Source organism: Coloeus monedula, assembly GCF_965178545.1.
Source record: "Coloeus monedula genome assembly, chromosome: 14".
NCBI lineage: Eukaryota > Metazoa > Chordata > Aves > Passeriformes > Corvidae > Coloeus > Coloeus monedula.
In genome coordinates, this window is record NC_138794.1 from 113,016 (window position 1) to 382,886 (window position 269,871).

The window sequence follows — 269,871 nt, forward strand, 5'->3', positions numbered from 1 at the left end:
CCTGGAGCTCCTGGCTTTGTGGTTTTCTGAACCCTAACCCTAGGCATAACCCTAACCCTAGCCCTAAGCCTAACCCTAGACTGAGCCAGTAATCGGGCATTGGGCTGTGGTGAGTTGCGAGCAGAATGACAAAGAGGGAGCAAGGATTTGGATGTGCTACGCTCAACTCGGCCTGCCTTTTGCATGGTGAGTATCCCTGGAGCTCCTGGCTTTGTGGTTTTGTGAACCCTAACCCTAGGCATAACCCTAACCCTAGCCCTAAGCCTAACCCTAGACTGAGCCAGTAATCGGGCATTGGGCTGTGGTGAGTTCCGAGCAGAATGACGAAGAGGGAGCAAGGATTTGGATGTGCTACACTCAACTTGGCCCGCCTTTTGCATGGTGAGTATCCCTGGAGCTCCTGGCTTTGTGGTTTTGTGAACCCTAACCCTAGGCATAACCCTAACCCTAGCCCTAAGCCTAACCCTAGACTGAGGCAGAAATCGGGCATTGGGCTGTGGGGAGTTCCGAGCAGAATGACGAAGAGGGAGCAAGGATTTGGATGTGCTACGCTCAACTTGGCCTGCCTTTTGCATGGTGAGTATCCCTGGAGCTCCTGGCTTTGTGGTTTTGTGAACCCTAACCCTAGGCATAACCCTAACCCTAGCCCTAAGCCTAACCCTAGACTGAGCCAGTAATCGGGCATTGGGCTGTGGGCAGTTCCGAGCAGAATGACAAAGAGGGAGCAAGGATTTGGATGTGCTACGCTCAACTTGGCCTGCCTTTTGCATGGTGAGTATCCCTGGAGCTCCTGGCTTTGTGGTTTTGTGAACCCTAACCCTAGGCATAACCCTAACCCTAGCCCTAAGCCTAACCCTAGACTGAGCCAGTAATCGGGCATTGGGCTGTGGGGAGTTCCGAGCAGAATGACGAAGAGGGAGCAAGGATTTGGATGTGCTACGCTCAACTTGGCCTGCCTTTTGCATGGTGAGTATCCCTGGAGCTCCTGGCTTTGTGGTTTTGTGAACCCTAACCCTAGGCATAACCCTAACCCTAGCCCTAAGCCTAACCCTAGACTGAGCCAGTAATCGGGCATTGGGCTGTGGGGAGTTCCGAGCAGAATGACGAAGAGGGAGCAAGGATTTGGATGTGCTACACTCAACTTGGCCTGCCTTTTGCATGGTGAGTATCCCTGGAGCTCCTGGCTTTGTGGTTTTGTGAACCCTAACCCTAGGCATAACCCTAACCCTAGCCCTAAGCCTAACCCTAGACTGAGGCAGAAATCGGGCATTGGGCTGTGGTGAGTTCCGAGCAGAATGACGAAGAGGGAGCAAGGATTTGGATGTGCTACGCTCAACTTGGCCTGCCTTTTGCATGGTGAGTATCCCTGGAGCTCCTGGCTTTGTGGTTTTGTGAACCCTAACCCTAGGCATAACCCTAACCCTAGCCCTAAGCCTAACCCTAGACTGAGCCAGTAATCGGGCATTGGGCTGTGGGGAGTTCCGAGCAGAATGACGAAGAGGGAGCAAGGATTTGGATGTGCTACGCTCAACTTGGCCTGCCTTTTGCATGGTGAGTATCCCTGGAGCTCCTGGCTTTGTGGTTTTGTGAACCCTAACCCTAGGCATAACCCTAACCCTAGCCCTAAGCCTAACCCTAGACTGAGCCAGTAATCGGGCATTGGGCTGTGGGGAGTTCCGAGCAGAATGACGAAGAGGGAGCAAGGATTTGGATGTGCTACACTCAACTTGGCCTGCCTTTTGCATGGTGAGTATCCCTGGAGCTCCTGGCTTTGTAGTTTTGTGAACCCTAACCCTAGGCATAACCCTAACCCTAGCCCTAAGCCTAACCCTAGACTGAGGCAGAAATCGGGCATTGGGCTGTGGGGAGTTCCGAGCAGAATGACGAAGAGGGAGCAAGGATTTGGATGTGCTACGCTCAACTTGGCCTGCCTTTTGCATGGTGAGTATCCCTGGAGCTCCTGGCTTTGCGGTTTTGTGAACCCTAACCCTAGGCATAACCCTAACCCTAGCCCTAAGCCTAACCCTAGACTGAGCCAGTAATCGGGCATTGGGCTGTGGGAAGTTCCGAGCAGAATGACAAAGAGGGAGCAAGGATTTGGATGTGCTACGCTCAACTTGGCCTGCCTTTTGCATGGTATCCCTGGAGCTCCTGGCTTTGTGGTTTTGTGAACCCTAACCCTAGGCATAACCCTAACCCTAGGCATAACCCTAACCCTAGCCCTAAGCCTAACCCTAGACTGAAGCAGAAATCGGGCATTGGGCTGTGGGGAGTTCCGAGCAGAATGACGAAGACGGAGCAAGGATTTGGATGTGCTACACTCAACTTGGCCTGCCTTTTGCATGGTGAGTATCCCTGGAGCTCCTGGCTTTGTGGTTTTGTGAACCCTAACCCTAGGCATAACCCTAACCCTAGCCCTAAGCCTAACCCTAGACTGAGCCAGAAATCGGGCATTGGGCTGTGGGGAGTTCCGAGCAGAATGACGAAGAGGGAGCAAGGATTTGGATGTGCTACGCTCAACTTGGCCTGCCTTTTGCATGGTGAGTATCCCTGGAGCTCCTGGCTTTGTGGTTTTCTAAACCCTAACCTGAGGCAGAACCCTAACCCTAACCGTAAGCCTAACCCTAGACTGAGGCAGAAATCGGGCATTGGGCTGTGGAGAGTTCCGAGCAGAATGACAAAGAGGGAGAGGGGATTTGGATGTGCTACGCACAACTTGGCCTGCCTTTTGCATGGTGAGTATCCCTGGAGCTCCTGGCTTTGTGGTTTTCTGAAGCCTAACCCTAGGCATAACCCTAACCCTAGCCCTAAGCCTAACCCTAGACTGAGCCAGAAATCGGGCATTGGGCTGTGGGGAGTTCCGAGCAGAATGACAAAGAGGGAGCAAGGATTTGGATGTGCTACGCTCAACTTGGCCTGCCTTTTGCATGGTATCCCTGGAGCTCCTGGCTTTGTGGTTTTGTGAACCCTAACCCTAGGCATAACCCTAACCCTAGCCCTAAGCCTAACCCTAGACTGAGCCAGTAATCGGGCATTGGGCTGTGGGCAGTTCCGAGCAGAATGACGAAGAGGGAGCAAGGATTTGGATGTGCTACGCTCAACTTGGCCTGCCTTTTGCATGGTGAGTATCCCTGGAGCTCCTGGCTTTGTGGTTTTGTGAACCCTAACCCTAGGCATAACCCTAACCCTAGCCCTAAGCCTAACCCTAGACTGAGCCAGTAATCGGGCATTGGGCTGTGGGGAGTTCCGAGCAGAATGACGAAGAGGGAGAGGGGATTTGGATGTGCTACGCTCAACGTGGCCTGCCTTTTGCATGGTGAGTATCCCTGGAGCTCCTGGCTTTGTGGTTTTGTGAACCCTAACCCTAGGCATAACCCTAACCCGAGGCATAACCCTAACCCTAGCCCTAAGCCTAACCCTAGACTGAGGCAGAAATCGGGCATTGGGCTGTGGTGAGTTCCGAGCAGAATGACGAAGACGGAGCAAGGATTTGGATGTGCTACACTCAACTTGGCCTGCCTTTTGCATGGTGAGTATCCCTGGAGCTCCTGGCTTTGTGGTTTTGTGAACCCTAACCCTAGGCATAACCCTAACCCTAGCCCTAAGCCTAACCCTAGACTGAGCCAGTAATCGGGCATTGGGCTGTGGTGAGTTCCGAGCAGAATGACGAAGAGGGAGCAAGGATTTGGATGTGCTACGCTCAACTTGGCCTGCCTTTTGCATGGTGAGTATCCCTGGAGCTCCTGGCTTTGTGGTTTTGTGAACCCTAACCCTAGGCATAACCCTAACCCTAGCCCTAAGCCTAACCCTAGACTGAGCCAGTAATCGGGCATTGGGCTGTGGGGAGTTCCGAGCAGAATGACGAAGAGGGAGCAAGGATTTGGATGTGCTACGCTCAACTTGGCCTGCCTTTTGCATGGTGAGTATCCCTGGAGCTCCTGGCTTTGTGGTTTTGTGAACCCTAACCCTAGGCATAACCCTAACCCTAGCCCTAAGCCTAACCCTAGACTGAGCCAGTAATCGGGCATTGGGCTGTGGGAAGTTCCGAGCAGAATGACAAAGAGGGAGCAAGGATTTGGATGTGCTACGCTCAACTTGGCCTGCATTTTGCATGGTGAGTATCCCTGGAGCTCCTGGCTTTGTGGTTTTGTGAACCCTAACCCTAGGCATAACCCTAACCCTAGCCCTAAGCCTAACCCTAGACTGAGCCAGTAATCGGGCATTGGGGCTGTGGGGAGTTCCGAGCAGAATGACGAAGAGGGAGCAAGGATTTGGATGTGCTACGCTCAACTTGGCCTGCCTTTTGCATGGTATCCCTGGAGCTCCTGGCTTTGTGGTTTTGTGAACCCTAACCCTAGGCATAACCCTAACCCTAGCCCTAAGCCTAACCCTAGACTGAGCCAGTAATCGGGCATTGGGCTGTGGGAAGTTCCGAGCAGAATGACAAAGAGGGAGCAAGGATTTGGATGTGCTACGCTCAACTTGGCCTGCATTTTGCATGGTGAGTATCCCTGGAGCTCCTGGCTTTGTGGTTTTGTGAACCCTAACCCTAGGCATAACCCTAACCCTAGCCCTAAGCCCAACCCTAGACTGAGGCAGAAATCGGGCATTGGGCTGTGGGGAGTTCCGAGCAGAATGACGAAGAGGGAGCAAGGATTTGGATGTGCTACGCTCAACTTGGCCTGCCTTTTCCATGGGGAGTATCCCTGGAGCGCGTGGCTTTGTGGTTTTCTGAAGCCTAACCCTAGGCATAACCCTAACCCTAGCCCTAAGCCTAACCCTAGACTGAGGCAGTAATCGGGCATTGGGCTGTGGTGAGTTCCGAGCAGAATGACAAAGAGGGAGCAAGGATTTGGATGTGCTACGCTCAACTTGGCCTGCCTTTTGCATGGTATCCCTGGAGCTCCTGGCTTTGTGGTTTTGTGAACCCTAACCCTAGGCATAACCCTAACCCTAGCCCTAAGCCTAACCCTAGACTGAGCCAGTAATCGGGCATTGGGCTGTGGGAAGTTCCGAGCAGAATGACAAAGAGGGAGCAAGGATTTGGATGTGCTACGCTCAACTTGGCCTGCATTTTGCATGGTGAGTATCCCTGGAGCTCCTGGCTTTGTGGTTTTGTGAACCCTAACCCTAGGCATAACCCTAACCCTAGCCCTAAGCCCAACCCTAGACTGAGGCAGAAATCGGGCATTGGGCTGTGGGGAGTTCCGAGCAGAATGACGAAGAGGGAGCAAGGATTTGGATGTGCTACGCTCAACTTGGCCTGCCTTTTGCATGGGGAGTATCCCTGGAGCGCGTGGCTTTGTGGTTTTCTGAAGCCTAACCCTAGGCATAACCCTAACCCTAGCCCTAAGCCTAACCCTAGACTGAGGCAGTAATCGGGCATTGGGCTGTGGTGAGTTCCGAGCAGAATGACAAAGAGGGAGCAAGGATTTGGATGTGCTACGCTCAACTTGGCCTGCCTTTTGCATGGTGAGTATCCCTGGAGCTCCTGGCTTTGTGGTTTTGTGAACCCTAACCCTAGGCATAACCCTAACCCTAGCCCTAAGCCTAACCCTAGACTGAGCCAGTAATCGGGCATTGGGCTGTGGGGAGTTCCGAGCAGAATGACAAAGAGGGAGCAAGGATTTGGATGTGCTACGCTCAACTTGGCCTGCCTTTTGCATGGTGAGTATCCCTGGAGCTCCTGGCTTTGTGGTTTTGTGAACCCTAACCCTAGGCATAACCCTAACCCTAGCCCTAAGCCTAACCCTAGACTGAGGCAGAAATCGGGCATTGGGCTGTGGGGAGTTCCGAGCAGAATGACGAAGAGGGAGCAAGGATTTGGATGTGCTACGCTCAACTTGGCCTGCCTTTTGCATGGGGAGTATCCCTGGAGCTCCTGGCTTTGCGGTTTTGTGAACCCTAACCCTAGGCATAACCCTAACCCTAGCCCTAAGCCTAACCCTAGACTGAGCCAGTAATCGGGCATTGGGCTGTGGGGAGTTCCGAGCAGAATGACAAAGAGGGAGCAAGGATTTGGATGTGCTACGCTCAACTTGGCCTGCCTTTTGCATGGTATCCCTGGAGCTCCTGGCTTTGTGGTTTTCTGAAGCCTAACCCTAGGCATAACCCTAACCCTAGCCCTAAGCCTAAACCTAGACTGAGCCAGTAATCGGGCAATGGGCTGTGGGGAGTTCCGAGCAGAATGACGAAGAGGGAGCAAGGATTTGGATGTGCTACGCTCAACTTGGCCTGCCTTTTGCATGGTGAGTATCCCTGGAGCTCCTGGCTTTGTGGTTTTCTGAACCCTAACCCTAGGCATAACCCTAACCCTAGCCCTAAGCCTAACCCTAGACTGAGGCAGAAATCGGGCATTGGGCTGTGGTGAGTTCCGAGCAGAATGACGAAGAGGGAGCAAGGATTTGGATGTGCTACGCTCAACTTGGCCTGCCTTTTGCATGGTGAGTATCCCTGGAGCTCCTGGCTTTGTGGTTTTCTGAACCCTAACCCTAGGCATAACCCTAACCCTAGCCCTAAGCCTAACCCTAGACTGAGGCAGAAATCAGGCATTGGGCTGTGGGGAGTTCCGAGCAGAATGACGAAGAGGGAGAGGGGATTTGGATGTGCTACGCTCAACTTGGCCTGCCTTTTGCATGGTGAGTATCCCTGGAGCTCCTGGCTTTGTGGTTTTGTGAACCCTAACCCTAGGCATAACCCTAACCCTAGGCATAACCCTAACCCTAGCCCTAAGCCTAACCCTAGACTGAAGCAGAAATCGGGCATTGGGCTGTGGGGAGTTCCGAGCAGAATGACGAAGACGGAGCAAGGATTTGGATGTGCTACACTCAACTTGGCCTGCCTTTTGCATGGGGAGTATCCCTGGAGCTCCTGGCTTTGTGGTTTTGTGAACCCTAACCCTAGGCATAACCCTAACCCTAGCCCTAAGCCTAACCCTAGACTGAGCCAGAAATCGGGCATTGGGCTGTGGGGAGTTCCGAGCAGAATGACAAAGAGGGAGCAAGGATTTGGATGTGCTACGCTCAACTTGGCCTGCCTTTTGCATGGTATCCCTGGAGCTCCTGGCTTTGTGGTTTTGTGAACCCTAACCCTAGGCATAACCCTAACCCTAGCCCTAAGCCTAACCCTAGACTGAGCCAGTAATCGGGCATTGGGCTGTGGGCAGTTCCGAGCAGAATGACGAAGAGGGAGCAAGGATTTGGATGTGCTACGCTCAACTTGGCCTGCCTTTTGCATGGTGAGTATCCCTGGAGCTCCTGGCTTTGTGGTTTTGTGAACCCTAACCCTAGGCATAACCCTAACCCTAGCCCTAAGCCTAACCCTAGACTGAGCCAGTAATCGGGCATTGGGCTGTGGGGAGTTCCGAGCAGAATGACGAAGAGGGAGAGGGGATTTGGATGTGCTACGCTCAACGTGGCCTGCCTTTTGCATGGTGAGTATCCCTGGAGCTCCTGGCTTTGGGGTTTTCTGAACCCTAACCCTAGGCATAACCCTAACCCTAGGCATAACCCCAACCCTAGCCCTAAGCCTAACCCTAGACTGAGGCAGAAATCGGGCATTGGGCTGTGGGGAGTTCCGAGCAGAATGACGAAGAGGGAGCAAGGATTTGGATGTGCTACGCTCAACTTGGCCTGCCTTTTGCATGGTGAGTATCCCTGGAGCTCCTGGCTTTGCGGTTTTGTGAACCCTAACCCTAGGCATAACCCTAACCCTAGCCCTAAGCCTAACCCTAGACTGAGCCAGTAATCGGGCATTGGGCTGTGGGGAGTTCCGAGCAGAATGACAAAGAGGGAGCAAGGATTTGGATGTGCTACGCTCAACTTGGCCTGCCTTTTGCATGGTATCCCTGGAGCTCCTGGCTTTGTGGTTTTCTGAAGCCTAACCCTAGGCATAACCCTAACCCTAGCCCTAAGCCTAAACCTAGACTGAGCCAGTAATCGGGCAATGGGCTGTGGTGAGTTCCGAGCAGAATGACGAAGAGGGAGCAAGGATTTGGATGTGCTACGCTCAACTTGGCCTGCCTTTTGCATGGTGAGTATCCCTGGAGCTCCTGGCTTTGTGGTTTTGTGAACCCTAACCCTAGGCATAACCCTAACCCTAGCCCTAAGCCTAACCCTAGACTGAGGCAGAAATCGGGCATTGGGCTGTGGGGAGTTCCGAGCAGAATGACGAAGAGGGAGCAAGGATTTGGATGTGCTACGCTCAACTTGGCCTGCCTTTTGCATGGTGAGTATCCCTGGAGCTCGTGGCTTTGTGGTTTTCTGAACCCTAACCCTAGGCATAACCCTAACCCTAGCCCTAAGCCTAACCCTAGACTGAGGCAGAAATCAGGCATTGGGCTGTGGGGAGTTCCGAGCAGAATGACGAAGAGGGAGAGGGGATTTGGATGTGCTACGCTCAACTTGGCCTGCCTTTTGCATGGTGAGTATCCCTGGAGCTCCTGGCTTTGTGGTTTTGTGAACCCTAACCCTAGGCATAACCCTAACCCTAGGCATAACCCTAACCCTAGCCCTAAGCCTAACCCTAGACTGAAGCAGAAATCGGGCATTGGGCTGTGGGGAGTTCCGAGCAGAATGACGAAGACGGAGCAAGGATTTGGATGTGCTACACTCAACTTGGCCTGCCTTTTGCATGGTGAGTATCCCTGGAGCTCCTGGCTTTGTGGTTTTGTGAACCCTAACCCTAGGCATAACCCTAACCCTAGCCCTAAGCCTAACCCTAGACTGAGCCAGTAATCGGGCATTGGGCTGTGGGCAGTTCCGAGCAGAATGACGAAGAGGGAGCAAGGATTTGGATGTGCTACGCTCAACTTGGCCTGCCTTTTGCATGCTTAGTGTGCCTGGGTCCCCTGGCTTTGTGGTTTTCTCAATCCTAACCCTAGTCAAAACCCAAACACTAACCCTACCCCTAACCCTAACCCCTAACCCTAACCCGAGCCCCTAACCCTAACCCTTGCAGAAAGAAGAAGAGGGAGCAAGGTTTTGGATGTGCCGTGCTCAACTTGGCCTGCCTTTCGCATGATCAGTGTCCCTGGAGCTCCTGGCTTTGTGGTTTTCTGAACCCTAACCCTAGGCATAACCCTAACCCTAGCCCTAAGCCTAACCCTAGACTGAGCCAGTAATCGGGCATTGGGCTGTGGTGAGTTGCGAGCAGAATGACAAAGAGGGAGCAAGGATTTGGATGTGCTACGCTCAACTCGGCCTGCCTTTTGCATGGTGAGTATCCCTGGAGCTCCTGGCTTTGTGGTTTTGTGAACCCTAACCCTAGGCATAACCCTAACCCTAGCCCTAAGCCTAACCCTAGACTGAGCCAGTAATCGGGCATTGGGCTGTGGTGAGTTCCGAGCAGAATGACGAAGAGGGAGCAAGGATTTGGATGTGCTACACTCAACTTGGCCCGCCTTTTGCATGGTGAGTATCCCTGGAGCTCCTGGCTTTGTGGTTTTGTGAACCCTAACCCTAGGCATAACCCTAACCCTAGCCCTAAGCCTAACCCTAGACTGAGGCAGAAATCGGGCATTGGGCTGTGGGGAGTTCCGAGCAGAATGACGAAGAGGGAGCAAGGATTTGGATGTGCTACGCTCAACTTGGCCTGCCTTTTGCATGGTGAGTATCCCTGGAGCTCCTGGCTTTGTGGTTTTGTGAACCCTAACCCTAGGCATAACCCTAACCCTAGCCCTAAGCCTAACCCTAGACTGAGCCAGTAATCGGGCATTGGGCTGTGGGCAGTTCCGAGCAGAATGACAAAGAGGGAGCAAGGATTTGGATGTGCTACGCTCAACTTGGCCTGCCTTTTGCATGGTGAGTATCCCTGGAGCTCCTGGCTTTGTGGTTTTGTGAACCCTAACCCTAGGCATAACCCTAACCCTAGCCCTAAGCCTAACCCTAGACTGAGCCAGTAATCGGGCATTGGGCTGTGGGGAGTTCCGAGCAGAATGACGAAGAGGGAGCAAGGATTTGGATGTGCTACGCTCAACTTGGCCTGCCTTTTGCATGGTGAGTATCCCTGGAGCTCCTGGCTTTGTGGTTTTGTGAACCCTAACCCTAGGCATAACCCTAACCCTAGCCCTAAGCCTAACCCTAGACTGAGCCAGTAATCGGGCATTGGGCTGTGGGGAGTTCCGAGCAGAATGACGAAGAGGGAGCAAGGATTTGGATGTGCTACACTCAACTTGGCCTGCCTTTTGCATGGTGAGTATCCCTGGAGCTCCTGGCTTTGTGGTTTTGTGAACCCTAACCCTAGGCATAACCCTAACCCTAGGCATAACCCTAACCCTAGCCCTAAGCCTAACCCTAGACTGAAGCAGAAATCGGGCATTGGGCTGTGGGGAGTTCCGAGCAGAATGACGAAGACGGAGCAAGGATTTGGATGTGCTACACTCAACTTGGCCTGCCTTTTGCATGGTGAGTATCCCTGGAGCTCCTGGCTTTGTGGTTTTGTGAACCCTAACCCTAGGCATAACCCTAACCCTAGCCCTAAGCCTAACCCTAGACTGAGCCAGAAATCGGGCATTGGGCTGTGGGGAGTTCCGAGCAGAATGACGAAGAGGGAGCAAGGATTTGGATGTGCTACGCTCAACTTGGCCTGCCTTTTGCATGGTGAGTATCCCTGGAGCTCCTGGCTTTGTGGTTTTCTAAACCCTAACCTGAGGCAGAACCCTAACCCTAACCGTAAGCCTAACCCTAGACTGAGGCAGAAATCGGGCATTGGGCTGTGGAGAGTTCCGAGCAGAATGACAAAGAGGGAGAGGGGATTTGGATGTGCTACGCACAACTTGGCCTGCCTTTTGCATGGTGAGTATCCCTGGAGCTCCTGGCTTTGTGGTTTTCTGAAGCCTAACCCTAGGCATAACCCTAACCCTAGCCCTAAGCCTAACCCTAGACTGAGCCAGAAATCGGGCATTGGGCTGTGGGGAGTTCCGAGCAGAATGACAAAGAGGGAGCAAGGATTTGGATGTGCTACGCTCAACTTGGCCTGCCTTTTGCATGGTATCCCTGGAGCTCCTGGCTTTGTGGTTTTGTGAACCCTAACCCTAGGCATAACCCTAACCCTAGCCCTAAGCCTAACCCTAGACTGAGCCAGTAATCGGGCATTGGGCTGTGGGCAGTTCCGAGCAGAATGACGAAGAGGGAGCAAGGATTTGGATGTGCTACGCTCAACTTGGCCTGCCTTTTGCATGGTGAGTATCCCTGGAGCTCCTGGCTTTGTGGTTTTGTGAACCCTAACCCTAGGCATAACCCTAACCCTAGCCCTAAGCCTAACCCTAGACTGAGCCAGTAATCGGGCATTGGGCTGTGGGGAGTTCCGAGCAGAATGACGAAGAGGGAGAGGGGATTTGGATGTGCTACGCTCAACGTGGCCTGCCTTTTGCATGGTGAGTATCCCTGGAGCTCCTGGCTTTGTGGTTTTGTGAACCCTAACCCTAGGCATAACCCTAACCCGAGGCATAACCCTAACCCTAGCCCTAAGCCTAACCCTAGACTGAGGCAGAAATCGGGCATTGGGCTGTGGTGAGTTCCGAGCAGAATGACGAAGACGGAGCAAGGATTTGGATGTGCTACACTCAACTTGGCCTGCCTTTTGCATGGTGAGTATCCCTGGAGCTCCTGGCTTTGTGGTTTTGTGAACCCTAACCCTAGGCATAACCCTAACCCTAGCCCTAAGCCTAACCCTAGACTGAGCCAGTAATCGGGCATTGGGCTGTGGTGAGTTCCGAGCAGAATGACGAAGAGGGAGCAAGGATTTGGATGTGCTACGCTCAACTTGGCCTGCCTTTTGCATGGTGAGTATCCCTGGAGCTCCTGGCTTTGTGGTTTTGTGAACCCTAACCCTAGGCATAACCCTAACCCTAGCCCTAAGCCTAACCCTAGACTGAGCCAGTAATCGGGCATTGGGCTGTGGGGAGTTCCGAGCAGAATGACGAAGAGGGAGCAAGGATTTGGATGTGCTACGCTCAACTTGGCCTGCCTTTTGCATGGTGAGTATCCCTGGAGCTCCTGGCTTTGTGGTTTTGTGAACCCTAACCCTAGGCATAACCCTAACCCTAGCCCTAAGCCTAACCCTAGACTGAGCCAGTAATCGGGCATTGGGCTGTGGGAAGTTCCGAGCAGAATGACAAAGAGGGAGCAAGGATTTGGATGTGCTACGCTCAACTTGGCCTGCATTTTGCATGGTGAGTATCCCTGGAGCTCCTGGCTTTGTGGTTTTGTGAACCCTAACCCTAGGCATAACCCTAACCCTAGCCCTAAGCCTAACCCTAGACTGAGCCAGTAATCGGGCATTGGGGCTGTGGGGAGTTCCGAGCAGAATGACGAAGAGGGAGCAAGGATTTGGATGTGCTACGCTCAACTTGGCCTGCCTTTTGCATGGTATCCCTGGAGCTCCTGGCTTTGTGGTTTTGTGAACCCTAACCCTAGGCATAACCCTAACCCTAGCCCTAAGCCTAACCCTAGACTGAGCCAGTAATCGGGCATTGGGCTGTGGGAAGTTCCGAGCAGAATGACAAAGAGGGAGCAAGGATTTGGATGTGCTACGCTCAACTTGGCCTGCATTTTGCATGGTGAGTATCCCTGGAGCTCCTGGCTTTGTGGTTTTGTGAACCCTAACCCTAGGCATAACCCTAACCCTAGCCCTAAGCCCAACCCTAGACTGAGGCAGAAATCGGGCATTGGGCTGTGGGGAGTTCCGAGCAGAATGACGAAGAGGGAGCAAGGATTTGGATGTGCTACGCTCAACTTGGCCTGCCTTTTCCATGGGGAGTATCCCTGGAGCGCGTGGCTTTGTGGTTTTCTGAAGCCTAACCCTAGGCATAACCCTAACCCTAGCCCTAAGCCTAACCCTAGACTGAGGCAGTAATCGGGCATTGGGCTGTGGTGAGTTCCGAGCAGAATGACAAAGAGGGAGCAAGGATTTGGATGTGCTACGCTCAACTTGGCCTGCCTTTTGCATGGTATCCCTGGAGCTCCTGGCTTTGTGGTTTTGTGAACCCTAACCCTAGGCATAACCCTAACCCTAGCCCTAAGCCTAACCCTAGACTGAGCCAGTAATCGGGCATTGGGCTGTGGGAAGTTCCGAGCAGAATGACAAAGAGGGAGCAAGGATTTGGATGTGCTACGCTCAACTTGGCCTGCATTTTGCATGGTGAGTATCCCTGGAGCTCCTGGCTTTGTGGTTTTGTGAACCCTAACCCTAGGCATAACCCTAACCCTAGCCCTAAGCCCAACCCTAGACTGAGGCAGAAATCGGGCATTGGGCTGTGGGGAGTTCCGAGCAGAATGACGAAGAGGGAGCAAGGATTTGGATGTGCTACGCTCAACTTGGCCTGCCTTTTGCATGGGGAGTATCCCTGGAGCGCGTGGCTTTGTGGTTTTCTGAAGCCTAACCCTAGGCATAACCCTAACCCTAGCCCTAAGCCTAACCCTAGACTGAGGCAGTAATCGGGCATTGGGCTGTGGTGAGTTCCGAGCAGAATGACAAAGAGGGAGCAAGGATTTGGATGTGCTACGCTCAACTTGGCCTGCCTTTTGCATGGTGAGTATCCCTGGAGCTCCTGGCTTTGTGGTTTTGTGAACCCTAACCCTAGGCATAACCCTAACCCTAGCCCTAAGCCTAACCCTAGACTGAGCCAGTAATCGGGCATTGGGCTGTGGGGAGTTCCGAGCAGAATGACAAAGAGGGAGCAAGGATTTGGATGTGCTACGCTCAACTTGGCCTGCCTTTTGCATGGTGAGTATCCCTGGAGCTCCTGGCTTTGTGGTTTTGTGAACCCTAACCCTAGGCATAACCCTAACCCTAGCCCTAAGCCTAACCCTAGACTGAGGCAGAAATCGGGCATTGGGCTGTGGGGAGTTCCGAGCAGAATGACGAAGAGGGAGCAAGGATTTGGATGTGCTACGCTCAACTTGGCCTGCCTTTTGCATGGGGAGTATCCCTGGAGCTCCTGGCTTTGCGGTTTTGTGAACCCTAACCCTAGGCATAACCCTAACCCTAGCCCTAAGCCTAACCCTAGACTGAGCCAGTAATCGGGCATTGGGCTGTGGGCAGTTCCGAGCAGAATGACAAAGAGGGAGCAAGGATTTGGATGTGCTACGCTCAACTTGGCCTGCCTTTTGCATGGTATCCCTGGAGCTCCTGGCTTTGTGGTTTTCTGAAGCCTAACCCTAGGCATAACCCTAACCCTAGCCCTAAGCCTAAACCTAGACTGAGCCAGTAATCGGGCAATGGGCTGTGGGGAGTTCCGAGCAGAATGACGAAGAGGGAGCAAGGATTTGGATGTGCTACGCTCAACTTGGCCTGCCTTTTGCATGGTGAGTATCCCTGGAGCTCCTGGCTTTGTGGTTTTCTGAACCCTAACCCTAGGCATAACCCTAACCCTAGCCCTAAGCCTAACCCTAGACTGAGGCAGAAATCGGGCATTGGGCTGTGGGGAGTTCCGAGCAGAATGACGAAGAGGGAGCAAGGATTTGGATGTGCTACGCTCAACTTGGCCTGCCTTTTGCATGGTGAGTATCCCTGGAGCTCGTGGCTTTGTGGTTTTCTGAACCCTAACCCTAGGCATAACCCTAACCCTAGCCCTAAGCCTAACCCTAGACTGAGGCAGAAATCAGGCATTGGGCTGTGGGGAGTTCCGAGCAGAATGACGAAGAGGGAGAGGGGATTTGGATGTGCTACGCTCAACTTGGCCTGCCTTTTGCATGGTGAGTATCCCTGGAGCTCCTGGCTTTGTGGTTTTGTGAACCCTAACCCTAGGCATAACCCTAACCCTAGGCATAACCCTAACCCTAGCCCTAAGCCTAACCCTAGACTGAAGCAGAAATCGGGCATTGGGCTGTGGGGAGTTCCGAGCAGAATGACGAAGACGGAGCAAGGATTTGGATGTGCTACACTCAACTTGGCCTGCCTTTTGCATGGGGAGTATCCCTGGAGCTCCTGGCTTTGTGGTTTTGTGAACCCTAACCCTAGGCATAACCCTAACCCTAGCCCTAAGCCTAACCCTAGACTGAGCCAGAAATCGGGCATTGGGCTGTGGGGAGTTCCGAGCAGAATGACAAAGAGGGAGCAAGGATTTGGATGTGCTACGCTCAACTTGGCCTGCCTTTTGCATGGTATCCCTGGAGCTCCTGGCTTTGTGGTTTTGTGAACCCTAACCCTAGGCATAACCCTAACCCTAGCCCTAAGCCTAACCCTAGACTGAGCCAGTAATCGGGCATTGGGCTGTGGGCAGTTCCGAGCAGAATGACGAAGAGGGAGCAAGGATTTGGATGTGCTACGCTCAACTTGGCCTGCCTTTTGCATGGTGAGTATCCCTGGAGCTCCTGGCTTTGTGGTTTTGTGAACCCTAACCCTAGGCATAACCCTAACCCTAGCCCTAAGCCTAACCCTAGACTGAGCCAGTAATCGGGCATTGGGCTGTGGGGAGTTCCGAGCAGAATGACGAAGAGGGAGAGGGGATTTGGATGTGCTACGCTCAACGTGGCCTGCCTTTTGCATGGTGAGTATCCCTGGAGCTCCTGGCTTTGGGGTTTTCTGAACCCTAACCCTAGGCATAACCCTAACCCTAGGCATAACCCCAACCCTAGCCCTAAGCCTAACCCTAGACTGAGGCAGAAATCGGGCATTGGGCTGTGGGGAGTTCCGAGCAGAATGACGAAGAGGGAGCAAGGATTTGGATGTGCTACGCTCAACTTGGCCTGCCTTTTGCATGGTGAGTATCCCTGGAGCTCCTGGCTTTGCGGTTTTGTGAACCCTAACCCTAGGCATAACCCTAACCCTAGCCCTAAGCCTAACCCTAGACTGAGCCAGTAATCGGGCATTGGGCTGTGGGGAGTTCCGAGCAGAATGACAAAGAGGGAGCAAGGATTTGGATGTGCTACGCTCAACTTGGCCTGCCTTTTGCATGGTATCCCTGGAGCTCCTGGCTTTGTGGTTTTCTGAAGCCTAACCCTAGGCATAACCCTAACCCTAGCCCTAAGCCTAAACCTAGACTGAGCCAGTAATCGGGCAATGGGCTGTGGTGAGTTCCGAGCAGAATGACGAAGAGGGAGCAAGGATTTGGATGTGCTACGCTCAACTTGGCCTGCCTTTTGCATGGTGAGTATCCCTGGAGCTCCTGGCTTTGTGGTTTTGTGAACCCTAACCCTAGGCATAACCCTAACCCTAGCCCTAAGCCTAACCCTAGACTGAGGCAGAAATCGGGCATTGGGCTGTGGGGAGTTCCGAGCAGAATGACGAAGAGGGAGCAAGGATTTGGATGTGCTACGCTCAACTTGGCCTGCCTTTTGCATGGTGAGTATCCCTGGAGCTCGTGGCTTTGTGGTTTTCTGAACCCTAACCCTAGGCATAACCCTAACCCTAGCCCTAAGCCTAACCCTAGACTGAGGCAGAAATCAGGCATTGGGCTGTGGGGAGTTCCGAGCAGAATGACGAAGAGGGAGAGGGGATTTGGATGTGCTACGCTCAACTTGGCCTGCCTTTTGCATGGTGAGTATCCCTGGAGCTCCTGGCTTTGTGGTTTTGTGAACCCTAACCCTAGGCATAACCCTAACCCTAGGCATAACCCTAACCCTAGCCCTAAGCCTAACCCTAGACTGAAGCAGAAATCGGGCATTGGGCTGTGGGGAGTTCCGAGCAGAATGACGAAGACGGAGCAAGGATTTGGATGTGCTACACTCAACTTGGCCTGCCTTTTGCATGGTGAGTATCCCTGGAGCTCCTGGCTTTGTGGTTTTGTGAACCCTAACCCTAGGCATAACCCTAACCCTAGCCCTAAGCCTAACCCTAGACTGAGCCAGTAATCGGGCATTGGGCTGTGGGCAGTTCCGAGCAGAATGACGAAGAGGGAGCAAGGATTTGGATGTGCTACGCTCAACTTGGCCTGCCTTTTGCATGGTGAGTATCCCTGGAGCTCCTGGCTTTGTGGTTTTGTGAACCCTAACCCTAGGCATAACCCTAACCCTAGCCCTAAGCCTAACCCTAGACTGAGCCAGTAATCGGGCATTGGGCTGTGGGGAGTTCCGAGCAGAATGACGAAGAGGGAGAGGGGATTTGGATGTGCTACGCTCAACGTGGCCTGCCTTTTGCATGGTGAGTATCCCTGGAGCTCCTGGCTTTGGGGTTTTCTGAACCCTAACCCTAGGCATAACCCTAACCCTAGGCATAACCCCAACCCTAGCCCTAAGCCTAACCCTAGACTGAGGCAGAAATCGGGCATTGGGCTGTGGTGAGTTCCGAGCAGAATGACGAAGACGGAGCAAGGATTTGGATGTGCTACACTCAACTTGGCCTGCCTTTTGCATGGGGAGTATCCCTGGAGCTCCTGGCTTTGTGGTTTTGTGAACCCTAACCCTAGGCATAACCCTAACCCTAGCCCTAAGCCTAACCCTAGACTGAGCCAGTAATCGGGCATTGGGCTGTGGTGAGTTCCGAGCAGAATGACGAAGAGGGAGCAAGGATTTGGATGTGCTACGCTCAACTTGGCCTGCCTTTTGCATGGTGAGTATCCCTGGAGCTCCTGGCTTTGCGGTTTTGTGAACCCTAACCCTAGGCATAACCCTAACCCTAGCCCTAAGCCTAACCCTAGACTGAGGCAGAAATCGGGCATTGGGCTGTGGGGAGTTCTGAGCAGAATGAAGAAGAGGGAGCAAGGATTTGGATGTGCTACGCTCAACTTGGCCTGCCTTTTGCATGGTGAGTATCCCTGGAGCTCCTGGCTTTGTGGTTTTGTGAACCCTAACCCTAGGCATAACCCTAACCCTAGCCCTAAGCCTAAACCTAGACTGAGCCAGTAATAGGGCATTGGGCTGTGGGGAGTTCCGAGCAGAATGACGAAGAGGGAGCAAGTATTTGGATGTGCTACGCTCAACTTGGCCTGCCTTTTGCATGGTGAGTATCCCTGGAGCTCCTGGCTTTGTGGTTTTGTGAACCCTAACCCTAGGCATAACCCTAACCCTAGGCATAACCCTAACCCTAGCCCTAAGCCTAACCCTAGACTGAGGCAGAAATCGGGCATTGGGCTGTGGGGAGTTCCGAGCAGAATGACGAAGAGGGAGAGGGGATTTGGATGTGCTACCCTCAACTTGGCCTGCCTTTTGCATGGGGAGTATCCCTGGAGCTCCTGGCTTTGTGGTTTTATGAACCCTAACCCTAGGCATAACCCTAACCCTAGCCCTAAGCCAAACCCTAGACTGGGCCAGAAATCAGGCATTGGGCTGTGGGGAGTTCCGAGCAGAATGACGAAGAGGGAGCAAGGATTTGGATGTGCTACGCTCAACTTGGCCTGCCTTTTGCATGGTAAGTATCCCTGGTACTCCTGGCTTTGTGGTTTTGTGAACCCTAACCCTAGGCATAACCCTAACCCTAGCCCTAAGCCTAACCCTAGACTGAGCCAGTAATCGGGCATTGGGCTGTGGGGAGTTCCGAGCAGAATGACAAAGAGGGAGCAAGGATTTGGATGTGCTACGCTCAACTTGGCCTGCCTTTTGCATGGTGAGTATCCCTGGAGCTCCTGGCTTTGTGGTTTTCTGAAGCCTAACCCTAGGCATAACCCTAACCCTAGCCCTAAGCCTAAACCTAGACTGAGCCAGTAATCGGGCATTGGGCTGTGGGGAGTTCCGAGCAGAATGACGAAGAGGGAGCAAGGATTTGGATGTGCTACGCTCAACTTGGCCTGCCTTTTGCATGGTGAGTATCCCTGGAGCTCCTGGCTTTGTGGTTTTGTGAACCCTAACCCTAGGCATAACCCTAACCCTAGCCCTAAGCCTAACCCTAGACTGAGCCAGTAATCGGGCATTGGGCTGTGGGGAGTTCCGAGCAGAATGACGAAGAGGGAGCAAGGATTTGGATGTGCTACGCTCAACTTGGCCTGCCTTTTGCATGGTGAGTATCCCTGGAGCTCGTGGCTTTGTGGTTTTCTGAACCCTAACCCTAGGCATAACCCTAACCCTAGCCCTAAGCCTAACCCTAGACTGAGGCAGAAATCAGGCATTGGGCTGTGGGGAGTTCCGAGCAGAATGACGAAGAGGGAGAGGGGATTTGGATGTGCTACGCTCAACTTGGCCTGCCTTTTGCATGGGGAGTATCCCTGGAGCTCCTGGCTTTGTGGTTTTGTGAACCCTAACCCTAGGCATAACCCTAACCCTAGGCATAACCCTAACCCTAGCCCTAAGCCTAACCCTAGACTGAAGCAGAAATCGGGCATTGGGCTGTGGGGAGTTCCGAGCAGAATGACGAAGACGGAGCAAGGATTTGGATGTGCTACACTCAACTTGGCCTGCCTTTTGCATGGTGAGTATCCCTGGAGCTCCTGGCTTTGTGGTTTTGTGAACCCTAACCCTAGGCATAACCCTAACCCTAGCCCTAAGCCTAACCCTAGACTGAGCCAGAAATCGGGCATTGGGCTGTGGGGAGTTCCGAGCAGAATGACGAAGAGGGAGCAAGGATTTGGATGTGCTACGCTCAACTTGGCCTGCCTTTTGCATGGTATCCCTGGAGCTCCTGGCTTTGGGGTTTTGTGAACCCTAACCCTAGGCATAACCCTAACCCTAGCCCTAAGCCTAACCCTAGACTGAGCCAGTAATCGGGCATTGGGCTGTGGGCAGTTCCGAGCAGAATGACGAAGAGGGAGCAAGGATTTGGATGTGCTACGCTCAACTTGGCCTGCCTTTTGCATGGTGAGTATCCCTGGAGCTCCTGGCTTTGTGGTTTTGTGAACCCTAACCCTAGGCATAACCCTAACCCTAGCCCTAAGCCTAACCCTAGACTGAGCCAGTAATCGGGCATTGGGCTGTGGGGAGTTCCGAGCAGAATGACGAAGAGGGAGAGGGGATTTGGATGTGCTACGCTCAACGTGGCCTGCCTTTTGCATGGTGAGTATCCCTGGAGCTCCTGGCTTTGGGGTTTTCTGAACCCTAACCCTAGGCATAACCCTAACCCTAGGCATAACCCTAACCCTAGCCCTAAGCCTAACCCTAGACTGAGGCAGAAATCGGGCATTGGGCTGTGGTGAGTTCCGAGCAGAAGGACGAAGACGGAGCAAGGATTTGGATGTGCTACACTCAACTCGGCCTGCCTTTTGCATGGTGAGTATCCCTGGAGCTCCTGGCTTTGTGGTTTTGTGAACCCTAACCCTAGGCATAACCCTAACCCTAGCCCTAAGCCTAACCCTAGACTGAGCCAGTAATCGGGCATTGGGCTGTGGTGAGTTCCGAGCAGAATGACGAAGAGGGAGCAAGGATTTGGATGTGCTACGCTCAACTTGGCCTGCCTTTTGCATGGTGAGTATCCCTGGAGCTCCTGGCTTTGCGGTTTTGTGAACCCTAACCCTAGGCATAACCCTAACCCTAGCCCTAAGCCTAACCCTAGACTGAGGCAGAAATCGGGCATTGGGCTGTGGGGAGTTCTGAGCAGAATGAAGAAGAGGGAGCAAGGATTTGGATGTGCTACGCTCAACTTGGCCTGCCTTTTGCATGGTGAGTATCCCTGGAGCTCCTGGCTTTGTGGTTTTGTGAACCCTAACCCTAGGCATAACCCTAACCCTAGCCCTAAGCCTAAACCTAGACTGAGCCAGTAATCGGGCATTGGGCTGTGGGGAGTTCCGAGCAGAATGACGAAGAGGGAGCAAGTATTTGGATGTGCTACGCTCAACTTGGCCTGCCTTTTGCATGGTGAGTATCCCTGGAGCTCCTGGCTTTGTGGTTTTCTGAACCCTAACCCTAGGCATAACCCTAACCCTAGGCATAACCCTAACCCTAGCCCTAAGCCTAACCCTAGACTGAGGCAGAAATCGGGCATTGGGCTGTGGGGAGTTCCGAGCAGAATGACGAAGAGGGAGAGGGGATTTGGATGTGCTACCCTCAACTTGGCCTGCCTTTTGCATGGGGAGTATCCCTGGAGCTCCTGGCTTTGTGGTTTTATGAACCCTAACCCTAGGCATAACCCTAACCCTAGCCCTAAGCCTAACCCTAGACTGAGCCAGTAATCGGGCATTGGGCTGTGGGGAGTTCCGAGCAGAATGACAAAGAGGGAGCAAGGATTTGGATGTGCTACGCTCAACTTGGCCTGCCTTTTGCATGGTATCCCTGGAGCTCCTGGCTTTGTGGTTTTCTGAAGCCTAACCCTAGGCATAACCCTAACCCTAGCCCTAAGCCTAAACCTAGACTGAGCCAGTAATCGGGCATTGGGCTGTGGGGAGTTCCGAGCAGAATGACGAAGAGGGAGCAAGGATTTGGATGTGCTACGCTCAACTTGGCCTGCCTTTTGCATGGTGAGTATCCCTGGAGCTCCTGGCTTTGTGGTTTTGTGAACCCTAACCCTAGGCATAACCCTAACCCTAGCCCTAAGCCCAACCCTAGACTGAGGCAGAAATCGGGCATTGGGCTGTGGGGAGTTCCGAGCAGAATGACGAAGAGGGAGCAAGGATTTGGATGTGCTACGCTCAACTTGGCCTGCCTTTTGCATGGTGAGTATCCCTGGAGCTCGTGGCTTTGTGGTTTTCTGAACCCTAACCCTAGGCATAACCCTAACCCTAGCCCTAAGCCTAACCCTAGACTGAGGCAGAAATCAGGCATTGGGCTGTGGGGAGTTCCGAGCAGAATGACGAAGACGGAGCAAGGATTTGGATGTGCTACACTCAACTTGGCCTGCCTTTTGCATGGTGAGTATCCCTGGAGCTCCTGGCTTTGTGGTTTTGTGAACCCTAACCCTAGGCATAACCCTAACCCTAGCCCTAAGCCTAACCCTAGACTGAGCCAGAAATCGGGCATTGGGCTGTGGGGAGTTCCGAGCAGAATGACGAAGAGGGAGCAAGGATTTGGATGTGCTACGCTCAACTTGGCCTGCCTTTTGCATGGTATCCCTGGAGCTCCTGGCTTTGTGGTTTTGTGAACCCTAACCCTAGGCATAACCCTAACCCTAGCCCTAAGCCTAACCCTAGACTGAGCCAGTCATCGGGCATTGGGCTGTGGGCAGTTCCGAGCAGAATGACGAAGAGGGAGCAAGGATTTGGATGTGCTACGCTCAACTTGGCCTGCCTTTTGCATGGTGAGTATCCCTGGAGCTCCTGGCTTTGTGGTTTTGTGAACCCTAACCCTAGGCATAACCCTAACCCTAGCCCTAAGCCTAACCCTAGACTGAGCCAGTAATCGGGCATTGGGCTGTGGGGAGTTCCGAGCAGAATGACGAAGAGGGAGAGGGGATTTGGATGTGCTACGCTCAACGTGGCCTGCCTTTTGCATGGTGAGTATCCCTGGAGCTCCTGGCTTTGGGGTTTTCTGAACCCTAACCCTAGGCATAACCCTAACCCTAGGCATAACCCTAACCCTAGCCCTAAGCCTAACCCTAGACTGAGGCAGAAATCGGGCATTGGGCTGTGGTGAGTTCCGAGCAGAATGACGAAGACGGAGCAAGGATTTGGATGTGCTACACTCAACTTGGCCTGCCTTTTGCATGGTGAGTATCCCTGGAGCTCCTGGCTTTGCGGTTTTGTGAACCCTAACCCTAGGCATAACCCTAACCCTAGCCCTAAGCCTAACCCTAGACTGAGGCAGAAATCGGGCATTGGGCTGTGGGGAGTTCTGAGCAGAATGAAGAAGAGGGAGCAAGGATTTGGATGTGCTACGCTCAACTTGGCCTGCCTTTTGCATGGTGAGTATCCCTGGAGCTCCTGGCTTTGTGGTTTTGTGAACCCTAACCCTAGGCATAACCCTAACCCTAGCCCTAAGCCTAAACCTAGACTGAGCCAGTAATCGGGCATTGGGCTGTGGGGAGTTCCGAGCAAAATGACGAAGAGGGAGCAAGTATTTGGATGTGCTACGCTCAACTTGGCCTGCCTTTTGCATGGTGAGTATCCCTGGAGCTCCTGGCTTTGTGGTTTTGTGAACCCTAACCCTAGGCATAACCCTAACCCTAGGCATAACCCTAACCCTAGCCCTAAGCCTAACCCTAGACTGAGCCAGTAATCGGGCATTGGGCTGTGGTGAGTTCCGAGCAGAATGACGAAGAGGGAGCAAGGATTTGGATGTGCTACGCTCAACTTGGCCTGCCTTTTGCATGGTGAGTATCCCTGGAGCTCCTGGCTTTGCGGTTTTGTGAACCCTAACCCTAGGCATAACCCTAACCCTAGCCCTAAGCCTAACCCTAGACTGAGGCAGAAATCGGGCATTGGGCTGTGGGGAGTTCTGAGCAGAATGAAGAAGAGGGAGCAAGGATTTGGATGTGCTACGCTCAACTTGGCCTGCCTTTTGCATGGTGAGTATCCCTGGAGCTCCTGGCTTTGTGGTTTTGTGAACCCTAACCCTAGGCATAACCCTAACCCTAGCCCTAAGCCTAACCCTAGACTGAGCCAGTAATCGGGCATTGGGCTGTGGGGAGTTCCGAGCAGAATGACGAAGAGGGAGCAAGTATTTGGATGTGCTACGCTCAACTTGGCCTGCCTTTTGCATGGTGAGTATCCCTGGAGCTCCTGGCTTTGTGGTTTTGTGAACCCTAACCCTAGGCATAACCCTAACCCTAGGCATAACCCTAACCCTAGCCCTAAGCCTAACCCTAGACTGAAGCAGAAATCGGGCATTGGGCTGTGGGGAGTTCCGAGCAGAATGACGAAGACGGAGCAAGGATTTGGATGTGCTACACTCAACTTGGCCTGCCTTTTGCATGGTGAGTATCCCTGGAGCTCCTGGCTTTGTGGTTTTGTGAACCCTAACCCTAGGCATAACCCTAACCCTAGCCCTAAGCCTAACCCTAGACTGAGCCAGAAATCGGGCATTGGGCTGTGGGGAGTTCCGAGCAGAATGACGAAGAGGGAGCAAGGATTTGGATGTGCTACGCTCAACTTGGCCTGCCTTTTGCATGGTATCCCTGGAGCTCCTGGCTTTGTGGTTTTGTGAACCCTAACCCTAGGCATAACCCTAACCCTAGCCCTAAGCCTAACCCTAGACTGAGCCAGTAATCGGGCATTGGGCTGTGGGCAATTCCGAGCAGAATGACGAAGAGGGAGCAAGGATTTGGATGTGCTACGCTCAACTTGGCCTGCCTTTTGCATGGTGAGTATCCCTGGAGCTCCTGGCTTTGCGGTTTTGTGAACCCTAACCCTAGGCATAACCCTAACCCTAGCCCTAAGCCTAACCCTAGACTGAGGCAGAAATCGGGCATTGGGCTGTGGGGAGTTCTGAGCAGAATGAAGAAGAGGGAGCAAGGATTTGGATGTGCTACGCTCAACTTGGCCTGCCTTTTGCATGGTGAGTATCCCTGGAGCTCCTGGCTTTGTGGTTTTGTGAACCCTAACCCTAGGCATAACCCTAACCCTAGCCCTAAGCCTAAACCTAGACTGAGCCAGTAATCGGGCATTGGGCTGTGGGGAGTTCCGAGCAGAATGACGAAGAGGGAGCAAGTATTTGGATGTGCTACGCTCAACTTGGCCTGCCTTTTGCATGGTGAGTATCCCTGGAGCTCCTGGCTTTGTGGTTTTGTGAACCCTAACCCTAGGCATAACCCTAACCCTAGGCATAACCCTAACCCTAGCCCTAAGCCTAACCCTAGACTGAGGCAGAAATCGGGCATTGGGCTGTGGGGAGTTCCGAGCAGAATGACGAAGAGGGAGAGGGGATTTGGATGTGCTACCCTCAACTTGGCCTGCCTTTTGCATGGGGAGTATCCCTGGAGCTCCTGGCTTTGTGGTTTTATGAACCCTAACCCTAGGCATAACCCTAACCCTAGCCCTAAGCCTAACCCTAGACTGGGCCAGAAATCAGGCATTGGGCTGTGGGGAGTTCCGAGCAGAATGACGAAGAGGGAGCAAGGATTTGGATGTGCTACGCTCAACTTGGCCTGCCTTTTGCATGGTAAGTATCCCTGGTACTCCGGACTTTGTCGTTTTCTCACCCCTAACCCTAGGCATAACCCTTACCCTAACCCCTAACCCTAACCCCCCCCTAACCCTAACCCCCAACCCTAACCCTAACCCCTAACCCTAAGCCCCAACCCTAATCCTAATCCTAACCACTAACCCTAACCCCAAACCCCAAACCCAAACCCTACCCCAACACTAACCTGTACCCTAACCCAAAACTTAACCCTACCCTAATCCCTAACCCTAACCCCAATCCTGAACCCTAACCCTTACCCCTAACCCCTGACCCTAACCCAACCCTAACCCTAGCTCTAACCCGTGACCCTAACCCGTGGCCCTAACCTGTGACCGTAACATGTCACCATAACCCTAACCCAGGACCCCTAACCCGTGACCCTAACCCGTGACCCTAACCCATGTCCCTAACTCCTGACCCTAACCTGTGATCCTAACCCGTGACGCTAACCCATGACCCTAACCCGTGACCCTAACCCGTGACCCCTATCCCTGCCTCCTACCCTGCACCCCTAACCCTAGCCTGTGCTCCTCACCTGCACCCCTGGCCTGCACCCCTAACCCTGCCTCCTACCCTGCACCTGCACCCCTGGCCTGCACCCCCTAACCTGTGCTCCTCACCTGCGCCTGCACCCTAGCATGCACCTGCACCCCTGGCCCGTACCTGTGCTGCTGCCCTGCAACCCTGACCCTGACCCTGACCAGGATACTGGGCCGTGACCTGTGCCTGGACCCTGACTGGGTGCCTGGGTCCTGACCTGGACCCTATGCCTCAGAAACCCTCAGGGAAACCCACTTGGAAAACCCTAAATGTTCACCTGGCGGGTGCGTACGGATTCCTAGAGGTAGGGGGTGGGGTTATGGGAGGGGTGGGGGTGTGGCATGAGGGGAGGGGCCTGACACCTGACACCTGGCGCTATCACCTGACACCTGTAACCTGACATCTGGCACTGTCATCTGACCTGACACCTGACACCTGGTGCTGTCACCTGATGCCCAGCACTGATCCCTACCTGTGTCACCTGGCCCCGATACCTGGCACCTACTGCTGACCCCTGACCCCTACTGTGGTCATCTGGCCCCTGCTACCTGGCTTCTACTCCTGATGGTGGTGTGTGGCACCTAACGTGGCACTGGCCCCTGGCCCTGTGCCTCTGTCTCCCTGCCCCTGTCCCTCTGCCCCCTCCACCCTATGTACTACTGTCCCACTTGGCCCCTGAACTTTACCTGCTGGTCTCTGGCCTGCGTGCGTTGTCCCTTGTGTGGCAGGCTCCTGGCATGGTCCTGGCATTGTATTGGTATTGGGGCTATAGGGTTAGGGTCAGGGCTAGGGCTAGGGTTAGGGGGTTGGCTTAGGGTTGGGGGTTAGGGGTCATGGTCAGGGTCAGGGCTAGGGCTAGGGCTTAGGGTTTGGGGTTAGGGTTAGGTGGGGAGGGTGCAGGCATGGGCTCAGCATTTGGGATTATTGCCTCCAACTGTGCGGAGGCTGCTGGCATGGGCTCAGCATTTGGGATTATTACCTCCAGCTGTGAGGAGGCTACTGGCATGGGCTCAGCATTTGGAATTATTACCTCCAGCTGTGGGGAGGGTGCTGGCATGGGCTCAGCATTTGGGATTATTTCCTCCAGCTGTGGGGAGGGCTGCTGCCTGTGGCTGCTTCTGGGGAGAAAGGGCTGTTGTTTGGGGTCCTGATTAAGTTAGGTTTAGGGAACAGGGCTTGTGTCTCATACCCCTTGTGTTTGTTGTGTAGTGTCTGATTTTTGAGCCCTTTCTCTTTATTCCCTGGACTCCCCCCGTGCTCTTGGCCTTTATTATGTTCTCCTGCTGCCTCCTCCTTGGGCTCTTGGCCTTTATTATGTCCCCCTGAAATGTCCCCCTGGGCTCTCGGCCTTAACTGTGTCCCCCTGCAGTGTCCCTCCTTGGCTGCCACCCTCTGTGTGTTTTTCTAACCTTTTTTGTGTGGGTGTTGTCCTTCCATGGGGGCTGCGGTGTTCTCCTGGTGCTGGGGGGTCTGCCTGCTGCGGCTGGGTGGGCTAAAATGGTGGCCTGAGGGGTACTGTGGGGTGGTGCGTAAATGGCGGGAAGGGGGGGCTTGCGGGGGGGGGGCGCCCTGAGGGGAGCCGCAGTGGCGGGAAGGGGTGCCATGAGGCGGGAAGGGGTGGAGGGTACCCTGAGGGGAGCCGCAATGGCGGGAAGGGGTGCCGTGAGGCGACGGGGGCTGCCCTGAGGGGACCCGCGGGCGGCAAGGGGTGGAGGGTACCCTGAGGGGAGCCGCAATGGTGGGAAGGGGTGCCGTGAGGCGGCGGGGGCTGCCCTGAGGGGACCCGCGGGCGGCAAGGGGTGGAGGTTACCCTGAGGGGAGCCGCAATGGCGGGAAGGGGTGCCGTGAGGCGGCGGGGGCTGCCCTGAGGGGACCCGCGGGCGGCAGGGGGCAGGGGATACCTTGAGGGGACCCACAATGGCGGGAGGGGGGAGCGGCGGGCGGCGGGGAGGTGCGGTGGGGCGGTGTGAGGCGGCGGAGCGGTGCGGGACCGGCGGGGGGACGGCGGCGGCTCACGGGGTCTGGCGGGTGGCTGTAGGCGGCGGCGGGTGCCGGACCGGTGGGCTCCGGGTGGCGGCAGGTGCAGGAGCGGCGCGGGACTGGTGCCGGGAGCAGGAAGCACCGTGAGGGGAGAGGGGTGGGGCTGGGGGCGGAGCGAGGGGCGGGGCTACATTACGCGCGCGAGGGACGGGGCGGAGCGTCGTGACGCGCGCGGCTGGGGCGGGGCCAGGGGCGGGGGCAGGGGCGGAGCGGCGTGACGCAAGCCAGGGGGGCGGCGAGCGGGTGCGGGGGGGCGTGACGCCTGTGTGTGGGGTGGGAGCCTGTGATGAATCGGGGGTAGAGCTTAGAATGAGTGAAAGGTGTGGGTGGTGTGTGTGTGCACTGAAAAATTGGCTAATTAACTAATTATCCAATTATCTAATTCAATTAATGCTCCAGATGGGATATATTAGATTTGACAAGGAAATTCAACTCATTTCCTTGACAGAGAATAGTCAAAAACAGCAGTGAGCAATGGCTACAAGAGCCTACAAGGAAGATGAGGAGAGACTGTAAGAGTGGAGTGACAGTGACCCACAAAGACCATGCTGTACCCGGGCCCGTCCGTGGTCCTGGCACTTTTCCTGCATTCTGATTTTCTGTTCAGAAGTCACTATGTGGACAAATCTCTGGGTCTGGATAAACGGTGTTTAGTGCAGAACTGATGCGATGGTCACTCGGAATCGCCCAGAGCAGGAGCCAACTTGCAACTCTGGTGAAACTCAAGTGACACCAGCTGAGGCACACACTCCAGATAACACACTGTGGGTGTGCCAGGGTCAGGGGCAAATGGTCAGGGCTTACCTTCTCCTGGTTTGAGGCCCGGTTTGGCAGCAACACAACATTCCAGTGCACGATCAGTGCCAAAGGGAAGGGCTGCACAGATGCCCTGAGCCCCAGTCTCTGCATCAGCAGCAGTGGGTGGGTGGACCTCACCTATTTCCAGATTCAAATCCATTTGTTTGTCACTCCTGCTAGTTTCTACGCTCTGAAAGCTCATTTCAGCTGTTCAGTGACAGCACGAGCTGGTCCATGGATTTAAGGAAGCAGACAGGCTTTGGGAACATGTGTTGCCATTTGAGACTTGTGCAACAAAAGGGGCACAGGAGGAGGACAGGTGTTAGGGACCGAGTCCGGAGAGCTGGCCGCATAAACGACACGTACACCAATACGATTAAGCATCCTTCTCTCTTTATTGTTCAACTATGCCAACTTATATCTAATTTTGCAAAGATTCATGCCCAGTCCCTCTAGATGGCCTCTAATCAGAGGGGGAGCCGGGCAGCTGTATACCTTGCCAAGGACTCTCAGGGCTGCCTGCAGTCAGGGGCCTGTTCAGGGGCTTTTCCTCAGCAACCCTGCATTGTCCAATCTTTCCAGGGGTATCATATGCCCTTGTTCCATAAGGAATCCCTCTACAGACAGGGAGTTGTCACCGGCCCTGTGCTCATGGGCTGCAGGGGACACCTGCACTGAGGAGGAAATGGAAATGGGAAAGAGGGAACTGCAACCTGATGGGATGCACCTCTGGCACCACATTTCCTGTTCTTCCTGCTGTCCTGGAAAGGCCCAGGTAAATCCAGTCCCTCAGACCTTGCATCCCTGAACAGCAGGAGAGCCGGTGTTTTACCCAGATCCCAGTGCCCTGCACGGCTGCGCTGACACGAGCACAGGCCGATCGCTCTGCCCAGCACCATCCCTCATTCTCCTCCCACGGCTCCCCAAGCGGCCCCAAACCACCCCAGCGTGTCTGTGCCGGGGCCAGGGCCTGCCCCGAGCCCAACCAGAGGCTGTCACCCAGCCCTGCACCAGCTCCCACCCCTGGGAGAGCTGGGAATGCACTGAGAGCTCGGCTCCCCGGGCTCCCCAGCACCCAAACCGGTCCTCAGACACACAAAAATGCCCAACCTGCCCCTCTGGGCACAGCCAAACACCACAATTCCATCATCCCCAAGCAACTCTGGCACTTGCCTCTTCACCTCTGCCCATTTCCAGTAGCCGTGACTAGGACCGGGCTGTCAGAAATAGCATTCCCTAGGCAGTTCATCCCAGCACAGAGGAGAAGAGGAGCCTGTCCCTGACCCACACCATGGGCAGGACAAGGGGGGCCCTAGCTGGCTTTGCCTACTCCAGCACCAAAGCTCTTGGTCCCAAAGATGGGGCGAGTTCAGTGGTTTTTCCTGTCCTGAAAGAGAGCAGAAAAGGGAAGTTAATTCCACTGTGGAATCCAAGACTCCTGCATTTCCTATTTCTGCTCTGATTGCTCACCGTGGAATTTTATCCATGGAAAAAAAATAAGAATGACACCATATCAAATAAAAAGTTGATTAATCCACGTAGGGGCTGTGGAGAGGATACAAAGGAACTTTTCCATGATTTTGGGGCTTGAAGAGGGACTGAATTTCCCTCAAAGCTGGGAAGGGCCTGAGGATAATAAAGCAAAGGAGCAGCTTCATCTCTCCCTGGCAGAGAGCTCGGGGCTCCATTATGGATACAAATCAATCCCAGCAGGATTTCAAAGGGTTTCTTTAGGATGTCAGGTCCCTCTTTATCAGATCCCTGCTGGGATTCAAGGCCTGCCTGGTCACGGGGTGCTTTGATAAGGGCTGGATTTAAATCCCAGATCTGAGAACAGACATGAAAGGTCCCTGGGTTTCTAGGGGGTTGAAAAACTCAAGCTGGATTCGCTGCAGAGCTGAAAAATCAGGGTAAGAGAGAGCAAGGAGTGGCCAGCAGGCCCAGGCTCCTGATCACGCCCCTGGGATCCACGGGATCCATAGGATCCACGGCCTCTGGCACGCTGCTCCAGCACCCTGCAGGGTGACTGACAGCCGGGCAGGGGAAGGAGCCACCAGCAGCTCTGCCATGTGCACCATCATTCACCTTGCACGTGGCCTAAACAGCTACCAAGCACTGATGGACTGACTGAGCCGAAAATATCGGAGAGATCTCAGTTTGCACTCCAAATTCCCTGCAGCCTGTTCCCTTCCTGATCCATCCCTTGAAGCAGCAAGAGTGGAATTCCTTCCGTGGTAGCTCTTTCCCTCCTGTTTTCCACTCAACAAGAAAAAGCAGCCACGTGAGCAGGAGTAAAAGCCCCAAACCCACAAAAAAGCACATTCTCAGCATCACTAATCCCTGCCAAACTGCCAGGAACCTTCCAAAACTACATCCAAGCTTGGAAACAGGGATCCAGTTGTTTGTTTAAGCAGCTATTGATCCAGTCTCTTCCAGCTAATTAAACTATTCACTATTTAAACTCATTAAACTGCTCATCCTGCTCCTGGCAGCCAGAGGCAAAGAAGAAATCGTGTCTAGATTAAATGGTGATGGTGAATGTGCCCATCCCAATCCTTGGAGAGGTTGGAATTGCATCCCTGTTCCTCTGCTCTCTTTTCCTTCCTTTTTCCTGCAGTGATTCCCACCCGGATTCCTCAGCTCCAGCTCTCTGAGCAGCCTCAGGGGGAGCATTTCATCCCCTTGGAGCCAACTCCATTTGTTGCATCCTTCATGCCTCAACCACCCCTAAAAGCAGGGAAGTGCTGGTGGGCAGTGCAGCTGCTTCCACTTGGGAATGTTTCCAGTGGAACAGGGAGGGAATTCTGAGAAGCTGCCACCCACTGCACGTTATTGCTGGATAAAAGGTGAGGCAGCAAAGGATCAACAAAGGGAGATTTCAGCAAGACAAAGTCCAGACAAAGAGGCTGCAAGTGTGGCTGGGGCTGCTAAGCTGGGAAAACTGCAAGGTCAGGCTGTGGGAACATGGATTATACTGAGGTCTGGAACTGGTGTTGGGAAGAGAGGGAGAAGGAGAAGGAGAAGGAGAAGGAGAAGGAGAAGGAGAAGGAGAAGGAGAAGGAGAAGGAGAAGGAGAAGGAGAAGGAGAAGGAGAAGGAGAAGGAGAAGGAGAAGGAGAAGGAGAAGGAGAAGGAGAAGGAGGAGAAAGGGCCCAAAGTAACTGCACAGGGAATTTCCTTACCATGAGCCAGGCTCATTCCCTGAGCTGACCAATATCTCTGAGCTCCCCTTCATGGCACAGCCCTGCCAGTAAAGAACAGAAGTTCCTGCTGCTCCCACTGGAATTCTGTAGCGTGCCTGGCATTCCATACGTTCTGCTGCCTGAGAATTCCTGCAGCCGTCCTTGGGAAGAGCAGTTCAATGCCACAGGAGGAACAAGAGGAAAGCAGTTGCCACTCTCGGGTTCTGTGCTCTGTAAAAACTAAAACCAGATAAAGATCAAAGCTCCATAAAGCTGGAACCATCTCCAACCTCCAGACAGCACTTCTGTGGGAAAAGCGTGGATGGGCAATTAGGAAGGAGATCATCATGCAAATGGGCAAGGGGGGGAATTAAATTCTGCTGCTTTCTGATTGAGGCCTGCTTCAATTTGCAGCCTTTATAATATCAGTTTAATGGGACTTTTTGTGCTTTAAAGAGGTTTTTATTAGCTGGGGGTTGTCCCTGCCTGGACTGAGGCACAGCACAATGAGTCTCCTGCCTCCTGAAGCCGTGTCGTTATCCCAGCATCTGAAATTAAAAACCAGCACTCTGGGAAACCTCTCTACTCTGAGGAGAAGTGTGAGAAGTGTTTGGGTCTGTGGAGAGCCTGGAACAGCTCTGAGAGACACCAAACATCCTGTGGATCCCAATAAACAGCAAAACATTCCAGCAGCTCCTTCCAACACCGCCCTTGTAGGGAACTCTGTCACCCCAGTGGGTATTTGTGGGAGTAAGGAAGAAATCCCACTAATGACCTCAGTGTGATCACCTCTGGTTCGTCTGGGGATAAATCTCCTTTATCCTTCTGGGAGAATAAAGGAATCCAATGCTGCCTTAATCCCCTGCTTCTCGGAGTCTGGATTTCCAGAATCCATCTCCTGGCCCAGCATGGGAAGGGTTGTCCAGCGCTGGAACAGCTGCCCAGGGCAGTGGTGGAGTCACCAACCCTGGAAGTGCTCATAAAATACATGGATATGGCACTTGAGTGTTCATAAAATACAGGGGTAAATACATGGGGAAATATAGGGACAAATACATGGGTAAATACGTGGATAAATATATGGATAAATGTATATGGATAAACATATATGGATAATCCATGCATAAATATAGGGATAAATATGTATGGATAAATATGTATGGATAAATACAGACCTTGCATCCCTGAACACCAGGAGAGCCGGTGTTTTACCCAGATCCCAGTGCCCTGCACGGCTGCGCTGACACGAGCACAGGCCGATTGCTCCGCCCAGCACCATCCCTCATTTTCTTCCCATTGCTCCCCAAGCGTCCCCAAACCACCCCAGCATGTCTGTGCCGGGGCCAGGGCCTGCCCCGAGCCCGACCAGAGCCCTGCACCAGCTCCCACCACTGGGAGAGCTGGGAATGCACTGAGAGCTCGGCTCCCCGGGCTCCCCAGCACCCAAACCGGTCCTCAGACACACAAAAATGCCCAACCTGCCCCTCTGGGCGCAGCCAAACACCACAATTCCATCATCCCCAAGCAACTCTGGCACTTGCCTCTTCACCTCTGCCCATTTCCAGTAGCCGTGACTAGGACCGGGCTGTCAGAAATAGCATTCCCTAGGCAGTTCATCCCAGCACAGAGGAGAAGAGGAGCCTGTCCCTGACCCACACCATGGGCAGGACAAGGGGGGCCCTAGCTGGCTTTGCCTACTCCAGCACCAAAGCTCTTGGTCCCAAAGATGGGGCGAGTTCAGTGGTTTTCCTGTCCTGAAAGAGAGCAGAAAAGGGAAGTTAATCCCACTGTGGAATCCAAGACTCCTGCATTTCCTATTTCTGCTCTGATTGCTCACCGTGGAATTTTTATCCATGGAAAAAAAAAAGGAGAATGACACCATATCAAATAAAAAGTGCCCTTTTCCAGCATTTTTATTCCAGGCATTAAAAGGATGCTCATTTCTCTTCTAGCATTGTTTCCCTCATTTTAGGAGAACCGTTTTCATCCCAGGCCCCACTCGTCAGTTGTTCGATCCTCTGGCACTGGATTTGGACAAAGGAAGGGACGCACCTGGACTGCAGGAAATCACTGAGAGAAACCCTTCCAAAACATGACAGAGAAAAACAACAGGAGATGCAGGAAGACACATCCCTCATTTGCATGTCTGGAATGCTTTTCTAAAGACTTCTCTGCATCTGGATGCTCTTTGCTCTTGGCTTTCTTCACAGGAATGCATTTGCTGCTAAACATGTCTCAGACCCTTACCTGATCGGGATAAGGTGGGATGGAGATGAAGACTCCCACAGGGAAGAGCCAGGGAGATGCAGGGCCTGGGAACATCAAGGACGGAGAAGAGAAGGAACAGGGATTGTTTTTCTTGTTTAGAGCCAGCAGTGCTGTGAGCTTGGAGAACACACGGCACCGCAGGGATCCAGGGCAGGAGCGGGATAACTGCGGGATAAGGGGAATCTGCTCCCACTCCAGGACTGTGCCAGTGAAGGAGGGGAATTTTTCAGTGCCTTCATTGCACACAAAAACCAAACCCAGCACCACCGAGCTGGACTTTCGTGAGCTGCAAAACAAAGCGGCCCCTGGCCTTTGTGGGAACACAACCTCACCGAGTCACAGAGCCAGGGGATGACACTTGGGAATGATCCTTGCTGCTGCCTGCAGGCAAATCAGATGAGGGAGCCACAGGAGCTGCGGGGTTTCCTGCTCTTCCTGCAACGCCATCGGTCCAGACCAGGAGACCTTTCCTGGAACAGATCTTCCCTGTAAAGGGAGCTACACCAAAGCTCAAGCCCTCATTTAGAGACCCTTGGAAAAGCAAAGGTGAGAGGGGATTACCTGGAGCCCCAGGGGACCGAGGCGAAGGCGATGAAGAAGCAGACAGCAAAGTGCTTCCACTGCTTCTCACTCCAGCAAGGGGAACATCCCTGGAATTTCATGTCCAGCGTCGCTCCCAAACCCCACAGGTGAACCCACACGTACTCCAGGACTGATCTCCTTCAAACTTCCAGCAGCACACACTCACCGGGAGGAACTGCAATCCAAGGACACACATCAGCAACCATCTTCCCACTTGCCCCTCTCTCCACATTTTCCCTTTCCAGTGGGATGCAGGTGCCACCCCCCAGAGGCAGGAAAACTGCCTTGCAATCCAGTACAAAACCTGCCTGGAAAGCCCAGGATGCCCGGAGCCAGCAGCCGTTTCTCCTGGAGCTCCTGCTGACAGGCATTTGAAGCCTGCTGTGCCTCACAGCTGCTTTTCTGCCAAGGGCATTCCCATCTTTTCTTTTTTAGCCCAAATAAAGGTTTGCAAAGCTGAGTTTTGTGAGAAGTGCTTCATATTTGGATTATTCTTAACTTGGAGTTTCCCTTGGCACCAAAATCAGGGACTCACCTTTTGCTTGGAGCTTGGCTGAAGTCCTCAGCAATGCCAGGGAATGTGGCCATTGGAGGCTTTGGGCAGATCTGGCTCATCTGCCTTTTTAGGCTTTGTTTCTTTCTCTCAGCCTTCCCACTGGATTGTGGCCTCCGAGGAATACGTAAAATCCCATTCCATTCCTATTCTTTCGGACAATTTTTTGTACCGTCCCTGTACAAAACGAGGCCCCCTGTTCGGATGCTTTTCCCCACCATTCCCCGGCAGTTTTATCTGCCGGTGCATTCCCTGCGTTGCTTGGGCTCTTCCCAGATCTCTGAGCTCCTTCACAAGGCAGGAGATCGATTTGGCCCAGGAACTAAACCCTCCCGAGGAATTGTCTGAAGCCATCTCCACATTTGACACCTGATCCTTGTGCTCAAAGGATCCCTCTTTCTTCCCTTCAGCCAATTCCAAGGCTCGCTGCCCCTGCCAGGATCCTGCTCAGGAATCCCTGGGCTACAAATGTAAGAATTCATTCTTCCCACCCCTGCCCAGTTCCAAAGGATTTGGTGTCTGCCTTACCCGGCTGGAGCCTGCTTCCAACTCTGTTCTTGCTGCTTCTGCTGCTTTCCAGTTCCCAGGAATTCCACCGACGGAGCGACAGCGTTTTCCAGCTCCGCCAGGATTCCCTCTGTTGAGTTTGGGTGCTGGAAGGATATCAAAACCAGGCTCTCTGGGGCTTTACTACCAGGAAATTACATCCCCGGATTTGTTCATTTCCAAATATTATCTCTTCCCAACAAAGCACTGGGCATCCAAGGAATACAGAAAGTGATGGGCTGACCACTGCTTACTCCTCTGGAATGTCAGAGCTTGGAAAAAAAGGGCACTTGAGGCTTCTCCTGGTGCTGCCTGTGAGGTGTATTTTACTTAAGAGCCCCTTCCCGTGTCTTTCCCTGTATCCACCAAAAAATCCACCCCTTCATTCCCCAGCTGCTTGCTTCCTCCCTCTTTTCCTGTATCCAACAGAATTTTAACAGGTCAATAGTCCCCTCTGCAAGAGCACCTTTCATTCCAAACCTAAGAACAAACGAATCACTTCCCTTCCACCGTCCTTATTAGGATTCCACTGAGAGCAGTGGATGGAAAATGATCCTCTCCTGGTCCCTGCTGGATTCCCGGAGCAGGGATCCTTTCCCTCTTTCCCCCCACCACGGTGCCCTCCTCCCCCTCCCGCCCCACCCCACACCCTTTTCAGGCTTTGTTCCACAGCTCTTGCCTCCAGACCTCAGATCCTTTCGTTCTCCAGGAGCTCCCAGCAGCTCCACAGCCTTTCCTCTCCCATCCTGATCATTTCTCCAAGAATGGAGCTCCGCATTTCAATTGCCTTCTCTTTTCTCTGACAATTCCCACCAATCCAGAAGACCTAAAGCTGACACAAGGAACACTCGGTGCCCACAAATCCAAACCCAGACCCGGCCATCCCCAAACCAGCAACTCCCGGACAATTTGCGTTCATTCCAACCTAACACTGAGGACTCACCCAATCCTTCAAAATTCCCAAGAAATATCCTGTTGCCTTCACAGCTCCCAGGGGATTCTGCTTCGTGCTCACACGAAGGATTTGGGACTTCCCTGAAAAAACCCGTGCAGGGCACGCTGGAATCCCCGATCCCGTGAATCCGGGGAGCGTTAAAAGCTCGGTCCAGCCTGGGCCCCCGGAAATTTTTGCCAAACATCCCCCAAGTCCTCGGGATAACAGAACTCTCTGGTACTGCATTTTTGGCGTTGTAAAGCCTGGAATTCCTTTATTCCTAGTGCTGGGCTCTGCATATGGCTGAGAAAATCCCGGCCTCCACACAGACCCAGATTCCAAACTTTTTAATACATTTTAGCAAACTGAGAAATTCACCTTCCCTGCTTCTTCTTAAGGGCATCCTTCTCTTCCCTTACCCGGCGTGCTCTCTCCCACTGGGGGTGGGTTTTCCCCTTCCCATGCTAATTAGTCCCTACTTCTAGGAGGTTTAGGTACCTTTCTTCCCTGGGACGGATTTCTTAACACAGCTACCGAGGCTTTGGGATTCTCCTTTATCTCCTACTTTCTGGAAAAACACCCTGTGATCCAGAAATGCCACAATCCAGGCGCCCAACTTCAACAAGACATCCTTTCTACCTAAAAACACACACTCTCAACTCTTAGATCTTTTAAAGTTTTACCCCTGCAAAATTCCCCTATTTTTCCACCACTGAATTCCTCAGTCCTGCTTCCAAGGATTTCTTGAATACCACAGGGCTTTTCTCAAGATTTACCCCCACGACCTTCCCTACGTGCCCACTGCTCATCACCTCATTTTTCCCTCAATGTGGTCGTTCTCCACCCCAGAGAGTTTGTCAAATGTTGCCTCCAAAATGTTCCCCATCTCTCCACTACTCAGTTCCCCATTTTGCCTCCAAAATATTCAATCTGTCCCCTCCAGATTGCATCCACTTTTCCCCCAGCGTTTTACTTCCTCTACAATATTGATTCAATTTTTTCCACCCCAAACATCTGCATTCTCTCCCTTAAACAGCACCTCAGCTTTTCCCTCAAAAATGCCCCAGAGGGAAACTCAGATTCAGCCCCCAAACTCCCATTTGCCTACACAAACAGTTCTTGTGGCCCCTCTCAATTCCCCCAGGCTTTCAGCTAAAGGAACAACTGGAAGCCTATTCCCTCATCTCCACCCTTGTTTTGCTTTCCTGGAAAACCTTGCGATCCCACACTTTCTCCAAGAGATCTGCTGGGAGTACTGGAAGGTTTGCTCTCTCAGAGCGCCAGGGGGCTTTACAGCACTTGTTCCCCTGCATCTTTACCCTTTTATCAGCTTTCCCCTGGAACGGTGTTGTGGGAGAAGCTTGGAACTACCAGAAATGGATCGCGTTCACATTTTTCCCCACAAGTTTTTATCTGGTTTCAAATTCCTGGAATTACCCTCAAATGTGCCCTAGAACACTGCTGTGAAAGGATCAATGAGAAGAACAGCCGGAAAGCAGAAAACCACCTCCAGCAGCAGCCACAATGATCCCATTTCTCTTCTTACCTGGTCCTGCCAGAGCTCCCAACAGCCATTCCCATTCCAAAACAAGAGCTATGGAAGAAATTCCTGCTGTCCGTGAGGGTGAGGTGGCAGTTCTGGATGTTCTTTGCTGTGCAATCAGACAACAAACAGAGTGTAAATGATCCTGGTGGTCCCTTCCAAGCCAAACCAGCCTTGATTCCATGCGTGGATCAGCACCTGTCCCAACTCCATTCCAGAAACCTCCTCCCACTAACCCAGAACTTTCCTTTTTCTGCTCAACATCAGGGGTTTGCTGCCGAGTGCCCCGGGCAGGGGACGCCTCAGCCTTCCCTGGGACCGCAGCATTCCCTGGGCTGCCTCAGCATCCCCTGCGCTGCTGTTCCACGCCCATCCCGTGGTCCAGCGCCTGCGCGGGCTGCAGTGCCGGGCTCTCCCCACGAGGCGGCAGCACCGGGAGCGAGCAGCCCCGGCCGGTCCCGCTGTCTCGGGGCAGCTGCGCCTTTAACCCGCCCTGAGCCGGCGGGGCCGTGAACACAGCGGGCACAAACGCCACCGCTCCCCTTTATTTCACCCTCAGAGGCACAGGATCGCAGCATTTCCTGGGCTGCAAGGGACCCACAGGGAGCATCGAGTCCAAATCCTGGCCCTGCACCCCAAGAATCCCACCCTGTGCCCGAGAGCCTTGTTCAGACCCAAACTCTTCCCCCAAGATCCTGAAAACACAGCGGGGCTGGAAGAAGGATGACCATGGAGGATTTTTTATACAGATCTCCTTGCACGATCGTTAAATAATATTATTAGCTAGTCCAGGAACCCATCCCTGGGCCGGGACAGCCATCCCTGGGCTGGAACACCGATCCCCCGCGGCCCCCACCGTCCGCTCGGGGCTGTCCCCGTTCCCCGCTCACCTCCGAGCCCGGAGCACCCGCCCCGGTGCCCCCGGCCCGGCAGCGCTGCTCCCCGGGCTCCCCGCCATTGCCGCTCCTGGCGAAGAAGGGCGGAAGTCACCGGTACCGCACCGATGTGGCTATTCGACCTTCTCAAGATGGCGGCCGCGAAGGACCCCCCCCCCCCCCCACCCGCTCCGTCTTTTCGAGTGCCTGAATGCTCCCGCCTGCCCCAGGCGCCGCTGACCCCACTGTCGGTGTCCGCGTAGCGGGAAACGCCTCAGAAAATTGCGCGCAAGCGCTGGGCTGGCGTCGGCGTCGGATTCAGGCAGCCAAATAGGCGCAGCTTGGGGGGGAGGGGGGGGGGGGGGGGGGGGGCTTCCCTGCCGACATATTGAGAAGGTCAGAAAACAGCGCACACGACCGCCATCTTTAGTGTGGCATTGACGACACTTCCGCCCTTCGCCACCATCTTGGGTGCTGGCAGAAGCCACTTCCGGTCGAGCCGCCATCTTTACTGTGGTACACTTAGGGCCCCCGCCGCCCCTCACAAGGGCTTCTGTCTAGTCGGCTGCCTGAATTCGGCCCGGACTCCGACGCCGGCCCCGCGCTTTCCGCGCGATTTTCCGCGGTGCTTCCCGGTGCGAGGACACGGCTGGTGGGGTCAGCCGCGCCGGAGGCGGGCGACGGCTCCGCGACCGGCGGCAGGCATCGGCAGGGACACCTCTCGCAGGGGCCCATTGCGTCTGCCATCTTGAGTGTGGCGGAAGTGGCACCAGCCCTCGTCAAGGTCCTGGCAGGTTCTAATAAAAACGTCACTTGACGCCGTCCCGAGAGCGCGGAACTGCGCCTTCCTTTCCGAGCCGCCTCCTTGAGAGCGACACGCGGGCGGCTCTATTCCGACCGTGCCCGCCCGGTGCCTCCCGCCCGGGTCGCGCTGCGACCGCGCCTCTGCTGCCCGGCAAAACCGGCCCCGCCGGGCCGCCCCCCGCGCTGTCATTCCCCGCGGTCACCGCCCCGCACGGCGCCCGTTCCTTTCCATAGCTGTGGCCCCGCTCATGCACGGCCGCGTCCCTTGGCGCTGCGAACCGCCCTTCGCCCCTCCCCTCCGCTGACACACCCGGCCCCGCTCGCTCCCGCTCCTTGCCACGCTCGGCAGCCACCGAGGCCGCCGCCCTCTCGGCTCAGCCGGCACCGGGCGGCAGCAGCGCCGCCCAGCTCAGCCCGGGGGCAGGCACAGAGCACAGGGAAAAGCCGGCTCCGGGCGCTCTGCAGCTCCTGCAGCCCGAGCGTCTCGGCTCCTGCGGCCAGGCGCTTGCTGCTTTCCTTCCTACAGAAAAACGCCGGCTCCTTATTCTCAAAACTTGCTGATCTCTATTCCCAGCTTCTTATATTCCTGTATGCGACAGAGTAGACAGAGAGGGCTGGCTTATTTCAAAATGAATTTACATCTACATCAGTAGCATTTGCCTATAGATGTAAAAGTGAAGAACTTAACATGTTTTAGTATTCTGCACCCATCCATTGCTGGGAGGAATGGTAAAAAGTTAAAAACAAATGCAATTTTAAAAGTAGAAAGTTAGAAACAAAGTTACAACGGCAGAAATTTAGAAACAAACAAAGAGGTAAAATACAAGAAACAAACAAATTTCTAAAGATAGAAAGTTAAAAACAAACAAAGTCAGAAACAACAAATAAATAGAAACAAACAAAATTAGAAAGGTAGAAATTTAGAAACAAAGTCAGAAAGGCAAGTGTTGAGCCTTTGACAGGGTACCCCTCCTTCTTGGACCAGGGTGAAAGAGCAGAGGAGGCTGCTGTTCTGCTAAGTTCTTTATTTCACAGTCTCACAGCTGTCTTGAAGGCAGAGTTTGAATGGGGTTACATGATACAGCCAAGCAGCAGCAGCAGGCAAAAACAGCTTCTTCTTTATGCTCCATACACTCTATTTTTTCTTACAGAAGTGTGGATTCTATTTGTTAAGTGACCAATAAGATTAACACACGATTCTAGTTTTCTTTTCCTTAAACCCATCCTGGTCTAATTCTAACAGTCGTAAGCCTCACACAAGTGTCATCTGCCCTTGTTCCATAAGGAATCCCTCTACAGACAGGGAGTTGTCACCAGTCCCGTGCTCATGGGCTGCAGGGGACACCTGCACTGAGGAGGAAATGGAAATGGGAAAGAGGGAAATGCAACCTGATGGGACGCACCTCTGGCACCACATTTCCTGTTCTTCCTGCTGTCCTGGAAAGGCCCAAGTAAATCCAGTCCCTCAGACCTTGCATCCCTGAACACCAGGAGAGCCGGTGCTTTACCCAGATCCCAGTGCCCTGCACGGCTGCGCTGACACGAGCACAGGCCGATCGCTCCGCCCAGCACCATCCCTCATTCTCCTCCCACGGCTCCCCAAGCGGCCCCAAACCACCCCAGCGTGTCTGTGCCGGGGCCAGGGCCTGCCCTGAGCCTGACCAGAGGCTGTCACCCAGCCCTGCACCAGCTCCCACCCCTGGGAGAGCTGGGAATGCACTGAGAGCTCGGCTCCCCAGGCTCCCCAGCACCCAAACCGGTCCTCAGACACACAAAAATGCCCAACCTGCCCCTCTGGGCACAGCCAAACACCACAATTCCATCATCCCCAAGCAACTCTGGCACTTGCCTCTTCACCTCCGCCCATTTCCAGTAGCCAGGGCTAGGACTGGGCTGTCAGAAATAGCATTCCCTAGGCAGTTCATCCCAGCACAGAGGAGAAGAGGAGCCTGTCCCTGACCCACACCATGGGCAGGACAAGGGGGGCCCTAGCTGGCTTTGCCTACTCCAGCACCAAAGCTCTTGGTCCCAAAGATGGGGCGAGTTCAGTGGTTTTTCCTGTCCTGAAAGAGAGCAGAAAAGGGAAGTTAATCCCACTGTGGAATCCAAGACGCCTGCATTTCCTATTTCTGCTCTGCTTGCTCACCGTGGAGTTTTAGCCATAGAAAAAAAAAGGAGAATGACACCATATCAAATAAAAAGTGCCCTTTTCCAGCATTTTTATTCCAGGCATTAAAAGGATGCTCATTTCTCTTCTAGCATTGTTTCCCTTGCTGTCTTGGGCCTGCTCAGAGCTGCCAGCTGCAGCTCTAAGCAGTGCCCCTGTACCCACGCCCTTTGCAATAAACTGCATGTTCCAAGATCTGACTTCAGAGATCTCTCGTCACCGCGCGTCTCCCATCACCATCAGTCTCCGTCCGTCCGTCCCGACCGTCCGACCCACCCAAGCTCCCGCACAAGTTTACTCTCAAAATCTCCCTGCCTCTCCAACACTGATTACTTCCTTTTTACCTCAAAAGATTGATTTATTTTCTACCATGGAGGTTACATCAAGTTTCACCCCCAGAATTTACTAATACTTCCACAACTGATTCACTCAGTTTACCTCAACAAGTGTTCATTCCCTCACCTAGAGATGCCCTTGTATTTTACCCCCAAAGGTTTCCCTACCTGTGCACAACTGATTGCTATAGTTTACTTCAAAATCTTCATGCTCTCCACTACAGGTCACCTCAAGTTTACTTCAAATGTTTTCCCTACCTGTCCATTACTGATTATCTCAATTTTTACCTCCAATAAGTCATTCTCTACCTACAGACACTGGATAGTAAATCATACAAAGATCTAAAACACTGCACAAGAAACAGCAGAAAGATTTCCATGAACAACACAAGTTCCTTTTTTCCCTCTTCTGCCTAGGACTGCTACCAGGAGACAGGAGAGCTGTTATCAACACTCAAACCTCCCAAGCGTTGCTATTTCTCAAACATCTGGGCCAGCACTGAGCTACTCCCATGTGCCTGCAGGGAGGCAAGACGACGTCCCACTCCTGCCTGGAGAAATTTCAATGCCCTAAAAAGTCATCTCCCTTCTCTCTCTCTCTGACCCACGGCCAAAGCAGCTGTGTAGAACAACATGGACTACTCATGGAAGGGATGATTCAGTTGTGGGAAAAACGCTGAAGAAAGACTATCACCCCAAATTTCAGGGTGAAAACACACTGCTTGTTAACAGGAGCACACAAACTCATTGAAACCAGAGAGGAAACTGCACACCAGGAAAAGAGCTGGAAGATATGCTCTGCCTTGATTGATAATTCCAAAGGAAATTCCCCACAGATCATAGGCAATTACCTATAATTTTACCTCCATAATGACTGGATTTCTGACTTGGGTTGCTGTGGAAGTGTTTCACAAATGCCTTGAGGGGTCAGGGGCTTGGTTGGATTCTTTGGGGTTAGTCCTGACAGGCCCACCCACCTGCATCGCTGCTCCACCCCAAATTTGTATGAAATACTGAGAACAGTTTATAAATACTCCCCTTCCCTGTCCTTCCTTACACATCTATGGAGCAAATGTACTCTATCCATTGTTCCCAAGAGCACCTCTCCAGCCCAAATCCCAGTTTTCACAAACACAAACCAAACAGACCTAAGACAACTATTCCATCAGTGCCTGCAATTCTGAGCTCCCTGTTCCCTGCCACTCACACAGCAATCTCACCTCAGCCCAGAGACTCCCTGTCCCCAAAGGGAAACACAACCTGATAGGGCCGATCGCTCTGGCACCACATTTCCCCTTGTTCCTGGAAAGCCCAAGTAAATCCAGTCCCTCAGACCTTGTATCCCTGAACACCAGGAGAGCTGGAGTTTTACCCAGATCCCAGTGCCCTGCACGGCTGCGCTGACACAAGCACAGGCCGATCGCTCCGCCCAGCACCATCCCTCATTTTCCTCCCATTGCTCCCCAAGTGTCCCCAAACCACCCCGTGTCCGTGCCGGGGCCAGGGCCTGCCCCAAGGCCAACCAGAGGCTGTCACCCAGCCCTGCACCAGCTCCCACCCCTGGGAGAGCTGGGAATGCACTGAGAGCTCGGCTCCCCAGTCCTCAGACACACAAATAATGCCCAACCTGCCCCTCTGGGCACAGCCAAGCACCACAACTCCATCATCCCCAAGGAACTCTGGCAGTCACCTCTTCACCTCTGCCCTTGTCCAAAGGACACAGGTAGGACTGGGCTGTCAGAAATGGTATTCCCTAGGCAGTTCATCCCAGCAGAGAGGAGAAGAGGAACCCTGTGTCCCTCTGACTGACCCCACAGCATGGGCAGGACCAGCTGGGTTCTTCGTATTCTAAATTTTAAAATGAACTGAAGAACCTGAAAGGCAAAAAACAACACACATATAAGGTTAGAGCCAGTCAACACACACAGACAGACACACTCTCAGACACCCCTTCTTCAGCTTACATGCTGACTGCAGCCCTTACTAGAAACACTCCCCCCTAAAGAAGATGCTTTAACATCTTCTTCCATCTGCTGCTCCTTGATGTGGAACAGTGGATCCTAGGAAAATTGGTAGCATCAGTGACCATAGGGATCAAAATCTGCCTCGGGGACCTGCAAGACAGCATGAGGCAGTCTGCAAGTAGCTGACAGCTAGGAGTTATCCCCACACCAGCCCCATAAACTTTCTACCCAAAAGCCCATAGACAAGAGAGGAGAGTTTTAAAACTGTTCAAACTAGCCATGACTGAATGTGCCAGGGCAGGGCAGCTCCAAGCATAAGTGACACATGGACACACAGTGCATCAAATATAAGCAGAGATGACATGAAGACTTGAGATAACGCTTCAGAAGATAAATTCTTGAGACCAGGATGCTTTGAGGCAACAGAAGCTACAAAACTACTGCAGTGAGGAGGGTCTAGTACACTTCATACAGAAGTCCAAGGGAACGGCACATGGAAAAAAAGATACTACCAAAACTGAGAAGGAAGATGGATAGGAACACCTTGTGTACTTCTTCTGGTCTCAAAAAGCAAAACCATAAAGATGCCAGAATAAGCCCGATCCAGGAAAGTATGCAAGTGCTCCTGCTGCCGATATGGCCCATAACGATGCCTGTAAAGCATTGAGACATCACAAAGCCCTATGACACTGAAGACAACGGCCACAGACCACATAACATAGACACAAACTGAAACTGCCCAGCAGTTTTACCTGATGGACCCAAGATTGCTAGTGCAAGATAAGCCAGAGGCCGATGACGCCGAAGGAAAGAAGGCTCTACGGCAGTAGTACATGACAGTGAAAGGTAAACTCCTTATGAGAAGTTAGTGCCAAAGCTGGTAAGAGGATGCTCAAGAAGCACAGTAGGCCTAGAGAAGGAGGCAACAACTGCCAGCTGATACAAAGGGATCCCTAGAGAATGATTCTGCCACCAAAGGCAGAAGTGACATCACAAAACATGACCGACCAACAAATGGCCAAGACGCAAGATGCCCGCATGCTATGCTCAGAAGTGCTCAAAAGCGTGGCTACACTGAAGAGTAGGCAAACTTTAGACCGTGGCAATCGTGCCAGACCCGAAGGCAGGCTCCTCGGGTGAAAAGATGGACAATGACATCGAGACTCAAAATCCAATGATGCGAAACTCACGAGAACATGGAGATGGGTTGGAACTGCCCGGCCCGGCAAAGGCTCGAGTGATGCTGAAGAGAAACCCTCTCTCCCTTAACCTCCAAGGGGCCTGGCCCACTACAGCCCTCTCCTCTCAGCTAACTTCAAATTGCCTCCTGTGATTCCAAAGGTTTTTGCCTTCTCCCAACCAACAGTCCCCACACTTAGCTCTCTGAAGACCAGCAGACAAAATCCATCCTCAACAGAAAAGAATGCTTCAGCACCGTGGATGTCAATACATGGCCCACAGCCCACTTGGGCGGCTGCAAAAGATAGAGAATAATGACAAAATTCAGACTGTGATGACATGTCCCAGAAGTGACCCCTTGCACAATGCCTCTCTCCCTCATAACTGCTGAGGCTCATCGCTCACCGGCCGTTTCCAAACTTAGGCTCTGCACCTACTTGTAGTACCTAAGACAACAAAACAGAAACTGTGACTATTGCCCTCCAGAAGAATAAATGCACGGGCTGGGCTCCCTCTGCACCACTGGCCCAGGCTCACCTCAAATCTCCATCCGACTCCGGAGCTGGCCCGGACGATACCTGCAAAGCGAAAAGGGACACGCTTCGCATGCTGCCACGTACCTCTCACCTATCAGTCGCCCCACCTAAATGCCAGCTCACCTGCTCGCCTCTGTCCCTTGGCATGCCCAGGGCAGCAGCAGCACCTGCAGAGAAGCAAAGCAATAAAACATGCTGAGAGACTGAAACCACAGCCTCCCCGCTCCAACTCAAGTACACCACACCTATAGCTTAAGCTTGCACCCACCTGGCCTCCAGCATCCCAGGGCCGGGACACCTTCCCAGTGAACCACCTTAAAATGCACAAACAAAAACGGATGCTTAGAGCTGCACCAGAAACTGATACCCAAGCAGTAACAACTCATTCTGGCCACCAGTCACCGCTCACCTCGCTCCATCGACCTCGACCACTGATCTTCAGCATTACTTCCTACCAATAAAGATGAAGAACAAAGCTGTAACACAGTCACCATTTACACTTGCCCTGCAAAGACAAACGGTGACTGACCTTCCTGTGGGAACCACCTCACCTGGTATGGGGCACTCTGCCACAGATTCAATCCATCTGCATCTGAAAGAAAGTGATGACAAAAGTCAAAGTACTGCACCATAACTTACCACCTCCAGACATCTGGTGTCAATCTAGAAATACCATCTTGAGTCCAACTAATCCCTACATTACAAATGTCAAGTCCCTAGGACTTATCCTATTACACCTACACCCAGACTATGTAGCAGGGCAAAGCAGCCCCAGACCAAACACACAGACACCTGTGACACAGGAGATGACAAACAAGGGGATGCAACAAGGAGAGGAAAGTCTCAGCAAGAAGAATTACCAATGAGATGACCTAGATGAGGCCAATGAGGCTCAAAGAACTCTGGCAGAAAAAGACCCTAACAGAAGGGCTTATGCCAAGAACCGCAAAGATGGACGCCCGAGAATCGTACAGTTGGAATCCTCTACCTATCCTCGCATTCTCCCAAGTCCTAATCTGTTATAAGGGATCATTGCGGTGCACAGCTGTCAATACAGCTCAGAACAAGACTGTAAAAGGTGTCTGACTCAATAGTGCTAAAGAGAGATGCGATTCCGATGCATGTCCGAGCTTGCAAGTCAAAGGTTCAAGGGTACCAGCGTCGGGCCAAGGAACGCAAAGGAGCTGCTGAGGATGATGCCCAGCATTTCTGATAAGCCCCTCAAAGGGGTAAGGCAAAAGACATGTGACACAAGATGCCCAAGAGACACAGAACACACAATAGACAAGTGACACAACACGCACCGGGACTGCTCTGCCCTGCACACCTCAGCATTGTGATCAACAGCAAAACTTTCCCTTTATGTGGCCTAAGGGGCCCTCTCATGGACATCCCCATCTCCAAAGCTAATTCAAAGATCCCTCCCACCAAGTCCTGACCCAGCACCCCACTCTCATCCCCCTCCCTGAGGTGTAGCCGTCAACTTAGCTCTCAGATATCCAGGGATGCAAATCCTCATCAGGTGCAAAACAAGGCCGCCTCATCATCTGGGAAGTTCCTGCCCTCAGATGGCTGTTCTCTCTCAGTCTACTACAATAAAGAAAACCAAACATCAGTGCCTGAACTCAGCAGCACATCAGCCAAAACCCAACAATTCCACTACTCACCGGCTCCTGAGAACGCCCCGGTCCTCGGCTCACACGCTGGGGCCACACTCCAAGGCCGACGTCGCAGGGTATCCCTGGGTTAAGGGGAGACAAGGTGATGTGGCATTGCTGAAAATTGAGTGGACCCTCGCTCCTCCCTCCCTCCCCGACTTGCCGCAACTCCTCAGCCATTGCCAAAGGCTGCCCAGATGGCACCTTCAAACAGAAAAGGTACAGGCTTCATCGCAGAGCCCTGTAATACTTCTGGAAGGCTCACAGGGACAGGCAGCTCAAGGGTGATCAACTGGCTCCATCAGCTGGTCCATGAGGGGGTTCAGCCCCTCTAGGCATAATACAAGTGGGCCACCTAAAACACACAAATGGATGCTCAGACAATGCATGCTTTGAGCTGCCCCAGAATTTGGCACCCAAGCAATAACTGGTTGCGTCCACTGGTCACTGCTTACCTCACTCACTTGACCTTGACTGCTGATATCCAGGTTTACTTCCTAAAAACAAAGACAAAGAACAGCCCTGCAACATAACCAAAATGAAACACCACCCCTGAAAAGCTGAATGATGACCAACCTTCCCAGGGGAGAAGGGGCAAAACAAAATGGAAAGGCACATGCCGATGGTAGTGTCCAAAAGGGTTGCATTGCCGAGATAGGTTCCAACTGAAAGTGCTCGACTGTGACCTCTTTCTGCAAGGGTGTCTGTCATGTTGGAGTAGCGATTTGAATGCTGTAGACCACCTGTAAAACACAAAAAAAAAAAAAAAAAAAAAAAAAATCAAAGGCTACTTATAGTTTCATCACTAATACAACAACTCCAGTAGCATCCAGTTCTGTGCTGGAATCAATACTCATCCAGCTCATGGTCCCCCCGGTGCCAAAACCCTGCTGTGCCAAGTGCTCCGCATCTTCAAAATGAAAATCCCAACAGTGAGGTAAACGTAGAGCCCAAAGTCAGGCCGTAGCTTGGACTTCAGGCACCCACCCACCTCATTGCTGTGCTCCTCTGGTCTCCTCCGTTCATATCAGGTTTACATGCTCTCCCTCTGCAAAAGAATTATTTGTCAAAGTTACCCAGACAGACAGGGAAAGCTTAGCCTTTCCCAAGTTCTCATTCCTCAAAGCAAACTGCCTAGGATCCCACAACAGTGAGCCTTAGGACAAACTACTATGAAATTGCAAGACACCACTGCACCACTCCCACATCTCCACTGAACACCACACAGACTGGCCACAGTCACTCCATCCGAGGCGTGGCTCAGGTGGCTGAGCAAAGCAAAAGGCTCCCTGTAAAGTCTCCTTTCTTCTCCACCTAACCCCCCCCCAGGACTAATCTACAGAGCAGAGCAATTCCAGGCTAGACACAAACTCAGACAACACATTATACTACAAGCAGTGTGACATGAAGATGATAAAAAAAGCTCTTGGCAAGAAGAACGATAGCAAGGACAGGGACGACGCCAAAAGAGATAACTGACGGTATGGCAATGGTGGATGAAAGAGGCTCTAAGGAGCAGAAGAAAAGACTGGAACAGTGACCTGTTCTAAGAACTGTCAGTCACAATGATCAAGATGGCTGTGAGAGACAAGGCCACATTTAGAATGATCCCGATATCCTGACAATCTTACAAGCCCCAGGACATTACAGCTCACGGCTGGAAAGGATGGATGGCAGTACAGCCGGGAACAAGGCCTCCAAAGAGATCCGACTCAATGCTTTCAAGATGTGATTCCAAGATGTGGCCAAGCCCACTGGTAAAAGAACAAGTGATATTGGCATCCTACCGAGAAGTACGAAAGTTCAAGAAGCTAGAGATGATGGCCAATGCTTATGATGAGCCCCTTAAGGGTAAAAAGCAGAGAGATCTGATCCAAGGGAAGCCAAAGACACAGAACACACACCGGACAAGACAACACACACTGGAACTGCTCTGCGCTGCACACCCTACAGTTGCAGTCAAAAGTAGGGCTACTCCCTTTAGCTTACCTAAGAAGCCCCTTGGAGAGCATCCCTTTCCCCTACACTACTTTTTAAATCTCTCCCAGCAATTTCCAACCCACTATCCTGCTATCATCCCTTCTCCGGGCCCTGGCCCCCAACTTAGCTTTCAGATGACCGGTGATGTGAATCCACACTGGATGCAAAGGAGTCCACCTCAGCCATCTCCAAAGGCACTGGGATCACCAGGTTGGCCTCTTAGTCAGCTATGACAAAGAAAACCAAAATCAATGCACCAGTGTAGTGGCATACAAGCCAAATCCTAACAAGTCAGCTACTAACTGGGACCCTGCTCCCACTCCCACTCATACTTGCAGTCCTTAACTTACCTATCAGAAGCCTCCATCTCCAATGTCATCTCTGACCCAGGGTAGCTCCCTCTTATAGCACAATGAATCTGCTGAACAAATGTGAAGTATCATACTTGACACAATCTGGAATTTCAGCAAGTTGCAATGCTTCTAAGAAAAACAAGGGAAAAAAAGAATTACAAAAAGCACCAAGCACCTTATCAACCCTGAACACTCAATCCAAAAATCATGAACTATGCACTCAATGCTATCTTCTTCACAGTGTCTTCAAAGCCTCTATTGCTTTAGATGCCAAAAGTACCTGCTGAAAGAAAGCTGAAAAAACCTGAATGACCCCCCTTCATGGAAATAAGAAGACCCCCTTACACCAACTAACCCCACCAAAGGAATGGGCCTCTTTTACCCAGGGCTGGGGTTAATATACCCCTGGCCGGGCCCGCCTCTCGTTCCCACAATGCCCGGGAAAAGGGAGGAGGCAATTTTACCAGAAGGGATAAAAGCACTGGGAGGAGCTGCAGCTGTTTGGCTGCTCTGCCTTAAATTCCAGGTGACTAAAGGGCTCTGTAGATGCCTTCTGTTTTACTACAGCTGCATCCACTGAAAGGGTAAAAAAGCTTCTTGTTTTGGCAGCGTAGACAGATGAGTTGCATGATTCCTTGTTAAGTTCTGTAATTGTTCATTAGTGACTGTTGAGTAGTACTCTATACAGGACAATGGAGAGTGGAGAAGGATAGTAGTAATATACATGGTGTAACTCCTGTTGGGGTCTCTAATTAGGGCTGTATTCATTATAAGTAAAAAAATAAGGGGCTCTCTGGCAGCAGGAGGGTTTTGTGAGTGCTGGGCTTGCTCCCTTGTGAGAGATGGGGTGCCAGTACCCAGCTAGAAGTGCCCTGAAGTACAGATTTAAATTCTTAAAATGCTGAAAAAGGGGGAGCTTCCTTCAATTGAACCCCTTAAAATGAGAGACTAGGGAGTGTTTGTCTCTACTTAAATAGATGTCATAGCAATAAATGGGTTCTCTCCTCTGAATCCCCTAAAATACTGGAAAAAGAGGGGTTTTCCTTACTTCAGGTCTCTCCAGTGATGGAAAAAGGGGGATTTCTCCCTCAATTCAAACCCTTATAAAAGAGGGACAACTGGGCTTTCCCCTCAATTTAAACCTTGGGATGATGAAAATGGGGGAGTTATGATCAATTCCAACCAATAAAATAGCATTGTTAAGGTTTTCCCCTTCTATTTAAACTGGAGAATAATGGAAAATGGGGATTCCCTGTCAAGTGATACCCCTAAGAGAATGGAAAAGGCAGGGTTTCCTTCAAGTGATACCCTTAAAATTGCAGAGGAAGGGGATTCCCCCTCAATTTAAACACAGACAATTATGGAAAAGGAAGTTTTTTCCCTCCGTTTAAATCCCTTTTCTCCTCATAACGCCCCTTTTTTTCTGGGGGCACTGGGGAAGGGCTGCCAAGATGAAAGGGGAAAGTGGAATGTTTCCCTGGGACCCCACATGCTGCCCTGCCTGCTCAGGTGCTGCCCCTTGGCACGAGGGGTTTTCCCTGGGCATTTTCTGGGAGCAGTGCTCTGTGCCCAGGTGCCTCCGGCTGCTCCCCAGCTCCTGCCGGATGCTCCGACCATTGTCCCTGCAGGGACACTCGGGATGCCCCCATTGCCCCTCTGGACCAGCAGCTCCCTGCACAGCTGTGCCCGGGGAACCCTCGGAGAGCGGCCTCTGGCAGGAGCCGCCCCCTCCTCATCCTGGCTGCTCACACCTGGGGCTGCTGCGCCTTGGAGCAGGGGCTGAGGAGGAGAAAGGTCCTGCTGGTCCTTCCCTGCCCTGCACAGCCCTTGGTGTGCCCCTGAAACACCGGGGTGCCGGGCTTTCCTTGCTGTGGGGGACTGGGTGGTTCTTTGATCCCAGACTCTGCTCTTCCCCGGGCACGGCACATGGACAGGGGGCAGAGATGGGCCCTCAGAGGAGCGGGGGCTGCTCCTCGCTCTCGGGGCGCCGCGGGCGCTGTGCAGCCTTCCCCTTTTACTTCCCAGTTCCTCATTTTGTGCCTCCTTTTCCCTTGGGGATGCGCCCGGGCCGCATTCCAGCGGCCGCCACGGCAACAGCACCTGCGGGCGGTGGGGTGGGCGGGGTTTTATCCACTGTAAACACACATTGTCATTAAAATCTGTTTCCTATCTAATACACAAAAATCACTTTCCTAGAAGGAATTTCCATGCATTCACCTCCTCCTGGAAGTCTTTTGATGGTCCTGCAGATTCATTAAGAGGGGTCCCTGCTGGTCATATTCACTGAATGCTTCAGTATTAAAGGTGACCTTGCCTTGAGCTATTTTTCTGGGCGTGCACTGTTGCTTCTTGTGGCAGAACTGCCCCAGAACCACTGCAGGCCTCCTGATCTGTTCCAGCACCGGCTCCAGCCTCATTTCTAGCCCTGTGTGCACACATTTAAATCATTTAATCTTTTTCACTACTTGGTCTTTCAGCAACATCAGGGAGCCGAAAATGTTTGTTCTCTATGTTATTTATCAATCCCCTGCTGAACAGCCCAACCCTCCCTCCTCCCTCTCCCACCCCACCATTCCCACCACCCTGCTCCCCTGCACATCTCACTTCTCTCCACCAAACCCTTCCCGCTGCAGGGAGCTGCTGAGGAGCCGCTTGGTCCATCCCTGGATTCTCCAAGCACTGACTGCCCATCCACTCTGACCACAGCCGGGGCCACATCCCACCGCCTGCCCAGCATCCATCCATGGTGGTGAGCTCCGTGTCCCCACCTTCTGCCTCACCCACCGAAGGAGCCGATCTGTGTGAGACAGATGTCACCGACGTGGCCATACACAGGGTGACACTGCCCATCTGCCTCTGTGGGCTGGCCGGGAACGGGGCTCTTCTGCCTCCTCAGATGGAAAGGGCGTACTGCCGGCATCTTTAGCCTGGCTGTCACTGACTTCATCTTCCTCCTCATTGCGGTCCCCTCTGCCCTGCTCTTCCTGCTCGAAGATGTGTCCTGCTCTCCTATCCTGCCCCTGATGTACGTGAGATTCCTTTACCTGGTGTCAGCGTTCTCCTGCTACTGGGCGCTCTTCTGGATGACAGCCATCGGCGCCAAAAAGGACATGGAAAAGCTCTGCAAGCTCTGCTGCCGCTGTGACCTTCCCAATCCCATGATGTGGGTGCTGTGGGGTGCTCAATGCTTGACCTTCTTCGTTCCCATCATTCTCATTCCCACAGTGGCTTCCCTGTGCCCGTCACACGAGCAGGAGCACTGCCGGGTGGCTCTCATCTCCATGTTCTCCGTTACCCTGCTCCTCTTTGCTGCACCCGTGGTCATTACCCGCATAATAATCAACATGTCCCGGTGTATCCCGGTGTTTCCCGGTCTGTCCCGCGGGGAGGCGGGGCCTGACCCGCGCCACGCCCCCTACGCGCGCGCTCCGCCGGGGTCACGTGGTTTCCCGCGCGTCACGTGATCGGGGCGGCGGCGGCGCGCGGGGGCCGCCGGGAAGCGCCAGGCGGGACCGGGCCGGGATCGGGATCGGGCCCAGCGCAGCCCCGGCCAAGCCGCGGCCCTGCCCGAGCCCTGCGAGCCGCCAGCCCGGCGCCGGCCCGCCATGGACCGCTGGGACCCCTCCGGATCGGCCGCCCGCTTGGCAGCCGCCCTCCCCTCCCTCCCCCGGGCCGGGCCCGCCCCGCCCCGCGCCCCCCGGCGGCTCCTCGGCTCCTCCATCGTTCGCCGGTGGTGGCAGCCAAGAGACGGTCCGGGCCTAGCGGAGCGGCCAGCGCAGGTGAGCGCGGCCGGGCCTGGCCTCCCGCCGGCACCGGGGCAGCGCCGGGGCCGCGCCGTCCCCGCCCCGGGCACTCCCGGGACATCCCGGCCGCCCCCTGGGCGGCACCGGCGGGCCCGAGGGCGGCATCGGCCGCTGCAGGCACAGCTCCCGCCGGGACCCGCGGCTCTCCCCGCGCTCGCGCCCCGCGGTGGGGGACACCCCGGGAGGGCGGGGGTCCCTCCCCGGGCAGCGCAACCCGGGGCATTCCCTGGAACGGGGACTCGGGGCGGGCTCGGGGCCGGTGGGGCCGCTGCGCTGCCCTCCCTGCTGATGGATTGAATCCTGTTCCGGTCATTGGCTTGGTCAGGGCTTTGTTGCTTCCCCTTTGCTCTCCCGGTTTGGCACCGGCACGGGCTGCGGGGCTCTGGGGGCAGCCGGCGGCTCTGGGCGGCTTCGCGGGGCTGCCGTGCTCGGGGAATTGGCTTCGGGCGGCTGCTGCCGAAGGTGAGGGAGGGAAGAGTCGCGGGTCCGGACACAATCCCGTCCCGGAGTGAGCGGGTGGCTGTTCCTAAAGCCTCATCCTTGGGGGGGTTGTGTTGGACTTTGTAAAAGTCGCTTAAACGTTCCTGGGCTCTGGGCTGACTTTTTTCCTTTTTTGCCATTTTTCAATGAGCAAAACAAAGCGAGAAAGCGTTGAGAGGTGTGACCCGGGTATTGGTGCATTCAGTGCTGTGCCTGTGATTCTCTTCGGGAGATGAGCAAGTGGTTCAGTGGATTTTGGGGGAGAACTGAGTGCTTGTGCCAAAGCTCGCTCACAGCCTGGGCAGATGCTGTACAGTAGAAAGACAAAAGGGGCAGGTGTGGGATCCACTGCCCCCCCCCAGCTCATCTCTCGCCTTATTACGGCCTTGTTTGGTCATTCTCTCAGGAGTGCTGGTGCTTTGGAGCATTCCCGTGTTCCCAGTGCTGGCAGGCAGGCAGGCGCCCACCTGCCCCTGTGGGACTGCCCAGGCCCTTCCTCAGTGCCACTCTTTGGAATGAGCTGGTTCTGCTGGGGCCTGTGTGTTCATTTGTCACCTGGGCTCCCTCCCAGCTACTGAACTCCTCTCAGGTGTATTCCTAGTTCCTGACGTTCCTTTAAAACTACCGAATTCTTCTCTCAGGTCCCTGGCAAATGGGGCTTTGCAGCCTGGGGGAGTTCTTGCAAAACGGGGTCTAGTGAAGCGCTCTGCAGGAGTGGTTGTGCACCTGAGCGGTCATTAATTGTCTCCTCTAATGAGGGAAACGTGATTAAACTCCCGGTGCTGTGCTGCTGTTGTGTGTTGGCCTCGAGGTGTGAGACAGTCCCTGTGTCACACTGGAGTTGCTTAGTGGCTGGACTGGGACTGGGACAGGTCTTGTTGGTCAGGAACAAAAGGGAAAATTTATCTTTTGGCTTGCTTAATATCTTGGCTTTATTAATGTATCAATGTCAATTGTTGTCATTTGCTGCCTCCTGCACAGTGTGTTTGCAGCTCTGTGTGAGAGCAGACTCTCCCCTGTTGGGGAGTGAGACAATCCTGGAATATCCTGAGCTGGAAGGGGCCCACAGGGATCACCCAGTCCCACCCCCGTCCCTGCCCAGACCCCCCAACAGCCCCAGCCTGGGCATCCCTGGCAGCGCTGTCCAAACGCTCCTGGAGCTCTGGCAGCCTCAGGGCCATGCCCATTCCCTGGGGAGCCTGGGCAGTGCCCAGCAGCCTCTGGGGGAAGAGCCTTTCCCTGATCTCAGCCTGAGCCTGCCCTGGCCCAGCTCCAGCTGCTCCCTGGGTCCTGTCTGTGTCCCAGGGAGCGGAGATCAGAGCTGTAGGCCCCGATGTGTTCTGGCCTCACACTTCTCTACCAGAACAAACCCAGTGCCCTCAGCAGCTCTTTCATGGTCCTTCCACACCCTTCCCCATCCCCATGTCCCTTCTTTGGATGCTGTCAGCTTTTTATCTTTTTTATATTGTGGCGCCCAAAAGTGCCCCCAGGACTCCAGTACAGTTTAACAGCAATGAAAGGAAACAGTAGATTTCAACTTTGATCTCAAAAGCTGTCTCAGGCCCCTGATACTGCCTCGAAATGTCTTTGCAGTTCTTGCTTTATGACTTGTGTCAAACACGGAGAGAGTGAGACTGAGCCCCTGGGGTCAGGTTCTGTGTGAGAAGCCACACAGCAAGCCAGAAATCTTTGCTCCAGATCACCAGAAATTTACAGTATTGAGGGCGGAAATACTGAGAGTTGAGTCTTGGGAGCTGAGCCAGGAAAGCAGCACCTCTGCCATGGGCAGATTTGGCACGTGGAGAGAGCTTGAGCAGCTTGCAAGAGGTCCCAGCAATGTGTGTGTGGAGCTGGGAGGAGCATGAGTTGCAATGTCGTGTTTGGAGTCCCCCTGGGTGAGGATGTAGGAATAGACTGGAGTTTTTGGTGACTGAGGTTTCTTTTCTGTGGCAATAATTGTTCTTGGCCACATCATTTTGGTTTGTTACTCGCCTGTGGTTTGTTCTACAGGCCTGTTTCCTTTCTCTCCTACTATGGTGTCTCAGTTATCTTCAGCAGAGGCTCAGCAATAACTAAACTTGAGCTTAGATACTTAAACTTCAGAGTAGATACACGGAAGAAATCCTTCCCTATGAGGGTGGGCAGGCCCTGGCACAGGGTGCCCAGAGCAGCTGTGGCTGCCCCTGGATCCCTGGCAGTGTCCAAGGCCAGGCTGGACACTGGGGCTTGGAGCAGCCTGGGACAGTGGAAGGTGTCCCTGCCCTTGGCAGGGGTGGCACTGGATGGGCTTTAAGGTCCCTTCCCACCAAGGCCTCGTCTTCCTTTGCCTTCAGTGTCTGCCTCAGAGTTTGTACCCAAACCAAAGTGAGGTTGGTGTCACCTTCTCTAAACTGGGAGAACAGATCACTCCAAGCTGTGGGGAGATGGAGAGGCTGTAGGATGGAGAGGGTGCAGCCCTGCAGACGCCGAGCTGTGGGGTTGCTGCTTTCAACAGCCTCGTTGTTGCTGCGGACACAGCTCAAGGTGGGTCTGAGAGAGACAAACTCTGCTTTTGGGGGTTTGTGTTGATGAGGAGGGGAGGGGAGGTCACTGCTCTGCTTCTTGTAACTGCTGTGGCAGAGCCAGGAGCCCAAGGCAGGACAAGGGCAAAGCAAACCTCTCCGAGCTCTTGGATTCTCTTCATTCCCAGATATTCTGATTCCTGCCCAAGTCCAAGTTCATTGTGCTGTGCAGGATGTGAGTTTAATCAGGTTTTAGAGCTGGTTTAGCTGAGTGTTTCTAGGGCTTGAGGATGAAGCCAAATGCTCTGCACTGAAAAAGTGATGGATGTTCAGCACAAGATTCTCTTCAGGAACTGGCACGAAAAGTGGTTGCTGAAGCTGAGGGAGGAGCAATTCACAGCTTGGCTGGAAGAGGGAGAAGTGCTCACTGCTGGTCTGTCACTTCATCCTCATGAGTGAGTCTGGGAGCTCCCGAGATCAGCCAGGCTGCAATTTCAGATAGTTTAGATGGGCTGGCCTTGAAAAAATCATATTTTGGTGCCTGGAGCAAAAGCTGAAGGTGGCAGGAAGTGGCAGCAGTGGCAGGGAACTGAAGTGACACCACCCTGAGCTCAGAACTAATTTTGGTTGTGACCTTGAGCAGTCCCTGGGCCACACCAGAGCTTTTTGTGTCACCTGCTTTGGGAGGTTCTTCCTTGCCCGTGGAGAAGTTGGGTCTGGCACAGGTCTGCTGTGGAGCACCTGTGCCACCACCTTTAAAGAGCCACCCTGGAGGTGTCAGTGAGCCCCTCAGTGCCTGCCCAGCCTAGAGCAGGGCTGGGAGGGCAGGGGGCTCAGGGAGTGCTCATTCCTGGTGGTGTTGGAGCTCTGAGCCCAGCCCTGAGCTGGGTTTGTGGCTCTGAGGGCACGGGGAGTGTCTGGAGCAGGTCTGGCCTGGGAAGAGTAGGAACTCCTGGAGTAACTCCTGAGTAAGCCACACCTTCCACGCGAGAGGGAGGCACTCCCAGAGTCAGGCACTGTCTCCTCAGAGGTGCTTTGGGGTTTAATTCTGTTCTCACAGTGACTCCTCTCACCTGGGAACCCCATGGTTACCTACAGAGGGTCTGAGGCCTTAGGGATGTAAATATGGACAGGAGGGGTTGGAATCTGCCTATCAGGGAATCTTCCCCTTGCCCAGAGGAGAGTGTGCAGAACTCTTCTGTGTGATGATAATGTTTTCATACTTTAGGTGTGAAAATAAAAAATGGGAGAAATCTCGTTTTTCTGGCAGCACGCAAAGAACTTTCTTCTGTGTCACCGCTAAAACTCTGTGAGGGGATGAATACCTGGGAATCTGAAAGAGACATAGCTGGAAAGCATCAATATGAATGGATTTTTCTGCTTCTTTTTGCACTTGAAAGAAAGGTGAAAGTTACAGGCTGAGTCAAGCTTTTACTCTTTATTTCAATCAATTCAGTTATTGCTAAATATGGCTACACACAGGTAGCCCAGGTGACAGAGCTGCCTCCAGCTGCTCCTTGGCCCCAGTGTCCCACGCGGGATGCTTGAGTTATCCACTGAGAGCCCCCTTGAGACTGGAGCACAGGTAAATCTGCCTGTCTGAAGGGCAGGATTGTGTCCTAAGTCCCTCCTCATTCCTTCCTTTCCTCAGGCCCCAGCTGTGGCTGGGCCCACCATTGTGGCTTGGGTGGCAGTGGCACATTGGAAAGGCCTGGGGGTGCCAGCTGGGGGTGAGAGCTCGGGGTGCCAGCCCAGGCTCCACCAGCACTTGGCCCACACTGGGGCACAGATTGAGAGATGAACTCTTGGAAGCTTGTCCTGAGTGCGGGAGCTTTGGGGTTCAGTCTGGACCGGGCGGTGACGAGTGGAGACGAGAGATCTCTGCAGTCAGATCTTGGAACATGCGGTTTATTGCAAAGGGCGTGGGTACAGGGGCACTGCTTAGAGCTGCCAGCTGCAGCTCTGAGCAGGCCCAAGAGAGCAAGAGTGTAAGCGGGTAAGTAAAGAGAGAGAGAGAGTGAGAGGAATGAGAGTGAAGAAGTAGTGAGAGAGAATGTCTGAAGTCCTGGTTACAACACAATAAATCATCTTCTGTACTGAATATTCTAATTGTCACTAACCAATCTAATACAAGATACAAATCCTATAGCATTTACATACAGCCTGTAAGAGTTCTTGTATTACCATAGAGTGTTACATCTTAACTCTTAAAAACTACTCTTTGGACCCCTTCTGCTGAGCTAGTAGGGTCTGCTCTGACCCTTGGACTTGCCTGCAAGCAGAGGGTATTGTTCAATCAAGAGGGGATTACCTTCAGTCGGCCATACCATTGTTTTCCAGTTGTTCAGTAACTAAGATTTGGTATTTCAAAAATGGCTTTCATTTCGATGTCACTTATAGTTTTCATATTGTCAAAATCTTTTGTCAGGCAATCATATTTATAAGGCTTTCCTGTTTCATCTTCCCCAACACTGAGGAGGATGAATGGTACCTGCTGGCAAAATTCGGTGCTTTCACAGAGCTGTGATAAACCCCAAAGTCTTAGACTGCCAACCTACAGCCTCTGCACCGTCACATTCCCCACTTGCATTTTGTATTGGAATTTTACCTGCTCCCACCTGCGTCCTCCTGCTGGCAGTGCCAGCAGCCCACGTGCTGCCTCTCCTGAGAGCAAGTTCCTGCCTGTTTCCTCTCCCAGCCCCAGCTCTTGCTTCCCTCTGGCAGAGGCAGCTTTAGGTGCAATATCCTGATGTTTCTGCGAGTGGGTTTTGGAATAAACCTACACACGGGATGTTCATGGGTTGCTGCTATGGATTCTGTGAAAGGTGATCAGGAAAAGCAAGTTCAGAGTTACTCAGGGGATCCTCTGATTCCTGCCCATCTCACGGAGCTGCTCAGGGTGAAACTACTACTCCCATGCTTTTTATTTTGCTCCTCTTAGTGCTGGTTTTTCCCCAGGTAAGTCAGTGCTGGAGCAGCCCTTGTGGGTTTATCTGTGATGAGCAGTGGTTGTGTCTGCACACGGAGATAGCAGATTCCAGCTGTAGTGAGTGTGCAAACGTCGGTGCTTTGTGCCTTAGTGCACAGCCACATTTGTCAACTGACAGGGCTGATGCGATGAGAAAACCTCGCACTCTCCAATAACCTGAGCACAGGCACTTCCTGCGTTGTTACATTTAACCAAAGCTCTGATAAAAAATACTACATTAATTTTTCTAATGGAGACCAGATTCCGCATTATCATAATTTACGTTTTTGGATAGTCTTTGATTGACTCTGGTGGGAAGGGAGGTGAATCAGTATCTTGTACTTTAGGGAAAGATCTAGGGGAGAATTGAATTGTACTTCCTTGGAATTCACATCACCCGCCCTTAGTCGGAGATGTTGATCTTGAGAACAACAAGCAGAGAACAGCCCAGGAAGGGCTGAACGTGACAAAACAGTGCAGAGCATACAGAAATCCTCTTTGCTGTGTTCATCATTCTGTCTTCATCTTGGATTGTTTCCACCCTTCTCCTCCACCTGGAAGTCACAAGCATCCTGCAGTGGCAGGTACTCTGGGTTCTTCAGCCAGGAGTAGTCTAAGAACAGCTTTTGCTGGGAGCGGCTCTGACCTTGCTGAAATCACTGCTGAAACCTCCCCTGACTCTTGCAGTGCCAGAATTTCACGGTGCCAGTGGTGAGGCAGGGACTGAGCCTGGTTCACTGTCCCCAGAGCTCGGGTAGTACAGGACAGTCAGGCCAGTGAAGCCCCTGCTCAGGGCTGGGAACGAGATCCTGGCCGGCTTTCCCTCTCTGCCCCTCTCTGCAGTCCTGCTGGCCTATGTCATGCTACTATGTTACAGCATTGTTCCATGTCTTTTTTTTTTTTTTTTTTGGAAGTAATGCCGGATATTGGCAGTCAAGGGCGATGGAGCGAGGTGAGCAGTGACCGGTGGACAGAATGAGTTGTTACAGCCTCGGTCTCAATTTTTGGTGCAGCTCTAAGCATCCGTTGTTGTTTGTGTGTTTTAGGTGGTCCACTTGCAGGATGTCCTGGCCCTGGATGCTGGAGGGTGCAAGCCTAAGGTATAGGTGTGGTGTACTTCAGTCGGAGCAGGGAGGCTGTGGTTTCACAGTCTCTCAGCATGTTTTGTGTGTTTTTGCTTTGCTTCTCTGCAGGTGCTGCTGCTGCCCTGGGCGTGCCAAGGGCCAGAGGTGAGCAGGTGAGTTGGCATTTAGGTGGGGTGGCTGATAGGCCAGCGGTCTATGGCAGCGTGCTGAGCGTGTCCCTTTTCATTGTGCAGGTTTGTCCTGGCCACCTCCAGAGTCAGATCAGGATTTGAGGTGAGCCGGGGCAGTGGTGTGGAGTAGCCCGGGGATGCTCTTCTGGAGGGCAACAGTGACGTTTTCTGTTTTGTTGTCTTAGGTACCGTGAGCAGGTGTGGAGCTGAAGTTTGGAGAGAGCAGGTAAGCGCTGAGCCTCGGCAGTTTCGAGGGAGGGGGCCTTGCGGAAGGGGTCTCTTTTGGCGTGTGTTGTCAGAGGCTGAATTTTCTCCTTGTTCTCCATCTTTCACAGCTGCCAAAGCGGACCGTGGGGAACGTGTTGACATCTGAGGTGCTGATGCATTTTTTCTGTCAAGGATGGATTTTGTCCGTTTGTCTTCAGAAAGCTAAGTGTTGGGAGCGGTGGTTGGGAGAAGGGAAAGGCCTTTGGAGTTCCAGGAGGCAATTGGAAGTTAGCTTAGAGGAGAGGGCTGTTGTGGGAGGGTCCCTTGGAAGTAAAGGGAGAGGGTTTCTCCTCAGCATCACCCGAGCCTTTGCTGGGCAGGGCAGTTCCCACCCATCTCTGTCATCGGCCTTTGAGTCTCGCCGTCATCGTGGATCTTTTTGCCCGAGGAGCTCGCCTTCGGGTCTGGCACGATCGCCACGGTCTCCATTTCACCTACTCGCTGGCGTAGCCGCCCGCGGGCATCTTGGCCACTTGCTGGATGGTCACGTTTTGCAATGTCACTTCAGCCTTTGGTGGCAGAGTCCTTCCCTAGGGATCCCTTTGTATCACCTGGCAGTCATTGCCTCCTTCTCTAGGCCTGCCGAGCTTCTCAAGCATCCTCTGAGCTGCTTTGGCACTGGCTTCTTGGAAGGAGTTACGTTTCACTGCCGCGTGCTGTTGCCATAGAGCCTTCTTTCCTTCGGCATCGCCAGCTTCTGGCTCATCTTGCTCTAGGAATCTTGTGCCCATTGCTGGGCAGGTTCAGCTCGTGTCTGTGTTATGTCATTTGTGTCTGTGTTCTGTAGTTTGTGTCCATCCTTTCCTGTGTCACAGGGCTTTGTTACGTCTCGGTGCTTTATCGGCCTCGTTCTGGGCCGTAGCGGCAGCGGGGGTCTCTGCTCGCGTCCTTTCCCGGATCGGGCTCATTCCGGCATCTTTACAGTTTTGCTTCTGGAGAGCAGAAGGAGTACACAAGATGTTCTCATCCATCTTCCTTCTCACTTTTGGTAGTATCTTTTTTTCATGGGCCATGGACTTCTCTGGACCCTCCTCACTGTGGTAGTTCCATAGGTTCCATTGCCTCCAAGCATATCGGGTCTAGAATTTATCTTCTGGAGAGTTATCTCAAGTCCTCGTGTCATCTTTGCTTCTATTTGGTGTGCTTACACTTGGAGCTGCCCTGCCCTGGCACGTAGAGTCGTGGCTGGGTTGAACAGTTGTAAAACTTTGTGGTTCATCTCTTGTCTGTGGGGTTTTGTGTAGAAAACTTACGGGCCTGGTGTATGGGGATAACTCCGAGCTGTCAGCTACTTGTAGACTGCCTCATGTTGTCTTGCAGGTCCCCAAGGCCGATTCCGATCCCTGCAGTCACCGATGCTACCGCTTTTCCCAGAATCTGCCCTTCCACGTCAGGGAGCAGCAGTTGGAAGATGCGTTGAAGCGTCTTCATCAGTGGAGTGTTGTGAGTAAGGGCTGCAGTCAGTGTGTAAGCTGAAGAAGGGGTGTCTGTCTGTGAGAGTGTGTGTCTGTCTGTGTCTGCGTGTGTCAGTCTGTGAGAGCGTGTGTGTTGACTGGTTCTAACCTTGTGTGTGTGATTATTGCCTTTCAGTTTTCTCAACTGATTTTTAACTTTATAATAAGAAAACAGCCAGCTGTGAGGTTTTTTTTCTCCCCCATCTGGGTTTTGTTTTTCCTTGGTCCCGTCCTGTCTGTGAGGCGATGTTCATCACCAAGGTTTGGGTGCAGCTAAACAAAGAGCCTCCCTAACAGGGTGGAGAGTACACAGTGGAGGTTAGGAATACAGGGAAAAGGTGCACCAGCCCTTAACACCACCCCTAACAGCACCATTTTCCCCCCACCAGCAGCACAATGCAGCAACCCTGGAACCCTCAGTGCAGCACAGCTCAGTAAGCCTGGTGCTGGGATAACCCTGGAACCCTCAGAGGAGGCCAAGCCCCACACCAAAAAGGTGGGGATGACATCTGCAGGCTGGAGAGTGACAGGTACGAGTTGGGGGCTGGGGCGTGTAGAGCAGGAGTGAGGGGTTCCAGGCAGCAAGAGCAGTGCGGGGTATAAAGTAGAGGGGGTTAAAGGTTAGGGGATAAAGGGACAAAAGTCAGGGCAAAGGTTGGGGGGTCAGGGAATCAAAGGTCAAAGTCCAGGGGTCAAAGGTCAAGGTGGTCAATGTCAAAGCACAGAGGTCACATGTAGAAGGTTGGGGCAAAGGTCACAGGGCTCAGGGGGGTCAAAGGTCCTGGGGTCAGGTGTCATGGGTCAAAAGGTAAGGGTCAAAGGGCTAAGGTTGGGGGTCAAAAGTCAGGGCTCAAAGTGTAAAGGTGGATGGTCCAAGGTCAGGGGTCAGGGATCAAAGCTCGGGTTGTCAAGGAATGGGTCAAGGGGTCAAAGGTCAGGAGATAAAAGGTCAAGGCTCGGGCTCAGGATTAGAGGTTCCAGCATGATTTTCCGTGGTGGTTCCCAGTGTGGGGACACGGGGTGTGGGGTCAGTGGCGCTGGGGGCGGGCAGGAGCCCCGTGGGCAGTGGCCGGCAGCGGCGGGGACGCCTCCGTACGGTCGCGCCCCTCCAGTGCCAGCAGAAGCCCCCCTGCGCCGTGCGGTGCCCGGCCCCACTCCTTGCCCTCCCCGCCGCTGCCTTCCTGCACTCCCACCGCACCCCCTGCTCCCCTCCAGCCCAGGGAAATGCAGGAAAACACAAAATCATCGAGGTGGAACAGTCACCGGAGCTGCCCGAGCCATCCCCCCGCCTGAAGGCGGCAGCTGCCCAGAGCCAGGGGCACCCAGCAGGATGCAGCTCCCCTTTCCCAGGAGCTGGAGGCAGGGGGAGCAGGGAGAATTTCAGCTCCCAGCAGCTTTCTGTGAGTGCTGGATGGACTCTGGGCTGAGCCAGGTGGGAGGTATGGGTGGTGTTCATGTCCCCAGGAGCTGCTCAAATCCACCTTAAACTCCTGGAATGGTCTGTGCTGGCAAGAACCTTACAGACCATCCTGTTCAGCCCCTTGCCATGGTCAGGGACACCTTCCTGGGGTGTCTGTGCCAGAGTGGTGGAATGGGCAGGACTTTCTCCCTGAGCCCAGTCCCGGGCAAGATTGGGGTTCCCATGGGAAGAAGCCTGTGAGCTGCATTTCCGGAGCTGGGCGCCTCCATGCCCGGGAGTGTTTCCAGTACTGCTCTTTGGCTTTTTCCATAACTGGGCATGATGTTTCTCCCCAGAGCAAGGTGGTTTTCCCTGGATTGTTGGGGTAAGACACTGGCTGTTTGACAGCTCTGTTGTCTCTTTGTCCTGAATGGAAGAGTGAGGAACGGGGGATGCTCCCGACTGTCCCAGGGATGTGGGAACAGCCCAGTTCCAGTGAGGAATGTGACGCCCAGCTCGTGGCGTGTGCCCTGAGATGGTCTTTGCTGTTGTTTTGTCCTTAGAGCCTGTTGGAGTGCTGGCCTGGATTTGGGAGGAGCCAAGTAGCCTGGAGCAGTGAGGTTTTTCCTGTCAGAAATCCATGCTGGGGATGTTTTCCCTGGCTGTCCCAAGGGGAAGGAACAGCTCTGGAGTTTTTGCAGCCACAGGCTGGGGATGCATCCCCTGAAAACCAGTTCAGGATCGTTCATCTGACTCTGCCCTGACCTGTGGCTTCCAGGGAGCCTTCTGGTCTTCTGGATATTCCCAGGAGAGGATATTCCACCACCTGACTTTTAAGCCAGGAATTCCAAACCCAGTAAGTCGGTCACATTCTATGGGAGCTGCCCCAATGGTGGGATGGCAGAGGGCACACCCCACGCTGCTGTTTGGGACATTCCTGACTGGAACGGGAGCCAGCTGGGCATTTTGGAGCACTGAGGCCACCAGGGCAGCCTTGAGTGGCATTCCCAGGCAATGCTGAGGCATCCCATGCCTGTGGCACGTGGCAACACATGCCTGATGTGGAGCAGAGAGAGGAAGGGAGAAATTCTGAGTTGATGGGAGGAATGGAATTGGGCTTTCCAGAATGGAATTGGTATAGGTGCTGATGGTATCATGGAATCATGGGGTGGCTTGGAAGGGACACAAAGACCCTCTGGGCTCTGTTATCCCATCCCGTGGCAAAGAACACGTCCAAAACTGCCTCCTCACCCCCATGGAATGGCAGTGGGTGTTGGGAGCTCTGGCTGGAGCACCTGGAGACCAGGTAAGAATAGCAGTGGCATTGTTTTGGCTGCTGCTGGATGTGGTTTTCTCTTGTCAAGATGTTCCTCTGATTGATGTTTTCACAGTAGCTTGCTAGGCCTCATTTGAGGATCATTCCAAGAATTTGGAAGTCGTTGGAAAAGAATGAGGAAAAAAGGTGAACCTGATCCATTTCTAGTAATTCTGAACTTCTCTTGCAGCACCGTTCCAGGGGAAAGCTGGTGAAAGGATAAAGATGCAGAGGAACAAGTGTTGTAAACCCCCCAGCCTCCCTGACAAAGCAAACCTTTCTGCAATCCCAGTAAATCTCTTGGAGAAACTGTGGGATCATAAGGTTTCCTAGGAAAGGAAAACTAAGGACAGAGATGAGGAAAGAGGCTTCCAATTAACAATGATTTGGTGGAGGTAGGAATGATTCTTGTATGTTTGATGCACCCCTTTTTATTCCTGGGATAATTTTAAATGATTTCTTTAAAAAATCATTTCGATTTGGGAATTCAGATTAGAGAGGAAACGATGCAAAATAAATGCAGGGAGAGATCACAGAATCATCCTGGAATGGCGGAATAATTTGGGTGGGAAGGGACCTTAAGGATCACCTCATTCCATCCCCAGGGTGCTCCAAGCTGCGGCCAGCCTGGCCTTGAACACTTCCAGGGATGGGGCAGCCACGATTTCCCTGGGTTTACGGGCACAAGAGGAAATTTCCAGCAGGAACTGAGGGGTTTCCCTTGCTCTGCCTGGCCCTAGCAGGGCTTTGGGAGGCAGAGGGTGTGGGAACAGGAGCTTTGTCCACTGCCTTGGAGGAATCTCTGATGTCCCAAAACCCAGCAGAGCAAGTGGTTGTGGTTTAACATCCCGTTCAAAGGAGATGCCAGGCCAGGAACGGGAATGGACTGCAGAGCAGGGATGGTGGCCAGCAGAGGGGTGAGTGTCCAGGGGGTCCCAGCAGTCCATCCCTGCTGCCCAGGTTTGGGATGAGCAGGCTGGTGAGTGTCCCTGTGCTTGCTCTGCAGGATGAGGAAGCCAGGCCTGCTGAGGAGGAAGATGAGGAGGTGTGGGAGGATGGAGACAACGGCCACCAAAGGCTGGGGAAGGCACAGATCCAGGTAGGAGACGTTGCCTTGCGAGGAGAGGGACTTGTCTGTCCCGTTGGAATTTGGGGCGTGAGGCCAGTGGAACAAAGGCTTTGATTCCATTTTCTTGCTCGGGTTTTCACGTGCCTTAAGAGAGCTTTGTGAAAATGTCATTATCCCTGATTGAGTCTCTGAAAAACAGGGATTGAAGCTTTCAGAAGGGGCCCAACCCTGCCTGCATGTATCCAAGTGCAGCCCCCACTCCCTGTTTTTGTGTACAGCTGGGATGAGACCTCAGCTGCTGTTACTTGCCAGCTCACAAGTTGTGTAGCTCAGAGCCTCAGCCATGAAGGGCCAGGCTGTGTTTAAAACAGCCCAAGGTGCCAGAGAGCTGGAGTAATTTCCTAGCAGGTAACTTGACTTGGAAGCTGCATTCTAAAATTTGTCCGCATTTAATTGATGTCCCACATGGAGACACCTAAAGAAGCAGAGGTGGGGTGTTCCTAAGAAAAGAGCATCTAAATTCTTTGGTGGTAGAGGGCTTAAAGTCTGAGTGAGGTGCCTTTAGGACACTTCCATTCCAGTATCTGAATAGAATTTAAATGAAGTAGCCAAATCCTGACAAGCTTGTATGAACTCCAAAGCCTCTGCAAGTGGTTTACAGCCAGGGAAGGAGATAAGAGTCTGGAGTCTCTCCCCAAAACCTGGCTCCTGGTTTCTTTGGCCAGGCATAGGAATAATTGTGTATTCCCTGGGGCTCTCCTTATGGGGAGAGGTTTACTTATGTGCCCTGGGTTTATTCAGTGCATCTTCGAAATGATGGAAACTGATTGCATTGAAATGCCAGGGGTGCCAAATGTTTTCCCCAGCCAGAGCTCGGAGCCAGCCCAGTGGGAAGGGGTTTAGTGGCCATTTTCCCGCTCCCTCGGGGCAGCAGCACTGGAGCACTCGCAGCCACCCGTGCCCGAGGTGCCGAGTACTGGCAGGAGGCAAAGCCAGGGACTGGGCAGGAGGAGCTTGCAGTGCTCCTGGAATCGCAGAGCTGGAGCTGTGGGTTAGAACTGCCAGGAGCTGCTGCCTCACTCAAACCTTGTTTAAAGCTCAGCATCCCTCCTGCTCCCTTGGAATGATTGTTGCTTCTGTTGTTGCTCTTTCCCGATCCATTATGATTATTATTGTAAATTCCCACTCCATTTCTTCCATAGCCCTTTGCTTCCCAGAGGTGGTGCTTTAGGCAAGCCCCTCCAGCCTGGGAAGGGGCTTTTGGCTCCAGACTCAGTCCCAGTCCCCATGAGCAGCTGGAGCTGTGCTGTCCCCAGCAGGTGCCTTTCCTTCCTTCCCTGCTGCACTTTGGCTTTTTGAGGGCTCTCTAGGGGGCTGAGGGAGAAGTTCTTTGTCATTCCAGGGCAGCATAAGCCCTGATCCCACTCAAAGCAGGAGGAATCATTCCATCCTTGTTTTTGGATACACCTTTGGTGTTCTCTCTCTTTTGCTGACACTGTGTGGTGAAGCAGCAGCTCCCTGGAATAACTTTTATTTGTAAAACAATGAATTCCCTGCTGGAATCCCAGTCCCAGCCCCCCAGATCAAGGTGCAGTTTAAGGCCTTACACCCTGACCAGGACAAGTTCCTGTCCTTAGACATGGAAAACAGGGGAAAACTCAGACTGGATTGGAGCCAGCATCCAGAATGGGGAGAGTGAGGCAGCGTGCTTGGCCCAGGCTGGGGCTGGTACAGGGGGTGTTCCCCATAGGATGACACCCGTTTGGAGCAGATGCTTCTCTTCCTTTGTCCAAAGTCCAATGGCAAAAGAGTGAAGAACCCACAAGTGGGGCCTGGAAGGAAAACAGTTCTGTTAAAATTAGGCAAAGAATGCACTAAGAAAAAATGGACATCCTTTTTATGTATGAAAGTAAGTAGGGGAAAAATGTTGAAAAAGAGCTCTTTTATTTGGTGCCACCTCTCATTTTTTTATGGATAAAACCCTCTAGTGAGCAATCAGAACAGGAGTGGGAAAGCCAGGAGCCTTTGACTTCCACAGTGGACTTAATGGCCATGCTTAATTTCAACAATTTCTTCTCTCTCTCAGGCCAGGAAAACCCACTTAACTTGTCCCATCTTTGCCAAAAGCTTTGGTGTTTGAGCAGCCAAACCCAAGGGGCTCTGGCCCCTTCAGCCTGTACTGGAGGGCCCCTGGTCCTGCCCATGGTGTGGGATGAATCCCCAGTTGTCCCCAGAGGGGGCTGCCCTGGTCCCTGCAGTGCCCAGCACCTGAGACACAGAGAGAGCCCTGTCCAAAGGGGCTCCTTGTCAGGAATGTGGCAGCAGCCCCAGGAGCAGGCTGGAGGTGAGAACTGGGGCTGTGTTTGAGACTGACCAGCTCAGCTCAGTGTTTACCTGTGGGGGGAGTTTGGCCCCCCACGCTGAGTTGAAGCTGGATCAGGGTGACAGATGCTGCATTTTGGGCACCCTGAGAGTTTCTCTCCCCCTTGGAGATTTCCTGCAGGGATGGGGCAGGGCAGGGAGCAGAATTAACCCTGCACCTCCCGTGGGCACTGCTGGCCTTTGTCTCTCTGCTGTGCCATCAGCCTGTGGGAATTTGCTGCTGCCGCTGCCACCCCACCTGGGGGCTGCGTGCTCCTGGCAGCCCTTCCCAGCCCCACACCCGAGCTCCAGCGCTGCCTCCAGGCTGTGTTGGGAGAGTTTGCTGGGAATGTGCCTCATCCCTGGGAGTATCCTTTCCTTCCAGAGTGGCTGGATGGAGCTTCTGGGCTTGTCAGCTTCAGAGTTTGCTTGCAAAAGTCACTGCAGGGAAGAATGACAAGGAGGTTTGTCAGAGTGCTGCTGTCAGACCCCACCTGCCAGTCTGTGCTTTGGCTTGGAGGTTGTTGTGTATTGGCCCTGCAGGGAATGAATGTCCCCTTCCCACCTCAGCCCAGCAGATCCCAAGGGCTCTTCCTGGAGTACTTACTCTTTGCTTCCCTTTGGGATAACTTAATCTGCACCCTTCCAGGAGCAATTCCTTGGCTTCTCCTGGAGAAAACCCCATGGCAGAGGCAGTCTGCAAAGGAGCCCAGAGCTGTGCTTGGAGCAGGGAGTGCTGAGAGCTGCGTGTGCCTCTGCTGCCCCAGGCTGGCAATATCCCCATGGAACAGACTGGGCAAATGGCATTAGAGGGAGCACAATCCCTTCCTGGAAGAGGTTTTCTCCTGTGCAGATCAGGCATGGGGCAGGAAGGGAACTTTGGAGATCAGCTGCTTTCCCCCAGAAAGCATCACTCACACCAGCATGGATGACATGACCTGTGCCCACTGCTCACCATGCACCCGGCCAGAATCAAGAGCAAAGGTGGGTTTGGGTGTGAGCACTTGAAATAACTTTGAAAGAGAAGCAATCACCTTTTGCTGCTTCTTTCTTTCTTGCAGATGCTGCGATTGCCTCTGGGCACATGGGCTGAGCTCTCCCTGCAGGGAACTGTCAGGCCTTAACAGCTGTGAGGTTGTGTTCTTCTCAGTGGGGAACTGGAAATAATTATTAATTAATTGCAGAAATGTTTTCTGAACCTTTCCCCTTTCCTGGTAGATCTTCTCTCTCTGCCTCTGAATTTACAGCTGTTCCCTGGTGTCATTGGCCCTGCCTGAATTCCTTGCAGCTCCTCACTGGGAAAACCTGGGATGACTTTGAGGGGACAGAGGAGACATTTTTAGCTGAAAACCTGGGGTGACTGAGAAGGGACACAAGAATTGTTTGTGTAGGAAAATGGGAGGGGATGTCAAGCAGAGCAAGGTGGCATTTTTGAGGGAAAAGCTGAGGTGATGTTTAGGGGAAAGAATGCACATTTTTGGGGCAGAAAAGAGTTAATATTGTACAGGAAAGAAAAACTGGGGGGTAAAACTTGATGTAATCTGTAGGGGACAGAATGAATATTTTGGAGCAAAAATGAGGTACTCAGTAGTAGACAAAGAAGGAACATTTTGGAGGCCAAACTTGACAAAGTCTCAAGAGCAGAGAATGAACACTTGGAGGGAAAAAGGAGGTGATGAGTACTGAGCATGTGGGGAAAATTTGGGGGCTAAATCTGAGCTAATCTCTAGGGGAGAGCATGAACACACTGAGGTAACATGAGGGAATCAGTTGTGGGCAGATAGGGAAACTTGTGTAAAAATAATATTAAATAAGCTGTAGAAAGAACATTTTGAGGTAAAAATGAGGTAAGCAGTAGTAGACAGATGGAAAACTTTGGGGGTAAATCTTGATAGAAGCTACATGGTAGAAAGGAAATAAATATTGAAGGAAGAATGAGGGAATCAGTAGTGGACAGGTAGGGGAATTTTGGGGGGTCAAACTTGAAATGATCTAAAGGTTGAAAATGAATCTTTTTTGGTAAAAATGAGGTAATAAGTTGTGGACAGTTAAGGAAAATTTTGGGGGTTAAACTTGAGGTAATCTCTAGGGAGAGTGTGACCACTGACATGAACTGAGGCAATCACTGGGGCTAGGCAAGGAAATTTGGGGTGTAAAACTTGGGAAGATCTGTAGGGCAAAGAATGAACATATTGAAGAAGCAATGAGGTGATCAGTAGTCAAGATGAGGTAGAATGTGGGGGGCAAACCCTGAGGTAATTATGTAGGAACCATAAGTGGTTTTGAGAAAAAATCTGACCTAATTTGTAGGGGACAGAATGAACATTTTGGGGGTAAGACAGACATAACCTGCATGGTTTGGGTTTTAAAATCCAGTCAGTGTACAGGGGACAAAATAGACATTTTGGTAATAAAATCTGAGTTCATCAGTAGAAGAAAGAACTCATGTTTTGAGGTAAAAAGGAGGTGATCAGAACTGGGCAGGTAGGGAAAACTGAGGGGGTAAAATGTGAGGTCATCTCTAGGAGAGAGCAGGAGCATCCTGAGGTAAACTGAGGGAATTGCTGTGGACAGGTGGGTAAATCTGGCAGGTAACACTTGAGGGAATCTCCATGGTAGAAAATGAGTATTTGGAGGTAAAAATAAAGTACTCAGTGCTGGAGATGTACAGAAAATGTTGGAGGTAAAATCTGAGGTGATCTGTAGCAGAGAGAATGCACTTGATGGGGTAAACTGAGGTAATCACTTATGGACAGGTAGGGAAGTTCAGAGGGGTAAAAATTGAAAGCATCTGTAGGGCAAAGAATGAAAAGATTGAGGTGGGAATGAGGAAAGAGGTGGTGGACAGGTGGGGAAAGTTTTGGGGGCAAATCTTGTGGTAATCTCCAGAGCAGAGAAAGAATGCTTCCTTGTAAAAAATGAGGAACTCAGAAGGAGGCAGATGGGGACATTTTGGGGGTAAAATCTCAGATCATCTCAAGGTGAGGGAAGGACTATTTGGAGGTCAACTCAGCACTCACTGTGTCTTCCTTCCTTGGCAGCAGCTGGCAGGGAAGGGAGAAGAGGCCTCAGGCTGGAGAGGGGCAGGAGAAAGGCACTGTGGGCAAAGGCACCTCCCTGGCATCCCCAGGGCACCTGTGGGGAACACAGCGGACACTTTGGGAGCAAAGGGAGGTGATGACATTGTCCCTTTGGGGGCTGCTGGCATTTAGATCATTCCATCCATTTGCCTGCTGACATTTCCCAGCCCAGGGGCTTTGGCTGCCAGGGCAGCACAAAGATTGTTCCCTGGGTGGTGCGCAGATTTGGGGTTTGGCTTTGCTAGTTCAGATGAATTCTACCCAAAGCCCTGAATTCCCTGCTGAATTGCCACTGGCATAGCCTCCCAGCGCCTCCTGGAGCATGGATATTCCCATGCAGAGCTGCCTATTTAACACCAGCTGTGTCAGGAACCAGCAGAGCTTCCAGGGAAGCTCAGCAGGGTCAGGGCAAGGACAGCTTCATGTTCCATAGAATTTGCTGTTTGTAACCCTCATCCCCCAGCCCCCCCTCAATGTCCCTGGGGGCACCTGACAGAGTTCCCTGGAATTCAGCTGCCTGCACCCCCCGAGCTGGGGCTCCAGGTGATATTTGAAAGCAGGAACAGGCGCTGGCTGGACACGCTCCCAGCCCGTGCTGAGGCAGCCCCTGTGCCCACGGGAGGACTTCTCTCCCTGCAGGAGTTGATTTCATTCCAGAGCCTCAGGAGTGGCCTCTGCAAGTTTTTTTCCCTCAGGAAAGGGATGCACATCCCTGCCTTCAGGGCACCTGCAGTGGGAGCCACCTGGGAAAGCTTTCCATCAGTTGTGCAGTTCCAGCTGGCTCCCCAAAAACTCCCAACTCAATCCAAAGAGATTTCTCTGACTCTGACCTTTCATTTGAAGGCATCTCTGAGGGCATTGCTTGGCATTTCATTGCTGTGGGCGAAGCTTGCCTTGGCTTTAACACTGCTGAGGGATGATGGCCTCAGGCTGGAAGGGAAGGCATTTTGGGTGGCTGGGACATAGCTGGCAGGTGTGTGGGAGGTCAGCACTGGGAATTGCTGTCTGAGCCCCTCTGCAAACAGCCCATTCTGACATTCCCCAGTGCCAGCTGTTCCTTGGGGCATTTTTGGGGTGTCAGTGGGGTCTGTCGGGACTGAAGCATCTCTGGGTGCCTGTTCAGAGCAGCCCCTGGCCGAGGGGCCGCGGGCAGCCCTTTATCCATGTCCATCCCAGCGCTGCCCGGGCAGCCCAGTGCCCGTTCCGGGGATGTGTGTTTGGCACACTGCGTGCCACGGGCAGGACACTGCAGGCACAGCTCCTCTCTGCAAATCCAAAGCACAAGAGCTGCTGCTTCCCTTCCTGGGCCTCCTGGCCTTCTCCTTCCCCCCATTCCCTGCCAGCTGGGACACACGGAAGGAGCACCAAGGAACACTCCTGGCAGTGAGCAGGAGTCGCTGAGAGCTCTGTGCAGCTCTGGGCCACAAAAGCTGGCCCGGCCTCAGCAGCCCCTAGGATTTTGGGCTGTGAACACTCACCTGTGGGAAAGGCCCCTCTGCAGGCAGGAGCAGCCCTGACCCTCTCCAGAAGAGCTTTGGCCGTGGAGCAAGTGAACCCTCAGGACTTGCCTTGCTCATTTCTCCCTGGAAAGGGCCATGGAACAAGCACCTTTACAGCTGTTGGGTAAATCCTGGAAAGGGCAGGAAATCAGGGTTATGGGAAGAGTTCAGTGCTGTCACACAACTGCTCACCTGTGTTGTTGCATGATCAGGTGCTGGCCATGGAGCTCTGCCCTATGGCAATTACAGGGGCTGGTGTGGCAAGCAGCATTAGCATAAAAGAAGGAGTTGTATTTGCATAGGAATGACCTTGCTGGCACTTGGCATTCCTATCCCAGGCAGGACATTGCCAGGAGCTGAGATTGGCTTGGCTGGAGCAGGGTGCTGAGAGTGCCCAGGTGTGGGTTCAGTGGCCAGAGGAGCCATTCACATAAGGGTTCGACTTGGTGGTCCTTGTGTAGCCATTGCCACTCAGGATCTCCTGTGCTCTGGAAATACAGAAGAAACATTTTTCCCTGGCCTTTTAAAGCCAGAGGTTGTTGCAGTGGAGCGTGCAAGCCGCAGAGAAAGCGGGGGGGAGGAAGGAGAGCATCAGGTCTCAAGCGGCAGTTGTGGGATGAGCGGCTCAAGCAGCAGCGAGCCCCGGCGAGGCCCCGGTCCCGCAGCGGGCGCAGTCAGAGCAGGAGCGGCAGCAGCGGCCTCGGCGCCAGCGGCCGGGCCGGGGGAGCGGCTCGTCCCGCTGCAGCCGCGCTGGGTGGGCGGGGGCGCGGCGGGCGGGAGGCCCCCGGGGGAGCGGCCCGGGGCAGGGGGAGCGGCGGCCTCGGCAGTGCCGGGGCTGGGGGAGCTCCGCGTCCCCGCGGGGGCTGCGGGCGGGGCCGGGCCGGGAGCGCCGGCGCTCCGGTTGCGCCAGGGGGCGCCCCACAGGGCGGGCGACGCTGAGGGAGCGGCGGCCTCGGGGGGTGCCGGGGCGGGCACGGGCGGTCCCCGCGGCCCGGCCGCTTCCAGGCGCGATCCAGCGCCTGCTGCGGGGAAGCGCCGCCCTCCCGGCGGGCCCGGCACCGGCACGGCCCCGGCTCCCCACGGCCGCAGCGGGAGTGTAGCCGGAGCTCCGGCGGGAGCCCAGCCCCGCGCTGGCCGCAGCCGGAGCGGCAGCGCCGGGCTCGGCGCCAGCGCCAATCCCGGAGCGGCACTTGCCAGCCGCGGCGATCCCGATGCCTAATGCCATCCCCCATCCCACCTCAGTTCTCCGAGCCCGGCAGCCGCACCCCGCCCGCCGAGAGACAAGCGGCTCGGCCCGGGACCCCCAACAGACACCGACAGGACCCAGCCCCGAATCCCAGGGCCCGGGTCCCGTTCCCACCTCAGCGCCTCGGGCTCGGCGCAGCGCCGGGAGCAGCCCCCGGTGCCGGGCTCCGCACAGCGCTCCGAACGACGGTCCCGCCACAGCCCGGGAGGAGCAGGATGAGCATCCACCGCACAAAGCGGAGCGGGCGCGGATCCGCCGGCATTTACGGGCGCGGGCGGGGCGGGGCGGGCCCGGCACAGGTGTGAAGGGCGGGGTCCGCACAGGTGCGCGGGGCCCCAGAGCGGCTGCGCGGGGCGGGGCCGAGGGGATTTAAGCCTCGGGAATCGGCGCCGCCGCCATTTGCTCCCTCGGCGCTCCGTGGGAACGGTTGTGGCCGGACCGGGCTCTAGATCTCTGTATTTCCATATTTCTATGTCTCTGTAGTTCTTTTCCTTTATATTTGTGTTTGTTTGTCTTCTTCTAACCCTTCTCCGTTCTCCCCCCTCTGCCTCCCCTCCCCCACCCCCTATACCCCCCCCCCTACCCCCCCCCTCTCCCCCCTAGCCCTCCCCTCCCTCCCCCCCCGGCCCGGTCCCCCCCATCCCCCCTCCCTGTCCCCCTACACACCCCAACCCTGCCCTACCCCTCCACCCTCTCTCCCCTTCTCCACCGTTCCTTCGCCCCCATCCCGGGTCCCCCCTGCCCCCTCACCCTGCTCCCCTTCCCCTCGCAGTTCCCCCCACCTGCCCTCAATCCTCCCCCTCCGTCTGCCACCTTTCCTTCCCCCTCCACCTCCCCCTGTTCCTCTTCCCTCGTTTCCCCTCTGCACCTTGACCCCCCACTTGTGCTCCGTCCTCGTCTTCCCCCCGCCTCCTTTCCTGTCCCCCCATCCCACCTCTCCCTGCACACCCCGAAGCCCCCACCTGCGCTCCTTCTTTGACCCCCTCGGCTCCCTTATTCCCATCCTCTGTCCCGTCTTTCCCCCGCAGCCGCGGGGCACGGGGCGCCGGAGAATAAAGCCCAGAGGGCCGGAGCCCGGCGCCCCTGCCCTCGCTGGAGCCCCACACGGGCCGGGCCCGCTCGGCGGGTCCCCCGTGCAGTACAAAAACAGCGCCGGGGCTCCGGCTTTCCACACATCACACTGGGGATCCCCTCCTCAGGAGGGGGTCCCGGGGGGGTGGGTGGGTTTCAGGGAGGGTGGTGGGTTGGGGTGGGCCCCCTCCGGAGGAGGGGGTCCCGGGAGGGGGTTGGGGTGGGCCCCCTCCGGAGGAGGGGGTCGGGGGGTGGGGCGGAGGGGGGACTTTCCCCCCCTCCAGTCCCCGCCCCCTCTCCCGGACCCCCTCCTCCGGACGGGGCTCACCCCAGCCCCCTCCCCGGGACCCCCTCCTCCGGACCGGGGCCTCGGGGGGGGGGGGGGGGGAGGGGGGGGAAGCAGACGGGGGGTCACGTCACTCTGTGGCATGAACAGACATAGAGACCACAGGCCAAACCAACAGGCCCTCCCGCCCGGACCCCCCCACCCCCCCCGCCTCCCTCCCCCCGGGGCCCCGGTCCGGAGGAGGGGGTCCCGGGAGGGGGCCGGGGTGAGCCCCGTCCGGAGGAGGGGGTCCGGGAGAGGGGGCGGGGACTGGAGGGGGGGAAAGTCCCCCCTCCGCCCCACCCCCCTCCCCCGGACCCCCTCCTCCGGAGGGGGCCCATCCCACCCACCCCCCCGGGACCCCCTCCTAAGGAGGGGGCCCACCCCAACCCCAACCCACCACCCCCCCGGGAACCCCTCCTGAGGAGGGGGCCCACCCCAACCCCAACCCACCCCCCTCCCCGAAACCCACCACCCCCCCCGGGAACCCCTCCTGAGGAGGGGATCCCCAGTGTGATGTGTGGAAAGCCGGAGCCCCGGCGCTGTTTTTGTACTGCACGGGGGACCCGCCGAGCGGGTCCCCCGTGCGAGGCTCCAGCGAGGGCAGGGGCGCCGGGCTCCGGCCCTCTGGGCTTTATTCTCCGGCGCCCCGAGCCCCGCGGCTGCGGGGGAAAGAGGGAACGGGGAGGGATGAGATGGGGTAGGGAGAGGAGTCGGGGTGGGTTGGGGAGAACGAGGGGGGAAGGGAAAGGTCGGGTGAGGGGGAGGGATGATGGTCAGAGGAGGAGGAAGAGAGGGGAGTCGGGTTGGGGAGCGGGGTACGGAGAGGGGAGAAAGGAGGGGTGGGGGAGAAAGGAGGCGGGGGGGGTCGGGGATGCACAGGGGAGCAGGGAGAGAGGGTGGGGGGGCGCTGGGGAGAGGGCAGGCAGGGGGCTGGGAGAGACAGGGAGGGTGTGGGGGAGAGAGAAAGAAACTGGGGGGGGTAGGAAAGAGGTGATAAGCGGGGGAAGAAGGAGGAGGATAAGGGCAGGAGAAACAGGGGGAAGAAAGACGGGGAAGAAAGAGGGGGAGCGGGAGCCTCTCCCGGGCCACGCCGGGGGAGCCCGGCCCGGCCGCAGCCTCCCCGAGCTCTGAGGGAGCAAATGGCGGCAGGGGCGATTTCGGGGGCTTAAATCACCTCGGCCCCGCCCTGCGCAGCCGCCCTGGGACCCCGCGCACCTGTGCGGACCCCGCCCCGCGCACCTGAGCCGGGCCCGGCCCCGCCCCTGAAGCCGCCCCCGGCCCCGCCCGGCCCCGGGGCCCGCCCTGCCCGGCACGGGGGCGGCTCCATCGCTCGGGGCCCCGCCCATCTCTCCCGGGCCGGGCCCGCCCCGCGCACCGGGGCCGCACCGGGGCCGCTCCCGGGACCCTCCCCTCCGCTGACAGACACCGCCCCGCTCGCTCCCGCTCCTTGCCACGCTCGGCAGCCACCGAGGCCGCCGCCCTCTCGGCTCAGCCGCCACTGGGCGGCAGCAGCGCCGCCCAGCTCAGCCCGGGGGCAGGCACAGAGCACAGGGAAAAGCCGGCTCCGGGCGCTCTGCAGCTCCTGCAGCCCGAGCGTCTCGGCTCCTGCGGCCAGGCGCTTGCTGCTTTCCTTCCTACAGAAAAACGCCGGCTCCTTATTCTCAAAACCTGCTGATCTCTATTCCCAGCTTCTTATATTCCTGTATGCGACAGAGTAGACAGAGAGGGCTGGCTCATTTCAAAATGAATTTACATCTACATCAGTAGCACTTGCCTATAGATGTAAAAATGAAGAACTTAACAGGTTTTAGTATTCTGCACACAGCCCTCGCTGGGAGGAATGGTAAAAAGTTAAAAACAAATGAAATTTTAAAAGTAGAAAGTTAGAAACAAAGTTACAACGGCAGAAATTTAGAAACAAACAAAGAGGTAAAATACAAGAAACGAACACGTTTTAAAGGGAGAAAGTTAAAAACAAACAAAGTTAGAAACAAAAAAAAAAATTAGAAACAAACAAAATTAGAAAGGTAGAAATTTAGAAACAAAGTCAGAAAGGCAAGTGTTGAGCCTTTGACAGGGTACCCCTCCTTCTCGGACCAGGGTGAAAGAGCAGAGGAGGCTGCTGTTCTGCTAAGTTCTTTATTTCACGGTCTCACAGCTGTCTTGAAGGCAGAGTTCGAATGGGGTTACATGATAAAGCCAAGCAGCAGCAGCAGGCAAAACCAGCTTCTTCTTTATGCTCCATACACTATATTTTTTCTTATAGAAGTGTGGATTCGATTTGTTCATTGACCAGTAAGATTAACACACGATTCTAGTTTTCCTTAAACCCATCCTGGTCTAAATCTAACAGTCGTAAGCCTCACACAAGTGTCATCTGCCCTTGTTCCATAAGGAATCCCTCTACAGACAGGGAGTTGTCACCGGCCCCGTGCTCATGGGCTGCAGGGGACACCTGCACTGAGGAGGAAATGGAAATGGGAAAGAGGGAACTGCAACCTGATGGGACGCACCTCTGGCACCACATTTCCTCTTGTTCCTGCTGTCCTGGAAAACCCCAAGTAAATCCGGTCCCTCAGACCTTGCATCCCTGAACACCAGGAGAGCTGGAGTTTTACCCAGATCCCAGTGCCCTGCACGGCTGCGCTGACACGAGCACAGGCCGATTGCTCCGCCCAGCACCATCCCTCATTTTCTTCCCATTGCTCCCCAAGCGTCCCCAAACCACCCCAGCGTGTCTGTGCCGGGGCCAGGGCCTGCCCCGAGCCCGACCAGAGGCTGTCACCCAGCCCTGCACCAGCTCCCACCACTGGGAGAGCTGGGAATGCACTGAGAGCTCGGCTCCCCGGGCTCCCCAGCACCCAAACCGGTCCTCAGACACACAGAAATGCCCAACCTGCCCCTCTGGGCACAGCCAAACACCACAATTCCATCATCCCCAAGCAACTCTGGCACTTGCCTCTTCACCTCCGCCCATTTCCAGTAGCCGGGGCTAGGACCGGGCTGTCAGTAATAGCATTCCCTAGGCAGTTCATCCCAGCGCAGAGGAGAAGAGGAGCCTGTCCCTGACCCACACCATGGGCAGGACAAGGGGGGCCCTAGCTGGCTTTGCCTACTCCAGCACCAAAGCTCTTGGTCCCAAAGATGGGGCGAGTTCAGTGGTTTTTCCTGTCCTGAAAGAGAGCAGAAAAGGGAAGTTAATTCCACTGTGGAATCCAAGACTCCTGCATTTCCTATTTCTGCTCTGATTGCTCACCGTGGAGTTTTATCCATGGAAAAAAAAGGAGAATGACACCATATCAAATAAAAAGTTGATTAATCCACGTAGGGGCTGTGGAGAGGATACAAAGGAGCTTTTCCATGATTTTGGGGCTTGAAGAGGGACTGAATTTCCCTCAAAGCTGGGAAGGGCCTGAGGATAATAAAGCAAAGGAGCAGCTTCATCTCTCCCTGGCAGAGAGCTCGGGGCTCCATTATGGATACAAATCAATCCCAGCAGGATTTCAAAGGGTTTCTTTAGGATGTCAGGTCCCTCTTTATCAGATCCCTGCTGGGATTCAGGGCCTGCCTGGTCACGGGGTGCTTTGATAAGGGCTGGATTTAAATCCCAGATCTGAGAACAGACATGAAAGGTCCCTGGGTTTCTAGGGGGTTGAAAAACTCAAGCTGGATTCGCTGCAGAGCTGAAAAATCAGGGTAAGAGAGAGCAAGGAGTGGCCAGCAGGCCCAGGCTCCTGATCACGCCCCTGGGATCCATGGGATCCATAGGATCCATGGCCTCTGGCACGCTGCTCCAGCACCCTGCAGGGTGACTGACAGCCGGGCAGGGGAAGGAGCCACCAGCAGCTCTGCCATGTGCACCATCATTCACCTTGCACGTGGCCTAAACAGCTACCAAGCACTGATGGACTGACTGAGCCAAAAATATTGGAGATCTCAGTTTGCACTCCAAATTCCCTGCAGCCTGTTCCCTTCTTGATCCATCCCTTCAAGCAGCAAAAGTGGAATTCCTTCCGTGGTTGCTCTTTCCCTCCTGTTTTCCACTCAACAAGAAAAAGCAGCCACGTGAGCAGGAGTAAAAGCCCCAAACCCACAAAAAAGCACATTCTCAGCATCACTAATCCCTGCCAAACTGCCAGGAACCTTCCAAAACTACATCCAAGCTTGGAAACAGGGATCCAGTTGTTTGTTTAAGCAGCTATTGATCCAGTCTCTTCCAGCTAATTAAACTATTCACTATTTAAACTCATTAAACTGCTCATCCTGCTCCTGGCAGGCAGAGGCAAAGAAGAAATCGTGTCTAGATTAAATGGTGTTGGTGAATGTGCCCATCCCAGTCCTTGGAGAGGTTGGAATTGCATCCCTGTTCCTCTGCTCTCTTTTCCTTCCTTTTTCTTGGAGTGATTCCCACCCGGATTCCTCAGCTCCAGCTCTCTGAGCAGCCTCAGGGGGAGCATTTCATCCCCTTGGAGCCAACTCCATTTGTTGCATCCTTCATGCCTCAACCACCCCTAAAAGCAGGCAAGTGCTGATGGGCAGTGCAGCTGCTTCCACTTGGGAATGTTTCCAGTGGAACAGGGAGGGAATTCTGAGAAGCTTCCACCCACTGCACGTTATTGCTGGATAAGAGGTGAGGCAGCAAAGGATCAACAAAGGGAGATTTCAGCAAGACAAAGTCCAGACAAAGAGGCTGCAAGTGTGGCTGGGGCTGCTAAACTGGGAAAACTGCAAGGTCAGGCTGTGGGAACATGGATTATACTGAGGTCTGGAACTGGTGTTGGGAAGAGAAGGAGAAGGAGAAGGAGAAGGAGAAGGAGAAGGAGAAGGAGAAGGAGAAGGAGAAGGAGAAGGAGAAGGAGAAGGAGAAGGAGAAGGAGAAGGGCCCGAAGTAACTGCACAGTGAATTTCCTTACCATGAGCCAGGCTCATTCCCTGAGCTGACCAATATCTCCGAGCTCCCCTTCATGGCACAGCCCTGCCAGTAAAGAACAGAAGTTCCTGCTGCTCCCACTGGAATTCTGTAGCGTCCCTGGCATTCCATACGTTCTGCTGCCTGAGAATTCCTGCAGCCGTCCTCCGGAAGAGCAGTTCACTGCCACAGGAGGAACAAGAGGAAAGCAGCTGCCACTCTTGGGTTCTGTGCTCTGTAAAAAGTAAAACCAGATAAAGATCAAAGCTCCATAAAGCTGGAACCATCTCCAACCTCGGGACAGCACTTCTGTGGGAAAAGCGTGGATGGGCAATTAGGAAGGAGATCATCATGCACATGGGTAAGGGGGGGAATTAAATTCTGCTGCTTTCTGATTGAGGCCTGCTTCAATTTGCAGCCTTTATAATATCAGTTTAATGGGACTTTTTGTGCTTTAAAGAGGTTTTTATTAGCTGGGGGTTGTCCCTGCCTGGACTGAGGCACAGCACAATGAGTCTCCTGCCTCCTGAAGCCGTGTCGTTATCCCAGCATCTGAAATTAAAAACCAGCACTCTGGGAAACCTCTCTACTCTGAGGAGAAGTGTGAGGAGCGTTTGGGTCTGTGGAAAGCCTGGAACAGCTCTGAGAGGCACCAAACATCCTGTGGATCCCAATAAACAGCAAAACATTCCAGCAGCTCCTTCCAACACCGCCCTTGTAGGGAACTCTGTCACCCCAGTGGGTATTTGTGGGAGTAAGGAAGAAATCCCACTAATGACCTCAGTGTGATCACCTCTGGTTCGTCTGGGGATAAATCTCCTTTATCCTTCTGGGAGAATAAAGGAATCCAATGCTGCCTTAATCCCCAGCTCCTCAGAGTCTGCATTTCCAGAATCCATCTCCTGGCCCAGCATGGGAAGGGTTGTCCAGCGCTGGAACAGCTGCCCAGGGCAGTGGTGGAGTCACCAACCCTGGAAGTGCTCATAAAATACATGGATATGGCACTTGAGTGTTCATAAAATACCTGGGTAAATACATGGGTAAATATAGGGATAAATTCATGGGTAAATACGTGGATAAAAATATGGATAAATGTATATGGATAAACATATATGGATAATCCATGGATAAATATAGGGATAAATATGTAGGGATAAATATGTATGGATAAATACAGACCTTGCTTCCCTGAACACCAGGAGAGCCGGTGTTTTACCCAGATCCCAGTGCCCTGCACGGCTGCGCTGACACGAGCACAGGCCGATCGCTCTGCCCAGCACCATCCCTCATTCTCCTCCCACGGCTCCCCAAGCAGCCCCAAACCACCCCAGCGTGTCTGTGCCAGGGCCAGGGCCTGCCCCGAGCCCGACCAGAGCCCTGCACCAGCTCCCACCCCCGGGTGAGCTGGGAATGCACTGAGATCTCGGCTCCCCGGGCTCCCCAGCACCCAAACCGGTCCTCAGACACACAGAAATGCCCAACCTGCCCCTCTGGGCACAGCCAAACACCACAATTCCATCATCCCCAAGCAACTCTGGCACTTGCCTCTTCACCTCCGCCCATTTCCAGTAGCCGGGGCTAGGACCGGGCTGTCAGTAATAGCATTCCCTAGGCAGTTCATCCCAGCACAGAGGAGAAGAGGAGCCTGTCCCTGACCCACACCATGGGCAGGACAAGGGGGGCCCTAGCTGGCTTTGCCTACTCCAGCACCACAGCTCTTGGTCCCAAAGATGGGGCGAGTTCAGTGGTTTTTCCTGTCCTGAAAGAGAGCAGAAAAGGGAAGTTAATCCCACTGTGGAATCCAAGACTCCTGCATTTCCTATTTCTGCTCTGATTGCTCACCGTGGAGTTTTAGCTATGGAAAAAAAAAGGAGAATGACACCATATCAAATAAAAAGTGCCCTTTTCCAGCATTTTTATTCCAGGCATTAAAAGGATGCTCATTTCTCTTCTAGCATTGTTTCCCTCATTTTAGGAGAACCGTTTTCATCCCAGGCCCCACTCGTCAGTTGTTCGATCCTCTGGCACTGGATTTGGACAAAAGAAGGGACGCACCTGGACTGCAGGAAATCACTGAGAGAAACCCTTCCAAAACGTGACAGAGAAAAACAACAGGAGATGCAGGAAGACACATCCCTCATTTGCACGTCTGGAACGCTTTTCTAAAGACTTCTCTGCATCTGGATGCTCTTTGCTCTTGGCTTTCTTCACAGGAATGCATTTGCTGCTAAACACGTCTCAGACCCTTACCTGATCGGGATAAGGTGGGATGGAGATGAAGACTCCCACAGGGAATAGCCAGGGAGATGCAGGGCCTGGGAACATCAAGGACGGAGAAGAGAAGGAACAGGGATTGTTTTTCTTGTTTAGAGCCAGCAGTGCTGTGAGCTTGGAGAACACACGGCACCGCAGGGATCCAGGGCAGGAGCGGGATAACTGCGGGATAAGGGGAATCTGCTCCCACTCCAGGGCTGTGCCAGTGAAGGAGGGGAATTTTTTAGTGCCTTCATTACACACAAAAACCAAACCCAGCACCACCGAGCTGGACTTTCGTGAGCCGCAAAACAAAGCGGCCCCTGGCCTTTGGGGGAACACAACCTCACCGAGTCACGGAGCCAGGGGATGACACTTGGGAATGATCCTTGCTGCTGCCTGCAGGCAAATCGGATGAGGGAGCCACAGGAGCTGCGGGGTTTCCTGCTCTTCCTGCAACGCCATCGGTCCAGACCAGGAGACCTTTCCTGGAACAGATCTTCCCTGTAAAGGGAGCTACACCAAAGCTCAAGCCCTCATTTAGAGACCCTTGGAAAAGCAAAGGTGAGAGGGGATTACCTGGAGCCCCAGGGGACCGAGGCGAAGGCGATGAAGAAGCAGACAGCAAAGTGCTTCCACTGCTTCTCACTCCAGCAAAGGGAACATCCCTGGAATTTCATGTCCAGCGTCACTCCCAAACCCCACAGGTGAACCCACACGTACTCCAAGGCTGATCTCCTTCAAACTTCCAGCAGCACAGACTCACCGGGAGGAACTGCGATCCAAGGACACACATCAGCAACCGTCTTCCCGCTTGCCCCTCTCTCCACATTTTCCCTTTCCAGCGGGATGCAGGTGCCACCCCCCAGAGGCAGGAAAACTGCCTTGCAATCCGCTACAAAACCTGCCTGGAAAGCCCAGGATGCCCGGAGCCAGCAGCCGTTTCTCCTGGAGCTCCTGCTGACAGGCATTTGAAGCCTGCTGTGCCTCACAGCTGCTTTTCTGCCAAGGGCATTCCCATCTTTTCTTTTTTAGCCCAAAGAAAGGTTTGCAAAGCTGAGTTTTGTGAGAAGCGCTTCATATTTGGATCATTCTTAACTTGGAGTTTCCCTTGGCACCAAAATCAGGGGCTCACCTTTTGCTTGGAGCTTGGCTGAAGTCCTCAGCAATGCCAGGGAATGTGGCCATTGGAGGCTTTGGGCAGATTTGGCTCATCTGCCTTTTTAGGCCTTGTTTCTTTCTCTCAGCCTTCCCACTGGATTGTGGCCTCCGAGGAATACGTAAAATCCCATTCCATTCCTATTCTTTCGGACAATTTTTTGTACCGTCCCTGTACAAAACGAGGCCCCCTGTTCGGATGCTTTTCCCCACCGTTCCCCGGCACTTTTATCTGCCGGTGCATTCCCTGCGTTGCTTGGGCTCTTCCCAGCTCTCTGAGCTCCTTCACAAGGCAGCAGATCGATTTGGCCCAGGAACTAAACCCTCCCGAGGAATTGTCTGATGCCATCTCCGCATTTGACACCTGATCCTTGTGCTCAAAGGATCCCTCTTTCTTCCCTTCAGCCAATTCCAAGGCTCGCTGCCCCCAGCTGCGATCAGGCCCCAGCCTGATCCCTGCAGTCTTCCCTGCCAGGATCCTGCTCAGGAATCCCTGGGCTACAAATGTAAGAATTCATTCTTCCCACCCCTGCCCAGTTCCAAAGGATTTGGTGTCTGCCTTACCCGGCTGGAGCCTGCTTCCAACTCTGTTCTTGCTGCTTCTGCTGCTTTCCAGTTCCCAGGAATTCCACCGACGGAGCGACAGCGTTTTCCAGCTCCGCCAGGATTCCCTCTGCTGCGTTTGGGTGCTGGAAGGATATCAAAACCAGGCTCTCTGGGGCTTTACTATCAGGAAATTACATCCCCGGATTTGTTCATTTCCAAATATTATCTCTTCCCAACAAAGCACTGGGCATCCAAGGAATACAGAAAGTGATGGGCTGACCACTGCTTACTCCTCTGGAATGCCAGAGCTTGGAAAAAAAGGGCACTTGAGGCTTCTCCTGGTGCTGCCCGTGAGGTGTATTTTACTTGAGAGCCCCTTCCCGTGTCTTTCCCTGTATCCACCAAAAAATCCACCCCTTCATTCCCCAGCTGCTTGCTTCCTCCCTCTTTTCCTGTATCCAACAGAATTTTAACAGGTCAATAGTCCCCTCTGCAAGAGCACCTTTCATTCCAAACCTAAGAACAAACGAATCACTTCCCTTCCACTGTCCTTATTAGGATTCCACTGAGAGCAGTGGATGGAAAATGATCCTCTCCTGGTCCCTGCTGGATTCCCGGAGCAGGGATCCTTTCCCTCTTTCCCCCCACCACGGTGCCCTCCTCCCCCTCCCGCCCCACCCCACACCCTTTTCAGGCTTTGTTCCACAGCTTTTGCCTCCAGGCCTCAGATCCTTTCGTTCTCCACGAGCTCCCAGCAGCTCCACAGCCTTTCCTCTCCCATCCCGACCATTTCTCCGGGAATGGAGCTCCGCATTTCAATTGTCTTCTCTTTTCTCTGACTACTCCCACCAATCCAGAAGACCTAAAGCTGACACAAGGAACACTCGGTGCCCACAAATCCAAACCCAGACCCGGCCATCCCCAAACCAGCAACTCCCGGACAATTTGCGTTCATTCCAACCTAACACTGAGGACTCCCCCAATCCTTCAAAATTCCCAAGAAATATCCTGTTGCCTTCACAGCTCCCAGGGGATTCTGCTTCGTGCTCACACGAAGGATTTGGGACTTCCCTGAAAAAACCCGTGCAGGGCACGCTGGAATCCCCGATCCCGTGAATCCGGGGAGCATTAAAAGCTCGGTCCAGCCTGGGCCCCCGGAAATTTTTGCCAAATATCCCCCAAGTCCTCGGGATAACAGAACTCTCTGGTACTGCATTTTTGGCGTTGTAAAGCCTGGAATTACTCTATTCCTAGTGCTGGGCTCTGCATATGGCCGAGAAAATCCCGGCCTCCACACAGACCCAGATTCCAAACTTTTTGATACATTTCAGCAAGCTGAGAAATTCACCTTCCCTACTTCTTCTTAAGGGCATCCTTCTCTTCCCTTACCCGGCGTGCTCTCTCCCACTGGGGGTGGGTTTTCCCCTTCCCATGCTAATTAGTCCCTACTTCTAGGAGGTTTAGGTACCTTTCTTCCCTGGGACGGATTTCTTAACACAGCTACCGAGGCTTTGGGAGTCTCCTTTATCTTCTACTTTCTGGATCCATAAATGCCACAATCCAGACGCCCAACTTCAACAAGACATCCTTTTTACCTAAAAACACACACTCTCAACTCTTAGATCTTTTAAAGTTTTACCCCCGCAAAATTCCCCTATTTTTCCACCACTGAATTCCTCAGTCCTGCTTCCAAGGATTTCTTGAATACCACGGGGCTTTTCTCAAGATTTACCCCCACGACCTTCCCTACGTGCCCACTGCTCATCACCTCATTTTTCCCTCAATGTGGTCGTTCTCCACCCCAGAGAGTTTGTCAAGTGTTGCCTCCAAAATGTTCCCCATCTCTCCACTACTCAGTTCCCCATTTTGCCTCCAAAATATTCAATCTGTCCCCTCCAGATTGCATCCACTTTTACCCCCAGCGTTTTACTTCCTCTACAATATTGATTCAATTTTTTCCACCCCAAACATCTGCATTCTCTCCCTTAAACAGCACCTCAGCTTTTCCCTCAAAAATGCCCCAGAGGGAAACTCAGATTCAGACCCCAAACTCCCATTTGCCTACACAAACAGTTCTTGTGGCCCCTCTCAATTCCCCCAGGCTTTCAGCTAAAGGAAGAACTGGAAGCCTATTCCCTCATCTCCACCCTTGTTTTGCTTTCCTGGAAAACCTTGCGATCCCACACTTTCTCCAAGAGATCTGCTGGGACTACTGGAAGGTTTGCTCTCTCAGAGCGCCAGGGGGCTTTACAGCACTTGTTCCTCTGCATCTTTACCCTTTTATCAGCTTTCCCCTGGAACGGTGTTGTGGGAGAAGCTTGGAACTACCAGAAATGGATCACGTTCACATTTTTTCCCCACCAGTTTTTATCTGGTTTCAGATTCCTGGAATTACCCTCAAATGTGCCCTAGAACACTGCTGTGAAAGGATCAATGAGAAGAACAGCCGGAAAGCAGAAAACCACCTCCAGCAGCAGCCACAATGATCCCATTTCTCTTCTTACCTGGTCCTGCCAGAGCTCCCAACAGCCATTCCCATTCCAAAACAAGAGCTATGGAAGACATTCCTGCTGTCCGTGAGGGTGAGGCGGCAGTTCTGGATGTTCTTCGCTGTGCAATCAGACAACAAACAGAGTGTAAATGATCCTGGTGGTCCCTTCCAAGCCAAACCAGCCCGTGATTCCATGCGTGGATCAGCACCTGTCCCAGCTCCATTCCAGAAACCTCCTCCCACTAACCCAGAACTTTCCTTTTTCTGCTCAACATCAGGGCTTTGCTGCCGAGTGCCCCGGGCAGGGGACGCCTCAGCCTTCCCTGGGACCGCAGCATTCCCTGGGCTGCCTCAGCATCCCCTGCGCTGCTGTTCCACGCCCATCCCGTGGTCCAGCGCCTGCGCGGGCTGCAGTGCCGGGCTCTCCCCACGAGGCGGCAGCACCGGGAGCGAGCAGCCCCGGCCGGTCCCGCTGTCTCGGGGCAGCTGCGCCTTTAACCCGCCCTGAGCCGGCGGGGCCGTGAACACAGCGGGCACAAACGCCACCGCTCCCCTTTATTTCACCCTCAGAGGCACAGGATCGCAGCATTTCCTGGGCTGCAAGGGACCCACAGGGAGCATCGAGTCCAAATCCTGGCCCTGCACCCCAAGAATCCCACCCTGTGCCCGAGAGCCTTGTTCAGACCCAAACTCTTCCCCCAAGATCCTGAAAACACAGCGGGGCTGGGAGAAGGATGACCACGGAGGATTTTTTTATACAGATCTCCTTGCACGATCGTTAAATAATATTATTAGACAGTCCATGAACGCATCCCTGTGCCGGGACAGCCACCCCTGTGCCGGAACACTCATCCCTGGGCCGGAATACCGATCCCCCGCGGCCCCCACCGTCCGCTCGGGGCTGTCCCCGTTCCCCGCTCACCTCCGAGCCCGGAGCACCCGCCCCGGTGCCCCCGGCCCGGCAGCGCTGCTCCCCGGGCTCCCCGCCATCGCGGCTCCTGGCGAAGAAGGGCGGAAGTCACCGGTACCGCACCGATGTGGCTATTCGACCTTCTCAAGATGGCGGCCGGAAGGACCCCCCCCCCCCCCCCCCCCCCCCGCTCCGTCTATTCGACTGCCTGAATGCTCCCGCCTGCCCCAGGCGCCGCTGACCCCACAGTCGGTGTCCGCGTAGCGGGAAACGCCTCAGAAAATTGCGCGCAAGCGCTGGGCTGGCGTCGGCGTCGGCGTCGCGTTCAGGCAGCCGAATAGACGCAGCTTGGGGGGGGCCTTCCCTGCCGCCATATTGAGAAGGTCAGAAAACACTGCACACGACCGCCATCTTTAGTGTGGCATTGACGACACTTCCGCCCTTCGCCGCCATCTTGGGTGCTGGCAGAAGCCACTTCCGGTCGAGCCGCCATCTTTACTGTGGTACACTTAGGGCCCCCGCCGCCCCTCACAAGGGCTTCTGTCTAGTCGGCTGCCTGAATCCGGCCCGGACTCCGACGCCCGCACCGCGCTTTCCGCGCGATTTTCCGCGGTGCTTCCCGGTGCGAGGACACGGCTGGTGGGGTCAGCCGCGCCGGAGGCGGGCGACGGCTCCGCGACCGGCGGCAGGCATCGGCAGGGACACCTCTCGCAGGGGGCCTACTGCGTCCGCCATCTTGAGTGTGGCGGAAGTGTAAACCACCCTCTGCAAGGTCCTGGCAGATAATAAAATAATAAAATAAAATAAATACTGTCATATTCTAATAAAAACGTCACTTAACGCCGTCCCGAGAGCGCGGAACTGCGCCTTCCTTTCCGAGCCGCCTCCTTGAGAGCGACACGCGGGCGGCTCTATTCCGACCGTGCCCGCCCGGTGCCTCCCGCCCGGGTCGCGCTGCGACCGCGCCTCTGCTGCCCGGCAAAACCGGCCCCGCCGGGCCGCCCCCCGCGCTGTCATTCCCCGCGGTCACCGCCCCGCACGGCGCCCGTTCTTTTCCATAGCTGTGGCCCCGCTCACGCACGGCCGTGTCCCTTGGCGCTCCGAACCGCCCTTCGCCCCTCCCCTCCGCTGACACACCCGGCCCCGCTCGCTCCCGCTCCTTGCCACGCTCGGCAGCCACCGAGGCCGCCGCCCTCTCGGCTCAGCCGGCACCGGGCGGCAGCAGCGCCGGGGCGCCGTGTCGGGGGCGGCAGTGCCGCCGTGTCGGGGGCGGCAGTGCCGCGCTCTCGCCACCAGGCGGCAGCAGCGCCGCCCAGCTCAGCCCGGGGGCAGGCACAGAGCACAGGGAAAAGCCGGCTCCGGGCGCTCTGCAGCTCCTGCAGCCCGAGCGTCTCGGCTCCTGGGGCCAGGCGCTTGCTGCTTTCCTTCCTACAGAAAAACGCCGGCTCCTTATTCTCAAAACCTGCGGATCTCTATTCCCAGCTTCTTATATTGCTGTATGCGACAGAGTAGACAGAGAGGGCTGGCTTATTTCAAAATGAATTTACATCTAAATCAGTAGCATTTGCCTATAGACGTAAAAGTGAAGAACTTAACAGGTTTTAGTATTCTGCACACAGCCCTCGCTGGGAGGAATGGTAAAAAGTTAAAAACAAATGAAATTTTAAAAGTAGAAAGTTAGAAACAAAGTTACAACGGCAGAAATTTAGAAACAAACAAAGAGGTAAAATACAAGAAACAAACAAATTTCTAAAGGGAGAAAGTTGAAAACAAACAAAGTTAGAAACAAACAAACAAAAATTAGAAACAAACAAAATTAGAAAGGTAGAAATTTAGAAACAAAGTCAGAAAGGCAAGTGTTGAGCCTTTGACAGGGTACCCCTCCTTCTCGGACCAGGGTGAAAGAGCAGAGGAGGCTGCTGTTCTGCTAAGTTCTTTATTTCACGGTCTCACAGCTGTCTTGAAGGCAGAGTTCGAATGGGGTTACATGATACAGCCAAGCAGCAGCAGCAGGCAAAAACAGCTTCTTCTATATGCTCCATACACTATATTTTTTCTTACAGAAGTGTGGATTCCATTTGTTCATTGACCAGTAAGATTAACACACGATTCTAGTTTTCTTTTCCTTAAACCCATCCTGGTCTAATTCTAACAGTCGTAAGCCTCACACAAGTGTCACCTGCCCTTGTTCCATAAGGAATCCCTCTACAGACAGGGAGTTGTCACCGGCCCCGTGCTCATGGGCTGCAGGGGACACCTGCACTGAGGAGGAAATGGAAATGGGAAAGAGGGAAATGCAACCTGATGGGACGCACCTCTGGCACCACATTTCCTCTTCCTCCTGCTGTCCTGGAAAGCCCCAAGTAAATCCAGTCCCTCAGACCCTGCATCCCTGAACACCAGGAGAGCCAGTGTTTTACCCAGATCCCAGTGCCCTGCACGGCTGCGCTGACACGAGCACAGGCCGATCGCTCCGCCCAGCACCATCCCTCATTCTCCTCCCACGGCTCCCCAAGCGGCCCCAAACCACCCCAGCGTGTCTGTGCCGGGGCCAGGGCCTGCCCCGAGCCCGACCAGAGGCTGTCACCCGGCCCTGCACCAGCTCCCACCCCTGGCAGAGCTGGGAATGCACTGAGAGCTTGGCTCCCCGGGCTCCCCAGCACCCAAACCAGTCCTCAGACACACAAAAATGCCCAACCTGCCCCTATGGGCGCAGCCAAACACCACAATTCCACCATCCCCAAGCAACTCTGGCACTTGCCTCTTCACCTCCGCCCATTTCCAGTAGCCGGGGCTAGGACCGGGCTGTCAGAAATAGCATTCCCTAGGCAGTTCATCCCAGCACAGAGGAGAAGAGGAGCCTGTCCCTGACCCACACCATGGGCAGGACAAGGGGGGCCCTAGCTGGCTTTGCCTACTCCAGCACCACAGCTCTTGGTCCCAAAGATGGGGCGAGTTCAGTGGTTTTTCCTGTCCTGAAAGAGAGCAGAAAAGGGAAGTTAATCCCACTGTGGAATCCAAGACTCCTGCATTTCCTATTTCTGCTCTGATTGCTCACCGTGGAGTTTTAGCTATGGAAAAAAAAAGGAGAATGACACCATATCAAATAAAAAGTGCCCTTTTCCAGCATTTTTATTCCAGGCATTAAAAGGATGCTCATTTCTCTTCTAGCATTGTTTCCCTCATTTTAGGAGAACCGTTTTCATCCCAGGCCCCACTCGTCAGTTGTTCGATCCTCTGGCACTGGATTTGGACAAAAGAAGGGACGCACCTGGACTGCAGGAAATCACTGAGAGAAACCCTTCCAAAACGTGACAGAGAAAAACAACAGGAGATGCAGGAAGACACATCCCTCATTTGCACGTCTGGAACGCTTTTCTAAAGACTTCTCTGCATCTGGATGCTCTTTGCTCTTGGCTTTCTTCACAGGAATGCATTTGCTGCTAAACACGTCTCAGACCCTTACCTGATCGGGATAAGGTGGGATGGAGATGAAGACTCCCACAGGGAATAGCCAGGGAGATGCAGGGCCTGGGAACATCAAGGACGGAGAAGAGAAGGAACAGGGATTGTTTTTCTTGTTTAGAGCCAGCAGTGCTGTGAGCTTGGAGAACACACGGCACCGCAGGGATCCAGGGCAGGAGCGGGATAACTGCGGGATAAGGGGAATCTGCTCCCACTCCAGGACTGTGCCAGTGAAGGAGGGGAATTTTTTAGTGCCTTCATTACACACAAAAACCAAACCCAGCACCACCGAGCTGGACTTTCGTGAGCCGCAAAACAAAGCGGCCCCTGGCCTTTGGGGGAACACAACCTCACCGAGTCACGGAGCCAGGGGATGACACTTGGGAATGATCCTTGCTGCTGCCTGCAGGCAAATCGGATGAGGGAGCCACAGGAGCTGCGGGGTTTCCTGCTCTTCCTGCAACGCCATCGGTCCAGACCAGGAGACCTTTCCTGGAACAGATCTTCCCTGTAAAGGGAGCTACACCAAAGCTCAAGCCCTCATTTAGAGACCCTTGGAAAAGCAAAGGTGAGAGGGGATTACCTGGAGCCCCAGGGGACCGAGGCGAAGGCGATGAAGAAGCAGACAGCAAAGTGCTTCCACTGCTTCTCACTCCAGCAAAGGGAACATCCCTGGAATTTCATGTCCAGCGTCGCTCCCAAACCCCACAGGTGAACCCACACGTACTCCAGGACTGATCTCCTTCAAACTTCCAGCAGCACAGACTCACCGGGAGGAACTGCGATCCAAGGACACACATCAGCAACCGTCTTCCCGCTTGCCCCTCTCTCCACATTTTCCCTTTCCAGCGGGATGCAGGTGCCACCCCCCAGAGGCAGGAAAACTGCCTTGCAATCCGCTACAAAACCTGCCTGGAAAGCCCAGGATGCCCGGAGCCAGCAGCCGTTTCTCCTGGAGCTCCTGCTGACAGGCATTTGAAGCCTGCTGTGCCTCACAGCTACTTTTCTGCCAAGGGCATTCCCATCTTTTCTTTTTTAGCCCAAAGAAAGGTTTGCAAAGCTGAGTTTTGTGAGAAGCGCTTCATATTTGGATCATTCTTAACTTGGAGTTTCCCTTGGCACCAAAATCAGGGGCTCACCTTTTGCTTGGAGCTTGGCTGAAGTCCTCAGCAATGCCAGGGAATGTGGCCATTGGAGGCTTTGGGCAGATTTGGCTCATCTGCCTTTTTAGGCCTTGTTTCTTTCTCTCAGCCTTCCCACTGGATTGTGGCCTCCGAGGAATACGTAAAATCCCATTCCATTCCTATTCTTTCGGACAATTTTTTGTACCGTCCCTGTACAAAACGAGGCCCCCTGTTCGGATGCTTTTCCCCACCGTTCCCCGGCACTTTTATCTGCCGGTGCATTCCCTGCGTTGCTTGGGCTCTTCCCAGCTCTCTGAACTCCTTCACAAGGCAGCAGATCGATTTGGCCCAGGAACTAAACCCTCCCGAGGAATTGTCTGATGCCATCTCCGCATTTGACACCTGATCCTTGTGCTCAAAGGATCCCTCTTTCTTCCCTTCAGCCAATTCCAAGGCTCGCTGCCCCCAGCTGCGATCAGGCCCCAGCCTGATCCCTGCAGTCTTCCCTGCCAGGATCCTGCTCAGGAATCCCTGGGCTACAAATGTAAGAATTCATTCTCCCCACCCCTGCCCAGTTCCAAAGGATTTGGTGTCTGCCTTACCCGGCTGGAGCCTGCTTCCAACTCTGTTCTTGCTGCTTCTGCTGCTTTCCAGTTCCCAGGAATTCCACCGACGGAGCGACAGCGTTTTCCAGCTCCGCCAGGATTCCCTCTGCTGCGTTTGGGTGCTGGAAGGATATCAAAACCAGGCTCTCTGGGGCTTTACTATCAGGAAATTACATCCCCGGATTTGTTCATTTCCAAATATTATCTCTTCCCAACAAAGCACTGGGCATCCAAGGAATACAGAAAGTGATGGGCTGACCACTGCTTACTCCTCTGGAATGCCAGAGCTTGGAAAAAAAGGGCACTTGAGGCTTCTCCTGGTGCTGCCCGTGAGGTGTATTTTACTTGAGAGCCCCTTCCCGTGTCTTTCCCTGTATCCACCAAAAAATCCACCCCTTCATTCCCCAGCTGCTTGCTTCCTCCCTCTTTTCCTGTATCCAACAGAATTTTAACAGGTCAATAGTCCCCTCTGCAAGAGCACCTTTCATTCCAAACCTAAGAACAAACGAATCACTTCCCTTCCACCGTCCTTATTAGGATTCCACTGAGAGCAGTGGATGGAAAATGATCCTCTCCTGGTCCCTGCTGGATTCCCGGAGCAGGGATCCTTTCCCTCTTTCCCCCCACCACGGTGCCCTCCTCCCCCTCCCGCCCCACCCCACACCCTTTTCAGGCTTTGTTCCACAGCTTTTGCCTCCAGGCCTCAGATCCTTTCGTTCTCCACGAGCTCCCAGCAGCTCCACAGCCTTTCCTCTCCCATCCCGACCATTTCTCCGGGAATGGAGCTCCGCATTTCAATTGTCTTCTCTTTTCTCTGACTACTCCCACCAATCCAGAAGACCTAAAGCTGACACAAGGAACACTCGGTGCCCACAAATCCAAACCCAGACCCGGCCATCCCCAAACCAGCAACTCCCGGACAATTTGCGTTCATTCCAACCTAACACTGAGAACTCCCCCAATCCTTCAAAATTCCCAAGAAATATCCTGTTGCCTTCACAGCTCCCAGGGGATTCTGCTTCGTGCTCACACGAAGGATTTGGGACTTCCCTGAAAAAACCCGTGCAGGGCACGCTGGAATCCCCGATCCCGTGAATCCGGGGAGCGTTAAAAGCTCGGTCCAGCCTGGGCCCCCGGAAATTTTTGCCAAATATCCCCCAAGTCCTCGGGATAACAGAACTCTCTGGTACTGCATTTTTGGCGTTGTAAAGCCTGGAATTACTCTATTCCTAGTGCTGGGCTCTGCATATGGCCGAGAAAATCCCGGCCTCCACACAGACCCAGATTCCAAACTTTTTGATACATTTCAGCAAGCCGAGAAATTCACCTTCCCTACTTCTTCTTAAGGGCATCCTTCTCTTCCCTTACCCGGCGTGCTCTCTCCCACTGGGGGTGGGTTTTCCCCTTCCCATGCTAATTAGTCCCTACTTCTAGGAGGTTTAGGTACCTTTCTTCCCTGGGACGGATTTCTTAACACAGCTACCGAGGCTTTGGGAGTCTCCTTTATCTTCTACTTTCTGGATCCATAAATGCCACAATCCAGACGCCCAACTTCAACAAGACATCCTTTCTACCTAAAAACACACACTCTCAACTCTTAGATCTTTTAAAGTTTTACCCCCGCAAAATTCCCCTGTTTTTCCACCACTGAATTCCTCAGTCCTGCTTCCAAGGATTTCTTGAATACCACGGGGCTTTTCTCAAGATTTACCCCCACGACCTTCCCTACGTGCCCACTGCTCATCACCTCATTTTTCCCTCAATGTGGTCGTTCTCCACCCCAGAGAGTTTGTCAAGTGTTGCCTCCAAAATGTTCCCCATCTCTCCACTACTCAGTTCCCCATTTTGCCTCCAAAATATTCAATCTGTCCCCTCCAGATTGCATCCACTTTTACCCCCAGCGTTTTACTTCCTCTACAATATTGATCGAACCTTTTCCACCCCAAAAATGTGCATTCTCTCCCTTAAACAGCACCTCAGCTTTTCCCTCAAAAATGCCCCAAAGGGAAACTCAGATTCAGCCCCCAAACTCCCATTTTCCTACACAAACAGTTCTTGTGGCCCCTCTCAATTCCCCCAGGCTTTCAGCTAAAGGAACAACTGGAAGCCTATTCCCTCATCTCCACCCTTGTTTTGCTTTCCTGGAAAACCTTGCGATCCCACACTTTCTCCAAGAGATCTGCTGGGACTACTGGAAGGTTTGCTCTCTCAGAGCGCCAGGGGGCTTTACAGCACTTGTTCCTCTGCATCTTTACCCTTTTATCAGCTTTCCCCAAAAACGGTGTTGTGGGAGAAACTAGGAACTACCAGAAATGGATCACGTTCACATTTTTTCCCCACCAGTTTTTATCTGGTTTCAGATTCCTGGAATTACCCTCAAATGTGCCCTAGAACACTGCTGTGAAAGGATCAATGAGAAGAACAGCCGGAAAGCAGAAAACCACCTCCAGCAGCAGCCACAATGATCCCATTTCTCTTCTTACCTGGTCCTGCCAGAGCTCCCAACAGCCATTCCCATTCCAAAACAAGAGCTATGGAAGACATTCCTGCTGTCCGTGAGGGTGAGGTGGCAGTTCTGGATGTTCTTCGCTGTGCAATCAGACAACAAACAGAGTGTAAATGATCCTGGTGGTCCCTTCCAAGCCAAACCAGCCCGTGATTCCATGCGTGGATCAGCACCTGTCCCAACTCCATTCCAGAAACCTCCTCCCACTAACCCAGAACTTTCCTTTTTCTGCTCAACATCAGGGCTTTGCTGCCGAGTGCCCCGGGCAGGGGACGCCTCAGCCTTCCCTGGGACCGCAGCATTCCCTGGGCTGCCTCAGCATCCCCTGCGCTGCTGTTCCACGCCCATCCCGTGGTCCAGCGCCTGCGCGGGCTGCAGTGCCGGGCTCTCCCCACGAGGCGGCAGCACCGGGAGCGAGCAGCCCCGGCCGGTCCCGCTGTCTCGGGGCAGCTGCGCCTTTAACCCGCCCTGAGCCGGCGGGGCCGTGAACACAGCGGGCACAAACGCCACCGCTCCCCTTTATTTCACCCTCAGAGGCACAGGATCGCAGCATTTCCTGGGCTGCAAGGGACCCACAGGGAGCATCGAGTCCAAATCCTGGCCCTGCACCCCAAGAATCCCACCCTGTGCCCGAGAGCCTTGTTCAGACCCAAACTCTTCCCCCAAGATCCTGAAAACACAGAGGGGCTGGGAGAAGGATGACCACGGAAGATGTTTTTATACAGATCTCCTTGCACGATCGTTAAATAATATTATTAGACAGTCCATGAACGCATCCCTGTGCCGGGACAGCCACCCCTGTGCCGGAACACTCATCCCTGGGCCGGAATACCGATCCCCCGCGGCCCCCACCGTCCGCTCGGGGCTGTCCCCGTTCCCCGCTCACCTCCGAGCCCGGAGCACCCGCCCCGGTGCCCCCGGCCCGGCAGCGCTGCTCCCCGGGCTCCCCGCCATCGCGGCTCCTGGCGAAGAAGGGCGGAAGTCACCGGTACCGCACCGATGTGGCTATTCGACCTTCTCAAGATGGCGGCCGGAAGGACCCCCCCCCCCCCCCCCCTCCGTCTATTCGACTGCCTGAATGCCCCCGCCTGCCCCAGGCGCCGCTGACCCCACAGTCGGTGTCCGCGTAGCGGGAAACGCCTCAGAAAATTGCGCGCAAGCGCTGGGCTGGCGCCGGCGTCGCATTCAGGCAGCCGAATAGACGCAGCTTGCGGGGGGCGGGGGGGGGGGGGGGGGGCTTTCCCTGCCGCCATATTGAGAAGGTCAGAAGACGGCGGACACGACCGCCATCTTTAGTGTGGCAGTGACGACACTTCCGCCCTTCGTCGCCATCTTGGGTGCTGGCAGAAGCCACTTCCGGTCGAGCCGCCATCTTTAGTGTGGTACACTTAGGGCCCCCGCCGCCCCTCACAAGGGCTTCTGTCTAGTCGGCTGCCTGAATCCGGCCCGGACTCCGACGCCGGCCCCGCGCTTTCCGCGCGATTTTCCGCCGTGCTTCCCGGTGCGAGGACACGGCTGGTGGGGTCAGCCGCGCCGGAGGCGGCCGACGGCTCCGCGACCGGCGGCAGGCACCGGCAGGGACACCTCTCGCAGGGGGCCTACTGCGTCCGCCATCTTGAGTGTGGCGGAAGTGTAAACCACCCTCTGCAAGGTCCTGGCAGATAATAAAATAATAAAATAAAATAAATACTGTCATATTCTAATAAAAACGTCACTTAACGCCGTCCCGAGAGCGCGGAACTGCGCCTTCCTTTCCGAGCCGCCTCCTTGAGAGCGACACGCGGGCGGCTCTATTCCGACCGTGCCCGCCCGGTGCCTCCCGCCCGGGTCGCGCTGCGACCGCGCCTCTGCTGCCCGGCAAAACCGGCCCCGCCGGGCCGCCCCCCGCGCTGTCATTCCCCGCGGTCACCGCCCCGCACGGCGCCCGTTCTTTTCCATAGCTGTGGCCCCGCTCACGCACGGCCGTGTCCCTTGGCGCTGCGAACCGCCCTTCGCCCCTCCCCTCCGCTGACAGACCCGGCCCCGCTCGCTCCCGCTCCTTGCCACGCTCGGCAGCCACCGAGGCCGCCGCCCTCTCGGCTCAGCCGCCACCGGGCGGCAGCAGCGCCGGGGCGCCGTGTCGGGGGCGGCAGTGCCGCCGTGTCGGGGGCGGCAGTGCCGCCGTGTCGGGGGCGGCAGTGCCGCCGTGTCGGGGGCGGCAGTGCCGCCGTGTCGGGGGCGGCAGTGCCGCCGTGTCGGGGGCGGCAGTGCCGCCGTGTCGGGGGCGGCAGTGCCGCCGTGTCGGGGGCGGCAGTGCCGCCGTGTCGGGGGCGGCAGTGCCGCCGTGTCGGGGGCGGCAGTGCCGCCGTGTCGGGGGCGGCAGTGCCGCCGTGTCGGGGGCGGCAGTGCCGCCGTGTCGGGGGCGGCAGTGCCGCCGTGTCGGGGGCGGCAGTGCCGCCGTGTCGGGGGCGGCAGTGCCGCCGTGTCGGGGGCGGCAGTGCCGCGCTCTCGCCACCAGGCGGCAGCAGCGCCGCCCAGCTCAGCCCGGGGGCAGGCACAGAGCACAGGGAAAAGCCGGCTCCGGGCGCTCTGCAGCTCCTGCAGCCCGAGCGTCTCGGCTCCTGCGGCCAGGCGCTTGCTGCTTTCCTTCCTACAGAAAAACGCCGGCTCCTTATTCTCAAAACCTGCGGATCTCTATTCCCAGCTTCTTATATTCCTGTATGCGACAGAGTAGACAGAGAGGGCTGGCTTATTTCCAAATGAATTTACATCTACATCAGTAGCATTTGCCTATAGACGTAAAAGTGAAGAACTTAACAGGTTTTAGTACTCTGCACACATCCCTCGCTGGGAGGAATGGTAAAAAGTTAAAAACAAATGAAATTTTAAAAGTAGAAAGTTAGAAACAAAGTTACAACGGCAGAAATTTAGAAACAAACAAAGAGGTAAAATACAAGAAACAAACAAATTTCTAAAGATAGAAAGTTAAAAACAAACAAAGTTAGAAACAAAAAAAATTAGAAACAAACAAAATTAGAAAGGTAGAAATTTAGAAACAAAGTCAGAAAGGCAAGTGTTGAGCCTTTGACAGGGTACCCCTCCTTCTCGGACCAGGGTGAAAGAGCAGAGGAGGCTGCTGTTCTGCTAAGTTCTTTATTTCACGGTCTCACAGCTGTCTCAAAGGCAGAGTTCGAATGGGGTTACATGATAAAGCCAAGCAGCAGCAGCAGGCAAAACCAGCTTCTTCTATATGCTCCATACACTCTATTTTTTCTTACAGAAGTGTGGATTCCATTTGTTCATTGACCAGTAAGATTAACACACGATTCTAGTTTTCCTTAAACCCATCCCGGTCTAATTCTAACAGTCGTAAGCCTCACACAAATGTCATCTGCCCTTGTTCCATAAGGAATCCCTCTACAGACAGGGAGTTGTCACCGGCCACGTGCTCATGGGCTGCAGGGGACACCTGCACTGAGGAGGAAATGGAAATGGGAAAGAGGGAACTGCAACCTGATGGGACGCACCTCTGGCACCACATTTCCTCTTCTTCCTGCTGTCCTGGAAAACCCCAAGTAAATCCAGTCCCTCAGACCTTGCATCCCTGAACACCAGGAGAGCCGGTGTTTTACCCAGATCCCAGTGCCCTGCACGGCTGCGCTGACACGAGCGCAGGCCGATCGCTCCGCCCAGCACCATCCCTCATTCTCCTCCCACGGCTCCCCAAGCGGCCCCAAACCACCCCAGCGTGTCTGTGCCGGGGCCAGGGCCTGCCCCGAGCCCGACCAGAGGCTGTCACCCAGCCCTGCACCAGCTCCCACCCCCGGGTGAGCTGGGAATGCACTGAGAGCTCGGCTCCCCAGGCTCCCCAGCACCCAAACCGGTCCTCAGACACACAGAAATGCCCAACCTGCCCCTCTGGGCACAGCCAAACACCACAATTCCATCATCCCCAAGCAACTCTGGCACTTGCCTCTTCACCTCCGCCCATTTCCAGTAGCCGGGGCTAGGACCGGGCTGTCAGAAATAGCATTCCCTAGGCAGTTCATCCCAGCGCAGAGGAGAAGAGGAGCCTGTCCCTGACCCACACCATGGGCAGGACAAGGGGGGCCCTAGCTGGCTTTGCCTACTCCAGCACCACAGCTCTTGGTCCCAAAGATGGGGCGAGTTCAGTGGTTTTTCCTGTCCTGAAAGAGAGCAGAAAAGGGAAGTTAATCCCACTGTGGAATCCAAGACTCCTGCATTTCCTATTTCTGCTCTGATTGCTCACCATGGAGTTTTATCCATGGAAAAAAAAGGAGAATGACACCATATCAAATAAAAAGTTGATTAATCCACGTAGGGGCTGTGGAGAGGATACAAAGGAGCTTTTCCATGATTTTGGGGCTTGAAGAGGGACTGAATTTCCCTCAAAGCTGGGAAGGGCCTGAGGATAATAAAGCAAAGGAGCAGCTTCATCTCTCCCTGGTAGAGAGCTCGGGGCTCCATTATGGATACAAATCAATCCCAGCAGGATTTCAAAGGGTTTCTTTAGGATGTCAGGTCCCTCTTTATCAGATCCCTGCTGGGATTCAGGGCCTGCCTGGTCACGGGGTGCTTTGATAAGGGCTGGATTTAAATCCCAGATCTGAGAACAGACATGAAAGGTCCCTGGGTTTCTAGGGGGTTGAAAAACTCAAGCTGGATTCGCTGCAGAGCTGAAAAATCAGGGTAAGAGAGAGCAAGGAGTGGCCAGCAGGCCCAGGCTCCTGATCACGCCCCTGGGATCCATGGGATCCATAGGATCCACGGCCTCTGGCACGCTGCTCCAGCACCCTGCAGGGTGACTGACAGCCGGGCAGGGGAAGGAGCCACCAGCAGCTCTGCCATGTGCACCATCATTCACCTTGCACGTGGCCTAAACAGCTACCAAGCACTGATGGACTGACTGAGCCGAAAATATCGGAGAGATCTCAGTTTGCACTCCAAATTCCCTGCAGCCTGTTCCCTTCCTGATCCATCCCTTGAAGCAGCAAGAGTGGAATTCCTTCCGTCGTTGCTCTTTCCCTCCTGTTTTCCACTCAACAAGAAAAAGAGAAGCCACGTGAACAGGAGTAAAAGCCCCAAACCCACAAAAAAAAGCACATTCTCAGCATCACTAATCCCTGCCAAACTGCCAGGAACCTTCCAAAACTACATCCAAGCTTGGAAACAGGGATCCAGTTGTTTGTTTAAGCAGCTATTGATCCAGTCTCTTCCAGCTAATTAAACTATTCACTATTTAAACTCATTAAACTGCTCATCCTGCTCCTGGCAGGCAGAGGCAAAGAAGAAATCGTGTCTAGATTAAATGGTGTTGGTGAATGTGCCCATCCCAGTCCTTGGAGAGGTTGGAATTGCATCCCTGTTCCTCTGCTCTCTTTTCCTTCCTTTTTCTTGGAGTGATTCCCACCCGGATTCCTCAGCTCCAGCTCTCTGAGCAGCCTCAGGGGGAGCATTTCATCCCCTTGGAGCCAACTCCATTTGTTGCATCCTTCATGCCTCAACCACCCCTAAAAGCAGGGAAGTGCTGATGGGCAGTGCAGCTGCTTCCACTTGGGAATGTTTCCAGTGGAACAGGGAGGGAATTCTGAGAAGCTTCCACCCACTGCACGTTATTGCTGGATAAAAGGTGAGGCAGCAAAGGATCAACAAAGGGATATTTCAGCAAGACAAAGTCCAGACAGAGAGGCTGCAAGTGTGGCTGGGGCTGCTAAACTGGGAAAACTGCAAGGTCAGGCTGTGGGAACATGGATTATACTGAGGTCTGGAACTGGTGTTGGGAAGAGAGGGAGAAGGAGAAGGAGAAGGAGAAGGAGAAGGAGAAGGAGAAGGAGAAGGAGAAGGAGAAGGAGAAGGAGAAGGAGAAGGAGAAGGAGAAGGAGAAGGAGAAGGAGAAGGAGAAGGAGAAGGAGAAGGGCCCGAAGTAACTGCACAGTGAATTTCCTTACCATGAGCCAGGCTCATTCCCTGAGCTGACCAATATCTCCGAGCTCCCCTTCATGGCACAGCCCTGCCAGTAAAGAACAGAAGTTCCTGCTGCTCCCACTGGAATTCTGTAGCGTGCCTGGCATTCCATATGTTATGCTGCCTGAGAATTCCTGCAGCCGTCCTCGGGAAGAGCAGTTCACTGCCACAGGAGGAACAAGAGGAAAGCAGCTGCCACTCTCGGGTTCTGTGCCCTGTAAAAAGTAAAACCAGATAAAGATCAAAGCTCCATAAAGCTGGAACCATCTCCAACCTCGGGACAGCACTTCTGTGGGAAAAGCGTAGATGGGCAATTAGGAAGGAGATCATCATGCAAATGGGCAAGGGGGGGGAATTAAATTCTGCTGCTTTCTGATTGAGGCCTGCTTCAATTTGCAGCCTTTATAATATCAGTTTAATGGGACTTTTTGTGCTTTAAAGAGGTTTTTATTAGCTGGGGGTTGTCCCTGCCTGGACTGAGGCACAGCACAATGAGTCTCCTGCCTCCTGAAGCCGTGTCGTTATCCCAGCATCTGAAATTAAAAACCAGCACTCTGGGAAACCTCTCTACTCTGAGGAGAAGTGTGAGGAGCGTTTGGGTCTGTGGAGAGCCTGGAACAGCTCTGAGAGACACCAAACATCCTGTGGATCCCAATAAACAGCAAAACATTCCAGCAGCTCCTTCCAACACCGCCCTTGTAGGGAACTCTGTCACCCCAGTGGGTATTTGTGGGAGTAAGGAAGAAATCCCACTAATGACCTCAGTGTGATCACCTCTGGTTCGTCTGGGGATAAATCTCCTTTATCCTTCTGGGAGAATAAAGGAATCCAATGCTGCCTTAATCCCCTGCTCCTCGGAGTCTGGATTTCCAGAATCCATCTCCTGGCCCAGCATGGGAAGGGTTGTCCAGCGCTGGAACAGCTGCCCAGGGCAGTGGTGGAGTCACCAACCCTGGAAGTGCTCATAAAATACATGGATATGGCACTTGAGTGTTCATAAAATACCTGGGTAAATACATGGGTAAATATAGGAATAAATACATGGGTAAATACATGGATAAACATACGGATAAATATAGGGATAAATATGTAGGGATAAATATGTAGGGATAAATACATGGCACTTGAGGTCATGGGTTGGTGTGACCATGGTGGTGGTTGATGTTTGGACTTGATGATGCTAGAGGCCTTTGCCAGCCTCAACAACCCCAGGATTCCATGATTTTCTGCCTTTTTCTCCTGCACTGGGGCTGAGAAACTCCTTGAGCGGAGCAGCAGTGGGAGCAGGGAGCCACAGGCTGCACATCAGAGCTCTGCAGGCACTTTTAATCCCCCTCTCTTCATGTTCATGGAAGATGGCACAGGAAATCTCTCAGCCCGAAAGCATCTCCCCAGCTCTGCACACCCAGGACAAAGCCGAGGTGAATGATCCCCTCTAAGCTCCTTCCAGAGCCATTCCAGTGGCAATCAGAGGCAGCAGTTCCTAGAGAAACGGCTCCTATCCAATTCAGGAGCCTTCCCTTGGGGAGGAGACATCCATTTCCCCTTCTACCTGTCATTCTTCTTCATTCATGGACTCGATAAGGCAGGAAATCTGGCAGGCTTGAAGTAAAAAACGAGCTGTTCACAGCAAAGAGAGCCTCAGCGGGTAAAAAAAAAAAAACAAACCCCAAACTGTTGGAATCAAGATGAAGTTAATAGGAGCAAAAATAAATAGAAACAGACCCTAAATGTAAATGAACATTACATCACCACTGGCATTTCAGCTCCTTTTCAAATACAGAAATAGCAGCAGATTTAACTTGCAGAAAGTTGCTGTGTTCACACAGCCAGAGCTGCTTCAGGGGCACAGCCCTGAACCTTCTGCTCCCCAAAACAACTCAAGACTCGAGAAAGGAGAAACAGGGATCAGGCAGAGGGGGAAAATCCCAACTTCCCGGTCAAAAGAGGTTAAGAGAAATACAATTCCATCCCTTAACCCTGTGGAGATGGGATCTGTTGGCGTTTGCCAGCTCCAGAGGAGTTCACTCCACCTCGGGCAGATCGGAGGTGAAAGCAAATAATGCAACTGCAGCCCCAGAGAAGGCTGAGCTCTTAATTGACAGAGATTCCAGAGAGAGGGAAATAACCTCCAGTACCATTTGGGCAGCAGGTTTCTCTCCCAGCTGCCACCTCAAATCCTCGAGATCCCCGTTGGCCACCCAAAATTCCAGGCACCATTTCCAGCCTGGAAACAAACTCGGAGTGCTCTCAGAGCGAGACCTTAAAGCTGGAGCACCTCAGCCCCCACACCTGCTCAATCCCTGCTCTCCCAGGGGCTCAGCCTGGAGAAAAGGAGGCTCCAGAGAGACCTTTTCTCTCCCTGGAATTCCCTGACAGGAGGGGGCAGCTGGGGGGGGGGGGGGGTCGAGCTCTGCTCCCAGGGAACAGGGACAGAAGTTCTGAGTCATTTCAGGGAGTGAAGAGTTACAGGGCAGGAAACAAAGGCAGCTGAAGAAGATCTGAGACGATTTTCCCTTATTCTTACACACCTCAGACATTCAATTTTGTCCAAGTTTGTGTCTCGAATTTAAACCCAACTCCTTCCCTGTGGGAAGGAGGAGATGATCCCGGCCTGCCATGTGCCAGAGCGAGAGTGACAGAGGGAAGGATGTTACTTGGGGAAGGGTGGCACACTGACATTTCATCGTGGCTGATATGGCAGAGAGACTTCATTTTTTTTTAACAGCAAAAGCTTCAATATTTCACAAAATCTGTGTTCCCTGTGATTATTTGTAAAGCATTGTGGATGGGCTTGGCACTTCCCTGACAGAAACACTGGCAGGGCTCTGCCTGGAGGGATCTATAATTGGAGATGGGAAGAGTGGATGGGAGGACAGGGATGCAGCAGAGGGAGATCAGAAAGAGAATTACGAATTCTTTCATTCTTTTCTGGATTTTTTGGGTTCTTTTAATGTGATCCATTTTAAATCCAGGCTTAAGATCTGATTCAACTTCAGATTTTTTTTGCTGCCCAAACTTTCTTCTGTCCCTGGCTGGAGCAGAAAACCAAAATTTCAAAATTCCTCATGAAATAAATAGGAGGGTGGTGTGGGAACAGCCTCACTTTCCCAGGTGGAAACACTTCCCTCCGGGTTTATCATTCTGGGAACAATTCTGGCCCAAAGAAGGGGAAGCACAGAGTGGCACTGCCAGGGTGTGACACGGCCAGGGCACAAGGAGGCCCTGGGTTCTCCTCCAGGTTTGTTTGTGGAAGGTTTGGGGTGGTTTGGGGTGGCTGAAGGGTTTCTGACAGCATCAATTGGGAGTCAATCCCCCTACGGATCCCCATTCCCAGTTCTCCCAGGAAGCTCCTGCAATGGTCTCTAAGGGGTTAATGGAATATCTGCTTTTCCCTGCACGGATGACGGGGCCCAAAGCACTTCCCTGGCCCTGCAGGAGCCCCAGCACTGAAAATCCCCGAGCAACACCTCGGAGCTGCCACAGGCACCCAGACAGAAGGGGAAGGTGCCCGTTCCCTCAGCTCCCGGCTGCCACATTGGGGAATATTTTGGGCTTTTGGGAAAAGCGTTGGGTTTCCACCTTTTCCCTGCGTGTGAGGAAGCGCCTGGCACCAGGGAATGCTCTGCTGAGCTGGGAGGCCCCGGCATTCCTGGAGAGAAATCTTTAGGATTAGGTGGGGGATTACACCACCTGCTCCCTTTCCCTGTGGCTGGGGGCACCAGGCTGAGGGCACAGCGGGCGGGATGTGCCGGAGACCCAAATCCCACTGGAACCACGGCGTTTTCCATCCCCTTGGGTCCAATTCCGGGCAGGAGCAGCACCTGGAGGACAAAGCTGCGCGGCAGCCGAATGCCGGGTGACAAAACCCCTGAAAAACAGGCTTGGGGAAGTGGCTGGGTGGAAGGGTGAGCTGAGGGAGGTGCTAATTAGAGCACTGGGGGAAGGTGGTAATTAGAGCACTGGGGGAAGGTGGCAATTAGCTCTGCTGCTCACCGTGGCTCAGCCTTCAGCTGTCACTCACCCACTCCTGGAGCCTGTGGAACACGTTCCTGTCCCATCTGCGAGGGAAACGCTTCCCCTTCCCTCTTCCTGCAAAAGCAGAGGAATCCTTTTCCCTGGATGACCAAGGCTGGGCCAGGGGTGGAGACGCCATCCCTGCAAGGCTTCAAAAACCGTGGATGTGGCGCTGGAGGACAGGGGTGACTGGGGAGCGTGCTGGTGGGGCTGGGTTGAGGGTTGGACTTGGCGATCCCAAAGGTCTTTTCCAGATATTCTCCTGCAAATTGAATGTTTATATTATAAAGCACACAATTTGGAGCTCGTTAAACAGTTACATTTCAGTCAAAACTCTGCACATAATCTCTTCATGAGGGGTTTTGAATTCCACCTCCCCTCTGCAGCAGCGATCCCGTGATTCCAACACGGATCTCCAGTCCCCTTTGGCATTTTCTGATTTCCAGGCAACATCTCATGGCCTCAAAAGCCTTGGTAGACTTAATCAAAGCTGGGCTGAGTCTAAAGTGGACTCGAGCACAACGTTCAGGTGCAATGGATGCTGCTGGAATGGGGGCTCTAATCCCAGGTGTCACATCCTCCCAAACTTCCAGCTCCCGGAACTAGAAAGGAGCTTTAATGGATGGAAAAGAAATCCCCAAACCACAACCTGAGAATGAGTTAATGACTTGGAAATCACCAGGAAGGGCAAAGCGTGGGGGGCTGGAAGTCAAAGGGGTTCAGAGCTGGCCTCAGGTGCTGGTGCAAGGATGACACGAGGAGGGGAGGTGGAGGTTGCACTGGTTCCTCTCCCGAGGCAGCCGATGGCATTCCGCAGTGGGAAATGCAGGGAAAAGAAACCCAAAATTCAGAACTGGCTCAGGAGAGCCAGCAGCTGCCTGGGAACACCAAAGGGAGCAGAGACAAGGAGAAGGCAGGAAAGGAGAAGCCACTCGGGCTTCTGAGATGGCTTCCAGGGGAGGGGGAAGGGAGCCCTTCCCGTGCCTCAAATACCGGGAGCACAGCAGCAAAGGGATGTGTGTGACAGGGATGTGCAGGACAGGAGGGCACCGGCTGGAATCTCCCTGGACACAGGTGATGCAGCTCCCTCAGGGCACACCTCACCCCAGCCAGGGTGCAGGGATGGCTCTGCCCAGGCTCAGCTGTGCCTCTGGAAACGCCAAATCCCAGCTCCCTGCCCTGGAGCTGCCTCCTTCCTGCCGGGAAAGGAAAAGCAGGACTGAATTTTCCAGGTCCCCCCCACCTGGTTCTGTCTCAGCTTTGAGCTGGAGCTTCCTCAAACCTCCCAAGCCAGTCCCAGCCTTTCCCACCAATTTCCTCTGTGGAACCCAAGCAGCCACACCTCCCTCTCTCTAAATAATCAGAATATTGGCAGGGCTGCTCTCTCCACACTTTAATTCTCTCCACAGTTCAATTCTCTCCTTTCAGAGGTACTAGGAGCTGTTTGCACTTCAGTTTTTTCCAGCTCTGTGCTTTGCTCCTCTGTTCCCAGGCACCAGCTCTCCCTGAGCTGCTCCCTACCTTGTTTAAGAGTTCATTTGTTTGGAGCTCCTTGGAAGCAGCCGCAGGCACTGAGGAGATACCAATTAGTGTCAGGGCAGTTAATTTGGAGAGGGGGGGAGGAAGCAGGACTTTAAACTGCTCCAAGGCCTGTTCCTCCTGCACTGGGAAATACAGGGAGCACCTGAGCTGCTCAGCTGGGCTGCTTTAGGGTGCAGAGGTGAATTTGGAGCTGATTTATTTGGGGTGCTCAGCAGATGTTGGCCATGATCTCTGCACGTGCAATCCCAGCTGCTCTGCCAGGATGGAGCCTTCCTTAGCTCCCAATAAATCTCAAACCACTCCTTAGCTCCTCATAAACCTGAAACCAGAAGGTTGGCACAGCAGCCTCCTGAGAAGTAGCATTTTGACAGGGATTTTTTCTGAACCATTAACTTTTGTTTGCTGGAGCTTTCCCTGCAAAGCGCTGGATCCGCATCCCGACACGTTCGGGTGGGATTCCTCAGCGCCGCGTCTCGTCCTAAAAATACTCTGAAAAAAGAGATTTGTCCTCTCTAGGTACACTCTGGCCTGTAACAGAGAAAGCCTTTGGAAAGGATTGATGCCAGTCTTATCACATTCATGTATATTTTAATTATGACTATCAGCAGAAGTCATAATTAATGACCATGGAATATCTCCATATTAACAGCTATCAGGAACAGCCCACACAATTTCATGGGGGTGACCTCAGTGCTTTTGTGGGAATCTCAGCCCAATTGCCAGCTGTCCAAAGGCTCCTTTTGCTGGCACTGATCCCACTTTCAGCAGAACTGTGCAGCTCAGTGATATTAAAGTCAGCAAAACTCTCAAGTATAAACCCATTTCCCAGGTTTTTTCACGAGGGAGTGTTCCTGAGGTCAGCCCTGCACCGTTTGCTGAGGCAGGACTTCAGCCTCCCGTGCTGGCAGAGAGCTCCAAGGGAAGCAAAGTGCCCCAGGAAAGCTGTTTTGGACAAATCTCATCAAACTGTGCTGGGGGAGAACAAGCACCACAAAAACTGGGATTTGCTGGCACAGGGCCTTGGACATCACACATCCTTCCCTGTTCTTGGGTAACAGAGTTATCAGAGATCTCCTGAGTAGCTACACCAGTAAAAAAGTGACTTTTCCAGCCCAGAGGCAGCTGCATAAGCGTATGGAGTGGCAAAATGAAAAGAATGTAAAAATCCCACCATGGAGTGAGATGGTGCCGCCTCCTGCACCTGGGCCACCGTGGAACACTCCAGGCTGGGGGAAGAGGGGTTGGAAAACTGGGAAAGGCCCTGGGGGTGCTGAGGACAGCAGCTGGACACGAGCTGGGTGTGCCCAGGTGGGCAAAGCCAAGGGCACCTGGGCTGTGCCAGCTCGGGGTGACAGCAGGGCCGGGGCAGTGCCCGTCCCTGTGCTGGCACTGCTGGGGCACCTCCAGTGCTGGGGGCAGCTCTGAGACAAGAGGGACACGGAGGGGCTGGAGCGAGTCCAGGCAAGGGAACGGAGCTGGGAAGGGGCTGGAGAGTTCCTGAGGGAGCTGGGAAAGGGGCACAGCCTGGAGCAAAGGAGGCTCAGGGGGGACCTTGTGGCTCTGGACAAGTCCCTGACAGGAGGGGGCAGCCGGGGTAGAATTGTCACCTTTGTACATTACCAGGAATGCAAAGATAGTAACAGAGCTGACCTGATGGTCACTGGAGCATGGGAGAAATTAAAGAATATCTGCTTTGGTTTTTTTCTGTCAGATTCATGAGACAACTGAGTCCATAAATCAGCTAAAAATACAACGTGATTTTATGCTGAGTTTCTCCAAGGATTCTAAAGGATACATCCAAGACCTTCTCTGGTCCCAAAGTAGGGATCTTAAGGTGAGCTAAGGTTTGAAAAAGAATGAATAGTGGAACCAGAATGAAAGAACTTTATCTAAATGTACATAGAGTGTATAGCCAAACATCTAGGATGGATAATTGGTGGAAGACAGACAATGAGTGGACTACTGCAATCCCTGAGTAGACAGTATGCAGGAAAGACAGTTTAGGTCGTATTCTGGTTCCAGTAGAACAGCGGTGCTTCATGGGAGTGGTAGGTCAGCTTGTGGCCAGACAGTAAGCTCAAAATGCAGGGCTTTGTTGATGTATTCTGTTGATTGAAAGCTGTGTAAAACTCAGCAAGAGCATCCTATAATACAAGAACACAATTTGGGTGTTTTGTTGGTTCATAATTTAATCTATCAGCTGTCCTTGAGCTTATCTTTGAGATATGCAAGAAATGGAATGCAAAGAAGTTCAGTTGTTTGCCAGCAAAAATTAATCATTTGTTCCTCATAAAGTTTCACATTTTCTGTCTTTAACTGAGATGCCTCAAAATCAGTTGTATTAATGAATCCATTAAATTATTTTAATAAAATCATTGTGTCTTTCTTATGTAAATGCCTATTGTTAAGTGAATAGTCTTCCAAAAATCTACTGTTAAGGTTATGGTTATTATAATTTATATTGTATTCAAAGGGGACAGGCATCTGAAAGAATGTTTAAATAAAGCAGACTTTGACTTGAGGAACTTACAAACAAAGATGTTGTGGAGCTTCTCTAGCTATATACACGGAATAGTTGTTCAGAATTTTCCCTGACTGACAACAAGTCCCAGAAGAGCCTTTTCTATAATGTTCTGCCCTGCTAGCATCAAAGGTGTGATTCCACAACACTGCTTTTGCAAAATATACCAATATTTACCTTTAATTCTGATGCTGGAGACATAGTCATCAGAATTCTATTTTTTTATAGAATGGTTCCAACCCCCTTGCTGCTCTATCCCTGGAGGCAGATTGGACAGGGCTCGGAGCACCTGATCTAGTGGAAGGTGTCCCTGCCCTTGGCAGGGGGTGGAACGAGATGAGCTTAAAGGTCCCTTCCAACACAAACCATTTGATCATTCTGTGATCCTGCTTTGGCAGAAAGCACACATTGTCCATTTGCTTTGGGCTTTGAGAACAGTTCTGACCATTTTTATGTGTAATGTAGATAAATTTTCACTCTGGGTAACTCTGAAAGTTTCTCTGTGTGGTAGAAGAGCTATGGTGAAAAATGGCTTTATTTTTGTCACAGGTGATGACTGATGTGGTTGGAAACCCGGAGGAAGAATGCAGAGCTGAATTTTATCACGTGCCATGGTCTCAAGAAGCTTTGAGCAGATATTTCTACTGCAAGGTATGAAAGAAATATCCACACTGCTGACTTAAAAACGCATCTCCTGCCACTGAGCAATTTAATCTGCTAAACTGTACAGTGTGTCTTTTTCTTTCAGATCCAGCAGTGCCGACAGGAATTGGAACAATCTTTGGGAGTGCGTAACACATAAGTACTGCTCACAAGATTCCATTGGCATCATGACCACCAAACCAGTGGACTTTTCAGTGTTACTTAGCTCACTGTTACACATGGACCTGCTTCCTGACTGGATGAGAACATACCGTCAACACACCAGTTAGAACACCAGCTTTAGAGTGACCCTTGAAAATCTTGCCCAAGATGGGTGTCTCAAACCATTCCAAGCCAGAGACAGCACCATACAAGTGTCAGTGTGAAAGAAGACTAAAGATTCACTCATCAACGCACATCATTAAATTTTAGTGGAAAGTTAGACATTACACAGCAAATCCTAATGGGCTATGCTTAGAATCATGGGTGGCACTGATGGGGGAGGTCGAGATAGGTGTTCTAGGAGACCACAGATTTAGAGAAATAAATGCAGTTCTTATCCTATGGTACCTAAGAATCTCAAACAGTAACTTATCTGGAATTAGACAAGATAGTCTTTCTTATAGGTGTGGAATGCTTTATATTCCTGAATAGAGCTTTTATTCCAGCCGGACCAATGCAAGAAGCTATCTCCCCATCTGAAAGAACTAACTAGGAGGATTTTCATCCCGGAATGCAGAGCCCGTCTGGAAGAAAGACTGAGAGAAAGACTGAGAGAAAGAGACTCATCCCTGGGATAAGAGCTTCTTATGCATCCCTAATATCAGTGGTATTAGCAACAAATGAGGCATTCTGAGAAAATGGAAATAATGTGATGGTGCTTTGCTGATGCCTGCCTTTAACACAGCAGATATTAACAATAAGTATGTATGTAAAATACCAGATCACTTAAATGTTTCTCTGTGTGCCTGTAGGGTTCATCACTGAAAAGAACTTCCTAATTCTTGGTGCAGAATTCAAGAAGCTTAACTTCATGTAACATGGTAGTTTTTTCTTTACTTCAAGATGTTAGCAGAGGCCCTGGATTGGTCTCACATTTTGATCATAGGTGAACTGCCTCTTACTATTAATTATTTAGCTCTCCCATACATGGTACGTGCTGGTTATTTTGGATGCTCTTGAGTTATAAAGCACTATCAGCCTTAAATAGCACAGAGAACATATCCCTTGGAAATCATCTTCTTTGTAAATATTCGACAGATTCAGACTATGGGAATTTATAGAACAATTACTTGGAAGCAGGGACATCTTCCTTAAATCCTTCCCCTCCTCATTTTTTGTAGTGCACAGATGAGTTGTAATTAAAGGCCCAACATGATTTCTAGTCCAAAAAGCAGCTGCCGAAGTATAACTCTTGTCTGTTTCATATGGCACTAAAAATGCTCTTCCAGGTTACTCCTTTTCACCTCCTTTCTTTCACTTCCTTGGAAAGAGAATCAAATTCACATGTGGTATGGAAGGAAAGCAGCTTTTCTGAATAAATGCAATTTTTTCTCTAGTACCCTGTTTTCTGCTGTCTTTGCCAATTTCTCTCTTAGTTTAACTTAAAAGTTTCTTCTGTTCAGTCACAGAAGAGATAGTCTTCTCTTTACACCTTTGTTTAATATCTTTGTTTTCACATTAATAGTGCCATAGCTTTTACTCCATCCGTTGTGTTCAGAGATGTCTTGGAAAATATGCTTTTGATTGCATTTACGTGATGGCAGCACTCTCACACAAAACCTGTTGGTGTGAGAAAAAGTATGGCAGTAGTCATTACCTGAGGCCTTTTACTGGGAATGGCTTGATTTGGAATTTTCCCCTTTTGTGTTAAAACCTCTTTTCACAGTAAAATGTGAAATCCTGCAGTCTTAAACTGGTTATACTGAGGGGCTGTGAGGCTGCCACAGTGATTGACTTGAAATGTTACTTAATTTAGGAGTCCACTAATTGGGCTACAAGCAAGCATTATGAAGAGAAAACGGTGGGGGTCATCTGCTACTGTGCTTCCATATTTGTTATGCTGCTGTGTCCGTTGTGTGCGTGCTGCTCGATGTATGAAACTCTTGTCTGTATGTAGCAAACAGAGCAGCTACATTCAGGGGCTTTGTTCAGTCTGTAGGAATAAGAAATGCAGAGGAAGATATGCAAGGATGTGAGAAGGCCACTGGACTGAGATACATGCCTGCAGAATGTCTGCCAGGGAATTCTGGGGTTTGAGAGCCTTCCCGCTGAAGTGGCAAATATTTGCAAGAAATATCAGTCATTTGCCACAGCTGGCAACATACTGGAGTCCAGCCTGGTTTTAAAGCCTCTGTAGAATTAATTGGATGGATCTGATTCCAAGGCTCGCTCAGAGCAAATTAACAAAACTAATGTGGTGTTGGTGCCAGTGTTCACAACTGCATCACTGAAAGCTGAAGCTCTGTTAAGCAGCAGTGTTGCACTGAAATGTGTGTGTGCATGAATCAGGCACTGGAGATGGCAGTCCAGAATCTAAATTCTTATATCCCACTGTCTATAAGAAAAGACTGGTTACCACCAGTGAGTCTTAGGAATCAGGAGTCAGGTATCTTTCCTTTGGTTAAACTGGAGTTTGAGATTTTGATGCCTTTTTCCTGGAGCTGTTCAGGAGCTGTTTGGGCCTTTTAGTGAAGACAGAGAAAAATACTGTCCTCTGTTCCACAAGTGCAGCTAAGAGCTTTCTTGTTTGCAAAACAAAGAGAAATTTTATTTGAAGAGAAATAATCTAGAAATACTGGAAGCAACTAGACCAAGTGTTGCTTGACCATTGAAAATTAAGGGTAGTGGCACTGAACGGGCAGGTGATTATAGCAGACTATGAATGAGAAATTTATTTTGAGTTCAGGATGGTTGTCTTTTTGTGTGTATAAAAGATGACAAGAAGATGTTTCAGCATCTTCAGTTGCTACAGTACAATACAAATCTATGCATACTGCAAAAAAACATTCTCTGCATAGAAGTAATTAATGTATAGAGGATAATATAGATCGTTAGAAAATATAGCATCCAACTAGGAAAGGGTTCAAAAGAATTTTGGAGTACCAGTAGGAGGGAAATGTATCTTGGAGCGGAAGCGTTGACATGGCAGGTTAGAAACAGCTTTTTTATTCTTCTGGGTTGTTGGCCCTGAGACAGGAATCAGATCAAATGTTTCTTAGAGATTGAAGGGGAAACAAATGTTCGGTTATGGAATAAAGAGAAGAATACAACAGTAGGAAAGGAAATTTAAAAATGGAGCAGAGTGCCACTGAAGCGCCAGTAAGACATAGCACAAGATAATGTGCAAAGTACTCTTGGAAATAGCACAGCCCATGTGAGTCTGTGCATTCTGTGCGCATGTGGACATAAAGAGAGCACCGTCTCTACGGTCTCAGTCGCTGCGTAGCTTGGGAAGTCGGGGGCAAGGACAGAACCAAAAGTTTTGCCAGTAACTTTGAGATGCACTGTCAAAGCATTTTCACTGTTACCAGCAGGGATTCGGTTGTTCGACACAGCAGGGTTTGTAGTCGTAGTGCAGACATCCTCTCGGCTGGCAAGTTTTTTACACCACATTGTTTAGAACTTATCCTGTAGAAGCCGAATGAAAATATTAGTGTATAAATCAATATTGGTGCATATCCTAGGGCTCCTAATTTTGCCAAAATGCTAATCGGGTGTTTGGGGATTGTTGGTCTGGTTTTGTGTGGAGAACCCTTTTATGGCAATGCAAAGAGATAAGGAGGGAAAGAAGGCTCTTTTTTACTAAAGAAAGCGGTCTCCTTTCTGTAACTGCTCTGTTGTTTAATAGGATGTATCTGTTCTGCCAGATCCTGTATTGTGAACATCTTTACCAAACTCACTGAAGAGAGGAACTCCATTTAAAAATTACAACAGTGGGTTTGTGAGAGTGAGCAAATACGTGCATAAAGAATGGGGGGAAGGGAGAGAACCACTCCCTCTACTCTGCAGCCACCATATCCATTGTATGATGCCGAGTGATTCGTAGAAAAGCTTTTGACAATAAATACTTTGTTTCTTTGTATCTTGTGCACTAATCTTATGTGCCTTAACAAAGATATGATACTGTTAAAATTGCAGGGGAAGGGGATTCCCCCTCAATTTGAACACAGACAATTATGGCAAAGGTAGTTTTTTTCCCTCAATTTAAACCCCTTCTCTCCTAATAACCCCTCTCTTTTCTGGGGCCCCTGCAGAGGGACTGGGTGCTCTGGGGAGAGACCGACAAGATAAAACAGGAAAGGTGAAAGTTTCTCCCTGGCACCCCACATGCTGCCCGGCGTGCTCAGGTGCCCGGGTGCATCCGGCTGCTCCCTAGCTCCTGATAGGATGCTCCAACCGTCGTTCCTGGAGGGGCACTCGGGATACCTTCACTGGCCCCTCTGAACAAGCGGGTGCGCCCGGGTAACCCTCTGAAAGCAGCCGGTCACACCTGGAGCTGCCGCACCTTGGAGCGGGGCGGGGGGGTGAGGTGGAGAAAGGTCCTGCCGGTCGTTCCCTCCCCTACATGGGCCGTTGTCTGTCCCTGAAACACCAGGGTGCCGGGCTTTCCTTGCCGTGGAAAAGGACCAGCCTTCTTGCCCGGGTGCCCGTGGCCAAAATTGGGATTCTGCCTCCAAAATTCCCTATGTCCTAGCTTTGTAATTACCGAGGAGATTTCCCACAGATCATAAGCGATTACCGGTAATTTTTCCTCCGCAATCATTACTGAACTGTGTTTCTGTTGAAGTGTTTGACGCATCCCTTGAGAGGCTGGGGCTTTGGCCGGCTTTCTTACAGCTAATCCTGACAGGCCTGGACCGAACCTGAGCACCCCATCGCCGGTCTTCCCTGAATTTCAGTGAAATATTGATATAGTTTATAAATACTGCCTTTTCCTGCTACTCAGTCTTTCCCTGTCCATTCAGGGAGCAGATTACTCCATCCTTTGCTCCTGACCGCAGGTCTCCTGCCCAAATGCCGGTTCTCACAGACAAGAACTAAGCAGAAAACTACTACAAGTGTTTGCTTTTAAAAGTAAAATTCTTATTACATCTGGCTAAGAGATCAAAATAAATACAAGTATTGCTGGTCATAGGGGGAAAGCTTTTTAGAACAGAAAATATCCTTTGTGGTAACACAGATCCCATTTCGATAATAATGCATTCTTTTGGGAATCTTTCTGGGAATCCATATAAGACATCTGAAAATTGGTATTTTGGAATTTGATATTTTGAAATTGGGACATTTTGATATTTTGGAACTTAATATTCTGGTATTTTGAAATGGAATTATTTTGGTATTTTGGAACTTGGTATGCGGATATTTTGTAGCTGGGTTACTTTGCTATTTTGAAACTTGGTTTTCTGGTATTGTAAAACTGGATTACTTTGGTAATTTGGGACTTGGTACTCTCCTATTTTGAAGCTGAGTTACTTTGGTATTTCTGAACTTGGTCTATTGAAAATAGGACTTAGCTGGACGCCCCAGAGGTCATGCTAATAAAATGGTTTTGAATTTCCTTTTGTCTGCATAGCAGTACACTGGGAAAAAAAGATTTTCATTAGTAAAGCAGCAGATTTCTGGCTAGGCTGCCAGGCGATTGTGCCACATGAGAGCAGGGAAAGTGTCACATGCACTGCACCCCACCAGAGCCTTCTAACAAGTTGCATTTTGGTGTGCTGCTCTAGGAGATTAACCCCTCTGGTTTGCTGAAAGCTATCACCAGGGGTTGAGTGACAGAGGTCAATCTATGCTGCGTCCTTGCTTTTTGCAGTTTACAGACGCAATAGCCTAAACCAATGCCACTGAACTACTTGTGTATAGCCTTCTTTATGACAGGTTATGTAACTGAAGTTGGAAGTGAGGTAGTTTACAGCACAGACTGTAAAATAATAATAATACTAAAAAAAGAATTCCTTTAAAATTATTCATGTTAGCAACTGTCCCGCTTTGGAATAGATCTTGAATATTTAAAAGTCAGTAACAGCTTGCTCGGTCTCTACCAAATAAAACAATCTGGCTTTGCTTTACACAAAACTCGCAGTCAAGGCAGAATGAATCCCCTGAGATCAACATTTCCAGCTTCAAAGGATAAGTAAACTCCAGGCCTGAGCTCTAAGTATTTCAGTTACAATTCTTCTGCTAAATCAAAACCAAGACAACCTCTAGTTCATAGTAGGAAAAATTCTGCCTTTTAAAACACTTTACAGGAAAATGGCTATATTAAAGAGGAAAGAGCCCTCATTTTTTTTTCTAAACTGCTTCCTTGTGATGTACCCAGGGTAAGATAAAATCATTGAGGGACAGCCATTGTAGCACAGCTGACAGTCCCAGTCAGTCCCCAGGACTGAACCTGTGCTGGGAAAGGCTCAGAGGTCACCTCCATGCTGGGCTGTTGAGCACTGGCCAGGGATGGGACCCCGGTACCCAGCACTGCTGGGTGTTGCCACAGCCTGGGGTTTAGAGGTCTCAGCCCAAGGGAGAAGATTGTCATTTATAGTTAGGATGGCTGGAAACAGCCTTTTAATAGGAGCACTCTGCAACTCAGTTTAGCATTCAACAAGGTTTTAAGAGTTTATGATGATGTTTCTTTTTTGTAGCTCAGCTGGGCCAAAACTTAGAGCGCAGCCCTGCTGCAGCAGATAAGTAAATGACAGGATCCCCAGAGGAGCAGCCATATAGCATCCTAAAACCTCTGCCTCAAAATTTCAGATTTGGAGTTGTCCCCACCAGACATAATACATGCCAAATAATTTAATCCAGTTTGGTGTTTGCAGGCAGATAGTGCAAGTATTTAAAATAATTCTACATCCTTTTCTTGAAATCCTGGATTTCATGTGAATTTTAGCCTGGGGATTAGGGAAGCTCCTCTCAGATGTAATGGATGAGCGCAGCATCTATGTAACTAGGTCACAGTGTACTTAGGCATATTTAGTTATCTGTTCTTGTGTTCTTCCCTACTTTAGTGGCACAGCAAATGAAAGAGGGAACTAAGTTGCATTTATCTCCTCTCAAAGGATGAGAGAAGAAATTTCATAGTGGAGTTTTTTGCTGCATTTTCTAACAGTGTTTGTGATATGTTTTCTTTCATTGTGCATTTTGAAAGCAAAGTGCAGAAATTAAATGCTTCCCTCTCTTTTCATCAGACCATGAAAAAAGGGAAATTCAAAGGATTCAAGATGATGATCCAGAAAGAGCAAGAAATTGCATTTCTTTCCTTTCCCCACAAAGTGTCCCCATTTCACCATTCGTTGCTCAACAGGCGACCACCTCTGAGTAGGCAGAAGTCCAGTTTGCATAGAAGCCTACAAAGGTTTCTTAAAAGTGTATTTGTCCCTTTCTAAAATGTATTATATTGCAGTTAACACAGCAAACAGAAAGTTTCCTTTTACTTATCACAGAGGTTGTATCTATCGTGGTGACTTGAAGATCAAATGAGGTTTTTTAATGCATATATATACACACACACGCACTGGATTTCTTGTGAAAACATTTGTTCCTTGGTGTATATGTAGATGTAAATACAATAATTAAACTTAAGTTCCTGGGTAATCAATATCATCTTTATATTTTAATTGTTTAGGTACTAATTAATTTTTATATATTGGATATAGAATTTTATAGTTTAAAACTATTGGAAAATTGTAGGTTTTAACACTTTATAAGTTGTGTGTTGTTGGCAAGAGTGTCTGCGTGCATTGAAGCTGCTTTTTTTCTGAGATACTTGAGCATACACGTTTTAGATGCAAGCTGAAAAAATTAATGAGCACAAAAAAAAAAAAACCCTAAATCAATTATTCTCACTAGGTTTCATAACTAAGAGCTTGCTTTGAACTTAAAAAATTTTGTTCCAGTATAGATATGACACTAGAGTGCCCTTTGTACATCTGAGACCTTTTTTGATCAGTTCACTAATAACATGTCTTGCAAAGCTTAGAAAAATGTGTTTCATCAGCCAATGATTTGCAATGTGATTAGACAAAGGCATGATCATTCTCAGACTTCTGTCATACGGAAGAAAACTAATGCAATGGGCTACAAAAAAAAAATCTTACATTCTTTCATGCATCAAGTCATAAACCAATATATTTTGCACTTTTTTCCTACAAACAGTTTTGTATTCATTTCAGATTGAAGTTGAAACATTAATAAATGATTAATTAGATTGTTTTGTAGTTTATATTATGCGGCTGAGTGGCTAGTGCAGAAGTTTAGACAGTCCTAATTTTTGCTGATTAAAAGCAGAAACGAAACCGATGCGGGCTGGTGAGGCCTGGTTTATGTCACCAGAACAGATGTAGCATTCACCAGCAGGCAGAGCAGTTTGCACTGGAATGGCTTCAATGACTTGTGCTCAAACTGTTTCAGTTACAGTTACAACCCCTCAGATCGGGGGAGATGCTCTATGCTCTCCATCTGACAGACCCAGAAGAGACCCGTTTGACACACTTTCCCAGAGTACTATCAGCTGCATAACCAGCCAGGCTAAAAAGGTGTGAAAAGCACATCTCAGTGTAACTTGTAAACACGCACGCGTGTTCAGTTTACTACCAACAAAGGGAGGTGTAGAGGAGGAAAACAAATGAGTCTGGAGGAGAGGTGTAACTCCAGCAGAACAACAAACCCAGATTTTTAGTGTTGTCTCAGGCCTGACACAAACTCCCTCCAGCCTTGATAAACAGTGGTGCTGTGAAACATGTACGAGGTTGTAGAATTAGCACTTAAATTTGTAGAACATGAAGAAAGGCCTTTTAGAAAAATGAATTATTGTTTTATTTCCCCTCATAGCAAGTGGAGGAATCAAATCTACTGATGCTGGAATAGTGTTACAAGTTAAGACTATTGCAATCCAAATTTCCTTAAATGTGTCCCTTTTTTCTAGCTCAGCACTTTCTATCCGGGTGGAAGAGACTACTGGCTGCTTGACTTGTGTGTCCATGTGCCAGAAAACCTGCCCAGGTGCTCCGAGATGCTGTACTTTGGCACTGCCCTTCTGCAGGAGCCTGCTGGTCTCCCAGGTCCGTGTCGATTGCGCAGGGGCTGATTTCTGTCTGTGTGGAAAATCTTCTGCAACGAGCTGGTAAATCAGAGTGAAGCTCTGTGTGTATCGGAGAACTTTCTGTATTTTTGAACATACATAGCTTACATGAGACAAAAACATCTGTATTTTCCCCTGGTACTGGAAGTGGCAGAGTTACATAGTTCAGCCAGTTTCTGGCATTTTTTCTTCTGATGTCATGCTTTCTTTTTTCTTCACTGATTTTATTCCTCTGAGATAGTATCTTGGCCCCTGTAAAATCAAACAGAATGAAATTTTCACTTTTTCCTTTTCTGAATTCCTTAAACATCAGTAGAGTTCTCTAAGGTGGTTTTTTTACTGCTAGCACATTTGCATACATTTGTATGTTGTCAAAATGGGCTTCTATGCTCTGCTACTCCCTGCTCCTGAGATAAGCAGTAAATACGTGTGGAAAAAATGTTATAAAAATCTGTTATGGTTCCAAGACTCACTGATATTTCTCTCCTAAAACTGTTAAGCAGTATTGAATGTTCAGACGCTACTACAACGATTAGTAAAAAACTTCGTCTTCTGGTATTTTGTACAGAAAGACTCTTTTAGTAGCCTTCTTTTTAATCGGAATTCAGAAGGAAAAGAACCTAGAATTATCAAACCATCTATCCTCTATACTTAATAACATTTTTAGGTCTGATCAGTCACATGGTTGAAGTTATTGTTATCTCACCAAAGCCACCCTTTTAACAGTCAGGATGAGTTATACTGAATGACAGTATTTGTTCACAGCTGAGTACTCTGGCAGGGAGGGAGAGCTTTCTGTGTGGTTGGTTACTGTTAAAAAGAAGAAAATTATTTCAGAATGACAGAATCATTACAGTTCAAAAGGACTTTGGAGGTCTTGATTTTGAGTCCAGCCTTTTGCACAAAGCAAGGTTAATGCTGAACTTGGGCCAGGCTATTCTGGGTTTTGTCCAGCTGGAAGCTCATTTCAAATTATGGGTCTCATTTTTCTGTCACATTCCACTGTGAAGGGCTTTGTCTCTCTTTTCCTGGTAACTTCCACTTAGGTGTTGGATGGTTGCGAACTGGCTACCCCTAAGCCTTCTTAATTAATGCCAGATTTTGGGAGGAAGAAATGTTGGAGTAACTTTAAGGACAACCAATGAGCAGTGAGGCTTATCAGGCGGTGAATAGTGTGTCATAATGAGAACTTCTGTAGATTTTTGGGGAATATTTGGGATGCTGGTGTAGCAGGCACCTGAGCCAGTGAATTAGTTCCTTTCACACACCACATCAGCTATTTCCAGTGAGAGTTTAGAAGTGTAAAGTTAGTCCAACAGGATTCTCACAGATTGCTCACAAACGACCTGAGCCAGTTAAAAGCTGAATTTGGATGAACAGCGCAACAGACATAATTTTTTGCAACTAGAGCACTGGGTTAAATCTGAATTCCCAGCTCACGTTTCTGATGCAGACAATCTCCCCGCAGGAACCTTTATAGGCTCAGTGACATCAATCTGCGCATTCGTAATTACAGTCTACATGCCATTACACGGCAGCAGTGCACAAAGCTCGTGGAGCCCTGGGAGAATCAGTTGGGCCTGCAGCAAGCTCTGTCACAAAAAAGGCAAATCGCTTCACAGATAAGGCGCATCTTCCTCCAAATATAGATAAGCTCACACCCACCTCGCCAATAACAGGCTCTACTTCTCCTCAGTAAGATTACACAAAATCAAGCAGCACGTCCCATGAGAATACTGGCGGTGCGCTGTACTTCGAGGCACGCATATCTGGGATCGCTGCAAAGTAAGAGACTGTGGACAAATAAAAATGATGTCTAGGGAAGGGCAGAAAACGACATGAGTTACTTTCTCCACTTTACTTTTGCATTTTGCATGTCTAACTAAGTAAGAGTCATACCAATATCTTAACCTTTACACGAATGTAACTTTTTCCCCTCAGAAAAAGTCTTCCAAAGAGTACCAAGAGTACCAACTATCCATCTAACAAGAAGGTACATAGCACTGCCAGGTATTGTGAAGTCAGGTATGCATGATGTACAGCTGGGCATTTTTTTATCCCGCTTACGGGAGAATAAATCTTTATTCAAATGGTACTTTTAATGCAGTTGATTAACAACTTTGATCTAGATCAAGAACTCCATATGCAACACCTCTAAAACGCAGCCACTTCAGACGACGGGAAACTGAGGCAGAATGCGTTTGCGCAAAATTACAGCGACACCGGCACCGATTCATCTATCGCCGTGTGTTTTCAAGGGTTCCGCAGGGTTAACCGACGCTGCGAGGGCACCAGCTCGGCCCAGTGGTTTGTGCGGTACCCCCAGGCCAGAGACCCGGCTGGCGGGTGACGCCTTTGTGCGGGGAGACCCTCCCTGAGGAAGGTCCTCCCGCCTGCCCGGCAGCCGCCGGAGCGTGGTACTCCAGCCATTCAGACACCCGCCCGCGTGGGCTTGGAGAACGGGAGTCGCAGCCCGGAGGCGGGAAGCAGGCGTGAGGCACGTGCCGCACCGGAGCCGCGCCGTGGAACCACCGGCGGCCGAGAGCCGGTCCCGGCCAGCGACTCCCCGCACGGCGGCCGAGGCTGCCCCCGGCCCCGCTCCCGCCGCGGTCCCTGCACTCAGGGGCACTGTCGGCCCCGGCCAGCCCCGGAGCCGTCCCGCGGCCGGACCGAGCCCCGGCGGTGGCCGAGCGGAGGGTGGTGGCGCCGGCGGAGCCGCCCCAGCGCGGCGCCTTTGTTCCGAGCGGCGGCGCGGCCGGGGCCGCGGCAGTCCCGCCGCGCTCATGGCGGGAGCAGGGGGAGCGCCGCGGAGCGCCCCGCGGGCGCTGCCGCTCCTGCGCGCCCGGGAGCCGGCGGGCAAGGGGTGCTCGGCGCGCTGAGCGGCGCCGTGTCCGGCGGGGGCGCTGCGCGGGGCCCGGCAGCCCCGGCGGCGGGGGCCGGGCGAGGCGGGTGCCCGCAGCCTGCGGGGGCCCTGCCCGGCGCGGCTCGGCGCTCCGCGGATCCCAGGGCGGCCCCCAGGCAGCGGCGCTCCGCTCGCCGGACCCCGCCTGGCCTGGCCCCCGCCGCGTGCTGCAGCGGAGCCCTCCCGCGCCCAAACTTTGCAAAGTCTCGTAGCTCCGCTGCTGGGGCGGCGGCGGCTACGGCAGCAGCGGGCGGGGGCGGTGGCGGAGGAGGCGGGGGCGGAGGGGGCGGGGTGCGGGCCGGCGGCGGCGGCAGCAGCATCAAAGAGCCCCGATTCCTGGCGCCCTGGGAGCCATGCGCTGCTGTCTGTAATGTCAGCGGAACAGGAGAAGGACCCCATCGCGCTAAAGAGATCCCGAGGTACGGCAAGGGCCGGGCCGGGCCCGGGGGCGGCCGCCGCTGGGGCCTGGCTCCCGTGCGGAGCGCTGGCCGAGCCGCGGGATGCGCGCACCGCCCGCGCCGCCGCTTCCCGCCGGGCTCCCCTCGCCGCGCAGCGCGGGCCGGGCCGCCTCCGCTGCCGTCCCTCCCTGCGGCTGCGGCGGGGCCGACGGCGCGGGGGCCGCTCGAAGTTTGCTCGGTGGGGCCCGGCCGGGCCCCGCGGGCTCCCGCAGCCTCCGGGCCTTGAAAAGCAGCCCCGGGGCTCGCTGTGCGCGCAGGTGTGCCCCGCAGGGGAGGGCGGTGTGCGGTCCTGTCTCTTGTGTGTCTGGGGATGTGCAGCGCATTAGTATGCAGCGAGCATACTGCTGGTGCAAGGGAATACGGCGGCACTGCCACATGTCCGAGTTCGTGCTGATGCAGAGCCCATAAATTACACTTGAGTGTTCGCTTTTCTGCCCCCAGTCCTGGCTGTGTGCTTGAGTCTAGTTGGGGATTTGTCTTTCCCTTTCCGGGAGAAAAAAAAAAAAAAAAAAAAAATCGAAATATTATTCTTTACTAATAACACTGGTGTTTGGCTCTGGTAAGGTTCGAAGTATGTGTTTCTTTGAAAGGTGTAGGGAGAAGGGTAGAAATGCAGTGTCTCCGTCGACTTTGGCAGTGCAGCTGACTTTAATGGCAGTGGCACATCAGCCTGGGTAGCGATAGTTGTGTCGTTATGGTCCTTAGACACAGAAATGCCTTTCTGAATGAAATAATCAAAGACAGCAGGATGGGTGACTGAGTTGGGTGAAAAACGTGGCAAAATTATAAAATTTGCAATTCAGTGCTTCTCGGTTTTTTGCCTCCTGTTTTGCCCCTGAAATTCTATTGTTCTTGACGTTTTAAGCTTTTTTTCTGGTTGGATAAGTGGGAAAAGGTGTGGATTCCACGGTGCGCGTTGTCGTTGATTTACAGGTTGCTTTTCAGAAACTGTTATAGTAACAGCTGGATTGCAACCTTGAAAATGAGAGAATGAAAACACACGGCACTGTTACAAAGGAGACTGGGATTCATTAGACTCCTCCACTCTCAAGCCCCGATTCTGCAAATATTTAAGCATATGTGGCTTCGCGTGCCGGAGTTACGCACCAAGTTCCACCCGATTACAGCTTAGTATCAAAACTGTTTACAGTCTCAGGGCCTCAGAACAGGGTCACCAAACCCGGTTGAAATGAGACTATTTTTAGTTCTCTGTCTATAATGAAAAGTTTATTCAGCCATTTGTGTTTGTTGAGAAAGCATTCTTACTGAGATAAAGCACCGTTTAAAAAGACTCTGGCATCCACCCTCTAAAAACCTGGACAGAGATTTGTCAGTGAATATGAAAATATTCTATACTGTATTTGCAGTATGTTAAGTATGGCATAAATTAGGTGCTAAGTCAAAATCCCATAATGCGTAAACAAAACTACAACTTGCAGTTCTCCTGACTCACGCTGAAAATGTCCGTCTTGTGTATGTATGAAGTAAAAGAGAATATGAGGCTTATCTCTTCTCCTTTGCCCAAATGTGAATGGCTGAAATTAATTTTAGCTGTAGTTTAATGGGGGAATAGTTATCAGATAAATATTTTTATATTTGGGTCCGTGAGATAGATGATGTCCCAGTCAAAAGGATTGTATTTTTGCCTGAAAAATTAGTCTCGGACAATGAATAATTTTTCATTAGTGCACCAAAACGCTTGGTGCCCCTTTAATGAAAGTCTGTGTGGTAGGTACCAAAAGTGACTTTGTGGAAAGTTTCTTTTGGCTGCATGAAAATGAGCCTTATTCACTCTTTTTTGGAGGTATGCTAGGACTAACGTTCTGTTTCCTTTCATGTATAAATTAAATCATTATAGCACCCACAGGGAAAATATAAATTCTTAGGGCTGAATTTAATCATTGGCCTCACACAGTGGGAACTGAAAATACAAAAGCTATGTGCCTTTCCAGACACAGGACTCCCTTCTGTAAACTGAGGCATGTGAATGGCTTTGCCCACAAAAGTAATTCAGGTAGAAATTGCTGGAACTTGTCACTGGAATTCTAATGTTTATATGCTTATGCTTTTGAAGACTGATATCCCAGAGAGAGAATTTATACGTAGCTTTATAAAGTTTTAACTTCAGCGACTGTAAACCAGCACTTGTGTATGACCTTCAGTATTCTACTTGATCACAAATTTACTGATGTCTGTGCTGCTAGTTGTTGAATTTATTAAAAGAAATCTGGATATTTGTAATATTTTGCTATCAGCAATTAACGTCATTTATGTTTTAAGAGTAGAAGGACACATAGAGGAGCATGTTTTATGCGGTTGTGAAGATTAGCGTTCGCGGTCCAATCTTACACTGAATTTAGGAATGCTGGAGAAAAAGCTGATAGAAAGTGCAGGAACAGTTTTGAGAAAATAGGTTATCAAGAAGGTGATTTATAGAGTTGAAATTTAAGGGAAATTTGCCATCATTCTTTATGTAAAAACTTTAGGCCGTGATCATTTAGTATCTACAGGTAATGCAGTGGCAATGCTTCATAGCACACTAAGTATATGCAGGATTTTATATTCTAAATCAAGGCAAAAATTCTCTTTTTTTAAAGAGACTTTTCCCTAGTTTCTCTGATGGTAGCTTAGACCACAATATGCTGTGTGCAAGCATGAGTTTATTTCAAGAACTTGATTGTGACATCGTGCCCTTGTCTTTGAAATTCAGACTTAAAATTTGATGGGTGTTGATCTGGGATATCCATGTATTTTCCTTATGTGCAAGGAAAAATGAAATCAAATTTCAACAGTGACAGCTGAAGCCGAAGGGAACTTACTGAAGGAGAGGCAGAACTGGATTCTTACTTGAAGTAGGACCAGTAAATTCCCCGAAACCTCCAAAAAAAAGGAGGCAGGGAGGAAGGAAGTGCTAGGAGTGAAAATTTGTCAGGCCTCCTTGGATCAGGAGTATTTGAAATAGCTTGGGTATTTTGGTCTGTGTACAGTAGGTTTGCTGCTTCCCTATGAGAAGAGACGGTGTTGCTGAACAGTCCTAAAGCCAGTTTACCTGTCTGCTGGGAACACTTATCTAACACAGAGCAGTATCATGTCATACGTTGTGCCGCTCTACATAATACTGTTGATAATTCACAGTTATCGCCAGGTTGTCTTTGGTGATGAAGACCTGCGCGTTCAGCTGGATGCTTGCATCTTGATAAAGTCTGACTCGTATTCTGAATATGAATTTTAAACAAACAACAGTAAAATTTTTTGGTTGGATTGTCTGCTTACAGTTCTATGTTGTTACTATATAGTTACATAAAAGAGCAATATCTTAATGGCCCTGAGAAAAAAAGGAATTAATATAGTTTCTTAATGTAATGGTGTTAGTACTTCAGTGTGCATTGCTCTTGTCAACCTGAAAATGCTTCTACATACTTCAGCTCAGGGATTTCTTTGCATTCCCCTATCACGGAAATTTCGCTTGAGCCCCATGAAGATGGACTGACTGGGATAATAATGAGTGTGCTAGATTTGTTCTTCATCTATGGTCTAACTAGGGTTTTAAAAATGAAAGCCGCGGTTTATACGACTTTGAGAGCTTGTCCCACTGTTGTGAGGGGTGAAGAGGAATCCCAGGTGAGGTACAGATATCTCTTTGTATTGCTCAGGGTCAAGTCTGATTGAATAACCAGTGAAATGAACATTCCTTACTTCTTTTTGTGCCAAAACAGCCTTGCTCAGTCATTCTACGAGGTTTCTGCAGAGGTGGGCTGGTTCACTTAGAGCCCCTCTTATTTTCGGCAGGTGTCTTTTTGTTTGATCAAGTCTTGGATTTAGTGAAATTTAGATCTGGTACACTGGAGGTTCGTCTAAACAACGTGGCAGGTTCTCAGTGGTTTTTATTCACGGATCTACTACTGTTTGCTTTTCCTTCACGGGGGATTGTAACACTCTGTTGTATATTGCTACACTGAGTTTGATAAACGCTGTGTCTGTGTAAGTTCAATAAGAGGGGAGTCTTAGGCACGGCCTTATGCAGTTCTTTTGAAAGTTTAATGAGTTATAAAAAGAAGAAATACTTCTAACTGGTGATGTGGAGATGTTAAGAACCAAGGAGCAGATGAAAATAAAATAAATGGAAATGTTTATTTCAATGGAAATGAGCAGAAGGGGACACTGAAGTGATAGCAGACAGGGGTATAGGAGAGATTGTTAGCTTATCTCCACATGTGTGCTCCTTAAGCACTTGCAACATAAAGCACCAGAGTCAATCAGAGTTCAGTATTTGTAACAGGTATCTGTTGCTATGGCAGTTACTGGCAAACTTACAATACAGTCTGTAAGAAAACTAATGCGCTATTGCACTGATTGACATCTTGTAGGTGGTGACAGTGGATTGGATGGGTTAGGAGGACCAGGAGTTCAGCTTGGAAGCCCCGATAAGAAAAAGCGCAAAGCAAATACACAGGTAAATTCCCCTTGCTTCTTTTGAATTCTCGCTAAGTAGTGCACTCAAATGTTGTTTGCTGGCGTGACGATCTCTCATTGTTCAGAATATCGGTTGGTTGTCACAAATAGCAGCTACATACCGAATATTTTGGTTTTACTGTGAAGTTGAAATCTTCCTAATGCTAGTTATTTGCACCAAAGTTATTTTAATCTCCGTAAGTTGCCAAGCATGTATAAAGAGAAGAGCACAGTGAGACTGCAACAACTTGGATTTGATTCTGAGACAGACTTTTTTTTAATGACTTTGTAGCCATTGGTAGAAATCTGTACAGCGGGAGTAGTTGCCATGAGACTGCTTCTCTCCTTACTTGCATTCCTGTATGTGTAGGTTTGTGGGCTAATGAATCAGTACAGTTCGTTAATGTTTGACCAAACTCTTGGCATACTGCCCAAGTGATTTTCAAGCAAAAGCTGTGAGGCAGGTAGAGCTCCTTTCCAGTGAATCCCTACAATTTGACATTTCTGTGCAGTTTTTCTTTCCAGAAAAGAAAGCCTCGATACAAAACATCTTAAGCAATTGGATATCTGTAGTGCAGAGTTTTCCTTTGTGTGTTCATTCAGCTTTGAGTGAGAGTATCTGTTAATTTGGTACTGCCCAGTGGGAAAAATTTTATTTATGTAGGCATAACAATCACTTTCTCTTAGGCCTATGCAGAGTCCATTGAGATGTGGAACTGTTTTCTTCATTTTTGTTTTGTTTTAAAGTAGTCACGGGGAAACCTGCTCTGAGAAATATTCAGTTACTTTACAAGGTTTCACACATCTTTCTTGGTGGAGTTTCCTTGTGTTCTAGAATGGTAATAACTCTAGAGGACATGCAGATTAGCTTCCATTCCTTCTGCCCAGGTTCAAAATTTGCACTGCAGCAATTTTTTTTCTTTTTTTAATAAATTTTAAGTCTTAGTTTACTAGCACTTCGGAGGAAATGCTTTCTGTGAGCACAGTTAGCGTGAGGGTGAACCCAGTAGATGTGCCCTACAGGCTAGCCTAGAATGAATTTCAATTGTATAACTTCAGTGGTGACATTTAAATGGACTCTGGGCTCCATTAAACACCCGATTATGCTCTGTAACCTGAGCATAATCCTTGTATTTTGTACCTACTGACTGTGCTTTGCAGACTGTCCACAATCGCTGAATGCTCGTAAGGGATACCTCTGTTTGGTATAGAAATGTACGGCATAGAGTATTCCACAGACTACAGAAAATACCAGTCAGCTGACTCCTATATTCTGTATGCCTTTTTTAGAGTTAGAGTACCATTAGGTTTGTATATCCTCATAGAAGTGGGGTGTCTTGAGAGACGTATACTCAGTAACGTGAACCCAAAATGAAGTTAGGGAAATGCTTCAAATCTGCTCTTCAATGTTTGGAAATACTTTGTGTATGGGTTTGTGACGACTGGATTTCTGTATTGTTGCTCGTCTTTTGTAAAAGATTATGAAATAGAAATCACAGATCAAGTTGTATTTTCAACTGCAATTTTTTTAGAACACTGAGACTACTATAAATCACAACATTATCTGGAGCCCAAGCTCCTTTCCTGCCTCTGTACTGAAATTTCAGACAGCCTGGCAGGGTACATTGGGTGAATTTTACGCTACAGCCGAACAGTTCTTTCAGTGGTTGTATTGCTAATCCAGGACCTTTGTGGTTGGTCTGTCTTGCAGGGAAATACTAAAACTAATTAAAATGTTGTATTTCAAATATTTGTAGGGGTCATCATTTCCTCCTCCATCTGAATACGCTCCACCACCGAACCCAAGCTCTGACCACCTTGTAGCTGCAAATCCATTTGATGACAACTATAATACTGTGTCTTATAAACCACTTCCTTCAGGAAATCCATATTTCAGTAATCCCGGTTATCCTGGCTTTGGAGGCTATAATACTTTCAGAATGCCGCCTCATGTGCTGCCCAGAGTGTCCTCACCATATGGTGCTTCTTACTCCCTCAGAAACCAACCACATCCTCTTCCTCAAAACCCTGTTGGCATGGGTTTTAGTCGACCCCATTCTTTCAGCTTTGGTCCACATGAGAACCCGGGTTTTGGGAATCAACCACCTTATAGCAGTGGTCAGATAAATCAAAATGTCAATATGCCTGCTCAGCATTTCAGGCCAAATCCTGGGGAGAACTTTGGCCATTCCGGTCAGATACCTCACCCGGATGTGCCAACTAACTTTGGTCCTGGAAACAATCCAAATTTTCCAAATTCTCAGCTAGAGTCAAACCATTCTTTTGTTCCTCCACCAAACGCATACAACCAGACAAAATCATCGGCACAAAAGCAGGACTTTAGTCAAGGTGCAAGCAAAGCATCCAGCCAGAACACTGCTGCTCATCAGCATCATCACAGGACAGAGGACATTGTAAGTCAAGGTAACAGTGACCTGAAGAATGTTACTCGAAACAGTGTGGTAGATCAGGATAACAGCCATTCTAATAGTGCTGATAACACCAATGCTGGCCACTCAAATGGGACTCAAACCAAGTCCCGCCAGCCTCGAGGTACTGCTGAAGGATGCAACTCTGAAAAGAGCAGCAAAACACCCCTGCATCCCAGTCGTCATGGGCACTCGTCCTCTGAACCCGTCTATCCGTGTGGAATTTGTACACACGAGGTCAATGATGACCAGGACGCCATCCTGTGTGAAGCCTCTTGTCAAAAATGGTTCCATCGGATCTGTACAGGCATGACAGAGTCAGCCTATGGCCTTCTCACAGCAGAGGCATCGGCAGTGTGGGGCTGTGACACCTGCATGGCTGACAAGGACGTGCAGTTAATGCGCACGAGAGAGACTGCGGGACCGCCTGCGCTGAACACAGAAGGCTGACAGCCTGAATGGGTGCTGGTGGAGGAAATACTTGCTACGAAAATTCAGTTACAAATTGGGTACTTCACTTTCTGCAGACAATCAGTTGTGTTTGATTGCTGTCATCTTTTTTTCCGTAATTGTTTTCATTCATAAACTTTCATCTCAGCTTTTGTACTCTTAGTTTTATGTGTCCAAATGTTTTACAGGATGGAATATTTTTTATTTCTGATTAAACTGTAACTGACAACTGATCGGAAGTAGGGTGAGCGTTGACAATATTATTGAAGGAAAAATGTGCCTGAATGAATAGCCCTAATTTGCTAGTGTGTATTAATGTGTTAACTAACACTAGCATCTAGTGCTTGGTTTTAATGGTACTATATTTGCAAGTACTCATTACTTTCTTTTTTTCTTTTGGCGTGAATGTCTGTTATTGATGTTCTTGCTAGCCTTTCTCTGAATATAGTGGAGATGACATGGAGGAATGTGCAGTACTAATAGTTGTTATTTTAGGGTAAATAAAGAGAATTTTGTATATGCTTTTTCCTACTTTTGAAGGAAAGCATTAATGTGCTATTCAAAAATCATGAATTCCTGCTTAGTAACCCAATGAAACCCGCTAACTATTACACATTTCTGTTTCCTTGAAAAGGCAATAATCTCTTTTGACTTCTCAGCAATTACTTGCTGAAGGCTCTTGCTAGGTCTTGCATTATTTGGAAATTGTTGCAAAATAGGATTAAATTGGAAAAAGAACACATCGAGTTTATGAAGTCCACTGCTTTAAATCTAGAGAATGCCAAAACTAGGGTTGCACATATAACCTTAAATCTTTTATCTTGAGGGCATACCTTGGGATACAGTCTTTGCATCTGTCATGGTTGTGCAGTCATGCACCTCTCTCTCATTCTTTCTCGCTGATGGTTCCAGTCTCCTGCCTCAGTGCTGCCTGAGAACTGTGAATGAACTAGTGCATGGAAAATCCTGGCCAGCTTCTAGGGCTGTCAGCTACAGCCTACTCAGTCACCCTGAGCTTACACAGTCCACTTGGCGTGAAGGAGGGGGCAAGGCAATGGAGTGTGCTCTGCACAGGCTCTGAATTGCATTATAATTTGGCTAGCAAAGTCTTAAAACTAAATTCCCACCACTGCCTCTGCCAGTCTTTCAGTGAGGGGGTGGGAAATCTAAGCTGAAGAAAAGAAATACAGCTGCGATATCAGGTGAGTTTTGCTCACATCAGAACTAAGTAGTCAGAAGTTTAGCTCCTTTGCTAAACCTGATATCCTACTGACAAGTACGAATGGCACTAGAGCTTCTTGTGTGATGCTAAGAAATTCTATTTTAATAAGGCTAATTTGATCTTATTCTTGATCTCAAAAATAACTCCCCTTCTTTTTTGAGTGTTGGGAAGCATCTAGCCTTGAACAGTTCAGCCTTAGCAGTGCGATAAAGTTGCATGCGCAACTGAAAAAGTTTCTTTAGAGAGAAATACTGGTTTGAATTAATAAAAAGAGGCACTGTAATAACAGATTCTGCTTGTAATATGTACCACTGCTCTGGAAACAGTCTTTAAACAGCAATTAAATCATATGTCAAGCTCACAGGTATTAGTCATAGTTCCTTAATGTGATAAATTTTTCAGGTCTGTGTTGATGAGGGATATAGGAGTTTATAGAGAATACAGTCATCTAATAAAGAGGTAGTTTTTATGGTAAGCCATGCTAATGAGTGAAAGTAAGGCCTGTTTGATAGTTCACCGTCATGTTTGATTTTAAATGGGCTGTACTGTGGTACATTCCTGGAAGATACTGTGCGGATCTACGCACACTTTTCACTTTTATTTTAAAAGTGAAAAGTTTTGCTGTGTAAGTGCAGTATTGCCTTTTTTTTTTTTTTTTTTTTTTTGGCTTGCCTCTCTTCAGGAAAAAGAAAATGATGTCTAAAGTGTAAGTGACATATTTCATATCTTGGGAATTTTCCTGTATGGAGATGTAAAGTGTAAGATAGATCCAGAGCTTCTGTTTTAATCACTAGTAGCTTTAATTTATTACATTAACTAGACTTAATCTTGTTGTGTTAGAGGTGTGATTTTAAAACCGACAACAAAAAAACAAACAAGCAACAACCTCTGTTAGAGGAGATTTATTCTTCAGTAGTTTTCCTAATGACTGACAGACTGTTTGAATTTGCTTTTGGTACCTGAAGTAGCAATTAAACCAAACCTTGTTTAGATAGATTAGTTCCTCTGGGAATCGGTTTAATCTCTGCAACAATTTGCACTGTGAATGTAATGGAGCTGGTTCACACCTACAGTAATGTAAATGAAATAAAAATCTTGCTCAGTGAAAATTCAGCAAAAGCTCCAATGATGATATTGTTACCTTTCCCACTCCCACATCCCATGCCTCTTGTGAGAAGATTTTTGGGGCATTTGTTCTCGGAAGTCCAATTAATGTTTTAACATTTTGGAATGGACATTGTATTTAAAATAGCCATGTATTTCTTAATCTCTTCCTCAACCCAACATGAAGTTAGTCAGGATATTAGTATTTAAATAGGGTGTTCTTATAAACTTAAAATCAACTGGAATATCATTTTATAAAGCCTTAAATTGTGTTTTTGTGAAACTTATTCTAACAATTGATTTTAGGTTTTTCTAAACTGATACTATACTGGGTTTGTAACCTGGTAAATATTCTGCATTTATTAACCTGTAAGATCAAGGCATTAGCAAATGTCAATTATATCAAATAAAAACAAATTAAAAACCCACCCCATGCTTGTTAGTGCACTGATCCTAGAGATATGACTGACAAGGATCTCCAGAAGTCAACCAGCCAATATGCTCGCCCTACTGATATGCTCTTGGCATACTTGAACTTTTTATCTAGAGAGCAGTTATATTTTGGTTTTCTCTGCATGTATTGACTAGTAGTAGTTCAAGTATGCACAGGAAAAACAGCAGTCATGTTTAATTAGTAAGGTACTAGGAAAATGTCAGCTGATTAGCATTAGAAGTTAGTTCTAGAATGATGGGTGGGAGGGAGGATGGGTGGGAGGGCTTACTAGAGTAGGTGAGGTTTTTTGTAATACTCTCTATGAAACAATTTGTATTGAACTCTCATGTGCTTCTTTCATTACTGGTGATTTAGACTGTACTGGTGCTGCACACCAAAAATATTGCAAAGATTTTGTAAATCTTGCAAACCTTAACATTTTTATGGGAAATGCCTGTGTCCTTTTCAAATAGTTTCTGGTCATGGACAGAAATGCAGCCTTTTATTGCTCCCAAATTTTTTTTCCCCCTAGGCTGAAATAAATAGGTATAAATTGGATTTTACTGTCCTTTGGTACTGGTACTGTGTACTTCTCTGCTAGTGACCAATTTTAAATCAGAAAACATGTAAGTGACAGTGCTGTATACAGACTAGAGGGCCGGTAGCAAAAATCCTGTTTCTTGCTGGTTTAGTCATTCCTTCTGCAACTTGAAACAAGCAGGTTGACTCTTTGTGCCTGTCTCTTCTTTCAGAAGATGGACCTGATGCTTACTTCCAAAGGTTGTTTAGAGGCCTAGTTATTATTTGAGATCTTCAGATGAAAGAAGCTAGAGCAAAGTAATGAAGCTTGCTCTACTTAAAACAAAAATATAATTTTGGGGGCTGCTCAAAGAAGATTATACTTTGTGACCTCTGAAGTTTTTAATCTAAGAACCAGTTTTGTAATAACATTTTTCAGGCTTCATTTCAAGCATGGGAGAATTAATGAAGTCAGTGAAACTGCATGCACACAGTCAAGAATGTTTTAAAGTGTTTGCAGTTTGGGGCCTGCGATATTTGCAAGTGAAGTGCTTTTATGGTTTGAGATTTTTACAAAATTGGTGGTGTTAAAATGTAGCACCTTTTTAACATTTGTCTTTATTCCAACTTAATACAGTAACGCATCTGCATTAAATATATCCCTTTCATTTTATAAATAAGCATTGCCTGTCAGTAAAAGTATTGGTGTAGCATTTTTAAAAAAGGAAGTCATGCTTCTTATCATGTTGTATGTGACTTAAATGACTGTTTCATATTAAAACTACTCTTTCCTTATGTACTGCTTAAATATACCTGTTTTGGGATATCAGTTCAGTACTTTTTATACAATCTTGAATGTGTTCCACATTGGTGACATGTATTTTTGCAACAACTTTTCTGTTTTGATTTTAAATTAGAGCATGTCTGAAGTAATACATGCATTAGTGCTGTGGTGTGTGACAAAGTTAATGTATGTAATTCAAATTGGAAAAGTTTCCAGACTTTGTCCAACATTAACCCTGTGGCCAGGGATTAAATTACTATGTAATACAAATTATTTCATGCCATGATGTGTTTTAAGCTACTCTATGAAGTATGTGAAATATTATTGTTTACAGATTGGTAGCTGGTGTGGTATCTTGCATAGAATGAGGTATGATAGATGGTAGCAATTCATGATAATTAAAACTGAGTACCTTTCAGAACACACAGCACTGATATGCATTATCATCTTGTTGCCCTTACTTAATGTGAATTTCTTAATATTATCCACTGATAAATGGGTGAACATTTGGTAATCAGCTCTTGGGTGTGAAAACTCTATTCTAATGCTCTTTACTTGTTTTACAGAACATATGATTTTTTTGTTCTGTTTAGAAGGCATATAATTTTTTTGTCTGTTGGATGTGATTAGATATATGCAGGAGGATGTAGAACTGGATGTATTTTAAAGTTGTTCTGCAGTTGCTAAGTTTTGTCAGAAGCTTTCTATGTTAGAATAAACTCTTCCCTAAAATTGGAAACTAAGTGTACTTAGCAGAACTCTTCAAGGCAATATAACTGTCCTACACTACATCTTGAGTTATGCACATTCACTTCTTTATATGGAGGTGATAACTTACGCTTTATGTAGAAGAAAAGAAAGGTCCCTTTAATGGCCTAGTGCTGTGTGTCATCAGTTCTGAGGTAATTAGTTCTGAGCGGTGTTCAGGCCCTTAGAGGTGCTGCCTCTAGCTTAAAGTTTTCAGTGTCACCCTTATTAGTCTCCTGGTTTAGAAATGGCTTAACCCAACACCACAGAGAATACCTATTTCTGCATTGTTTACCATATGTGATTAATTTTCCTTTTCACGTTCAAACAAACGGTCTCAAAATAATTTTTTGATCCAACCCCACCTTTTTACTTGGAGATTTGTGTACTGTATTTCAGGAATTGCTGTACTGAAGACAGTTTGGGATTGGAGTTATGAGAGATGTCCTGTCTGTTCCTAGACACTCATCTTTTCCTCTACAGAATGGCCTAAATCTGGACTTCCATATAAGGAGGGCAAGCTCTTAATATACTTCTTCTTTCTTTCTTTTTTTTTTTTCTTGCTTGTTTTTTTTTTGTTTTTGTTTTCTGAAATGTGAAATAATACAAAGTTATTAGGGATTTTTATTTAAAACGTGGTCTTTCCTCCAAGTTTTTGTTTGTGGCCTTTAGAGCAGGCGCTGTGGGCCTTCTAACTTGGAAATTTTTGTCCACATTCTCCTTTTAGAGTTAAAAGTGAGTAGAAAAAGGCAAGTTACCAATCTACTGCCCTCCAAACAATGCAAAATATAAGCTGATTAAGATTGTTGACATTTAATTTTTTTTTTTTGTTAATAATGATATGATATTTTTACCTTTTAGAAGAACATACATCAGAATCTGATTCAAGTGTTCTTGAAACATGTATATGGTAGACTTTGTCCAGCACTGTATGTAACTTTGTTGCTTTCTGTTGTCTGGTTTCAGTTTCCTTTAAAATAAAGATAATTTTTGAGGGGAAGTTGCCTGTTGACTTTATGAAGATGATGTAATGCCTAGACGGACTCTTCTAATGTTCCGTCTGCGAGAATGCATTTGGATTAGGTGTAATCCTGCAAGGAGCAGCATGGGGTCATATGGATCAGAAAATACAGCTCCTGCCTCTCTTGGAGAGCTCTGCTGTTCTGTAAAGGTGTTAATCGGCAGTAACTTCAAAGCAGATGGGAAGAGGTCTTGTGCCTTCAGCCCCATTTCTTTCCTTGTAGGATGGGAGGGGAGGCTCAAGCACCATTTTTCCTGAATAGATGGTTTTTTAATAACTTTCTGTACTTGGGAAATGATTATACAAAGAATTATTTATTCCAATTTATAAAATTATTACTAAGCTCTTCCTGTTAGTTAAAATACCAGAACAAACACATACCACATCACTGCCTTACCAATAATTTTTAAAAGTAACTGATATAGATGGTCCCAAGCCACGTACATGAAACAGTTAGTTGGAATAAACAGAGTCTCATAAAATGTTTCTGCTATTTGTAAAAGATATGGAGGGGTGAGAGAAATGAGAGAGAATTTAGAAGGGATGGGAGAAAAAAAGGTTAATAATTAAAGATAAGAAAATGTAAGCTATTTAAAGGATTTTTTTTTTCTCCCATATATTCAAACTTCTGAAGGCATTAGAAGTGAAATAACCCCAGAACAGATATATGTGTATATAGGCAGCTGGAAGGTCCAGAATATTAATATTATTAAGGTTTGTCTGGAACATAAATCTGCATCCTTCATATCATAGGAGATGGGAATTTAGGAATCAGATTTTCAATGGAAAAATTTATCTTCTTGCACTGCAAACTTTTGACCGATAAAGTTAATGCCAGCAGAAGAACCATTATGCATGGGTGTCTCTTGTTTATTTTGCAAGTGTGTCACAGTGAGAGTGCTTACTCACAGGTAAGGCTGTGGTGTGGAGTATGTGGGACAGAGGTGGTGTTTCTGCACCTACACATCAATTCAAAACTTTTAAGGTTGATCCAAGACCTTGCTGAGTCCCTTTTGTGTCCTCTAGCAGCTAAATCTGCTACTTTGACATAAAAATGTGTCAGTGATATTTACTGTCTCCTACAAGCTTTGCATTGCAGATGTAGCTTTTAAGTAAATAGACTGTATGGTTGATGTATTGGAGCTCTTTTGTGTAATTTGAGAAGACAAATACTGGCAACCATAACTGTGCCCCGTTTTGTAGAGCATGTATGCAAGGTATAGTCCTTCTAGCAGGAATAAATACTAAGCTGCTTCATTTCAGTGTATTCTCTGTGATTAAACTAAAAATTACACCTGGGTGACCAAGGCAGAAGACCTGCGCTTTACCATCTGTGAATGAACTCTCCATAACTGAAGGATCCGTTCTGGCTCACTAGAGCTTCATTCTGGAGTGGTAAGAGATTTTGAGTTACTATTACATTGTAAGCATTCCAGCTGCTGCTGCTATGTACTTTGAATGTTCTTGGAAAGAAGAATTTCATTCAATTCTCATATTCCAGTCTGTGCAAGGATTCTTCCAGATGATACTGATGTGGGTGAGCGAGGGTGAAGAATAACCCAGAAATCATACGAGTTGTGATGGATTTCTTGCTCTGAAAAGATTTTAAATCTCTGCGATGCCCAGTTTTATATATATATAGAACTTAAAAGTAATCTCTACTATTTGAATATTGCTGTGTGTTATAAGTAATAGAACATAAAAATTAAATCTTAACATAGAAATTAAATCTTCAGTGATGCACATCAGAAATCCTAGCTAATGTGTGCCATGTTAAACTCCATTATTCTTGGTCGTATTTTAAAAGAAAGAGGGAAAACTAGACTTTTTGGTTCTAGATTTTTTCTAATAGTTCTAGGTAATTGTGTACTTTTGAGGAACTCAAACATACATGCATTTTTATCCAGCTGTGTTTGGCTCGTCTTTCAGGCCATATTCTCCAGAAGCGGTTGCTTTCAGTATGCTAGACTTTATTTTGGCAGATACAGTGTCACAGTTTGTTTGAGAAACGTGGAGTGGTAATGTGCAAATTACCTCCTGAGTTTTTGGCAGAGACAGTACAACAGACAATATTGCTCAGCAATAGCATGGGGCTGCCAGTATGACCCAGTTATTTTTACGGGACATGTGGAAGTTTCAGTGCCAGCATTGCCTGAGTAGGTTAAGGAAGGTGATCCTGCCCCTCTGCTGAGCCATGGTGAGGCCACTCGTGGAGTATTGTGTGCAGTTCCGGGCCCCTCAGGACAGGAGACATGGAGCTCCTGGAGCAGGTCCAGCAGAGAGCTACCAAATTGATCAAGGGTCTGGAGAATCTCTCTTACAAGGACAGGCTGAAGGAGCTGGGCCTGTTTAGCCTCAAAAAGAGGTGACTGGGAGGGAACCTCACCAATGTGTATAAATGTCTGAAGGGAGGTGCCAGAGGATGGAGCCAGGCTCTTCTCAGTGGTTCTGAGAAATAGAACAAGAGGCAACAGGCAGAAACTGATGCTCAGGAAGTTCCACCTGGACTGAGGAAGAACTTCTGTGTGGGTACAGGCTGCCCAGAGAGGCTGTGGAGTCTTCCTCACTGGAAATATTCCAGAACCATCTGGACACAATCCTTTGCCATGTGCTCTCGGATGACCCTACTTGAACAGGGAGGCTGGACTGGATGGACCCGCTGTGGTTCCTTCCAACCTGAGCCATTCTGTGGTTCTCTGTATCAATCAAATCCGTCCTCAACTTTTGATAGTTTTTTGCCAGAAATCCTACATTGCCAGCGCTTTGTCTTTCTATAGAAAAGTCTGTGGATGATACGAGCTGCATTCCTTCCTGCTGTGCTGAGCTGTGTGTGCTGACAGCCAGAGCCGGGCCCGCGGCCTTCAGGCCCTTCGGGACTACAGCTCCCGGCGTGCGCCGCGGGGCCGCGGCGGCTGAGGCCGGGCAGCGGCCCCGGGGAGCTCCTGCGGTCGCGGCGATGCCGGTGTGGCTGCGGGAGCACAGCTGGCGCCAGACCCTCACCGCCGTGTACCTCTCGCTGCCCTTGCGCGGCGCCCGGGCCACCCCCGCCAACATCTTCTGCAGCGAGCAGTACCTGAAGGTGGGCGACCGCGCCCCACTCGCCTCATGGGCCTCCTGCCGCGCAGGGCCGCGGCCGCGGGGTTACTGCGTAACCCTGCTCAAAAGCACGCGCGCCGTACACCGTGGCAACTCTTGAAGTTCATAACCCTTTATCTTTTATAATCTCCCTGTCTGTGCTGCAGGCTGTTAAACGCCCGTCCTGCGGCAGATAATGGCTTTACCACTGCTCATTCCCTACTAATGCTCTTGCTACTCAAGAGGTGCCAGCTGCCTTTACTCTCATAAGTGGTCTGAATTAATACCTTTGCTTATACTGTGAATAATATTTCTAAATTTGAAATCCACGGCTTCTGTTGCAGTGCTGAAGAACTAACTTTTTTGATCTCATTAGTAAAATATATTGTTTTGTGATGCCCCACCGTTAACGGGAAGGAAGCACCTTTTCTGGGCCTCCGAAACCTCCACAGTGGATACAAGGCAGATTAGTTCTGTCAATAGTATCTGTTTCTTGAGGTTTACCATATGCTTGTGCTGAGTGTTTTGAATATGTGAGACTTAATTTAAAATAGTAAATATTAGTACAAATTATATTTTTATAGGTAAGCATCCCTCCCTTTTTATTTGAAGCCATTTTATATGCTCCCATTGATGACACAAATAGCACAGCAAAGATTGGAAATGGAAACATTTTCTTCACCTTGTATAAAAAAGAACCGGCCATGTGGGATTCCCTAATTCTAGCAGACGGTAAGTTCTCTACTCTAAAAATAAGCCTGCATGTAAGGAACCCATACAGTGAAACTTCTGCTGGTAGATATCTGCTTGGTTCAACCTTGTTGTTCATTATTCAAAATACAAAGTATGTGAGAACAAAGAACACCTACTGGTTCTAGCATGTATGAAATAAAACAGAATTTCTTGTAAAACATTTTGTGTGTAAGCAAATCCTAATTTTTCTCTTCTAGACATGGGCTTGGTAGACACTGCTTTGTGGAATTTTAACCGTGTTGCATTTTGCCAAAATAGCAGAAGAAATCGTGTTTTCATTAACATGATACATACCAGTAGAACTCCAGGCCTAAGTGACTAAAACAGTTTATTCTTTTAAGCTGGCAAGGAAAAACTACAATATCTGAGAGAGAATGCTGTTCTAAAAGCCCAAGAAAAGGCAAAAGAGGAGACAGATGCAAAAAAAATTACAAAACAGGAACACAAAAAGTATGCTTTGGAGGCCACAATGAAGGTAGGTTTAGAAAGAGCTCTACAAGACATACATGTAAACAACTACCAACTAATCTGGCAGGTGCTTTGTTAAATGTACCTTAAAAAATACAAGAACTACCAATTTTTAATATAGTGGTGGTGACCCTTGTTATTTCTTTGCACTTAAAACATATTTATTACCAAATAAAGGTCTTTTGTGGCCTTTGCAGGTGTTTAGACCTTTACCAATGTGAAAAATACTGATTTAAAAAAAAAAATATTTATTTGTTGTTGTATTTTACATCAGACTTGCTGGTTTTCGTGTTTTATGTGTTTGTATCTCTGTTATTCTGCTTTTTATGTATATTTTAAGATACGTTCTTGAAATTTTTATATATGTTAAAAGTCTGGTCACTTCACTTGTGTTCAAAGTATTTCTCTGAAGTGTGCAATAAAATTTTAGAATTGTATATGGACCAAAATGAGCTACAGTTAGTGACTGTCTTAGTTGCAATGTTGTACCTATTCTGCATGTGTAATAATCTCAAAGAGAAGAGGAGAAATAAGAAACAGTGTATTAAAATGATTGCATATATTTTGCATGTCTGTATACTCCAGAGATGTACATTGGAACATGGCTAGGATTTTCACTGTTTAGAAGTGAAACTTATTTCTGAGTGTTCCTGGATTGTACCTTAGGGTTGTTAGTAAAATAGTTTAAAAAATGAGATTTCTAACAGCTAATCAGAAATCTTTACTCTCACGGTCATTTTAAACATCTTAATTAACTCAGCTTGTATGGTCACATTATCGGTTACACCATGCTTGGGATATGAAACTGGGAAAATAATGGTAACTTGAACTTAGTCATGTTAGTATTATCAGATGTTATGTATCTCATAGGGCTTTTTTGTTCAAATAGCTAGAGGAAGCAGAAAGGAAAAGAATTGAAGATCTGAAAGAAAGGGAGCGGCAGAAGGTCGCTAAAGAGTTGGAGTTCTGGAAAAACCAACAAAAATATGCTGATAAATACAAGAGCGTACAAAAAAAAGAGGAATTACATCAAGAAATAAAGCCATTAAAAGAGAGAAAAAATGAAAAAATGAACAAAAGTAGGATTCCCAGCGAAGGAGCTTCTAAGATCAGACTCAAATCCACAAAAGGTTGTATAATTGAACTGTACTTTATAATTCTTTAAAGTGTAGGTATAACTTTATTCCTAGATGTTTCTAATGCATCATTTATCTTTGTCTCCACCTTACTGAACCGGTTCTTGTAGTTTGCAGTTATTTTAAAATGGTAATTTTCAGGCAGTTTATTGAGCTAAAGCACATGAGTTCTTAGCTCTTGATTAAGTCTTTGGAAATACAAGAGTGGGTTTTTGTTCTAAGCTTTAGAAAAGTAAATCAGAGAGCCTTTCTGATAGTGTAATGTGGGCTTTCTGGGAATGGGGATCCTGTTACCCAAAGTTACCTAACTGCTGGATTTCATAGAAATATTCAATCTCCTTTTGCTCTCTCTGTCCTATGTCTTGGCTCCATGGCAATTCAGGCAACTAAATCAACAGAAGACATTTAATTTTTTGTTTGTTTGCTTTGATAGGCTAGTTTTAGCTCTCATTGTTGCCCCATCACAGCATCACACAAGCCACAGAGAGGTGTAAGAGGAGCTTAACTTAATTTGTGACAGATGCTGAATAATTCCATTTATTTACTGGCTACACTAAGAAGAAGCATTGTTTGAACCTTCCCTTCAAAAGAACAAGTCTGAACTTTTCTCAAGCTATTAAAGGTTTAATTCTAATTTGCCACATTTCTAAATCGGATGTACTTTGGACTTTGGTAGAAAATCAGAAAAATCTTTTGCTTCATTTTTCATTTCCAGTGCTCTAACTCTCTTCATAGGTCATGGTTCCTGTAGTATGTTTTCACAGAATTTAGAGGAAGAACAGTTACCAGCTCCCCGAGCTGCAGCTACAATTAAAGTCAGCTTTACACCACGAGTTTTTCCCACAGCTCTGCGAGAATCTCGTGTTGCAGAAGAGGAGGAGGTAAGGTGGGGAATTATTTATTGTGTATTCAGAAGGTTGAAAAAAATGGTATCTGTGCCAAGGAATGTTACCTGTGCAATATCCTTATTTTTCAAGGAAGACTGTTTTATTTAAAATAAGATATAAAGAAACAATTTTATATAAAAATTATTTTCACCATGTGGTTGTGCAGATTAATAAATAACTTGTTGCTTTTTTGGGAGGGGGAGAAAAGGCAGCAATATTTATTTAATTCCTTGAAGTAAAAATTTGAAATATCTTAACTCTTATATTTAAGATTCTTTAAGTTCTGTCTTAAAAGAAGCTCACAGTTAGCTCTTTTGAGCTCAATTCAATGAACACAAAGTAATTTTGAAAGATCAAAACAAATAAGTAAACAAAAATGTATTAGGGATGTGGTAACCTAACTTCTCTTGGTAATAAAATATTCGGGGAAACTTTGAAGTTTTTCGTATTGGATACTATTAAATATTTCCCTCTGTCCAAAATATGTGGTCAGTAGAATTCTTTGGATAAATATGAGTGAAGACATGAAAATAAAATCCTTTTCTGGATTTGCATTTTTGCTTCAGAAGTAATACTTGCACGTTTTCTATTTACAGTGGCTACATAAACAAGCAGAAGCTCGAAGAAGAATAAATTCTGATTTATCTGAGCTGGAAGATTTAAAAGAAGAGGAGAAGAATACAGATTGGTTAAAGGACAAAGGAAAGTAAGTTGCATTCCGCTTGAAGATGTATTAAAAATTAATTAGTTATATGGTGTTTGTCTGCTGTTTGGTTTTGGTATATTCTGTTTATCCTAGATGCAGATGGTGACCATCTAGAGTAGTCATGGCAGTCGTACTAGAGATTTGATTGACAACTTATGGGGTCAGAATCTGATAAATCATGAGATGCAATTGTTGAAGCTCTTGATGAACAAAATCATTGTAAACACACTATGCATATTCATCTTTGAAGACAGTTGAGGCAATGCACTATCATACCTAGGTGGATTTAATTTCATTTGTACTGTTTTAGTGAGAGGTTAAACATCTGTCTAAAACAAACTTTAGGAATTTGATACAAATATTGGTTGATTTATATAGCTGTGCTATACAGAAAGGTTTGATTAGGCAATCATAATCAGATATACAAAGCTTTCAAAATTAATCCTGTGTCTAAATAAATGTGTCCACTCCTACAGTTCTTCATTGCTTGTAAGCAGGGACTATTTTTGTTGTGTATCTCAGCTATATTGTCAGCGTCAAGGTGCACTGAACTTCAGCTATGTCGTTCTCAGAAAAGGCTATAAAGGGGCATTTCAAAGGAAAATATGCTAAAAATTCAAATTTTTGAAAATGAGTTAACAATAAGTAGGTGTTTATTTTGTATTTATGCCCTTCTTTAAAGTGCATGTTTCACTTCTCGTTTAATACTTAGCAAAATGTTTGCAATGGGAAACTACCTTGGGGCTGTAAACGCGTATAACCTCGCAGTGAGGCTGAACAATAAACTTCCCCTGCTGTACCTGAACCGTGCCGCTTGCCACCTTAAACTGAGAAATTTACACAAAGCTATCGAAGATTCCTCTAAGGTATAAAAATCCAGGACCTCAGGCTGTCACCTTATACATTAATGTGATTTATTACTGTGATGGTTCTGTTTTAAGCAGATCTGTAAATACATACTAGTGCAATTCAAAATTTTAAAATTCAAACTTGATATAATGAAGCCATGGTGAAATATTAAAATTTGATGGTGGTTAATGAACTTTCAGAAATTTAAAACAAAATGGCAATAAAATAAAACCTAAACCAGGCTTCCACACGTTTGTGACAAATGGCCATATGTTGGCTAGTATGTTTCTTTAAAGATAACAATATTGTGGCAGTATGTACACTTGAAAAAACCCACAACTTGGAGCAGAGAAAAACAAAACCAAAGTATACACATACGTTTGCTATTAGGTTGTGGTGTGCTTCATTTGGTTGGAAGGAAAAAAAAAGTGGTGGTGATGAGCAGGATACCTTAAAAAACTTCCAACAAACCAAACATTTTTAAAGAAGGGCTGTATTGTCATGATGTTTTAGCAGCTGTTATTATGCAAGGAGAGGAATGATCTCAAATGGCACCTGAATGGTCTGGAAAATTTTTCCAGTATTTATCTTCTTTTGAACTAATACGTACTTGAGTCTTGAAATTTGGGGTTTTTTTTGGTTTTGTTTCTGTTTTTTCTAGTAACTACTACTAAAACACATGTACTTTTTTAGTACTACCTTTTTTTTTTTTTTTTGATAGCATGGTATGTAATATGATATATGAAAACAGAATACATTATTTGACTGCAATAAACATTTAGCATGGTATTTGTCACTTTTTAGCCATGGCAATGTAACTGTAGTTGGGTTGAGAGATACAAATCTTAATGACTGGATTCACAAGTCATTATAATTAATTTGAATAGCGATTTTCTTTTTCTGTTTGAATAGTTACTATGTTACTGTATAATAACAGTAATTAGGTGAGAGAAGTGTTTATAAATTAGAAAAAAACCCCAAATTATTGAAAATCTACTTACAAATAACTTTTGGGTGTTCTCCTTTGTAAAGGCACTAGAACTGTTGACACCACCTGTTCCTGATAACGAGAACGCTCGAATGAAAGCCCATGTGAGACGTGGAACAGCGTTTTGTCAGCTGGAATTATACACTGAAGGTGAGGCCTTCGTTCTATGAAAACATGCACAGGAATTTATAGTGACATACACATAACTCTGTTTAGCTCAATGAGGCTGTTCAGACCTTTATGTTTTCAGGAGTGACTTTGAAGAAGGCCTATACAATCTGTGTCTGTTTGTTATGAACCTTACACCACATTTTTAGCAGTTTTGTTTTTTTTTTTAATTTACTTGATAATTGTAATTCCACTTGAAAAATCTTTACAAGTTGGAGAAAATGGACTGCACTCCTAATTTAAGGAGTTTTTCCATTGAAGAAATGAAAAAAACCTGAAATATTTCTAAAATACTTGCGAAGTGCTTTGTAACATCTTTGTAAAATGAGGTAAGAAACCCATACTGCTGAGCGATACGATTCATCAAGTACATGTCCTTTGTGCGAAAATACCTGAATTTACAGTGTCCCTGTTAAGTTCCTCAAGAGCATCAGATGAGTTTTGTAAAGCAAATTTCCAAGTGAAAGCTGATGCTAGAAACTGAAGAATATTCAAAGTGTCAGTGTTGAAATACTAAACTTTGGCCATTGCTTACCTTTTTCTACTTAGGCATCACTTGGTCATCCCTTTAGGCTTCATTTGCACTTCGAAACCTCATAAAAAAGACTTAAACTTAAGCATGATTTTACTTCCTGTACTCATGATCTGTTATTTCCCCCCCAAACTCTTATTCTCACAGTTCATGTCTTTTTTTTTTTTTTCTTATTTTCACACAGTATCATTTTCTGTCTTCTGTAGAACACTTTAGAACAGTTCCCTCATGCACACACATATATATAGGAGTATATGTATGTGAGTGAAGAGGCTCTGTTTTCATGTTTCAAAACCTGAAAATGTTTATGTATTAGAGTGTTTCCACTGAAATGTTTTGTGAAATAAGATAAACAAAATATAAATTATTTACTGACAAAGTTAAACTTATGTCATTCTTATTCCATCTTACTCAAGAACGAACTTCAATACTTTATGCATATGACTGGGGAGTAGTTATTTCCAGTTAGTTGCTAAAGAGTATGCTCTTGCATTATTGATTGATATTCTTATTAATGTATCTATATTAGGTCTCCGGGATTATGAAGCAGCTCTCAAGATTGATCCTAAAAATAAAAATATAGAAAAAGATGCTGAGAAGATTCGACATCTAATTCAAGAAACAATGCAAAGTTCTTAATTAAAGAAAAAACATAAAGAAACTCTTTGATGCCTTTGAGGACACCAGAAGGAATCTTATTTCTCTTCAGTGTGTGTTACCTAGACACTTTTCTGCTTCACTTGGAACACTTACAAAATTGGTAAAAGATTGGATATAGTAATTACTATTATTGGAAAGTATAGTATTATAAACATGATTAGATATATTTTACATAGTTTTGATACAAAGTTGTCTTTTTTTTTTTTTTAAAGCATCTGTATTACTCTGACAATCTGAAACCCTTGACTTGAAGCGGTTCCTTTTCGTTAAGTGTTCTTTCCAAAGTGGGACCATTTCAACTACACTTCTTTCAATAGCAGTTTTAGCAGACTTCTGAATTTTCTACATCAGTCTCTTTCCTGAATACCATTTATGACTGATTTCTGTCTTTATAATAAAGTATTTATTATGCAGATATGTGTTATTATGTGTGAATTTTATAGTGTTGGAACAGGGAGAAGGTGGCAGGCATTGCTTCCAGCTGTTTTACTTTGAGCCTTGAGAGGAATGCTGAGGTGAGTCAGAAATGTCTGGGGTAGCTGCTGCCCTGCTTTCCTACAGATAACTACTGCATTGCACTGGAGGGGGCTGAAAATACCTTTTTTATAGCAGCTGGAAGGAGGGCAGTGCAGCAGTTTGAGTGCCTCAGCTGAGTGTAATGCTATACGTACAGATATTGCTGTTTTCTTTTATATAATTATGGAGGGGAAGTGAGGGCTAAGGACAAGAGGCACTGCCAATGGGAGAAAAGTACCTCTTATTCAACCCATTTTAGTCACCTTTCAACTAACAGGGAAAAGGATTTCAAGTTTAACTGTTTGTGGTCAGAGCAAATATTGCTCAAGATGTGTATTGAAATACATGCAGGGTGGAGAGTGAGGAACTTAACACTTTGACCTTATTTAATAAACTATGGACAGTGATAATTTGACTCATAATGACTATGAAGGATGGTAAAATTTGAGATTTACATCAATTTCTACACTAGTGATAATCTTGAGCATAGAAAATACCTTAATATGTGTGGCAGAAATAATTAGTATGGATAATAAAAATATGAATGAGAGTAAGAATAGAGTGAGACTGGGTGATTTGATTTAGTTTTGACCTTTTTTTCTAAGATACAGGAATATAAAAAATAGAGCCCTAAAGAAATGTCCAGGTGACTGTGCTTCCTCACTCATGTTCACATGCATTTTTATTTTTATTTTTATTTCTATTTTTATTCCTCTGCAGGGAGTGAGTTATCATATGACAAATACTTCTTGTTCTGTACCTCCCTTAGTGCTGCTGAGCGAGCCAGTTACAACCTGCTGTTCTTCAGAGGTGCAGTGAGGGCTTTTTTGTTTGTTTCTCAGTCATGTAAGGCATGAAGCCGACATTTAAGTTGCTGCCTTAGATAAAATTTGAGTAAGACATTGACTTTATTAATTGAGGCCTGTTGTTGTCATCTCCCATTTATTTTTTGATCCAGTATCAGAGTACTGTTGGGGTCTAAATCTCTGGGATTTTGGACCTGCTCTGTTTGTACAATGCCTGTTGATGAGATGTGGTCTCGGAGCGTGGGTGGGGGTAGGAGCTGCCTTAACCCCAGTCCGAGTGGCTGTTGGGACAGTTTCTCCTGAAGCAGCATGGCCTGTGCTTTGGGGAGACTTTCCAAACTAGTTAATTCCCAGTCATCAGAGTTCTTCCACCTGAGACTAGAAGAATCAAAGATTTGTCCTCCATATACAGCACCTTTGGGGTTTTTTGGGGGAGAGGGGCATGTTCTGGAGTGTTCTTTGGTGGGGGGCTTTTTGTTTGGTTGGTTGGCTTTTGGGAGGGTGAAGGTGTGGGTGGTGGTTGTTTGTTTTTTCCTTTCCCTTAGTACAAGCGTTACTGGCATGTAACGGAGCGCGTCTCCTCAGAGCTGGCTGCCCCTGTGCCCGGCTCTCCCCTGATTACACCAGCACAACGCTCCCCGCGCTGACGGGGCCTCTGAGCAGCCTCCGCCCGGCACAAACAGCGCCAGGGCCGCGGGGCCGCTCGGCCCGAGCTCGGCAGGGCGGCGTTGCCATGGCGGTGCCCGGGGCGGGCGGGCCGCTGGCTGGGCCGGGCGTTGTGGTCCCCCGGGCGCTGCGGTTCCCAGGCCGCTCTAGGCTCTGTGGCCGCCGGGCCGCGGACTACGCTCGCCAGGGTGCTGCGGGCGCCGCCCCGCGCGCAGGCGCCGGGCCGGGTTGTTTGTGACGGCGTCACCGGCGGCTGCGGCCGCGGCCCCTCGTCCGTGCCGGTCCCCGCGGGGGCCGCGCTCAGGTAGGCGGCGGGACCGGCTCACGGGGGTGGCCGCCCTGCCCCGGCCCGGCCGCAGGGGGCTCCGGGGGGCGCGGCGGCCGCCGCGGGGAGGGGGCCGCCCGGAGCGAGGCAGAGCCCGAGGCGCCGGGGCCGGGGTGGACGCTCCTGGTGCACGGGGCGGGTGAGCGGGGCCGCGCGGGGCGGCAGTGCTGCTCTGGGGGGGGGGGCGAGCGGGCTCCGGGCGGTGGTCACTGCCGTGCCGGCCCCGGCCCTGGGCGCTGGCGTTTGCCAACTTCCTTCTCTGTCATTATCTACCGCTGCCTCGCCGGCTGATGCAAGGTGTTCTGTTTCATAAACAGTGTCCTGGCGCTTCAACTGCGCTGGCGCCGAGCCGCGCTCTGGTTCAGGTGCGCTCCAGGAACACCTGCGCGAGACAAGGAGTAGGGACTGAGCCGGGAATGCCCAGCCTTGGGAGAGTCTGGCTTTTAGAAGCCACGTTTGTCTTTCCTTCGTAACAAGGAAATGTTCTGTATTCAATTTGGGTTGCTAAATATATTCTTAGGGAAGAATGTTACTTAGAGGAAGAAATTACCACTTAGTAGAAATAATAAACGTCCATGAGAATCCTGAAGTGTAATAGCACTGAACCTGTTTTTATTTCTGTTGTGCGACAAAGAATCGACTGTAGAAGAGTACTGAGAGTTTTTACTTGGAATGACAGCACAGCAAACTCTGTAGAACACATTCATATTCCTGTTGGCGCCTGTTACTCATCTTTGTTAATGCTTATTGAAGGGTTTTTTTTTTTTTTTTTAGTCTAGGAAATCCTCTTTTTAGATGATAGAAGTTAAGGGTTTGTTTAGACTGGAGTGGTTCTTTTTGAGACTGGTATTTATTCTGCTTCACTGTGGATAAATAGGATGTGGTATCTCAGATTTATTTTTATATACATATCTGGGATAACTTGGTATTATGTTATCAACAATACATATGTCTAAGCTTTTACACCTTATGCTTCTGCTTCACATTTCACTAAGGATAGGAAAACAGTTCATGCTTTTGAATTCCTGCCTCCCTTCCCCAAATACCTACAAATCAAACTCAGAACATAATGGATATTTATTTTGTCTAGACAGAAATTAAAAAGGTGATGTCAGTAGTGGCAATGAAGATACGTAGTGAGCATACAGAACCAGTGCACCACGGGGTGTGGTTTTGATTGGGTTTTTTTCCCCAGTCCTTCCTTCTGGCTTGGCCTGACGTGCAGGAGATGTGTAACACTCTAGTGTGTCCTCCAGTTATCCCTGCTGTTATTGAACTAGAACCCACTCATGTCATCTCGATTTGTTAGGAAGTTTGAAGGCTTTATGGCTTTTTAATTCCTGCTGAAAACAATTTTTTAAAAAAAGTTATATTCAGGAAGACAGTGCCAACATTTCCCGCTCCTTTAGGCTGATTGGAAAAGCCTGCTGGTTCTTAGTGGAGAAGATTTTGTGAGTGGGTCAGTTTAGCCACTGGGTTCAAATTAGTCGACTGTATTTCAGTGTACTTAAGGGATTGAGTTTGACCTCGGGTTTCGTTATGATTATGTGCGTTTTATTAATCTTTTACAAAAATAAGCTGTTTAGCTGATGATTGAAGTTTAGGAACGTTGTACCTAGGTAATTTTTAAATTAAAACTTTTTAGGTCTTTTTTGATCTTTGAGATCTAACTAAGTTATAAAATGCTTTAATTTTGATAACTCTTTTACACATGTGTGTTTGCTGAATGTACCTAGAGGAATACATTTACCCTAGAGATGCTCTTCAGTCTGATGCCAAACTGTCTATGTATCAGTCACAATTTGGCTAAATTTAGCAGTTCTAACCATAAACCTTAGTGTTCTTGTAATTTTTTTTATTCCATTATTTTTCTTAATATTGAATTTTTTTTTTAATTTCTGTGACTTGTCACCTGAATGCAGCTAAATATTCATTATTAGTGTAATAGTCTGGTTGAATAAAAAATAAATAACTTTTAACTCCAGGCCATTTATCAAGACAAGCAAGTAATAGAAAATGATGATTGATTGTCTGCTTGTTTCTCTTGTTTTTTTAATGTATTTTGATGATGTTGGTACCCACATAGGTCCTGAAGCTTTTGTTTGGGAAGGGAAGACAGATGTTTATGTGCAACCCAAACCCATGGCTGTATGTTCAGAATGGAGTGCTCAGTTACCTCTCAGTCTGTTGGGTGGCTGGAAAGGGAGAGAGGGATGGTTTCTGTTGAGTTAGCCAGAGCCCAGGGTGAAATGCTGAGTTAGCTGGAGGAAGAGAGATGTTGCAATGTCCAGCACAGAGTCTGCTGTTACAATTTGGGCTTTCAAAATCTGTAGGTGCACTTGTATCAAACTGTACTGGTGCCCTGAAGTTGTCTTTTAGGAATTCATTTCAGATTTTGCAATGTAGCCAGTGATGTTTCTCACAGGTGATGAGTTCTGGTGCTGGTAGTTACCTTCCTGTGAAAGGAATGCTGCTGCTGCTGCTGCTGGATGCCTGGTCAAAGTCAGAATAATTAATGACAGTAAGCAGATGTCATTGTCACATGTAAACTCTGGAACTTAGTCTTTGCCATTTGGGCATTTGTTGTTTTGATGAATGAAGAAGTATAATTTAAAAATAAATCAAGATTAAAAAATAAATTGATCCTTGTATGCAGTGTGATTTAAAAAACCCAAACAAATCAAACCAAAATAGACTTCTTCCCACCCCGTCCCAACCTGACATTCCCTGGTTGAGATTCCAGGAAAAGCAGTAATGAAGGAAGAAAAATATCTACAGGAAAATGACAACTATATTCAAAGTAGGGTTTTATAAAAAAACAGAAGTTCAGTTTCTCTCTAAGTTTGATACCCAAGTTGATTGTTAGTGAATATAACACAAGTTGATTGAATAGTGAATATAGTGAATAGTAAACTGTTGTTGTGATTGTCACCATTGCCTTTTTTTTACAGTGGAACTGTAAGTATATTAGTTGAAGTTGATGAGAAAAAAGTTTTATTTTAGAAAAGCATGTGATAACTACCGTAATGCAGAGATATGAGACACATGTTTACTGTGTTTTATGAGAAAGCTAAATGGAAATGGAAGTTTTATATTTTGTTGTGCCAATTTCTAGCCACACTGGTGTATTTAGATGTTCTCTTTCAAAGTTTTACGTATACTTTCTGTGTTAAGAAATGGGGAGTAAAGACAGGATTAAGTAGAGAGTTAATAAATTTAAATGCATAGGTGCTTTCCTCTGTGTTCTTAACTGGAATTAACTAAGTGGGAAATAAGGCAGGTGTCTGAAATTCTATGATAAAAGCTTTATTGAACCATGATTTCTTTGGCTGTTTTATTATGTTGATGCATAATATAGCAGGCAATCGATTGGAAATTGTTCCGTTTTGGGACGATTTTTTCCACCAAGGTGAATCCGTAATAAATTTAGTTATATAGCAACTTGATATATTTTTATTTCAGGGAACAAGAAGTATATTAAACTTCTCTGTAAAGTCTTTCTGCTAGTTAAGGACTTGAAAAATTGATCTGAATATGCAGTGATAATGAATACTCTGTATTCCTGGTAAATTCCTGATAAAAAGGAGAAAAGATAAACAGGCAACTGCAGCTGGACAGTTCTCTTCTGAAAGTGGCTACCAGTCAGCTGGTAGTATTGTAACAAATAAAATTTATACTTTGGGTTATTTTCATTCTGTTTTTGTAGTTGCCAGGTACTCTCTCAATTTTCCTCAGAATCGGTGTATTTGAAAGGAGCGAAAGAAGCAGGAAACATTGGTTTTGCCCACAGTGTTTTTCTCGAATAAACTGTGGTTTCTATGCATACAACAAAACAGAAATTATTTCATGTACCGAATTGTGAATCATCTTAAAATTTGTCTATAGCACCTTTGTTTAACTTTGATTATTGATTTATTGTCTTACCTCGTGTGTGTGTGTGTGTGTGTCTAGCTAGTCTAAGAGCTTTTTGGCTGGCTGAAATAGGTATGTACCTAGCAAAGCTATATTTGTTCCAAGTACAAAAAAAGATAATAGGAAATAAGTACAAAAGAATATATTTTCTTTCTCAACTTTTATTCTGTTTTTTTTTTTCTCAATTCCAGATTAACAGTTTGTGTGTTAGTGTATTGTTCTGTAGCATCATGATTTGCATTCTTCTGTTTATTTTTCTTTTCAATAGAGTGGTGAAATTGTGTGTCTTGCATATTGAAAGAGTCTGCTTTTACTTGCAGTGTGCTTTGAAAATGTCTGAAAATTCCAGTGACAGTGATTCATCTTGCGGCTGGACTGTCATCAATCATGAGGTACCCAGTTTCACATTAGTAAAATTCTGTCAGTTTAAGGCTATCTATATGCAGTAAAATATTATTTCAGCTTAGTAATTCTTGTTTTGTGTGGATCTTGCATACCAACAGAGAATATAGAAGAGAAACTTATAAGTAAATCATAAAACTACTATTTTAAGAAATGTATACTTTTACTATAGTTGGTATAAATTTTGATATTTAAAAGAATTTCTTTTTCTGCAAAGGTTTTACTTTGAAGAATTGGTAGAATTTTAGTGGCATGCATTCCTCTGTTCCATCCTGACTGAAAACATTAACATTCTGTAACTGTTGTTGCTAATATGTTTCTTATTTTCCTTATAAATCTGTACCCTCACCAAAACAAACAAAGTTTGCAATAATGGGCAGGAAAAATATCTTGTGCAGAAGGGAATGATTCCATGTTTTCCCCAAGTTTTTTCTACCACTGAGGTATCTGATCCTAGTTTCAGCAGCAGCTGTTCAGGAACAGCCCTCTGTCCTTAAATAGTCTTCCTTGTAGAAAACTAGGAAAGGGGCAAGTGTATATTCCATGACTATAACAGGATAGGTGTCTGGATCTGATGTTGGTTTCAAAGTTTGCATTGTATGGATGAAATCAATGCAGTCAGTGGAGTCTGGAGAGCAGGAGTCTTATGTCAAGGTCAGCACTTAGGTTTGATCAAATGACTCCACTGACTGTGGTGATTGTAAAGGTGCCTTCAACAACCTGCTCAGGTGTAGACACATTAATCTAGATAAGGTGAATGTTTTATCTTCCCCTCGCCACAGTGAGCAAGGTGGGCCTGAGTTCCTCAGAACTTCTGCGAGGCCCTACCCAGTAGAGCGGGTGTCCAGTATCCTTTCCTCCTTTAGTCCTGAGGATTTTTCTGTCTCTTCAGATCTTGGCTGATGTGTGAGTGTAGGATGGTTGAGTTGGTCTGCTCGTTTGGTTTGGTTCTTAAGTATTTAGCATTGTCTTGTAAACTGAGGAGGCTATTGAGCCAGAATCCTCAGGACAGATGGGTTGACAGTTTTCCTGGAATGACACTTAGGTATTGCCTGCATCTACTTGTTGCCTGCCCCAGAAAAAATTTCAAGGAACAGTAGTTGACATATTTCTTTCAGAGGAGGAAAGTAGGAAAAAATGGCTAAAGATCATGCATAGTGATCAGTTGTCCTTCACTGCACACTCCCTTGTTTTGCAGATTGTAATTAAAATGGGTAACTCAGAACCAAATTATTACAAACTTGCGATTGTACTCATGTTTCAATAGTTCCCTGTCACAAGTGCAAGAGATACAGTTTCATGTTTATAAATATTGGGCCATGCTTTCATTTCTCTTGGCTGCAAGGTGGTATTTAAGAGATGATTCAAACTTCTTTTCCATGTTTTTGGCTGGATGATAAGTTGAGAGTCTTGTCACCAAAAGAAACAGAAGACTCATGCACTCCATTCCTCAAGGCCAAGTGGGCTACAAGAGCGTACAGGGTGCTGGATTCACGGAGCTCAGATAAAAGTGAAAGGATTTAGAAGTTGAGTTCAGCAGTTGAGTTATTCAGCTGTGAAGTACAGACTTTATTTTCATTCTTGGGATGGTTATTTTACACTGTAACTGCAAATGAATTATGTAGTCTAAATAAGTTACCATAACACAAGATTATAGGGTGGCTGGGATTTGTCTAGCCAAAGCAGAACAGATTTCGATGACACAGAGACTCTGTGTTCCCAGTTATTCATCCCTGATTCAGTGAAATAAAAAGGGAGAAACACTGGTGTTTAAGAGCTGCCATTGTTAGCATTCTTCTGGCAGGACAGCTTTGAATCTGAGCATGAAGAAAGTAGAATGGATGGGATGGCCAGGTAACCTTCACACAGCTGTAACCCAGGGAGGGGGGACATGGACTTCTGTATACTTCAGTGAATTGATTTGGGTGTTCAGGAAAGGGGTAGAACTAGGGGTTAGACAAATTTGGAGTACTGCAGTACTATTTTCTCACATATTGTTGTGACTGTATGGATGATGACACAGTGGAATCCGTTTCTGCATTTGTTTTCCAGTGAGTTAAGGGGGGAAAGAAGTGGCTTTTGTCCAGGCTGTGACTGCAGGGAGCTGGCAGCTGTGTGTGCTGGACTCAGTGTGTGCTGTGGACAGAGAAGCAGTGCTGTGCGTTGTTGGACTACTAAGAAAGGACTTGCTAATTTTTTGTAGGAAGGTAGGGAGGTGATAATATCTTTTCTTGACCTCTTGCTATTGCTGAAATGGAATAGTGAGGGAGGTCCAGCATCTGATGAAGTGAATCAGAGACTTCATGCATTCACACCTGACTGTGTGTTTTTGAGAAAAGGATGGCTTACCATGTGCTCAGCTGTGGGGTATGCCCAGCCCCTGCCCTGGAGGGATCTCTGCTGAGATAAGAGATTTTGCAATCGTCCAGCAGGACTCCCTGGAAAGGCAGCCGCTTCTTTGGTCACTGCGAGAAAAGACAGACCCACAATCCTTTAGGAGACCCTATGCAGATCCTTTGTAACCCATTGGCCTTCACCCATCCCCTGTATCCCTATAAAAGCTAGGGCCTCTGCCCCTGTCAGAGAGAGTTCTTGTCCCTGGCTTTCCCCTTCACCGGAGGGGAGCAACAAAAAAGCTCCCTTCCGTGCGGAACCAGCCACACGAGCCTCTCGTCTCTCTCTCTGGTCTGGCTTGGCCTGGAGGCTGCCCTGCAGAGCTGAGCTGGAATCACGAGCTGATGATCACTGAAGAGCTGACAGCCTCTGCACGGGCCCTCCTGCCAGCAGCTGAGGGAAGACACCGGGCCTCGGGAAGGCGATTCCTTTTGGGACCATCTCTCCGGACCGGTCACCTCTTCCTGGGTCAAAGCCACTGACCCCATTGCCAGCTGTAATAACTGGCGCCTGAACAGGGGCAGAGGCCTTAGCTTTTATAGGGATACAGGGGATGGATGAAGACCAATGGGTTACAAAGGATCTGCATAGGGTCTCCTAAAGGATTGTGGGTCTGTTTTTTCTCGCAGTGACCAAAGAAGTGGTTGCCTTTCCAGGGAGTCCTGCTGGACGATGGCAAAATCTCTTATCTCAGCAGAGATCCCTCCACGGCCAGGGGCTGGGCATACCCCACACTCAGCTAGCCTGTTTTCTTGGGATTTTAGCTAAAACTGTAAGCTTGTTTTAAGCCATGCTCCTGAATTTTTTTTCCTGTGGAGCTTGGGCAAACTGAAATTTTATTATTCTTTTTCTTCTTAGCAATTTAAGAAACTACAGTAGTGGCTCTATCACACCAGAGAACAATTGTCACATAATAAATCTGTATACCTATCTATAAAACCCAGTCAAGCCAAAAACCCCAAATAACTTCATATTTTCTTTTCTGAGATTCCACTCAGATTTTAATAAGTTACTTATAAATGGAAGGTGAACTTCTGCTAAACACTTGAAATTAAACGTGTGGTACTTTTGTAGTCAAAGGAAAAAAGATACAAAGTGTTTAAAAAGAGAAAAAGATACAAAGTATTTAACAGCTTACCAAAGCAGTTAATTTTTGAAGCCTTTTAAAAAGAAACACAACTTTGTGGCATGATTATAGAATGTATCTTATGCAATTCTTTTTGAGGCATCTACCTGAAGTACAGTCTCCTCTTAAAAACAAAAGCATACATGTTTGCTTGAGTCCTGCAATGAGACATCCAAGGAAACTGATCTGGAAGTACTGCTGCTACTGTAATTTCACACCTGCTGTTGCAAAAATAACTATCTCTGTTTACAAAAACAGCTCAAGTTATTTATGGATCAGAGTCACTTAGTATTTTTCAGTTATGTTTTGTGTGTTTATAGTTTGCTAATAGCCTTAATGATGCCCAATCAGTTCTTTTAAACAAAAATTACAATATAAATATTATATATTTAGAATTGTCAAGCATATTGCTTGCCTTTAGTACCCTGCAGTCTCCTGGCATTGTTTATCTGCAGTTCCTGTTGTGCTCTGGTGTTGTTGCTGACTGGCAGCTGACTAATACCTGGGGGTCCCTTCTGAATTAAGGACAGAAATCCAATGTAGAGTTTGTTCAAAGATTTGTTTTTGAGATGTCAGAGATGTACTATATAAACAGCCTTGCAAATTTTCTGGCAGGAACCGATATGGAGAAAAGTTATATATAGTTTTTCCTGGGAATAGTATTTATTAGAACTCATGTTGGTATGTTTGAAAAATATATTTTTGGGAGGGTGTGTGTATTTGCATACAATAGATGGACCTGGGAGCAAGAATTAGATCCCATATTCAAAACCTTCTCTGTTTCTCTAAATACCATTTAATAAACAGGTCTAACAAAGATAATAAAGAGTTATTTAAAATACTTGGTGTAGTTTTTAATTAATGCCTAAATTGCCATCATTTCTTCCCACTAGAATTGTCCTCCTCTGACTTTTTTTTAACCTCCATCATGAGTATTACACACTAACACTCGTTTCACTCTAGTTAATTACTTGGTGTTTCACTTGCTTTTCTTTGATCGAAGTTGTCTTCAGTTTTAAAGGTTCTGGTTTTATTATACTAATATTGTTAACTTTGTAACCCTTTCTTCCTGCTTTACTGTTGGAAACCCCAATAACTGTAATGTCCATTTAAACTCTTCTCCTTCAGGGTTCTGACATAGAGACAGTGACTTCAGAAAATGGAAACACAAATGATAACCATGAGTTTGTTTCAGAAGAATATGTTTCTTTGCAAGAAGAGGAGCAAGCAATTGATTTGCAAGGTAAGATATTAAAAGAGGAGCAGTTTCATGAAACAAGTAAATATTTGTTATGGCATTGGCACAAAATTAGTATTTCATATATTTTGTGGACCTCTGTCGGAGTATTTGCTTCATCAGTGTTATGGAAAATATTCAATCATCAACTTTATAAGAGTATTTTTTCCTGAAATATGTGAAATTAGTAGAATATCTTTCATTTTGTCCATACTTTAGATGTGTTATAGAACGGTGTGCACTGGTGTTGCTGGAAGATAGTTTATAGAAGTGTTATTGATAAAAGAAGTATTCCCTAGTAATGTCAAATAAGAGTAATTTGGAAGGAACCATCAATGCTTGAACTCCTAAAATGTAACATTGTGACACTGTATTTTAATATTATATGGGCATGGGCATAATTTGTGGTTACTGGTTTTAATCCCATGTTTTTTTGCTTGTTTTTTTCATCTTTTTATTCATTTAGCTCAGTGCAACAATGATGAAGAGATCCCAGCAGTAGATAATACTCTATCTGGTTTTGAGCAAACTCAGACAGTTGCAGAGGTAAATTACATTACAGATTACATTATTCAGAAGCTTCCATAAGCCCCATCCATCAATGGCAAGAAATGTTTTGAAGGCATTAAAATAACGACACAATTTTCTCCTTTCTTAAAGTTCTAACAATTCTTGGGGTTTTGTTTGTTTGTTTTAATTACTTTATGTTTTATGTGTCTGAATAATTCTCATATTGTCCCTTTCCTTAGGGAAATGCAGAAAAAATTCCTGATGATGGGTCCTGCATTGGAACTATTAGTGATGATTCTGACATTGTTACACTTGAAGCTCCAAAACCAGAAGAAACTCAGAGTCAGGAGGAAGCTCCAGCTGATGGTGAAGAAGCTCAGAGTCCAGAGGATTTTAACATGGGTTCCTCCTCTAGCAGTCAATATGCGTTTTCCCATGTGGAAACTGGTAATAGCAATAAATTCCTAAGCAACTGTGTGCAAAAATGTCACCAGGAAAAAAACCCAAACCAATCTTTGGTTAGGGAACCTTCTTTTTGTGGAGAGAGGAAAAAAAATAACGGTCTTGTTGAGTACATGTCCAAGTATTTGCAGTCTCTAGAAAAATCTAGGTGCCCTAACTCCACAATTTTGTCCAAATATATGTCTGCAATTTTTTAATTTGAAAACAATCTCTCACATTAAGTGTTCACTATTTTAATTGGAAAGTTAATTTGTAGCATATCTTGGAGAATTAAAATTACTCTTAGTTCATCGAATAATTGTAGGTTTTCTCTTGGCATTTTTTGGGCATTATATAGAGTTGGCAAAAATGATTAGCAAGTGGGAGACAATTGATCTTTGGCGCCTTGAGGACTAAGCAGTATGACTACAAAAACTTTGTACCACCCTCATAGCTATGTAGTATGTATTTATATATTTAAGATACGCCCAGTACTTGGCTGAAATAAGCAATGCATCATATTCAGGAGGAAAGATATGAATATTTGTCCAATGAAAAGCAATAAACAAAACCCCAACAAATCCAAACAAAAAACTTCCTGTTTTGTTGCTCTTCTCTAGTTCTCTAGTCCTCCTCTATAATTGTTTTTTGCTGCTTTTTTGTAATCTTTTCTGTTCTCTTTATTCTCTGTGACACCTTTGTATTGCCGATTTTTACCTTTCAAATTAAGTTTATTACACAAGCAGGATTTTACCTAAAATACTGTTTTATCTTAAAAGTAGCATACAGCATCGTTAAATGTTCATGTGTCTGTATGGTATCCATTGGAAACAGAAAGTGACAGCTTAGCATCTAATTATAACCAGTGAAGATTTGTAACAAAGATGTTGCCTTCTTTAAGTCTTCTGAGGGATCTGACTTAATTTTAAAGTTAAGATTTAGTTGACTTGACTTTTTTTTCTTGTAGGGATGAGTTCTAAAAGTGCCTTTTTTTCCCCTCTATGTTTTTGTGCACAAAAGTCAGTTGGCTGGAGAAGCTGTGGAAGATTCCTGGTTGTGTAAGGGGATGGGGAAATGAGGTGAAAGAGCATGTGTCTCACAGTCTTCCTTTCCAAGGTGGTGTGATTAAATTTGATCAGCTTGTGCAAAGCTGATTGCTTATGGCTTGCATGGAGTGTTCTTACAATTTTTAGTAGCAATCTGACTTGATCTTGTAGTAGTCATATTCTCGACAGATGATGAAAGCCAATCCTCACTGAAGAACTTGGCTAAGCTGTCAGTGTCTTATGTGCTTCTTTAAAAAGATGTTAACCTTGCATGTAGATTTGGAACAGACATCAGTAAGGTTTGTAATACATTTTAATGTGTGCGCTTGATTGTTTAAATGGATGGTTCTTGTTGGATTCCAAGCCTATGTGTGACTGGTAAAAAGAATTTCTTCCTTCTAACTTAAGCTGATTTCAGCATGGCTTTTAGTACTGTGCATTCAGTTGATCAAGTATTGCAGAAAATGTCGGGAGTACTTTTGCAATTATTTTAAATGCCAAAGTTTTAGCGGTGGCAAAATGTGGCTACAGAAATCTTTGCCTGTTGAGTTTTCTTTTGTGTTGGAAAACGATGAGCCTCAGATTCTTCCTAATTTAGATACTAAAATGTTCTACAAGGATTTTCTGCCACTTTGATTTGCAAACCAATTCCTGTTTAGGCAGTCTTCATCATGCAAACAGAGATGTTTTAACACTGCTTTCATGAATGACGTTCAGCCAGCAGAAGTGCCCATATGCTGCAGTGAACTGTATCTGAGCTGTGTCTGTGCAGAAATGTCAAGGAAAATCATGTTCTTAACTGGCTTCATCTGGTTTCTAGTGTAGCTCTGATGCTACAAAATCGCAGCAGAAGCTAGAATTTTGGACTGCTATTGTGGTCACACTTTGTTTCCTTTGTAGTCCTTTCCATCCTGGTACTGTTAGAGTCCAGCTTTGTACTGAATTCTTACAGCAGCTATAAGGTAGTGTCATTCTTGCCTGAAAGTGTAATTGCTGTAATTGTTGACAGCTTGCCAGTAAGTGCTTATGAATGGCTCTAAGTGTCTTACAGCATTTTTCTTTTTGATTGTCTTTTTTTTCTCCTTTCCTATTCTTTGTTGTCCAGTGTATATCAAAGAATTTTCCCATTTGGCTGGAAGCAGCTTGTTCCTTAACCACTTTTGTATTCCGTGTCTGTTAGCTTCTTTGGTTGTTGAAAAACCCTAAAAAAACCTGCAGATGAGCAAGAGTAGCACCTCTTACTAAGTTTGTCCTATATATTTCTCTATAATGTCTGACCTCTGCATTTTAGGAATGCATTCTGAAAGCTTGCCTTTGTTTTCCGAGACTGGGGAAGCATGCGTCTGCTTAAATGCTTAAAATAGTGTCCTTCTTTACTAAGCTGTATCAATTCATTTAAATGTCTGCATGTCTAAGTCGCTGTTTAAGTGATTTGTCTTTATTGCAAAGTCTGCTCGGTTGGTCTGATTTGATCAATTGACTAAAAGGGAGTTTTTTATTAAGGGAGGAAGTTGTCTTTCATAATCTGACATGCTGCTTGTCCATGGAGTTAGAAATTAGATGTGTTCCAGATACTAATTGATAATCTTTTCTGGGCTTGATGCAATCACTTCTATCAAGTTGTAATTTATTTTAAGTGAAGCATCTTAAGTGGTAATGCATTTTATAGGTAATATCTAGCACTGCTAGGCATTCTTGTCTGTTCAGTGATGTGTGCATGGCTTTGCTCAAACAAATGATTTTTCAGTTGTGAACTGTTCAAGGACAGTCACTCTATATTTTTACATTTTGAGTAATGATGTCTGATATGAGAATGGGCAGCTGTATTTCTAGGAGGGGCACTAGCATTTTGTGATTGTGAGCAGCAAGTTTAGTGTCCAAGCAGGAGCACTTTGTCGTGTCTGGGGGCTTTGCTGATCACATTGACTCTATTCCAGACATGTGAATTAGGTGGAGAATGTAGATACTTGAAAGCTACTTTTCCACCCTGCTGCTGCTTCCGCTTGATATTTACCTTGCACTTGAAAATTATGCTTTTAAAGGAGGGAGATTAAGTAATAATTACTTATATTCTGGATTATATAAATTTATTTACAGAATGTGCAGCAAACATTTGTACAAATAGAAACAAGCAATTACAACTCTGTTGTTATTTTCCTGGTTAGAATATGTAGCTCTTAGTCCATTGGAACATGAGCATACAAATGGTATAATAAATACCATTTTGCAAAAATTCTGTGAAAGGTATTTCCTTAAGGTTAGAATTTGTTCTTATCTCAAATCTTGTCCAATTCAATTTACCTAAACTTCAGTCAGGTAATAGAAGAGTGTTGGGAAAGAATGGAGAAGCACTTCAGTGGTTCTTTTCCTGTGCAGTAGTGGTTGAAAATGGCTTTTTTTGAAAGGTGGGTAAAGATGTTAATAGATAGTATAGGGTAGATATTAAAAGGAAACAAAATTGCATATTTAAACAAATTTGTATCTTGATTTTGACTATTTCTAATAGCTACATTAATGTAACTTCAGTGGAATTTTGTCTGAAGCTGCGTGTAGGTCACAGAAACAAGTTTTTTGAGAGTATATAACAAAACCATGCCTGTCTTCTAGGAGGCCTTCTTTTAGCAAGCCTTTATGTTGCTCTTTTGTTATTAAATATTTCAGTTCTAATAGCTGCAAGAGAAGGAAAACTGAATTCTTAATCTTTCTACTTCACAAGAATTTGCAGAGGCAGTACATGTAGATGCTTTAGGAGGCAGGATTGACTGAAACACTTTGTAATGTGTGAATGATAAGGTATGGGGAAGTGCCATACAGTTTTTTGGTGATGATTTCTTAATTTTCTATCATTTACTTTTAAAAAATTGATTTTTAACTTTGGAGATCACATATTCCTCATAATTTCCAGCATAAATGATAACATTGAGAATTTTAGTTTTGTTTTATTAATGTTCTCAAAGATAAACGCCAAATCTATTTTACATAAATACTACGGATTTTGATATTCAATTTGCTCTTTAACACAATAATTAATGCATTTTAAGCACTGGTGTATGCTTTTCAGTTTTCTCATCTCAGGCCAGCCCTGATGAGTCCAGCAGTGATGAAACCAGCAGCCAGTCCAGCCTCACAGTGCGTAAACGGCGCCCGAGGAAGCACGGGGTGTCGATCTCCGAGCCCGAGGGGGGGCTGCTGGCGGAGCCCGAGCCGGAGCCGCCCAGGGAGGAGCAGCACAAGCGCCAGTTCAGCAGTGGCCTGAACAGGTGCATCATCCTGGCACTGGTGATTGCCATCAGCATGGGCTTTGGACACTTCTATGGTGAGTTCAGAGAAAGCAGAACACACAGAGTCCACATCTTGCTTAACAAATGCTGTTCTATTGTGAGTCCAGTATTTTTCCTTGTTCTCTGCTAACTACCTAAACCTAAAAATGAGAGAAAGCAACTGCTGCTGTATTGGTAATAGAGAGAGATCATTCAGCAGTGCAACTGTATTTAACATACACTGCTTCTTATAGTAATGTGGTAAATAGTAATTTTTCCTGAGTAGCTCCAGTTTTATATGAAAATATGCCTTTATAAAATGTGATTTAGTTGGAGATGGGGAGTATCATTCCCTTTGGATTTGGTGTTGACTAATTGTTAGGGATTTAAATTTTGGCACTTCTTTTGAGATTTATATTAATTTTCACTTGATCCCAATTTTTTTTTTATTCTTAGGTAAACCTGAAGGTAAGAGCTGTGAGTGATGTACTGTGCTTGCATTCAGATTTACTTTTTAAATCATGCGTGTGTATGTGTACACACACATCCATATATGTATGTGTACTTACATTATGAAAATAAAATAATAAATCAAGTCTCAAGAATTGCTGATGTATGTGGGATTATAGGAACGACTAGTCCAGTCACGCAAACACTTTTTGTGTAGCAGCTACAGCAGGTAGTAGTAATTGGTGTGGAAACTGGTTGGTGAACATTGGCATGCTGGAGGCATAGAGGAACACAATGACTAGACCAGTCTGTGTGCTTGTTGTGGGAACTTGAGATTTCAGTTGTTAATCACTTCACTGTGTTTAGATTGGTGTTAATGATAATACAATCCTTTTAAAGAACTTGGAGATCTGTGGATGAAAAATACACTCTGAACATGGACCAAGGATAATACCTTTATTAAGGATTTCACTTGTTCATTCATTGAATCTGTACTTCTAAATAAAAATTGTCATCACTGCAGCATTTTCAGCAGAAAGAAGGCAACTCTGTGTAGCTTTAGTTTTTGCTTCTTCAGGTGAAAGTTCTTCATGGTTATGTGATCACTTACCTTTCTACCACTAGAAAGGAAATCAAGTTCTGCTTTCTGTCTTCCTTAAATTTGTTTGTTTTTTTTTTTTTTTAACACAAACTTGCAGAGAAAAGTTCATCTTCCTAGAGGACTACTTTGTATTTTTGTGATTCCGCCTGGAATGAATGTTTCCCACAGCAATCTTCTAATGTTAGGCTAATTGTCATGTAAGAGGATTGGAAAGGGTTACTTTTTATAAAATTACTTTCTTTGGGTCAATATCAGGATAGTGTTTTTCTTTTAACTAGAGTTTCAGGACCCCCTTAAGCCTTTTAGAGATGTAGAAAGCAACTAGGCTTCGATTTGAATCAGTAAGTGTATCCTAGTCAGTGTTAAACTGAGTTAACTGGCTCTATGATGCTCTAGGAAGGAGAACTGAAAGAGGGCAAACTTTTCAGGTTAACAAGTAAAGCTTAAATTAGGGTAGAAAGTCCTTGCCAGAAAAATGTCTCCTTATGGACATTAAGATATTTAATTTTTTTCTTTAACCAGAAACCGAAAGGGTAACTATGGCTATAATGCTAGGGATTTGGATTGGTTACTTAAAGAATCTGAAGGATACTGTGACTTAGAGTACCAGCTGGAAACACAAACCAATTACTGAGGAAGGGCAGTTTTCTGTAATTCAGGTTCTACCTAACATGAACCCTTAACACTAAATGATGATTTTTCAGATGCAGGCTTTAGATTGTTAGGATCGATGGGCTTCCTCAAAAGTATCTATAAAAGATAAATACTAAAACCAAATTTACTGTCAGTATACTTCATTTATGAAGGGATCTGTGCTTCCAGTAAGTGTTTACTAGGACTCTGCAGACTTAAAATTGTTGCTGTAAAAACATTGCCATCCCTTAGGTGAATTGAACTATTGAAGTTCAACTTGGTGAAATATACAACTGTCTTTTTTTAAGGTCGCACTTGACAATAGATTAAATAAAAATTAAGAAAGCACAAAACATTCATCACTGTAAGTGGATTTATAGTATTTCTTCTGTTTAACAATACATCTCCTCCTGCCTTTAAATACAGGAATAGAACTCTGAATATGCTCCATTGGTCTTGAAAGAAATACCTAAAAATTGCTGTTGCCTTCTTCTCTAGAGTTGATTCAAGGGAATCTTAAAAGCAAATATATAAAAACTACATCAGCGTTAGAATTTAGAGACCAGGTGTATAGTTAAGGAAGTACCAGTCAAGAAGCTGTTCTTGACAAAAAGAATCGGTGTCTAGTGCAGCGAAGATACTTTTTCTGAAAACCAGGGTGTCTCAGCCTTTGTCTGACAATTGAAAAACAGGATATTTGCTTACTCTGCAGCCTTTGCTTATGGATAAGAAGGACAAGACAGGGCCAGCAGTACTTGCTGCTTTGCGAGCAGTGCGTAATGATTGTATTTCTGCATGAAAATTTAAATACTGTGCTAAAACCCTCTTATTCATGTAACTTCAATTAACAGTCAAGGCTGTAGTTCTGAAGTGGATAAAGCATGGACCAACAGCCTCCCTTTTATCCTGGTTGACTTGCATGTTATTAAAAAAATTACAAAGAAGTCACACATATTCTTTCTTGCATAACTTTTGTTGGTTTGGATCTAACTTATTTGTATGTAGTGTTACAAAATTGCTCTATTTGTTATTAATGAAAAAACAGTATAGCAGCAAATTTTTGGGTCTGGGAAATTGTTTATCATTGGAAGAAACAATTTTGCTACAGCTAAATTGTTACTGGTAAGGACTAGGCAGAAATGGCAAGGTAGGAAGGCTTTTGAATTTGCAGAGAGAATGAAGATGATGCTTCGATTCCTCTGTTCTTCTAACTGCTTACTCTAAGTTAGTCTATCGAAAGAAACTTTTTTATCTTTGTAGGTACAGTGCAGATCCAGAAACGGCAGCAGCTGGTGACAAAGACACGTGAATTAAAAGATATGAAAGATGACCTTTACCAGTGCCAACAAGAGCGTGGAGATCAAGTGCACCACAAAGTGGGGGTAGGTGAGCTTAGCTGGAAGTCATTGCATAATTCTATCATTATGTGTGTACTTTACACAAAGTGAAATTAATTTCTCACACAAACCCATGAAATTTTTGTCTTTAGTAAGTTCTTTCAGAGAACTTTCCCCTGAATTCTTGACAAAGATTTATGTTGATTGAATTTGCTCTTGGAACGTGTTTAAACATACTGGGTTTTATGTCTGTAGTCTAGGAGTTATCTGGACACGGAGACTGTTTCCCTGTGATATAATGCTGGGTTGTCATTGATGAAGACAGTTGAAATAGAAAATGCTTGTAAAAACATGTTGAACCTACAGGTTTTGTGAATTTGCTTTCTAAATTATCAGTGGTTATTAATTTTTTAAATACTTAACCTGTACTTCTCGTTTTTTACTGTTACATCATCCAGAGAGAAGATTAGGGAGTGCTTTGTGCATCTTTTTTTTTTTTATGGTTTTCTTTTATGTGGCTGTTAGCAGCATTTGTACGTAATTCAGTATTAATTCAGTATGCTCTAGAGCTTGTCAATGATGCCAACAGACTGGGGAGCTCCTTTTTTGTTAGTATATAGTTACATGAACATGTATTTTCAGCAACGAATTTGGTTCAAAATCAGTGTGTGAATTTCTGCCCCAACTGCTAAATGCCTTTGCTTCTGCTAATTTATTTTTGTGATCTGTAAATCCAGTTTGCTGAACATAAATCAACAGCAAACATGCACATTTTGATTTCCTTTTAAGATGTTGCAGTTCATGTACCCAACTGACTATCCTTTAGCTAGTTAAATCAATACAAGTGCGGGGTGATGACCTCTGGCTCACATGGTCTTTGTTGCCAAGAAAGTGTGTGATAAACAAACTGAACTGAGATAAACAAACCAGCTCTATTTTTGCATCTTGCTGTGCATGTTTCACTGCATCCAAAATGACAAGTAAGCTCTGTTTGAACTACCTTGGTTTTTCATCTTTCTAGCTAGTATTACAATTCTCATTGTAGTATTTTTGCTTATTTTCTTTTTGTTTCTTTTAGTCACTCAGGGGAGATCTTGCCACATGTTTGACCTTTACTGAGGTGGAGAAGAAATCCTTTGATTCTCAAAAAAAAAGTCTTGCTGCAGAAAATCAGCACTTAAGAGAATCTCTAGAGAAGGAAGAAAAAGCTTTGGCCTCACTTCAGGAAGAATTAAGGAAGCTAAGACAACAAATTAGAAACTTAGAAGATAAAGGTAGTAGCACTGAATCTATTGTAATAGAAAATCAGAAACTAAGGGAGCATTTGGAAGAAGAAAAGCAAAGAAACAGCAATTTTCTCAGGCAAAAGGAAACACTCTTTGCAGAGGCACAGATGTTAAGGCGAGAACTGGACAAAGAACGTCATGTTACAGAAGCTCTGAAAAAAGAACTAGAACAGTTAAGTTCTCGTCAAACACCTGACAGTGCTACTGATGATGATGAGACATTAAGAGAAAATCAAGAAATAGAAACTCTGCGAGGAAGACTGGTAGAACTAGAAAAAAAGCTAAACTTTGAGCAACAACGCTCTGACTTATGGGAGAAGCTGTATGTTGAAGCAAAAGACCAAACTGAAAAAGAAGAAATTAATGAAAATGGACAAAAGAAAGGTGCTAAAGGGCAAAGTAAGAGTAGAAAGAAATCAAAGGAGACGTTTTTTGGTTCAGTTAAAGAAACTTTTGATGCTATGAAAAATTCCACAAAAGAGTTTGTAAGACACCATAAAGAAAAGATTAAGCAGGCTAAAGAAGCAGTGAAAGAAAACTTGAAAAAATTCTCTGATTCTGTAAAGTCTACGTTCAGACACTTCAAAGATACCACAAAAAACATCTTTGATGAAAAGGAGAAGTCATCGAGTGATAAAAGATATGAGGCAAGCAAGAAAGCTCGAACTTTTTACCGAGACCATAACTCCTACGAGAATCTGAAGCACATGCATTACAGGGGACCTCACATGCCAAAAGAATCCAGAAATGGAAGAAAACATCATTTTACAGCATTTGAAAAAGATTCGAATTCCCAGAAATGTCTCAATGATCATTTGTGTAATAGAAAACATCAGTTTGCCCTAAAGGGCTGCTCTGGTATTTTTGAATGCGCTCATCAAGAATTCATTAGTCTCTTTAATAGAGTTTCGGATCCCATCAGGGTGGATGAATTTAATCGGCTAATGAGAAAGTATTTGCAGCAAGTTGTACATAACTTTCATCATTGGAGAGAACTAGAAAATTTCATCAGTAAGTTTTTTCATAATGGATTATTTATACACGACCAGATGCTGTTCACTGATTTTGTTAATGATGTCAAGGATTACCTGGAAGATATGAAGGAATACCAAAGTAATAATGAAAAGGTTTTTGAGGATTTGGACAAATACGTCTACGGATACTACTTCCATCATGATAATTTACCCCAGTATGGACCCAGGTTTGTTTCCATGTTTCCTGAACTTGGTAACACAAAGAAGTGGTTTTCGTAAAGACAACTAATGTCCTTGTTGTAATGGATGGTCTTAGAGCAGGTATGCGTATGTATGTGTGTGTGTAGATATATATACACACACATACGCTAAAAGAATTTCTGAAGGACTTAATGGCAATATTAGATTGTGTTATATAAAGTGGATCTGTAGTACGTTTTATATAAATTTTGTGTGTGTACATAGCACAATCTGATGTTTCTGCTGGGTTCTTTAGAAAACTGTAACTGCCAGTAGGATTTCCTTAGACTGAACAGCTCTGATTGCCCATCTGATGGAATGAACAACTCTCTTGGAGAATTAACTAGGACTTCCTTGTTGTTCTTTGCTGAATGAGGTTTTTAGTATCTTTGAGGTGTCTCCGAGTCCTGTTCTGGCAGATACATTTCACTACTCTCCTGTAGATCAGTGTAATATTGGGTCAGTCTGTATGCCCAGAGCAGAGCTCATCACACAGCAGGCTTTAGTTCAGATCCTGACCCTGCCTAAATTTTGTTCAGACTTGCTTACAATGGCCCTTGGTGTGGATTGTTTCCTATGTTCCTTTCCTGGATCTAAAGGTGTTCTCAGGTCTTTACAGATTTACACTTGCATTATTTATCATTTCATAGCTTTTACTGCAGCTGGAAGTCTGAATTATTAACTACTTTGGGGTTACTAAATATTACGTGAGGTAGCACTTTCTCTTATTGAAAACTGAACCATGAGGGTGACAGTCCTATTAACAGCTACCCAGTAGCCTTTTTAATATGGTTTTGGCAAACACATAAGGTTTATGATTTTATTTATAGTCCATCTTCCTAATTTACTGTTAAGTGAACTTTATTTTAAATACCTAATTTGTGAGAATTTCAGTTTGCAGAAAAACCGTTTCAAATTCTTTTACTGATAGTGTTATACAGAAGTTTGTGACAGCAGCTGCATGTTTTATTTTTAGAAAGCATTTCTTTTATATACGCCATCTTATTGATGATTTAAACAAACAAATGCCTCCTCTATTTTTCTTACAAGCTAAAGGACTACTTAATACTAATTTTGTTTTCCCTGAACCTCAGCATGTTAAAAGCTGTACTTGAAAATGTAATTGTGTTTCAAAATGCTTTTAGTAGTAATAAGCTTTTGTTTACTCCTTGCAGTCGACCTAAAAGACCTTTTACACAAACTGAAAATTCCAGACACGAAAAACAAGCTCAGAAGTACCAACACCGTAATAAAAGAGAAGGTAAATGGCATAAACATGGTCGCACTAATGGAAGATACATGGCGAATCTTGAAATAGAATTGGGGCAACTACCCTTTGATCCAAAATACTGAGTAATTTATTTTAAAAATAAGATTAAAATTCACCTACTCTCTGGAAACTGATAGTTTTTCAACAAAGCAGTGAGATGCAAGGTTTTTTCTGAATAATTTGATTTTTACACATTTTTGTTAACAGGCAGAAGTCAGGCTTTCTAATTTGCATATTCTGTACTGTTGCTTTAACTGTTCTTTGGAAGTGAAGATAGTTTGGGTGCCAGCAGTATTGTTGCAGAAACTAGGCATGCAATGACCTGTGTATGAAAAATATGCTTAATTGCATTCCATTAGAGTAGTTAAAGCTTGAGCCATGCATAATGTACCAACTACTAACTCCAATGTTTGATATACTAACTTCATCTCATCCTTCAAAAAACAGGTCTACATCGTGGTAATGTATTTGCTAGTGTTTTGTAACCTTATATTTGCTTCCTGTCTTTGGGGGGGTTCAAGAGCCTGTTGAATTGTGAAGAATTTGCTGTGCTACATTCTAATCAGTGTGCTGATTTAAACACTTGAAATGTCTTGCATATCTGCATATTGTAGAAGAAAAATAAAGAGACATTGTGGGTAAAAGTCTTTATTTATAAAACAAACTTAGCACAGCTGTACAGTTCCATAAAAATGGTCCACCCTTGTCTGTATTTTATTGCTTAAGTATTCATATGGTAGCTTTGGTCTTCCCAATGTTTTCTAGTGTTGTAAGGAAGATCAGCAACCCCACCCTGCCCTACGGCTACTCAAGTTGCCTTCAGGAGGAGGGTTATGTGTTTCCAGGCAGCCACTGGCTGCCTAATGGGAGTTCCAATTTGACTTCCCCAGCTTCAGGCTCACTGCTCTCTCCTTTCTGCAGTATGAGGTCTTCTAAGCATAGCTACTGCTATGCAAAACTGATGTCATTAGGTCTGAGGTCTAGACACTGATCTTCAGGGATGATTCATTTCAGTTTTTCTCCTGTAGATGTAGATGTGGCTTCCAACTCGTCCTTGAGGTATATGAGTATGAAAGACAGTGGCTGTTTTCTCATAGCCCCTTAAAGCTAGAAATGGTGATATTTCCTGTAAATGAACATAAATTAATTTCCACAGTAAGAAAATACAGCTGGAAGCATAACAATAGTGTTCCAAAGTCTCCTGAAAACTATCAATTCAACTGTCCCTGGGAAGCTTTATCCTTTATTTTAGGAAAGCCTGCTAGAAAAAGAAGTACCTATCCTGTTTGATTCTGTCCGGTGTGGATATTCACCAGCCACCATCGTCATTAAAGATTTGAGGGGTTAAAAGGTACTGTGACTGCAGGTGGTTTTGCTTTTTATTGTTCCTTACTTTAAAGTGCAATTCCTGGGAACAGATGGCACATTTGTTTTAATATGGATTGAGAAGAATTCCATAAAACATTACGTTGTGGTGCATAGAATTCGCACAGAGGAGAGGGCATATGTAAACATTAAATATATATTACTGGAACGATATCAATGTTATCCCCACTGTAACATATCAATACTCTTATTACAGAGTAGAGGGTTCAATTTTAATATAAGCTGTGTTTTAAAAAGTTGTGGACAACAATTTTCAAAGATTTTAACTATCACTCTTCCCTAATTTATTTTGTAACTTATCCTCAGAAGTAGTTTGTTTCATCTTGCAGTTACCATACCTGTTCTAGCACACTGAAGAGGATCAAGTGACTGGGTAATAACGTGTCATTGTCAAACTCCTTATGCAGCCAGCCAAGTGGGTTAGAATAAAACACATCTGCTTCATCAACGTAGCTCTCGTTGCCAGTTAGGTTTGGTGGACACTGAAGGAATCTCATTTTTAGAGGACAGTGAACATGACTAGGGAGAAAACCAAAACCACACATTTTGTGATAAACTGACCAGTATCAGAGATTTGAAATGACTCATCACTTTAAAAGATACCCCAGTCAAAACCAAAAGATTAAATTTTTTCCCTCACAGTAGTAGTTTCTTCCCTTCAGTACTTCATATGAAAGCAATGTAGAACAAGCAGATTCAGCCCCAAACTGCTGGGACGCTGTTGTTAGCAGTTAACAGAAAATACATTTATCTTAATAAAAATACCATCTACAGAACATCAGTTTCTTAAAAAGGTACTTTTCCATATCAGCTTCACTATTTATATCTGCTTTAACGTTTTGTTTAGTTGCCAGGATCTACTGCAAACCTTTTGCAGTGACCTCAGTCACTCTATGTTGTAATTACATTTCTTTACTGCCTAGCAGCAGAAGTAAAGGTAATTTGATTGTAACGATTAGTATTTAGTTCTGCTACAAATGTTACCATAATGAAGCAGTGTGACATACTTGAAGTTGTTAGACTTACTGCATATCCTCATACAAAGCTATTTTACAAAAATGAATAAAGCTTAGATACTGAATTTTATTCTGTGCTATAAGCATTTGGCTTATGTCCCCTATTCACTTTATATGAACTGTATAAAAAATCAAAACTCTTCCTGTATACATTTATCTACCTCAATTTATTAAGCCTCGGAAAAAAGAAATCTTGATTTCTGATTAAGTGTTTGGATTTTAATGTAGTGCACTATTAACTCTATTAATACCTGTAAAATGGAGTAGAATGGCACGGCATCAGGATGAAGACAAAAGCTTTTGACTGGTGAGGGTTATTGCAGAGCTGCTGGATGTGACTCATAACATCCAGAGTGCCTCGCTGGTGAACCAAGCCTGTGTACAGGGCTGGAAGTAAATTGGATAAGAGCAGGAAACTTGCTGCAGATTTCTTCCATGCTTTCAGGTGTTTCAAAGAATATCCTATAAAAACATTTCAGTAAGTTTGGGAGATAAACAATTCACAGATTTTTGAAAGTACCCTAATATAGTGGAAACCATTACTCAGTCACTAACAATACTTTGCTTTGAGATACTTTACTACAGTGTTGAGTTTTTACTCTTTAAATGGAAATTCAAAGGTTAGACTTGGCCCTTTTAATTTTTGGATTTAACAGGGTAAATCTTAAGCCCCCATCTGTCTCCTCAAGTACAGAAATATGAAGTGCTTTGTCTCTTTAATTTCTTCTAGTGAAAAACAGTCCATTCAATAGTTTGGACGAATTATATATGGCAACTTACTGATGTGTTCTGATTCATGCAAGTCCAGGTAGAGCCAGAATAAATGGTAACTACACATGCATGGCTGTGGTATTCTTTTTCTCCAAAATGCTGAAAACTACAGCATTCCTTTACTGTTATTAAAGTTTGAGCTTCTGGCCTTGAAAGAGCGTATTCCTCCACTTTTTTCCCCATCCCCAATCACCGCCACTTCCCCCCACTTTTCTTGAAGGAGCTAATAATGGGAAAAGGCATTTCTTCTGGGGGGAGATCGTTGCAGAAGTCCCTTAGATTAAGATGGCACAGACGATGAACATGGCACAGACACCAGCTTCATGTTGCAGCCAGTCTGAAAACCCTTTTCAAGTCATGTGCTTGTCAGTATCATGAGAAAAACATTTTATGTAGCTTTGTGACACCTGTACTGAATCACAGAAAACAAGCTACAAGGCATGTTCCAGAAATCAGTAACAAGCAAAGTAAATTAGTCTTCAGTTGGTCAGTTCTGCCAAATTGTATCTTGGATGAAGTCCACAAATTAGTTTGTGGTTTAAATAAAATTGGTAACATTCTATTATGGGCATTTTTTTTTTTTACTGCTTTTGTGAAACACACTTGGCTTATGTTTGTGTGGTTGGAAATTACTTTGAAATTTATGTGGGGTTTTTTTTTCTGCTTTTATTTTATAATGTCTTCAGCAATTGAGGCCTCTTCATAACCATGGAGTGATCAGAAGTAACTTCTTTAGTTTTTAAAGTGTCCAACTGGATGATAATGAATTGATAATTGTATAGATGACCTCATTCCCTTACAGACATGAAAGCTGAGGGATATTCAGTATTTTTTGTTGTTTGATTGGAATATTTCTGCATGTAAGGTAGAACGGGTTCATCCTGCTGCTAGTGAACTATGCCAAGGCTTATTGTGTATTTGATTTTTGCAGAGAGCAAAATTATTGAAATAAGATGTACTTTTGTTTAGACTAGCAAAATAGGTTAAAGAAAACTACAGTGTTCAGTGATTCATCAGTTTTGAACTTGTATTTAAACTGAAGCTATACAGCTTCATGTTCCGGAAGTTTTAATCTTTATTTATAACATCTGAATCTTTGTAACATCTGAAAAGAGTAGTTTAATTTTTTTCTTGCATAGTTAAAGGCATTTGTCAGGCATATTTGAAAGTACTGTGTGGAGGAATACTACAAAGGAGCAAGGAAAAAGATTCATTCTAAGGGGGCAATGCTGAAAAGTTAGGAGTCACTGACAGTTGTCATGTTTTTGCTAAGGATTCTCTATCTGTGCTATGGTCACTCGCTCCTTCTCATGTTTTTTCTTTCTCTTTTTAACTAGCTGTAAGAAAAGGCTAGGCTAATTCTAAGAATCCTTTGTCAAATACCTACACTAACCATTAACAGTCTCTCTCTGGGTAAAAGTTATATCCAGATAAGGTTGCAAGACATTTGAAACCAATGCTTACCACAAAAAATCATGCAGAATGGCAGTACTGGGTAGATGAACCTGAATTCCTTATGGCTCAGTGTGCTGTAATAAAACATACAATGCTACATCACAAAACTTAAATGCTTCAGTTCTGTTGACAAAATGTGTTTAGGAGCACAGAGGACTCGAAGAGCAGGTGCATGTATTAAGAAGCTTTTGGTATTGAAGCAGTTAAGAATAAAAATCCAAGTTGTCGCTTTTTAAGAACATAGTAAGTATACTAGAATTAAGATTATTTGGTCAGTTTAAACCAAGTACGGGAAAAAATTCCTGGCTACAATTAAGTGGTCTGGTTCTTTGACAACTAGATGTAATTTAGCCAGTACTTCACCAATCTGTTTTCTGTAATAAGACACAATAAATAGTGTGGATGAAAAGCTAAAATTTAAGTGCCCATTTGTATCTAGCAAATTAACAGTCACCCCTGCTAATACAACATTACACAATTTCCCATGCCAACTTTTGGGGCTTTTTTGGGGATTATTGCAACACTCATGTCCTGGGAATCAAATGACTAAGGAAGGTAAAAAAATCCTAAAGCCAATAGAGCTACTTCCAGTTTTGAGCTGGAGTGTAAGAAGAAATGGCATTTCTGGTCTTGCTACTGTTTTGCTGTAGTCTATTACTACTTGAGTATAATAGTATTTACTGCTTTGTATTTATTTATTTGCCGTATTTTTTCTTGTCTGAAAGTGTCTCTCCTGTTTAATCTACAGTTAATTCTGATGCTTTAGAAAAATCTTACCTTTTCTTATACTTCTGAGCTTAAAATGAGACATACAGCCTTATGATAGTTAAGAGCTGTGTGTAAACTTGTGAATGGAGTAAGTTTTAGAGGTCTAAGAACCTCTCACCTTACTGGGGATGCATTAAAGAACCAAATGAAATGGTGTTTTCATTAACAGGCTTCTAGTGAACACAGTTTTCTGACTAGTTTTGGTTTTGCTTAAACACCTGCTTGAGTGTTGGTTTGGGGATTTTTTTTCTTTCAATTTCCACTGCATTTCATGATGAATTATTTTATTCTTTAAAGGTCTAATCAGTTCTAAGGATACATATTGGTGCCAATACAAGAAGCAGTATTACACAAAATTCTAGAAACAGTTTTGCAACTGACTGCATTTCTTGGAGCATTTGAATAGTTTCAAGTTTTCTATCACTTAACCTGAATACTATGCTGCTTTGTTCTGGAGGGGACATGAGCTTTGCAAAGAACACAACCAGTGAGAGGCAGTAGTTCTACTTAGGAGGGATTACCTGTACACCAGCACTGTCCAAATCACTGCCAGTAGAAAGATGCGGTACCTTCTTGGTGCCAGCACACAGCCATGAATAAAGAAAGGCAGATGGGGACCCAAGATGACTGGGAGTCCCTGAGTGAAGTACCAATGCCAAGGATGAGAGCCGTAAAACGTTGCCAAATTCTGCAGCACGTTGAATTTCAAGAAGTTCAGCTGAACCAGTACCCACTGGGAGATTGGGGGGGGGGGGGAGGGGGAAGTTAAACACAAATCCAAAGTCAAAACCAACAGCTGCACTGAACTACAGTCATCGCTGGCCTTAAATGATACATTTTTACTCCTACTTCAGGTTTTTTTTTTCCACTAAGACTCATCATGGATTTCCCGTATTCAGCAATTATCACAGAAGTGTGTAGATTTGTAGTTTGTTGATAACTGTTGAGGACTGAGCAGACTGATTGATGTAGCAGTCCATCATTTGAAATAACTGACAAGTCAGTGTTGAAAGGTTTGTGGCTTAGGATATAGTTAGAGATCACATGCCAGACACTGTCACAGAAACAAGAAAAGTCAGAGAAGTCTGAAACATCCATCAATGCTAAAATACTAAACCCCAACCTTCTTCTAATAAGTCAAGATTAAAACAGCTTACCTCACCAAAAAACACACGGTCAATTATTAAAGAGGTTCCTACTGTGACCAATCTGCAAAAATGGAAAGTTCGTTGCACTGATATTGCCTGAACTGCTTTTGTATCTTCTCCAGATAGCTGCCAAAACTCCTATTCCTAGTATTTTTAAGATTATCCATACTCATGGCCCTCGTACAGTGGCTACTTGCCATCACCTGGTATCCTTGACACAATCCCAGATTAAACTGGAACGCTGCTCATATCTCACCATCATGAAATCTTTCCTAGTGCTTTTTTGCAGCATATATAACAGTTTAAAAAAAAACATGCCACTTCCTTAAACTTCTGCAAAAGGACTCTATTTGTTCTCTTTTTTTTTTTACATGATATCAGCTTTTTTGGCTTGTCTGTCTTTGCAGTGGTAAAACCAATCTTAAGATGTAGCTGTGCACAGTCCCAGTTAAATTCAGAAAGAACTTACCCAACTGGAATACACTTCTGTAGGATAAGGTCTGCTTTTCTCTGTTCTTGCAAAAAATGACTGAAGACCAGAGGCATCCATGGGATAACAGCAGTGGGACGAACAACAATTGCAAGTGCTACCAAAGCTAAATATTTACAGCTAGAAGGAAGAAACATAAAAAACCCAGAAGCTTATCAAAAGGTCTGGTCAATTCTTTTGCAGACAGTGACATTTCAACAACTGTCATGTCTCTGGCCAAAACTTTTTCATACTGGAAGTAACTTTTATTCTCTGGGTGCAGAAACCCTGTTTTGCTTGGAAGGCTGCAACTCTAGAATTGCTTTGTTAGCAACGGAGTTGCTCACTAGAGGTATGTACTTTAAAATAGTGAGTGGTAAAGAAAACTGTGACCACAAATTCACCTATATCTGACCCCAAAAAGCTTTTATTATCTTTTCCCAAGTTACTACATATTCTAGTCCTTTAAAGTTTAAAATAAAGCTTCCCACAAAGTCACACTCTGCATGAGGAAACTGGGGAATAGTTAATTTTACATACCAGCTATAACATAACCTTAAAAAAATATTTAGAGGAAATACCAGAGTGTTCCTTCCATGAGACAGAACTCTTGCTACATGAATGAGGGGGCTTTGGTTGCCTTACATTTTAAGAAAAAAGTTATCATTTTAAACAGTATCAGTAGATTGGTGTTATCCCAAACCAAAAATCATCAGTACTGCTAGGAAGAAGTTTCTCACCTGTTCCCCATCTTGGAACCTTTTATCGGATAGTAGGAAAGAGCAAAAATTGTAAGAATAGTCTCCATGGTGTTTGTTAGAGTTCTGGTACAGGAGTACCATGTAAACCAGGAACAGAGCTGGCAGAAGAACTGAAAATAATTATGAACAACACATTAAAACAAGTTCCTAAATGAAGATGGTAATTCATCAAGGTGTGACTTATAATTTTGCTCTTATTTACACTGCAAAACCAGTGTTTATTAACATGCTAATTTTATAAAGGCTGTGACTCACCACAAACTTCGCTGTTTCTGAATTTTCAAGGTGCTGCACTAGTGAGTAAAGCTTCACATCAGCAAAAGCAGCCAGCATTGCCTGTGCAAGCCTAGGGACCCAGATCTGTGTAAGCAGAGAGAAAACTGTACTTGGAACAAACCAAGTTAAATTCCAAGTTTTAGGAGATCAATACTGAATTAGTGAATGACTGTTCAGGTAAGAAAATAGTGAATTAGTGAATATTCTTTATAGCCTTCTATGATTTAACAAATGAAATAGTAAGGTCCTTTGGTAAGGATAGTATTTCTGCCAAAAAAAAGAATGTCTAAAGTTCAACTGAAAGTGTTCAGAGATGGCAAGTAGAATTATCTGCCATTCATCTCCAATAGAAATCAAAAGGAGCTGTTGTTAGTTATTTGTTTAGTTTAGTACAATTTGTTTAGTTTAGTACAAATATACATTGCTAAACACTTTGGAAAACTGAACCACTGGGCAATTATGATGTAGCTGCAAACACAATCAGTATGAAACTCCAAGACATTGATGGAGGCCAAGAATAATCAATCCTCTGCAGCCACAGGCATCAGCGCTGTGACTGGAGATCTATGAATGAGTTCTGCCCCCATGCAAAGTCAGTGGGGTCTCTGTGCTCACGTATCTCTAATTGCCAGACTCAAGGCTTTGCATTTTACCTGGACAAAAATAAAAATACACTGTTATTTAAATACAAGGCTTTAAAATTGAATTTTAGTAGCAGATGCGCATTTTTTGATTATACTCACCAGCAGCTGAACATTATCCTTAGCCAGCAGCTGTAATGCTTTGTACATGCTTGCAAAGATCAGCGGGTACGAGTAGCCCCTTAGGCTACTTGTCCATTCCCAAGTCAGGTAACCATAATTATGAATATTAAGGACAGATCATGACCAACTGAAACGAAAAGTTTCACCCGAGACATCTCGGTCGAGACCTTCTGTCCGCTTGGGCCAGAACGGTGGGGTGTTTGTTGCTGGTCAAGCCAACACCTTACATGGAAAGCCGTACCCGAGCGCTCTCCCGCTCATGGCACCGCGGGGGCCGCGTCCCCTCCGGCCCGCGGGCAGCGATAAGAGGGCGCGGGGGCCGCGGCAGGCGAAGGATATTTGAAGACCATGCGATGCGCCACCTCCAGCGATTGCCAGTACTCGTCCGGGACGAAGCTGGTCTGAACGAGGAAGCAATTGAACGTCCGCAGCGCCAGGGCGAGCGCCAGCAGCGGCGCTGGCGCGGCCGCACCTGCAGGGGCGAGACTGGTCCGTCACGGGTCCCTCGGGGGCCGCTGGCTGCCCCCCGACCCGACCCGACCCGACCCGACCCTCCCCCGCTTACCGGCGCCTCGCTGCGCGGCGGCCCTGCCGGCCGAGCTGTACAGCACCGACCGCCGCTTGCGGAGGCGCACCACCCCCGGCATCCGCCCCCGGCATCCGCTCCCGCAGTGCCGCGGCCGCCTCCACCCGCCGGGGCCTCCACCCGCCTGGGCATGCGCGACCGCGGGGGGCGGGACAGCGCCGGCACTTCCGTCCGGTCCCTGTGGCGGACCGGAGGCCTGGGCCGCGGTCCTGAGCCGTGCCGGGTCCGCGCCGTCAGTGCGCGCTCGCCCCGTGCTCTCCGCGCCCCACGCGTGTCCGTGAGCACGGCGGCGCTGCCTGCCGGCATGAGGGGGCGGCTGCCGCTGCAGCACGTGGCCGTGGCCGTGGCGCTCGGCGTGGCCAGCGGGCTCTACATCTACGGGCCGCTCTTCCAGCCGCCCGTGGCCCCGCACGGCTCCGCCGACCCCGCCGCGCCGCCGCCGCCGGACGCCGCGCCCGGCAAGAGGCCCTGAGGGAGTCGTGCGTCGCCGTTCCAAGGCACCGCCTCGCAGCCCGGCCCTCGCACACCCCGTCCGTCGGGAGCGATGGAGCCGCTCGGAGCCGGAGCGACCGTCACCTGCCGGGACCGTCCCTCCCGAGCCGCCTCTGCAGCCCGGCCACGGGCTGGAGCCACTCGCCTGCTGGAGCTGCAGCTGCGTGCCTGTGTGTTTGGTACCAGACTTTGGGACGTGAATGTTGAATTATGTATGACATTCTGAATGTTTGAAAGTCTGTTTCACATCTTAAGTTATATAACATCAGGAAACTCGAAGAAGAAAGCTGTTCCTGCGTGGTTATGCTCCATGGGTTTTCTTGGATTGCCTCTGATCTGATCCTCCAAGTGATAAATACAATTTTTCTCTGCTTCTCACGGTTTCAGTTCTTAATATATCAGCTCAGTTGGGAAAGCAGTTGTGCAAATGGTTGAGAGAGGAACTGCCCTCAGCTTTTTCACCCTTAGCTTACAGTCAGACCTGGCCATAGGTACATACACACACGTACCACATGTGCATACGCACAGCTTTCATTCCTGACAGAGTGAGGTTACAGTGGATATTTAATAAATAAGTCTGCCTGAAAAATGGGTTGTACTTGGAGAAGAGCCTCGGTGCGTAACTCAGGAAGACAGCATAGCTCTTGGAATAGGTGTGGATTAGTCCAGCAGAACAGCATCTGAGACTTGGGGAAACCAGATCAGTAGATATGTCAAGACTTCAGTAAATCTAAAAAGAAGCCAAACCCAGGAGATCTTGGGACAAACTTATGTCAGGTTTTGGTTTTAACACAGAATCCTGTTTGGACAGAATGCGGGAAGAAACCTATTGTCTGGGTGTCTTTATAATTTAAGCCAACAATGTGATAGCTGGAGGCAGTGGTATGGAAGCTGAAATGGGAGGATAGCAATAGAAGGTGGACTGGGAGGTGCAGTTGAGTGCAGTAAATGCTGTTTGGACATAATATTACATGGGCAGTGGCTTTAAACTGAAAGAGGGCAGGTTTAGATTAGGTATTAGGAATTTTTTACAGTGAGGGTGGTAGGCTCTGGTACAGGTTGCCCAAAGAAGCTGTGGATGCCCCATCCCTGGAAGTGTCCAAGCCCAGGCTGGATGGGGCTTGGAGCAGCCTGGTCTAGTGGAAGGTGTCCCTGCGTATGACAGGGGGTTGGAACTAGATGGTCTTTAAGGTCCCTTCCAACCCAAACTATTCCATGATTCTATGAGGAAATGCCACAAATTGCCGCAAAAGTTGACTGCAAACACTGAACTACTGCAGTGACTCCAACAGTGTCCTTTACAATACCACTATGTATTGAAAAGCTTGTTTTGAAGAGGTGTAGTTCAGGTCTAGTAGGCACTTCCTTTGTAAATATAACTACTGGAATTGACCATAAAGATGGCAGTTGAATTAGAAAAGTCTAAAGAAAGAGGATGTCTGAAGTGATGCAGGTGGAAAGGGTTATTGACGCAAGTGAGCTTAAGACAGCTTGCTGAATTCTTGAAACTGCTCGATTGAAAGCGTTTATTGGGCAGCTGCTGAGAGTGAAGAGGACTCTTCCCTTGCGGGGGAGGGCAGGCAGCCAGCAGGCGGCAGGAAGAACTCATTAAACCCACAGTGGTGCGCATTAACCAGGCACGGCACATTTTCGCCGTAAAACCTGTTTCGCCTCTCATGAATTCTTACTAAATGGCGCAGGATCTTTCAGAGAGGTGAGGAGGGAAGGGCTGAAGAGCCAGCCCGGTTAATGCCGCTGAGCACCGCGCGGTGCTGCCCTTGGGCTGCGCTCACCCCGCCCAGGTGGCTGCGGCGGGGCCGGGACACGCCGGGGCGGCGCCGCCCAACCCGCCCCCACCTCGGGCTTTACGGGAAGTGATGTTGCCTTGACGGAAAAGACACGGTCGGAGACCAAAAAAGGGCAGGTGCGGCGGGACGCGGCTTAGGGAGCTCCGGCGGCCGGGAGGCGAGCAGGTAAAGCGGCAGGGGAGGCGAGCAGGGCAGCGAGCCGGGGTGGCTCGGCTCGGCCTGGCCGGGCCGGCAGAGGGCTTGATCAGAGCTCCCGGACGGTGTTTCGGGCAGGGAATTCGGGGTGCTGCCGCCCTATCACTCGGCCCGCGCCTCCAAAACAGCGACCCGGGCTTTAACAAAGGGGCCTCACTCGGGAGATCGAAGCGAGACGTTCGGAGCCTCGGCCTTTGAACTGCCCCTCATGTGCTTCCCTTCACAGCTGCTGCCCTGAATGCGAACAAATAACCCCACTCGGGCCTTCCTGCGCAGCAGCTGTAGCACCTGCAAGTTTCCCACCGCTTTAGGCGTGCGTTTCTTTTTACAGAGGAGAAAGGGATTGCATGTCTGGTTTAAATTTTTTAAAAATGGTAAATTATTGTGAAAGCACTATAATAATGTTATATCTGCTTAGCCAGGATTTAAATCTTATATGTGAGTATCCACAGACCTGTTGCTCCTTTCTGAACAGTGCATGTTTGTCTGAGGGAGGCTTCTTGCTAAGAAGGCTCAGAAGGGCCCTTCAGCCTGATTTGCAATGCTTGGGTTGAATTTACACTTGGATGACCTTGGCTCTAAAGAAAGTTAAATCTATCAGAAGCACCTATTGATTTTCCTAGCTCCGTAAGTAACTAGAGTATATTGATATATAAGTGGTATTTTTAATGGTGCTAGCAAAGTATAAAGGACATGCTTAGAACTGTCAAAGCCACTCAATTTTTATCTCTTAGAGGTGCATCAGGAATATTTTGAGCTTTCTGATTGTATGACTCCTCTAACGCTTCCTTCCCTCATGGACGGTGCTTAGGAGATTTTCATCAGGATAACGCATACGTGTTTGGAGTTAGTTCTGCAAGGTGATGTATTACTGTACTTACAGGTTTTTCTTTGAAACTCTACGAAATCTATTCTGCCTGCGGTTTCTTGGAAACTTAATCTTACACAGACATCTTCTCTCAGCCATTCTTTCTTGTCACAAACTTTTTACTAATTTTGTGGGTGTTCCAAGTATTTTCCAGCAAGGGAAAAGCATATACTACCATATGCATTTTAAATGTTAGGTAAATGTAGGAGTAGAATTTGTGATGCTAAATGGATGTCTCAAAAGCATAAGTTAAAAAGATGGAAAAAAGAACAGCATGTTCAGGGTTCTAATTTAACATCTCTTGCACAAAGGAGTTGGGGAGAGAGGGTGTTCTACAACTTACACTGGTTTATTTTCACAGTTAACAAAGTTTCTCATCAGCGACCAGATGTCTAAAACCAGACTGTAAGTTTGTTTTATCACTACTGTTAAACATGGGAGCACATTATTTTATCACTTGGTTACACATTTCCTTTTCTTTCAAAGAGAAGATATGGTGAGATAAAAGAATTCTTAAATAGCTTCTGACATTTACAGAAACAAGTATTACATGAAGTAACCCCTGTGTGCCTTTGAATTCTTGGTTGTGCTGTTACTGCCGGGTATCTACTGTGCTGCTAAATGACCAGTGATAGGTCTGTCAGCTTTCAGCATAATCTAGCAGATCAACACCATTACTAAGATCAGTCTGTCACAGTCAACAGAGGTAGTTAGAAATTAATTTAATTTTAAGAAACAGGCAAAATTGGCACTAGAGGTGGAATATAAAGAATGACAACTCTTTTTCCCCTGTTGATGTCCCAGCAAATAATTAAGTTGCATTTAAAATGTTTTAAACTCATGATTTAAATAATTAATCATCAAATATTCCCTTCTATATTAAAGCAGCATTATTGTACTCTGCGCTTGTGATTGGTCCTGCAAAGGGTTACTTAGGTATTTATAGGTAAACATTTTCTGGGCTTGGCATATGTAGTGCTCTGGAGCTTGCTTTTGCTCCTGTTTTGTAGATGCCACCCAGTGCTGCAAATACAATCTGAGTTTACAACACTGGCTTCAAACATGGCAAAAAAGTTGTCTAAGTACAGCATGGTTTGATAAATTCTTACTTAAAAGGCAGCTTTCTATAGCAGAAACACACTTTTTTTCTATTCATACAAATATATTCCAAAGCAGTCTTCCTCTGGGTATAGCATCTGGTTATGAGATTTCTTTTATTCTCTTCTTAGGCAGAACTGCATCCCTGTCAGGAGGCAGGACTAACTTGAACCATGTTAAATCAGCTGAGATCACTTAATGATTTAATGATCCTTTTATCTCCGGTGGAGCTTTGTGAATAAGTCCTAGCCCTGACTTTCTTTCCTGGAACAGCCTTAACGTTGTTGTGTTTTCATACATAAAACAGCAGAATTTACTTTTGATTTATAGTAATAAGTAGTCTCAGTGCCTGTGATTTATTTTACAGTCTAATAAGCCTTATGACATATAGATTAAAATATGGCATATAACTAGCATACTTTTTTCCTCTGGTGTTGGTGTGGCTTCAAAGGGCTGAGGATGCTTTAGGGGTGTGTGTGACAGTTTTGCATATACTGGGTGGTGGAATCTTTTTGACATTTTGGCACATTTCAGCACTCTGGAGCTGACCTAACAAGTTCTTCCAGGCAAATGTCCTTGCTTCTATGGCCCTGAGGATGATATCAAAATGTAAACCAGTGCAGTGATATTTTCCTGAGTTTGCAAACCCTTTTCTCATACTGTTTTCTTTCCCTATGTCTGATACTTTTACTAATGAGAAATGGGTAAGAATAAAGCGTGTCAGAAAAAGGCACTTCCGGAAGACAATGTGAAGACTGGTAATAAGGTAGCAAAGGGGCAGAAAACACCAGTGAAGATACAAATTTAGCAGGAGTAAAAATTTTCCAGAAGTCTGTGGTTTGCAGTAGACAAAAGAAGTTGGTATGTATGTGAGCAATGTTTTTAAATTGAAAGTCAAGTTTATGTGAAGGGTATTTTGAAAAAAAATTTACTTGTGAAGGGTATTTTGAAAATTAATCTGCACTTCTGCAATAATTCTTAGTGTCAATGTGATATGTGAATGAAAGGACTTTAAGGAGTACACCTTGCTAAAATATTTTATGATATTTTATATGCAAATAAAACACTGGATGGGTGTAAGGACACTGCTACACCCATCAAGTAAATCAAGTAGCTGATTCCAAATTAACTTTGGAGTTTGTGATTCCGGTTTTGCAGCTGTGCAGAGCTATTGGTTTGAAAGGTGATAACAGGATAAAGGAATAAATAGCAAAGTGGATAAAAACTCTGAATCTGGAGTAATACTTTCAGGTAAGTTGAGCTCCAAGAGTAGAAGCAACGCCTCTTATAAGAGCAGTTTATTTTGTTGGAAAGGATAGGCTTTCAAGTATGTAAGCCCCTTTCAGGTTTGAATTAGAAACAGCAGAATGCAAAGCAAAATTGAAAACAACTGTTGCACAATTTTTATAATACTTCTGTTAAGCATGTGTCATTAGAAGGTGATGAAGGTTCTCTGGAGAAGTGCTGTTGTCCAAAGTCAGCCCAGTCTGTCTTAAGGTCTGGCTCATTATCTTCCTAACTGTGGGATATTTCATTTGGTTCTCTTATCACCCAAAGACGGTAAGGAAAACGGTTGCTCTGTGAACTGAAAGGAAGAAAACAATTCTTTCCAGTAACATCACTGGGGAGAGGAAATACTTGGACTGGACTGAAGACTGCTAGTAGTGATAAGGACCAATAAACCACGTATGTTGGGTAGGGGGAAAAGAAAACTTTATTCATTTCTATGAATAAAAAATGCAAGTTTTCTGTTTTTTCTCTTGTGTATCCACCAGTCTTGCTAGTACAGTATTTTATATTGGTAGTTGCTGAGGGAAATTAGCTTCCTCCTGGAGATCCCTGCTGGTGATTTTGTGACTGTCATGGAGTGGTGGTGCATTTTGAGAATTTCAGGGAATCACTCAAGGCTCACAGTTGTGGGATTGCTTGTGCTGTGAAACTGTTTTATGCAAGGTTTGTATGAGATGAATTGCTGCTACAGTTATTGCCAATGGCTGGTGCTTTCCAAGTCTGCTTGGAAGCCTAATAACATTCAGAATGTGAATTATAGCAAAAAGCAGGATAATTTGGGGTCTTTTTATGGTGGCTTGTTTTTTTTTTTTTTTTTTTTTAATTGCAGAGGCTAATCATAATTCCACCTCCCCCATCCCCAGTGGTTTTGTTCTAAACCAAACTTTATACGTGACAGAATATGACCCAAAATACAGATATCAGGTTAGTTCTAGCCCTGCTGGTATCATCCGTTTCCAACAGTCTTTCTTACGCAGCACTATCAGATCCTGTGCATGTAACTGCACATGCTCCACTGACTTTCTCCTCTAACATTGATTCAGCTTGACAGGTCTTTTCTGTCGGAGCGTGAACTGTCTGACTAATACTTTTTTTTTTCCATATTTTTTTCTTGGAACAGTGTCAGGATAGACATCTCTGTATAGAGATGGTGTTAACAGAGTTTGGAGATAGTACTGTCTGATTTGATTGTGTTTCTTCTGAATTTAATAGCAAGATTCTCATAATTTTAGTTTGGATAAATGTAGACTCAAGTTGGAGCTGTTAAAGTAGTAGTTTTTAAAATGCTCTTTATCTGTGAAATGGAAGAGGTGACTATAAATCTTTATTTGATGGTTTTCTAGAATTGTCTGTTTGGATATAGCCCACAGGGCCTGAGATTCTGCTGTGTGTCATGAGGAGCTGCAGAGCAGGCTTTGGAAGGCCTGTGAAAAGAACGTGCTGCAAAAGTAGAATCATGCTTTTTAGTAGGTTTTAAAACGTGAGACAGCACCCCCCATCCCCCCCTCCCCCCCCCCCCCCCCCAATCTGGACTGCTAATTCAGCAAAACTCCACTGGTTTTATTCCATTCACTTTTTAATAGTAGATTTGCTTTTGAAATAGATGGTGTCTTTTAAATTCAACTTGAAAGCAAATGTAATATTGAATGACGGTCACAGTATGTGCTGCGGCAGGTACGACCTGGGCAGCTGGTGGGTTTCCCTTGCAGAACTGGAAACTGTAACTGCTGGCTTTCAGGGGAGGCAGCATCCCACACATCCCTTTACCCAGCTTGCCATTTTTTCACAAAGTATAGAGAAAGTTCAGATCTATGTGGCTTCTTCCCCTCTGTAAAGGAATGTTAAAGCTGATCAGCAGATTCAAACGTTGGGGGAGAAGGCAGAAATAACAGAAATTCAGTGTCTCTGCCCTTCTCTAATGAGCTTTGTTTCCTTAGGAAACCAGGCTAAGAGGCATGTCCTCATTTCAGCTTTGTTTTTTGCATTGCAAATTTGGAGCTTTGTTCCAAGAAGTCATTATTGCATTTGTAATCTCCAGTGTGGTGTGTTGAGCCCTAGGGAATTTTTCTTCAGCCTAGCATCCTGTGGGAGCATGAAGAATGGGAGCAGTAACGTTTTTAGTAACTGGGAGTCACACAGGGACTGGAATGGGGCCAATGGAACCGAAGGCCTACTTTGGTAATGTACTGCAGAATCACCACCTTTCCAAGCCCACTCATTCCTCCTACACACCCTGAAGGAAGGCAGATCGACCAGTCAGGTTGGTTAACCCGGGGAGTCTCTGAATAAATGGGAATATGAAGGAGCTGTAATGTTAATGGTGTTCATGCTTTAAGAAATGGTAGAAAAAAATAGGCATCACAGGTGTTTAATTTGGTTTCATGTGCTTCATTGCATGGAAGATCAAAGAACAATACGCTGCAGAAGCATTACTCTGCTGTAGCTCAGAAGCAGCAGACTTCTCTGTCTGTCACATATTTCACATAACTAACCTTTCCATTTTTCCTCCTGAGGGCAGATTTAAAGTGTAAAAGGCACTGTTGTCAGCTTGTGAGGAGAATGAAGAACCACTTGCCCTATTAAGTAGATTCAGAAAAGATGTGAACAAGGTCTTCTTGTGCTGGAAAGGGAACCCAGCTCTGCTGAGATTGGTTTTCAAATAACATGTTGGATTAGGTAGTGCTAAGAATAAACACATATCAATCAATCTTTAGTGTGGATAAAAATATGACAGACGCTTTCAAAGCTGTATTAATATAGGATTGTAAAACCTTGAAAATCCTTTCTTAAGTAGCTGTAGTGCACATGTTCCTTTAAATTGGGACAGAAGCTTCCTGCAAAGCTACTATGTTTTTTAATTTAAAAAGTTCACTTAGTCATCAACCCTTTAAAGTAGACAAAGATCACTGATCTAAAATGAGATTTGTAGCTCTTCAGGCTGAAGACAGAGACATCAGATTATTGGTGTGCTTTTACAGCTTCTCACCCAATGCAGGGCCACTGGTGTCTCATGCAGTACTGCTCTAGGTGTTCTCCTCATGCAGTCAGGCACACACTTCATAAGTCTTACCAAATGTGAACCAACATAGTCTCACAGAAGAGCTGTAGCATGTCAAATAATCCATCCATCTTTAGATTAAATGTTCTTTTGAGTACAGATTATATAATTTGAGTAGTGCAAATGTTGCCAAAATACCATTTCCTACATGCAAAAATGATGACATTTGCTCATTTCAGTCATAACAAATACTCATGTTTATTCATACACATTTTATTGCCATTTTAAATAAACTTGTTTTCACCATTTCTTGGTATTTTAACATCTTATACAAGGACATGTACAATAGTATTTTTTAATACAATTTCTTTTCTGATATTTCAGACCTGTAATAAGAGAGAACCTGGTTCAGGTATTAAAGGGTTCTTTCCTTCCCCTTCTAATTCAGATCTGGAGTAGGTATCTACGCTTGGCTTTGCCTTGGGATAGACTGTGCCTACGTGGGCATTAACAGAAAGTGATGTAGAGGCAGAAATTCTGCGGTTGAACAGAATTGACAGATCAATTCAAGTCGCTTGTTTGGGATAATTTTACTAATCTTTTCTGAGGCCAAATATTACCATATATAAATCTTATTTTGGGAAGCAATCTTTTGATGTTTTTTCTGATGACAGAGTTTGGTCTGAAGTTTCTCAAAGTGCTGATCTTGAGTGCCCAGCTGCTGCAAAGGATTCCTGTCTTTAGGCAGTGTGATGTTCTGTGAAAGCAAAGCTGATGCTTTTCATTTGTTGATTATTTTACTATTAACTTTTTATTGTTGAAGAGACCTTGGTAATTCTTGAAAGGTAGTTATCTAGAGCCTCTCTTGGAGCAGATTATTTTAAAGAACCTCTTTTCCGGGTGAAATCTACAGACCTTAAATATACCGATATTTTATCTCTTGCAATGCTGAAAGCAAGCTCTGTCACCATTACTAAAATTGCCTAGATTGGCTTACAGTTGAAAGAACATAATGAAAGTTTTACTTTAATCTGAATATTACTAAATATTTAGCAGGTGTGCCTTTGGGTAGCAGAAAGGCCTGCCTGACCTACTTTTATTTTAATCACTGAGGGGATATTTCATGATTTGGTCCTGGCAAAGTTCAGCTATTACAGTTCTGGTGTGAAAGCTGATTTTGTGAGTGTGGGTTGTCGTCTCTTCTTTTTTTTTTTTTTTTCTTTTCTTCCCTGAAAGGATACTGGTGAGAGGAAAGTAAAAGAAAAAATCCTTTATATGGAATTTATCTCCTCCTTTCAGGTCTTTTGAGTTCTGTCCTGAGGTATTGACATGTTACTGCAGAGCAGGGGCAGATGACATTGATGTTAGGCACAGCTCTTGGCTTTGGAAACAGGGATGTGTTATGTAGCATTATCTGAAATGGGCTGTTACTAGATCCACTTCTTCTCCTATTCCTCTCTCCAGTGTCAGATGTCTTTATTTCTGCGGGCAGGTAGCAATCAGCATTTTTCTTACAGAAGAAACATCTGCTACAGGACAGTTTGGACACCTGCAAATTTTCTCAGGGGCATGGAGTGTATGAAGGCAAATATTCTGATGCTTGTAATGAAGAATGCTCCACACTGTTCACTGTGTTTAACTCCTCAAATTTCCTCTTAAATTCCTGGGCCTGCAAAGCATAGAAAATTTTTACAAGTAGACCATAAATTCCATGCATTCAGATAACTTTGTTCATACAACCTGTTCATAGAACTTGTAAAAACATCAGGAATATTGAATAACTAAATCGATGGTTATTGCTTTGTAGAGCTGGAGCTTCAAAACTGCTTTTCACAGTTTCAGAACTTCACTGGTGTAATTTTGATCCCCTACATAAACTGAGAAGATGTCCAAGCTCTTATAACCCCCTCGGATTGGGGTAGCAGTGGGAGGAAGGCTCACCTTGGGCTGCCTGCAGTGGTTCCTGTTCCAGCTGCTGCTGCTTGGTTTGCTTTTGCTTCCTGCCACCACAGCAGGGCTGGCTCAGCTGCCTGTGCAGCATTTGCTGAGAGGCTGCAGACGTGTTTGTTTAAAAACAGAGACTATAAATAACCAAACATTGATGTCTTCCCAGTTTATAAATCTCCAGTTTGAAATCAACATAACTTCACCCTCAAGAAAACCTCTTTATTTCAGCTGTACCTTTCTGGCAAAGTCTTACTGTTTTGGATAAAACCCTTGTCTGGGAGGAGGGAAGGAAAAATTAGTTGGTGTTCCTCACACCAAGTTGGTAAGAGGCAAGTTGAGCAGCCTCGTTTCATCCTGAAATAAAACGCTGAAGTCTGGGGATTATTTATGAATTGTTTTTCCATTAAAGATGGCGAACATGTGACTGTGTGGAGGAGTTTGAACTCCATTTACATTGCTGGTTGAGACTTCCAGACAGACAGTTTGTGCTCAGTGTGTGTAGTCACCCCCCAGGGCTGTTTGCAACATGGCAGACAAGTTGCTGCTTTGTCTGTCAACACTTCTTATCCTGTTCCTCCTTCTGCACTCTGGAGCAGTTACCAGAAATTCTAGGGTGCTTGTGGTCTGAATATTTCTTCACAGTTAAGCAAATGTACCAGTATTGATCAGGGAAGCAAGCAGTTAAAGATTAAAAATGTGCATGTTGCTGAAAATTGAGTGCAATTCTGTTTTTTAATTGCATGTAGGAGCAAAAAAGAGTCCTTTATATTCCTCTGAAATGGTGAAATTTATAGAAGATTGGATTTAACCAAGAAGAGGTAGAGCTTTAAAAATTACAACCTGTAACTAAATGTCAAAGAAATATATCTTAGTTAATTCTGGGAAAAAGCTAAGGCAGGGCATAAAAAGTGTTCCAGCTCTGTATAACAGAACTTAGATGTTCACCAGGGCAAGGAAAATAAAGATTGCCTCGATTCACGAGAGGAGGCGAGATAGTTGAACACTGAAACAAGTGAGTTAAGAAGCATGTGGAGCTGTCTTTGTTATTGGTAGATGAATCCATACATTAAAAGTTTGTAGCAGCCTGTCTGCAGCACTTCTTAAATTATAAGATTGGAGACTAGTTTTAGACACCACCTTAATTTCCTTTCTTTGCTGCTCTTGAAGCAGCTTGAGGAAAGAAACTGAGACAAGAAAGGATTGTGCAAGGACACTTGTCTGCAAAAGCTCACATCTACTAAATCTTACATAGTGAGTGCAAAACTTGCTTTATCCACACCTTTCAGTCCTCTCCTGTGAGCATCTGTAATGTCAGGGGTGTCTGAGAGGGGAAGAGGTCTCATGGGACTGCAGGGGGCTGTCAAGATCCTGTCTCAGCCCTTGGATCCAGTGCAGGACCCTCCATCCAGCGAGTGCCTCGCTGCAGATACCAGTGTTGAAATCAGGGCAGAGGTGTGAATTCTGCATCTTAGGGGCCTGTGTTAACAGGCCCTTGGAAACTGACTCACTGAAGAGTTGGTTTACATGTTCAATCAGTAGCTTTATTTCCTTGGAGTCGTTTAAAATGTCTGCATGTGTCTCTTAGGATTGTGCAGGGACAGGAGCTTGCAGGTTTAGCATCAGTGTTTCAGAAAGTTTCTGGCAATATCATCACTCCAATCTCTTCTTGGAGCTTGTTGCCATCAGAAGTGGTTCAGCAGAGGACTGGACACAGATGCCTACAAGGTCCTATGGTACAGCTGCCACTGTCCTCCCAAATCTTTCCAGCTCCCTCTCACACGGTCTCTGGTATCTGTGGCAATTTTGTTATCACTAACCTTTTCTGCTGTCCGTAAAGGTGGGAAATAAAACCAGTCTGGGGAACTTTGGTGCTTGCTGTGTTTCAGTAGAGTAGGCTATTGTGTTTGCTGTATTTTATTTTTTTGTATACTTAGAAAAAGTTGCACTCACACACTGCAACTTCCTCTCCCTATGACAAGGAGGAGGGTCAGTAGTTTATGCAAAAGCTCAAGGTGTGTTACCTGGTTTAGGGAGATATAGTTAGCTACTTTGCTTACTTTTAAAAGGGGGAAAAGAGATCAGTTGATCGGTCAGCAAGACCACATGACAAGCAGCTGAATGTAATTAGGTGGGGAGGGTGGTTGTGTGGGGTTGGCAGCTTCCCATGTGCTGTGAATGTTAGAGCTATTGGTCTGAACTACACTGTTTTGGTTTTATTTTCTCTCTTTGCTGATGCTTCCTGTAGATGAGAAATGGCTCTTTGTGCCTGACTATGGTATTCAAGAGATCTGAGCTGGGTCAGGAAACTTGTCACTGAAGCACAATTGGAAAACTACAGATCCATTCACAGCTGTCAAACATAGGTATGTAAACCCTTTTTCTTTTCCATTTATTTTCATGAGATTTATGACATTGTTTTCCTTGAGCTGACTGTCGTGTGCCAGCTGTTCCTCTGTTAAGAGCTTTGAAACAATGTTGCTGGACTTTAACAAGCTGCCTGGAATACTCTGATTTTGAGAGAGAGTTCAGCACTGCTGCGTCCTCGCGTTCTAGAGGGAAAAGTAAAGCCGGGGTGTACACTTGGCTCATGTAACACATAGGCTTTGGGGTTAAATGACAAAATTGCAGCTCTTGTGGTATGTATTAAGTAATTGCTTTTCACAAATAAATCAGTCAGATTTAAAGACAAACCAGGGTAAGTTTATTAACAAAATAGAATGACTGCAGTGACCAGTGTCTGGATCCAGTAGCCATAAGATGCCCGTTCTGGTCCCAAGTCATCAGCTTACATTTTCTTCTGTGTTAAGTCAAGCTTGTTCTGCAGTTGGAAGGAGGAGTTGGACCCCTGATAGTAAAGCGTGCTGTGCAAATAAGGTTCAGAATACTGAACAAAGTAACTCAGTATTTTTAAATGTTGCAGTGCTTGAACTTTCTTCCCCTCTATTTCTTCATGTGTTCCTGTTAGCATTTAAAGATAAACTACACTGAATAAAGTAGTCCTTTAGAATGGTGGGGTTTTTTAACTGCATTGTGCACCAACATGTTTGTTATTGTGTTCGCTAAAGGGATGATAAAAGGAATGAAAATGGTGTGCTGCACAGTCTGTTATTTTTAATTATCAAAAGAAATTGAATAGCAAGGAACCCTGTGAGCTCATCTAGTTCACATTCCTTGTTCAGTCATATAGTAATGACTTGAATCTTTAATTACGGTAAAAGCAATATGAAAATGGGCTGTTATTACTGTCTTTTGTATCTCCTTTGGAAGAAACTCAGAATATATGTCTGACACATCTGACTGAGTTGTGCCATGCCACCCCAAGCATGCTTTTGTTTGGGCATCCTTTCTAGCCACGTGTTTGCCAGCATTTTTTTAATCATGGACCAGAAGTCCAGTTTTTGTAGACTGTAAATAACCAAGGAGGAGTTGTTCAGAGAACAGAAAACAGTATTCTCCTCCACTTCTGTGGGAAGGTCATGAGGCTTTCCCAGGGTTTTATTTGATGTTTAGCCTAGAATGTCTTAAGATGATTTTTCTCCTCCAGGTCATCACCAGCTGACTTGTGGTTATGAGAGAGAAGTGAGAAATTCATAAATGTAGTTCAACAAGTCTCTTTTCTTGCTGTTCCCTTATAGACATCCCCAGTGTATTAAAAGTTTATATAAAATAACTGGGGAAAAGGGTTTTGTAAACATTGATGCTTGGCTTACTGGTTTTGTTTTTCCTGTGGTGTGTGGACGGATTGGTTGTTGTAGCTGCTTCACTGTAATTTACTATTATATAATAATTTCATTTATTGCATTACATGTGCATTTTGAATGTTTGTTACAGAAACTATTTCTAGCACCTTTTAGTGTAGTGATTTCTAATAGCCTGAGTTATCTGATGATTAAATTTTGATAATATTGGGATTCTTTTGTACACTGCAAAACAATATGCTAGCGTTTGGTGCTGCCACCCTTTCCCTCACCATACTCCCATTGAATTTCAGCATATTTGCGTGTTTCCAGCGTGTCTTTCTTTTACAACACCATCTTAAACCAAATATCCTTGGTAATTAAGCCTGGTAAAGACACACTGGGAGTCTAATTCAGCTGGGCTTCTTTAAGCATGTCACTAACGATGGCATTAAAGAGAAATTGTAATTTTTTTTCTTAAGAAAACAAACTAGAAAAAAAGACCAACAAAAATTCTGAAACTGTAGAAAACTTAGAATGACCTCAAAAAATCTTAAAACCAGTTAATGGAAAAAGATCTGGAAGGTACCCTAGTAGAAGAGAAATAAGCTCTAGACAATGGGAAGGAGAAAAAGGAGCAACTTTTATTAGTTCTAAAATGTTTTACTTCGTAACTAGGAAACGGTGTAGTTCCTGCTTCTGAATTTTGTTTAAACACTGTGTTATAGGGATACAATTTCTTTTAAAAAAATCAGTTTTGATACATTGTGATGCAACTGTTGGTATAAACAGAAGAACTGGGATCTTGGTGAGGAAATTCTCTGGGAGTGAGTGGGTTAGTTAGCATAGCTCCTCTATAGGCATTGCAGCTGTACTGATTAGTGCTAACTGAGATTTTCTTTTTTCACATACTTTATTTGTTTTATTGCAATCTCATTACTGGATTCTTAGTTCCTTCTATAGTAAATCACATGCATCGATTTAAAATCAAACCAAATGCTGCAAGCCAAAGCCAGTCTTTTAGTAGATGATGAAACACCAGCACCTACTTTAATGAGTCTTTTCATATAGAAACTCTTGGGGGGCAATGCCATTTGATATGTCTGCTTCTTGTGACTTATGCTCAGAAGGGTATAGCTGAATAGATTTTCATATTGCTTACCTGTTATATTCCATTCTTCATTTCAGAGGTTTGATGCCTTTCTCAATTATGGTGTAGAATTGTTCCATGAAATTGGTTTGCCAGTTTGTGTGAGATTTTTGAGTTCTTCATGAGCAGGCAATGTTTCTATTTGGTGTTAAGCCAAGACAGCACAGTATGTATGCACTGTGGTGTGATAACTGCATATGTGTTTCCCTGACACAGTTTTTGACAGGAAACTTGCACTGCTTGGGTCAATTAGAGCATTCTGACTGGCAATTTATTTTCATAGAAAAGTTTTGTGTATTTTTTCTGGAACTTGGGTTACAGAGGTGGCTGTTCCGTAAGCTCACTGCTGCTAAGCCGTTTATTAGCTATAAACAGAACCATTCTGAATTTTAATTGAAGACTTCTGAGGGCAGAGGTAGAGAATTGCCTGTTACTGTAGGTCAGCTCAAGTGAAATTGAGGATGCTTTGTGTGCATGAAATGTTATGAAAGAATTCTTTAGGAAGGCATCTGCAGTAGGAAAAGCTGGCAACAGCTGCCAGGTTTCAGGTGGGGTTTTACTCTACAGCCATCTTGGGCCACTGCCTCTGTCTGGGAATAACTAAAAAGAAAGGTATGGGCAAACTGTGGCATTACACTTGTGCTGCTTTTTGCTTTCCTTGCTCATATATTCCTACATAACACTGATTAGTGTAAGAAATTCTGTTTTGCTGCGCTGTTTATCTCAGAAGTCTTTGCTGTGTATCAGGATTTAACTATAATTCATGCTGTAATATGGGATTGTGATCTGAGCAGTGAGATAAATATTGTTGGCAACTCAGGCTGAAAAACAGCAGGCTTTTTGAATGGAAGCTTTGTGTTGAGCAGTTCAGCCTGCTTAATCAGTGCTTCTTTTGAATTATGCCTTCCCTGAGGCTCTAGAAAGCTGTGCTAGGATACGAATTGAAGCCAGCATTTTGCCAAAGCACTGTCTGAGTATTTTGGCAGACTGCAGGGCCTCAGTAGGAGGCTTGGGCAGTGTTAATTCGTGCTGCAGTTCCAGAGCTGTTCAAATGGAGGATAGGGTGGAAGTAGGGGCAATTTCAATTCTTGAAAGAAAACCCCACTCAAAAACCATCATTTAACTTTGCTTTGTTAGAAGAGTTTGAGTGATACTTTTGAGACACAAGCATGCTCCAAGGCGGCTGTGTCTTGCCGTCACACGAAGATTTCCATGAAGATTTCTGTTTTACTGTCGCACGTTAGTAACTTGCTGAAGAGAACAGGTTGTGGCCTATTGTGTACAGCCTACTTCAGGCAGACGTGGTGTTTTATTATGTAATGGACTTGTTAAGTTATGGCCAGAGTATTCTCAGCAAGTTATTTCTAACCTTTGCATAGCATCTATAAAACACGTCACATATGCTCACTATCTCTAAACATGTTTATTAAACAAGTCCTGCTCAGTACTGGTTGAAAATCTCTCTCTCAGACAGTGCTGGCTGAAAATCTCTTTCTCAGACTGTAGCTATTACAGACTCTGAAATGAAAGGCTCAGTTTCTTTTTGACACCTCTTAGGAGCAGATTATTCACAGCTGACACCCACCTCTCAAACTCCTGAGTGTCCTGCTCAAGTGTCTTGCTGCCAGCCTGCACTGCTCTGACTGGCTTCCCATGGCAGCACAATGTCAGGTAGGTCCAGTGAGCTCTGCACCTGCAAGGATGCTTCTGTCAAGACTGTATGGTATTTAAAAGTTTGGGGGAAGTGAGTGCTAGCTGTGAGTCTCAGTTTTATCCATCTAGATCCATCCTTCCATCTCTGTCCATTTGTACCACTTCCTTGCTTAGCATCTCTGACTGTCCCGGGATGCTGGATTTGAGGAATAGAAGAAATAACCTTATCTAGTTGCTGGACAGGGTTCTAAATGACAGTTTCCCTTGCTTTCCCACAGATAACTACAAACTTAATTTGTCCTTTTTGCTAGATTCATTTAAGAAATCCCTCTGATTAAACATTTTCACAAGTAACTTTTTATGACTCCTAATGTCATGCCTGATATCCATAGATAGTAGACTTTTTCAGCTCACTAGAAATGGATATGGCTTAGTTGTTCAGTCAGTAGCTTTGATAACCAGTGAATTTTCTGGGGAACAGGATGTTTTCACTGGTTGCTGGAACTATGATCTGACACATTAGTCCTGCTCCAAAAGGCTAGGATGCCTTGTGATTAGCTGCTTTCAAAAAAACTTCTGATGGAGTTAAAATTTTTTTGATATTTCAATGGCACCTAAATAATGAGAAAGCATTTAACTTCCTAAGAAATAACCAGAAGAACAGAATGTTAGAAATCCTCTATACTGTGACCCCTGTTAGTTTTGTTGTAGTTAGGACAGATCTCAATATTACAGAAAAGCCATGCTGCTAAAGAATGGCAGTGGCTGCTGAAAAAAAGGGTAACTTTTGTTGTATCTTCCAATCAACAACCAGCTTAGCAAGGAAAAGTGTTTACCCCCTACAAAAAAACAAACAAACAAACAAACAAAAAAACCCAAATAAAAACAACAACCCATGTATTTTCCAATTCAAATAATGAAAAGGTGGATTAAATTCTGCACTGCAGTTCTTTCCTGCCTCACCCCTTTGTATGCTTGCCCACATCATGTTAGATAAAAGATGTAGTTTTATAGTCTGTATCACATTTATGTGGTCTTCACTTTTATCTAACAATGATTAGGAGGTATCTTCAGGTGTCTGGTAGCTGACCTTTTCCATTGACTTCTAATTGACGTAATCAGGATAATTTATTTTGCCAGATTATTCGTCTCTAATGCAGGATGTATCTGGTATCCTTCATAAGCTTGGCAGTGTGACCTCTTGGAGAATTATTTTCTGTGTTCCAGGTATCTGGCCTATGAAATAAGGTAGGAGGTAGCTGAGAACTTTCCTTTTCTGAAAGAGAAATATATCTATATCCATATTGTTATATTTTTTCTAAAGAAGCTGCAGGTATTTTCCTCTGGCCATTTACAGTGTGTGCTTTAATGGGCTTAAACAAAGAACCTGGCCTGATTAATATGTATTGTAGCCTACTGAATCACCCATATAGGTAGAGCATAACTTACGCTTTCTTTAGCATGAATACGTGCACTTGTTTTCCTTGAGATGCCATTTCGTTCATATTCTACCTGCACATATGAAACTGCTTCCTTTTTCAGTTTTCAGATTTTTAACTTTTTTTTTTTTAATTATTCCTCTTATTCTGCATTTTCATGTGTTCGCTTATCTGCTGGAGATTTTTATCTCCTGGAAAACCAAACCCTTCCTTAAAGAAATACTCAATTCTTACTATCCTATGTGATTCTTATTATCTTCTCCTTTACCCTTCAGTGGCTATTTCTGGGGTCAGAAATAGAAGTGTGCTCTTTTTTCTCGCCCTTCTGAATTTTGAAAGTGTTGCTGAATGAGGGGGTGGTCAAACTCCTGGATATTTCCCATCTGTGAATATAACCAACTTTGTGGGTGAAATCCCTGTGGCTCCTGTTTTTCTGAAACAGTTGGAAAATGTGTCTATCTGTGTAGGACTGTCATTCATAATTCCTTGATCCTGGGAAGAGTAGGTACAGTACAGCGATGTGTTCCAGATGTTAAGGTTAGGCTGCGAGGAAGGAGGTGGGTCCCAAAGTGGTCAGAATTGTCATGTTAGGGAGGATGCTCTGCATTTCCTATGTATAAGTTAGTGAAAAAGCATGGCAGTTAACTTGGAAGCCTCTGTGTCTTAATGTATTTATTAGAGGAAGAGGGGAATGGTTGAAGATGGAGTAAGTAGTATGGAACTGCTTAAAGGAATTAAAAATGCTTGCTTTATTTTCCCCAGTTTACTCTGGAGTTTATTCAGTTTATACCGATGTTTACTTCACTGCTCTAACTTGAAAGCAGCTTCTGATGAGAGTGCAAAGAGGTAACTTGAGAGGCAAAAGCTCTTGTTCCCAGGAGAGTGACAGGTCCTCTGAGAGAGTTCAACTGTTTTTATCACATAGCGTTGCAAATCTCTATTTATCTACAGTATTTCCTTACCATGGAGCATGAAAATGTTAGGAACCGATGAGGGAATAGAGATGGTGCTGTGCTTTTTGCACAGAAGTTGAAACTGCACAAAAATCCTCCCGTATGGGGACTATTGGACAACCATCTGCAACATTCCTGCTTTTATTCTTCATTTTTTTCCAGTTCCATGCTGCCTTTCATTCATTTATGTAACTGAGCCAACCTTTGAAATTCAGCTGCCTATTTGTTGGTTTGGCGATGCTGAAATGCAAAAGCAGTTGCAAAACTAACTGTTGTTTCATTTCCTGGCTTCTCCATTCCTAGTTTCTCCTGGTTTTCTGGAAACAAAGTCCAGAATCTGCTGTTCCCTTGCCTGGCCTGTTGTGCAAGGTTCTCACCACATCTGCAGGCCTGTTGCTTCCCTTTTGTGTCCCCTTTCTGGGTGAGATTATAATTTCATGCCTGGCATCTCCCATTATAGCTCATTCTCACAGTGCTTTGTGTGCCCATCAGTTCATGCTCTCAAAATGCTGCAGTTGTAGCGATACTGAAAAATGGTTGTAGAGCACCTTCAGCCAAATGAAAGTGACATCAGTGGAGGCTAAAACCTCCCAGCCTGTGCTTTTGTACCTAATTTTGCAGATTCTTCTATATCTTGAACACCCTTAAAATTAGTTAGATCTTTCCAAGAAAGAGGCACTCCTTAGACATTGATCCTGCAATTCCTTGAAGTTTCTCTGCAGCTGAAACTAAAAACATCATAACAGTAAAATGTCAGGTAAAGCAATTGAAAGTAACCAAGGGGTATTTTCTTTCTTCTTATTCATGCTACAGAAAAGCCCCAGAAGTCGCAGAAAGTGTCATTTTGGCCAAAACTAAAGCAAGCCGGGTCATATATTTCCCTAAGAAAAACAATAGTGCAGCTCAGAACATTTTGGTGAAGTGCTTATTCATTAGTTCTCTTCCCCCAATGCAGCAGTTACTTGAGTTTATGAAATATAAATGATATGTTTGTTACATTTGTACGGATCTGGCAGCTTTTAACAAAGCACTTCTAACAAAGTGCTGACTAAGCAGGCACATTATTTAAGTCTCTGTCACTTGTTTGGACAGAGCTGACACGTGTCTGACTGACCAGTTCTTCAAGCCTTCAGGTGCTGCTGGAGCCTCAGAGCAGGGTGAGGCCATTCACTGTGCTCTGCCCACACTGAGCAGGAATGTGGTTATTGCCTTGCTGTAGTGTGGTGGCAATGCTGGTGTGACAGGATTACTGAGCTTATTTCTCTGCGGATCACTTTCTCAGTTTTTCTGCTGGAACAGATGGAGTGGCACATAAAACACTCTTGAAGCTTAAATTTGTGTAGTGCCTGGGTGAAAAAAAATTTTAGTATGAACTGATGTGCACTTGCAGAATGATCAAATCTGTGGAAATGCATTATTGCCCACTGAGAGACCTGCAGTATCTTCTTTTTCTGTATGTGGGGGATTTGGACTCATTTTCCCCCGATGCCCATGTCAACTCTAATCACAAGCATGCAGCCTCAACAGAAAGGAAACGCTTTACATTAAAGACTGCTGTATTCTCCTCAAACCTGAGGTAAAGGATGGAAAGCTATGAATGGAACTGAACAGCTGTGATCCATGTACTCCATCATTAATGCATGTTTGAATGAAAACTCCTGTTAGGAACAATTGAATTGTTTTAAGGTGTGTGGGTGATTTTGCAGCAACTTTAGATCTGCTCCGAGGTAGGTCTTGCACAAATCTCTTTTGAAATGCTGTTTTCCTCTAGGAATAAAAGGGACATGTGAGCTGTATAATTGCTTGCCAGCCATGCAGTGAGGCAGCACCCTCCTTAGACACAGACGTGGGCACACCTCTTTATCTCTGAGCACCCATCAACGTGGTTGCAAACAGGTGACACGTAAGCCTCTTGGCTGTGTGCTGAGGAGGTGGTGCTGGAAAAGTACTCCTACTGGAAGTACTATCTCCAGTGTGCCCTAGCTATTTCTTTTGCAGAGTCTGGGGTAAGTGGTATACCTTACTTTAAACTGGTGTGCTTGAGGACTGTCTGATTAGGGGCATGTTCAGATTTCCTGAATTTTACACTGTGTGTATGTAAACATGTTTTTATTTGCAGATCAATGCTTTTGGTTTTTTGGCTTGAGTTTTTTATTTATTCATCTCTGTTGCCTTCTTCCTTTATCCTTCTCTCCATCAGTAGCAGCACAGGATTTGCATGTTTTGTGTAGGGCCAGTTCAGGAAGCATATTCCCTATTCCCATACTACATGGGGGAAATCCTGCATGCCAAGCCAATTTCCTTAATTTATACAGGAGCAAATCTGCCATAGTCTGGAATGTTTTGTCACACAACAGTGCTGTGATATTTGTGTCCCAGAGGCAAAAATATGAACCTGTTAACACTGATGTCTGTAATGTGAAAGTACCTCAGACTAGGAAATGCAGGGAACAAGAGGAGCACTTGATTTGCAGAGAATCCCGTCTTGACAAGGCACGATCTGTGTGTGTGTGTGTGTGTGGAGACTTCAGAGCAGCAGCTGTACAAGCACAGCTCAGATGATGGCTGTGGGGGTCCTGTCAGCCATGGAAGAGGCCACTGGAGCTTTTCCAGCACTTGCTCATGGCTCCTGTCCATCTGCATACCAGGCAAAGTGCAAAGCCAGAGCTAAATGGGATTTCAGGAGGGATTTACAACAGGCAAAACTGTGGAGGGCTTGAAGTGGAGATCAAAACTGCGTCCATCAGTGAATTTTTTTTAAATCAAGGAGTTCTTACTCTTAGAAGCAAGATTTGGGAATAATTTACTTTTGGTGACCTGGTGAATTCTAATTGTATAATTAATTTTCTCTGAATCTTCCTTTTCTACCTCCTACTCTCCTAATATGCAAGGTATAGAAATGTGGAAGGAAAGACTGGAAAGTATGAAGCTCTAAAGCCTAATTAAAAAAAAAAAGCAAAATTGGAAGGAAAAAACGGGATGGGGTTTTAGTAACAGGGCCATGATTTTTAAAAATTAAGTGGCAGTTTTTGCTTGAATATACTTTGCAACAAATATAATTTTTTTTCTGTTATGTGAAGCTGGATGTGTCTGGACACTAGGACTGCAGATCTCAGAAGTGGAGGGTGGAGATCACTTTTTAAATATTTGTACAGGGAGGAGGACAAAGCTTGAAACTGCTATGAAAATAGCTCTTTATGTGTCTCCAAGGATAGGTTAACTGGGCAGGGTTTCACAAGAACCACTCCCTCGAGATATTTGAATAATAGATTGACATTATGGGGTGCAGTGAGAGGTGTGTGCATTTCAAAACCGAAGGAGAAAATTTCCTTCTCTAGTAAATCCTTTGGAAGGCATTTTTAGAAGCCCTTCCTGTGAAGGGTTCCTCGTCCTCTATCAGTCCTTTGGAAATTGTATTTCTTACCAGCCACAGGGAGAATTGAGGTTTCAGTGGGCCAAATGATGTGGCATTTTTGTCCCGACAGACACTCTACAAATCAGACATGACACTAGGAATACCCTTAGGTTTTACTTCCCCGAGGCCTAATCTTGACCTTTCTGTTTTGGCCAGAGCTTTCATGCAGCCCTCCCTAGTGGAAGGTGCAGCTGAACTGTTACAGTTCCCTACAGCTCCATGGAAGAGCTGCAATGCCCTTCCTTCCTCTGTGTGGTCTTGCTCAGGGTGCATGATAAATCAGCAGTGATCAGGTGTGCCATCATTTGTACTTGTTATTAAAAGTATGTTCCATACAACTATAGCGATCCAACAGAAAACTGACGAGTCAAATACCTCTGTGCGGGTGGGACAGCATAGTAAAAGGTTGAAGCAAGCTTGTCTTTGTGTAATATACTGGCCCTAAGATTTACATCCAAGTCTTTTAAAGCAACAATTAATTTTGGGATATTGGGACTGAAAGAACATGTGCTTGAGTAGAGGATGAGCTTACACAGCTCCTTGCCCCTGGGGAGCATCTGAGGGCAAAGGAAACACCATGTATGAGATGGAAGTCTAAATCAAATGCAGTCTTTAGAAAAATCCAGCTCTGTTTTTTAAAATATTTTTCCCTTTCTTCTGGTACATTTCAATGGAAAGACTTTGTGATCTGGTTTTACTTTTTTCTCCTTCCCCAAAGGGGGAGAGGATTTAAAAAATGAAACACCCTCGCCCTCCCCCCCCCCAAATTCTTTTTGCTGATACATGTGAATGTGTCTAACGGATCAGGGTTCTTAGTTTCTTCTGAAAATGTTCTTATGTCAATGTTTGGGCTTCCTGTTGAATATGCTGCTCCTTCAGAACTGCGTGGTGGATGCAGTCCTGCAGTTGTCGTGCAATTCTGTAATAAGCTCACTGATAACTCTTGCTGCAGGGTTCTCCCTTTCAGTCTTCTACTCTCCTGCAAAACTTTGGTTAGAACACAACAGTAGGAAGTAAATTAGCTGGCTGTGGTGTAGTAGTGAGTGTGAACTCTGTCACCTAAACCCCCTTTCCTGTGAGCTTTTACTGGCATTGATGGCATAATGTGAAATATGCCTTGGCTGGGAAAGGGAGATTTCAACACTTTTCAAAAAGGAAAAAAAAGTGTCAGCTGCTTTCCACTGACTCTTCAGCTGGAGAATACCTGGGGTAAATCTGACCAGTGTCTGCTTTTTAGTAAGCCACTTATGGCCACATCAACTAGTCACAATTCTGACTTGTAACCAAGAGCAGGACAAAGGTGAAGCTTTAAAGATAGTTACGGTTTTAGCTGAATGGTGGCAATTGATGCCCACACACTGGAAATACAGTTTGTTCCAGACCTCAAGTTGTGAGTTGATATTCAAGAAATGAATTGGTGTTTTGCCATTGATGCAAATTACTGAAGTGTTTGACTTGAAATTAATAACTTTATCTAGTTCAAGTTACAAGTAGTTCCAAAAATACTTACAGTTGAAACAGCAAATTTTACTCTTTTAAAATTTTATTTCATCATCTGATTTTTTTTTTTTTGTGATTTTGGCATCTGTTTCTGTCCTTCAGAAGAGGCAATTTTATGCCAGTTTTCTGTTGCTTTTAGAGTGGTTATTTTAGGCTTATCTTTTCATGTTCATGTCTTTGAACACAGCACAAGGCAGCTCTCTACTGTTTGTTTTGGGGGAGGAGAGGCTCAGTAGCTACTCAATGGGAAAGTGCTGGTGCATTAACATCAGCTTTTCTAGTACATGTGAAATTTGCCAGTGATTTTTGTTACACATTTTAGCTGTTCCTGCACTTAGATCAGACTATAGAGAATATGATTATGTTTTTAAAAATAGAGGGAAATTTCTTAAATGTCTATAAGCCATGGAAAAAATGTGTGTGTGTGTTTAATGTCAATTCAGGATCAAGATTTAGTTTAGACGGTGAACAAGCATTACAATAAAAACTTTAAAAACTGAAAATTGTTCCTCAAAACAAAAAACCCAACGCCAAGAAAAAGCTTTTTCAAGACTGAAAAATAGCTATTAATAGAAAATTATTGTAATTTTTGTTTAAATATAGTGGACAGTCTGGAAAAAAACCCAGTTTTTTTCATATGTTACTAATGCCATAATGAATGTGTGGCCAGTATTGCATTGCTAGTACAATTATGTAGCTTTTGCAAGCTTCCATATGGATTAAAAACCGTTCTGCAGTTCATGTTCCAGATATCTTGAATACTTTGACCTTGATTTTCAGTCTTGCCTGACAAAGTTAAAATCGTGTTACCTTCCCTTTCCAGTAAGAGGAATGTAATAAAACTAAAGATGCCCTTTTCCAGTCACAGCTGAATTTGCTATTGGTAATTTGTGTAATTGAGAGTTTAACGTGAAGTCGGTGTAAAGGAGCACAGAACTGGCCCCACCACTCACAGCTATGTAGTTCAGGTAGTGATTTGTATTTTAAACATTTGTCAGAAGTAGTCCTGGCAGACCTCTTGACTGACTATTCCTCTTTGCTTTGCTTTTCAGGGTGCCTCCTGAATTCTCACTATGTCTGATGGGGACTACGATTACCTCATAAAATTCCTAGCACTCGGTGATTCTGGGGTAGGAAAGACCAGCCTTCTTTACCAGTATACAGATGGCAAATTTAATTCCAAATTCATCACTACGGTGGGCATTGACTTTCGGGAAAAGAGAGTGGTGAGTTTGTATAAAGAGTGTGCTGCTTGAAAATGGTGTCTGTCTATGTGTAGGCCAGCAGTCAGTGTTACTGTGGGCTTAATTTTGTGATGGGAAAGGCCTCGTTTGACATGGCTGTTTTTGTCATTGCTGCCTACAGACCCATTTCCCCAAAAGTTAAAGAGCTGATTCTAAGAAACCACTTCTTTCTGCTCAGCAGGTGTTGATGAGTGTGTCTACTCCATGAGTTGTGCATACAGTACCTGGAGTGGCACTTTTATTGTTGAACTCCTTTCACAAGGAAGGACTGAACTGTAGCAAAATGTTTTTGCTGGGTATGAACTGAAATGGTAACTAAACAAAGATGCAGTTTTTTAAAACATGTGGATGAAATGGTACATGCAGCTGGTCTGGCTTCCTAAGCAGTCACCACTAGCAGAGAAGAATTATGAAATATAAGGTTGCTTTTTCTCAACCCCTGAATTGTTACTAAATTAAGCAAATGTACTTCTGATATGAAGCTGAGCACTAGAGTATGATAACCAATTGGGTGCTGGTCCTTACTGCTCTGAGAAATGGAGTTGGTACAAGCTTTTTATTGCTGTGTGCAAGTATTAAATGTCTTTCGTTGTAGCCTGGAGATTTCTTGTGTCCAGAAATCTGGGTGGTGTAATGGGCATTTTGCAGACTGGTTTTTGGTGCATGATATGCACCACAATAGTTCAAGGACTAGATATCTTAGTTAAATGCCAAACTGGTCTCTTGAATAAGTCATTGTTCCTTTTGTGGGATTGTAAACATGGTGGTTTACTTGATCAACATAGTTGATAACTCAGAATAAAGTTTAGGTTTCAGAGCCTGAATCTTACAATACATAAACTTGCTGAATTTGTGGATCTCTAAAGATCTGTTTGTAACTCTTGTAATCTTAGGTACAATGACACTTGAAGGTAAAGAAGATGACCTAACACGAAGAAATTAATCTATTTTTATCTGATCCTTCCAAGACTAATAGATGCCCTTATTTATATTTTCATGCTGAGCAAGCTCTTCAGCTTTTATTTTTATCATCCAATTTCTGCTCTATAAGCTGTTATCTGATAAGATCTACCCTCAGCAATTTTTCAGCAGTATTTTGGCAGCTAAGTAGAGGAGTCATTATCTCTGAGTATATTCTGTTTGCAAATGAGGTTCTGCTAGTACTACAAATACATTGCCAGATTGCTTTGTTGCTTTCTCATATTTAATTTTGAATATGATGTAAGGTAGTAAGAAACCCAGAAAATCAAAATACTAAAATTAATCTTGTCTCATGGCTCTAATATCTGTCTGGAGTCCATAGTCTGTTGGGTACTGGTTTTGCAGTTTCACTCTTACCCTTATTTTTAAATATTTAATTGGATGCAATATTAAAATGCATCTCATACTACTTTTGTCTTACAAAGCAGAGGATTAAGTTGTAACTGGGATCTGTGTATCAGCAGTGCTACTTTTGGTGCATTTAATGACTTTAAATGTCAGTTATTCTGTGTTGTGTAGCAGCTGGACTGGTAACAGTCTTGCAAATTTACCTTTTACAGGTGTATAGACCCAATGGGCCAGATGGTGTTGGTGGCAGAGGACAGAGGATCCATCTTCAGCTCTGGGACACTGCAGGGCAGGAAAGGTATGACTCAAGATGGCAACATGAACTTACTTAAACAGTGATGGAAAGTTTCATATGAATACCCATTAAACTCTAATTTACAACTGTAGAACACAAAAACTGTAATTCTTGCTTTTTAGTCTTTTTTTTTTCATAGGCAACACATATAGATACTTTTAAAGCTTTTCTTTTTAAGATTCTCCTTAAGTTTCTGTAGATATGTTGAGGCCTTGGGAAAGTCAGACGTAAAAGCATCTCAAAGGATTCTTTTCTATTGGCCTCTCAAAAGACTAGCATTCTTGTGGTTCTTAGTTTTAAATTCAAGGACTGATGTGTATAGGGGATACATTTTTGTTCTAAGTTAGAATTTCATTATTGTTTTAATTTCTGAATCTTGATCAAGGCGTGCTTTATAGTAGAAGACTGTTTAAAGCTCTCACACTGAAGTCTCCTTGACTCCTTAGGCCTTGATTAGGCCACAGTAATGTTAGCAATTTTTCTTACACAGTCCCTGCCTCAGCAAAACAACTATGAATATTTCCTTCTGGTTAATTCAGTCTTAAGTTACCTCAGTTCTTCTGTGACTGTATGCAATTATGTTTTCAAAGTAACTTGTCAGATGAGCAAATTAATTTCAGTTTGCTGGTCTAGGTTTCGTAGCTTGACAACTGCTTTCTTCAGAGATGCCATGGGGTTTCTTCTACTCTTTGATCTGACAAATGAGCAAAGCTTTCTGAATGTCAGGAACTGGATAAGTATGGCTTTTTTTTTTCCTTCCTTTCTTTACGTGGGTGGAATGGGGAGTGGGGGTTATGTTTCTAAATATGGAGTCTCACTGAGAAATAGAACTTAAAATACTGGGGTTTATGGCTTTCTCAGTAAAAAAAATGTAAGTTTTGTATTCATAATTGTAATAGCTGCTAGTGATGGCTTCTAGGGCTCACCTGAAATTCAGCTTTGCCTACTGAACTTGAATCTTAACCTATATAAAAGCAAGCTGAGACAATATCCTATCCCTGGCTCTGGTGCTGTTCAGTAATTTAAGTGTGTGGGGAGCCTATGCAAAAGTATTTTGACTCACCTGAAGCTTTGTCAGCAAAAATTAATGGAAGGCAAATGTTACTTGGCTGGTATATCTCAGCAAAGGTGTTCCCAAACTGCATCATCCATCTGGAGAGGGGAGCAGATCCTTTCCTGGCAGCTCACTGTAGATGCTTAGTGAGTGTAACTCCTTAAGCTGCAAATACATGAGTTTCCGTGCTAACTGTGTTAGGCTTCTGTTTCTCTGGGTTTTTCACTGGGTGTGTGACAGTGGAAACCCACCTGTTCTCTGGCCCCTCAGTGCAACTGCAGAAGTCCTGTGAGCTAAGAGGGAACATGCTTGGTTTGTGGTAGTGTTCCTAGGGAGCTGTATGTGTGGCAGTAAGTTGTGACCCCTATTTATGTTGGTGCTGCCAGGTCAGCTACAAATGCATGCATATTGTGAAAACCCAGACATTGTGTTATGTGGAAACAAGAGTGACCTGGAAGACCAAAGGATGGTGAAGGAAGAGGAGGCTAAGGAACTTGCAGAAAAATATGGGTAAGTAACTTTCTTCCGATTATTGCTGTGTTTAGAGCAGAATGGGAGATCTTCTGTAATGCTTTTTTTCTGTATACTGAAAGGTTATTGTGAGAATAAGCATTTTAGAATGCTTAACTGGCTGGTATGGTATCTTTTTTTCTGTCTGAGATTAATATTTTCTGCGCTGCTTAAAAGTAAATACTTAGTATTGCAATAATCCTGGCACTGGAGATTGGCTAGTCTTCTTTGCTTGGCAGTAAACAGAGTAAATTTTCACAAACATTCTGGAAAAGAGAGAGAATTTAGCTAGAGAGGCAGGTGAATAATGGGGTCACTTCTTTGCTCTTAACCTGTGCTGAGGCATCTGCACTCTCACAGGCTCCCAGCAAGTCTGAAAACTGAGCCAGACCAGTAGGAAGACAGGGCAGCCTTGCCCTTCCCCTTCCTGGTTAAGCACAGGTCATGTGTCTCTGAAAGAAGTATGTGAAATCTTTGTTCCAGTCAGATATTAATTTGTACTTTTATACTCCCTTAACTCTTTCATGGTGCTCATCTTTGAATTACATTTGCATTTCACTGAGAATCAGAAAGGCACTTCTGAAGGAAATCATCTGGTGCATTTGTGGTGTTTTAATTCATGTAGTGGAACAATTTTCTAGCTCATGAACTGGATTCCTTCTCAACTGAAAACTTAAAAAGTTAAATGACGTGCTCCAACCAGTAATCCACCTTCAGTCTAGAGGGATAGAGTAGAGCTACTCCAAAGTAAATCCCACAAGACAGGCATAGTGTGAACACTGGCTCCTCAGTGAAACTGCCTTGTTCTGCAGGTCTTCTGCTGTGTCATGACGTTTGCTAGGCACAAATTAGCTTGCCTTGACCTTGAAAAATCATTGGAGGCAAATCAGAAAAAATCTGTCTATGAGAGAGAAATGGGTTTAGTGCAGTAATACCTTCTCACTTTTTCCATCTCTTGTGAAAATGCTTGTTTGAAGTCCATGTCACACAGACAACAGCAAGTGCATTTGGTACTTTAACCAGCTGCTTGTGAAGGAGCAATAAGTTTTAAACAGCAGCGGGTGGCATGTGACCATATCTTAAATCTCTTTGAGAAAATCTCTTTCTGAAAATAATTTATGAAGTATTTATGTTTGTGTCTGAAAATGCAGCTTAATTTAGGAATAGTGAGCTACAAGTCAAGGCCGTGGATCGCATCCTATCTGTAGGCAGTTACAAAGTTCTCTGCCCTGTAGAGGTGAGACAGGATAGCTGCTAGGAGTCACTTTCTCCTGAGGGGAGGCAAGATAAATCCTGCAGCAGTGAACAGTCTTCTGTTAATAAAAGTGTGAGGTAGTGAACATCCCCTTCTGTGGAAGGGACTCGTACTGATATGTGGTGTATTTGAAACAGATTGCAAGAGACCTGCACAGAGACAGTAAGATACTTTTGGCCACTCATTAGGTCTTGCAAGTTAAGTAAGAAATACTTAAAATTCTGAAGTGACAGTATCAGTTTCCTGGGCAGTAACACAAATGCAGCTGTAGCATCATGCTGTGGGGAGCACAAAACCAAGACTGCCACAGCCTGTGGACCCACAGTGGAACATCCTGATCCACAACAATAAAGAAAACAAGCAATGTACTTTAGCAACCAAGGTGCCAGAAACTTTTGACAAAGAAAAAGTGATCTGAGCACTGAGATTTCTTTTTTTATGTAAGAAAGTTTAGAGTTGTGGTGTCAATAGAAGAAAGTCACCTTCTGTAGTGATAAGAGTACCACACTGTGAGTCTTTACTGCCTTGCTTGCAGAGAAATGCAGCATTCCTTCTCTTGCAATTACTTTGTCCTTCTGTGCACAAGTGTTCTCCTTATTGATTTCTATTCACATCAGCTCTGGACTAACTGCATCTCTTGCATGGAACGGAGTTTAAAAAAACAAAGCTCAGGAGCACAACATTGGGAACTCATACTGACAAGTGCCTCTGTAAATTGTGGACTCCTTTAACACTTGCCCTTCTGCCCTACCTTCAGTCAGCCTCTTCATTAATTTCTTTTGCATTTCAGACCACTGAGCACTCAGTGTCTCTCTTCTCTGGAGTAGCAGTGACAGTCTTAGTGTGATTTCTAAGTATGTGGCAGTAATCCTGCATTGTTTTTTTTCTCCCGTGAGTGACAACTGTGTGATGTAAGTTTATATTTTTCGTCTTCTGCAGAATACCGTATTTTGAAACCAGTGCAGCAAATGGGAGTAATGTAAGCAAAGCCATTGAAACTCTGCTTGACCTCATTATGAAGCGCATGGAACGATGTGTGGATAAATCCTGGATCCCTGAAGGGGTGGTGCGCTCCAATGGGCACAGCTCTACAGAACAACTGAATGAGGAGCAAGAAAAAGGCAGATGTGGCTGTTAGCCCAGTTACAATTAAGTTTAATGTGTATGATACAGTACAGTCGCAGCTTACCTGTTTAACTTCGGGACAAATCACTTTGTGTAGTTATTTAATGAGCTATATTAATTCTTGATACTAATTTTTATTTGCTTCTCTCAAACAACATTGACCTTCGCTTGCAAGGTATGCAGTTTATTAGTGGTGGGACAGAAGTTTAATTTGGTTTAGCACTGGATGTTCCTCTAATTCTCTCATTGGGAAGAAAGGAGAGGAAAGGAATTTTCATTACCAAATTCAGAAACATATCTCTGTGGGCAGCCAGAAAGGGTAGGCTTCTGAATTGAAGGGTTTTCAGTTGCACTTGGAAGTCTCCGTTAACTACACAGAGTAGGCATTTAGATTAGATATTGTGACAGCTCTTGGTGTCTCCTAACAGCAAGATTACCAACTTGGTTCTTGGTTTTAAACAGAAATATTTAATCATTTCACCAATTAACAACAATCTTAAAGAGCACATCCTGTGTTTTCTACAAAAGCCTGTGGGTAGCTTTTCCTTACTCTCCTAAACCATCAGCTTTCAGTGATGAAAACCAAAGGGAAGCTATTCAGTACAGAATAAGAAGCTCCAGAGAAGCACAGGGGTGTGCACACAGAGCACTTGGGGCATGTCATGTAATTGAACATGTAAACTACAACTGTACTATATCAAATATATCCAACGCAGCTGATGAGACCTCCTGACATTTGAATTTCTAGAACATGCGTATACATAAATTTATATGTAAATGGCATAACTGTGCATCTGTTATGTTTCTTTTATATTGCTACTCATGTTTTAACAGGAATGTAGGGCAACCTAGATGTCAGCAAAATTTCATCAGAGTTGGTGCTTTGCACTGAATTTGTTCTACCAAACACAGATTGAGACTATTTCTTCAAATTTGGATTGAGAAATGAATGATTGTTGTCTTCTGGTGAGATGCAGCTAAGATACTAGTCCTGCAATCAGTATTTCTATGAATTTATAATGCTCATTTTGTTTTGCCAACCTTTGTGTCCTGTACATCTTGGTTATCATATAGTCATTTATGGCTTGCTCATTTCCTTTAGACTGTATTTTAAAAAGTATAGAGTTACTTTTCTTCCCCCCTCTCCCCCCCCAAAGAATCACATAAATGTAATTTTTGGTTTCAGTGGATCATGCTAGTCTAACTATTTTTATTTATTCATATGACCTAGGAAACAATCAGTATTTTTGGGGGTTTTGCCCAGACTGATTTATAAGATGTGCCTACCAAATTGTTTTCTACCCTGGCAGAGGTTGTATAATGTAAGGTATTGCCAATTAAAGTCATAAAATGCCAAATTGAGTCTTGTTACAGACCTTCCACAGCAGCTTGTTTACAGAACGCCAAAGCTATTGCTTCTTTAGAAATTATGTATTTATTTATTTAAATATTCTAACTACTGCAATTTCAGGCAAGTATTGATACCAATTATGAACATGAATTGCAGCATAACAAATTTTTTGAAGGAAGGACCAAAAATGTTTCTAGAATAGAATCTAAGAACAAAAATATTGATGTAGCTTCTGGTTATATTAATTAATCCAAGAATAAGTGTTAAAATTTGGTTCTTAAAATATTTTACCACAGTAATGCATTGTTCTTTAACAAACACCATGTGTAAATATTAGATTTTTATCACAGCCTACACAGAATATTTTTAAAGTGCAATATAATTTGACTGCTCTGGGGCTAGGACAGAAATAAAAGCAATTTATATGAGTATGGGGTGTTGGTTTTTTCTACTCCACTTCTAAAATGCTTGTAGACCGGACTTACTGTAGTTTAATTCAGAGTGCCTTTTGAAGTTACCATCACATCTCTGACCAGTAGAGTAAGAAGCTGTACTGTAAGACACAATACATTTCAATGTACTTCAGTGTCTGAATTTTTTTTTAATGTAACCCTTTGCTTTTCAGAGGGTTGCAGTGGAACTTTGTCATGCATTAACTTAAAATGGGAGTTTTCATGCTGATAGCTCCATTCAGTTCCTGAAAACTTTAAGGACTATTGCAACCAGCTGTTGAGCTAAGTCACTACTGAAATAGTGTAAAAATAGTTCCTTTTGAATACTTATGTTTAAATTGGATATTAAATATTAAAATACTGAAACTGCCACATTTGTCATGCCTATTATTTGTAACTATTTACAAAGAGGATCTGCATAAAATTGCTTTGATGTCAGCCTTTGAAATGTGCCATAGGGATTTATCTGTTTTAATTATTGTGTGTCAAAACTTTTGTTCCCTTTTAAACTCTCATGAGAAATCACAGTTAATGGTTCTTGACAGTAAACTACACTGTTCTTATTAGACTAGTACTGGTTTTAAAAAACAAAGAAACAAGAATTCTTATGTGACGAGAAACTGTTATTTCAAGAAAAGTTGTTTCCATTCAATGTCAGATGGAGACACTGATCTGTAATTGAACAGAGTTTTGGAAAGGATTTCCATTAAGATGGATTGTCCCAGGATTTCTTATTATAATATAAAATAGTTAAACATTCCTGATATGAACTTTGCCAGCACTGTTGAACTGAACTGTAACAATTCCTGTTGTCTCAGTTCCATGTCAGTCTGTGCCCTGCACTGTCCCAAACTTTTTGTTGTGAGGTTTCTTTGTTCAAACGTGTCCGAGATCTGTGCTGTGGCTGAGATACTTCTTGGTGACCCTCTCTTGCACTGACCAAACCAGTCAGATGGGGCCTGGTGAATCCTGGGTGATGCCAGGAGGAGCCCAAGCCCAAACTGATGGAGGCATCAGTTCTGTGTTCCTAAGACATTCAGGACGCTGCTCATCTGAACATGTCACATGTTCAGAGCAAAGGGAATCAAACTATACATTTTGTCAACTTTATTGCTTCTACAAAGGTAAGTAGCCTGATTTTTCAGACTAACTGCTTCCATCAAGAGTAGTGTCTATTACCAGGTAGGTTATAATGTGCTGGAGGACATTGCTGCTATTCAGAGGTTCCTTGACAGGCAAGAAAATGAGCTGAACTAAACCTCATTAAGTTTAAAAAGGGCAAGTGTCAAGTGTCACTGGGTATTACATCTGGGCTGCAATAACCCTATGTAGTAGCGCTAGCTGAAAAAATATTTTTCAGAAAAGGGGATGAGCATCCTGTTCCAAAGCAGGCTGACCAGAAGCCAAAAGTGCTGCTGTGGCAGAGAAGGCCAGCTGTATCCAGGGCTGCACTGGTAAAATGAAGGCAGCAGATTGGGAAAGTTGGTCTTTCCTTATCTTCAGTAATTGTAAGACTGCCTAGAGTTCTGTGCCCTGTTTTGGACACCTCAGTAGAAGAAAGACATTGACACAGTGGAGTGAGTCCAGCAGCTGGCATCAGGATCAGAGGGCTGGAGCACAAGGGGTAGGAAGAGACAGAACAGAGTTTGCTTAGCTTTAAGCTTAGGGAGACCTTTCTGCTATCTTGAACTCTCATGGGAGGATACACAGAAGGTGGAGCCAGACCTATCTCAGAGGGCATAGGGATAGGAAAGAGGCAAGAGAGAAAAAGTTCTCTAGAAAATTAAGATTAAATAGTAGGGAAAGATTGTCACCATACAAGTGGTCAGAAATTGGAACAGGAGCTGAGTAAGGTTATGAAATCTCCATCTTTGAAGACACTAAAAACTAAACTTGGATGTGGCGCTGAGCCTGGTATTAATTTGTTCTGCTTTGAGCAGTGCTTTACTCTAGATGACCTCCAGAAGTGTCTTCCACCTAATGGGATCATATGTTTCTGAACCTGATCCTACAAGTGCATTTTCCTGACAGTTCATTCCTTCATATGACTATGTATGACAGTTCTTTTACTTCTATTAGGAAACTTGTATAAATACGTAAATACTTGCTGATCAGAGCTTTGCTGTGTTGTTTTGTGACGTGTATAAGTGTATGAGTTTAAGGTATTGAGTTGAGATGTTTGGTGAAACAATTCTTGCTGTAGTAATCTGTGTCAAAACAAATGAGCCACTTGGTTTGCTGCAAAATCTCCTCTTCCACTGAGGCTGTTCTTCATCTGGATACCTAATTTTGTCTGTGAATAACTATTAATGGAGTTAGAGTACATACTGTTTTTTTAATAATTAATCTGGATTCTGTCACCAGCAACCTTCAATCTATATTACCTTTTAGTCAGGAACAAGCACTTCAAATCTACAACATAACGGCTTGTAGAGGAGATTAGTGCTTTGATGTGAAAAAAGGAGATGTGGGTGAAAGTGTGATGGTAAATGCTTTTATTATCACTGTGCATTTACATCCTGTCTGTTGGACATATTGGTGGCAGTCTGTAATTCAAAGTGTTTAAATTGTAGAAGCCACCAAAGACTCCACAATACAGGATGCTGCCAGGAAAAGTGAAATAAATACAGCCCATGGGGAAAGTAAATTGCATAGGCAGGAAACTCAAAGTAATCAAACTGAAAAAGGAGAACAGCCGTGGACCTAAGCAAACTTGTTTACTATTTGGTTTTACCTCTAGCTGTAAACTTGTCTTCATAGCTTCCCTCATAAAATTGGATTTTGTGTGTGTGTTTAGTATTTCCTGTTATCACCTGGGCTGCCATCCTCTGTCACTGCCACAGGGGCTGGCCTGCAGTGAGAGTTATTAACATCCTGTACAGTCCTGTGCTCCAGCCTGGATCTCCTGCAGTAGATGTGACTGAGGTCTGGTTTTCAGAAAGATTGGAGACAGCCTTAGTGCTGATTAGGTGACTCCACTGTGCTAAAGCAGTTTTAGTTTCTTCCTCCAGTATTTCTTAATACAGCACCAAGCTGACTGCATTTCTTTTGTTGTTCTAGAAACCAGAAAGCAAAAACTGCTTTAGAGGCACATGCAATTCAGCACATGGATTTTTCACCAGATACTCAGGTAGTTAATTTATTTTAAGTGGAGAAGCAGGGATTGTGGTGGTAAAGACTTATGTGGTGAGGAAGATTTCAGACTCAGAGCTGGGACAGCATCCTACAATTGAAGACGGAGAAGACCTCCAATTCCAAACACTTCAGGAAGGTACAGGGCCTAGGATTTAGGACCTTTCACTATAAACAAGTAACTCTAGGAGAGGGAACAGAAGGAGTAATAGGTACCTGTATGGTGTGCAGAGCCATTGGTTTTAGACAGGACGTCAAATTTTGCTTAGATTTTGGATTTTACAGATAGGAAAACAGCACAAAAACTGTTGCCTGAATTTTACAGCAAATCAACTGTAGACTTAACAATCTATGTCTAACTCCCTTTCTTTTCCTTGGGTTACTGTGTCTATCCATATGTTAGTACCGATTCGCTAATTTCTCGCCCTTGGAACACAGTTTTTCCTTTACAAACATACACCAGGGCCTTGTGCCCGTGTGGGCCCGCGCGGGGCCGGTGGGGGGCGGGCGCGGTGCGCGGCGGGGTCGGCAGGGGGCGCGGTGGCGCTGCGGGAGCCGGGCCCGCCCCGCGCCGCCGCCTCCGGTCAGCGGGGCCGCGCTTCCGCCCGCGCCGCCGCCGCCATGCGCATCGAGAAGTGCTACTTCTGCTCGGGGCCCATCTACCCGGGACACGGCGTCATGTTTGTGCGCAACGACTGCAAGGTACCGCCCGACCGGCACCGGCGCCGCTCTCCCCGCAGCGCTCACGGCTGCTCCCTGTGCCCGCCCGGCCTGTGCGGCGGGGATCGCTGTCACCGGCCGCGCCCCACGCGGAGCGCTCATAGCCGGAGCCTCTGTCCCGGGCCGGGGGCGCCGCTGGCGGTCGGCACGGGGCCGTGCTGCAGTCCGTGGTGTGGGGGACGGGAGCCCGAAATGAGTGTAGTTGATCAGAGCACGGTGCTGAGAACACCGACATTTTGGGTTCGATCCCTGCACGGACCACTTACTTAAGAGCTGGACTCGGTAATCCTTGTGGGTCCGTTCCAACTCTGACTATTCTGTGAATCTGTGAAATTCATGTCTTACTGATATTTAAATATAAGGACCTGGAGCGACGCAGTAATTTGGCAGTTGTGGCCGTCGGCAAGAGTGGGGGCTGAATTATTTGCTTTCAGCTTTTAGTAAGAAATAATACATCTCGCAGAACACAGAATCCTCATCGTTTAATTTTCAGGTGGCGGCAGGTGGGTGCCCGGCTCTGAGCAGACACCGCAGGCAGGCGCGGAGGGCCGGCATGTCCCTCGTGGGGCTCTGGGAAAAGCTGTGACTCCGGGATCTGATGTGACTCACCCAGCTGAGGCTGTCAGAACAGCAGGAGCATGGCACTCTGGGCTCTGCACCGGGCTGACAAGTCTGTATTCTAAATGTTGTGTATAGTTTTCCAGCCTCTGCCGTGCTCCTCATTGGTGCTGCGGGGCCCTTGGAGCCCCCAGGGTGAAGCGCAGCTTGCGCAAATCGCTTCCTTCCCGTGCCCAGACGTCAGAACAGATCCCGGCCGGGCCGTGCTGCTCGCATGAGTCACAGCTCCGGGGAGCCTGCGGGTGGATGCGCACTGACACGGGTCTGTGAGCTCCGAAAGGCCACAAGGGATGTGTTTTTAGATAAGGTAGCACAGTGGCAGCTTAGTCGTGAACAGATAATCTATGAAAGGGCAAAATACAATGGCAGGTGTGCCTAAATTGAGGTGAAAAAACGTGGTAGAAAAGTGTAAAAAAAAAAAAAAAGTTATTCGAAGATGATTGCCTTAATTAAAAGTTTCTATTAATTTTCTTTAGAATTGACTTAGATGGGAAGGAGAGTATGGCTGTAGAAAAATAGGGTATTCAAAACCTCATGAACAACATGTAATTCTGACCACTCTTAAGTGAAGAGTTTAGCATTCTGTAGAATGTGTAGAAAAATGGGAAAAAAAAGAAAAAGACCAATTAAAACTTTTTGGCGTATGCTTTAACTGCTTTCAGTAAATTCAGTCCAGGACTTAACTAATGTGTTTAGGACTCCTGCATGATAATCTTTGGGGCCTAAGGCTGCATCCCAGAAAAGAGATGGTTTTTTGTGTGTGTTGCATTCAGTATGAGACGTGTGAGGATTTTTTGTTGTTCTCAGGATGGTACTGTATCTAAAAAGTGCTGGCAGCTATAGAAAATTGTTTATTCATACTAGAGGTTTGTTTTTATGGTTATTTTTGTGGATGATAAGTCTCAAAACTCAGGTATATTTTATTTACAATCAGCTTAATTGTAAGTACTCATGCTTATCCCTGGCAGCTGTGAAAATGACTTTATAATGACAAAATAATATTAGTACTTGAAATTATTTTTGTTAATAGCTGTATTTTCTATAAAAATACTGGCATTTGAAAGATGAATATAATTTCTAGTGGGCAGTATTGCTAGAGTAACTTTAGTGTTTGATATCACACTTGCAGTGGGGCATGAATAATGTGATTTGACTTAAGATTTTTCTTTATTATCACCCCCTTCTTATTTAAGATATTTAGATTCTGCAAATCAAAATGCCACAGAAACTTCAAAAAGAAGCGAAATCCCAGAAAGATGAGATGGACTAAAGCGTTCCGTAAAGCAGCTGGCAAAGAACTGACAGTGGTAAGAAGCTGAACTGGCTCTTGCTTTACATTAGCACACTAAAATGGCTCTTCCCATGGCAGACAGGCTGGGCTAAGGTGGCTTAAAGCATTGTCATTTAATGAAATGAGCTCGAGAAAAGAGGGATTGTGGAAGAGAATGTGAGAGTTTCTTGTGAGTGAGCTATTCATTCAGCTTGATTAAAACCTGGATCTTCCCATTTCGGGATGGAAGCCGGTGTATCCGGTGTCTGTTGGTAACACGTGGTGGCTCCCAACTCCAAGGCATTTTTTCCTACCAATAAATCTTCTACTCTCTGGACATACAGTCATATTTCTGCACAAATAATCGGAGTTACCAGGTACCTCAGCAAGTACCTCTATGTAGACCCCTGAAATAGTTATCTGTGAAGTCTCTTTAAAAGCTTACAATTTGTAGGAGCAGTCTTTGCATAGATAGGAATGTTTGAAAAACATCGTGAGACCTCAAATGCAATTTCAAAACAAAATTGTTTCAGTGGTGAAAATATTAAACATTCACTTTTTGTGGGACAGTCCTTAAATAATTTAAGAATTACTGTGACCTAATTACCTATTTTTTTTACAGAATATTAAAAATTTAGTAAGTGTTTTGACACAGTGCCTTCTGTGGATCTTTCAAGGGAAAGAATGTGGTTTTATTTTTCGAGGTGACTCTGAAAAGCCGTGGTTAATTAGCATCTTCAGTAATGGTGTTTCTTGCTTTTGAGTTGTTTCTGGCTATGTTGAATTACCTCTTTGAAAATAAGTGAATTTAGAATTACTTTATACATGTCTAAATAGGTGACAGTATGTTCCAATTTTGAGATACGTAATGTATTTTAAGAATAAAGCCAATACATGAACTTAGTGCTGTGTAACTCTGCTTTACCTCAACAAAAACCAGCCTCTGGGCAGGGAGAAGTCCTCAGATAAAGCTGATATAAAGCTAAATGTGCCTGGCATGAAAGAGGTCAGGAAACTGTTTTTTCATCTTCAGCTCGTGGGGATGAGGGGACATAGTTGGGGGATGGCAGCTGTCCCAAATGCCAGAGTCATCAATTGAAATACTTCACAATTTCAAATCGTACTGTTTCAATATTCTTAAAATGAAATAGTGGTTGGGTTGGTTTTTTTTTAGGCATTTCAAAATTAGAAGCTGCTGAGTAGAACTTAGTTGTCCAGCAATAAATGCTTTCAACTCTACAGGTTTTCAATTTTGCCTTCCACTTGTCTAATCTACTCTGTGTTTCCTATTCTGCATGGGTTTTCTCTGTTCCTTTTGTCTTGCTAAATAGAAAATAGCTGAGGGACATGTTGCGGTAAATAGTTCTTTTCAGACAAATCCCTGTGGCTCCTGACACTTTGAAGTCAAACACTCCACTCGGTTTCCTTCTCATATTTATCTCTAATGATTGTTCAAGTCTAAGGACAGAGCTTCTGAAAAGAGGGGAAAAAATCCCATAAAATATGAAGTTAAATGACTGAGTGCTATAATAAGAATGTATTGATCTAAATATGCTTCTGCATATAGTCTATATTTACTTTTTCTTGATACAGGATAATTCATTTGAATTTGAAAAACGTAGGAATGAACCTGTGAAATACCAGAGAGAGTTGTGGAACAAGACTGGTGAGTCATTTTAGGAAAAAACCAAAAGATGGATTTTTTACTTACCATGAATGTGTTTTCAAAAGATGACAGTTGAGTATTGACAGCTTGTAGTGATTGTGCTTGAAGTTACTGAAATCGTGTCCAAATTCTTAATGTGTAGAGGAGGTTTGAGTTGTAAACAGGTGTGGAGTTTCATTTGATTGTTTTTTTTCAGAAACTGGTTAGAAAAAGAGGACCTGAAGTCCTTTGTTTTGAATTACTCTCTTCAAAACCCCTTAGTGGTTTTCCAGCTTTTGAAGAGGCTCCCAGTGCAAGCCTTTTACACTGATGTGGTTGTTTCTATGTTTGTGCTAATTCCACTTCAGTTTGTTTCATAGAATCAATTGCTATAAAATGGGAGAACTGCCACAAAGGAGAAGGTGGTAACTTCCATCTGTTTTCAAGTAGTCTTTTGCAGTGATGGTTAACAATAGAAATTATGTGTAGGCACAAAAGTGGAAGCATAAATAAGTTGTAAAATACAAGTAATCATAGTTGCTACACAGAATATTCCCTTATCTTCCTGGTCTTTGAAGAAAGAATAGCTTCCTCTATATAGTGTGAGAGTTGCCTGTGGTATTTACATATTATGGGAGTACTGGTAGAACTGCTTTGCAAAAATAGCATGGATTTTCTGCTGCAGGGATTTAAACACATTTAAAACAACTTCTGCTTTATTTCAGTGGATGCAATGAAGAGAGTGGAGGAAATAAAGCAAAAACGCCAAGCCAGATTTATTATGAACAGGTGAGAATTATCTCTTTGTTAAGACAATCTTTTCAGAAATGGGATGATCAAATTTTAAAGAGTTATTTTCATTGTGTATACACAGTCATCCAAGGGATGGGGTAAAATACTTTTGGTGGGCTCTACTCTGCGTTACTGGCTGTCCAAGGAAATGTAGCTTTTGGACACTCAATTATAATAACTGCAATGTAATACTTGTTTGTTGTACAGAGTATTAAGTTTAAACAAATTTCTGATAGGAGTTGGTACAGTGCTGCATTTTCTTGTGATTTTGTATCCAGTATTTTCTTGAATTGGTTTTCAAATACTTTTTATCTTTGTTTCCTCATAATCATAGTTATTTACAGCCTATACATACCTTTAGCAAGAGATACCATGCATTAAAATGAAAGCATGCATCTCCTCTTTGAAGGTAATTAAATCTAGTTTTCCCCTTTCCCAGATTAAAGAAGAGCAAAGAGTTGCAGAAGGCAGAAGACATCAAAGAAGTCAAACAGAACATCCACCTTCTTCGTGCTCCCCATGCAGGTAAGAATTTGCTTTACTGGTTTGCTTACACAGTTTTAGGATGAATGACTCATTCTACAGATCAATAATCCTGTACACTTGTCTTACAATTAATTTATCTAGTCCTGCATTCATCCTTATTTTGTGTGTTTTAAATTGCACTAAAGATGTGGTGCTCCATGAGCTGCATGTTTGTTAACCAGTACATTTATCTAAGTCTTCCCTTTGAACTGGTTAGTTGAACTCAACAGGCTCTACCACTGAATGATATAAAAACAGAGGAGTTTAACTTTGCTGCTTGAATTTGTCAGTTAATTGTGAGAGCAGCTTTTTTTGTATTTCACTGAGTGTAACAGAACTTACATGAAAATACTGTTCTTTCAGAAAAGTCACATTTCAAATAAACTACTTACTTTGAAAAATACACTTAACGAAGTAATGAAGACAAGTTAAAAACGTTTCCATTAGCTCTTGTTTTATAAAAATTACCTTCATTATTAGGTATTAATTAAAAGTCTGTTCTGTGGTTTTTCTTAGATTTTTGTCTGGACATATATAAACTTTGGTTTAATCTGTCCCCCCTTTTTTTGAGGAAAGAAAAAAGATCTGAATTCAAAAGAATAAACTCAAGTGTTTCTTTCTGTGTTTGGCTTTGCTTGTGTTAAATGAATGATGCACAGTAGTGTGTGGTACATCTGTTGGTCAAACGCCAGCTGCCTTTTTGGTACTCTGCAATTCTGACTGGGCAGAGAGCAAAATCAAATCTAGATCTTGGATTTTTCTTTCTCTTTGTTTTTCTTTTGGTCGTCTTATTGAGAGTTAATGTTTTTGCTATCCAACACAGCATTCAGGAGGGCTTAAATCTTCATGTAAAAACTAATGCGAGAAGGCCATTGATCTGTAGTAAGTAATGAATTTTTATAGTCCTTTGCAAGGACTGCCAGGTATTGGCAGCTGTATCAGTTTGTCATAGCAGGTGAAAACACAGGTTTGACTGCATTTTAGATTTTGCATATAAACAGCATCAGTTTTTCTGCTAAAACAGGTTTTAGGAGGTGATGGAGGTTAACAGTGAATACCTTTGAGCTTGATGGGTTTGCTCATAACAACTCTTCAAGCAATGTATTTAGGCTGTTTCATCTGGAGTAGACACATACATTGTTCAAGAAAAAACAGTTATTTGGGTTTAGAGAAACATGTTGAATTTGATTTTTTTTTTTTTTTTTTGAAGGTACACCAAAACAGCTGGAGGACAAAATGGTGCAGAAGCTACAAGAGGATATACCTATGGAAGAAGACTCTTAAAGTGCTTTTATTTGCTATTTATATCTCTTCAGCGGTTAACAGTTCCTTACTGCCTCACCTGACATCATTCAGAAATGTGCTTACAGTTGAAGAAAAGTACATTTTAATGAATAGCAGTCATTTACAATTTGAATTATATTTTTAATGAAAAGTAATAGGTTGGATACTAGTTTAGGCAGTACTTAAAACTCTGTAGTTTGAGAAAACCTTGTCAGCAGGATGGAGAATGAAGCATTATTGTTTAAGATAATGTGTTCCTTGGAAAGTTACACTTCTTCCGGATAACTTTTCCACGGTAATTGAAATAATAAATAATAAAAGATGCTGGCCCTGAGCTTTTCTTACTTTATCTGTTGTTCTTTCAAAGTGGTGAAAGCAGATAAAAATCTATCTTAATGATTACAAGATGGGGCACGAGGATTAATTTTCATCAATCCGGTGTGGTCCAGACTTATTTTCATTCTTGTCCTGGGGAAAATTTTTCAATTTGAAGAATACAGTGTTTGTTTTATTTCCTTTTTAAATCAGCTACCCCAGAATTCCATTGCAGTTAACACCTGGAAAAGCTAACATTGATGCAGGACCTAGGTTTGGAAAATAATAATGGTGATATCACCTACTCTGGAATTGGCCCTGCCATCATCCTTACCCAGCAAAATTCAAATCTAATGCCTAATCAGGCAGATTGAGACAATAAATCACACTTGAGACTTTGTTTATCTGACCCCCAGGATTATTTTGATGGAAAAGATGCTGCTAAATCACAAGTATTTTGCATATTGTGGTGGTATTTATTCAGTGTGTCAGCACTGATATAAATACTGCTTTAAACTGTCGGAGTTTAAAACTGTCTGCAACAGTGTGATCAAAGAAAACTTTCAAAGGCGTTTATAGTATTTGCTTTCTTGTCATGCTAGTTACCCTCAAAAACAATAATTTGTGGTTCTTTTCTGGACTTGGATATGTACTATAGCAATCACTGGAAACCCTCATACCTACCATCTACATGTGTATTGTGTAGTTCCGAGAAGAATTATATTTAAACTTATGTAAGGGTCTTTGGGGAGTGTGTGACATGAACAGGCATTGTACTCAATTTTTTCTCTCTTGATTTATGAGTTCAGACACTTAGACAATGATGTATTTTAGTGAGAATTCTGGTAATAAAAATGTAATTCCTTATTTTAATGACATTAAAATTTTGCTATCATTTAAAATTTGCTGTTAAGATGATGGCTGAGAAGCATTTTAGGTGTCCAATATTAGTATTTCCCCTATAAACTGTAATGTAAATGCCATCTGAAAAGCATATGGTAAGTTGGCCAGAAAACGTATATCAATGGGGTGAAATCACTAAGATGGTACCGTGTAAATACAGTGTATATGTGCTATATGTACACCAAGATGCTTGGGCTTGTGGAGGGAGATACAGCGTGTTGATTTGTATAGCCTCACATAAATGTACTAATTACACTTCAGCTCAGGAAATGTGATTTTTTTGGATGGCCTTTTTTATTATAGTATTTGATGTCCTTAATTCTTGAAGTGGGATACTTCACCTAAAAATCTTATTATGTATAATTTTTAAAACTTATGTACTAGTTTGAAAGCAAACCAGTGAGAGATTCCAAATCAGAATTAAAATTTAATCGGAAAATTAAGATAAGGGCAACAATACAGAAACACTGGCTTAAACTGACAGGGTCAGGATATGACCTGACACCCTGTTGGGCAGAGTGGTGGTAGCAGTCCAATTAAGTGGTGGCTGCAGTCCTCCTGAAGTGATAGATACGGTTCTGTTGAAGCGGTGATCCTGTAGAAGGGTCTGGTCTTCCTCTGAAGGTCCACTGATGGTTATGTAGCTCTTGTCCTCTGGGAATCCAGTAGGTAAGGGTTGAGTGGTGGTCCAAACCTCAGATTATATCCAGGTAGGAATGCTTGGTTCCTTCCCCTGGGCGGAGCATCTCACAATGGGATGATGTAATTTTATGAGTCATGCGGTGAGGCTTGATAGCCCATTAACCGAAAAAATATTTATCTGGAGGGAGTTACCAGGGATGTGTCATGGAAGAGATAAAGAACACTGCCCCACCTGGTTTTAACAGATAGTGATAGAATACACACTTTGGTTACATTTTACATTGTAACCTAAGACAATTTACTAAATTTTAAAGATAGGATGTTCAGCGAGCGGGGAGTTTTAACTTTCTCCAAAAATAGTGAAGGAAATAGCGCAATGCAGAGAAAGGTGAGGAGCACCGCTGAGTGTTAATTAGTATTTATATAAATTATTTTACTTCATAGGAGTTTAACATTAAATAATTTATATTACATAATATCTGTAGTTGTTCTATTTGTAAATGAACTGCAATAATTAACTGGTTTGTGTGCTCTATGGAAGTGTATATGTAGGATTATTAACCCTTTCCTATGGAGGTTTGTAAGTGAAGTAGTCATTGTGCAGCAGTTGAGAAGAGCCATTTGGGGAGTACACTACAACCATAAATCCTGAACACTCTGCCAGATGAGCCATTTCTCTGGGAGGCAGAGACTTGCAGCCTGCTGTGTATGCCTTGTAGTATGTAGAAAGTAGTTGAGTTTACAAAATTTGTCGTGAGTAACATGCTTACAGCACCTTCTTAGAGGGTGCTCTTGAGATTTTAATTTTTTTTCTAATGTAATTGCTGTGGTGTCACATTCTCTTGTCTGTCAACTGGAGCACAAGGTGAGGGTGGAAGAGCTGCAGCTGAGGAATGATGTGGGGCTGGTGATCATTCTGCACGTCTCTGCATAACCCACTGCTGCAGAGATCTTTATGGGGAGCTGCTGAGCTGCAGAAGAGCGGTGGTTCTTTCTTTTACAAGGGTGGCTGTCCAACCACGTTTCTAATGGAAATTGTTATTTGAGACATTTTGGTGAAGATCTTTTTTGCTTGCTTAAGATGAAAATTACCTTATATTTTGCATTTTGTTTACAAGACTTAGAGAGAAAATGTGCAACTGAGCAGTATCCTGGTGGTCATGGGGAAATACTGCCAAATATGAAAAAGGAAACGCATTCCTCTTTCCACTTGAACAGCTCTAGATCACATAGTGGCTTTCCAGAGGAGTTTGGGGATAGGTAAACAGGGAGCCCTTATCTGTCTCCTGTGTGTGGGGCTGAACTGTGCCCAGTCCTTGGGAAGGGAGGACCTGCCATCATTCCCCCAAGAGCAAGTTGGAGAGAATAAAACAAAATAAATTTCTCTGCATATTGTCTCTTTAAATTGACATTTAAAAATAGACAGACAACCAACAAGAAGGCTTAAACAATTTTATCAGTGGTTGATTTATTTCAGCTTTCTGCTCTCTCTGGTTGCAATTCAGTGCAACCCATAAATAAGTTAGGCTGGTAAAGAAGATTGAATTTTTGAGGCCAAAACAATAATTGAGGAATTGAACAGCCTGGAGGTTGAAATATCTTCTCCTGGGATATAAGCCTTTGGACCTATTAGCAATTGTCTATTGCTTTTCCAGCCATGGACACCTATGACCGCGTCAACATGTGGAACTGATTTACGTTTCTTTGTGTTGCACACAGACAGATCTAGTACATATGCTGGGCTCCACCATGCTGTTACTCTGAAGTAAGAATATCTCAGGAAAATCTCTGACTAGAAAAATCTCAAAACTATGGGAAGGCCCAATTTCCTATGAAGAAAGTCTGCACCCGCTCAGCATGATTTGATTATACAGAAGGCTATGTTTTACACTTTTCCCACACTGTATTAGCACTTGGAAAGACTGAAAGTGAAGCCTGAAAGAAGGAATTTGCATTTTTTCTTAAAAGCAAAACGAACAAGCAAAACCAAAACCCACCATTTTTTCAGTCATTCCTTCAGGATCAAACTTTGAGAAGAAAACCTCCACAGACAACCAAAGTAAGAAGTATGGATTGCAAAACCAACCCCTGACCAAAGGCAAAAAAAAGTATCTTGAGGCCTTACTCTGCATAAAGACATGGAACTGGACAGGCCTGCGGGGGATTCCCAAGCTCTCCGGGAGGCACCAGGGCATTTTGGGGCAGCCTTGGGGGCTTTACTTCAGGACTGCACTCTGCGGGACAGGGCCTTGCCAGGAGCTGCCCCATTGCTGCTCCTCCGCTCGTGCGGACCCACATCTGAATCACAGCTCAAAGCACAGAAACAGACACCGCTTTCCTTCCCTCGTGGACTCGGCATCCCACAGAACCTGCACGAATGCTGTTTCTAAGGATGGCATCACTTGGAGGGGGCCACTCGGAGGGAGCTTCCCAGGGTGACAGTTCCCCACGCACCTTCCCTGAGCAGCCGGGGGTTTGAACAGTTACAATGACAGTCACGCATCGAGGGTGACACTGGATAAAACACATAAAGGGCACTCTGGGGGACTCAGGGCAGGGCTGGAACCCCTGCTCTGGGCACAAGGAACTGAGGCTGGAAGTGAGGGAGCAGCCAAACCATGTTAGCATGAGGTTAAACTCCTCCTCAAAGAAAAGCCAGCATTTAACTTGAAATCACTAAGAGAGGGTTAAAAATGGAAAAGAGGAAATATGAGAAAAAGACAATTACTAAATCACTATTAAAATCCACATTTCCAACTTTTGTAGTCTGAAAAAAAAAACCCCAAACATCTATATATCTGGTTTTGTTTTATATGAAAAGATGACAGCAATTGAAACTAAAAAGCATTTGTTAAAAATTGGTTTTGACTATCACATTTGTTCTGATCAAGTCCATCAGAGTTTGTTTTGAAGAAAGGCTCCTGACGGCATAGAGTACAAACACAAAATGGCAATAGTTTGTTAGATCTGGTAAATGCCAAGAAGAGAGACTGTATAATGGAATTTAGCACTACCAGTTATTCATAAATAGTTCTTCTGATTCACACATCATCATCATCATTTGTCTTGTAAGTCTGTTTGCGCAGGCACCTCGTGCTCTGCTCCTACTAAATCTCTGCACAGACAGGACCGGTGATTTGGATGTATGGCACTAAACTAGGATCTCTTCTGAATAACAATGTGCTGCTGTTAACAAGCAGCATTACTTGAGATTGGGTAGGAACAAGGATTTGTGGAGGTAGCTGCGTTGGAAGGCATTCTTTGCTGGTTTTGGGTTCTTTTGTGTTATCCTCTTCCTTCTCCCTCCCCTCCTTAGACTTTTCATATTATATTTAGTTTGATGAAGCCACTCTTGTTTCTTAAATAGCTGTCTCTTCACCTTTAAAAAGTACTTGGATAACATTTTGTCTTATACACATGTATGGCAATAAAGGTATATACTGAATAAGGGGGGATGTCAGCTCTAGCTCTACAAGCTGTGAGATTTATTAGTGACATTGTTTCAATGTGGGGAACAGACTCCTGAATAGAAATAGATGTATTATTTATAAGGCAACAATATTGTGCATTCACGAATTATCACTGGGAATCAAGGCAGACGCCTCTGCCTAATGAAAAAAAATGTTGTTTGCAGGTAATTGAGCTGTTTTCTTTAGGCTCCACTCTGCACTAAACTTGAAAATTAAGAGAATTGCTTTGGTAATTAATTTGACTGAAGTGATTCCTGAGTAGAGAATTTGAAAGATTTCTTATTACTTGATAAAATGAAAAGTTGCCAGAAATTCTCCCTAGTGTTGAGGTGAGGTTGGTTACAGTATCTCTGTTTAAACAAGCTCTAGCAGAAAGATGTGTTTTCATTTAACCTTGGTGCAGAAATTGACGCTGCAGAACTGCTTGGGGTGAGCAGTGAAATAACCAAATAGTTTTCTCATACGACCATTGCCTGCCATTCCTAGCACTGGGCAAATTGAGATTACCTTTCAAATCCCTGTGTTCCCCAGTTTTTTGTACTCCCTGACACAAAAGTTGAGGACAGAGTGGTACAGGCCATACAGGTTTAGTTTGATACATAAAGGTGGCAGACCTGAACCCAGCAGTCTTCAGGATTGGCTGTACAGACAGCTTTTTCTTCTAACAAGCCAAACAAACTGTTGATGTGCTTAGAAGTCAGAAAGAACCAGCTAGGCTGCTCTCCTGGGCTGCTCCTGTTTCCTCTGTTTGGTTAGTGGTGCTGGGCACAGATGGAAAGTCATTCAAGGTTAATTTGATTAGCTGTACCCAGCTTCTGGGGATCTCTGGGGAAAATCTTTCTTTTGAAATAGAAGATACAGATATCATAATGTGATCCTAATTCGTGGGTGATATTTAGAAAGAAACAGTATTTAACCTTGAGCTAGGAATACATTTAGAATGTTCTATGCACAAAGCATGCTTTAATCCAGATTTCTTTAGGGCATAGCCTTGCTACTGCTTGGGATGCCTCATACAGATTATCCCCAGGATATCTGGGGAATACTGTGATGCTGCATTTAAAGAACTTGTGCTTTTTTTTCCACGGATGTCTATTTCCAAGTCTGGTATTGACTTGGGAGGAGATTGTGTGCCAGATTTTGTTACTGATGCTGTCAGAAAGCTGTGATACAAAGGTGACAGGAAGCATTCTTCACTTTTCACAGCTTCTGTAGATTCAATTGTTTTGAAGAGGAAGGAGATGGCTTTCTGAAAATTGCTTTTACTGGCTCTTGAAGTATTTCTACAGCAGATATTCAGAACTCAGGTTCTGCTTAAAAACATCCAGCTGTGAACACAGAAGGCATTCTTAGGTCAAACTAAAGGTGGTTGAGCAGGGTAAAGACCTGTAGGCCTCTAATAACAAATTTGTCTGCTTCCTGTGTTGATAGACAAAGGAATTAACAACATTGCAAGCTTTTCTAGTGATCATTATGGTCTGCGCACAGTTGAATTTATTTTCTTATTGTATCATGTGTAGTGATCTACATGAACCTGGTCATGTAAGGACCAGGTATTCTCCCAGTTTTCTAAGGATAAGCCAACTTTTGTTAAACTGCTTCTGCCAGACTGTGTAGGTTTTTTGGCAGTCATTTAAATCTACTTCACTACATGAGTTTCATCTGCTTGTCCAAAATCTGTTAGTAGTTTTTTACTTTTCATGACAATCCTGTTAATTCCGGTTCTGGAAATGTCTTTTAAAAATCTTAATGCCTTTAGACCAAAAATAGAGGAACCTTTATGCTGGTTTATATCTAAAGTCCCTTTAACGTTGTACTACCTGTGATGGCCAGTAGAGCAGAACCTGTCAGAGATGGATCACAAAGCATCATCTGAGCGCCCCTTTCCATGGTTTATCTTCCTAAATTCAAACAGTCAGTACTTTAGGGATTTCTTTGGAAACTTCCGGTGAACCAGTCTTCTATGACTGTATCAAGTCTAATTTTGTACCCCCCTATACTTTCATTTCTCAATGATCCTGTTATGAATACTTCTGTTTAATTGGTTATTGTGAGGAAGAACTTTGTGATTTGGATTTGGCACTGTTGGGTTTTCTGTAGTTCTAGTATTGCAAGAAGCTGAATTACTAATTCTCTTTGCAGTGTTTGCAGTGTTGTGAACCTCTAGTTACCTATTTTCTAAACCAAAGGGTCCTGGTCTCTTACCCTGCTGTGTAGGAAGGCCTCTGAGCATCTTTGTTGCTCCTTCTTACATCTGTTCTTCTTGTCTGGTTTGTGGGATTGAAACAATGACAAATTCCTGCACTATTCAACACATGGATGGGTGCACCCTTTATGTCTGCACTGTTTCTCCTTTTTTTTAGGTTTCTTTTGTAACTGTGTTTTTCAATATCCTTAGCTTTTTCCTGCATGCTTTGCAGAAAGAAAATAACCTTCACTGTTCACATATATATAGATTTAGATTTTGCCAGTTCATTCACTATGTTTTCTCTTTCTAAATTTTTAGTGAACAGACAAGTCCATGACTACCTGAATGTACCATGATTAGGACTGTGCTTTTAAGAGAAGTGAGATAGACAGCATTATAAAAAGGATAAACACACAAAAAATACCTGCAAAGGAATTAAATTCTGTCAAAACAGGTCTCAACAGATGGGCATCAGCTACTCTTAGCAAGCAGAGAAAATCACCTTGAATGCTCTTCATTCTTGAGAACTGTTACTTGAAAGTGAGTGGTGCCATTGTCTTAAATGTTTAAACATAGTTGATCGTAGATGCAGGAAAGTGTTCACTGGTATGGAGTTTTATGAATCATTTACCTTTGTAGGAGTACATTCTGACATCCTAAATGCAATATGCCGTTTCCCTTCCCACACATTACATGTAATAGCTAAGTGGTGAGTAGACAGCTACAAGTCAGCAGACATGAGTTTTATTCCTGGCTCTGTTTCCCTTGGTAATTTTACTCAAGTTGCTCAGCTTTTCTGAGTCCTCTGTAAAATGGTCGGCCTGATCACAAGGAGTACCATCTGTCTCTTCCAACTTTTCCATGCATAGTAAGGCACTGAAGTGAGACTTACTGCAGCAATTAATTTTATCTTAGAATTCTACAGGACATTTTTAATGTCATTTTAATCTTACTTTCCCAGCTCTGGAACAAACAGAGTTCCTTTCATTCATCCTTTCCATTACTTTTTTTGGGTAGGGTTTTTGTCACTGACTAAGGCCTTTAGGGCCAGGTTCAGTCATGAGACAGTCTCCTGGTAGATCTGGAAGTCAGAGGGAATTGTTCATGTGAGTTCCCAATAGAAACCAGTATGATACCAGTCCAACTCTGTGCTATGAAGCAATGGCTGACTCAGTAGGTGTTGGGGTCCCTCCCCCGCCGTGCAGCCCTGGCAGAGGGGCCCTGAGGGCACAGACACGGGGTTTCCCTGCCCCTGCTCAGCCTCGTTCCCATGGGTTGGTTTGTGTTCCCTGCGCGGGCAGAAGGACCCTTGGTGCGGTGACGGGAACAGTTCCTGGGCACAGCCCCGGCCGTGCGGCTGGGGAAATAAACATCTCTGAAACAGCTATCAAGAATTTCCTTTCCACGGGACTCCTGGTTTGGTATATGCGTGTTGCAGTATCCCCACTGCAACATAATGGTGGGGAATTGTGAGCAGAACGATCCCCGATCCCTAAGCGACTGATTTGTGTGAGTAAACCCTGGAAACTTTGGATTCCTCTTCTTGGTTTTGCTTTGCTATTCCATATCTAAACTATGGAGGAACCGTGGGAAGACTCTTGGCTCTCAGAGCCGCATATGGACATTTATCTTAAACTTAAAATGATTCTTGAACAACGATTTGTAAATTTTAGCTTGATTCAAGCTCAAAAAGAACTGAAACGCTTCCTGGCATGGTTGTTTAAGAACTTTTTCTATGTTTCTTGGGATTTAATTCTTACCGAGGGCTTTTGGAAAACCGTTTGGACACAGTTAATATTGGAGTCAAAATATATGCCGATGGAAGAATATTTTCGTGAATATTATTTAATTACCGAGACTGTTGAGCAATGTCAGCTGTGTCTTGGCGAAGGGAAGCCTGGCTCAGGGATTGTGCGGCCCAGGCCACGTGCACCGAGTGCTCTGCGAGCAGCAGCGAGGCAGTTCCCGCGTGCGGGCGGAGCCAAGCGAGCTGCAGTGTCGGTGGCGGAGCGAGGCGCGGTGGGACCCGGCGGTGCCCACACGGCCCCGCGCAGCGCGTGGTGGAGCGAGCCCCGGGAACGCCCGACCGAGAGGGGCGGCACGCAGGCAGCGGCGGGCGGCGGTGGCGGTGGAGCGGAGCCGCGCCCGGCCGAGACGCGCGCTGGAGCAGGGCACGGGGGAGTCGTCGCTCGGGGGCCCGGCCGAGACGTGGGTGCAGCGCCTGGCAGCGGCAGCGAAGCTGCGACCAGAGGAGGCGACGCACGGAGAACTGAGCAGCACGGCCCGGCCCGGCCCGCGCAGCCCCGAACGCGACCCCGGGAAGAGCGCGCAGGCCCCAGCAGCTCCGACAATTCCAACACGGGAGTGACCGAAGGAGAGAGCAAAGACGCAGCGAGACAGAAAACAGCAGCCACTCGGAAAAAGGAAAAGATCATAGCAGCTAAGATCTTAGGGATAGTAAAATGGTATAATGTTAAGCAAAATTATGGTTTTATAACAAGGTGTGACAACCAGCAAGACATATTCGTGCATAGAACTGCTATTAAAAAGAATAACCCTGAAAAATGCATCCCAAGCTTGGGAGATGGAGAGGTGGTGGAAGTTAAAATTGTACTAGGGAGAAAAGGGTTACAAGCATCGCAGGTCACTGGGCCTGATGGTGTTCCTGTAAAAGGCAGTATATATGCAAAAAATCGTAGTCATGTTAGACAATATCTCCATTGTAAGCCCCCCCTACAGTCTCCCTTTCCTAATCCCACCTTTCCCTTTTACCCTATGTCCTATTACCCCCAGTGTATTCCCAATCCGTTTTTTCATCCATGGTTTCCCTACAAAACCATGCTTTTGCCAATTGTTTCCCCAAAAATCCCTTTCCAATGCGGAGTGGGGGATGAAAAGGGGGAGGGAAGAAGTTAAACCCTCTCCTGCCTCAGTTTCCCCACAAAGCATGCTCAGAGAGTTCTGTCTCCCTTCTGTCAGCCCTAAGATGTTCCACAGAATCTGTTTGGACATTTAAAGACTCAGGAGAGTGGCTTGTTTTGTCTTGAAACTGTTCTTGTTATGTTTATCCAGTTGTTTTCATTCTCCTTTTATTAAAATAAAACGGGTGAGCTGTTGGGGTCCCTCCCCTGCCGTGCAGCCCTGGCAGAGGGGCCCTGAGGGCACAGACACGGGGTTTCCCTGCCCCTGCTCAGCCTCGTTCCCATGGGTTGGTTTGTGTTCCCTGCGCAGGCAGAAGGACCCTTGGTCTGGTGACTGGAACAGTTCCTGGGCAGAGCCCCGGCCATGCGGCTGGGGAAATAAACATCTCTGAAACAGCTATCAAGAATCTGCCTGTCCATATATATTTCCTTTCCACGGGACTCCTGGTTTGATTTATGCGTGTTGCAGTATCCCCACTGCAACAAGTTGGTCTGACCCCAAGTACCTGACTGGGAATAAAGCAGCTCCCATGCAAATAAGAAGTTGACTGTTGTTTTATCAAGTGATTGCCAAAGGTGTTGGACGTCTTACTTATTTCTGCTCCTTCTGCTGAGGTTAAATAGCTGGTAATACTTCAGTTCTTAAATCTAGTAATACTTTGTAGCTGTGATTTTTCCCTGAAGCCCTGTTTCAGAAACTCTCTCTGCTTATGTAATTTGGAAATCCTAACAGAGCAGTGTAAGTCTAGTAAGCAACCAAATTTAGCACTGGAAACCTTTTATTTATTATCACTAGGGACACAGGACAAAAGAGATGAAATGTTCCCAAGCTATTCAGTGAGGATCTAGCACAGATACTTTGGGATTCCAAGCTTGCAGATTTTATGATTTGTAGGATGAAATGTAATCTGGTATTTTAAAATGTAAATTAAAACACTTTTCCTTAGCCCTCAAGATTATGAAGAATGCATCTCAGCCAAGTATGAATGCCTGAAAGAAGTGATGTCTTACTCAGTCTGCAGACAAGCAAAACAAGTAAGGTAAGAAAAGGTGAGAAGACTCTCACTATTCTAAACCCATTTTTAATTCTGAAACTTGAGTTAATCAAAACTGTCAACTCTTCACCTTGTTGATCACAGTAGCATTTGATTTCATCTCACCGTTGAAAAATTACTCTTACTATTTGACAACCCTGAAGGTTTTCAAACTGAATTTATTGTTGATCCAAAACATTTTTTGCATACTGAAAATTCAGAGAAAGAAAAATTCAGCATTCAAATAAAAAACATATGGGTTGCAATACTATCACATGTATTTTCATACATAATTCTCAAAATTCCTCATTTTTCATTTTAAAGAAGGAAGGCCTTGTTAATTGGTGTCAGAACACAGTAGAAAATTATGAGGTGGATTAAAACCCTTGGCTGAAATCAGATTTGTATGACCTGTGTTTTAGAAACTTTATTTGCTTGAGCCGTTGCAGCCTGAAAGAAACAAGTATCTTTCTTGAAAACATGATGATGAGATCCCAGATAATCAGTAACCTAGGGCATACTCCTACCGATGCAGAAAATGCAGTCAGAAAAGCTTTCCTTGGATAATAAAAACTTGAAATGAATCTCAACATCCAGTCATTAGCATTCAAAGCCCTATTCAGTCACAGAAATGTCTTTTTGCTCTTTTCCCCTCAGTGCTATATTTATTAGGAGGTAAGAATGTGATGCAGAAGCCAGAACCTGAAGGTGTTTAGCGTGCTGTGATTCAGCTGCCTGGCAAAACATCTTACTTTGGCAGTCCCCAGACTGATCTTGTGAAGTATTCCTCAGGGAGGGAGATTTCTTTCCAGAACTGTCCTCCTTTGGTGTGGCCATCTGTCTCTACATAGTTATTTGGGCAAAAATAGAAATTACAAACAGAAAATTGCTCTGTTGCCAGTTTAGCTGCAGAATGCACACTGAAGCTTTACTCACTCAGGAGGGTTTAGTGCCAGGGTTCTTTGCTGGGGATAAAACACTGTATCATATTTTCCTTTCCTGTTGGTGGTGGATTAAAAACTAAATCCTGCTCATTTTACTTCAGAAGTAGTCCCAAAGGATTTTGGTAGGATTAATTGCATATGAAAAGCAAGTGGGATTTGGCATTTTGCGTACATTGAAAATTAAACAGAGGTAAATATTATCAAAAGTTTTAACTTACTGATGTTATTTCAGCTTGTTTTGTGATCTGAACCTTTTCTGCTGAATACTTGAAGATGTTCATGGAACTTCAGAAAAGTCACGTCTCTGAAAGGAAAAGAGAAGAAATCTCTGCCTATGTAGGACTCAGCTCATCAAAGACTTGAATTTGCTGCTCAAGTCCTTCTCCCTTCCTGAGGTTAGGCACATATGTAGGTGCATTGTTGAATTTGGGGCTTAACGAAGAACTCCATTCTCTTTTTTCAATCACATGCACATTTATCTTTTTCTGTAGTTTTTCCTCTATAGTATTCTAAGGCTTCTGCTGGGGAGATGATGCAAAATACCTTTATGATACATTGGGAATAGTGCCCTGAAAAGACTTATATTCTACGGATTTAGAGTTTGCAGAACAAATTTTAGTTCTATGGATAGTGTGGGTGGATGTAGGGATGAAGAGCTCCAGAAAGTAAAAGTCAATACCTTATAAACTTGGAAAGATACAGCTTCAACTGTCCTAGATTTTTTGTGATGGGGAGGTGGAAGAAGTTCTGTCAAAACAGACCTAAACAATTTTTTTTAACCCTCTAATATTTTGTAATCTGTTCTGTGTGGGTCTTCAGTGAGATTATTTCACCTGCCTCAGTCTTTGAGCTTTTTGATGTTACCCCAGTGCCCTGGGAGCACAGAGCCCACGTGGACAGGGAGATCAGTTAAGAGACAAGTCCTTCAGAGTGCATGGCCCTAAAGTACTTTAGGGACACCATCAGTTTTGAGAAACTAATTTCAAGATCCAGAAGATCAGCAGTAATCTTGGATGGAGCCAGTGGGCCTGTGTGAAGGAGTGGGGAGGAAACACTGTTTGATACCTTTAGCTGCAAGGTTTCTGTGTAATGAGGGTTCCTTGTTGCTGCTATTTTTCTGTCTTGAAATGAGAGCTAAATATTTCACAAGGATAACATCCAGTCTGTCTCGAATCAGCTGTGCCTTGGGCTAGAAAGAAGCAAACTGTATCTGAGGCCATCCTTCATTCAAGGGAGCCCTTGTCTGCAACAGCTTTTGTGCAAGTTGTGTAACAGCTTGAGCAACAGCTTTCAATAAATAAGAAGTTTCCCTTGTACTTTCTGCTGCCCTGCAGCTGTTTGCTCCATCCGTCACCCCTGTCCTTCACAGTTTCCCCAGCAGGTCGCTCCAGACCTGCCCTCTGTCTCCTTGCATGGTGGAGTCGGATCCTTTCCTAGTCCATAGGTGCTATTGTGATAAAAAATCTTGGGAAAGAGTAACATGGGATCAGTACTTCAGCTGCATTTTGAAAGCTCCATATAAAATGAGTTCACGTGAAATCCAAGTCCATGGCTTTCGACCTGAATTTTTTATTCCAAGGAAACATATTTACTTCCTGAATAAACTAAAATTATCTAAAATGGCATGACGTGGCTTTCCCTTGGGACGAGGACACAGTGCTCTACTTGTCTGTATCTCTACATTTGCCATCTTTCTCAGTTACCTCATGTATAGCCCAGAAGATTTTATGGGAGCATAGGTTATAAATCCTAGATGGTAACTTTCTTACTGCAGTTGCATGATCTGGATGATTTAGTGCCGCTCTCAGATGGTGACAGACAGCAGAACAAACACCAGAGCTGGATGTGAAATAATCACTATGGTGCTCTTTGCTTCTAATTCCAGGCAGGGAGATGTGATAAATGGTGTGAGTGCTGAAATAGTTAATGCACTTTTAGTGTTTTCTATGGGAATCCCTCACGCTGTGTTTAGGTACTTGTCCATCATGTGGTATACTGGTTGGTTATCAAAAAATTCAAGAACCAAAGGCGTAATTTCATGTAGGTTGATATGAAGGAAGCACAGTGTTTGTGATATGCTGGTATTTTAAACACTTTTGAGTTAACAAACTCATAAATAAGAGAAGAAATCTTGATAGCATTTTTCAAATTAATTTTTGAGCTTTTCTTTTGAGTTATCCTGATTTGATCTCAGAAGTTGCCTAGTCTTTTGTTTCAGCCTGGCTTCTCTGGATATTGATAGTGATAGATGATCCAATTACTTAATCTTTTCATGCATGCTTTCACTTTTAGCAAAGCATCAAGGTGCAAAATGAGAGGGTGTTTGAGACTGTTTTAGTCCTCTTTTTAGCTGTGGTACATTACCTCTACAAGAAACAGCTGATGGTATGTGAAGCATAACTACTTGAATGAAATCTATCTACTGCATCTTTTATTTCTCAGTGCTAGGTATGTTGTATGCAGAGTTATTTACTGATTAATATTACTTTGCTGCATCATTAGCAGGGAAATGGGAAACATGTGAAGTAGTCCTACAGGAACTGCAACATGCTGGAGAAGTAAGCCTGTTATTTTTGTCCTTCAACAAACTACACCCACTCCCCACTGTATGAGGATGCGTTTAATTTATTTTTTCAGCTATGCCTTATTGATTCCACAGTTGTAATGTTTTCCATTGAGTTTGTTACCAAATATTCACTGCTCTGATCATGTGGTATCACATTTAGATTTTGAACTGCGTCATTGTCTTGCCATCTGTTAAAGCCCTATGTCTGCTGAGCACTATCCTGAGAGAGCTGCCAGTTGCTGGACAAGTCAGAGAGGTGACAGATTTTTAATTATGCAGACAGGATGGGAGGGGTGGGGGGCTGAACAGTGAGTGGTGATTGCTCGGACAGGGGTTGTGTCTCTCAAACAGCCTGCTAACAGCACTGAAGTCCTACCAGGAGTGGCTGATGTTGTACACAGGGAATGGCTCTTTGGGGATGAGCTGAGGGAAGTGGACTTCTTGGGGGGAAGCTGTGATTGATGGATGCCTGGTGGGTCAAAAGTCCCAACGTGTGCTGAACCTATAGCTTCTTGGTTTGATACCTGAGAAGGCCCATATAAGTAACTCCTTCCCGTATTTTCCATTGATTGGTATTCAGAATAGGCCACTAAGGAACTTATGATGAAGAGATCTTAGATGCACACAATCTTCAGACCATTTTGCACCAGCAGGTTGCTGGGTGCTCCCTTGGCCAGTCTCCACATGTGGATCTCCCATTTCATCAACAGAAACAGGAGGGAAGAGTCCCAGCAGCTCAAAGCACATCTGCTGTTTGGTCGGGTCAAAAATCCCCCAAGCTTTAACTGGAACTTGTTCTTCTTTATTCTTTCCATGCCTTGATGAGTGTACTTGGATGGAAAAAGGGATTAGAAACTTCTACAACAGCACTAAAGAGCAGAGCTCTGCAGGAATTGTGACTGCATAATTAAAGGCTAGTCTGGAGATGGACTATGAGGGTTTATTGTTCCCTTAGAATTACTGTGGGTAGATAGGGCATAGAATGAAATTATTTAGCATAGAAGAAGGAGGGGATACCATCTCCAGGCAACAGGGCTGCCTGCAAGCTGTCGCAGAGTTTGGGTCCTCTGAGAATGCTGCTAATGCTGCAGGACCTGAGGACTGGGACAAGACCAGGGGCTGTATAATTGCAGGAATGTGATACATCCCCACCATCATGCATGGAGGGCTGGGGAAGAGGGATTGTTCTGATTCTGCCTTGTTAAGCAGGACTATGACTCAGTTGAAGTACATTACAGCAAGAGATTACATTTCTGGGCTGGAGCCTTTCACAAGTCCTAAGCTCTACTGGCTAATGTTTTTAATTTCAGTACTGGCTACCCTTACTGGAGTGTTTTTAATCAGGGATTTCTTTTGCGCAGTAAAAGAACTGGCACTTTTACCTGACATAATGGAAAGAAATGATGAGAAAGCCTGAGTTTTTGTTTTCTTTTCATCTCAGTTCTACCATTCTGCAAGCTCTGATACTGAATGAAGCTGTAAATTAACTTTCTTCACTGCCTGGCCTGTGGGATGGCTACAGGTGCTCTCTGCCTGCCTGGTGGGTGCTGCCTGTCCTGCGAGGAGGGAGAAGCCTGTTTTCTCACACACTGAGCCAGCTGCTGGAGGTGTGGGGATAGCAGGGCCTCAAAGCCCTGCATTTCTGCATTGTGGGACTTGCTGTGCCACATTGCGGGACATGCTGTGCACCCAATGCAAAATGTTCAACCCCAGAGGTTTTTGCCAAGAATGCTGTTGATTTGCTGATTAATGCATTAACTGGTTAAAATAAGGGAAATAGAAGGTAAGTTGTTGACTTGATTTCCCCTGTGTTGTGGGCCTCATTAGACTGCACTAATCCGTGTTATGGCTTCTGAGATTTTCTCATCTGTTGATGTAAATATAGTCAATGAAATCAAATCCTTATGGAAGTTTAATTTGCTGAGTCATCAGATGTCTCATCTTGCTTGATTATAGCCTTCTCGTCAGAGTGAGGCTTAATGTGCTTTAAATTCCTGGATTATTACTGAGTTGTTTAGCATGGCACTGAGGGCATCTTTGCAATGTTACTGAGATAGGAATTTACTTTCTAATTCTCAGAGAGAGAACTGTTCCTGGCTGCTGCAAGGGCAGCTTAGTGGAGAAATTTCAATAAAATTAGGCGGGTTGATTGTTTCGCAGCTTTTGTTTGTTTGTTTTTGATACAGGACAGATATATTTTCAGCATGGGATCAGTTGGAAAGGCATTGCAAATGCAAGCTTCTGAGTCAGCAAAGAGCTGTCCAGGTTAGGAACTGGAACGAATTGTACAAATCGTTTTTACAAAAACAAATGAATCTATAAATGTACCTGGCTAATAATTTTTTTTGGTAATATTTGTGCCATGCCCTGGTTTGACTCTAGCAAAAACCTTTGCTGCTGAAGGAAGAGGAAAAATAGAGGAGAATTTGAACAATTTAGGTTAAATAAGGGCAGGAAAGGAGAATTTAATGGTGTCTCGAAGTGGTAATTCCATTGAATTGTGACTTGTAGCCAAAATAAATTATACCATTTCTACAAATGAGGAGGTATATTTATGGGATAATATGCCAGGTATCATTGACAGTTTTGTCTGCACTTTTCATCTGTGTTGCTAATGTGAATAAATTTTAAATGAGCTGCCTTCAGGAGATTTTGCTCTCTTGTACAGGCGCCTGTGCAAGATGGTACTCTGATTTAGACATTTGCATCTTCATAACTAATTATAATGTTCTCAGTGTGGGCTCTGGTGGACAATAAATCCAATTACCTCTTCAGTTCCCCAGGCCAGTACTGGAGGGCTGTCTGCAAAGCAGAAAATGCTGCCTGTTAGTGTTTGCTGTCCAAAACCTATAACAAATGTAACTGGGTTATTTGAACATATTACTGTTACAGTCCCCTCTATATAAAAGATCTGCATAGGTTTCTTTGCCAGGAATATCTGATTTAAAAACTGAAGAGAAATATTCAATCCTGTCTCTAGATTTATCCAGTATTAATATTGCTGGCTCAACATACTCATCCAGACTATGAACATACTAAATAAACTGTTTTTTCTCTGGAAGATCAGATGCCTCTGTGCATCAGGTGTGTGTGTAGCTACTGGGCTGGTCTTGCCTCCCAGGACCTCCCAGTGTGGGGTTGCTCCTACCTGCCCTCCTGCCATGGTGCCTGGTAGGCTGGTTCAGTACAAGCTCTACAGAGCCTCCTTCAGAAGGTAAAATGCTGAAGTGCAAAGTTTACTAAAGGGACAGGCAAACAAAGCGAGCATGGAGAGAGGGCACTGGTGGATGGTGCTGGTGGGTGGAGAGAAGTGATGCATTTCTTCTGGCTGACACAGCAGGGACAACTGGGATGGAAGTCATGAACACTGAGAGTAGTGAGGTGACTTTTTTGTTTATTTGGGATCGTCTGTATCCCCATGATAGTGACAGACAGAAGATAATGAAATCTTTATAATTAAGAGGTGCTTACCAGAGAAAAAAATATACAGTTTTTATATAATTGTAATGATACTTAGTTGAGGGGAATAACAACCTTTAAAAAAAGTTGTGAACACATTTCTAGTGCTAAATCAGGGCTGATTTTTTTTGTTTTTTTTTTAAACAACAACTTTTTAATTTGTTGAACAGCCAAAAGCCATTTTGGAGATAAGCCAAGGAAATAAACCTTCTGCAATTAGTAAGTCAGAGGTTATAAAACATCAGCACTCTAGTAACTGCAAAAATATCATTACTATTGAATTATTTCACAGGGTCATAAAGGAGGTATTTAAAAAAAAAGATTCGGAACCTATGCTCGCTCTCTACTTACAATTTGAATTTTAAATTTGAAATATTTAATACACAGTTGTAGGGATAATGACTATTCTTGTCCTCATTAAGGTTCTTATTTGAAAAAACAGGAGTGGATAACAAGTGTGAGTAGGTATCTAGACAGCAAGGTCAATAGTAAGAGCAATAACTACCATCTGGTAATGACTGGGAGCTATGTTACAGAAAGAGAAATTAAACAGAGAAACAATGGCTTCTAATTACACAGCTAAAAAATGCCCTGGCTGCTTGTTTACAATACACAGCTGAAAGTATATTGCAGTGAGGACAGGAGGAGAGATAACCAGTCCTCTGATAAATCAGAACTGGGAATGGGTAATAAAGAAATACCACTCATATTGATATTTTGTCTTTAGTGGCGCCTGGTTTCTCATGCTCTGTAAAATCTTCCATTGACCCCAGGAATTCTGTCCGTGTAAGGAGTGATCTCGCTTGCAAGAGGCAAGGAACTAGAGAAAAAAAGAAATTTCTCCTGTGTCTTGAAAGAGAATATTGATGTAACCTGATGGTAAATATGGAAAATGTGAGTTAGTAATCTTTGGGAGCTTGATCCTGCTGGCCAAAGCTGCCCAGTGTTATCCTCTCATTGTGTGTGATTTGCCCACCTTAAGGTGAGGCTTAGCAAAGCTCCTTTAGTTTTAATATTGCTGCAGCCACAAATCAGGTCTAAAAGTCTTGACACTATCTCTCTGAGTGCTGAGAGGGGAAAAATAATGCTTTTAGCATTACATTTCTAAAGATTAGGGAGTAGACTGTGTCATTAATATTCGGGAAAGGTACTGACTTGTGTCAAGTTGTCAATTACAAACATATCAGCCAAAATCATCAGCAGGGAAAACCTTGATAAAAATAATAGAAAGTGGTTTATCAAAGAAAAGTGCAATTTCATTGGAAGCAGATTTTGGTTGACTGGTGATTTTGATTAAAAAGATAGTGTGATTGCTGGTGGACCTTATCTGGGACAGAGCAATCATACTCATTTATCTTGCCTTGGAAAAAGATGCTGATAATCTTGTTGAAGGGAAGAGTAACATTAAAAGCATGAGCAGAAGAATACAAATGGAGAGGAATAATGATTTCCATGGAGAGGAGATTGAAAGTGGTGGAAGCTGCAGTTCTGTGAGAGTTTTCACATAGTCTTATTCTCATGTATAGCTAAAATACGGTTTTAAAGTGAATTTGATTGCAGAGTAATCAGAACTTAGTGTTGTGATATATTCAGGAAGATGTTTGCATCTTTTGTGCATTGATGCAGCTGTGCTGAGGCAAATATATACTTCATCACATGATTTTGTTTTGCATTTCCCTTGGTTAAAGTTAAGATACTTTATAGTAGAATTCTTTTTCTGATTTGCAAAGCTTGTTAGAGCAAGGGGATAAATGTCAGCAGTAGGAAAGAATGAAAAGATTGGCCTTGACGGCCAGAGATAGAATCTCTTGTCTGCACTCAAGTTGTTTGTGACAGAAAAAGTCAGACAGGTAAAACCTCCAGTAAAGCACTTACATCTCACTTCACAAATCAATTCCTGGATATCCCTAGAGGATTTGCACTCTAGTCCTGCACAGACACCCCGACAGGAGGGAAAAAATGGATCAGACTTAATTCCACTGTCTCCGGTATATGCTTATAGACTCCTACCATTGCATGGGTCTCATGTACACTACTACAAGATGCATGTTCTCCATATTTGCCTATTTTTCAAGTTCTCAGCAGTTATTATGGATTAGTGTGTCTGTCACCAGCCCTTTGATGGATCACATGCCTGGTGTTATTGTAAGCATGTTTGGTGGTGTCACTTGCAAGAGTTAACTGGTGTAAACTGGATCTGAAACAAAGGGAACCCTAGGAATTGACACTAGAGAGATATGTCCCACTGTCTCTGTTATCTGTTAATTGGTTCGTAATCTATGCTATTAGCAGAGAGTAATTTGGAGAAAAAAGAACTGTTTTGTCAAGTGAGTGAAAATATCTGCCTCTCTTTTGAAAATGACCTCTGGTGTTTCCCATGTTCCCGTGTTATCCTCCCCACTGGCAACCATTCTGTTATTGAACCTTGTTATTATATGTTAGTCCAACTTGCATGTCTGGTATCTCAGCTGACACTAGCAAATTCTTCTCAGCCAGCAGTGCAATAAGAGAGCAAAGAGTCCTGATCTGGAAAATCTTGTTCCCAAACGTGTGCACTGCTTCCGCAGAGCATGCAGCTCTCATTCCTCTTTGGAGTGCTCCCTACTGTGATTGAACACTCAGCACTTCTGATTTGTTTAGTCTTCTGTCTTCTCTTTCCTCCCTTTCCTCAGCACAGTCTTGGTTTTCCTCCCCAACAAAATAAAAAGCTCTCCTGTGTGCTTGGCAGTTGGATTTTTCTGTTCCTAGAATTTTTCCTTCTTTTGTTTGAAAGCTTGGTGTGTTTGTTTCTGACTGCCATTATTAGATTGGGAATGTCTCAAACAGTCTTGGATGGATTCTTGCAAATATTGTTGTGTGCAGATGATGAACTGAGGCACAGAGGCGAGTGACAAAGTTGCAGAGGATTCATTGGCAGAACTGGGAACTGAGTAGTGTTTTAGTCACAAGGCCATTTTGCTCACTGCATCAAGGAATACATTCTCAATTTTCATAGTAACTCTTTTAACAATTTTCTTGGATGATTTTTGGCTGTGAAGTGAATTCAGAAGCGTATGTCCATTTTTTTTTTGACAGAAGTCTTGGTTTTGAGGGCAAGCTTGTGTTCTAGACCTGTTTCACAACATGGCTTTTGTTGACCACTGTCCCAAAAGACCAGGAGAGGGAGACTGGGATAAGGATGAGTGTTAGGCAGAACGGGAATGGTCCCCATCCTTGCTTGCATGTTTTTTTTTTTTTTTTATATTCTATTGCTTTCCTCCCCCTCACTTTTCCCCATTATTTGTCTGTAATGAGTCCCACTTCTCCTGTTTCCTTTCTGCAGTCTTTTCCTATTTATCCTGTTCTTTCCTGCGTCAGCGGAGTGCTGTCTCCTTCCTATATCCAGGATAGTTGACCGACCTGTCCCTGGAGTGTAGCAGACTCTATTTGTGACTTCAGTTAAGGTCAGGAACTACATGTGGCATGCAGCTAATTGTTGCAGTAAGGAACGACACAGATTCCCCAGTCAGGTGCAGAGGAGAGCTGCTTTATTACAAAAACCCAGCCTTTTTAAGCAGTCAAATGGTTATCAGTTTACATAGTTTTAAGGCATAACAAACATAATTCAACCAACCACCATACACCACGATGTGAGCACGTGAGAGTCACGCAGCATGTTTTCTACCCCTAATTCAGCTGTGTCTCTTTCCCACAGTCCTCTTCTACTTAGCCAAAGTAACAGGCCTGAGCCATGATTTTACAATGAAGGCAACAAGGCCTTCATTTTATAAGGTTTTATCTATATGCAACAGCTAATCTCAGCTTCTTCCTTTTGGCTCTCATGATTTAGTTCCTGTGTTTTATGGGACATGATGGGACTGAGAGGATGACTTTTCTCCTGGACTGAAAGGTATAGAAGGCAAATATCACACCAGATAGGTGTTGCCAGAGGGACACAAAGGTACTCACCACTGTTTCAAGACCCTGATGAGTTATGGCATTAATGTCCATGGGGACAGCTGCTAAAGAATTTCAGAATCTTGCATGCAGGCAGTGTAATGTATCATCTGTACTTGTGAAAGAGCAAATGGCAGACAGTGATGCATAGAGCATCAGAACATAACTGAAATAACCATATTAGACTTTCAGGGTCTAGCAGAATTGGATTGCAGTATTAGTACAAGTACTGTTAAACTAGAATGAGACATTTTCTGTCTTCCAAATAATAGGAAAGATAAATGTATACCGAGATGTTTCAGGAGGGACAGGCAGCTGACTCTTATTTGTGGGTGCATAACCTCAGCTGCAGGGGAATGGGGGTCACACTGACAGAAAGATCTGATTTGGCACTGCATGGCTCCAGCTTGGCTCTGGCAGGATTTGCCAGCTGTGGTTCTGGCAGGTTTGAGCTAAATGAACCAGTCAGATGTGAGTGATTTATCTTTATGCCTGGTGTCAGCCCTGCTGGATGCAGTTTGGTTCCATGCCCAGCTGGTGCTGGCTGGACGGTTTGTGTGGGTGGGATGCTCTGACAGCATAGAGTGCCAGCAGAGCCCTGCTGACGGGAGCCCTGGGGCTGTGCCCTGCTGGGGGTGCAGAGCTCTGGGCTCCCCAGTGTGGGACACTTGCCCATGTGCTGCCCAAGCACCCTGCAGGCTGGCATTGCTCTGCTGCTGCTCCTCTCACCCTAGTTGAGGGCAAGTGGCTCTGAGGGCCATTGCTTCAGGCCCTGGATAACCCTTAACTGTAGATATGCACAGCTTCTTTGGGCTGGAACAGGTGCAGGAGGAATTGCAGGGCTTGTCAGGGAACAGACAATACATATTCTGAGGAAGATTTATTTGGCTCAGGAAAGCAAAGCCTGAGAACGGATGTGTTACCTTAGAAATATGCCTCAAGAACAAACTCCAGGGAAAGTTCTGCAAGATAGATGTTGGCACAAGTAAAGGGCATGAATTGGCAATGAATAAATTTAGATTGGAAGTCAAGTTCTTAACTGTCCGAAGAATTAAACTTTTGGACAATATACCTATGGCAGAAGCAAGAAAGGAGCTCAAGAGCAATTATTTTAAGAAATTATCTGAAATGGGCTTGGTAGCAAGTTGTTTGAGTCTCTATCAGGAAGCGCCTTAGTCCCGTCCCATGCACTTCATTTGCACACTATTTAGCATAATTTTTGTGAGCTCAGACTGGATAAACACAGTACTAGAGAGAGAAGGAATTAGCAAGTAACCATGAAACAACAATTTGTGGTTTTAGTGTAATGATGTTTTTTGATGATGTAGTGAATATAGAAGTTTTCTCATGGCTGAACAATAAAATGAAGCATGTGAGGCTACTGCAGATTAGCACCTAATTCTTCTCACTTGTGTCACTCCTGGGTTCAATCATTTGATGAAGTCTCTCTCCTGCAGATTTTAGTTTTCTCACTTGTATTCTTGTCAAATCAGGAGTTTCTTGTCCTCCACAAATTTCTTGCTGATGTTGACTGAATGCTCAGTGGATAGCAGAGATGAAGCTACCTACTTTAGGTTGGCATTCAGAAATTCAAGTTTCCTTTAATTTCTGATAATTTTTAATAACTTGTGAAAATGATTACATACGAAACTGCTAAAGTGACAGGAATAACACAGGAATTACAGCCTTTTTCAACAGAATGCAGAAAAAAACAATATAAGAGGCCTATCAGATTCTGACTTGACATCACAAGAGACAACATTATCATGCAAGACTGGCTTTTCAAGATTTATGATCTCCTATTTTGTGAAATGTAGATTTTGAAGTTATTATTGTATGGAAGCCATTAGCAATTAATATATGTCTATCCCTTCTTGCTGGGTAGTACACTAGAACTCTGCAGAGGAAATTATTTGCATGAATAAAATATTTTCTTCTTTTTTTTTTTTTTTAACTTTGGAAGGGGAATGTGCAATTTTCGTTAGCTCTTTTCAGTGACCAGTGAGATACCAACTTATTATCTGTTGTAAAGTCTTGAAGATTAGATGTGGCATTAAAAATTAAATTAAAAGCATTAAAATTAATTTACTTAGATGTAAAGTCTTGATGTAGACCTAGGTATTTGATTTGGTGTCTGTCTTCTCATTCAAAGAGCTAGGAGTCTGCGTACTGGCTGAGCTCTGGTTTTGGTGCTTTTTTCTCTTTGGTGTTGCAGCAGAGTTTTATCCATGATACTCTAAAGAGTGATTTATTGAAATCCTAAATGCTGTTCTCATTAGATCAGGAGTCTATGTTAATTGATACACACTACCTAAAATTGAGGGTTTCTGTCATAACTGTTTGCAAGCAGAGTATAAATTGTGTTTAACTGCCTGGGGAAGAAAAGCAAGTGGCTCTTCTATGTGCTAGTGATCTCAGCCTTAAAAAGAGAATTGCCTTTACTTACAACTTGGGTTTAATTTGAAATTAAAGCTGTAGAAAGAAATCTGAATTTTTAGATTAAATTAAGGTTTGTATGTGAGAAAAATATTATGAGTTTCTGAAAAAAAGATATTTAAATAAGCTTCTCACGAACCACTCTATAGACCTCAAGTCCTCAGGCAGGATAAATAAGATTTGAATATAAACCATTCATGATCCCCTAAAGCATCTCTAAATCTATAGTTAGTGTGAAATTGCTATATTTACTAAAATAATTCGAGTAAATTATTTTTCAAAGTATGGCCTTCATAGGCCTACATATATATAAACTTGCTGTATTTCATTTGGTTGTAATTTCTTTGTTCAATACTCTCATTTTCAGTTTAGTGTCAGCATATTCCTAACTGACTTCTAAAATCAAATTGCACCTGAGTTGAACTCAACTCATTGTAACTTTCCATATAGAAATAATTAGCTTGGTTTAAAATAATGGCACTTTCTTTAGAATAATGTGACTCATTTTGTGGACAAATCATCAGCCTGAATAATAGTCATATTTAGACTCATAGACTGTTACTGGCAAAGACTACATGCAAAATACTACTTTGTGGCAGGGCAAAACAGATTTTCAACAATAACTACAGAAATGGTTCTTCTCAAGAGGGCACTTGGATTTGCTTTCCAGTCAGTGGATGCCATCAGCATCCAGCTGAAAAGTCAGGTTTTGAAATCTGCTGTTTAGAGGACCCAAAGGAAAACAGAAACATAGACTGAGGAGGATCCCACTGGTTTGGCTGGAAAATGCAGCAGTTGCTTTATGCTGGGATTCCTGTATTTCAAGTACTGAGGCACAGAAGTGTTATGAATAATTGTGGCATATGAGATCCCAGAATGGCAGGACAGGATTCTGGCAGTGAGTTATGTATTTTCTGTCTCCTTAGAGCCATAGACACAAGCAAGCTGTCTTTTATTTCATCTCAGTTTTCTGAGTTACTGTGATTTGCTTTTGGTATTTGCATGTCAGCTGCTGTCTGACTGCCTGTTGCATTCTGATATGGAGAAGAAACTGTGATTCAACTTACCAAAAAGTGTAATTTCAGAGACCAGCTGCATATGCCTGTTCCTACCCACATCCAGATTCAACAGGCACATGTAAGGTAGCAGTTCTGCATATCAGCAAAATTTCAAAAGTTCCAGACTTCAGTGTGGATTTTCCTTCACTTGGGAGATTGTAGAATTGAGTTCCATCTCTGCCTTAGAGTAGTGTAGATTTTAGGATCATTATTCCTGTAAATATTGAGACTAAGTAATATTCCATAATGTCCATATTCAGTAGTGAATAAGAGGCAATGAACATCCTTTGCTGCTATATAGCTTTGTGCTCATTATTTTGCTGTTTTTTACTAACTGTGGTGTAATTTGTGCATCCCTGTTGCATTCCTTGGAGAGGCTGCTCACCAAAGCTCACTGTGCTCAAGCTTCTCCCTCTCCTTACCTACATTTCTAAAAACCTACAGATGCGTTTCCATACTCCCTTTCCTCTGATGTCATAATTTCCTTTTCTCTTCTTGGTGTCTTCTCCTTGCAGTAACTACTCATTCCAGGCGGGCTCCTGACTCTATTCAGTCAACCTGGCCATATTTGCTCTTTTCAGCATTATACTGATTTCACTTATTAGCTGACTTACTACAAGAATCCTCTTCACCCCTCTTTTTTTAGTGCAAACCATGCTGGTATTTAAGTAGGTGGGATTGTCATAATATGAGTATTGCTTAGGCAAGAATCATCTCTCACATAAACTTGGATTTGTAATTGTGTCAGCTATACTTTCAGTACATCCGTGCTATGTGTATCTGTGTATATATCTCTGTGTGTGTTTGAAATCAGCTTTTTTCCTGAGTTAAAATATGTTTATAGCTGTGAAAGTTCCAGGGTATCCATTGAAAAGCAGCTTTGCTATTATGATTAGGTGAGGATTAAAGCCTGGTATCTTCACTTTTCTCAGGGCCATTTGAAAAAACATTTGAGCTCTAGTGGAGTCCTGATAACTTCACTGACACCTCATGTGTATTCAGAGGACAGTTAATGGATCAGGAAATTGATAGTTTTAAGTCAGCCACAAAATTTTTTGTAGTATTGCCTTTTATTTCCAGGTACTTTGCATATTTTCCAGTTTTGTGACTCTTTCATAATTTACAATGTCACTGTTTTTTACTTGAGAAGTTGTTTGTAGTGACGGGGGAGAGCATCTCTGAAAATAACTAAATATGTCATAGAAAAGATAAAATAAGGTTTATAAAAATACTTGTGATTGCACAAAACTTCCAGGTGAAAATGTGGAGATTTTTTTTCTTTTCAGTCTTTGAGATGCTTATTGAGTTACAGCAACACTGGAGCAAAAAATGACTTGATTATGAGTTAGATATGTGGGTCTCATTATCATCAAGATGTAATGACTGGTTTCTCCAGTCCTGTATAACATGTTCATTAAAGACTTTATCTAGTTTATGGTACAACAAGTTTTGCGTGATGCGCAGCTGGATCCTGTCTGTGTCCCTGTAAAGTCAAAGGATGGTGCCCTAAACACAAGACTTCCAGCAACTAGCTGGTGTGTAATTGGCTTAAATTACAGAGTCAGTAAGGAGAGTACAACAGCTGTAACTGAAGTATTTTTTAATCTGCCTCCTTAATTTTGCTTAAAAAAAATGTAATCGGGTGTATCTACACAGAACAAGTGATCAGCTCTCTGAAAGCTAGTCTTAAATTTGCAATCCTGTTCTTGGCATGACTTATTATATGCTTAATGCTGTAGGACACTGCAGAATCATGGCAACAGGCCATATGGCTTTTCTAAGGTGCACTTTTTTCATCCTGAATTCTGGAGGAAAACAGTATCATCTGGGTGCTTCCATTTGGTGTGTTTGGCTAAGAGTCATGGGGGGATTGGGGAGGTAAATGGAATGGACAAAACTTGAAAATGGAACAAAAAAAAAAATAAACAGAGCACTAGGGAGGCTTTGAACAGAGTTGTGGTGTTGTGAGTGGTGAACAGACTGAATTAGGGACAGGACCATTTGTCTCTATGCCCATAACGTTTTCAGCAACTGTAGAGCAAGTCTTGGGAACTCTTCCTGGTATGCTGCCTTGCTCTGGGTGCTAAGCGCTGGTGGGAAGTCATCTTCTCTTTACCTGTGGGTAAAACGGGAATGAAGCACATATCTTGCTCTCAAGGAGACAGAAGTGTTTCTTTTTTTTTTTTTAATGTCAAGATGCCTCCATCTAAACTGGCCTTACTGTGATGAAAGAGTTTCTGTTCATGTGTGACCTTGCTGTGTGAACACTGGCTGTTGTGTTCCTCTCTCTCAGATCCTCCTTGTTTTGGGAGTTGTCAATCATGAGGAGGAAAAAAGGAGAAGGGCCATTCTGGGGGAGGCCCTCAAAGCCAGCATTGAGACAAACGGAGCAGACCAAGGTGCTCTGCAACTCACCTGGCTTCGCCCAGGGGCTGTGGAGAGTATAGGCCACAGCTAATGTCACATCTCTGGTGCATCCGTAGCAGCTGCACTGTTCATCTCTGTGCCCAGGTAACAATGCAGAGATCCTCAAAGATGTGTACAGAAAAATCCAAATAATTCCACCAGAATATTGGATATTTCACTGATTCTCAAGAGTGAAAGTATGCGTTTAGTTTCCATATAGATTTTTGTCTGTTTTCCAACCCATGGCTAATTCCTGATGAACTTACCTACTTGGAACCCAACTAATGGCAATTTTTTCGCTGCTGCCTGAGCACCCATTTTGGAATTCCTCCTGTGACAAGGGACTTGGCTGGGAATATTACTTGGCTGCAATGCAGAAATCGACTTTGAGCGGTTCACTTGGTAAATTACAGGCTGTGCTCCTAATTATAAACACACTTGTGGGAACATAATCATAAAATTCCCTGAGGTATATCTGGATTGCTGCATCCAGATTTTGAAAGCTAGAGGGTAAGATACTGGGTTTTCTTTAACATTAAATTACGAAGTGAAAGTCAGGGGCCTGAGGTCACATGGATCAATTCATGCTGTGCTAACAAAATAATGAAAGCCTGCTTTGAAGAAATGCAGGAAAGTCTGCCTTCCTTATAAATATCAACCTGACCATCAGAGCAGCTGTTTAGTTCTTGAATCCTTACTTCTTGTCACAAGGCAAAAGCCCCTGGAGGATCTCAGCCCTGCAGTAAACTGTAATCACAGAAGACAGCTACTACACTGCAACAACCTGGTGAAGGCTCCAAGGCCAAGAAGCAGCAATGGCAGTGCAGAGGGAAGGCTGAGGTGCGCCAGTGTTTCATTCCTGCAATGGGTAACCTCCTGCTTAATGAACAGCTGGGATCAGAAAATGCTATTTTATACCAGGAGGTTTTGGGTGAAGCATCTCTCACTTTTCTACTGTAGTGCAATGTGTAAGTGGCCCCTCAGCAGCCGCACTGCAGGCATGGCACTGTAACCTGTGTTTATTTTGCTGTTGGAGCTGAATCCTCTTAGAGCTGCAGTCAAGGAGCCACTCTGTGCTGCAGCTCATTCTCAATGGGACACACCACAAGACCAGTGTATCCTCTCACATGAGCTAACGATGTGCTTCTCATTCCTCACTTCTTGACATAATTTTATCCAACGGGACAATGAGGCTGATTCTAGTGGGTTTTTTCCCCAACAAATCTTTTTGGTTTTTTTCCAACAAATCTTTTTTTTCCCTGGCTTTGCTCAGCTGAGTGCTATTGCCTGTCTGATTTAATTTTTAGTCCTTTAGCTGACACTGACTGTGTGAGGACAGCTATCAGAACAGTGTTACAGGTCTCATAACCCGGTTTTGCATGGTTGTCAGTCCTCAAAAGACAACCAATAGTCAGATTGCAGCTTCCCAGCTAGGGATTATTAATAACTTTCAGGTGTATCTTGACATCTTGGGGCATTGACATCTGCATTGACTTCCATGCTCAGAGCACTTTGCAGCACCCAGCTGGTGATGAGACCTGCTGGGATAACAACACCTATCCAGTCTCTTGCTTTTAAGATTTGTGGCTTGTTCTTCCCATCACATTAGCAGAGACACCGTGGAGAAACAATGGATTGCTAGAAACTTAGGATTGCTGGAAGCATTAAGCGTTTTGTGTAAAGGCAAAATAGCCAAATCAGGTATTTTCTCCTGGGAGAAAATGCTATTGCATAGTAGGAAAAAAAATCTAGGTGGCTAAAATATTAATGGAATGTTGCTCCTATTAATGTTGAAATTGTTGAAAGGCTGCATATTAATAAGTAGAGTATTTCCTTTAATCTTTTCTGCAAAGTCAGAGTCTGCTGGTATTCCTGGGAGGTTCTAAACAGATTCACCAGGTTTTATTTTGGAGCACTGCCACTTTGGTTATGAACTCGATTTTGCTCTGCGACTTGTCAGGGTGTTTTTGTTTTGTTCGTGGTTACGTCTAATGAGCTAGCAGATGTTTTCTGTGCTCTTCCTGAGTTGTGAAATTCTACTGAAATGGTTTGGGTATCTATCCAGAGCTTTCCTTTTCAGTACCTTAGAAAGAATTACCATAAAGCAAACTGGCCATCACCTATTTGTTTATTACACATGCATGCACATGTGTATAAGATCCATATATCTATTTGCCATGCTTCTGATACAGGGCAGAACTATTTCAATAAAAAATGTTTTTTTCAGTCTTGAAACTGACTTTTATTGCTGTGACATTTCCCCTTGGTCAGTGATATATTTAAAGGGGGTTTTCATGCCACAGAATCATATTGTATACAAAGGAAGGAAAATGACAACATTATGAAACTTTTTCCTTGCTTCCTCAGAAAAAAACCCTTTGTTTTTTTCTATCTGGGTTTCACACATTCAAAAAGAAACTAACTCCTGTCATTCATCAATCTATTTGCTGGCAAAACTTACTGTGATGTATTAATGCAACACAGCTTAATCACATATGAGTACTGAAGTTCAGTAAGTGTTACCATGCCCTGAATAGAATTTCATGTACTTTGGTAAACCCCTTAAAAATGCTGAGTTAATTTATCATGAATACTTAATTTTTTAAAATGAAGCTAATCTGAAATAATTTATATCACTGTCTTCTCTATTACATGAAAAAGTAGGCCAAGGAACAAGTTTTGTCATGTTTCTCATGTTACCACGTCCGAGTTTACGGCTCTGTGTTTGTGTCATGCCCAAATCAGCTAAGGTTTGAAGTGTTTATCTTGTATGTGTCCAGGTGCTAGGGAAGCAAAAGCTTTGTACAAATTGGTATGATGGGATTTAATCTCCTTTCTGATTTTTTAAGTGCTAATCGAGGTTTGCAATTGTACTTGCTCCTGCTAGAGTTATTAATTAAACCAAGTGGAATTCTTGTAAAAAATATTTGCAGACTCTTCTTGAGAACACATTCTTAGGTAGCAGATAGGTGTTTTCTCTGCTTTTGTGTAATTCCATCACCTAAGCAGTGATTCATTTCACAGAATCACAGAAAGGTTTGTGTTAGAAGGGACTTTAAAGATCATCCTGTTCCAACTCACTGCCATGGGCAGGGACACCTCCCACCAGACCAGGTTGCTCAGAGCCCCATCTAGCCTGGCCTTGAACACCTCCTGGGATGGGGAACCACAGCTTCTCTGGGCAACCTGTGCCAGTGTCCAGCCACCCTCATGGTGAAGAATTTCTTACTAATATCTAAACCTACCTTCTTTCAGTTTAAAATCATTATCCCTCATCCTGTCACTACATGCACTGATCAAAAGTCCCTCTCCAGCTCTTTAGGAGACCCTTTAGGTACTGGAAGGGGCTCTGAAATCTCCCTGGAGCCTTCTCTTCTCCAGGCTGAACAGCCCCAGCTCTGACAGCCTGTCTTCATAGGAGACTTTGAAAACTGCACATCTATTGTAATTCCAAGTTTTTTAGATAAATTAACAACATTATTATTAATTTTAAAAAAGACTATTTATATTTAGTTTATGTCTTTCTTTTATCTCACAGTACTTACAATGTAATTACAAAGATTAGCAGAGAGGATTTTACAGTACTCCAAGGCATCTACTTCTTGGGACTGTAATATGAGAGGAGAACCCGCAGAGGGCACTGTATTGTTTCATATGAGTCAGACCCTCCAGAATTGAGGAGGATGTAGGATTTTTTAGGTTTCTGCATTTTTGTAAAATTGCAGTCAGAAATTTTTTTTCATGTATGTAATGATAAGCAGAGTTACAGGTTGGACATAAGATTTGCAATCTCTGTTTCTTATATCTTTGAGATTAAAAGGTATAATCCAGAACTATCATACCATGTTTTCAATGCAATCCTTGTCCTCATCTTCCTTCCTTCACTCATGCTTGTGTGAACATTTCAGCTGTGCAAATACTCGGGAAATTAATGTCATAACTTAATAGGGTAAATTCTAAACCTGCCATGTGTCAGAACAGGCAATCTGAAAAACATTAGTACAAAGTGTGCAAAATTTACTTCCATCCGTCTAAAGCAAGGCTCAGGTTTCAGATCTGAGCTCTCCTCCCTTATCAGGAGGAGAGTACAATACAGCTCTTCTGCAGTAAGTGATTCACAAATGGAAACTTCTGTTTGTGGTCTTCCAGAGATTACAATTTCCTCAACTTCCTTTATACAAAGCATTTTTCATGGTTATAGAAAAGTGATGAAAATGTTGTGTTCTACTGTGTGCTGGTTGTGGATTTAAATTAAGCTTTAGGGATTTTAAAATGCAGTCCACAAGTTACTGTGTATTTCTTCGAGTCTTCTTGACATCTCTGTTTAGACTAGGGGTTTCCCTGAGCTAGCTGGTGCCCCAGAATTGCTACATTCTGCCTTTTTTTTTTTTCCCTACAGATGATTATAATAGAATTTGCTTTCTAGTTCTATTTTCACTAATGTGTAGATTTGTCTCTGAAATACAGTCATGTCTTTTAGTTATTATTGCATGCTTAAACTAGTTGTGGTCCCTTCTCATGCAACATTTACAGAACAGGCCTCAAGAGCTGCCCTTGTTGCAAAGGGATGCTTTACAGAGAGCGGTGGACTATGACAAAGACTTCCGCAGGTTGTGAAGGGCTCAGTAACAAATACAGATGATAATGTGCCTTGATCTTTATCTTGGGTCTTCTAGCTCTTTTGTAGTTTGAACAATCTATCTTCTAGTTCTTTAATTGGGGGGATATTGTGTGATAATGAGAGATAGATGTTTCAGAGGCTCCGTGTCTGATCACCTAGTACTTCCACTGCAGTGTTGCAGTTTTTTCTTCCTGTAAAATTGGGCAGAAGTAGCACCCAAGGGGGGGGGGGAAATAGCAGGATGAGAAAAGCTACCAAGTATTGATTCAGATCTTGCTTTAGAAGGAGTTGTAAATGATCTTTACTCTTCAGGCTTGTGGCCAAACTTTCATCCTTTGCTTCTTTGCCCCAAGCTGACAACCCCTCCTGGTGTGCAAGGAGAAAAGTTGGTAATTGCCATGTGGTCAGACCTTCCTGCAACTCAGCATTCAAAAAACGCTGCTGTCCTTTATGCATTTCTGTCAAGGGGACTTAAGACAGGTGAACAGACTCCTGTTCTCTCCCCTTCTCTTACAGGAGAATTATTCAGCTGTCAAGGAAATTTATTTGGCAGAGGATTGTTCCTGTTCAAGTCTTCTAAGGTTCATTGGGCTGGCACATCCTGGTGAAGGGGAGTTTGCTTTCTGCCTGGACCTGCAAGCTGACACCTGAAAATTTTATTAGAAAACATGTTAATCTTTGTATGGCAGAGAGATGGTAGCCACCTGTATCTGAATGCTTTTACTGAACAAAAAAGAGATTCAGTACCAAGGCTGTAGTTTGGTTCCCTGATTCCATGCCCACAGGGGCCTGTATTGGGACTTTATGATTTCCTTACTACCCTACCCATGGATAGACCTCTCAGAACAGGGGTTAATTGTCACAAAAATCAGATTTTCAAAAATGAAAAATCTATTTTTACCTGTGATGCAAAATGTTAACTCTTTATCTTGATTTGTAGAATTGAAGTTAGAGCAGAGTGAGCTGTAAAGTCAGGAAAAGGCTAAAAGTCCTGACAGTACCAAAAGTCCTTTTGGCATTTTAGAAGTAATAGGTATGACAGCAAAGAAAATGCAAAAAATCCTGTCTTTGTTCCTGTGGAACCTGTCTCCTTGATTCCTGCCTTGGTTCTGAGCTCCTGCTAGTCATCATGAAAGGGAGAGGTATTAGCTGCTCTGCAGAATGGTGACAGAGATCTGCAGAGCTTTGTATTTCCCCTGCAAAAGAGCACATTTATTTCACATCCCACAGGCGGCAAAGCAATACTAAAGCACCTGGAGAAGGTAGATTTGTTCAGATCTGTCTGAGGATGACCCAGAGCTTTCAATCCCCTTTCTTGAAAACCCCTAATGACTACTGCCTGAAAGGAATTATTCTTTGAGAACTGAATGGCAGTAATGTGCATTTGGTTTTGCCTTGTGCAAAGTCTGGAGAGCACATCAATCCACATAATGGGGTGAGTGGGGAGTGGGAAAAAATATCTATCAGATGTTAGATGGGGTTTGCTGTGCTGGCTGACAAAGGCAGCACAGACATTAAAGATTAAATTTACTGGACACTCTACTGATCATGGACCTCTCAAGTAAAAGATTCAAGCGTGCTCCCGTTTTTGAACATTCTTTCTCTTGAACTGGGAATTCTGGATGCACACTCTGGGTAAAAGTGGAGACACATATGCAGTTTTTAGAGCATCAAACTCACTTGAAAGGAAAGTACTGGCATTTCTTCTAAAACTTCTCTTGAAAAGTAGCTTTCCTACACCAAATAAACAGGCATATAGATAGGCTGTGCCAGTGCTGCCAGATCTGCCCACCTCCTCCCTGAGGCAGGTCTCCAGGTACCAGGCAGTCAACTTCTGTGTGGTACGGACAGCCTTTGTGTTTTTATCTGCCTGTAGAAACAGGAAAGGATAGAGCTGTTTACCATAGATCTTTCTAAAAATAATCACATAGAAAAATAATTTAGCTTGCTAATGAGCATCTGTCTCTGGAATGCTCCACAGTGGCTTATTAATAAAATCTACAATACTATAGATTGGATTACAGCAAGGAAGAATTTCTGCCAAAATGTAGCTGTCCAGAAAGATTGTATGAGCAGGATATAATCTCTTTGATCAGAACTAGGGCATGTCACTGTCATGAACACTTCTCAACCATAATAAAATATGCCACGGAATCTGTAATGACCACAAATCATCTGGATTGCTGATCTTGTCAGAGATACTGGAGTCAGTAGAATCAGAATACTCTGAGCTCATCCTGTGCTGTCTCTGTTTGGCATCTGAGATGAAAATTGTGAAGCAAGCTGATTTCCCGCTCTTCTTTTTCATTTATTTTGTTAAGCCCCTAAAAAACACATCTGAAACTTCTTGTGTTGTGTTATGTCCTGAAGACAATTATAAGCCCTTGTAAATAGGTTTGTCTACTGAACTGTCTGACGTATAAGTAACTAGTACTGCAAATAGTGCTCCTGTCAAGTAGGAATGGAGCTACTGTGCATCCAATGCTACGTATATGTTTAAGTAAAAACCAGTTATTTTCTGTTTGGGTGTATTTATTTACGTAGCTGACTACATGGCAATCTAAAGCAGATTAGAGGAAGGTGAACATTTGTCTCTTCTGTTCTGATTCATGTGGGAGACTGTCTCAGCAAACAGTGATTATTATTTCACTGGAAAGTCTTTTAATATAGTAAATCCCACTTAGTGACAATCCAATGTGACTCTTTGAAATAGTAGACTGTACAGAAACCTGCTGGGAATATCAATAGCACGGCACCAAATTAGAAGTGTATGCAGTAGTCTGTCAGCTACTTTTCTGCTAACTGACATAAAGAAGTGCAGAGCAACCTAAATTCTTTAAGACTGGTGTCTGTGTTCTGTTGGGATCCTCAGGTTGCCCTCAACCAGCTGAGTCTGTAACTAAGGATCATATTTTCTTCTAGGAATAGGAAAAATATTGAGCTTGTTACAATGTTGCTTTAAGTATTGTTTTATCTCCCTGGAGTATGGCTCGTTTATTCCTGCCTGAGGCTGTAATTACCAATTAGAAATCTTTATTTTTAAATGTACAGTTCTGACTCCCTCTTAGTCTTTGCTTTTTCTGTCACTCCAAATGTTTTGATAATCATACCTGGACAATATAGAAAGAAACTTTATTTTCATATAGTGAAGGCAAATTCAACAAAAATATTCACAATCTATTTTATTGAACAGTTTCAAGTTTGTATGATGACAGTTTCAAGTTGGTATGATGACAGATCCATTTTCAGACCTTCCATGGATTCTATGATTTGGAATGTGCTTTAAAAAAACTGTGTGTAGGCTGATGTTGGCATGGATGGTGCTGCTATGACCATCAAGACAGAACTAGGAGGAACTGTATCTTCATCTTCCATGAGAAAAATAGAACCAAGTCCTACTTAATTTTCCATAGGTTTTAATCACTCTTTTAATACAAGCACTTTATTAAGATCTTTTGTCCTAGTCATGTGTCTTGAAATTAAGACAATTGAATAAATTTAGTTATAACTGCAATATTTGACATTTCAATTACTCTTTTTCACTTTTTTGAGGGAAGTTCCTCAGTTTGAAGATTGCAAATCATCTCAAATAATAAAACTATTCTAAGCCATTTATATTGTTTCTAGGGACTAAACTGAAACAAAGTCTGATCAATGATGCATTAAATATCTTGGCCTATATGTATAAACAAACCCCTCCAGGAATGGTACTTACACATTAACAATATGTTATAAATGGGAATTAAAGGAAGAAAATATTCTATCTTTAAGTGGCTTAGTCATTTGCATGTGTCAACAAAGAATATCAGAAAATGATTATTTAAGCAGTTTGGTTATAATGGCCTGTTTTCTCTCAATTTTGTTCTATTCTCCGACCTAAACCTTTCATTGCCTCTTTAAATAATGCCTTCATTCCACTATTACTGTAATGGATTGAAGTACTAGGTCATGGCTGAAAGGAAGAAAATATTCTAGGAAGGAAATATTCAAGGAAGAAAATATTCTATCTTTAAGTGGCTTAGTCATTTGCATGTGTCAACAAAGAATATCAGAAAATGATTATTTAAGCAGTTTGGTTATAATGGCCTGTTTTCTCTCAATTTTGTTCTATTCTCCGACCTAAACCTTTCATTGCCTCTTTAAATAATGCCTTCATTCCACTATTACTGTAATGGATTGAAGTACTAGGTCATGGCTGAAGAGAACCCAGACTGGTGCTGGAATTTATTTGGTCTGCGAAAAATGAGGATTTGGGCTGTGATGCAGTAACCATAGTATCACCTTGAGCTTCTCAATGGCTGCAGACAGACGTGTTTTATACTGCCTGGAAGGCAGGCAAGCACTTCATCAGGGTTTGCTCCTGGAGCATTGGAACTAAGGGTTGACTAATGCTTCATTTTTCTTAGGTGTTTTTTGCCAACTTGGCATTGTATGCATGAAAGTGAGATCAGTCTGCTTGGATCAATATCCCCAGTGATGAAGTTTTTTGCACTTATTTTATGTTAGTAACAGTGTAGTGTTATAATAATAGCAGGTATTAACCACATATTTACTGTGCTCTTCTCTGCTAATGGCTATGGCACTCCAGCAGTCTCACTAAAGAAGAGAGACAGAGACACTCAAACCAATTTATAAAATTTTTCCTTTTGTCTTTCTATAATTTTAATGTGTGTGAAATGTTTGTTCTCATTTTGTTAAGTGCTGTAGTCGTAAACCTTGAGCTTTCTCTATCTCTTCCTCTTAATCCTTCTCCCCTTTGTAAAAGAGAGGAAACTTTATGCTACAAAGGCTACAAGTTTTATGTATTCCCTCAGAAAATAGAGATTTTTTTGTGAGGTGTCCTTTATTCTGTAGTTATTCTGGGTGCCAGTTGAATTAAAATTTCTACTGTGAAAAAGGCATTGCATCACAAATACTCCTAGTTTGCAGGGAACTTCTAATGCTCGGTACCAATACAAATTGCACCAATTAGTTTGCAATTTTGCCACATTACTGCAGTTACAAATAATCTGACTTTCACTAATCTCATGGGACTTCAAAACCTGAACAGAAAAAAATTGGTCAGGAATTTAAAATTATTTTTCTGTTGAAGGAGGAGATAAAAATAAATGTAATCAAAGAAGACGATATATGGTTCAGTTTTGGATTAATTGAATGACAGGCAGGGGAGAGCTTTCCCCACCCCAAACACTTCAGATTTAAATTGTGAAACAATGCTCTGCAGCAATTTTCAAGCTTATGACTATCACCAGAAGGAGTAAAATATAGCTGGTGACAGTTATAAATAATGCAGGCTGTATTAATGCTCTGTACTGTGGTATCATTTGTGCTGTAAGGAAGGTGAAACTCAGTTTTGGAGGGGGGTAATTTTGAATGAAATGTTCAAGAAAGTCGTAATTTTAAAAATACTGTATAGCTGACATTATTATTGTCTAAACATAAAGATTCAGTGCTGACAATTTTAAATAGATATAAAACCTAATTTAGGGAAGAGTCAGTGTTTGTGACAGTTCCCAGTCAATATTTCAGTGTCATTTCTGCGTGCTCAGAGCAGCTGCTGTGATTGCAATTCACACATCCCCGGTTTTCTACTCCCAAACAACAGTAATAGAAGAAAGGTGGGTGCTCACAGCAGGTAACAATTAGCAGAGTGGCTCTGGGCCAGCCTAACTTAAATCCAGTACTCTTCTATGACGTGCTGCAGCACTGGGTTCTCCTTCAGTAATTTTCCTTGCTTTCTGACTTTTATCAATATCAGCTTACAGCACCAAGGCCAATTTCTTCAATAACCTTGTAATTTCTTCAACAACCGTCATCTTCTATACAGCTCTTTATCTGGCTGCAGACCATTCTCACCAGTTTGTAACTGCCACACTAAAAGCTGTATTTTGGGAGAGTGAGGATCAAGAAGAAAGGACTTTGTGAGGAACAAATAACAATTAAAACTGACATATTTACAAAACTGACCCTTTTTGCTTACATCTACTAAGAGATGCACATTCAAATGATAAAAAAGATAATTTCTTGATTTATTTTTAGGCATGATGGTGCTACAGGGCAGACAGAGCTTTGAGTGGACATGCCCAAACAGTCTTCTGAGTGAGGTGCCCAGAATGCCCAAAAGGCTTTAAACTGTACCCTCCTAAAATGTTTTATTAGCATTAAATGCAAAGATTTCATGCTTAAAACAAAAAATCTGTAAAGTCCAGTGCAGGCAGAGCCTGAGTTGGAGCTTATATGTAGTTATTCAGTCTTTGCAGGTGAGTCTATAGACTAAAGCTTTGTATCGTCTAACTCAATAAATTTTGGCACCAGCAAACTCCGCTCAGTTCCCATGAGTCCCTGGGAAATTCTACCCTGAGCAGCTCTTTCTTCCCTGTTTCTTTCTGTATTTCTGCTTGGGCCTTTGCCTCCTTCCCCTGCCCACCACATTGCTGTGCTTCTCCCTGGGTCCTGTCTGCCCTTTTCTCCAGAGTGCTCCAGTGGGCTCAAACAGGTGTCTAATCAGGTGATGTCTGTTAGATCGTACTACTTCCAGTTGCTACATCTGATATTTTTTATGAATTTGTAGCATTTGTGTCTTAGTTGATAGGGAAACTTAACTTCCAGGAGCATTGGGAAAACAGTAAGCCTTGCAAACTGATTTCGCATGAGATGAAAAACTAAGGGAAAATTTATGGCATAAAACTTCAACTTGCTGGGTTCAGAGAATGTTTATCATGTATTTGCAATTAAGCCAGGAGTTATTGTCATGAAACTGCTATCAGGTAATTGATGGCTCTTTCCTGAGAGCTAAGATGACAGCATAGGTGCTCTATAAATCACTAAAATTAATGTTTCTGTTGCATTATTATAATAGCACTGTTCTTGATTAAATCATCTGGGCTCTGCTTTCACTCCTAGAGAGCCAATAGAAGTCTTGGTGCTGATCTTGGTGAGGCTGTCAGCACCTCATTCACAGAACACAGCCTGGCTGCTCTCAAGGGGTTTGCAGCTCTTACAATGGAAAAAGGCATAAATCAATATCCCAAAGCCATGGGCAGCCTGTAGCAAGGCAGATAAATAGCTGCACTATTGCCATTTCCTGCAATCACTGAAGTGCTATAAACGTTAGCACATTCAGAAATGAATGAGACAATAAGTGGCTCTGTTAATGTAGTTATCTAATTAGGGTGGGTATGAAAGCATGCTTTAGTCTCCCTAATTATCTACCTACAGGAAAATGAACAGTTAATAAAATGGAGATGTTTTATTTTCAGGAGGAATGCCGATATAAGACCATCCTTTCCTGCAAAAGTCCATCTGAGAAAGCAACTAGTCATAACTGTGTGGGTGAGGAAAAAACATAGTATTCAAAAAACAAGTTATGCAGACTGGGATAATTTCATGTGCATGAAAGTATGGATGTTCATGCTGGAATAACGGAGCATGGGTTTTCTTTGATTTTTCCCCTGAGTTCCTGACATTTTTAGGACTTTATCCTTTGTATATGTGGCAGTTTGATTTAATGGAAGTTAGTATCAGAAAAAAAGAAAAGCATTAGTGTTAGCCCTGCTCTAACAAGAAATTGACCTAGACCTATAGAGCTTCCTTCCCAAAAACATTTTTCTAGGACAAAAAAGCACAGATTCCCTAAGGTTTTCCCTGCCAGAATTTAACAGGAGTTAAATATTATTAAGGCTTCTGTTTTGTAGGGAGGCATTAAAATCATCTTCAGTTTTGATTTTTTGCAATATGTATAGGATGCCAAAATATCAGCTTTCAAGGTATCTCATCCATGCAGAAAGGCATCTACTGAGCCTGGAGAACTGATGAAAGCAAATATCTGTGCCTGTGTGCTACCGAGTAACAATGAGAGCAGGGGAATAGAGACTTGCTGTCAATCCAGCACCTTATCTAATACTACATTCGTGTAGGAAAAATCCTTCCTGTTACTCATTTAAAATGCTCTTCATTTAATCATCCAAACACTCCTGTAAGTGATTTAGGAATTCTGTACACTGCCACAGACATCCTGTGTGTTCTTTTCTGGTTGTACTGCATCCTTAGTCACTGCTCTTTAGGTGACACAGTGCATTTCTGAATTCCCTATGGCTAGTCAAAACTAACATGAAGTAGACTGAAGTTAACATATGCGTTGTATGTGCAGAAAACCATTCATTAAGTCTTGTGACAACAATAAACCATGTTTATTTATGGGGGAAAAGCTGTAATTTCTTTCTCTGAATGAAAACCTCTCCTCTCTCTTCTTCTTCTCTCATTTGTCTTTCTCCCTCTCATCTTACTGGAAAATGATCTCTTTTCCATGAGAGAAAAATATTTAGAAATCACTGCACAAAGCATCAGCACTTTTAATTTTGTCTGGTTGCTTTAGACATTAGTAATGAAGTCCTGACAGCATCTAATTAGGCCACAAACATGTCTTCTACCAGGTCTGGTGAGGAAATGAATGATTCTTTTGAGAGGAGCCCTTCCCTTGATGCTTATATTGGAACTCTGGGCTTTAATGTGACGGGAAACAAAAGTATTACTGAAGGCACCTGGATGCTCAGCATGCTCATCATTGGCTCTTCTGAAAGTGTGTTTCTATCAAAATAGTAACAGCAACAATAATAATAATAAGAGATGTCTGCCCTCCATGCAGGGACGACGCCCTGGGAATCTCCGCTCAGGGTGGCACATCCGGGCTGCCACTTTTACTGCAGGAAACCAGGAAATGCTATCAAGGGCTGGGACAGATGGGATGGCAAGGAGGCAAGCAAGTGGGCTGGGAGCCAGTAAGGTTCGGTCATTAGAGTTGACTAAACTGACTTACCCTTGAAAAAGTTTGCTGGATTGGCACTTTTTGGTGGAAAATTTTTGTCTATGTCTATTGAGGAACAGTATTATTTTTGAACAGCAAGCACCTTCCCTGCCAGTCTGGATTTGTCACCTTGCTTTCTGTGTTTCTTGGAAAGGGCTGCAGGGCAAGGGCAGGTTCTTTCAGTGGGGCAGCACGTTGGGGTCTGACATGAACTTCTCACCAAAGGGCACCTGGTACGCTCTGCTGAGACCCTGGAAATCCACTCCAGAAGACTGAGACAGTCACAGCATTTCCTGACTATAAGATCTACAGTTGTGCTCACTCAGTTCTTAGCTAGACTAGACTAAAGACATACTAGTTGAGCTCATATTTTCTAATTTCACTCTGAACATGCCTGAATTATGTGAGCATATTTAAGGAATAAAAAAAAAATTACTGCAATCTAGCAATACCCAGTGAGATTTCTGCTGTATGCACACTGAAAGGTCCCTAAAAACACCCATCTTGGTTTTTGTTTTGCAGATACTCAAGAGAAATGGTATCTGTTGTTCCTCTCTGTGGCACTGACCCGTTAATTAAGCCACCTCTTGCCCCCCAAGTGCGGGGACTTATAGTCTGTTTCTCAGAAAAGTTGTCTCTATTTATTTGTGTATTTTTATATTTATTTTTGACAGATCTAGTTATAGCAGGTGTCTTGCTTCCTTTGCCTTGCTTTTTAAGCATGGAATTTTGATTACACCCTTGCCTTCTCTGAAGTATGAAAAGCCATTTACAGTATTGTTGACATTTCAGTTATAAAGTCTTTCCTTCTGCTCTTCAGAGACACTCCAAAGGGGATTGTATTTGAGGGAGATCAAGATTTTCTGATGATCACTTTTAATATAGGCAGATGAACAGAATTTTAAAATCAGTTTTTATGTTTGACCTCGGGGAGAAGAACAAAATATATACCACAATGGTTGAATATAATCAATCTTCATATATTTTCCTGTTGATTTTGTCTCTCCCTCCATAATTTAATAATATCTTTGTATATTTATGTGAGGAAACTTACGGAGAATATACTGGTTTCTGCAAGTATTCCAGTGCAAATTATTTTTTGTGTCATGGTGTACTTCACCTTAGACCATTATGCAATTTTTTCTAATTGAAATGTGTGTTATTAACCAGACAAAAAAAAAATTTTTCAACATATTTGGTAATGCTTACTAACTAATAGCACCAAACTAGCATGTAGGAAATAAGATTTTAAACTTTCTACAAAGCAGGAGAAGGCTGGAATGTCTTAGAAGAGTCTTCTCTGCACATTTCTCAGCCATTTGTGCGGTGAAGAGCACACCAGGCTGCTTGTGCCATGCCAAAGGGGGCTGCTCATCCGTGTGGGCCCGGCCAGCAGACACAGCGAGTGCCAGGGACATTGGACTGAGTGCCCGTGCACAGATCACCTGTGCCACACTCACAGCAGGTTCCTGGGGCAGGTTCTGTTCTGGGGAATACGCAGATGGCTGAGTTTGGACACGAGAGGCGATTCTGACATTTATGATTTTTTAAAGCTTCTTCACTAATACAGATTTTCTGCTCTGGTCCATCTGAGGTTTGATTTATAACTTAGTCATGTCTTAATCACTGAACAGGAAATCTGCAGAATTTGCTTTAACATATGGTGTGACTGCTACAGACCCTGAGCTAACAGAAAAGGGAATTTTCTAGATTAAATAGTAAAATGGAAAACCTTGGACAGTACTTGGGGTTAGCACAAGTACTGTTACAATAGAATGACATATTTTCTGTCTTTCAAATAATAAGAAAAGTCAAATGAACAGTGATTGTCAGTAGACAATTCTCTGCTTGTTTTTCTCCAGAAAGATTGATTTTCTTCTGATGGATCAAAGAAAAAATCCAATATCTTCACAGTAACAGCTAATAGAAAACAAAGAAGGAAAAGAAAATAAAATTGCCAAACTATATGTCCCTTGGGGATTAAGGATCATGAGTCATACAAAGAGACATTGAAACAGCAGAATGTAAAAGTTCTCTAGAAGGAAAATAAAGCCACAGAGACTTATTTTCCTCCCTCTGACAAAGTCAACACAGACATTCTCTTCTGCTTCTTCTGTATAATCTCTCCATGAGAACTGTTTAGTCAGGTTCAGTGAAACAAAGCAGCATTAACAGCAGTGCTATGAAAATATTTTTGCTTATGGAAACATGCATTTTTCATGAGTAAATGTATGTAAAGTGGCATAGTAGAATGATGCTTGCTGCAATTGAGGCTGGGTGCTGTATTGTTTTCCATGCAAAAATGCCTTTTATACAGCTTGTGTTAATTGCTCTGTGAACATGTGGCCTGTATAGAAATGGATGCTGCATTCTTTCTTTTTCAGTGTGACATGTTTTCATGTGGCCATGCAGCTCTGATCTCTTCCCTGGGCTACCACTGTGAGAGCTCCAGAGAGATCTACAGGATCTTAGCATGGAGAGAGGCCTTTGGCTGGGTGGAGGTGGGAAGGCAACCTTCCAGCTTCCTTGTGGCCATGTGCTGAGGGTGAGCAGGGCTGTGGGGAGAGGAGGCTGTGCTCCAGCAGGGCAGTTGGGCAAGCAGGTAATTGAATTTTTGTCTGTCCATTCCAGCAGGTCTACACCTTCATGCCCTATAAGGTTACCTTGGTGTAGTTTTCTACATGTTTCATTTTAATGAAATCTGGCTTTATAGATTGGAAACCTTTGGTGCCTTTTGAAACGGTGAAGGATTTCTGCTCTGAGATACTGGCCAAGTAAGGTCTTGTAATATATAGCAGTCAGAGGAGAAGAATACATATCCTAATATGTCCAGCAATTTAGAAACTCACTCTTGAAAAAGGAAGAAAATGGAAGAAAAGCTGCCTCTGGGAAAATGTCCAAACAGCCAAAATATCTAATACCATTTAAATTTTGTTTTTCTGGCATAGGCTGGTGGGACGATCTAGGACAGTGTATTGTTTCAGCTCAGAAAAATAGGTAGTAGCACAATGCAAGAGATTGCAGATGGAAAAAATCATTGAAACATAGTTTTGGCATATGTAATTTTCTATTTTGAAAGTTAAATATGTCTACCCACTGTAACTGAGAGAGTCAGTGAGCACAGACTGTCAGATTACAGAAATCCTCCTGTAATCCTCCTATCCTGGGTAAAATAAGCAGGCCCAGCATCCTGTTTCCCCTCCTACAAAGTAGATTCCTCACTTCCTTCTTGGGCTTCATAAATAAACAAGGGTATGAATTGAAACAGAAACTATCTCAGAAGAAAATATTCTACTTCTTTTGAGCTATGGCTATGATCCTCAGGGCACTGTCAATGTCATGGGATTTGGGTTTGTGCTGAGATTACTTGGCTCCTTTGTTTTCATGTTCTCATTCAATTTCATAAGAAATTAAAATGTCTTTCAAAATAGTTACTTTCACAGCTCTGTGTTTTTAAATTGGAACTGATAAGCCAAGTAACTGTTGGGGATAGTGTGACATCAGATTCACCATATATTTCAATTTTACCTCTGTGCACTCACATTCTAAACTTGCATCCTTTCTTCCTGGATAATACACATTAACATCTATGTTGTTCTGATTAATACCGAAGATATACTTATCTCCACCATATCAGAATTGTTTAGACAATTATACTGCACGTGCACATATATTTAACCTCTTAGTATGGCATGAAAAGGTATGTCAATTACTTTATCTAAATACCGACTTTATTTTGCTTGAGTGTAGAGCCTTTAGCTTTGCTTTGCATTTGAATAAATGTTATAAAAGTGGGAAGAATGTTGATGACATTGAACACTTTAGTTCCAGGGTCTGACACTCTAAATCTGGTTAAAATCTAAACTCTTCAATATTTCTTTATCTGTACTGACAAAAAAAAATAGTAGTGCGGGCTGAAATTCTAAATGCTCCCTGAAATGCAGCAGCTCAGTGATTTGCTTGCTTTTAGTTATGATCCCTGGCTGTTTAACTAAAATCATTTTTATTTCTCCTATAGCATTTTTCAGGCTAGTGATTGACAACCTTTTGGAGAAAGTGTGTAACCCAGCAGAAGGCTATTCAGATCCTATCTTTGCTACTGGTGTTCTAAGTCCTATGGTTACAATTGCTGGCAGGCTTAGGGAAGGCTGGTAGCTGCTTTGTAGTTTTCCCTCCAGCATGACCCACAGTGTCAAGCACCACATGCCTCTATCTAATCACAGGGGCGTGCTGCTGCAGAGCTGTTCTTGTCACGTTTTCCTCCCAAGCCTCCATTCTAATAAGAAAAGTGCCAAGTGCCAGATTTCTCTATTGCAAACTAATGATTTCTGATTTGACAAGCAGAGATGAAAGTCAAATATTTTTTAGGCAGCAAGGTAGTTCAATACCGTGCATTTTGACATTACTGAGGCATTTTGCTGATGGCATTTCTGCATGTTAACTGGTCTAATGTGAAAAGGTTTGGTGAAAATCTACAGAAACATTTGTTTCTTTAGAATTGGGGTCTCAGGCTAGTCATGGAGTGCTTGGCCCATATGGGAAGTGGAAATGGTGCTCAACCCTAGAGAAGTGCTCTAAGCTCTTTGGGTGGAAGTGGTGTGGTTAATACAAGTATCAGTATTACTCCCACTGGGGCAGCATAGAAGGAATACTCTTGTACAAAACCTGTTGAGACTCGATCAGCACATGTCTCTGACTGCTGAGAGATAACTTGGTGTTTTGTGGTAGCAATCCTTTCTGGTTATCCATCAGGTGGATTGTATTTCCTAGGTAAAACCAGGCAGTTTTAAACAAACAAAATAGAATTCAGAGTAGCAAAATACATATCCTTAATTCTGCAGCCTGTAGCTGTTACTTGTAATAGGTACAGAGTAATGAAGGGAGATATGCAGCACAGTTTTTCACAGAATACAGCTTGGTAATACAAGCACTTCAAATGCATTTTCCATATTACTATGAGGAGGTTTTTTTTAAATAGAAGTTGTTGGCGTCACATTAGCCTCTGGTATTTTGTGGCAACAAATATAAAGAAAATTGTCATAAACCAAGTCCTTAAAAAAATTGAAAGTGCTAGCAGAACTTAATTACTGGCAGAGGGCAGCAAGAAGAAAACTGACTGTCAGATGAAGAGCTCCCCTAAAGGATTTAATTTTTAATTATAGATTAAAGAAAGCCTTTGCTGAGTTGCTTAATATCAATATGAAATACAGATAATTCATCCACGCTACAGTGCACTAGTGGCATAGTTATAAATATTCGAAAACAAAGTAATATAAACAGCCCTATTTTAGAACAATAGTTTCAACATCTGACACTTCTATATGCTGTGGTGTACTGCAGAAACAGTGGCCATGTTCCAAAGGTGTAGAAATACGCAACAGAGAAAATATCTAATTAATGATTGCGCATATTCATCGTGATGGAATTTTCCCCAAAGGTTTCCTCTGGTGTATTTTTGCCCGGCAGGTGAGGAACTGCATTGTTACATAACAGCGTTTCCAGAATGCAGTGCCTGGCACAGCCCGGGGAGCGCAGCTCGGTTCAGTGACAGAGAGTTTTTGTCTGAACTGTGGCATTTTATTTCTTTGCTTAATTTTTGCTCAGATTTATTACTGAGCTAAATTACTGACCATTATCTGCTCTGAGACTGCTAATCTGAATTTATTAAGTTAATATTTAATGTATTGAATTATGATGTTTAACATAGCTAACAATCTAAATGTGCTATTCCGTATGAAAGAATGAAATCAGATTCAATTTTAATTTAGTGAACCTTTGATTCTTTTGTGCTCTGAATAATGCTAAGACAGGTACAATTATTTCAGTTTCATACTTAGATAAGAATATTATGTTGGGGTTTTTTTAGATACCCTTCCTTTTGACACATGAGGTAAGGTTATCTGGGTTATCTCCATTGACAATTTTCTGAAATAAACCATCTGTAACCAAGGGAGACACCCGGTGAGATGCTGTGTGGCTGATGTGAGCT

At 45.6% G+C, this 269,871-nt stretch overlaps 7 protein-coding genes and 1 long non-coding RNA gene across 17 annotated transcripts; 6 read left to right on the top strand and 2 right to left on the bottom strand.

The window, feature by feature from the left end:
• Nucleotides 1-45,381: 45,381 nt before the first annotated feature.
• On the bottom strand, nucleotides 45,382-46,018 carry LOC309578107. The gene is made up of 5 exons (XR_014226808.1): nucleotides 45,971-46,018; nucleotides 45,826-45,869; nucleotides 45,704-45,744; nucleotides 45,572-45,612; nucleotides 45,382-45,461 (listed from the first exon to the last, which is right to left on the bottom strand). It is a non-coding gene; the product is annotated as an uncharacterized lncRNA (long non-coding RNA).
• Nucleotides 46,019-52,436: 6,418 nt separating this feature from the next.
• Nucleotides 52,437-53,157, top strand: LOC309578415 (uncharacterized protein; the record flags this gene model as incomplete). The annotated part of the gene is given in 2 exon segments (XM_082291039.1): nucleotides 52,437-52,576; nucleotides 52,578-53,157. Coding segments are annotated over 2 exon segments (720 nt in total).
• Nucleotides 53,158-122,730: 69,573 nt separating this feature from the next.
• On the top strand, nucleotides 122,731-133,189 carry PYGO1 (pygopus family PHD finger 1). The gene is made up of 3 exons (XM_082290585.1): nucleotides 122,731-122,842; nucleotides 127,249-127,334; nucleotides 129,091-133,189. Exons 1-3 carry the CDS (start codon nucleotides 122,794-122,796, stop codon nucleotides 130,210-130,212), a joined length of 1,257 nt encoding a protein of 418 aa, XP_082146711.1. The 5' UTR covers nucleotides 122,731-122,793; the 3' UTR covers nucleotides 130,213-133,189.
• Nucleotides 133,190-138,956: 5,767 nt separating this feature from the next.
• DNAAF4 (dynein axonemal assembly factor 4) lies at nucleotides 138,957-146,635 on the top strand. Of its 2 annotated transcripts, XM_082290583.1 has the most exons (9): nucleotides 138,957-139,121; nucleotides 139,702-139,849; nucleotides 140,212-140,345; nucleotides 141,228-141,468; nucleotides 142,210-142,355; nucleotides 142,958-143,067; nucleotides 143,780-143,933; nucleotides 144,949-145,054; nucleotides 146,134-146,635. In XM_082290583.1, the coding sequence occupies exons 1-9, from the start codon at nucleotides 138,999-139,001 to the stop codon at nucleotides 146,241-146,243; spliced, it is 1,272 nt and encodes a 423-aa protein (XP_082146709.1). In that variant the 5' UTR covers nucleotides 138,957-138,998; the 3' UTR covers nucleotides 146,244-146,635. The 2 variants fall into 2 exon arrangements, with proteins under 2 accessions (XP_082146709.1, XP_082146710.1); XM_082290584.1 differs by lacking the exons at nucleotides 139,702-139,849; nucleotides 140,212-140,345.
• Nucleotides 146,636-148,410: 1,775 nt separating this feature from the next.
• CCPG1 (cell cycle progression 1) lies at nucleotides 148,411-175,509 on the top strand. Of its 8 annotated transcripts, XR_014226809.1 has the most exons (13): nucleotides 148,411-148,556; nucleotides 152,810-152,881; nucleotides 157,540-157,654; nucleotides 158,115-158,194; nucleotides 158,398-158,605; nucleotides 159,620-159,715; nucleotides 162,707-162,961; nucleotides 163,362-163,373; nucleotides 165,850-165,971; nucleotides 167,005-168,413; nucleotides 169,602-169,687; nucleotides 170,949-171,047; nucleotides 171,412-171,426. XR_014226809.1 is itself a non-coding variant. In XM_082290491.1 (12 exons), exons 2-12 carry the CDS (start codon nucleotides 152,822-152,824, stop codon nucleotides 173,146-173,148), a joined length of 2,502 nt encoding a protein of 833 aa, XP_082146617.1. In that variant the 5' UTR covers nucleotides 148,411-148,556; nucleotides 152,810-152,821; the 3' UTR covers nucleotides 173,149-175,509. The 8 variants fall into 8 exon arrangements, 7 of the variants coding, with proteins under 7 accessions (XP_082146617.1, XP_082146619.1, XP_082146618.1 ...); XM_082290491.1 differs by lacking the exons at nucleotides 170,949-171,047; nucleotides 171,412-171,426 and adding an exon at nucleotides 173,090-175,509; XM_082290493.1 differs by lacking the exon at nucleotides 170,949-171,047 and having other exon boundaries at nucleotides 171,412-171,512.
• On the bottom strand, nucleotides 170,484-179,796 carry PIGB (phosphatidylinositol glycan anchor biosynthesis class B). The gene is made up of 12 exons (XM_082290496.1): nucleotides 179,076-179,796; nucleotides 178,850-178,982; nucleotides 178,490-178,607; nucleotides 177,726-177,830; nucleotides 177,450-177,580; nucleotides 176,710-176,850; nucleotides 176,250-176,301; nucleotides 175,614-175,825; nucleotides 174,334-174,398; nucleotides 172,350-172,560; nucleotides 171,421-171,601; nucleotides 170,484-170,822 (listed from the first exon to the last, which is right to left on the bottom strand). The coding sequence occupies exons 1-12, from the start codon at nucleotides 179,155-179,157 to the stop codon at nucleotides 170,691-170,693; spliced, it is 1,563 nt and encodes a 520-aa protein (XP_082146622.1). The 5' UTR covers nucleotides 179,158-179,796; the 3' UTR covers nucleotides 170,484-170,690.
• Nucleotides 179,797-181,457: 1,661 nt separating this feature from the next.
• On the top strand, nucleotides 181,458-212,564 carry RAB27A (RAB27A, member RAS oncogene family). 2 transcript variants are annotated; one of them, XM_082290497.1, is made up of 7 exons: nucleotides 181,458-181,561; nucleotides 192,038-192,155; nucleotides 204,632-204,805; nucleotides 206,365-206,450; nucleotides 207,081-207,184; nucleotides 207,888-208,011; nucleotides 210,206-212,564. In XM_082290497.1, the coding sequence occupies exons 3-7, from the start codon at nucleotides 204,653-204,655 to the stop codon at nucleotides 210,402-210,404; spliced, it is 666 nt and encodes a 221-aa protein (XP_082146623.1). In that variant the 5' UTR covers nucleotides 181,458-181,561; nucleotides 192,038-192,155; nucleotides 204,632-204,652; the 3' UTR covers nucleotides 210,405-212,564. The 2 variants fall into 2 exon arrangements, with proteins under 2 accessions (XP_082146623.1, XP_082146624.1); XM_082290498.1 differs by lacking the exon at nucleotides 181,458-181,561 and adding an exon at nucleotides 182,201-182,218.
• A 3,342-nt stretch (nucleotides 212,565-215,906) lies between these two features.
• RSL24D1 (ribosomal L24 domain containing 1) lies at nucleotides 215,907-223,523 on the top strand. Its single transcript, XM_082290382.1, has 6 exons — nucleotides 215,907-216,028; nucleotides 217,858-217,971; nucleotides 219,528-219,600; nucleotides 220,305-220,368; nucleotides 220,811-220,896; nucleotides 222,107-223,523. The coding sequence occupies exons 1-6, from the start codon at nucleotides 215,948-215,950 to the stop codon at nucleotides 222,178-222,180; spliced, it is 492 nt and encodes a 163-aa protein (XP_082146508.1). The 5' UTR covers nucleotides 215,907-215,947; the 3' UTR covers nucleotides 222,181-223,523.
• Nucleotides 223,524-269,871: the final 46,348 nt, after the last annotated feature.

What these genes read in the sequence shown, in the direction of transcription:
- RSL24D1 (XM_082290382.1), top strand. Translation starts at nt 215,948, where the DNA reads ATGCGCATCGAGAAGTGCTACTTCTGCTCGGGGCCCATCTACCCGGGA. An exon ending in CTGGCAAAGAACTGACAGTG is followed by an intron (nt 217,972 to 219,527) that starts GTAAGAAGCTGA and finishes TTCTTGATACAG; the next exon opens with GATAATTCATTTGAATTTGA. An exon ending in GCCAGATTTATTATGAACAG is followed by an intron (nt 220,369 to 220,810) that starts GTGAGAATTATC and finishes CCCCTTTCCCAG; the next exon opens with ATTAAAGAAGAGCAAAGAGT.
- RAB27A (XM_082290497.1), top strand. Translation starts at nt 204,653, where the DNA reads ATGTCTGATGGGGACTACGATTACCTCATAAAATTCCTAGCACTCGGT. An exon ending in ACTTTCGGGAAAAGAGAGTG is followed by an intron (nt 204,806 to 206,364) that starts GTGAGTTTGTAT and finishes TACCTTTTACAG; the next exon opens with GTGTATAGACCCAATGGGCC. An exon ending in GACACTGCAGGGCAGGAAAG is followed by an intron (nt 206,451 to 207,080) that starts GTATGACTCAAG and finishes TTGCTGGTCTAG; the next exon opens with GTTTCGTAGCTTGACAACTG.
- PYGO1 (XM_082290585.1), top strand. Translation starts at nt 122,794, where the DNA reads ATGTCAGCGGAACAGGAGAAGGACCCCATCGCGCTAAAGAGATCCCGA. An exon ending in CGCGCTAAAGAGATCCCGAG is followed by an intron (nt 122,843 to 127,248) that starts GTACGGCAAGGG and finishes GACATCTTGTAG; the next exon opens with GTGGTGACAGTGGATTGGAT. An exon ending in AGCGCAAAGCAAATACACAG is followed by an intron (nt 127,335 to 129,090) that starts GTAAATTCCCCT and finishes AAATATTTGTAG; the next exon opens with GGGTCATCATTTCCTCCTCC.
- PIGB (XM_082290496.1), bottom strand. Translation starts at nt 179,157, where the DNA reads ATGCCGGGGGTGGTGCGCCTCCGCAAGCGGCGGTCGGTGCTGTACAGC. An exon ending in CAGAAGTGTATTCCAGTTGG is followed by an intron (nt 176,302 to 176,709) that starts GTAAGTTCTTTC and finishes CCATTTTTGCAG; the next exon opens with ATTGGTCACAGTAGGAACCT. An exon ending in TGGACAGTGCTGGTGTACAG is followed by an intron (nt 174,399 to 175,613) that starts GTAATCCCTCCT and finishes GTTTTATTACAG; the next exon opens with CACACTGAGCCATAAGGAAT.
- DNAAF4 (XM_082290583.1), top strand. Translation starts at nt 138,999, where the DNA reads ATGCCGGTGTGGCTGCGGGAGCACAGCTGGCGCCAGACCCTCACCGCC. An exon ending in GCAGCGAGCAGTACCTGAAG is followed by an intron (nt 139,122 to 139,701) that starts GTGGGCGACCGC and finishes ATATTTTTATAG; the next exon opens with GTAAGCATCCCTCCCTTTTT. An exon ending in GTGTTGCAGAAGAGGAGGAG is followed by an intron (nt 142,356 to 142,957) that starts GTAAGGTGGGGA and finishes TTCTATTTACAG; the next exon opens with TGGCTACATAAACAAGCAGA.
- CCPG1 (XM_082290489.1), top strand. Translation starts at nt 152,822, where the DNA reads ATGTCTGAAAATTCCAGTGACAGTGATTCATCTTGCGGCTGGACTGTC. An exon ending in GCAAGCAATTGATTTGCAAG is followed by an intron (nt 157,655 to 158,114) that starts GTAAGATATTAA and finishes TTATTCATTTAG; the next exon opens with CTCAGTGCAACAATGATGAA. An exon ending in AAACTCAGACAGTTGCAGAG is followed by an intron (nt 158,195 to 158,397) that starts GTAAATTACATT and finishes CCCTTTCCTTAG; the next exon opens with GGAAATGCAGAAAAAATTCC.